General features: G+C 37.4%; 1 protein-coding gene and 1 pseudogene across 2 annotated transcripts; both read right to left on the bottom strand.

Moving 5' to 3' along the window:
• Positions 1–226,571: 226,571 nt before the first annotated feature.
• On the bottom strand, positions 226,572–227,966 carry LOC143543729 (F-box/FBD/LRR-repeat protein At1g13570-like). The gene is made up of 4 exons (XM_077035985.1): positions 227,349–227,966; positions 227,212–227,316; positions 226,973–227,125; positions 226,572–226,896 (listed from the first exon to the last, which is right to left on the bottom strand). Exons 1-4 carry the CDS (start codon positions 227,949–227,951, stop codon positions 226,612–226,614), a joined length of 1,146 nt encoding a protein of 381 aa, XP_076892100.1. The 5' UTR covers positions 227,952–227,966; the 3' UTR covers positions 226,572–226,611.
• A 5,051-nt stretch (positions 227,967–233,017) lies between these two features.
• On the bottom strand, positions 233,018–240,326 carry LOC143543728 (protein NLP7-like; annotated as a pseudogene). Its single transcript, XR_013137133.1, has 9 exons — positions 240,265–240,326; positions 240,134–240,155; positions 237,512–237,749; positions 236,584–237,152; positions 235,795–235,849; positions 234,854–235,723; positions 233,750–234,106; positions 233,138–233,669; positions 233,018–233,101 (listed from the first exon to the last, which is right to left on the bottom strand). The product of XR_013137133.1 is annotated as a protein NLP7-like (transcript).
• Positions 240,327–288,358: the final 48,032 nt, after the last annotated feature.

The raw sequence follows: 288,358 nt of genomic DNA on the forward strand, positions 1-288,358 counted from the left end.
AGAATGATGTAGTAGATTATGTCAGTAAGTTCTTAACTTGTTTTCAAGTCAAGGCTGAACACCAGAAACCTTATGGGAGAATGCAGCATTTGGAGATACCTGAATGAAAAAAATGGGAACAGATCACCATGGATTTCATAACTAATCTACCTCATACAGCTCAGCACCATGATACCATCTGGGTGATTGTGGACTGTTTGACCAAAAGTGCTATCTTTATGCCTATACGAGAGGCTATCTCGTCAGAAACGTTAGCAAGTTTGTTCATAAAAGAGGTTGTGACTAAGCACGGAGTGCCACTGTCGATTGTGTCTTATAGAGATACTCGTTTTACTTCGAGATTCTGGAAGAAGTTCCATGAAGCTATGGGAACAAGATTGAACATTAGTACGGCGAATCATCCTCAAACATATGGACAGTATGAAAGGATGATCCAAACCCTTGAGGATATGCTACGTGCTTGTGTTTTATACTTTGAAGGAACTTTGGATGCTCATCTGCATCTGGTAGAGTTCTCCTATATCAACAACTACTATTCAAGTATTGGTATGCCACCATTTGAAATGTTGTATGGAAGACGATGTAGAACCCAGTATATTGGGGAGAGATTGGTCAGAAAGATGTGGGAAGTTTAGAAGTTGTACAAGAAACCTCTTTAAAGTTTGATCAGATCGAGGCAGGAATGAAAGCTGCTGAAGACCATCAAAAGTCGTATGCTGATAAGCAGCGACGATCGATTGAGTTTAATGTTGGTGACAATGTGATGCTCAAGGTCTCGCCTTGCAAAAGGAATTATCCGTTTTAGGAAGAGGGGAAGTTGAGTCCGAGGTACATTGGACCGTTTAAGATTACAGATCGAGTGGGTGAAGTGGCTTACAAGCTAGATTTACCCTAGGAGTTAGAAGGAATTCATTCAACCTTCCATGTTTCTCATCTGAGAAAATGTCTTGCTGATGACACGTTTCACGTGCCATTAGTAGATATTGAAGTTGATGAATGATTGAACTACATTGATCAACCTGTAGAGATTGTTGATCAGAAAGAAAAGCAACTTCGTAACAAGGTTATGCCCATAGTGAAGGTGATATGGAAGCATCGCAAAGGATCGGACGCTACGTGGGAAGTTGAGGATGAGATTCACAAGTTTTACCTGATTTTGTTTTAGTAATAGTTAGCTTTCGGGGATGAAACCTCTTTAAGAAGGGAAGACTTGTAACATCCTAAAATTTATAATAATGAATAAAGGAATTATGTTCGTTTATTGTGTGTTAATATTTAGATGGAATTAAATATAAAGAAGAGTATGTAGTTAGGTGGGAAAAGATGGAATAAGGGATGGGATGGGCCTTGGGTCCATGGGCTTAAGAGAGTATAAATACTCCTTTAAACCTCTTTAAAACCCTAAAACCCTCATTTCTCTCCATCTTGTTCTCTACACACTCAAAACACACACATAAACCCTCTCTTAAGTCTGTGAGTAAGAAGAAGAGTCTAAGATCCAAACCAAGCTACATATTGTTAGATCTTGGATATATAAGCAACATACAAGATTTGTTGTTCATAACCAAGCTAACTGTGACCTAACAAACAAGTAAAGGCATGTTCTTTATCTTAAAGGTTATCTTTTTATGAACGAATGACCATGAGACTTAACCCTAGAGTAGATCAGGTATAAAGGAACCATTAAGCTAGAAACTTGATGTCTGAAACGAACTTAACGAATCCATGGTTATGTACGGCTCGTTTAAAGAAACCCTAGATCTAATTTTTAATGTTTTAAGCCTAAAGGTCCAAACTTTAAGGGTGAACGGGTCATGTCTTAGCCGGAAATGGTCTTGGGAACATTTAAGAAGGATATAATGTCGTAATAAGGGTTAAAGTGTTAAAAAAACGGAAAATGATAGTGGATTAAGGGCCAACCCGTAGCCACTGTTCATCCAGGTACGATAAAAGGGTGCAGGTCATTCGAATACTTCATTTTATTCGATTACAATGTCCAAGATCGATTACTTTGGTCTTGTTCGCTTACATATGGTACATTCGATTACACCTATAAACCCGAATACAAATGGGAACTCGCATACTTATATTCGATTACATGGCCTAAGTTCGAACACAATGACATGACTCGCTTACATGCTCACATTCGAATACAACTCTTATACTCGCATAAAATACCCTTGATCGATTACAATTATGTGACTCGATTACAATGGTTTGGTTCGCATACAACTACATGGTCACATACAAAGACTGTTCGATTTCAAGTATGGATCGATTACATGGCACCTATTCTATTACATATGGCAATTCGCTTACAATGTTTAGAGTCGATTGCATATTTAAATTCGATTACTATAGTAACTCGAATACATTAGTGTATTTCGCTTACATTAACATAATCGATTATAAGGAGCCAATCGAACACGAGGCCTAACCGAATACATTAAGGTTCGGTTGCATTCGCCATATGCATTCTTGTCCTACTCGAATAAATTTAATGAACCCGCATACATATATACATTCGATTACATCGAGGAAACTCAAATATATACAAGTAATTGTATACAATATACATATATGAGTACTTAATGTGACTCAAATACATTATACATGTATCCGAATGGATGGTGTGACCCATGTGTATATACATATATATACATGTGATAGTATGCTTTGTAAGAACATAAAGAGAGGAAATAAAAGAAAGTTAAAGAAATTGGATACCTTGTATTCAAATACATTAGGGTTTAAGGATAAATACTCTAAGTAAAATGTAATCTAAAACAAGAATATTAGAATAAACAAGACATAGCCATTTTCGCTGAACTTGAATAATGTGACTAGGACGAGTATTTATATAAGTGACTAATACACATTTAGCAGAGCTCAGTTAAAGAAAGGATTAACGATTAATGGAGAACGAAATAGGATCCATGTGAGTTTCTAGCCCCAGTCCTTGTTATGCTTTCGGGACTGTGTGCATATTCGATGTGATTAGTTAATACACTTACCTTAAGTGGTAAGTATATGCCTTATATGATTTATGTATGAATGAATACTTGACGATGCATGAACGATCTTCGGATATTGCATGTACCGTCAACGGATAGTTTAAAGATATGATTGATATATATATGATATATAAATAATGTATGTACGTATGAAAGTTATAATTATGAACGTATAGAAAGGAATGGAAGGTATGGTTAGGAAGGGTACAAACCCTAATAATATACGCGAATGTAGGGAACGGGCCCTAATAATATCCACGAATGTAGGGAACGAACCCTAATAATATCCGCGAATGTAGGGAACGGACCCTAATAATATCCGCGAATGTGGGGAACAGACCCTAATAATATCTGCGAAGGTTATAGGACGAGGTATATGTATATATGTATGTATATGTACCTTCGGGTGCTTATATAAGTAAGTGTATGGATGTATTGTATGTTACATGATTAACTAGAACTCACTCAGCGTAGCTGACTTTTTGTATGCATACAGGTGAGTAGGATGAGGCAGCTCGCTTGATGGGGTCACATGGCATGGAATTGAATATACTGGAATTTCATGGAAAAGTTAATATGTTTTAAAGACTATGATTTATGTTTAAATAACTATGAATGTTTGTTAAGAAAAAATTTAAAAGTTATGTAATATATTATGGTTGAAGTTTTATATTCCTAGAAAGTTTTAATTAACTCTGATATTTAGAACTGTGTTTATGAGAAAATCCAACATCCAACGTGAGGCACCGGTAATGGGGCCTTACACAAAACGTTTTTAGGAAATCGGTAATAGGTATTTCATGATACAAATACGTACTATTAGATAACCATCCACATTCCCATGCACATAGTCTTGGTAAATAACCGGTCATAGACCATTTGAATTGTGATGATAAATTGCCTAACAATAAATAGTGCAATAAACGACATAATAGGAATGAATGAGAGACGTAATTCAACATAGATAACCATGATTTCCATTCATACTTAAATTGAAAATTTAGATGAGTCATTACAATGGATAAAAAAAGGAGATGAGCTAGGAAAATAAAATAAAATAAATAAACATCTCTTTTGTAGAATGTATTCTTGAAATGTGAGACTTAGACTTGGGAACCGTTGATTTAACATGCACGTCCTTGAGTAGCTTGGTTACTTGAAGTTGTTTAGTTGGCTTGAAGTTGTTGATTGGCTTGAATTTGTTGAATGGGTTGGACTTGAATGAGTTGAACTTGGATTGGTTGAATATGATTCACATGGACTTGGTTGAATTGGGCCTGGATAACATGGGTTGGATAGACTTGGGCATGATAAACTTTATACCGAGTGGCTTAGGTTGGTTAAGATTCAACTTTTCACATTTGTGTGAGCCTTGGGCATGCATTGCGATAACGGATAGGATCTCCACACCTGTAACAAGATCTAATAGTTTAGGGCACTTGAGTAAACGGTTGAGCATAAGGTAAAGCTTGGGGTTGGGTAAGAGGTAAGGAAAATGTTTGATTCATGGGTTGGTTGATTTCACGACATGTGGTAAAGAGGTAACCAAAACAACGTCAGTGGGTGCATTGACGACACTTGAGGTTATGCGAATGGTGAAATTCACATGTGTAAGACTTCTTGGCGAGTTGGGCTTGTTGGGCTTGCGGTTGGGACAAGACATAGTTTTGGGAATTGGACTTTATTTTTTGGTTGCGGTAGTAGGAAGAGTTGTTATTGTTGAGCTTGGTGGATTCGGGCTTAAAGGCTTTGGGCTTTGTTTCTTTACCGGGCTCGGGTTAAGGCTTATCATTGGGCTTCTTGGAATTCTTCTTCGTCAAGGTCTCGCCCTTAACATCATTTTCTAAGAGGGTACCGGCTAAAGTGATGGCATTATGAAGGATTTTTGGGTCACGGCTTAGAACGGAATATTGGATTTGCATGGGTAAACCCGAGATGTACTTATCGATGGCACGCTCGAGAGGCGTGACCATATGCTGGATGAGTAGGCTCAGTTTGTGGAACCGATCATTGGAAGTGGAATTATCACCACCTTCTTGCTTCAAATTCCAAAAATCCTCTACCAACTTCTGGAGTTCAGATTTTGGGCATAACCTTTTGCGGTCCCGAATAATCACTCAAAATCACAATTAATGTCACAACCCACACAGTAAATGTGTCGACAAGAGGGTTAATGATTGGTGCTATTTTGGGTAAGAAAACTGTTTGTTAACGGCGGAATCAGAAACAAACAGAGTAGTTGCTTAAGGATCCTAAATGTAACAAATACAAACAGTCACTCAAAAGATTTCCATTCATATAGAGCTTCACACAAATGTAAAATCAATTGGGGCTTCTTGTTTGGAAAGTAAATCCGTACAATCCTAGGACAACCATCACACTCAATCAGGAATATTCAATTAGGTCTGAAAAGTGTAAGTGGCTAAATCCTTCTTGTGGTAGGCGTGCCCTAAATTATTCTTTTTATAGGCCTGCCACCACATGACAGCTGTCCTGACTTCTAGAAACCCCAATGATAGGTACATAATCAAATTACATATTCAAAATTATACTAAGTGTAAAAACAGGTATTTAGGGTAGAATTTGTATCTGTTGTCTTCTCCGAGTAGGCATCGTGCCTTTTGTCTTTTACGAGTAGACCTGGTAACCTTGAAGTGTGCTGGTGAACAATTCCTAAGAAAATATTCACCTAGCAGACTTCAATCTTCTTGACCATATCAAACTTTTCCCGATAAAATCCAACGAGCAAACTTATTCTTCAGAGATCCTTTCAACTCTTTTCTAGTGAATAACTTATTAGCAAAGTAAAGTGTACTGGTAACACTGTAGCTTTCTCGGAGTTGATCCTTGCCCGACGAAGTTCTTAGGATAATTCTCTATCAACTTTCATCAAGCATGCTCGGACCTACTGTTTTATTAAAGAGTACCTTGCTAGATCTACCAAATACTTGGCTTCAAAAGCTTGGTTATCCAAGATCCTACTCGGAAGTAAACCTTGCTTGTCTATGAAGAACAATCTTGCTAGACATAGTGAACACTGCTCGGATTGAAACTAAAAAAGACTTCTAGAAGATAACCCTGCCCGAAAGGAAAAATACCTTGCTAGGACAAGTAGAACTTTCTCGGGAGTCCAATTGTGCTCGGATTCCATACTTAGCCATTTCTGGGGAGTGTTGAGAAGATTCCAATATTCCTTAAGTCTTATCAAGTCAAATCTTTGACTCAACAATCTCCCCCTAGATTGGAACACCTCAGCTGCCCCAAAACACCTCTAAGGTTACATACACTTAGTCAAAATACACATCAAATTAAAATCAAAATACATAACAAAGAAGTCAAATATTACATATTCAAATTCTGTCCAAAGACATTACAAAGCAAACCCTATTCTAAGAATCATCTTCTTCTTGCGTTGTAGGCTGCTTGTCTTCGATCAACTAGAAAAGTTCCTGCCCTTTGCGGAAAGATAGATAGAATTCGACAATGAGGGTGATTCTCAAGAATCGTTATTTCCATTATAGCCCTCAAATCTTCTCTATGAAAAAAGGCCAGGTCTTCATCATTTCTGATTCTTCCCAAGATAAGTCCATCTAAGTTTAGAATAATGTAGTGGCCATCATTTTCTTTGTATTCAATTTCAGCAATATGGCCATTCTTCTGGACTTCATGGTTTGGGCGTGTCATTCTCCTCCTCAAACTTATACATGTATTCATGTTTGACAAGGGATTGTTGTTTCTGACTTTTGAATGATAATCATATTCTGCATCCCTTACCCTCCTCATACGTGTCAATATTTTGGTCCTCTAATGCTTGGTCAGTTCCCATTTCTTCTTTTGATTCAGTAGAGGAAATACCTTCTCGGCTTCACCTTTCAGGTATTTTGATAACTCATTCTGTTGTCTCCCGGCCAACTTTCTGGTATCATGATAGTCATAAAATTCAAGAATGCCTATTTTCTCCAACTGCTCTCTTTTGAATTCAGCATAGTCATCTTTGAAGATTATTTCCCTTAATTGTCTACTTTGCATGATTACATTCAGAGTTTGAGAGACTGAGTCATAGTAGATTGTCATAGGCAGATCAATATCAGTTTTGGGCCTTTCTCCCCTTTGAGTTCCTGCTCTACTTGACTCTCCCCTGGTTTTTGATGGATATTGTCTTGAAGTAGAGGGCCTAGTTGGAATTGACTTCATTGGCTTAGTAGGCCCTGATACTGCAAATGTCTTTTTGTACATTGCATCAATAAACTCAGAAGGAAATTTAACAAGATCAGCAAGATTTTCACCTGCATCTCTGTGTAATCTTGCAATCATCTCTAAAATCTTTTTATCCTTCAACTGTCCTGCTGGGACAAATCTTCCTCCAATAAAACTTCTTTGGTTTGCACCTTCTAACAAAACTTTCTCCCATTCTGCTTTCTGCATATAAAATAATTCTTTTAATTGTGCTTTAACAAATTGTCAAAAACTTTCTCATTCAACCCTTTCTGTTTTACCATCACATCATTCTAAATATTAATCATTTCCTCATTTTCCCATGGATTAGTGGGTTCATCCAGTTCTGGCTTCACTCCCACTGGGATAGGGACTTCTTGTTATTCAGCTCTTTTTGATGCATTTTCAGCCTTTTGTTTCTCTCTCAAAGTTATGATTCTTCTTTTCTTTGTAGGTGGCTCAGGATGTTCTTCCCTTGACTGTCTAACAGAGCGCTCAGGTTGATCTCTTTTTGGTTTATCTTTCTTTTGTGGTCTTTTATAGTGAGATTCAATAGCAGCTTGTGACAAGTTGTTCACCAATTCTGGTGCCATACCTCTACCAATCAAATATCCACACTTACCAGCAAATTTCTTTCTCAAAGCTTCAATATTTCCTTCCAATCTTTCTCTTTCTTCTCTTTCCATTCTTTCTCTATTTGCAAGATAAGTTTCTTCAAGATCTTTAAAGGTCATCTTTGTTAAGTCCTTTTAATTTACTCCATAACCTCTCAAGTAATCTCTATACCTCAAAGAGTTATGATTTTTTCTTTTGCAATTTTCTTTTCAATTCATCATGTTCCTTTTCTATCATCTTCTGCAGCTCCTCATCAGAGAGTGGAGCCAGATCTTGAAACTTATGACCAAATGTAGTCAGCTTCACGATCAATGGATTTTTCTTTTGAGCTTCATTTATACTTTGTTGAATGTTTGTCCTTTGCTCATCAGTCATTTCCACTTGCGGAGACAAAACATCAACCTTCTCAGCTGTATTATCCTGGTTATCAACATCATTGTCATCTTCAGTTGTATCATCCTCATCTGTTGATTCATTGACAGCATCAATCTTTTCATCCTCAGGATTTGGTATGTCCTTAGGCCTAACATTCTGAATTGGAACAGACCTTAGAGGGATTTCTTGTTCTTCAGGGGTTTCAACAAAGTATTTGTTCTTGTCATTCCATTTTCCCATCTTAGCAAACTGTTCTTTATCATTCTGTTCACTTGCCTTTCGTTTTCTCATATAAATCTTTGCAAATCTGTTGACTTTTTCTGCAAACTCCTCATCCAACTTGGAGAGTTTTTCCTTCATTTGATCAATTGTTTCACCAGTTTCTCTCTCATGTTCTTTTTGAGGTTCCTTTTCAGGTTGATTCTTTGTGTGAGTGAACATACTCACAAATATAGCCAAAGAATTATCAATTTCTTCAGCCTTTTTCATATTAATCAAGGTCTCAATTACCTCCTGATCTTCAACCTCTTCTTCATCAAAGACTTTAACAATGCTGGCTTGCTCAATAAGTGTTTCCTGCTCTGCCAGCTCTTCTCTAGTCAGGGTTCGGGCAATTTATTCCCTCTCCGTCTTCAATATTTTCCCTAATAGACTCATTCTCCTCATCAGCAATGGCTTTCCCTTTGGCTAATCTTCTTTTCTTATCACTTTCTATTTCTGAGGGAAACTAATCAATATCTTTCTCCAAATTGTCCATCTCATTATCATGCTCAGCACTCTTGGAACCTTCTTTAGCAGTTTTTAGTAACAATTGGTTCCTCAGCTGCAACATTCTCATCAATCACAATATCTGTCTGCATATCAGTTGGTACATCTGTCATAACATCAGTTGGTGCATCTGTCACGACATCAGTTGCAATATCAGTTATAGCCACTTGATCAGTATTCATATTCTCCATTTCATCCTACACATCCTTCTCTTTTCTCAACACATCATCATCATTTCTTTCAACAGTGTTTAAAACTTGATTGTTTACATCATAGTTTTGTTCGCCATCACACTCAGATCTATCACCTTCATAATCCTGATCAAGAATCATTCTTTCACCACTATCCTCATCATTACTCTCATCATATGTATTCAATATATAGGTCAAACCATCAGTATCAACTGTTTTAACCCCTGTATTCTCCTCATTCACATTCACCTCCATATCAGCTCCAGTTGCCTCATCATGTGAAATATTCTCCCCTATTTTGGGGGCAGCTGAGGTCTTCTCAACCTTCTGCTCTAGGGTTTGAATTCGTGAAAGTGCTTGGGCCAACTGAGCCTTCAAATCATCATTCTCTTGTCTTAACTCAACATTTTCATACCTCAACTTCACAGCTTCTATTATTAAATCAAAGTTTCTTCTGTAAAGATCGGAAATATAGGGAGGTGTAGTATGTGGTAAAGTAGAAAAAGGTCAGGTATAGGGTTGATGGGTTGGTCTGTGATATGGATTTGTGGTAATGGATTGAGTGGTGTTTGAGGTGGGGATTAATGGAATTGGTCATTTGGTGATGGTGGGTAAGGTGGTGTTTGTGGTGGTGTATCCAAGGGTGTAGTTAGTGGTGTTTGAATAGATGTTTCTGGTGGTGTTTGGATGGATGTTTCAAGTGGTGTTTTGGGTGGGGATTGGGTTAGTGTAGGTGGTGATGAGTGGATGGTTGTTTCTTGTGGTGTTTGGGGTGGGGATTGGGTTAGTGTAGGTGGTGGTGAGTGAGGTGGTGAGGCTATAGGTGTGGATGGTGGTGTTTGGATTGGTTGGTTCTCCCCCTGAATAAGTACATTATCAATTAAACCTCCTTCATCTCTTCCTTCATCATCATCTCCTGCATCTCCTCCATCATTATCATCATCATCCAACTCATCAACCTCCTCTTCCTCCTCTGAGGTTAACTCAAGTATAGGCATAATTTCAGCATCATGGTCCACCAACCATGGCAAAATGTCAAGCGAAGTGTTTGGATTAAATCTGCTAGTACTCCCCAGATTAGAATTTTGTTTGTAAGTGTTGGGGTTCTGAAAGACATGAGTTGTACCCATTGTGGGCAAGTCGTGTAGCTCATGGTTGAAAATAATCTGCAGAAATCTTGGATAAGCTAAGAATCTGTCTTTTTCAGCCTTTTTTAAAATGCCTACCATCCCATCAAAAATCATCTTGGAGAAAATGACCGGTAGATCATAGACAATAGCAACAGTGGCGTTTGCTAAGTCACGACTCAATAGAGTCCAATATCCTTTTCTCCGGGCAAAGCCCTGGATCAGATGATGTATCAAAAAGCTGTATAAATTAGGGAACATGCCCTTTTGAAATTGACCTTCGTGCACATTTCCTTGATACCCCATAGTATCCACAAATATTCTCAGCAGATGAGTAGTGATGAAGTTGATTGGATTGTGATCGTCATCACGCAACTCCAGGCATCTTCTGATTAGGCGTTCCGTTATGTGAATTTCTTGCTTTGCCACGATAGCCCCTATCCGCCTATCGTTTATATCATCTACCAACTGTGCTGAGCGCCAAAAATCTAGCGAATGATTTCTATAAATGACTGGGCACTCTGTCACGACAAAACGAATATTTGATCTTATCAGCCACCTTATCATCATAGCCACCTCCTCATTTTCAGGAGTGATTTGCAACAAGGCACACATGTTGTGCTTGTGCTCAAATGGATATCTTGGATTTTCTCGATTAGCCATATCTGAACACACAAACAAACATATTCAAAGCAGGAATTAGTCCTGTAGTTCATAGCTTAAGTAATTTTAAGTTATAATTTGAAAAAAATGAGAAGAAATATCATTAAGAACCTGATCTTCGACAAGTTTATAGCCTACACACATAACAGTGAGTTAGTAAATATACATAATCACAGCCCATTATGACTTAATCGTTGACGCAAAATACTTAATTGAAGCTTACCGCATCGGAATAAGTGGGCTGGTAAATTAGGGTTAGGGTATTTTAGATGATTGCAATTAGACGGTTGAGTTTCTGAAACGTGGGTGAGAAAGTGGAAGGTGAGAGAGAAGAGTGGAAAAAATTTCTCTAACTCCCTCTTATAAACCTTTTGAAAGTGGGTTTTAAATGCATTTTGTCATGTAGTGAGTTAATAGCTGTCAAATAGTACTATTAACTATTTAAAATATTCACATTAAAAACCTTGCTCGTTAAAGTACGTTTATCATACCTTGCTCGGAAAAGTTCGTCTATCAAACCTTTCTCGGATAATTTCATTTGAGTTTAAACAAGGTTTGCTAGGAACCATCCACTTTCTCAAAGCATGCTCGTTTCAAAGAATATATTATTTTAGAAATAATTATATGTTAAATGAAGGAAGCTTACTCGAAATACAGGATTGCTCGAGAACTAAATCGCAAGACCAATAATCAAGTATAAAATATCAAGTCGGAAACCTTGGTAGGAATCAATTAAGATGCCCAAATAAATATCTCAGACATACTTTTAAATACAAACCATACTCGAATAAATCAATCTATCATAAACCTTACCTGTAAATGTCAAATAGTTCACAAATATTCAGTCAAGTATGCTTTGATGTAAAGTATGGCCGACGAACTTCAAGAATACAAAGTGTGCTAGATTGGGACTCTAGACACAAAGTGTACTCGGAAAGTTAAATTTTGAATTTACCAAGTATATTAAGGGAACATTTGAAAATTTTCAAAGTGTGCCCGAAATATAAAGTATGCCCAAAAAACAAGGTTGCCCGAAAACACTTGTAATATCAAAAAATCATAATCACAAGTAACACATAGCTTGCTAGAATGAGTTCAAACAATAAAACAAACAGCTAAGTATGCTATAAGTCCTAAAAACACTAAATCTTGCTAGAATATCGCATTTAATCACAAATTTGCTAGACTGACTTAAACAACCTATAAAATAGTTAAGTTTGCTAGAAAGTTTAGTAATCAACAAAGCTTGCTCGTGAACAGTAACATATAAGACAGCTTGCTAGTAAACAATTGTACTTCTAAACAAAATAATAAGGTGTGCTAGACAATACCAACTATATAAAAGCTTTGCTAGTAAACATCATATTCAAACAAATATCAAGCTTGCTCGGAAAGTTGATTTTTAAGTAAAATAGTGAACTCTACCTGAAAAATGTTAAATACTTCAAAGCATGCTCGAAAATACAAAAAAACACCTAAGTTTGCTTTGAAAGGTTATAAAACATCAACCCTTACCTGAAAATACATATTCAACCTTATTGAAGGTAAAATGCAACACTTTATGACTTAAACCAAATATCAAACATATTTGTATTTAAGAATTATTGTTTAAGAGCAAATGGTGCATTTAGAGATCAAATTTAAGTCATGTTTCTTTCCAAAACAGTTTCTTTCTTTTTCTGAAAAGATCTCAAGTATGGGATCATATTGGTTAAGTTGCTTTTCATTACTTCATTCTCAGCATCATTATGACATATCAGACAGGTTACCAGCAGGTCTAGACTTAGCATGATTTTCATTGCTTTGGTGATATGCATTAATGTTCATTTAATTTGCATAAGACTAAAATGGACAACACTTATTATGTTATGATGCTCCATGTCTATTCTCAAGGCTTATTTATATTTCTCCAGATCACCTCGATTTGATTCCAACCCCCGGATATATGGTTAAAATATTAATGACTTACAAACATATATGAGGTTGAAAGTTGGACTTACAGGCCACGCAAGTCGGACTTACAGGCCTTTCATTCGGAATGTTTAAAGGAATTATATGATTGCCTCCACCCCTTTAGTTCTAGACTTAACCCTCCTGTTTGAATTTTTTTTATAAAAATTTGTGAACACATATCAACTTTTGGTTGAGTCAATATTTAAAATACTGTAGTTTACATTTGTTCTTTGTCATTCTTAAATAATACATTTCATTTTAGTGGACAAATACCAACGGGCTCGTGTATGACTGGATGATCACTTTTCTGCCTATCATTCGGGAAGATGTATATTGGAACATGCATATATAACAATGTATCTCCACATAAAGTTTAGCATTTTCTTTATGTTTATATCACCTCAAATTTTACACATCATGGAAAGTAACTATACATGATAATGTAAGGTCCCCGATTTCAGCTGGATCTTACTCTAATCATGTCATAACTCACACAAATAAATGTGTCGACAAGGGAGTTAATGACGGGTTGCTATATTTAGAAAGATTACTGTTTATTAAAGGCTGAATGAATAATAAACAGGGTATTTGCTACCAATAGTCATATGTAACTAACACACACAAGATTCACTCAAAAGATTTCCATTCATATGAAGATTATCATACAAAAAGGATAATCGATTTAGGGTTTCTTGTAGGAAAACGGCAGTGGCTCAATAAATATTCTCACTTAGTATCGTATTCAGCCGCATATTTTTCAGTATCCTCAGGTGTGCCCTAATTATTCCTTTTATAGACTTGACACCTTTGGACAACTGTCATTCCTTCTAGAAACCCTAAATGCTAAAACATATTCAAATTACATATTCAGAATTAATCCTAAGTGTAAAACAAGTCTTCGGGGTAGGCTTTGCATCAATTATGTCTTTCCGAGTATGCTCTGTCTTCCTTCATAACTTGGTAACATAGAAGTGTGCTCGGGATCAGTTTCCGGGTAGACTTTTCTTGAAGAGTATTTTACCAAGTAAAATACTCACCGGGTAGACTTCAATCTTCTTGACTTTGCCAGACTTTTCCCGAAAAAACCTTACGAGCAACCTTGTTCTTCGATGGTCCCTTCAACTCTTTGCTAGTGAAAAGATTATTAGCAAATTGTGCTTGGTAGCACTGTTCCTTACTTGAGTTGAACCTTGCCCGATGATTCTTATGATATTCCATCAAGACATCAAGCATACTTGGACCATACTTATTAATGAATACCTTGCCCGGTCTTCCAATCACTTGGCTTCATGTGCTTGGTTAGCCAAAAGCTTACTCAGAAGTGAACTTTACTGGGCTATGAAGAACAGACTTTCTTGATAAAGTGATCCTTGGCCGGATAAGCATAAACTAGTGAACCATGCCCGGTAATACACTAATTTGCAAACCCTGCCCGGATATCCACTAAAGAAGACTTCAAGAAGATAAGCCTGCCCGATAGACAAAATATCGTACCCGGCTAAGTAAAAGCTTGCTCGGAAGTCTAAGGTGTGCCCGGTTCCATACTTAGTTCCAATCTTCGATCTGATTAGTTTTGAGTCACATCTTGACTCAACAATCTCCCCCTATATTGGAACACCTTATCTGTCCCAAAACACATCTATAGTTACTTACACAGGATTAAAAATTACACATCAAATTCAAAATCAAAGTTACATAATCAAATTACATAAACAATTACATCTTCAAAAGTCTGTCAAAAGACATTACAAAGTAAATCCTACTCTATGAGTCTTGTCTCTTCCTCTCATTGTAGGCAGCTTGTCTTCTGTAAACTATTATTGATGCAGCTCTTAGCTTAAAAATATCAAGGATTCGGTAGTGAGTGTGACTTTCTAGAATAACCAAATCCCTTATATCCATCAGATCTTCATCATGCAGGTAAGTCAAGTCTTCATCTGTTTTGATTATCCCCAGTTTCTTTCCATCAGAGTTTCTTAGCACATACTGGTCAACATCTTCTTTATAATCAATCTCAGTAATGATGCCATTCTTTTGAACTGTGTAGTTGGGGCGTGTCATTCTTCTTTAAAGACTGATGCATGTATTCATGTTTGACAAATGATTTCTATCTCTGACAATTAACTTGTAGTTCCTTTAAGAAATGTCCATCCTTTTTAACTTTGCAGTTCTCTTAGATATGTGAAATTGGACAGTTTTCTAGTTTCTCTTATCTTTTAGGAATGGGAAACCTTTGTCAGCTTCTTCTCTTAAGTACTTGGATAGATCATTCTGTTTTCTTCCAGCCCTCCTGCTTCTGTTTCTGTAATCATACAAACTGAGATCTACCATCCTCTCTAGTTGTTCATGAGTGTATTCATGAAAATCACTCCTCACAACAATGTCTCTCAGTTGCCTACTTTTCCTAATTACTTTAAGAGACTCAGTAACAGAATCATAGTAGAGCTGTCTTGGCAGATCCACATCTGATTGTGGTCTTTCTGTTCTTTGGGATCTACTCCTACTTGATTCACCTCTTCCACCTCTTCCATCTCTTGGATATCTTCTTGAGATTGGCGGCCTGAAAGGAATAGACTTCATGGGTTTTCTAGGCCCCAAATTGAAAGTTTTTATGTAGATTGACTCTACCATTTCTGGTGGCATGTGAACAAGTTCATCAATATTGTGTCCTGCCACTTTCCAGAGAATTTTTATCATTTTCTGCATTCCTGGATTATTTGACTTTCCTGCAGGCATAAACACTCCATCAACAAAGCTTCTAGGGTTATCACTTTCCCATAGAGCCTTTTCCCAGTCAGCTTTTTGCATGTAGAAAAGTTCTTTCAAGTCTTGCTTTTCTAATGCATCAAATGAAGCTTAATCCATTCCCCTTTGATTAATCATTATGCCCCTTAGAATAATGATCATCTCTTCATTCTCCCAAGGAACAATTAGTTCTTCTTCAGGTTCAGGCTTGACTTCTTGTGGGGTAGGGTTTCAACCCGTCTGACTTGTTCATTTAACTGTTCCCTCAAGGTTTGAATTCTTCTTTTCTTTGTTTGAGGTTCACCAGTTGGTTTAGACTGCTTGACGAGCTCTCAGTTTGTACCCTCTTCAATTTTTCTTTTCTTTTAAGTTTATTGTACTGGTCCAACACTGATTCTCTTGATAAGTTCTCAACTATCTCAGGCTTTACCCCTTTCTCCAGCAGGTATCCACACATACCTCCAAACTTCTTTTTCAAAGTTTCCATCTTTTCAATCTTTTCATTTTCTTTTACACATTTTTCTATCACTTTCTCTCTTTCACTGTTGTAGAGATATTGAAGCTTGTCATGATCGAAGTGGCTCAAATCTTTTTCAGAATATCCATGCCTCCTTAGATAGTCTCTGTGTTCCTGAGCATCTCTATTCTTTTGTTGCATGGCTCTTTTGATCTTTTCATTTTCTTCTTCATGTCTCTGATTCAACTCATCATCATTCATAGCAGCCAAAGTCTCTAAACTTATTCCAATTTTTCTCAATTTCACAACTAATGGATGTTTCTTTTTAGCTTCAATCAAACTCAGCTCAATGCTTGCCCTTTGTTCCTCAATCATTGTGACTTGAGGGGACATAACACCGGCAGCTTCAACACCTTTTCCATCATTGTCAGTATTGTCAACAGATTCACCTGACTCATCCTCTTCTTCTGTTGATTCGTCAACTGCATCAATCTTGGGTTTATCTGAAGGTGGATGTTCTGGGTTTGGTTCACTCACAATAGGAACATCAGGAACACCAAGAACCTTTTCTCCTGGTTGCAAGGTTTGCAGTGGGACTGCCCTAATTGGACTATCTTCATCATTAGGAGTTTCAATATAACATTTATTCTTCTCATCTCATTTTCCTCTCTTCTTAGGTCTTTCATGTTCAGACTGTTCAAGTGCCCTCTTTCTTCTCATATAAGTCTTAGCAAACTTGTTGACTTTCTCAACAAATTGTTCATGTAGTTTTGAAAGTATTTTTTGTTTCTGTTGAAGTGTTTCATGAGATTGAGTCAAATTTTCCCTTTCTGGCCAGCTGTCAGTTGGGTTTTTCCTTATATCTTCTTTCACTTGATCAGCCCATTTCTTGGCAGCCATTGAAACAATTGTCTCACCAATCTCTTCTTCAACCATCATATTTGTACCCATAATGGTCTGTTCATCGATTTCAGTATTCAGATTGGTAGATTCACCAGTTTCATTTGTCTTCTTTTGGGGTTGGCTTTGGGGTTGAAACATGCTGACCACCATGGCTAAGGAATTGTCCACTTCCTCATCTCTTTTCAAATTAATTAGAGCTTCAATCACATCTTGATCAGCCACTTCTTCATTAATTACTTTTGCAAAATTGGCTTGGTTGATCAAGGTTTCCTGCTCTGCCAGCTCCTCTCAATATATTTTCCTGTTCTCTTCTTGCAGCAGCAGCAACTTCAGCATCATCTCTAAACGAAATATCTTTCTTAGGGTAATCTTTAACAGGCTCTTCTTCTGTCACTTTTTCTTTGCCTTTATTCATTCTTTTCTGCACTTCTTCCTCTTCATTTTCTAGAGGGAAATTATCAATATCTCTATCTAAATAATCCATTTCCTCATCATGCTCTACAGTCTTGGAGCTTTCATGTTGTTCAGTTTCTGGTTCAGTGAGTATCAACTCCTCAGTAGCAGCATCTTCTTCATTCATTACATCAGTTTGAATGTCAGTTAGATTATCAGTAGCCACATCAGTCAAGACATCAGTATCTTCATCATTTAACTTTTCTATAATATTTCCAGTCTCTTCTTCATTTCTCATTTCTTCCTCCTCCTCACTCCATACCACAGTCAAAACTTCATCAATCACATCATAATTTTGTTCTCCCACATCTGATTTATCACCTTCATAATCAACATCCTCTGATCTCCTTTCATCACTTTCCTCACCATCATCATATGCATTAATGATGCATGTCAAACCATTTACAGTCTCCACACATGTATCTATTTTAGTATCAACACTGACCATAGCATCAGTTGGCTTATTTACATTCTCCCCCTGTTTTGGGGCAGCTGAGGTCTTCTCAACCTCCTCCTCCAGGGCTTGAATTCTCATTTTTCCTGGGCCAACTGATCTATCAAAATCACATTCTCCACGGTCACCTCCTCATTCCTCTTCTTTAACTCAGCATTTTCTAATAGCAAGTCTAAATTTCTTTGGAATAGGTTTGTTTCAGTATGTGAGGTTGTAGGTGGTGATGTAGAGAAAGGTTCATATTCAGGTTGTTCTTGGTTTATGGTTTGAGTTTGGATAATGGGTTGGGGTGGTGATTGTGTATGAGGTTGTCTTGAAATAAATGGATCAGTGTGAATTGGGCTAGTGGTTGGTGGTGTTTGTGGTGTTTGGGATAAATGAGTTGATGTTTCAGTCTGGCTCAAGGTTAAGATTTGAGGTGGGGATTGAGTAGTTTGGTGTGGTGGAGTTTGTGGTGGTGATGGTATAATAGGTTGGTCAATGTGTAATGGTGATTGTGGTGGTGTTGGAATTGGTAGGTCAGTTGGTAATGGATGGTGTGATGGGGTTTGTGGTGGTTGTTCAGGTTCATCAATTTTCTCCCTCTGATACAGTGCAACATCATCCATGGCTACTCCAGCCCCTCCTTCATCTCCATCATGATCATCATCTCCATCTTCAGAGTCATCATCATCATCATCATCACCCTCAATATCATCATCGCCTTCTTCCTCCTATGAGCTTAACTCAGGCACCGGCATAATCTCCAAATCATGGTTCAACAAACATGGAAATATTTCATATGGAATGTTGGGATTGTATCTGTTTTCCCTTCCTGGAGTTGCAATTCTTCTATAAGTTTCTGGATTCTGCAGCTGATGTGTCATACCAATTGTGGGCAGATCCTGTAATTCCCTGTTAAAGATTATATGTAGTAATCTTGAGTATTGCAGGAATCTGTCATCTTCTGCCTTCTTCAAATTTCCAATCACCCCATCAAAGATCATCTTTGAAAAATTGAAAGGTAGATCATATATAATGCCAACAGTGGCATTTGCTAAATCACGACTCATCAGAGTCCATGATCCTTTTCTTGGAGCAAACCCCTGTAACACATGGTGAATCAAGAACATATACAACAAAGGGAACATCCCCTTTTGAAATTGTCCATCATGGACAGTTCCCTGATACCTCATTTTCTGATCAAAGATCCTCAACAAATGATCCGTATTGAAATTAATATGGTTATGGTAATCATCACGTAACTGCAGACATCTTCTTATCATTCCTTCTGTAACATGAATCTCATGGCTCGCAACAGTTTCTTCAATTCTTTTCCCATGTATGTCATCTACAAGTCTTGCAGAACGCCAGAAATCTAGGGAATGATTTCTGTAGATGATTGGGCATTCTGTAAAAGCAAATCGCACATTGGATCTAGCCATCCAAGAAATCATCCTCTCCACTGGCTCATTGTTGGGAGTGACCTCCAACAGTGCGAACATATTGTGCTTTGGTTCAAAGGCATACTTAGGTTGAACTTCTTCTTCTTCTTCTGCCATATCTGAATCAACACAATCAAACATATTCAAAGTGAAATTAGCATAAAAGTTCATTACTTTATGCAATTTCAAGTTATAAATTTGTAGAAGAAAGAGAGAAATTTTATTAAGAACCTGATCATCAACAAATTAATAACCTAAACACAAAAACAGAGTATTAGTAATCAAGTACATAATCGAAGCCCATTATAGTCTAATCGTTATCGGAAAACAAATTATTATTGCTTACCGAGTCGGAATTAGGGGGCTGATTAAAATTAGGGTTTGTATTAGAGACGAATATGATAAGTCAGTTTGGGTTTCTTTGAGAGTAAGCAGTTGAAGTGGAAGGAGAGAGAGAGAGAGAGGGAAAATAATGTTGAAAAATTTCCCTAACTCCCTCTTATATACCTTTTGAAAGTGGGTTTTAAATGCATTTTGTCGTGTAGTGAACTATTAGCTGTCAAACATAATAATCTTATCCAATTTAAAATCTTACCCGATAAAATTAAAAGGTTAAACTTTGCTCGGAAAATAAAGTGTGCCCGGAAGACAACGTCTGCCCGAAAACACTTGTAATTTCAAAGCAATCATAACCACAAATAATACATAGCATGCTCGGAATATAATTAAACATAAAACACCTAAGTGTGCTATTGTCTAAAAATTTCAAAGAGCTTGCCCGACAATCCTGTGTTAGCACTAAGCTTGCTAGGATTAACATATTCAAACATCAGGTATGCATGGGAACTAAACTAAACAGTGTTGTCTACCAGAGAAAATTCAAATCATCAAATCATACCCGAAAAAGACAAACTTAGATAAAAGCAACTAAGTGTGCCCGGAAAGGTTAAAAAGCATAAAACCTTACCGAAAAATACTTATTCAGACATAAGCAATCAGGCTTGCCCGGAAAGTGACTAAAATAGTAACTCTACTCGAAAAGTATCAAATACTTAAAAGCATGCCCGAAAATTGTAAACTTAGATAGAAGTATCTAAGTGTACTCGGAAAGGTTATAAAACATTAAACCTTACCCGAAAATACATATTCAACCATATTCAACTGTTTTGTGCCCGAAAAGGTTAGAGAACATCAAACCTTACCCCAATTTACATATTCAACCTATTAAAGGCAAAATGCAACACTGTTTGACTTAAACCACTTGTCAAAGACATTTCTAAGTTATGTATCATTTCAGATCATAGTTTAAGAGCAAATGGTGGATTTAGAGATCAAATTTCAGTTATGTTTCAATTCAAAACAATTTCTTTTATAAACTAAAAAGATATCAGGAATGAGATCATATTGACTAAGTAGCTTTCTCAATACTTCATTCTCAGCATTACTATGACTACATAAGATAGGTCAACAGCAGGTCTAGACTTAACATGATTTTCATTTCTTTGGTGTTATGATTAAGTTTCAATTAAGTAGCAGAAAATTTAATGGATAACACTTGTTGTAGTTTGATGCTCCTTATCTATCCTCAAGGCTTATTTGGCTTTCGCTAGATCACCCCAATTTGATTTTGACCCACTGGTTTTGGTTAAAACTTTTAATGATAGAACATATTTTTGAAAATTTATAAGATATTTCTTTTCAAATCTACAAACATATGTGAGGTTGAACGTTGGACTTACATGCCACGCAAATCGGACTTACAGGCCTTTCATTCAGGATGTTTAAAGGACTTATATTATTGCCTCCACCCTTGTAGTTCTAGAATTAACCCTCATGTTTGTATTTTCTTAATAAAAATTTGTGAACATTTATCAAATTTTGGTTGATTCAATATTTGAAATTAAAGTAGTTCACATCTGTTCTTTGTTATTATGTTAAAAGATGTTCATTTTGGGTAACCAAAGACCAACAGGCTTGTGTATGACTGGATAATCATTTTACTGCCTATCATTTGAAAAGATTTATTTAGGAACATGCATAGACATCAATGTAACTCCACATAAATCTTAGCATTTTCTTTATGTTTATATCACCTTAGATTTTACATATCATGAGAAAGCAACCATACATGTCAATGACTGTACTAAGAGTCCTTTTAGCCTAATAAATCCATATGATTGGCTAAGTAGTCAATGTACTATCATTTCCCATTATATTAAGTTTAATATTCAATCACCCCAATGTCTCTTAATTGGCAGGTAACTGGCTATTCTGTTTGACCACAAGTGGTCAACAGGACCAAACATACATTGTGAATATATGTCCTTTCAAAGTCAGAGCTATTGACATAGTTTTAAGTGATGGAATAGAAAACAAGTTATAATTGCCCCAATGCTATCAGTTTTCTGGTTAATGGCTATCCTTTAAATCTAAACAGATTATAGGACCAAACATACACAAGTGTATGTCCTTCCAACTGGACAAATGACATAATTTTCAGCAAAGATAACTACCTGAGACTGAATAGTACTATCATGTCTCTCCACCACTAACAACTTGCTCATGTTTTGATCAAAATTTTGTGATTATGAAAAAATTCATTTGATAATTCATTTGAAACCTTTAAATTTGACATAAAGACATATTTTGACACAAATAGTTATAACATATTGAAATCTTAATCATTTTCAACATAATTAAAACATGCAGACATTTTCAACATTCACAGTCTATCCTATTCTAATAACATCTAGATGATCAGATAGCACACACATTTAAGCAATCATAATCAAGTGATTACTTATGATATCAGATAAGCATTTAATTCACACAGACAGATCAAACTACTTATCATAACATCAAATCAGTTAACTAATAATCAATCATTAGCATCAATGACACATGAATAGTACACATATTCACTGATGCACTAATCAGTTAACATCAAACAAGTAGCATATTAACAACATATTCATTTAACATTCAAAGTATGTGTCTTCAATCAAGAGTAGTCAATTATCTCATAGAGACACACACTAAGCACATATCCTCAATCAGACTTCATCAGAGTTGATCATACCCAGAGCTTTCAAAAGAAAGTTGAATCTGGTTCTATCAAGTGGCTTGGTGAATAGGTCAGCCAAGTTTTCACTTGTGTCAACTCTCTGCATTTCAATCAAAACTTTTTCACTGCAGTCTCTTATGAAGTGATGTCTGATTTCAATATGCTTAGTCTTTGAATGTTGGACAGAATTCTTAACAGTAAAATATGCAGCAGTATTATCAATGAGAATAGGGGTATTAAGAAAATTCAAACCCTAATCCAGCATCTATTCTTAATCCATAGAACTTGTGCACAGCAAGCAGATGCAGCAATGTATTCAGCTTCAGCAGTTGAGATTGAGACAATGGTCCGCTTCTTGCATTGACATGACACTAGCCTTTCACCCAAAAATTGACATCCACCTGAGGTTGACTTCCTGCTCATGTTACATCCATCATAATCACTGTCTGCGTAGGCAATAAGGTCAAAATATTGGTTCTTTGGATACCAAATTCCTAAGTTTGGTCTACCCTTCAAATATCTAAAAATTCTCTTAACAACATTAATGTGGGAGACTTTTAGACTTGCTTGGAATCTTGCACAGACACATACAACAAACATGATATCTGGTCTTGAAGCAGTAAGATACATCACAGACCCAATCTTTGCTCTGTATTCATGTTTACCTACTGCCCCCCCTTTTCATCAACTGCCATCTTTTCCTTTGTATCCATAGGAGTTGAAGCAGTCTTCAAATCATTGCATTTGAATTTGTCTAGGATGTCCTGCACATACTTAGACTGGTTGTCACACCCGGCCCTGAGCGGCGGAAACAGCCGGGCGCGCGCGAGTGGGGATTGATAATTAAGCACGGGCCATTGCAAACATTTATAGTAAGATTTTCATTGCGCATGAAATGTTTAATACAAATACATTACATTGTTTAAAAATTACATAAAAACATCCAAGTATAAAACTGTTGAAGATTTCCACGCCCTATCCCCTTGCACGGCGGGAACAACTACGCGCATCGAAGGGATAGAACTAAAATCTTCCAAAAAGCTAATTTTAGATGTTCAGCGTGAGGTGCTCTAAGTGTGACTCCATGCGCTACCTAGTTATCTCCTGAAAGACACGTAAAAACATTTGAATCAGTATAAACTGAGTGAGTTCACAAGTTTTAGTAACTATATAAATCGCAGTGCATCATAGTCTTGATAAAATCATATTGAAACACATTTCTGATTTCATGTCTAAACATATACTTGATAATCCGTATGAAAACATAGATCTGACACATATTTCTGATGAAAGCCGTTCCGCGGGCTACACGCGATCATTACCGGAAGTGTGCTCGTCCATGCAAAGTGGCGCTGCCACTACGAGCTAAATAATATAATGCCGTCCCGCGGTTTACGCGTGGACTTCTGAAAAACCGTGCTCGTCTATGCAAAGAGGCGCTGCCCCTACGAGCTAATCAATAATTCCGTCCCGCGGGTTACGCGCGGACGTTGTGCCGGAAAACAAGGCGCTCGTCCATGCAAAGAGGCGCGACCCCTACGAGCGGGCTCAAACCCATAGTACTGCCCCATGACCATACTAGGCACTCGTCCATGCAAAGAGGTGCGACCCCTACGAGTGGGTGGATCAAACCAGCAGTCCCTACCCTTAGAGTTCCAATGGTAAAGTGATCACTTACTCGAGTTTTAGCGCACATACATCGAAAACCTTAGATAACCGTTCGCATTGCTCATCATGAAATATAATTTAAACACATAATCGCTTGCATAGCTTGTAAGTATACCATGATAAAACATTATTTAAGTACGTGTCCCTCGCCCCGAAAACAGTTTAAAAACAGTGAAAATAGGGGCTGTGAGACTCACCTGTGGTTCTTGTTAAGGGATTAATCGAGATTCGGGTTTTCTTGGTGTTGGCCTCGGAATTGAAGGTCTAGAATGCGATTAAATAACAAGAAGTATATATATTAAGATCAAGAATTAGGAGAATATAAGGGTTGGAAAGCAGATTTCAAGGTTATATTCTTGGCTTACCTGGTACCAGGATCGGAAACGAAAACAACGGATGCTTGGGAGATGATTAGTGCAAGTTGCAGTTCTTAAGAGAGAAGTTTGAAGTGTGTTTTGGGTGATAATTTAGGTTACATATTTATAGGCAAACTCAAGGGAACACAATCCCTTGCTTTAGGGGATTGTAATCTTTTCATATCTAGGTGTAATGATGATAAAGTATGGAAATTATTATTATTTATTTAAAAGTGGAGTAGTGGATAAAAGATTTTGATTTGATTTGGTCAGGACATGCAGGTCTGGGGTTGGTGAGAATAGGGTGGCTGACAGTTGACTTTTCATGTTACAGTGTGCTTTTTCAGGTACTTTTGTCAGTGTACAGTAAAAAAATGGAAAATCTCTGAAACACGCTACTGTTTCCTTTTGGGCGGGAGTAATCTCCTTACGTCTGGAGAATAGACTAAGTGTTCTGTGCGCATCACTTTGTGCGCATAGCTTTCTGCGTGAAGGACATTTCTTTGCTGCGGGTAGGTGCGTAACCTTTTCGCAGTTAGGGACATTGAGTTTCATTTGTAGATTCTCCAGGTGGTCTTGGTATTTCAACATAGTGATCAGTTATGTTGAAGTCAATTCCATCTTGGAGCTTCAGACAAACTAGCTCTCAATGTTCCCGCCATGCGGGGAGGTTAGTTCCCTTCCGCACGCGCATAAACGATTTAGGATGCACCCGCCTTAGCATTATGCGGGATGGTCAACCCATTAGACAACATAACGTTAAGGTGCATGAAAACATAAAGCCAAAACATTCGCGCATGGCGCATATAACATATGCCCACGCTGGTTCTTAACATGGCGCGCCCGCGCAGGGCGCACATAACAAATGCACGCGCTGACTAACATGGCGCGCTCGCGCAGGGCGCACATAACATATGCACGCGCTGATTCTAATATGGCGCGCTCGCGCAGGGCGCACATAACATAATTACCTAATATTTAGGTTGATTACTTGGTTTAAGGGATTGGGAATTTACCGGGTGTCACATTCTCTCCCTGTTAAGCGAATTTCGTCCCGAAATTTAGGAGACGTTGCTGGCAGAAGCCATGCTCTGAAAGAGGTGTGGGTAATTCATGCGCATCTGGTCTTCTCTTTCCCAAGTGAATTCAGGCCCACGCCTCGAGTTCCATTGAACCTTTACTAACTTGATTCTGCTTCTGCGTAACTTTTGTTCTTTCCAATCGGTTACTGCTATAGGTTCTTCTACGAAGTGCAGCTGTTTGTCGATGTGAACCTCTTCCAACGGTAAAATCAACGTTTCATCAGATAAACACTTTTTGAGGTTGGACACATGAAACGTATCATGAACTCCACTGAGTTCGGCGGGTAAACGGAGTTTATAAGCAACCGGACCGATCCTTTCCAGGATCTCAAATGGTCCAATGTAGCGCGGATTCAACTTTCCTCGCTTGCCGAAACGGGGGACTCCTTTCCATGGAGAGACTTTCAAAAGTACTCTATCCCCTACTTGAAACTCCAACGGTTTCCTTCGCACATCTGCGTAGCTCTTCTGTCTGTCGCGCGCTGTCTTAAGGCGATCCCGTATCTTAAAAATCTTGTCTGTTGTTTCTTGGATCAATTCTAGACCAGTCATTTGCTTGTCACCCACTTCAGCCCAGCACAGTGGGGATCTACACTTGCGTCCATACAAAGCTTCAAACGGCGCAGCCTTGATGCTTGTGTGATAACTGTTGTTGTAAGAAAATTCAACCAATGGGAGATGAGTATCCCAGCTACCTCCGAAATCGATCGCACACGCGCGTAGCATATCTTCCAATGTCTGGATTGTTCGCTCGCTTTGCCCATCCGTTTGAGGATGATAAGCTGTACTCATATCAAGGCGAGTACCTAGAGCTCCTTGTAACGATCTCCAAAACCTTGATGTGAACCGACTATCTCTATCAGAAATGATGGACACTGGGACTCCATGTTTTGAAACTACTTCTCGAATATACAATCGGGCTAACTTTTCCATCTTATCGGTTTCCTTGATCGGCAGGAAGTGCGCTGACTTAGTTAGCCGATCCACAATAACCCAGATCGTGTCATAACCCCCAGGTGTCCTTGGCAGTTTGGTGATGAAGTCCATAGAGATTTGTTCCCACTTCCACATGGGAATTTCTGGCTGCTGAAGCAACCCTGATGGTTTCTGGTATTCAGCCTTCACCTTCGAACACGTCAGGCACTTACTGACATACGTCGCGATGGCGCCTTTAAGATTGGGCCACCAATACAGCGCTTTAACATCTTGGTACATCTTGCCTGCGCCAGGATGTACGGAATACCGCGTCTTGTGAGCCTCGTTTAATACTTGCTCGCGCAATCCTCCCTTGAGAGGGACCCATATGCGGTTAGCAAAATATCGAGTGTCGTTCTCTTTGAGCTCCAAATCCTTAATCATACCCCCAAGGGATTCGTTTTTAACAAACTCTGGTTTCAAGGCTTCTTGCTGAGCGTCTCGGATGCGGGTAGAGAGATCTGTGTGAATGGTCAACCTTAGAGCCTTGACTCGTAGCGTTTTTATTCGCTCCTTCCTACTTAGCGCGTCTGCTACCACATTCGCCTTTCCAGGGTGGTACTTAATTTCACAATCATAATCATTCAACAACTCCACCCATCTTCGTTGCCTCATGTTTAAATCCTTTTGATCAAATATATGTTGAAGGCTCTTGTGATCCGTAAAGATTATACACTTTGTACCATAGAGGTAATGGCGCCAAATCTTTAGCGCGAAGACAACCGCTCCAAGTTCCAGATCATGCGTTGTGTAGTTCTTTTCATTGGTCTTGAGTTGGCGCGAGGCATACGCTATGACTTTGTCTCGCTGCATAAGGACACATCCGAGTCCCTGATGTGAAGCGTCGCAGTAAACAACGATGTCATCCGTCCCCTCGGGCAGAGACAAAATTGGCACACTACATAACTTCTGTTTCAACATTTGAAATGCTGTTTCCTGATTTTCGCCCCAAACAAACTTCTTGTCTTTCTGAGTTAGCGCGGTCAGTGGTAGAGCTATCTTGGAGAAGTTCTCAATGAAGCGTCGATAGTAGCCAGCTAGTCCTAGGAATTGCCTCACCTCAGTTGGGGTTTTTGGCGCTTCCCAGTTTTCGATGGCCTTGACTTTGGAAGGATCAACGTGTATTCCTTTCTCGTTTACAACGTGACCGAGAAAGTGAACTTCTCTAAGCCAAAACTCACATTTGGAAAACTTCGCATACAACTTTTCTTTCCGCAACAATTCCAAAATCAATCTCAGGTGTTGCTCATGCTCGGCCTTGGTCCGAGAGTAAACCAGAATATCATCTATAAACACAATCACAAACTTGTCCAAGTATGGTTTGTACACGCGGTTCATCAGATCCATGAATACAGCCGGCGCATTAGTTAGCCCGAAGGGCATCACTAAGAACTCATAATGGCCGTATCTAGTTCGGAAGGCTGTTTTCGGCACATCTTCCTCATGGACCCTAAGTTGGTGGTATCCGGACCGTAGATCTACCTTTGAATAATAACTGGATCCTTGCAACTGGTCAAATAAGTCGTCAATCCTCGGTAAGGGGTACCGATTTTTGACTGTCAGCTTATTCAGCTCCCTGTAGTCAATACACATTCTGAACGAACCATCCTTCTTCTTAACAAACAGTACTGGAGCTCCCCAAGATGAAAAGCTTGGGCGTATGAAACCCTTATCCAATAGTTCCTGTAACTGATTGGATAGCTCTTGCATCTCAGATGGAGCTAGTCGATAAGGCGCTCGAGCTACTGGCGCAGCTCCTGGGACCAAATCAATACGAAACTCGACTTGTCGCGGCGGCGGTAATCCGGGCAAATCTTCAGGAAAAACTTCTGGAAATTCGCGCACTACTGGTAAGTCTTCAATTCTTCGCTCATCTCCTTTCTTCTTTACGACATGCGCCAGGAAGGCGTAGCACCCTTTCCTTAGGCACTTACGCGCCTTTAGGCACGAAATCAGTTTCGTCACAACTCCCCTTCTTTCCCCTTGAATTACCAAGGTTTCTCCGTTCAACAGTGGGATCCGAACCTGCTTCTCATGGCAAATAACTTCCGCGTGGTTCTCGACTAACCAATCCATACCTACCACAATGTCAAAACTTCCCAAGTCTATTGGCAACAAATTAATATTGAACCCGTGACCTCCCATGACTATTACACATTGTTCAGTTCTTTCGTTCGCGCATAACTGCCTACCATTGGCTAGTTCTATAGTATAAGGCGTGTCTAGCCTACTGGTTGCTAAGCCTAGGGAGTTTTAAACTCAGCAGATATAAAACTTAGGTCAGCGCCAGTATCAAATAAGACAGACGCAAAATGGCCGTTAAGCAAAAACGTACCGGTTACCACATTCGGCTCTTCTTTAGCTTCACCCGCGCCGATCACAAAAGCTCTCCCGCGAGCTTGGTTTCCCTTTTGCGGGAAATCCCGACTAAAATGCCCTGGCTTCCCGCATGCGTAGCAGTTGTCGCTCGCTCCAGCTTCTCTGACACGGCAATTCATCGTCTTGTGCCCTGGTCTGCCACATTTGGCACATTCGATTCTTGCGCATTCACCCTCGTGGTGATACTTGCATTTGTTGCACCATGGGCGAGGCCCGCTGTATCCTTTCCTTGATGGCTCCGCGGCTTGGATCGCGTAAGCCCTTGCGCTCTCCTGCTTCTTGAACGGTGGCTGCTTGGAGTCGGACCCTCGGTGGTGAGAGTTCCATTTCCTCTTGGGATCAGAGGTTCGCTGCTCGATTCCGCGCGTAGTTAACATACCCGCACAGACCGTATCCCTTGTAAGGGTGATGGCCCGCGCTACCGCCTCATCAAAGGTTGGAGGCGCTGCGGCGTTGAGCGGAACCCTAACAACAGGAGGTAACCCAAAGATATATCTCTCGATCTTCTTTTCCTCCGTGTTTGCCATGTCTGGCACCAACTGGCAAAGCTCGTTGAACCGTTTGTTGTAGGCGTCGATATCCGTTCCTACCATGGTGTGGTTCCAGAATTCCTGTTGTAGACTCTGGATTTCTGCGCGAGAGCAGAATTTTCTCATCATCATTTCCTTCAGTTCCTCCCAGGTCTTGTGGAGAGCAACTTCTCGCCCCAATGTTTTCGTTTGAAGCTTCCACCAAGATGAAGCTGCTTCTTGGAACATGCAGGTCGCGTAAAGGACCTTCTGGTTCTCACTACATCCGCTAATGGAGAGAACTGTCTCCATCTTGTCAATCCAGTTGTAGAGCCCAATGGCCCCTTCGGTACCCTTGAATGGCCAAGGCTTACAGGCCATGAATGTCTTGTAGGAGCATCCTTTGTCCAAGGCTCCTGATTCGGGTTCTGGGGTCTCATTCTGACGACCCCGACTTGATTCGGCCTTGCTGGCCACATGTGTTGCGATTGCTTGCGCGATTATTTCCGCGAGTTCCTCGGGTGTCATGGTAATTCCTTTGGCTTTAGTTGGAGGCATTCTCGCTTTAAAAGAGTGAAAACATATCGATCTTAGCGCATGTATTCTGAGCACATAATGTTATCATTATTTACTAGACACTGTGTGACCCGTGTTCCTAAGTGTGTGTATAGTTTCTTTTGAAAATATTTCATGCGATTTCCCCCAACGGTTATAGTCTAGGTTAAAACTTCTTTTCCTAGTTCGCTATAACCAGTGCTCTGATACAAATCTGTCACACCCGGCCCTGAGCGGCGGAAACAGCCGGGCGCGCGCGAGTGGGGATTGATAATTAAGCACGGGCCATTGCAAACATTTATAGTAAGATTTTCATTGCGCATGAAATGTTTAATACAAATACATTACATTGTTTAAAAATTACATAAAAACATCCAAGTATAAAACTGTTGAAGATTTCCACGCCCTATCCCCTTGCGCGGCTGGAACAACTACGCGCATCGAAGGGATAGAACTAAAATCTTCCAAAAAGCTAATTTTAGATGTTCAGCGTGAGGTGCTCTAAGTGTGACTCCATGCGCTACCTAGTTATCTCCTGAAAGACACGTAAAAACATTTGAATCAGTATAAACTGAGTGAGTTCACAAGTTTTAGTAACTATATAAATCGCAGTGCATCATAGTCTTGATAAAATCATATTGAAACACATTTCTGATTTCATGTCTAAACATATACTTGATAATCCGTATGAAAACATAGATCTGACACATATTTCTGATGAAAGCCGTTCCGCGGGCTACACGCGATCATTACCGGAAGTGTGCTCGTCCATGCAAAGTGGGGCTGCCACTACGAGCTAAATAATATAATGCCGTCCCGCGGTTTACGCGTGGACATTTCTGAAAAACCGTGCTCGTCTATGCAAAGAGGCGCTGCCCCTACGAGCTAATCAATAATTCCGTCCCGCGGGTTACGCGCGGACGTTGTGCCGGAAAACAAGGCGCTCGTCCATGCAAAGAGGCGCGACCCCTACGAGCGGGCTCAAACCCATAGTACTGCCCCATGACCATACTAGGCACTCGTCCATGCAAAGAGGTGCGACCCCTACGAGTGGGTGGATCAAACCAGCAGTCCCTACCCTTAGAGTTCCAATGGTAAAGTGATCACTTACTCGAGTTTTAGCGCACATACATCGAAAACCTTAGATAACCGTTCGCATTGCTCATCATGAAATATAATTTAAACACATAATCGCTTGCATAGCTTGTAAGTATACCATGATAAAACATTATTTAAGTACGTGTCCCTCGCCCCGAAAACAGTTTAAAAACAGTGAAAATAGGGGCTGTGAGACTCACCTGTGGTTCTTGTTAAGGGATTAATCGAGATTCGGGTTTTCTTGGTGTTGGCCTCGGAATTGAAGGTCTAGAATGCGATTAAATAACAAGAAGTATATATATTAAGATCAAGAATTAGGAGAATATAAGGGTTGGAAAGCAGATTTCAAGGTTATATTCTTGGCTTACCTGGTACCAGGATCGGAAACGAAAACAACGGATGCTTGGGAGATGATTAGTGCAAGTTGCAGTTCTTAAGAGAGAAGTTTGAAGTGTGTTTTGGGTGATAATTTAGGTTACATATTTATAGGCAAACTCAAGGGAACACAATCCCTTGCTTTAGGGGATTGTAATCTTTTCATATCTAGGTGTAATGATGATAAAGTATGGAAATTATTATTATTTATTTAAAAGTGGAGTAGTGGATAAAAGATTTTGATTTGATTTGGTCAGGACATGCAGGTCTGGGGTTGGTGAGAATAGGGTGGCTGACAGTTGACTTTTCATGTTACAGTGTGCTTTTTCAGGTACTTTTGTCAGTGTACAGTAAAAAAATGGAAAATCTCTGAAACACGCTACTGTTTCCTTTTGGGCGGGAGTAATCTCCTTACGTCTGGAGAATAGACTAAGTGTTCTGTGCGCATCACTTTGTGCGCATAGCTTTCTGCGTGAAGGACATTTCTTTGCTGCGGGTAGGTGCGTAACCTTTTCGCAGTTAGGGACATTAAGTTTCATTTGTAGATTCTCCAGGTGGTCTTGGTATTTCAACATAGTGATCAGTTATGTTGAAGTCAATTCCATCTTGGAGCTTCAGACAAACTAGCTCTCAATGTTCCCGCCATGCGGGGAGGTTAGTTCCCTTCCGCACGCGCATAAACGATTTAGGATGCACCCGCCTTAGCATTATGCGGGATGGTCAACCCATTAGACAACATAACGTTAAGGTGCATGAAAACATAAAGCCAAAACATTCGCGCATGGCGCATATAACATATGCCCACGCTGGTTCTTAACATGGCGCGCCCGCGCAGGGCGCACATAACAAATGCACGCGCTGACTAACATGGCGCGCTCGCGCAGGGCGCACATAACATATGCACGCGCTGATTCTAATATGGCGCGCTCGCGCAGGGCGCACATAACATAATTACCTAATATTTAGGTTGATTACTTGGTTTAAGGGATTGGGAATTTACCGGGTGTCACACTGGTAGAAGAAAATCCCATCAGCTTTCTGCTGAACTTGCAATCCAAGAAAGAAGTTCATTTCCCCCATTGAAGTCATGCTGTATTTGGATTTCATTACTCCTTCAAACTTCATGCACATTTGCTCATTTGTTGAACCAAAGATGATATCATCAACATAGACTTGTAATAGCAGCAAGTCTGATCCCTTTCTTTTGTAGAAGAGGGTCTTGTCAATGGCTCCCCTTTTGAAACCATTTTCAAGAAGATGATTTGACAGCTCATCATACCATGCTCTAGGAGCCAGATGCAATCCATAAAGGGCTTTGTTTAGCTTATACACCCTGTTTGGATACATTGGATCCTCAAAACCTGGAGGTTGAGCAACATACACCTCTTCATCGATCTTCCCATTTAGAAATGCAGACTTAACATCAAGCTGGAACACCCTAATGTTCTTTGAGGCAGCATATGCAAGGAATATTCTGATTGCCTCAAGTCTTGCAACTGGTGCAAAGACTTCCTCAAAGTCTATTCCTTCCTTTTGAAGTCATTCCAATGCCACAAGTCTAGCCTTGTTCTTAATCACAATACCCCTCTCATCCCTTTTGTTTCTGAAAAACCCATTTTGTGCCAATTGCAGATTTGTTCCTTGGCCTGTCAACAAGATCCCAAACATGTAGATCTCTGAATTGTGCCAGCTCCTCCTGCATTGCCTCCACCCAACTACTGTCCTTTAGTGCTTGAACAATGTTGTTTGTTTCTATTTGGGATAGAAAGCATGAGTATAAACATATGTTTGTAGATTCAGAATGACTTCTAGTAACTCTTTCATTTATATCTCCAATGATGTTTTCATATGGATGATTCTTTTCAACATAAGGGGTTTGAATTATCATATCTGCAGACATATTTGTGTCAAGATTTGATTCATTGAGATCTGTTTCTGCAATGATCAATTATGTTTTAGCATCATGAAACTCTGGTGCTTCTTCAATGTTCTGTCTTGAGGTAGATGCACCATTGTTTCCAATATTTAAGCTTTCAAACAAATGTTGAAACCTTGCAGTATTCACATCTTCTTCAGTTGTTTGGTTGCTTGGGTTCTCCTCTGTCTGAACTTGATCATTCTCTACTTCTTGATTGTCGTGATTTAGATCTGCATGATCTTGTTCTTGGTTAGCAATGTCATGCAGACTTAAAGATGATGTCAGATGATTCAATAACAATCATATGGTCTTTTACATATACTCTGTAAGCTTTTGAGTGTGTTGAATATCCAAAAAAGAAAAAAATCCAAGGATTTAGTTTGAAACTTGTTCAAGAAATCCCTGGTGTTCAGAAGAAAACATTTGCATCCAAAGGGCTTGAAAAACTTGATAAAAGGCTTTTTATTGTTGAAAATTTCATATGGTGTCTTGTTATGCCTTTTGTTGACAAGTACCCTGTTCTGAACATAGCAGGCAGTATTGATGGCTTCAGCCCAAAATGTCACTGGTAAATTTGCATCTGCTATCATGGTTCTTGCAGCTTCAATAAGTGTTCTGTTTCTTCTTTCTGCAACACCATTTTGTTCAGGAGTTCTAGGAGCTGAGAACTGCTTAAATATTCCCTTTTCTGTGCAGAATTCTTCCATAACTCCATTTTTGAACTCTGTACCATAGTCACTTCTCATTGTTTTAACTTTATTATTTAGTTTGTTCTCAATCATTGTCACACAGCCCTTAATCAACTCTGCAGTCTCATCCTTTGTAATCAGGAAATAAACCCAAGTATATCTTGAATAATCATCAATGGTCACAAGACAATATCTTTTCTTCCCTATACTTGGCACACTCACAGGACCAAAAAGATCCATGTGAAGTAATTCAAGTACTTGATCAATTGAACTGATGAGCTTTGACTTATGAGTTGACTTGTGCTGTTTGCCCTTTTGACATGAACTGCAATGTTCTTCCAGTTTGAACTCTCTTGTAGGTAAGCCAATGACATGCTCACCCTTAACAAGTTTGTTCATATTTTTCAGATTCACATGACATAGTTTCCTGTGCCACAACTTAGACTCATTTTCGGTGGCTTTGGAACCAAAACATGTACCACCCCTTGAAACAGCTTCCTTCATGTTGAGCTCATATAGGTTGCCATTTCTAGGTGCCATCATAATAATCATTTATGGTGGGATAACAAATTCAGGTTTTAAGATGAAACAATGTGAGTCATCAAAACCAACTTTGTATCCCTTATCACACAATTGTGATATGCTTAGCAGATTGTATTGTAAGCCTTCAACATGGAACATATTATCAAATGAAACTTTTCCATTTGTTAAAATTCCTTATCCAACTATCTTTCCACCATTTTCATCACTTCCAAATGCCACAGGACCTTCAAAATTCTCTTCATAATTAACCAGTGACCTCTTGTCACAAGTCATGTACCTAGAACATCCACTATCCATGTACCATATGTCATTCAGTGGAGTGGACTGTTCCTGCACAAAAGAAAAAGTTTGAATAGTTAGGTGATGAAGTGCAAGTCATTTCAACTTGCATCTTATCAATTTCAATTTCTGTGGCTGCACTAGAAGTGAGTGTTGTTGGTTTGGGATCTTCATGAGTCAACTCAAGGTTGTCTGAGTTATCTGTTTCATATCCACACTCTCTTGGAGTTTTTACAAATGATGTGGTGTTCTTGATTTCATCATCTATTTTTGTAACTTCTTGCACAACATACTCCTTCTCTTCAGAATAATCTCTCACATCAGCAGTTATTTCAACTTTGGTTTCCATCTTGGGTTTCCAAAGAAAACCTTGTGGTTCATATCCATGCTTTAATAAGAACTTCTCATCACCTGTCAATTCATATTGTTTCTTTCTTGAAAAGACACCTTTGTTTCTGGTCTTTTCATTACTAGGTGAACCTTGAGATTCATCATACTTGACTGATTGAGTGTCTTGTTTGATTCTCAAAGGCTGATAATTCTTCTTGACAGCTTTCTCATGCTTCTTAGGAGACATACTTTTTCTTACTGATTTAGTCACTTGTTTCTTTGATTTGACTTCAGTTTTCTTCTCACTTCTTGTCTCTTCAGCTGAGTTCAAATCATCTTTCTTTGTGGTTTCTTTTTCACACATCTTTCCTTTTCCCAGGTAAGCAACATATTTTTCCTTATACTGAACAAAGTCTTGGCCATACTTTGTTTCATCTGGGACATGAAAGGGTTTGAATTTGAATCTTTCATTACATGAATCTGTGTGGTGACCATATTCATCACACTTTTTGCACCATACTTTTCCTTTGAATCCTTCATGCTCTTTTGGTTTCTTGAACCTTTCACTTGGCTTAGGTGACTTGACTCCAAGAGTCTTCTGAGTCTTCAGACTATCAAAATCAATAGAGAAGGGAACAAACTCCTCAATTTTGATGTCTTGTCTTTCAACTTTGCTTTTAACTTGAAACCATGTTCAAGCAGATGGTTTGACAACTCATCATACAAGCTCTTGGAGTTTGATGCAGTTCATACGAAGCTTTGTTTAAATTATACACCTTGTTAGGATAATCAGGGTACTAAAATCCTGGTGGACGAGTCACATATACCTCCTCTTCTATCTTTCCATTTAGGAATGCAGATTTGACATCAAGTTGAAATACCCTTATGTTATTTGAGGCAGCATAAGTTAAGAAAATTCTTTTGGCTTCAAGTTTTACAACAGGTGCAAAGACTTCCTTAAAGTCAATCCCTTCTTTTTGTAGGCATCCAGGTGCACCAAGTCTAGCTTTATTCTTAATCACAATACCTCTTTCATCCCTTTTATTCCGGAACACCCATTTGGTTCCAATTGAATATATGTTTCTTGGCATGTCTACAAGTTCCCACACTTGCAGATCTCTTAATTGAGCTAACTCCTCTTACATTGCTTCTACCCAACTGTTGTCCTTCAATGCTTGAAAAATGTTCTTGGGTTCTATTTGGGATAGAAAACATGAGTACAAACAGATGTTTGCAGATTCAGATGCACTTCTAGTTACATTTTCATAAATATTACCAATGATTTTTTCAGGAGGGTGATTCTTTTCAACATAAGAGGATTGAACTATCATATATGCAGACATAGTAGAGTCAAGATTTGATTCATTGAGATCTGGTTCATCAATGATAAAATTAGTTGTTTCATAATCAACTTCAGGTGCTTCCTCATTGCTCTACCTTGAGGTAGATGCACCATTGTTTCTCAAATCTAATCTGTCAAATAAATCTTGAAACCTTGTTGTTGTATCAGTCTCCTCTTCACTGGTTTGGTTGCTCGGATTTTCCCCATTTAGAACTTGATCATTCTGCACTGCTTGATTGTCTTGATTACTAGTTGCTTGATTATGTTCTGGAATCTGATTGTGTTCATGAGCATTGTCTTGAACTTGGTCAGCATCTGCACTTGAGGAATCCTTTATGAATGTATATTCACTTTCCTTACTTGCAACCTTGTTCCATAACTTTTTCAAGTCCAATGTTTTTTGGTTTTTCTCTTCAATTGCACTGGTCTTATATAATGAATCATCAAAGTCTTCAAGATAGATCATGAATTACTTGATCAATTTTTCAAGGTCAAACAGCATGCTGCACCATCAACTGTGTTGAACTGATTATCATTAAAGACTACATCAGATGATTCTATTACACTTAAATGAACTTTCACATATACCCTGTAGGCCTTTGAGTGTGTAGAGTAGCCAACAAAGAAGCAATCCAAGGATTTAGCTTGAAACTTGTTTATATAATCCTTGGTGTTCAAGAGTGAACATTTGCATCCAAAAGGCTTGAGAAACTTGATGTAGGGTTTTCTCTTGAACAAAGCTTCATAAGGAGTCTTGTTTTGACTTTTATTGAGAAGGACCTTGTTTTAAACATAACAGGCTGTATTGATTTCGTCTGCCCAAAAAGTGACAGGCAGATTAGCATTAACCAACATGGTTTTTGCAGCATCTATAAGTGTTCTGTTTCTTCTTTCTGCTACACCATTTTTTTCTGGAATGCTAGGACCAGAGATTTGCTGAAGTATTCCTTTTTCTGCACAAAACTCTTCTATCACTCCATTTTTAAACTCTGTGCCATTGTCACTTCTCATTTTCTTTACCCTTGCATCCAGTTGATTCTCAATCCTGGTTACACAGCTTTTAATCAACTCTGCAGTCTCATCCTTTGTACTTAGGAAATAAACCAATATATATCTTGAGCAATCATCAATGATTACAAGACAGTATCTTTTCTTCCCTATGCTTAGGACACTCACAGAACCAAAGAGATCCATGTGAAGCAACTCAAGCACTTGATCAACTGAGTTGTTGAGTTTTGTCTTTTGAGAAGACTTGTGCTGCTTGCCTTTTTGGCATGAGATACAGTTATCATCCAATCTGAACTCTCTTGTAGGTAGGCCAATTACATGGTCACCCTTCACAAGTTTGTTCATGTTCTTCTGATTCAAATGACACAATTTCTTATGCCACAATTTTAACTCATTTTCCGTGGCTTTAGAAACAAAACATGTACCTCCCCTTGAAACAACTTCTTTCATATTAAGTACATATAAGTTGCCATTCCTTGGGGCCATCATCATGATCATATCAAGTGGGATGACAAATTCTGGTCTTAAGATGAAACAGTGTGAGTCATCAAAACCAACTTTATAACCCTTATCACGCATCTGTGATATGCTCAAAAGGTTATACTGTAGTCCCTCCAGATAGAACACATTGTCAAATGAGACTTTACCATTTGTCAAGATACCCTTTGCAACAATTTTACCTCCATTCTCATCACTTCCAAATGCCACTGAACCTTCAAACTTCTCTTCATAGTTAACAAGTGACCTTTTGTCACAAGTCATGTGCCTAAAACATCCACTATCCATATACCATACTTCATTCAGTGGAGTGGATTGTTCCTGCACATTTCAAAGAGAGTTATTAGTTTGATGATGAACTACAAGTTGATTCAACATGCAAATCATCAGAATCAGTAACAGTTGATGCATTGGTTATGAGATGAATGCGTTTAGGGTCTTCATGGGTAATTTCAATGTTATCTGAGATATCTGTTTCATATCCACATTCTCTTGGAGTTTTCATAAATGAAGTTGTGCTTTGGCAATCAACCATTTCACTATTACATTTTTGAACAACACAGTCCTTTTTTCTTTAGTCTCTCACATCAACATTCTTCTCTACCTTAGCTTCAACCTTATGTTCCAAAGAAAACCTTGAGGTTCAAACCATGTTTCAACAGAAACTTTTCATCACAAGTTAGTTCAGTTGGTTTCTTTCTAGGAAAGACACCTATGTTTCTTATTTTTCACTACTTGGTGATCCTTGAGAGTCATCAGACTTAACTGATTTTTTGTCTTGTTTGGGGATAATTCTCAAGGGTTGAAAATTCTTCATGACAACAGTTTCAGATTTCTTGGGTGATCTGCTTCTTCTGAATTGTTAAGCCAAGTTTTTCTAAGGTTTCAAAACAACTTTTTTTCCTTCTTAATCTTCTCAGCAGCTTTCCGAACATTTTCACTCATAGTTTCCTTTCTACACACCTTTCCTTTCCCCAAGTATTCGTCATACTTCTGTTTATAAAGCACAAAGTCTTGGCCAAATTTTGTCTCATTGGGAACATGAAAGGTTTAAAGTTGAATCTTTCATTACAAGAATCAGTGTGGTGACCATATTCATCAAATTTTTTGCACCACACCTTTTCTTTGAATCTTTTATGATCACTTCCCTTCTTTAATCTCTCACTTGGTCTAGGTGGTTTGACAGCAAGTGATTTCTGAGTCTTCAATCCATCAAAGTCAATTGAAAAAGAACAAATTCTTCTATCTTGATATCTTGTCTTTCAATCTTGCTCTTCATAAAGGTGATTTTCTTCAAGCTCAATGGTTCATCATCCAGGTTTCCCTTATGACTTGACTGTCTCTTCTCATACTCCTCCATGGTTTCAACTTCTCCAATGTCAAACACTTCATAGCTTGAGAAAACAGGGTATACTGGAATGAAGTTGTCACCAACAACTGTTTCATCTACCTTTTTCATTTTCTATTCTTTAACCTCTTTAGTAGAGTTCTACTTGGTGGTCTGACAGCATTGTAACTTACTTTTGTCCTTTCACATATGTCAGAGGACACATGTTCTCTCTTCATCCTTTCATTTTGTTTCTTAATCTTTGGTGTCATAGGTGGCAACAATGGAAGTTTTTCTATCTATTCATCTGTGATCTGATCAATTAAGTCACTTAAATCATCTACATTTAGATCATCAGAATCAAATTCATCTTCAGAGACTTGCACTACTATTGACTTGTCCTCTCTTACATTTCCTTTACTACAAATGCTCCCTCTTCACTCACTTTAACTCTCTTGTAAAGATCAACAAATTCTTCTTTGTCTTGAAAGACATCTCTAAATTGTTGAAGATATCCATCTCTCTTTTCTTTGTCAACTTTTAACAAATAATTGTTATTGAATGGTGGTGGAACAGCTTTGTATTTATCTTCCTCTTTTACTTTGTTCAGGATACCACAAATGTTTCCTGTGGAAACCAAGTTTTTCATAAATTCATTCTCAACTTGTAACTTTGTGTTCTGCAACTTCTCTTCAGTAATCATCTTTTTTAAACCATCATTCTCAGTCACATGCCTTGATTGAGTCCTATAACTGCTCTCACAATCATCTTCAAGACCTTTTATTTTTTCTTTCATTGATTAAATTATTTGCTTCATACCCATTAATGATGCTTTGTTTTCTAAAGCATTCACTCTCCAACTTACCTACCTCACATTCAATGCATCTATTGTTTTAAGTAAGTCAGTTGAAGAAAGTGAAGGTACCTATGAAGTTGAAGATTCAGCCTCATTATCAATATTTGCCATCAAAGCAACATTATCCCTTGTGAGGTCATCTGATTGGGGTTAGTTAGAGCAGTTTGAGGGTATTGATTTCTTTGGTAGTTTTGATTCTGAGATACAACTTGTTGATTATTCATTTAGGGCTGTTGATAGTTGTTGAAGTTGTTGGGATTGTTGTTGCAGTTGTTGTTTCTTGGTTGGTTATGTTGGTATTGATGCTGGTTTCTTGGCTGTTGGTTCTGATATTGGTTCACTTGAAAGTTTTTGGGCTGGTTGCATTCTCTAGCAAAGTGACCAGGCTGTTGGCAATTATAACAAATGGCCTTTGACTTATAAAATCCAATCCTCTCATTAGGCCCTGATAGAGATCTACCAGTCCTATTGTATAGCCTTTTGCTTCTAAGAGCTAACATGGCATCCTGCCACTTCAAATCCATGTCTTCAATGCCATCTGCATCAATTTTTTCCAAGCCATCTTGGATGACACTTGCGTGAATCATGTTCTTAGCAACAAATGCATTGTATGACTCTGTAAACATGGAGAATAAAGATTGAGTTTCACTCCCTTGAATACTGCTTCCACCAGCATAAGGTGAATGTCCTTTTGCCATTGAGGCAGAGTCATTGTCTTCTAATAGTTGGACATTAAACCTTGACTTGTTTCCTTGGTGACTTGTGCTTCCGCCAACAAATGCTTTAGGTGTATCAACACCATGTTCATTTGGTTCCTCTACGTTGGGAATATGCCGTTGGTTCTTGGTGGACAAGTTTCCCATGGGTGCAATCAGTGCATTTGACACATGAAAGCTTGGCTTCTCCTCCTTGATCATTTCATTTTCGATCATCTCAATCTCCGTAGGCTGAAGGAAGCAAATTACATCATCCAACTTGAGTTGTTCAAAATTTGGTTTTTGAAGGACGAATTTGCTGGCTGTATACCACTCCTTTGGTATTAAGTTCAGCAACTTTGTGGTCAAATCAAGGTCTATCATCACATAATCAGTTGTTCTTAGGTCATTCACAATTGCTAGAAATCTCTAAAAATTTATTTCAATCTTTCTCCTTCCTTGTACTTGAATCTCTCAACCTGTTGCTTGAGTTTTTGTTTCTTGATATTTTTCAGCTCAGTGTTACCTTCAAACATATCAAGGATTGCATAATACATAGCCTAAGCTGTTGTGTGATGTGCATCCATGGTTAAGATTTCCCAAGAAAGTCCCATATTGATCATAGCTAAGGCCCTGTCGTCCACCTTACTCATCCTATCACGCACGGCAACGTTAGGGTTTGCAGCATCAACTGGTTGTGGACCGCTCTTGATTGAATTCAACATGTCAACATCATTATATCACACAACAACATCGAACAACACTTTCCATTTGGTGAAGTTTTCCTGTCCGTACAGTCTAGGAATTTTGTTAGTGGAAAATTCTTTCTCTTAAAGACTAGACATTTTGGTATTTTGAAAACAAAAACAGAGAATAAGTACAACATAGTAAAAATCGAGTTTTGAAAAATTATCAGATCTGAGAATCAAATGAATCTTCAGATCTGATGTATCTGGTTCGATTGGAGCAAGATTAAGTAATAAAGATGTAAACTTTAATTAAAATAAGTAAAAGAAGACACCGGAAATTTGCAGAACTTGAAGAGAATGAAGAACAAAGCAGCTGACATCATACTTCAATAAAACAGTGTTCTGCATATGTCATCTTTCTTCTTTAGATCTTCAAATATCAACAATTTCTTCACCCGAAAAGCAACGAACAAGCTTTAATACCACTTGTCGGTCCCGAGTAATCTGTCAAACTCACAATTAATGTCACAACCCACACAGTAAATGTATCGACATGAGGGTTAATGACGGTTACTATTTTGGGTAAGAAAACTGTTTGTTAATGGCGGAATCAGAAACAAACAGAGTTGTTTCTTAAGGATCCTAAATGTAACAAACACAAACAGTCACTTAAAAGATTTCCATTCATATAAAGATTCATACAAATGTAAAATCAATTGGGGTTTCTTGTTTGGAAAGTTTATCCATACAATCCTAGGACAGCCGTCACACTCAATCAGGAAATTTCAATTAGGTCTGAAAAGTGTAAGTGGCCAAATCCTTCTTGTGGTAGGTGTGACCTAAATTATTCTTTTTATAGGCCTGCCACCACCTAACAGCTGTCCTGACTTCTAGAAACCCCAATGATAGGTACATAATCAAATTACATATTCAGAATTATATTAAGTGTAAAAACAAGTCTTACAGGTAGACTTTGTATCAGTTGTCTTTTCTGAGTAGGCGTTGTGCCTTTTTTCTTTTACGAGAAGACCTGGTAACCTTGAACTGTGTTGGCGAACAGTTCTCCGAGTAAACTTTACTAAGAGTATTTTCCTAAGAAATTGCTCACCTAGCAGACTTCAATCTTCTTGACCATATCAAACTTTGCCCGATATAATCCAATGAGCAAACTTGTTCCTCAGAGATCCTTTCAAACTTAAATCTTCTTGACCATATCAAACTTTACCTGATATAATCCAACGAACAAACTTGTTCCTCAGAGATCCTTTCAACTCTTTGCTAGTGAATAACTTATTAGCAAAGTAAAGTGTACTGTAACACTGTAGCTTGCTCGGAGTTGAACCTTACCCGACGAAGTCCTTAGGATAATTCTTTATCAACTTTCATAAAGCATGCTCGGACCTACTTTTATATTAAAGAATACCTTGCTAGATCTTCAAAATACTTGGCTTCAAAAGCTTGGTTAGCCAAGATCCTACTCGGAAGTAAACCTTTCCTGTCTATGAAGAACAATCTTGCTAGACATAGTGAACCCTACTCGGATTGACACTAAAGAAGACTTCTAGAAGATAACCATGCCCGAAAGGCAAAATACCTTGCTAGGATAAGTAGAACTTGCTATGGAGTCCAAGTGTGCTCGGATTCCATACTTAGCCATTTCGGGGGAGTGTTGAGAAGATTCCAATCTTCCTTAAGTCTTATCAAGTCAAATCATTGACTCAACACCTTCTAGCATGATCTTCTTGGGATAGTCCCATGGCAAAGCCATGGCAACGCCAGCCCCAATAGAGTACCTTTTACCATTCCACCAAGTGAAGGAACTCAATTTGAATATGCTTGAGGCGTAGGTGGTCTTATTATCTTCTGTGTCACACCCAACCTAAGGCGGTAATGCCGGGGCGTGAGCTGATTGCTCACAGCTCTCAAGATACTATCATGAAATAATTAAATGTGACAATATGTATTTAATTAGATAAAATTATTAAAACAATTCAAGTACAAAGTACAAAATCTATAATCATACAACAATACAATTTATATCACAAATGATCTTGATTAAAAGTTTTCTAACTTAATTTATTCACCAAATCTTGCAACTAGATAAAACAGTAACCTGCATATGCGTATAAAATTGAAAGGTTTGTCAACAACACATGTTGAGTGTGTAAAACACCAGTTAATCGAGATATAATATAATATATATAATAAATAAAGAAAAATGCAAACTGTGTCAAATGTGATAAGCAATTTAACTATTGAGCAAGTATATAATGATGTTGGTAAGCACGATGTCAGATGATCACCACGCTTGGTACAATGAGGTTTGTAGATTCGTGGAAGTTTAGTGTGATACGCATTAGCTTAATAGGTTTCACACCTTTGCCAAACAATACAGGAAAGAAACCGGGCCTCACGGTTGATTGGTGTCAAGGTCTTGGAGAGCAAGTGTGTCCCCCCTTAAAGTTACTACAAATCCATCACATGAATAATCCTCAAGTAGATGGGAGTAATATTAGTGGGAATTCTTAAATAATTTCCCAATTTAAAATAACATCTAGTGTTTTGAAAATGTTTTTGAGAATGAGGCGAAGTATCGGAGTTGTGTGTGCTTTTGTTTACAAGAATAATATCAAATCATTAAATAATAATTATTTAGCTACGAAAATCAATAATAGAATTAAGGGTGCAAACACATAAAGGTATATCATGTATAGGGACCCTAAGCATGCTACTAGGTTGTTATATCTAACCACCTATCTTATTGTCTTCGGATATGATACTGATATTTTGACATTCGTCATTTTCCAATTCGATTCGTTTTTGCCTTCGTATTTTAAACCGACCCGATTCGTATCCCGAACCCTTAGATATTATTAAAATGACAGATTTTATGTTTCATATTCATCTCACGCTTGTCAGATCGCGAAAACACCTTTTACGGCTCTTAAAACACCTAAAAACGACTTAAAACAAACCCCCCCCCCCCATAGAGGCGCCGCGCCGTGCCACCCCTCTCCCCATGCAAGCCCCGCGGCGCCTAGCGGCGCCTGCAGACTAGCTCGTTTTCGCTTATTGTTTTGTGCATTGTTTGACCATCCTAGCCATCCACATGCAATTTTACCCCTTATTAATGAACCATATCTCTACCACTATAAAAGCAATGTCCTATACACCAATTTGGTTTCTGTTTTTTCTCCAAAACCTCTCTCAATCAAAGATCCAAGTGTTCATATTCAACCTCTTGTTAGTTTGACTACTTAAGGTCCAACTAATGCTATCCTTGTTCGAACTAAATGTTGTTACTTAAAGCTAGATGTTACAACATATACATATACATATATATATATACACATATATATATATAATATACACCCCTTGTTTCCTTCGGCTTTCACTTCTCTGGTCACGGTTAGTTGAAGTGTCGTGCTACAAGGCAAGGCTACATGGAGGATTATTGCAATCCTTGTTAAACACTTTATATTATGTTTTAATTTTGTTTATGCTTGTTAACATTGTTTATTTCTTAATTATTTATGTTTCCAAATCATTTTAATAGTTCAATGGTATTTGGGTATATGGTTACCATCTTCGGTTTCATCCCTAGTCAAGAACCGAACCGAAACCGAACTTTTGTTTAAATACTTTATTTTTAACATGTTGTGTGTACGACTTGAGTATTATCATCTATAATTTATTCTAATGAGTTCCATGGTATTGGGTATGTGGCAACCATCCTCGGTCTTATTCTGAGTCAAGGACTGAACCAAGACCGAACTCTCGTTAAAATGCTTTATATATTTAAAATGATTTAACAATATGTTACATGTAGGATTTGTGTATTATAATTTCTAAAGTTACTTGATGAGATCCACGGTATAGGGTATGTGGCAAGCATCCTCGGTTTCATTCCGAGTCAAGGACTGAAGCGGAAACGAACCCTCGTTTAACTCGTTATTTAATTATTTTAAAACAAGTTGTATGAAAGATTTTAGTGTTTAAGTTCTTTTATTTACACTTTTGTATTTGTTACTTTAATATGCATTTGTTGGACCCAAACTTGATCACGTATCATGTCTTGGAATAACTAAACCAAAAAAACTTGGTCACGTATCAACTCTTGCAACCTTGGTTAAGATTTCCCAAGACAGTCTCAGCTTGATCATAGCTAAGGCCCTGTCGTCCACCTTCCTCATCCTATCACGCACGGCAGCGTTAGGGTTTGCACCATCAGCTGCTTGTGGAATATTCTTGATTGAATTCCACATGTCAACATCGTTATAGCACACAACAGCTTCGAACAACACATTCCATTTGGTGATGTTTTCCTGTCCGTACATTCTATGAATTTTGTTAGTGGAAACTTCTTTCTCTTCAAGACCAGACATTTTGGTATTTTGAAAAACACAAACAGAGAATAACTACAACAGATTAAAAATCGAGTTTTGAAAAAATCAGATTTGAGAATCAAATAAATCTTCAGATCTGATGTATCTGGTTCGATTGGAGCAAGATTAAGTAATAAAGATGTAAAATTTAATTAAAATAAGTAAAAGAAGATACCGGAAATTTATAGATCTAGAAGAGAATGAAGAACAGAGCAGCTGACATCATACTTCAATGAAACAGTGGTCTGCTTATGTCATTTTTCTTCTTTAGATTTTCAAATATCAACTATTTCTTCACCTGAACAGCAACGACCAAGCTCTGATACCACTTTTTGGTCCTGAATAATCAGTCTAACTCAATCAGGAATTTTCAATTAGGTTTGAAAAGTGTAAGTGGCCAAATCCTTCTTGTGGTTGGCGTGCCCTAAATTAATCTTTTTATAGGCCTGCCACCACCTAACAGATGGCCAGACTTCTAGAAACCCCAATGATAGGTACATAATCAGATTACATATTCAGTATTATACTAAGTGTAAAAACAGGTCTTATGGGTAGACTTTGTATCAACTGTCTTTTCTGAGTAGGAATTGTGCCTTTTGTCTTTTACGAGTAGACCTAGTAACCTTGAAGTGTGATGGTGAACAGTTCTCCGAGTAAACTTTACTTAGAGTATTTTCCTAAGAAATTACTCACCTAGCAGACTTCAATCTTCTTGACCATATCAAACTTTGCCCGATATAATCTAACGAGCAAACTTGTTCCTCAGAGATCCTTTAACTCTTTGCTAGTGAATAACTTATTAGCAAAGTAAAGTGTACTGGTGACACTGTAGCTTGCTCGGAGTTGAACCTTGCCCGACGAAGTCTTTAGGATAATTCTTTATCAACTTTCATAAAGCATGCTCGGACCTACTGTTTTATTAAATAATACCTTGCTAGATCTTCCAAATACTTGGCTTCAAAAGCTTGGTAATCCAAGATCCTACTCGGAAGTAAACCTTTCTTGTCTATGAAGAACAATCTTGCTAGCCATAGTGAACCTTACTCGGATTGACACTAAAGAAGACTTCTAGAAGATAACCCTGCCCGAAAGGCAAAATACCTTGCTAGGATAAGTAGAACTTGCTCTGGAGTCCAAGTGTGCTCGGATTCCATACTTAGCCATTTCGGGGGAGTGTTGAGAAGATTCCAATCTTCCTTAAGTCTTATCAAGTCAAATCTTTGACTCAACACCTTTCTAGCATGATCTTCTTGTGATAGTCCCACGACAAAGTCATGGCAACCCCAACCCCAATAGAGTACTTTTTTCCATTCCACCAAGTGAAGGAACTCAATATGAAAATGCTTGAGGCGTAGGTGGTCTTATTATCTTCTGTGTCACACCCAACCTAAGGCGGTAATGCCGGGGCATGAGCTGATTGCTCACAGCTCTCAAGATATACTATCATGAAATAATTAAATGTGACAATACGTATTTAATTAGATAAAATTATTAAAACAATTCAAGTACAAAGTACAAAATCAATAATCATACAATACAATTTATATCACAAATGATCTTGATTAAAAGTTTTCTAACTTAATTTATTCACTAAATCTTCACCAAATCTTGCAACTAGATCAAACAGTAACGTGCATATTCGTATAAAATTGAAAGGTTTGTCAACAACACATGTTGAGTGTGTAAAACACCAGTTAATCGAGATATAATATAATATATATAATAAATAAAGAAAAATGCAAACTGTGTCTAATGTGATAAGCAATTTAACTATTGAGCAAGTAAATAATGATGTCGGTAACCACGATGTCAGATGATCACCACGCTTGGTACAATGAGGTTTGTAGATTCGTGGATGTTAAGTGTGATATGCATTAGCGTATTAGGTTTCACACCCTCGACAAACAATCCAGGAAAGAAACCGAGCCTCACGGTTGATTGGTGTCAAGGTCTTGGAGAATAAGTGTGTCCCCCCTTACAGTTACTACATATCCATCAAATGAATAATCCACAAGTAGATGGGAGTAATATTAGTGGGAATTCTTAAATAATTTCCCAATTTAAAATAACATCTAGTCTTTTGAAAATGAGGCGAAGCCTCAGTGTTGTGTGTGCTTTTGTTTACAAGAATAATATCAAATCATTAAATAATAATTATTTATCTACGAAAATCAATAATATAATTAACGGTGCAAACACGTAAAGGTATATAATGAATAAGGACCCTAAGCATGCTACTAGTTCGTTATATCTAACCACCTATCTTATTGTCTTCGGATCTGATACTGATATTGTGACATTCGTCATTTTCCAATTCGATTCGTTTTTGCCTTCGTATTTTAAACCGACCCGATTCGTATCCCGAACCCTTAGATATTATTAAAATGACAGATTTTATGTTTCATATTCATCTCACGCATGTCAGATCGCGAAAACACCTTTTACGGCTCTTAAAACACCTAAAAACGACTTAAAACAAACCCCCCCCATAGGGGCGCCGCGCCGTGCCACCCCTCTCCCCATGCAGCCCTGCGGCGCCTAGCGGCACCTGCAGACTAGCTCGTTTTCGCTTATTGTTTTGTGCATTGTTTGACCATCCTAGCCAACCACATGCAATTTTACCCCTTATTAATGAACCATAGCTCTACCACTATAAAAGCAATGTCCTATACACCAATTTGGTTCCTGTTTTTTCTCCAAAACCTCTCTCAATCAAAGATCCAAGTGTTCATATTCAACCTCTTGTTAGTTTGACTACTTAAGGTCCAACTAATGATATACTTGTTCGAACTAAATGTTGTTACTTAAAGCTAGATGTTACGACATATATATATATATATAATATACACCCCTTGTTTCCTTCGGCTTTCACTTATCTGGTCACGGTTAGTTGAAGTGTCGTGCTACAAGGCAAGGCTACATGGAGGATTATTGCAATCCTTGTTAAACACTTTATATTATGTTTTAATTTTGTTTAAGCTTGTTAACATTGTTTAGTTCTTAATTATTTAAGTTTCCAAATCATTTTAATAGTTCAATGGTATTTGGGTATATGGTTACCATCTTCGGTTTCATCCCTAGTCAAGAACCGAACCGAAACTGAACTTTTGTTTAAATACTTTATTTTTAACATGTTGTGTGTACGACTTGAGTATTATCATCTATAATTTATTTTAATGAGTTCCATGGTATTGGGTATGTGGCAACCATCCTCGGTCTTATTCTGAGTCAAGGACTGAACCAAGACCGAACTCTCGTTAAAATGCTTTATATATTTAAAATGATTTAACAATATGTTACATGTAGGATTTGTGTATTATAATTTCTAAAGTTACTTGATGAGATCCACGGTATAGGGTATGTGGCAAGCATCCTCGGTTTCATTCCGAGTCAAGGACTGAAGCGGAACCGAACTCTCGTTTAACTCGTTATTTAATTATTTTAAAACAAGTTGTATGAAAGATTTAAGTGTTTAAGTTCTTTTATTTACACTTTTGTATTTGTTACTTTAATATGGATTTGTTGGACCCAAACTTGATCACGTATCATGTCTTGGAATAACTAAACCAAAAAAACTTGGTCACGTATCAACTCTTGCAACCTTGGTTAAGATTTCCCAAGACAGTCCCAGCTTGATCATAGCTAAGGCCCTGTCGTCCACCTTCCTCATCCTATCATGCACGGCAGCGTTAGGGTTTGCACCATCAGCTGCTTGTGGACCATTCTTGATTGAATTCCACATGTCAACATCGTTATAGCACACAGCAGCTTCGAACAACACATTCCATTTGGTGAAGTTTTCCTGTCCGTACAGTCTATGAATTTTGTTAGTGGAAACTTCTTTCTCTTCAAGACCAAACATTTTGGGATTTTGAAAAACACAAACAGAGAATAACTACAACAGATTAAAAATCGAGTTTTGAAAAATAATCAGATTTGAGAATCAAATAAATCTTCAGATCTGATGTATCTAGTTCGATTGGAGCAAGATTAAGTAATAAAGATGTAAAATTTAATTAAAATAAGTAAAAGAAGATACCGGAAATTTGTAGATCTAGAAGAGAATGAAGAACAGAGCAACTGACATCATACTTCAATGAAACAGTGTTCTGCTTATGTCATCTTTCTTCTTTAGATTTTCAAATATCAACAATTTCTTTACCTGAACAGCAACGAACAAACTCTGATACCACTTTTCGGTCCCGAATAATCAGTCAAACTCACAATTAATGTCACAACGTACACAGTAAATGTGTCGACAAGAGGGTTAATGACGGTTGCTATTTTGGGTAAGAAAACTGTTTGTTAATGGCGGAATCAGAAACAAATAGAGTTGTTGCAAAAGGATCCTAAATGTAACAAACACAAACAATCACTCAAATGATTTCCATTCATATAAAGGTTCATACAAATGTAAAATCAATTGGGATTTCTTGTTTGGAAAGTTTATCCGTACAATCCTAGGACAGCCGTCACACTCAATCAGGAATTTTCAATTAGGTCTGAAAAGTGTAAGTGGCCAAATCCTTCTTGTGGTAGGCGTGCCCTAAATTATTCTTTTTATAGGCCTGCCACCACCTAACAGATGTCCAGACTTCTAGAAACCCCAATGATAGGTACATAATCAAATTACATATTCAGAATTATACTAAGTGTAAAAACAGGTCTTACGGGTAGACTTTGTATCAATTGTCTTTTTTGAGTAGGCATTGTGCCTTTTGTCTTTTATGAGTAGACCCGGTAACCTTGAAGTGTGCTGGTGAACAGTTCTCCGAGTAAACTTTACTTAGAGTATTTTCCCAAGAAATTACTCACCTAGCAGACTTCAATCTTCTTGACCATATCAAACTTTGCCCGATATAATCCAACGAGCAAACTTGTTCCTCAGAGATCCTTTCAACTCTTTGCTAGTGAATAACTTATTAGCAAAGTAAAGTGTACCGGTGACACTGTAGCTTGCTCGGAGTTGAACCTTGCCCGACGAAGTCCTTAAGATAATTATTTATCAACTTTCATCAAGCATGCTCGGACCTACTGTTTAATTAAAGAATACCTTGCTAGATCTTCCAAATACTTGGCTTCAAAAGCTTGGTTAGCCAAGATCCTACTCGGAAGTAAACCTTTCTTGTCTATGAAGAACAATCTTGCTAGACATTGTGAACCCGAAAGGCAAAATACCTTGCTAGGATAAGTAGAACTTGCTCGGGAGTCTAAGTGTGCTCGGATTCCATAGTTAGCCATTTCTGTGGAGTGTTGAGAAGATTCCAATCTTCCTTAAGTCTTATCAAGTCAAATCTTTGACTCAACACCTTTCTAGCATGTTCTTCTTGTGATAGTCCCACGGCAAACCCATGGCAACCCCAGCCCCAATAGAGTACTTTTTACCATTCCACCAAGTGACGGAACTCTATTTGAAAATGCTTGAGGCGTAGGTGGTCTTATTATCTTCTGTGTCACACCCAACCTAAGGCGGAAATGCCGGGGCGTGAGCTGGTTTCTCACAGCTCTCAAGATACTATCATGAAATAATTAAATGTGACAATATGTATTTAATTAGATAAAATTATTAAAACAATTCAAGTACAAAGTACAAAATCTATAATCATACAACAATACAATTTATATCACAAATGATCTTGATTAAAAGTTTTCTAACCTAATATTCACTAAATCTTCACCAAATCTTGCAACTAGATCAAAAAGTAACCTGCATATGCGTATAAAATTGAAAGATTTGTCAACAACACATGTTGAGTGAGTAAAACACCAGTTAATCGAGATATAATATAATATATAATAAATAAAGAAAAAGCCAAACTGTGTCAAGTGAGATAAGCAATTTAACTAATGAGCAAGTAAATAATGATGTCGGTAAGCACGAAGTTAGATGATCACCACGCTTGATACAATGAGGTTAGTAGATTCGTGGACGTTTAGTGTGATATGCTTTAGCTTATTAGGTTTCACTCCCTCGCCGAACAATCCAAGAAAGAAACCGGGTCTCACGGTTGACTGGTGTCAAGGTCTTGGGTAACAAGTGTGTCCCCCTTACAGTTACTACATATCCATCACTTGAATAATCCTTAAGGAGATGGGAGTAATATTGGTGGGAATTCTTAAATAATTCCCAATTTAAAATAACATTGTTAGTGCACGAAATTGTTGTCCGTAGCGATCGAATAAGTTATATATAGTCTAGATTGAATATTTATTTTAAATGGAGCATGTGGCCTATAAATAGGTGGTCCATGCTCATAATTAGGGATGTACATATTTTGAGAGAGATCTAGATCTAAGTTAATACTCTCCATAACTTATTATGTAATTATTCACAATATTTATCAATAAACTATGTATTTAAAGTATCTATATCCGTAACGGGATCACAAAATCACTGGATAATGTCTGGTGAAAACTAGATAATGGATAGTGAATGTTCTCGTCATATCACTGAGAATCTCGACCTATTAACCAATGTGAGGAATATTCAAGGGGGTTATGTGGCATTTGCTGGGAATTTTGGGGGTATGATCACACAAGAGGGTGAAGTTTCAAATGGTCACATCACGTTTGAGAAAGTAAATGATTGTGATAAAGTGGATCATAACTTATTAAGTGTATCACAGATTTGTGATAAAAAGTACACAACGATATTCACTAACAAAGAATGTCTTATCTTGAAACCGGGTTATGTTATTCCCGAGGACATGGTTGTCATGCGATCACCACGATCGAATGATATTTATGTCTTGAACATGAGCTCTAAGATATCCACATCGATCGAAACATGTTTTGTCTCGAAAGCAACCGAGAAAGACTCGATTCTATGGCATCGTAGAATGGGTCATATACATGTTAGAAAGATGAATTATTTGATGGCTAATGATTTAGTGGAAGGTGTCTCGTTGAAAAATTTTAAATTATCCGATCACTGCGTTGCATGTAAAAAGGGCAAGCAGAAGAAGAAAACACATCCTGTACATTATTGGATTCCATTAATACTTCTCGTGAACGACTTCATATGGATTTATTTGGTCCTGTGAATCGAGCGAGTATTTCTGGGGATTGGTATTGTCTTGTGGTGACTGATGATTATTCGAGATACTAATGGGTGTTATTTATGAGTTCTAAAGATAAAACACCGGTTTTGGTACAAAACCTTATCACCAAGATCGAATCACTATACAAACAAAAGGTGAAGAGAATCCGAAGTGATAATGGTACAGAATTCAAAAACACTGTATTGGATTTCTTTTGTACTCACAAAGGAATTCATCGAGAATACAGTGCACCTTATGTACCTCAACAAAATGGTGTTGCTGAACGAAAGAATCGAACCTTGATTGAATCTGCACGTACAATGCTCGCTGATTCTATGCTTCCCGTCCAATTCTGGAATGAGGCGGTGAATACAGCTTGCTATACTCTTAATCGGGTTCTAACAGTTAAAAGACTCAAAAAGACAAGCTATGAGTTATTGAATAATCGAAAACCTAACTTAAAGTACCTGGAACCTTTTGGGAGTCCTTGTACTGTGTTGAAAAAGGATGCGGGTAAATTTGAAGAAAAAGCTATCGAAGGGTATTTTTTGGGATATGCATCTCCAAAGAAAAGGGTATTCTATTTTACATATGGTTGTGTTGAAAAATGGTACCATGTGAACTGTCAAAAGTACACAACTCCTCCTCAAGGAAAAGGTCCCGATTGGATGTTTGACTATGATAGTTTATTTAATTCATTTACTCCATCAACTGAACACATTGATGAAGACCTGGTTCGAGCATACTTTGAAGATCATTCGGCAATTCCACGATTTTCAAGTTCTAATGATGTTGCAGCTCAACCTGATGCTCCAACTGAGGAACCTCAAGTTGCTTCTCCAGTGGCTATCAATAATGTTTCCACTTCTTCTGATGATGATCAAGCTGATGATCAAGTTATTAACCTTGACAGTGATAATGTTTCATCTCCTGGACTTGGTGAACATTACACTAACTTATATGAAAATGTTGTTGTTCCTGAGAATCCCACTCTTCGGATTCATGGATATCATCCACAGGAAAACATCATTGGAGAACTTGATGTGTGCGTTCGTACACGTCATCAAGTTTCTTCGTCAAGTGATAATAACATATTGTGTGCTTACACTGATTTACATTCATCGGGAATTGTAAATCCTGCTAAATTCACTTTCTTTCTATCCCAAGTTGAGCTAACGACAGCTCGAAAGGCTCTTGAAGATCCTTCTTGGTTCGAAGCTATGTAGGAAGAATTACAACAATTTGCACGATTGGGTGTTTGGGATTTAATAGACAAGCCTGCTAGAGTCAAGAAAGCGATTCCGACTAAGTGGGTATTTAAGTGTAAGAAAGACGATCAGGCTGTGATTGTCAGAAACAAGGCACGTCTAGTGGTGCAAGGGTTTCATCAGCAAGAGGGTATTGATTACACAGAGGTATATGCTCCAGTTGCAAGATTAGAGTCGATTCGAATCTTTCTGGCATATGCAGTTTACAAGAATATCAAGGTCTACCAAATGGATGTTAAGAGTGCTTTTCTCAATGGTGAACTACACGAAGAGGTGTTTGTCCAACAACCACCTGGTTTTGAAGATCCTGAGTATCCGTACCATGTTTACCGATTAAACAATGCCCTGTATGGTCTACATCAAGCCCCGAGAGCTTGGTATGGCACGCTTGCCGACCATCTGACTGATAATGGCTTCAAAAGAGGGACTGTCGACTGCACTCTACTTCATAAAATTGTTGGTGATGATCTTCTCCTAGTCCAGATTTATGTTGATGATATTATTTTTGGGTCTACAAACGACACATTGTGTAAGGAGTTCGAGAAGTCCATGCAAACAAAGTTTGAAATGAGTTCAATGGGAGAGATGAATTTCTTTTTAGGGCTGCAGGTTCACCAGTCTGCTAACGGAATCTTCATTCATCAGACTAAGTATGTGAACGACGTCTTGATCCGATTCAAGATTTCTGCCGGAAAAATCCCTTCTACTCCTCTCCCCGTGGGTCACAATTTATCACCGGATGAATTGGAGGATACCGTTTATCCAACCCTCTATCGTTCCATGATCGGACCTTAAATGTATCTAACGGCATCTCGCCCTGAAATTATGTTTGCTGTTTATTTTTGTGCTAGGTATCAAGCAAGTCCACGAGTGACTCACCAAGATGCAGTCAAGAGAATTCTTCAGTTTTAAGGGGAAATCCAGACATCGGGTTGTGGTACCCCAAGGATGATACTTTTGATCTTACTGCTTATTCAGACTCGGACTATGGAGGTTGAAAGATCAACTTCAAATCAACGACTGCAGGATGTCAATTTTTAGGAAACCGGCTTGTTTCTTGGCAGTGTAAGAAGCAGACAACGGTCTCCACTTCAACCGCCGAAGCTGAGTATGTTGCAACCTCGAGTTGCTGTTCCCAGGTTTTGTGGATACAACAACATCTTCACGACTACGGTTTGAAGTTTCTTACTACTCCTATTCTAATTGATAATTCTGCTGCAATTTCTATCACAAAGAATCCCGTACAACATTCGAAAACAAAACATATCGAAATTCGATATCACTTTATACTGGATTGCTTTGAGAAGAAGTTGATTGACCTTGAGAAAGCACATACTGACTTTCAGAAATCCGATTTGTTTACCAAATCTTTTGACAAAACGCGTTTTAAATTTTTGCTAGGTTTAAACGGATAGAAGACCCTCGCTGATATTCTTAAACAAGGATGACTATTTTTATTTTATGTCATTTTTCCTTTTAAAATTTATTTTGGTTTTATGGGTGAAAATCTAGAAAATACAAAAAGATTGTGTTTTTCGTTTGTATAGATAAAACCCAAAAACACACAAAAATCTTAATCCATAAACATTAGAAAATTTAGAAAAATAAAAAATATTGTGATTTCTTTTCTTTAATGTTTTCCTTTAAAATATTTCTTGAAAAACCAAAAACATTTTAAAATTTGAAAATCCAAAAAGAATGTACTTTTCAATTTGTACAGAAAAATCCGAAAATCCAAAAAGAATGTGAAGTTTATTTTGTTTATAAAAATATTGAAAAAGACAAAAATATTATGTTTTTATAGTGTGTATAGAGAAAAACCAAAAAGATTTTTGCATGCTTTGCTGAAAATTATGTCAATTATCTACATTTGACGGACTTGTAGGTGTATTTGTTTGGTCCTGACATTTACTTGTAAATGTTCAGGTTAGCCATTTACCTGATAATGGAAAATAGTTGGGGCGTTCGTTATGCGGTTTTAGAATATTTTTCGCTGAAAATTATGTCAGTTATTTAAGTTTGTGAAGCATGCTTGCATGTCTTGGTCCTATTATTCATTTGTTGAATTGATAGAACAGCCATTTATTTTTAGACTTAAGTTAACTAGGGCGATTAAATTTATCTTTATTTTGTTTTATGCTCCTCAAAATTTTGAGTTTTTTGAAGCAAAAAGAGAAAATGATGGTACATTGATTATCTTGACTCCAAATTTTAATTTTAAGCTTAAAAGACTGTGTGCTTAATTGCATTGGTGCATTGGTAGGTGTTAAAACAACCAAGTAGAGTAAAGTATGTGTTATAAACATAAAGAAACGCCAAATTGAAAGGGGTGTTAGTCTCTAGAAAAAGTCTCGGTGAGGATGGCAGAAATGTAATAACCTGTCATGTAACACCCTTGGCAAACACAACATTATCCCACTCTTAGGCTATCCCACATAGACCGTGGACAAGAGATATCACTGGTTCATAACTAATGTCCTGCCCCTTCAATCACCAACACGTTTTGGCCAACCAAAAACAAATCCGTGAGCTCTTCGTGGGCAGAGCGGACAATATTGGTGGTACGAGAGGCCGGGGTGTTACAGGTGGTATCAGAACCACAAGACTATAGGATAGGTGGTTAGGCGTAACGACCTAGTATAGTATGTACTTTACGGTCCTTATACGTGTTGACTATACGTGTTTACCCTACTTGATTGTTCAACGCACTTGTTTATTTATATACTTATTTATTTTATCAAATCATAAATATACACATACACACACTTTCATAGTACTCCAAGGTATCCTTACCTTAAAACGCAAAAATATTAGTTTTTATTGTGTTTTATGGATCACGAGCTTAACTTGGATCCCGTTGTTTCAAATCTCCTTAAAGATCGTTTCATATGAGATGACCACTTTAAGTAGTCGAATGCGAGCGTTCCGCCCGCCATCCTAATTTTTGGTGTTAAGACAATAGAACTACGATGATTTCGTTGACTAGTGTTTTGACATGACGTTGTATTCTGATTTATTATTTTTGCTACAATCGTTTTTTTAGTCGAAGACATGAAAAAGACGCGGTGGTACGTGCACACGCTTAGACTCCAACATGGTATTTTTGTAATAAAGGTTTTAGTGTCGGAATATCAAGTCATGGTGGTTCATGCACGATTACTCCGCCTTCAAATCTTAAAACATTATTATTACATTTCAATAAATTTAAACCATTTTTCCTTTATTTTGTTATAAATCCTTTTCATAAGTCTTCATTTATAAATGTTATAATTTTCTTACATTGTTAATAATTCTTTTATTGCTCGATTTTATATGGTAAATTTTTACACCAATTTTCTCATTTTGATTTCACAATGATTTTTATTACGAGTTTCGTTCATTATGATCTCTTTGATATAAGTTAAAAATATATGTATGTATATATATAGTTAGTTCGATATGTTCGTAATGATTTTAATATGCCATTTATTTATTAAGTCTATTTACATACAAAGATCTTATCATATAAATTTTATCATATTAAGAAGGTTTTATGCTAAATTCCACCTCAACTTTTCAAGTAAATTTTCCTATTGTATAATCTTTAAATTGTCTTAAAGTCCTAGTACAAAATTTTATAAAATTTTATCTTAAAGTCCTAGTACAAAATTTTAATTATTTAAATATCGCATGACATTTTAATTATACTATATTATATAATACATGTGGTAAAATTTTCACTGCCCAAATTTATTTCCATGACAACTTTCATCACGCAATCTTTGGTTCGTTATAAATTTTCGCAAATAAAAGAATTTCATCATACGATTTTTCGCGTTTTAAAAATTCTTATGATAGTTTTGCCATGATCTTTAAAGAAAGTCACAAACTTATAACTAGTAATCTTCTTGAAACTCTCATGCAAAACTTCATAGGAATTTTACTTCAAAGACCAAAAATCGTTTTCTTGCGAATTCTCGATTTACAATGCCGGTCATTTAACTTACAATGGTATTTTCGTTACACGATATTAAATAATGAACTTAGTAAAAAAAAATTGTGTGATTCACACGCTCGGATCTCAAAAATTCTGTTTATATAATATATAGTTATATATATATATATTAACATGTAATTTTAATTATCAAAATTTTTTTTGGACATTTCAAACATTAATTATAAATTATGATATTTTCAATTTAATACTTATTATTAGTCAAGAAAAATCTCCCTGAACGCAACCACAAGTTCCCAAACACCCTTATTCCCGTATCAAGCTACCATCCTAAATCAAACCACCCTTTCACTTCAAAAGTTTTCCCGAGCACTCAAATCTTTCCTCAATATGAACGAAACCTAACATACCAAAGTTATACCCTCACCAACTCCAACCCCACGTAAGTCCAAGATATACAAAAAAAATTAACCCAACAAAATGCCCTAACTACCGACACTTCTACGCCACAAAAACCTATCAAACTCACTATCCTAATACTTTAAAGACACCGACAAACACACTCACAAATGCCTTGAACATATACAAACCAAAGCTTACCCAACTATGACTTAAAACCCTTCGACCCATATTATGTCGAGTCACAAACCATATCGCCACATCATTTCCATCCAACCATAGAGTTTGATATCAAAATAGTAACCCAAACACTCTTTACTAAAAACATGTATATACCGAATCTCAACCCAAACTAGCAAAAATCAAGTTATACAACCCATCAATTTACCCGTGCTCAAATAAGCCAAACTTCACCTATTAGCCCAACCACTACTCACACAAACATCCAAGCCTAAACCACTCAAACGACCTAAACTCAACAAACCTCATAAATCAAACTCAAGAAAAACCCAACTACGCAAGCCAACCGAAACATACTCACTCTTCACCGAATTTCCAAACCATTCACCATTCGAAGCCTATAACCTCTCCATACACACGCAAGTTTCGTTTACCCTTAAATTTTTTTATATATGTATACCTACATACAACTAGTGTATTTATAACAACTTCATGTATCCAAATAATCACTTTTAATTTATAAACTCTAAAAATATGTATACATATATACATGATATTGTCATGACAACAAAATTTTATTATGAGGAATTGTTTTCAGAGATTATTAAATGATTATATGTATGATTTCAAGATTTTAAATATTGTCACCTAAGGTGATAAATCTCATAAAGACTATAAATTCGAGGTTTCATTTCGAATGTTGAATACATGATTTATTTAGTAAAAAAATTCAACTTTCACCATATTGCATAAACTCACTGACCATAGCTTTGCAAATCTTTTGGAACGCGTTTATAAATATTGTATATTGTTACACAAATTTTTGCTCAATAACGATTTACGCAAACTATTACTCCTTATTATCGCAAGCATTATTTTATAAGTATTTTTTTATCACAACCGCTAATTGTATACAAATTCCTTTAACTAATTAGACTTACAAGATTTACACTTGATAATGATCAAAACGTTTCTCTAACTACGCGATACCGCGATATATTGATATTATTATATTCGTTTTCTTGGAAACGTTAAAACGACTTTACTTGAGATTTCATTTTCGATGTTATTCTTATATTTTCAATGAGCATATAAAACACGATTTACATATTTAGTCATTAATTCGAGTCCACAATTATTGCGATTTTCTTTTCATTTGATGATATGTTTCGATGACATTATTATATCATTTTTGGTGTTTTGATTTTCGCGACCGAATGCAAACTATTCAATAGCAATTTGTGTAATACTTTCAAAACCTTAACTTCGCCAAAAATCTCGTTTATCTTTTAAACGATATTTTGATGACTAAGTTATTTATATTGGAGCATTTATGTATACACGACTCTATACATGATTCTATATCATTTCATCTAATCTATTAAACGGCCAATGTGTGGCTGTCTACAAGTTTTGGCGCTATTAGAAACCGTTATTATAATGACAATTATATAAATGGTTTCACAATAGTGGCCGTATTCACGTTTTATCACATTTTATCGATTTTTTTGGTTGTTAACTAGACGCTATTATATTTATATTGATACATGTATGCGTCACCCAAAAGAAACTCACCTCATTCTCTTGATTTCACGCAATCGAATTTTCAATTATGTTCTTTTAACCTCAAGTTGTTCACGTGTGAAACACATCGTACGATGTTATTATTAATTGTATCATTGTTTACCTCAACTTTATGTGATCATATATTAGACTTTTCATTTCTATTTATCAGGTTTCATCTTATCAGTTTTATTTAGTACCTCGATTTATAGACTTTGGTAATTACCTTGATGACTTCTGATTTCGAGTCTTATTTCATATTGTTTTTTTTCCTAATTTTTTTTTACTTGACCGTCTTTACTTAATTTAAGACGAATTGTTATTTTTGCCTTGGCTTATATTTTAAGATTTTAAACTGTTCCATTAATGTATCCCATTTTCCTACTTATAAAAAAGGTCAATCCTGAAATTCTCAACCGCTAGTACTGTTTGTCAATATTGGTAAAATTCAACAAATTTATTTACACATCTATTATTTTAAGATTTCAAAATAAATATGTCTTTTAAACCGCATAATGGGACGAACCACGTGGACCATACGACGATCGAAATAATTATGGGTGCACACTTAATTATCGAAATCCCTGTATGGAAGCCATGGTAAGTACAGTTATGTGCAATAACTCAAACCCGAGGATGATTGTAGAAAAACGATGGAAATGTGAATCGTGATAAAAGCATGGTGGATACGCCGCCGGTACATCCTATATATAAGTGCTTTTATCATGTTTCTCATTTGTAGCGTTTTTTCGAGTTATGCTAGGATTTGACGTTATTCTTTGCTTAAAAATTTGTTCATGCAACTATCTTACAAAGGACAATATTCGTTAATAATTACTTTTTCTTTAAGTTTATTTTAATTTCGGGACGAAATTTTTAAAAGTTGGGGATACTGTGACATTCGTCAAAATTCGGATATCGATTTGTATTCGTGTTGCAAACCTTTATTATACAAACACGACTCAACATCTTTTTGTTTCTTTATTTATTTATCGTATAATATTATTATATATCTCGATCACCAATAAATCTGTGTTAGTCATATTATAAAGTCGTCAAGAAAAACATAAGTGGTTCAAACTAATTTTCGTTAAGTTGTTATAAGCTTGGAAACCTTTAAACTTGTATTAAACCATTATTGAAACTTGGAGGGTCATTTCTGTAATTTTGTAATATATATTTAAACCAACAAACCCTAACCCTAACATTTATATAACCTGCCGCCACTTCCACCCCATGCCGTTTTCCGGCGAACCTCCATTTTTGGCGAGAAGCCGCCTCCGGCCACCACACCCGCACCAGCACCTCCGGCCATCCCTTTCTTTTCCTCTGGTCCGCAAACCATCACCCGCAGCCACCACCACCACTCCCTTTCCCCTCCACGATTTTCTGGCAGCCCCAACACCCTTCCCCCACAGCTTTCGTTTTTCAGGCACCGGAATTTCCGGCCGCCATGGCCTCACCTCCGTAACTCTCTCTCTTGGATCTCTCTCCGTCTCTCAGCTCTCTCTCTCTGTCTCTCGGCTTTCTTTCTCTCTCTCCCTCTTTTCTTCTTCTCCGGGTCGTTTTTCCGGGCACCTCCGGTGGCCGGAATCGGCTCCGGTGACCCACAGTTTTTCATCTCCAGCTTATGTTGCTTCGTCTCCAGCGGGTTCGGTTTGTTTATTTCCCGGTATTGATCCACGACTTGGGAACAGTTAATAAATTTGGGGTTTTGGTATTATTAGTTTTCATATTTTGTGTCACACCCCGACTAGGTAGTTGCGGAAGCGTAATACGGGAATGTAACAGATAACACTAGTATCAATCACATTGTTTATAAAGAAATTCACAAACTAATTTACATCATATTGCATGGGTTGGTACTATGTTTACAAACTAGATGAGAATCACATAACGTTTACGAGCTTTTTATTTAATATTATATATCTGCGTCTATTCACAGCTATTCAACTCTCCTTCTTACACCAAGCACGTAAGCAAATCATTCCACTTTCGCTTTACCTGAAAAGCCTGTTAAAACGGGTCAACTACGTCTAGTTGGTGAGTTTCAAGTTTCACGAGTATCAACGAAAACAGTATACGAGTTCATAAAGTTTACAGTGTGTATGTATACATGTATGTGTATGATGTATTATACTAAGCCACAAGCGAAACCGAAACGAGCTAAAACACATGGCCACCCCTGCCCATGCACTCCCGTTGGCATTTAATAGCCACTTTGCCCTAAGTATGTACTATGTCTAACACCACATAGCAGTATGTAATAAGTTTAAATGACAATGTGCAACTGGGTTAACATATTCCGGCATACCCCACCGGCTCTGTCAGTTGGGTTTGTCAAACCGATAGTATTATCCACACGTCACCGGCACGAAGTTAATCACTTGTGTTTGTGGGGACTTTCAAGTGTTAGTACTTAGATAATTCACATCATCACACGTTTTCAAGTATATAAGTATATGTAAACATGCTTTCCACCCCAAAAGTTCGTAAAACAGTTTAGAAAGTGGGGTCGTGAAACTCACCTTATCGTAGTTCGCACATAAATTATGTATCAATAGGTCATGTGTCTCGTTTATAGCCTGATTCCTATAAACGGTATCGTATCGTTAATACTAGTACAGTGTTTAAGCTAAATCGGGATGTATAACTATACTGAGTATAGCTGTTAGGCCCAGAACATGACCATAGTCTTAGATTGTGACGTTGTATACTATGAAATGTTTAAAACTGGATTTGGCTCAGTTTCACCGTTTCCCGAGCCTAGCCAAGTTGATCGTTTATGCGTTTCGGGATTAGGTAAGATCACATAAACTTAAGTAAATATATTGATTGATAAAATGATTTGATTTATGAAAGAATTTTAAGGTTTTGGTATCTGGTTTGATCGTAGGGCTCGTTTCCGTTTTCACACGGGTTTGATTATACAAAACGCGTACAATCCACCCGAATTGTCCGGAATTCTCGTAAAAAGTTCGTTTTTATCAATGTCATTCAAAAATATGATATTTGACCACTATTGACATTTTGACATACCTGTCAGTCCGTTAAACATAAAACTGCCGGTTTCGTTAAAACAATTATAATTTAAATCTTCGATTAATCATAACTAAATATGTACTTATATTTAAATTATGTAAGTTTTTGTAAAAATACATTAAAATATGGAGAATTTTATAAAAATATTTTCAGAAATTTTATGATTAATTATTTATTTATAAAAATTAATTTAATAGGTTATAATCGTGTAATAAATGTCCCGTTTATATCAAACGACCTCCGAAAAATCCGATAATTTTTACAAATGGCCTCAATGTTATTACATAGCCCCTGCAAAATCTCCAGAACCTAACTCTTTTGACAAAATGCCTTTTTGTCCGTTTTTTGGCTGTTAAAATTCGGTTAAATCATAATTGCACAAACCATACTTAGGCATTTCCAATGATCCCCAAACTTTACCAATGATCTTACCATCACATATTAATCTCCAAAACCAAATTTCATATTTTTTTCAATATGTTTAGCTATTATTCCCAAATAAACGCTCATAAACGGAAATAAATTCACAAATATTCTCCTTTATCGAAAAATTACCAAATTTGAACAGGGACTCATTTATATGATCCCTAATATCCCTGAAAATTTTCACAAGCTAAAAACAAGCACGTCACAACCTAATACTAAACAGCCCTTAAACGAGTGTTATGGGTTTACCTTGTCGGTTTTCGATGAGTTTTGCTAGCTTAAACGACTCTCCGGGTCTCGGTTTGCAAACTCAGTGTATCTACATATGATATAACATCAAACCAAGCATAAATCATCCATGTGACAGCCTTGATAATTAGGGTTTCGGTTTTGGGTTCAAACCGAACTTTCAAACCGTAAAAACGTTGTATTCATGTTCTAGTCCGCGTTTTTGACCGAAAAAGTATATGTTCCTGGTTTGCAAACATGTTTAACATCAAAACATGGTTTTACTTTATTTTATGGTTTTTGGATTGTTAAACATGTTTAAAACTAATCAAGAACTAATTTTTCATGTTTAAACATTGTTAATTAAGTATGAAATTAATGAAAATTAGATGGTTTACCTCAAAACTTTGGCTGAAACTTGAAGAACACAGCTGAGAGGTTTCTAGGTTTTATTTGGTATAAGTTATATTTTTATGTTCTAGCTTATTTAACAAGCTATACAAAGGGGGGTCCATCTCCCTTTTTGCGGCTGCAATTAACAAGGGCCCATTGGGCCTCTTTTTGGCCCAATGGTGCCTCGGTTTTCGTGCCACGCGTAAAATTCGGTCCAAAATTTAGTTCGGGTTCGGTTTTTCGCAAGAAAACTAGTTCCAGTGCGAAACCAACGCAAAAACGAGTGTTTTTCAGCTTCTTTTTGTAAAATAAGAAAAACGTACTGAGTCGTTGTAAAAATCCAAAATATTTTCACGAATTGCCTAGAACATGTCATATAAGTGTTTTATAAATCTTTTTCGGCTTCACGGATGCTACAATGCTCGTACTGATATTAACAATTGCGTTTAAACTTATAGCGTATCGATAAACGAAACCTTTTTCGTTTAAAGAGTTTTAAACGTACTGGGGCCTAAATATCAATATTTTAGCCTCTATAATATATATATAACTCGTATATGACCCCTCAGTATGTATACGGGTCATATTAGTATCGGTCGGTTACTCGTTTAAGCACTACGAATTAACCGATTTATCGTTTACTTGTTACGTAGTGAATATAGTATACCTCGTTTTGTCACGAATGTCACATTCTCCCCCCGTTAAGAAAATTCGTCCTCGAAATTTAATGTGTCATCGGTTTTCTTTTTAGGGAACAGGTGTGGGTATTTCTTTCGGAATTCGTCCTTTCGTTACCAAGTAAATTCGGGTCCTTGTTTTGAATTCCACCGAAATTTTACCAATGAAATTTTGTTGTGTCGTAACTGTTTGGTTTTCCAGTCCACAATTTCTACCGGTTCCTCTACGAAGTTGAGCTTTTCGTTGATCTGAACATCTTCCAGTGGTACTATTGTCGTTTCATCAGTCAAACACTTTTTCAGATTCGATACATGAAACACGTCATGAATAGTGCTTAGTTCTAAGGGTAGTTTTAATCGGTAAGCTACGGGACCAATTTTTGCAATAATCTCAAAAGGTCCGATGTATCTCGGGGCTAATTTACCAGTCTTTCCAAATCTTATAACACCTTTCCACGACGATACTTTTAAAAACACCTTATCACCTATTTCAAAAGATAACGGTTTTCTACGAACATCGGCATAACTCTTTTGTCGGTCGCGGGCAGTTTTCAATTTTTGCTTAATCTGATAAATCTTATCGGTGGTTTCCTGAATTAAATCTGACATTGAAATTTGAGTATCACCCACTTCTGTCCAACATAGTGGTGATCTACATTTTCGCCCGTATAGAGCTTCATAAGGTGCTGCTTGTATACTACTGTGATAACTGTTATTGTAAGAGAATTCAATGAGCGGGAGGTGTTGATCCCAATTCCCTTTGAAGTCCAGTACACAAGCATGAAGTAAATCTTCTAAGGTTTGGATGGTTCGTTCGGATTGACCATCGGTTTGGGGATGGTAAGCCGTACTTAGGTCGATTCGGGTCCCCAAGGCTTCTTGTACTGCTTGCCAGAAATGTGAAGTAAAGTGACTGTCTCGATCTGAAATAATTGAAAGAGGTACTCCGTGTCGGGATACAATTTCATCGATGTAAATTTGAGCGAGTTTTTCGGTGGTGTAGTTGTTACGGATGGGAATAAAGTGTGCGGATTTGGTTAATCGGTCAACAATTACCCAGATAGCATTGTGTCCTCGAGATGTTTTAGGAAGGTGCGTCACAAAGTCCATGGTAATTTGTTCCCATTTCCATTGTGGGATTTCGGGTTGTTGTAACATTCCCGAAGGTTTTTGATATTCCGCCTTCACCCTTGCACATGTTGCACATTTACTTACATACACGGCTATATCCTTTTTCATGCCAGGCCACCAGTAAAATTCTTTAACATCTTTATACATCTTATCAGTACCTGGATGAATAGAATATTTGGATTTGTGTGCTTCATCAAGAATAAGCTCGCGGAGTTTATGAAGTGTAGGAATCCACACCCGGTTTTTATAATAGAATATTTCATCAATTTTCTTCTCAAAATTCTTTTCGTTCCCATGTAGTTCTTCCTTCTCTAACTGATCTGCTTTTAAGGCTTCGTCTTGTGCAACACGAACTTGTTCGGTTAGGCTACTTTGAACAATCATTTCGAGTGCCCGTACCCTTAATGGTTTGACTCTGTCTTTTCGGCTTAAAGCATCAGCTACTACGTTGGCCTTACCCGGATGGTATTTAATCTCACAATCATAATCATTTAACAGTTCTACCCATCTCTTTTGTCTCATGTTTAGCTCTTTCTGATCAAATATGTGTTGTAGGCTTTTGTGATCAGTATAGATAGTACATTTTGTGTTGTACAAGTAATGTCTCCAAATCTTCAATGCAAAGATAACTGCTCCCAATTCCAAATCATGGGTCGTATAATTCTTTTCATGTACTTTTAATTGTCGGGAAGCATATGCTATTACTTTCTTTCTTTGCATCAGTACGCAACCTAAACCTTTACGAGATGCGTCACAATATACCACTAATTCATCAGTTCCATCTGGAAGGCTTAATATTGGAGCCTCACATAACTTCTGTTTTAACGTTTGGAAGGCCATTTCTTGTTCTTCTCCCCATTCATACACTCGATCTTTTTGAGTTAGGAGGGTTAGAGGTTGGGCAATACTTGAAAAGTTTTCAATGAATCTTCTATAATACCCGGCTAGTCCTAAGAATTGGCGAATTTCTCTTGGTGACTTAGGCACTTTCCAATTTTTAATGGCCTCAATTTTACTAGGGTCTACTTGAATCCCTTGATGGTTCACAATGTACCCCAAAAACTGTACTTCTTGTAGCCAAAATTCACATTTGGACAACTTTGCGTATAACTTCTCTTGCCTCAATAATTCTAAGATTTCCCGCAAATGTTGTTCGTGTTCCTCCTTACTTCACGAAAATATCAAAATGTCATCGATAAACACTATCACGAACTTTTCAAGGTAAGGTTTGCAAACTCGGTTCATGAGGTCCATAAACACTGCAGGAGCATTTGTCAACCCAAACGGCATAACCAAAAATTCTTAGTGACCATACCGAGTTCAGAAAGCTGTTTTTGGTACGTCTTCATCCTAAATTCTTACTTGGTGATAACCAGATCTAAGATCATTTTTTGAAAAATACTTCGCACCCTGGAGCTGATCAAACAAGTCATCAATTCGAGGTAAAGGGTATCTATTCTTTATAGTCACTTTATTCAATTCCCGGTAATCAATACACATTCGAAAACTCCCATCTTTCTTCTTTACAAATAACACTGGTGCTCCCCACGGTGAGTAACTAGGTCGGATAAAACCCCTGTCTAGTAATTCTTGTAACTGGTTAGACAGTTCTTGCATTTCAGAAGGTGCAAGTCGGTAAGGTGCCTTGGCAATGGGTGCTGCTCCCGTTATCAAGTTAATACGGAATTCAACTTGTCGGGTCGGTGGTAAACCAGGCAACTCATCGGGGAATACATCTGAATACTCGTGTACCACTGGGATGTCTTCCATTCGTTTTTCCTCGGGTTCCTTAACTGTTACGCTCGCCAAGTATAATGTACAACCTTGGCGTAAATACTTTAATGCCTTAAGTTGGGATACGAGAGGCAGTACCGTGCCAGATTTCACACCTTGAACAATCATCGTCTCATCATTCGGAAGAGGTATCCTAACAGTCTTATCCTTACAGACAATTTCAGCTTTATACTTAGATAACCAGTCCATACCGACTATAACATCGAAACTTCCCAATTCCACAGGAAGTAAATCAATAAGGAATGGGTGGTCGTTTAGGATGAGGGAACAGTTTCGGACTATTCGATTAACAAGTATAGATTTACCGTTAGCGAGTTCTATAGTATTTGGTTTTGTTAGTTTACTAACCGGCATATTTTCTAAAGGTAAGAAGTTAACAGATACGACACTTCTATCGGCACCCGTATCAAACAAAACTGAAGCATACTGACCCGAAACTAAGAATGTACCTGTCACCACGTTCGGGTCATGACGTGCTTCCCCCGATCCTATTACGAACGCGCGTCCCCTAGCTACGTTGGAGGTTGATGCTTGTGCTTGGTTTTGCCTTCTCGCTGCACCCTGGTTTAGATTGGGCAGTATCTCCGAAAGTGTTCCGTACTGCCACATTCATAGCAGGCACGAAGGTTCTTGGTAGGTGGGGTTTGTTGGTTGAGTTGTGGGCGGGTTGCTCGAGGTCGAGGTAGTTGAGTTGATTGCGGTGGATGGTTAACAGTGTTGGTGGGGGTTCTACAGTTGGGGGCATAGTGTCCCGTTCTTCCACACTTCTGACAAATGATCGGTTTGCAATCACCCACGTGATGAAAGTTACATCTTCTGCACTTCGGTAACGTCCCTTTATAGGTCTCTTGTTTTACATTAGAACTGGTCATGGCATAACTTCGGGTATTCGGACGGGCCCGTTTGTTTTGAGGGTTTCCTTGCATCCTTGTCCCATAATCAGTTGGTTTTAAACTTGTTGTTTCACCTGGCATCCTTATCACTCCACTTCTCATCAGATCAAAGGTAACGACACCCGTTTGAGATACAACACTTTCTAATGTTGGGTGGGCTACTGAATTCACTATACTTCTCACAGCAGGGGTCAGTCCCCAGATATAACGTTCAATTCGCTTCGCTTCCGGTGTAACTAACCACGGAACTAAGCGGGACAGTTCGTTAAAATGATTCGTGTATCCCACATGGTCCGCTCCTTTCATTTCCAGATTCCATAACTCGTGTTCTAACCTTTGAATCTCACTTTTAGGACAAAAATGCTCTAGCATGAGGGTTTTTAATTCAGTCCATGACATACGATTAATAGCATCTTGTCCCCTTATTTAGACTACCGTATTCCACCACATCAGCGCTTGGTCTAGAAACATACTGGTAGCAAATTTGACCACGCGGTTCGGTGGACACTCACTGATATTAATTACGGACTCGGTCTTTTCAATCCATTTGACCAATTCGTTCGGTCCCTCAATACCTTTGAATTAAGTTGGTTTACACGATGTGAACTATTTATAAGCGTAATCCTGACGTGGGGGTTCGGGATTAATACGATCATTACCAGTATTTGGTTGAGTGTTATTATTAACAGTTGGGTTGATAACCGGTACGGGGTTTGGATTCGTGACATTATTTTGGTTCAAAACGGTTTCAGGGTTCCCAACAACATTAACAGTCGGGCGAGTATTATTAGTGTTTATAACATTATCAGTATTCACCGGGGTAGTAACACCCGGGGCTACATTAGTGTCCGGCGGAGGTATATTAGCAGTGGTCGTGGTGGTGCTCGTAGGTTGATTAACAGTATTGTTAGCACGTATGCCTGCAGTGACTTGTGCTACAATTGTTGGTATCACTGCTTGTAGTTGACGAGCAATCATTGCGGCCACTTCCGACTCAGACAAAGGGCTTGCTTTCTTCGGGGCCATTCTATAAAATAATCAATTATATAATAATTAATATCGTTTCACTATAACCAGCACAACTTTACGATATTACAATTTCACAACACACAACTATGCCAAAGAAAACACATTTGTATTAATTATAATCATTACTGTACATAGGCATCCAAAATTAGCGCATAGGCTTAACCTGGTAAAGGCCAGCGCTTATATATGCGTATCAAAATTTGTCACTAAGTGACATATAGACTTAACCCGATAAGGGCCAGTGCTTGTAATAGTACCAAACTGTGAACAACTCCCAAGCCAGCCCAACATGTTGTTACAAAATTGCTGCATGGGAAGTCAAAAGACAATGTACAACCAACTATACTGTTCTATTCTATTTATCCATACGTACAAGATAAACCAACCAAGCAAGAACAGCTATCACAGCTACCAAGATCGCCCTATCGATCTAAAGATGAGATTCAATCTGCTCCATTCGCCATCGGTGGCCAGCATTCATTCTCCTCATATTTTGATGTAGGTACCAAACATCTTCCTGAGTTTCTTGTTTGAATTGATTAAGGTTATTTATTGAGTGTGACTGTTCTACGATCTGATCAGTCGCTAAACCTAACCATGCGGAATTAGACATAAGAGGTGGCTCCGGTATCGGTGCAGGTAGACCCCATGTAGGAATAGGTATCTCAGTGACCTGGACACGTGATGTTTCTCCCCTATGGTACGTAGATCGAGGTGGGGGAGAGGTGTGCTCAGGTGGCCGCACTGAAATACTAGCGGTCCGACGGTTTCTAATAGTGGGTGGGGGTACTGGTGTATGCTGTACGGGTGGAGTAGGGGATCTGGGTGCTCTAATCGGTGACTGATAAGCACTAGTAGCTCCCTGTCCTACAACATTCCAACGGGATTCCCTAGGGGGATAGGTGTCACAACGGTAACCCGATAAGTCGGGTTGATTTGAGGGTACCTCGAGGGGAATTACCGCATCTGAACCTTCTTCCATTTCCTCTGATTCCTCCCCAGTTTCCTCTTCTGGATCCTCCTTGTCCTCATACAATATTGGTAGGGTATTAGATAAACGATCAGTAGATCTTGACATATTCCTACACGATGGTTGGTAATAAGAATAATTTCTTTCTATATTAATCATAGTAAAATACATGCAGGTATTTATACACATAAGCACAAATATTCGTTTATATACATATATATATATATATATATATATATATATATATACATATATATATATTTATTATATCTTACACACATATGTTGCTGTTTTTACCTATTCGATTGTTTATCGACTTCTTCTCGAATTCCCTCGTACAAACAAGTCCGTTATTACGTTCCGGACCATAATAACCCACTTGTCCATTCGCGTTCATCACGAGAATCATCAGTTTATATTATTTAATATTATTTTATTCCCAGAGTTAATCGAGCCTACGGTTATCTTAGGGTATCCTAAGGGACGTCCTAATTCTTTATAACCAATGGCTCTGATACAAACTTCGGTCACACCCCGACTAGGTAGTTGCGGAAGCGTAATACGGGAATGTAACAGATAACACTGGTATCAACCACATTGTTTATAAAGAAATTCAAAAAACTAATTTACATCATATTACATGGGTTGGTACTATATTTACAAACTAGATGAGAATCACATAACCGGTTTACGAGCTTTTTATTTAATATTATATATCTGCGTCTATTCACAGCAATCGACTCTCTTTCTAACACCAAGCACGTAAGCAAATCATTCCACTTTCGCTTTACCTGAAAAGCATGTTAAAACGGGTCAACTACGTCTAGTTGGTGAGTTTCAAGTTTCACGAGTATCAACAAAATCAGTATACGAGTTCGTAAAGTTTACAGTGTGTATGTATACATGTATGTGTATGATGTATTATACTAAGCCACAAGCAAAACCGAAACGAGCTAAAACACATGGCCACCCCTGCCCATGCACTCCCGTTGGCATTTAACAGCCACTTTGCCCTAAGTATGTACTATGTCTAACACCACATAGCAGTATGTAATAAGTTTAAATGACAATGTGCAACTGGGTTAACATGTTCCGGCATACCCCACCGGCTCTGTCAGTTGGGTTTGTCAAACCGATAGTACTATCCACACGTCACCGGCACGAAGTTAATCACTTGTGTTTGTGGGGACTTTCAAGTGTTAGTACTTAGATAATTCACATCATCACACGTTTTCAAGTATATAAGTATATGTAAACATGCTTTCCACCCTAAAAGTTCGTAAAACAGTTTAGAAAGTGGGGTCGTGAAACTCACCTTATCGTAGTTCGCACATAAATTATGTATCAATAGGTCAGGTGTCTCGTTTATAGCCTAATTCCTATAAACGGTATCGTATCGTTAATACTAGTACAGTGTTTAAGCTAAATCGGGCTGTATAACCAATCTGGGTATAGCTGTTAGGCCCAGAACATGACCATAGTTTTAGATTGTGACGTTGTATACTATGAAATGTTTAAAACTGGATTTGGCTCAGTTTCACCGTTTCCCAAGCCTAGCCAAGTTGATCGTTTATGAGTTTCGGGATTAGGTAATATCACATAAACTTAAGTAAATATATTGATTGATAAAATGATATGATTTATGAAAGAATTTTAAGGTTTCGGTATCTAGTTTGATCGCAGGGTTCGTTTTCGTTTTCACACGGGTTTGATTATACAAAACGCGTACAATCCACCCGAATTGTCCGGAATTCTCGTAAAAAGTTCGTTTTTATCAATGTCATTCAAAAATATGATATTTGACCACTATTAACATTTTGACATACCAGTCAGTCCGTTAAACAAAAAACTGCCGGTTTCGTTAAAACAATTATAATTTAAATCTTCGATTAATCATAACTAAATATGTACTTATATATAAATTATTTAAATTTTTATAAAAATACATTAAAATACGGAGAATTTTATAAATGTATTTTCAGAAATTTTATGATTAATTATTTATTTATAAAAATTCATTTAATAGGTTATAATCGTGTAATAAATGGCCCGTTTATATCAAACAACCTCTGAAAAATCCGATAACTTTTAAAAATGGCCTCAATGTTATTACATAGCCCCTGCAAAATCTCTAGAACCTAACTCTTTTGACAAAATGCCTTTTTGTGCGTTTTTCTGCTGTTAAAATTCGGTTAAATCATAATTGCACAAACCATACTTAGGCATTTCCAATGATCCCCAAACTTTATCAGTGATCTTAACATCACATATTAATCTCCAAAACAAAATTTCAGATTTTTTTCAATATGTTTAGCTATTTTTCCCAAATAAAGGCTCATAAACGGAAATAAATTCACCAAATATTCTCCGTTTATCAAAAAATTACCAAATTTGAACAGGGACTCATTTAAATGATCCCTAATGTCCCTGAAAAGTTTCACAAGCTAAAAACAAACAAGTCACAACCTAATACTAAACAGCCCTTAAACGAGTGTTACGGGTTTACCTTGTCGGTTTTCGATGAGTTTTGCTAGCTTAAACGACTCTCCGGGTCTCGGGTTGCAAACTTAGTGTATCTACATATCATATAACATCAAACCAAGCATAAATCATCCATGTGACAGCCTTGATAGTTAGGGTTTCGGTTTTGGGTTCAAACCAAACTTTCAAACCGTAAAAACGTTGTATTCATGTTCTAATCCGCGTTTTTGACCAAAAAGGTATATGTTCCTGGTTTGTAAACATGTTTAACATCAAAACATGGTTTTACTTGATTTTTATGGTTTTTGGATGGTTAAACATGTTTAAAACTATCAAGAACTAATTTTTCATGTTTAAACTATGTTAATTAAGTATGAAATCAATAAAAATTAGATGGTTTACCTCAAAACTTTGGCTGAAACTTGAAGAACACAGCTGAGAGGTTTCTAGGTTGTATTTGGTATAACTTATATTTTTATGTTCTAGCTTATTTAACAAGCTATACAAAGGGGGGTTCATCCCCCTTCTTGCGGCCGCAATTAACAAGGGCCCATTGGGACTCTTTTTGGCCCGATGGTGCCTTGGTTTTCGTGCCACGCGTAAAAGTCGGTCCAAATTTTAGTTCGGGTTCGGTTTTTCGCAAAAAAACTAGTTCGAGTGCGAAAACCAACGCAAAAACGAGTGTTTTTCAGCTTCTTTTTGTAAAATAAGAAAAACGTACTGACTCGTTGTAAAAATCCAAAATATTTTCACGGATTGCCTAGAACATGTCATATAAGTGTTTTATAAATCTTTTTCGGCTTCACGGATGCTACAATGCTCGTTTTGATATTAACGATTGCGTTTAAGCTTATAGCGTATCGATAAACGAAACCTTTTTCGTTTAAAGAGTTTTAAACGTACTGGGGCCTAAATAACAATATGTTAGCCTCTATAATATATATATAACTCGTATATGACCCCTCAGTATGTATACGGGTCATAATTAGTATCGGTCGGTTACTCGTTTAAGCACTACGAATTAACCGATTTATCGTTTACTTGTTACGTAGTGAATATAGTATACCTCGTTTTGTCACGAATGTCACATTTTGATTTCTAAATTTAAATTGTTAATAAGTGTTTTTTGTGTCGGTTATAGTCTTTGAAACGAGTTGGTTTTATTTGGGTAAAAGACGAACGCCCGGGAAATGGTTATGTTATTTTTTTATGGGTTTAAATTAACAATTGTTATCTTGGTTCGGTTGGTTTGTACATAAGTTGTTAAACGTGAGGTCACGGGTTCGAGTCTCATCCTAAATCGGTTTTGGTGTTGTTTTTATACTTAACAAATTTCGGTTAATATCAGTACTAATATTATTACATAAAAATTGTTATTAGTATTATTATATTAAACTTACTAAAATATATATTCACTATTAGTATTATTATTATTATCATTATTATAAATATTAAAGTGGTTATTAATATTATTAAAAGATCATACTATTGTTATTTATTAATATTATATTTTTTATCATTTATTATTTGCAATAATATTATTATATTTATTTTGTGAACTCGTTTAGAATTCGAACCAACATCGGGTATGATATCATTATTTATTTTCAATATTAGTTACTATTATTACTATTTTTATCAACAACACCTTAAAATTTAATACCAAGATTTTATTCTATAAATATTAATATTAGTATTATTAATAATGATTATTGTTATAATTATTATACTATATTAGTATTATTAGAAATAGTTATTGTTATTATTATTATCTTATATATCTATACATATAAGTATATATATATATAACATATCTTTTAGAATTGTTATTATCATTACTATCTTATCATTAATAATATTATTATAAACTTTATTATCCATTCTTTTTTTTATAAAATCGAACTCTTAAATTAAGCTCGTCTTGTTCTTATTTAATATTGGTTTAGTTATTTAAAAGTCCCGATAAAAGAATATTATTTTGATTCTAATTATTAATTAATTACGAGTCTCTAATCATTAACAAACTAATCGGTAACTCGATTTTAACAACCGAACCTCCTCGTTCAATGTTTCAAATATAATTTCATTATGGTTTCAAGTTCATAAATATATTACATTATTTATTTTAGCTAAGGTGTTTATCGTTTCAAGTCGGATTCGTTCGTTTTGTTCACAAGCTTTCTATATGTCCATCATAAATTAGTTCTCAGTTCATCAATCGAGGTGAGTACTTTCATACCCCGTTTTCCATCTTCCGTTTTGGGGTGACATTTCATACTTATTAAACTAAATGCTTTAATTACTTGAATCTTTAAACCCACAAACGTGATTGTATACTTTACCTGAATAATTGCTTGATTTGGTGTCCTATGCTTACATGCTTATATGCTTATGTGATAACGCTTTTGGATGGTGGAACTATAAATCCTATACCATTTGGCAACCTCTCATGGAAAGGTGTCGTTAACGTAATGCAATTAACAATAACTATAAAATCCTAGAATAGCTAGGTGGTGCTAATGTGTTTAGCAATTGTCATAAAATCCTAGATAGCTAGGTGGTGCTAATGTGTTTAGCAATTGTCATAAAATCCTAGATAGCTAGGTGGTGCTAATGTGTTTAGCAATTGTCAATTTATCCAACTCTTGTGCTTTTATTCATTGTTTTGTATACAAGTGTTGTGGCTTCTTATTACTATATATTTATATTCTCAAACTTATGAATTGCTCACCAACCTTTGTGTTGACAAACTTTATTTTATGAAATGTTACAGGTTTGACTATTGTTGACTAGAGGACTTGACGAAAAACGTTACCAAGACCATTAGGGTATTAGTAAAATGAACAATATAAATGTTTCTTGTATTCAATTTGTTTGTGTGGACGAAATGTGTTATTTATTGATTTGTTGAAATAAAAAGAGTTGATTAAATATTGTCACTTTAAATAGTGTCTTGTGTATTTGTCCAATCACGTTGCACCCCGTCATGTTCCGCCGTCTTTGGTCGGGGTGTGATAGATTGGTATCAAAGCCACTCTTGTGCCGTTCGAGATGATGGGACATGCCTCATCGAGGACGATGAGTCCAAAGGGGGGTTGTTTGTAACACCCTTGGCAAACACAGCATTATCCCACTCTTAGGCTATCCCACATCGGCCGTGGACAAGAGAGATTACTAGTTCATAAGTAATGTCCTGCCCCTTCAATCACCAACGCGTTTTGGGCAACCAAAAACAAATCTGTGAGCTCTTCGTGAACAGAGCGGACAATATTGGTGGTACGAGAGGCCGGGGTGTTACATGTCATACTCAAGCCTTATACTTGTTTGATCAACTAAAAATAAAATAATGAAAATAACAAGCTTTGAGGTTCTGGACGCTGTGAGTCTTTATGCGGCTTAATCATCTGGGTATTCATATGCATGAATATTTCATTAGCTTTTAGAGCAAACCTAAAGTCATTAAACTTGATCACTGTTGTACCTCGTACAAATCCAAATTACTGACTTGCTCAAAATCCACTGTTAGTCATACATTGTTCCTCCCTTGCGCGCGTCTTAATACCATTAGGAAACGGACCCCAGGGGATAAAATGTATGTAAGCCAACAGATGGACTCGTGCATATTCACTCATAGTAACAGAAAATCATTGCATTGCTCATAAAATTTTATAAAAACAAATTTTGATCAACAATATAATGGTTTAAGTCAAGTTGGGGTGATATGGCAAAAATCAAATTAAGCTTAAACCTAGATTAGAGGCTGATAGTTTCTGATATTCTGTGCTATAATTGAACCAATTAATCATATCACAAAAACACTTGAATATATGTTATTAGATTAAAGTGGACAACAATACCAATGACCGACTTAACGCCAGTCATAATATCGATGAAATATAAAACTGAGATGGAAGGGCAATTTGGTCAATATGATTCTCTGCTCAAACTCAACAAAAACATAAAAATATGTATTGCTTTTGTTAAAATCATAGAAAAACACAAAAAGATTGTTCAATTTTTAAACTGTTCGGATATTTCTTTGTACATACATTCTTTAAAATTGTTTACAAAAATACCAAAAATATTTTACTCTTTCTTTACATATTATTTAAATAATTAAAATTATGTTCGTAAAAGTGAAACGTTTTTAAGGTATCAAAATTTTCGGGATAAACAGTTCTCGTTAATTCTTTTAAAGTTAAAATTCTTTAATTTTTTATTTAATTCATTTACTTATTTAATTTAAATTAAATAAAATGTTTAATTCGTTAACATTCTACTTCGTTAATTATGTATAACGAACTAGGTGATTCTTTAGCGAACTGGTTTCTAGTTTGCTCACCTAATTCGCTTCCGCACTCTGTAACGAATCATTCTTACTTCGTTATACATATTTAACGAATCAAAGACATTTATCATGTCTTGTTCGCTACCATAAGGTAACGAATTAGAATAGCGAATTAGCTAATTCGTTATTTAAAATTAAAACAAATTACATAATTCATACAAAGTGTACCTCGGGTAATGTACTAGCCTATATAAGACAGAAAAGACGAAAAGTCCTTAACTGTTCATCTTTTCCTTCACACTAAAGATACCCTATTCAAAATTTCTCTGAAATCTCGACTTCAAGATTTTGATATTTCAAGGATGTCTTTGTGTTTCTCAGGTATAGATGGTCACGGCGATATGATTTTCGTCAAAAATGACTGAGCTTTAATAGACCATTTCTGACTTTTTATGGTTTAAGGGTTTTCCGAGTTATAAACCCGATTTTTTTATGATTTATCATGTTAAATATGATTATTTATGATTCAATATGATCGGAATGCGATTCTGATACCCTGGGTAGACGATAATCAACGATTGATTGTTGTTTGCCGGGTCAATTGGATGCTTAAGTGTTTTAGGCTCTGTTTAATGTATTGTTTGTTATGAGTTAGTATACTGTGTTTGTTTGACGATACACATGTGTTAATTGTAGCTTGGTTTGTGTTATTGAAAATCTGTGTTCATCGCAAGTTTGACTTTGACTATGAGGAGTCAAACATTAAGTCTAATAAATTGACCATTCGTTATCCTTAACGTCTTGGAATTGTTTAGTGTCCAATTCGTTAAGGACATACACGAACTAGATCAGCGAAGAATATAGTTCACGAATCAGATGTTGATTTGTTAAAAGTATAACGAACCAGATCTTTAGTTCGTTATCTTGCAAGTAATTCGCTAAGGCTACTTCATTGGTTTATTTACCTGATAGCGAATCGCACAATTCATTGTTGAATAGTAACGAATCAGTGGGATATTTAACGAATGACATTCAATTTTAATTATGTAATTAACTTTAAAATTGATTGACATTCAATTTCAATTTTCAATCGTCTAAACGCGTAAATAACTTCAATACATATATTGATTGACAATGAATATACCACTTATAAATACGTTAACATATTGTAATATTGAATACAATTCTACGTCTTCTCATATTCATTTTTACTCATACAGTAAACATGTCTGATCAAGTAAATCAAGATCTACCAATGGCCGATCAAGGGCAGCACGAACAACCACCACCAGAACAACCTCCACAAGATCAGCTACCTCAAGAACAACCACCACATGAGCAACCTCCTCAGGAACAGCATGCTGATGTTATTTTATTACCATCTAACAAAAAGCACAACATCTGTGCTTATGTTGCCTCAGACGTTGCTGATATAGTTACATTTGGAGATATGTTGGTCTTTTTAAGACGATCAGTGATACATTACGCCATCACTGCTCGACCTACGTGTATCCAAGTATTGTCAGGCAGTTTTTGGATACTGCTGCGTATTTGGAGGAAGAGAAGCATATTCGAGCCATGATCAATGACACTCCAATTACAATTGATGTTGAAGTAATTCGTCGTGTGCTTCGATTTACTGATACTGATGATAACCCGAGTGAATTCGATAGGCAATTGGTTAGGGGTTTGTTTACCCGTGTACATTATGGTGGAGACGTTAATAAATCTATGCTGAACAAGAATGGATTATGCCCACCATACAAATATCTTCTTCATGTTCTTATTCACTGTATGAGTGGTCGTCGTGGTGGCTTTGATGAATGTCGACTTAGTTTGCAATCAGCCTTTGTGGCTTTAATCCTCAACAAGCCATTCAACTATTCTGAACTTGTATTCGATCATTTGGCAGAACAAGTTCAGCAGACGGACCAGAAGAAGAAATTTTTAATGTATCCTCGGTTTTTGCAGCTGATCATTCAAGACTTGATACCTAATTTAGCAATTGAGCAAACCTTGGTGAATGATAAGCTTTATATGCAACACATGACGGCGACAAGGTACGTAGAATGGCTATCTATCGAAAGGCAAGGCCAACAGATAAACGAATGATTGGTCATATCATTGATCCTAATTATGTATGTCCTTCCGAGGATCGTTGGACTCATGATGATTCAGATTCCGAGCGTGAGGAAGGTGAAGGTGGGAACGATGATGATAATGGAAATGATGGTGGTGATGGTAATGATGGTGAAGGGGGTAATGCAGGTGGAAATGGTAGTACTATTGATGCCGCTCTTAAAGAACAACAAGATGCAGTTGATGCTGCATTAGCTGCCACCATTGCTGCTCAATTGGAAAGAAAAAAAAAAGGGAAGGCAGTGGCAACTGGTGAGCCATCAAAGAAGAGACGTGTGTCTGCTGGGGCTGGTGTAATTATTGGTGGCCTATACCTCGTCAAACAACGACTCAAAGCCCAGTAGTGCCAATTACAACTAGCACTCCGGCAATGACCTTGACGACGACGATGGTATCACATGAGCAGTTGGGCATGATACCTTAGTCAACATTAACTGAAATACCATTGCCAACTGATACTGTGGCTACAACTTCTCCAACCATACCTATGAGGCCTCCTCCTCCTAGTGATCTCTCATTTATAAGAATTACAAGGCCTCAAGGTCCAATCCAACCAATTCATCCATCCTTGTATGCTATGCCACCACATCGTCAGACAGAAATGCTTTTAAATCTTCTCCGTTTGTATGAGAACCAGATGAATGCTGATCGGTTAAATCAAGAACGTCTCATGGAGAATCAGAAGAAACTAATCAGCTATGTTTCTTTCTGTCAAAAGGAAACAAAGGCCCTACGTGAGATTGTTGAGTCTCAGAGAGTGAAGATTAAAGAGCAAGAGGATCTGATTCTTCAATTGACTTGCAAAGATGATGCCTTGAAAAAGATCAAGAATAATGAGGAATATTCTGATGATGATGAGACTGGTGCTGGTGGTGAGACTAAACAAGCTCAAGACCCTACGTTTGGTGCGGGTACAAGTTCTGTTGACGATTCAGAGAAACAGATTATTGTGTATCGTGATTATTCTGCTACTAAACCAATAGTGATGATTGAATCCGACACGGTAATATTTATGGATGGATCGGGGGTGATTAGAAGCATGGTGAACAAGGATGAGATAGAGGAGGGTGAGTTTGTCGACAGGTCTCTGACACGAGAGCAGATTTCCATACTGCTTGGGTTGAATGACGAACAGTTGACTGTGTTAGAAACAGAACCTGATGTCGAAGTGGTGAATGAGGAAGGTATTGACGATGATCTGTCTAGTCAAATGAACACAGATTTTATTTATGAAGATGAGGATGTTGAGATGGAAAACGTCATGGCTGAGGAGTATCCTGACTTGTATCAACACACGAACGTTGATCAAGGTGCTCCGGTTTTTAATGAACAAACCTTTAAAGCAGCTAAGGATGATTTGGAGAAGATGTCGAAGGGAAAGAAAGTTTTGGATACTCGTTTTGACTCTATTGTGAACCCAACTGATGCTGATATTGCTAAATGGTTCAGTCATAAAGCTGCAGGTAAGATTATCAAGGCGTATCGATTTGTTGATCAAGAACGGAAAGACACAGCAGCTGCATGGGTCAAAGAGAATCAAGTAACTACCTTCAAGACTGTACCCAAGGTTCATGGTGACATCGTCTCATGGCTATCGTCTCAGTACTACGAGAGGATGATGGATGTTCTTACACTACCGCGTTGGGATGTTCGTACCCTCACGAGGCGTCTGTTTATCAATCGTGGTGGCATCCGGACGGCTGAGTGGTTTCATCAACACTTGCTGTTCGAAGTTAATCATGGGTTCAAGTTCTTCAAGCCCCAGGTCCCGAGATGTAAACGCATTGATGAGATTGATCCAAAGACTGGGTGGAAGAAACTTGTGCTTAAGGTTAAACCGCCGAAGACGATGAAGAGAGTGCCGGTGAAGAAGATGCCCCAACAAATGCATCTCTCTTTCAACCGATGGTACTATGACAATCGTACGGGCGAGGCCGTCATTGTTCTTGGTCAAGGACTGGAGACTGAACTGATCAAGATAATCGACCCGATGTGGTTAGTTAATTTATCTGAAACAAATAATGACGTGCTATACAGGAAGCAGATTTTGATTGAGCGGCGTGAAGATTACGACCTGGCTATGCAATTCCAACGCGTTGTGCGTGTCTGTCATGAAAATGGAATTCATACTTGCAGAGACTGGCGGTCCAAGCGCTTTAAGTAACTTAAAGACAAAGAGCTCAAGACGAGGGGGTGTCTGTTAGTGTACGGTTTTGCGTCTTGATTCTTTGTAATTATCGTTAACGTTTTTGTTTAATATTTAATGTAATAATTTGTTTAATTATTATCTAGTTCGTTATGTATATAGTCTAGTTCGCTAGGGGATGTTAGCGAACTAAGACTTAACGTTATTCTCTCCTGATTCATTAGGGGATGTTAACGAATCAGGGGGTCTTTCGTCCTATTTAATGTTTGTGACAAAGTAGGTTCTGATTCGCTAGGGGATGTTAGCGAACCAGACCTGTCTTCTATTTATAGTGAACCCTGTTCACTCATAAGTTAAGTTTTGAGAGAGTTAATTATCGAATTGCTGTCAAATCATTCTCTCGATCTTCAACCTAATATTATACCAACTACTATAACATATAGATTATATATATATATACAGATATAACACTGAATCAAAGTTAATTATGAGCTAGATCTATTGATTAAGGTATTAATCGTATTAACACATATCCGAGATCTGTTATAGTTATAGATTGATTCCCGAGTTCCAACAAACATCTAGTGTTTTGAAAATGTTTTTGAGAATGAGGCGAAGCCTCGGAGTTGTGTGTGCTTTTGTTTACAAGAATAATATAAAATTATTAAATAACAATTATTTAGCTACGACAATCAATAATATAATTAAGGGTGCAAACACGTAAAGGTATATCATGTATAGGGACCCTAAGCTTGCTACTAGGTCGTTATATCTAACCACCTATCTTATTGTCTTCGGATCTGATAGTGATATTGTTACATTCGTCATTTTCCAATTCGATTCGTTTTTGCCTTCGTATTTTAAACCGACCCGATTCGTATCCCGAACCCTTCGATATTATTAAAATGATTGATTTTATGTTTCATAATCATCTCACGCTTGTCAGATCGCGAAAACCCCTTTTACGGCTCTTAAAACGCCTAAAAACAACTTAAAACAAACACCCCCCCCCCCATAGGGGCGTCGCGCCGAGCCACCCCTCTCCCCACGTAGGCCCCGCAGCGCCTAGCCGCACCTGCGGACTAGCTCGCTTTCGTTTATTGTATTGTGCATTGTTTGACCATCCTAACCAATCACATGCAGTTTTACTCATTATGAATGAACCATATATCTACCACTATAAAAGCAATGTCCCACACACCAATTTGGTTGCTCTTTTTTCTCCAAAACCTCTATCAATCTACATGGAGGATTATTGCAATCCTTGTTAAACACTTTATATTATGATTTAATTTTGTTTAAGCTTGTTAACATTTCTTAGTTCTTAATTAATTTAGTTTCCAAATCATTTTAATAGTTCAATGGTATTTGGGTATATGGTTACCATCTTCGGTTTCATTCCGAGTCAAGAACCGAACCAAAACCGAACTTTTGTTTAAATACTTTATTTATAACATGTTTTATGTAAGACTTGAGTATTATCATTTATAATTTATTCTAATGAGTTCCATGGTATTGGGTATGTGGCAACCATCCTCGGTCTTATTCCGAGCCAAGGACCGAACCAAGACCGAACTCTCGTTTAAATGCTTTATATATTTAAAATGATTTAACAATGTGTTACATGTAAGATTTGTGTATTATAATTTCTAAAGTTACTTGATGAGTTCCATGGTATTGGGTATGTGGCAACCATCCTCGGTTTCATTCCGAGTCAAGGACTGAAGCGAAACCGAATTCTTGTTTAACTCGTTATTTAATTATTTTAAAACAAGTTGTATGAAAGATTTAAGTGTTTAAGTTCTTTTATTTACACTTTTGTATTTGTTACTTTAGTATGGATTTGTTGGACCCAAACTTGGTCACGTATCAAGTCTTGGACCAACTAAACCAAACAAATCGAACCAAACCAGGTTCTCCTGCTTGAAACACACTAGTTGTATTTCGGGCCATTGAATCTCACATTTTCTTTGAGATCTTTTACAAAATAATTATAAATGTTTTCTTAAAGTACTTGGTATGTCGGATCCAACTTGATCTTATAACAAGCTTGGACCGATAAAACCGAACACTCGCTTAACAATGATGTTTAGAGTTTCTCCTTTAATAAAACTTCTAACATTAGTTATGTCCTTGTTTTAAATAATTTATCTCATGATATTTATCACTTCGGAATGTCGGGTTCGGACTTGACTATTTATCAAGATCCGAACCGACTAACCAAAAACTCGTTAAAATCCCATTTTGGTATATCTAACAAGGGGTCGTGCGCTATTGCATTAAACCAAACCCCACATATTTACTTAACAAAGGTTAAGTAAAACTAATGAGTGGACTACCGAAACCTGATTTCGAGCAAACTTACTTTTCAAAAACTGTTACTTCAAGTTCTTAAATATTTATGTTTTAAACCTCAAACTTTGATTAATTATTTAACTTGTCATTTTAATTTACTTTAAAGTCTTTTAAGACCATCTTCTAATTCGAAACCACCCTTTTAACCTAGACCTCACTCATTGAACTTATTATCCCGGTTAATCACAAACAACCCTTCAAGTTATTTATTTCAAGTGAATACTTTTTCATCCCCCGTTTTCATCTTTACGTTTTGGGGGTGGCATTCCACACGTATACAAACAAAAGTGATTTATACATTGTGTCTCAAACCACAAAACTCTAGAGTATATGTTCACTTAAATAAATGCACCATTTGGTGTTATATGCTCTATATAATTATTTGCTAACATGTTTATCTCTTTCGGTTGGTTTGCCTCAATAAGTATGATTATACGCTGCCCTAACTATTTTAGCTTAAGTTCTAATAGAATAGGGCCTCATTTTCCGAGTATATTTGGTTGTTACCATATAGAAAGGTGCCTCATTTCTCCAAGTACAATTGGTTGTTGTTGATTCGAAAATAGCCACATCAATTTTTTTCAAGTTGTTTATCCAAGTTGTGTGCTATTATTTATTTTTGCATATTCGAGTTTGTGGATTTCATTCTATATTTATTATACTCAAATTCTATGAAAATTTCTCACCAACATTTGTGTTGACAAAGTTTATCTTATGCAATGTTACAGGTTTGATAATTGCTTGAACGAAGAATTGAGGAACGTAGCTTGTTTTGAGACCACTAAGTAATTACTTGTATTCAATATGTTTTGTATGAACAAGATGTGTTGTTTATTGATTTATGAAATTAATGAGTTGATTAAATACTGTCACTTAATTGTGTCTTAGTGTTCTTAAGCAATCTGTTGCACCCCGCCATGTTCCACCGCCTTTGGTCGGGGTGTGACAGATATGTTACACCCCGACCAAAGGCGGCGAAACATGCCGGGGCGTAACGTATTGATTTGACAATAGCTCAATAGACACTAATTAAAACGGCACTCATTTTACAATATCATTGATATTTACACAATTTCAATAAACAAAAAAAATACATCATACATTTGTATTTTTAATAAATATCTTAAGATAAAACTAATATCTTCGATCTTGAACAATATTAATTATATGTATATGTGGCATGTATAAAAATAGATTTTTTCAACACTAATGTTAGTGAGAATACATAAGTTTTAGTTATAATATATACATATATATATACACACTAGTAGAAACCCACGCGATGCAGACACTACACTAAGTGAAATATAGTACAACATTAAGCAAAACTTTGTGGCGGATTTTGATAATATAACGTTGAAACTGTTATGATGACTTACCAAACATATTCCAAAGTGCAGTTCAAAATCCTAAGTTATTCATGTGACTTCAAAGATATTGGCAGAATGGCTTTGTTCTTAAAGTTTGTGAACAGTTAAGTCACCATGCTCTACAAAGTCTAATCAAACATTCGTGAGAATTTCCAAAAGTCGGTCACCACCAAAACCAAATAAACACATAAAGCAAAGAGTTAGTGACTCAAGATCAAGGACATATTTTGATTGTATCGAATTAAATTTCCATAAGGCAACAACTAACTTCGTTCAAAAATACAATTGTTTCCTTAAATCTCGTTTCTGTAAGCCCTAATCAGATCTATAGTATATACTCTTATACAATTAAGTTTACATTAATATGAAATACAACTACTTCTGCACCAAAGATCTTGATAAAGTTATTGTAGTGAATTTCTATGATTTCATGAGAGATCCTAACTAATTGCCATAAATGAGAGATATATCATTTTGCAAAATGAGATTAGAGGTCCTACACCATTTAAATAGTAAATGAAATGAAATGAGTAAATTCAACCTAATTGGTTGTAATTCGAACATACCTAATCCAGACACTCAAAGATTCCAAATAGTGTTGCCACAAATGTAACATTCAGGCATCCTCCAGAACCTATCACCGTTCTATAAACAAGTTTCACAATTAATCACACCTTTATTTATAGATTTCATAAGACTTTAGGAAAACTGAAAATAAATGTAAACTTACATTTGGGGTACAAATCACTCACAAAGATGGATATCATCGAGGTGTTAGTGTGCCACGTTTCAAAAAATGCTCGTTGTAAGTTTCACCATTTTTCAGCTCTACAAATTGTCAAACAGATTGATAGCAGTTCAAAACTTTCTAAATATTCTAAAAAAGATAATAACTATGAGATCTTGATTTTAGCATATAATGACGTAATCCAATTTCAATGAAAGTACTCTCTAAATATAAGAAAAAAATAACACTAAAACTCAATAGAAGACTTCAAATGTTACCTAGTAAATCAATATATATCTCATCACATCTAATAAAAAATAATAACAAGATCTAATACTCATATAATTCAGGCGGTATAAATAAGGTTACTCTTGACAGCTAATTTATAAAAGCATCCATATGATATACGCAACTTATCGAATGACATAATTTGTTTGTTAAATCTTTTTTAAATTCAGAACCGTATAAGTCAAATATAGAGTTTCACATTTAACGGCAATCGCAACAGAAACTAAATCATGCACTATACTCAACTTATCAAATGGCATAACTTGTATCATCCAGCGGTATTTAAAAATCAATGTCAATGAAGCATATTGTTGCTGCTGTAGCTGACTCATGTTGCCAAATGATAATTTGTAACTTTAACTAACACCGTACCGTCGATTTTCATATTAAATGCAATGTTTCACAACTAAAATTTTTAACAAGCATTAGTACAAAATCGACTTTTAGTCACATACACCCCGTCAGGTCTATGTGACACTTTCGAATAAAAGTGTCACCGTATGTATGCTTCAAAATTCCTGGAATGTTTTGGTGACAATTTCAGTGGGCTTGTGTGACTATTGCATAGAGAATCACCTCTTTAGTCAAACTAAACATAACGTATGTCACAAATATTAGTGACATTTAATCATAATGTGACCAAATTTCACTATTTGGTCACGTTTTTCATTTGTCACAAATGTAAATTTTTCTTGTGATACCAAAGATAAACATATGGTCACATATGGCAATTGTTTGTGTCCCTATATAATGGCGCATATTCAGTGACATAACGTAACTGTGAGTAAATGTAATTTACAATGAAAGTAAAATTTGTTTTTGTGACGTTAAGTCTATGTTTATTAGTTACACTAATTAATTGTGATACCAAATGTTAACGTTTATGATGACAGTTGAAATTACAGTGTCTAACTAACGATAACTAATAGTCATAACAAATGTAAAAAACATGTGACTTGAAGTAACAAATGTTCAGCTTCCATTTTATTATGTGTGACTACAAATTTAAACTAACGAAATAGTTATTGATGTATAAGAAGTTTATGGTCAAAGTTCAAATATGGATGTGTGACAAATATATATTATGGTCATGGTTAATGGAAAAAACATGTGACTAGAATTACAATTTGGTGATTGTTCACTTTATTAGGTGTGACTAACGTTAGTGATTTCTAAGTAGTTTATAGTCACAGGTCACTTTAGTAGGTGTGACAAACAATTTTAATACTAAGGCAACGTTATTGATGTATAATTATTTATTTGTCTCATCTCCAATTCGGATGTGTGATAAAATATATAATATGGTGATGGTAAATGCATACAATATGTGTTTAGAAGTAAAATATGTTAATTGTTCACTTTGTTAGGCGTGACTACATGTTCAATAGACAATCATCGTTATTGATGTATAATTACTTTTTGGTTACAGCTCGAATATGGATGTGTGACAAATTATATATTATGGTGATGGTAAATGTAACGATTCCGACGAAACCAGGGATACCCTAACCGGTAGACGATAGTTACGTCATATTTAATGGCGGATACATGAATTACCATAGTAATTATACGAGAATACATGGTTCACTGTATCGATTGTACGTGAATATATAATTCATCGTATTGAATATGCGATCAATCGATCGATAGTTATTGAAACCCGAACGAATCGAGGGTTCAATTATAGACGATATCTATAATATTTAGTGATTCTATGAAGCATTAATGCTTCGGGATAAGTAAAGTACGGCACAGAAAAAGAATTTTCGATTTAATGGTACGTCGGTACGTTAAACGAAACCTTTAATACCAAACCGAGCAAGAGACAATCGATTAAGCCGAAAAAGATGCGCGATAATTAATGATATGATGTTTTAAGTTAATAAATGTCATGGTTTAAGTTTTTAAAGTTTTTAAATCGGTTTTATATAAATTTCATTTTTAAGCCGAAAAACGACCGTTTTAGCCTCGTTTTAAGCCGAATTAAACATTTAACCGAAAAACGAACTGAACCAGATTATCCAAAACATTATGGGATCCCCCATTGCCTTGTTATTCTTTTTTACACAAAACATTTCCTTGATCTTCCTCTCCTCTCCACAAGATCAACTAAAAACCGAGAATTGTAGCAAGAACAACGAGGTAAAGGTCGAGTTATTTACGTGTTCATCTTCGTTTCTTGAGTTTATTTGCAAGAAAATGAGGTTTAAAAGATGAAAACCGATTCTTGCATGATCAAGTGATGTATACGGGTTATACAAGGGATCTTGGTCCAAGAAAGGAGTTAAACGAATCAAAAACGAATTTTTATGGTTAAATCTTTGTTTTTGGAATCATAACCGAAACCATGAAAAAAATGGCTTGATCGTGAGTGTAACTTGCTTGGTATTGTGGTATGTTGTTTGTAGGTTCTGTATTTAGTGGTAAATAAGGCGGAAAGACGAGTTTGTAGCTTGTAGTGGCGGAAAACGAAAGGTATATTCGGTGTATGTGTTTGGGACAGATTGTTGATGGTTTAGAGTTAGGTAATGAAATTTTACAGGGATGTTCTACACATGAAAATATGAGTTCTGTGAATTTTTGGTAATTTTTGGATAAAGGATGAATATTTGGTGATTTTAATGCTCGGTTTTGGCCAAAAATGGTGAAAAATAGTTAAATATCATGAAACATTCTGGAAAATTTAAGATAAGCTTTTTATATCATGTATAAGTCACACACAAAATTTTAGATCAGTTGGAGAAGTCTAAGTAGGCTTTTCAGTTAAACGAGTTCTAGGGTTTTCTAGCTCGGTTTTAGTGAAAATGGCATGTAAAAGAAGATTTTGGTTCTGGAAAAATTACAGGGGACTATGTGGATGGCAGGAGACATCCAGGAGGAATTTGGGATTTTTCTAAGATCGTTTGGTATTTACGACATATTTAGTGTTTAAATGGTGTTTAAAAATTGATAAATAAATTTTAAATATAAGAATTAATTCTGGAAATATTTTTTATAAAATTCCCCACTGTTAAAAAGTGATTTGTGCAAAATTTCAAGATCCGAGATTAAACGGATAATTATTTGTGCTAATTATCAAACTTTTAAAGTTAAAACGCGTAAACCGGTGAAGTTCGCTTAAGCGAGCTGACTGGTGTATAAAAACCCTAAAAATGAACTATTTTTATATAATTGAGTTAAACAAGTAAAAATAAATCATCCGAACATAATTCGGATGATTTGTGTAATTTTAACCTATTTTAACAGTTTCCGGTACGTCAAAGACGGAAACGGGACCCGCGGCCAATTGGGGCGTCTAAACCGAGCTCAAATCTCACAACTTTAATTAAATTATCAGTCAACCACTACTTTCGGGTCGTGTGTGACCAAACTCATTTTTGAAACGTAAAAACGGATAACCGTGCTAGGCACACAAAACTAGAAAAACGACTAATAGTGGTTGTGACCATGGAACTCTAAACGACATCACAATCTGAGTCCGGGGAAGTGTTTCTGGGTTAACATTGCCCCCAGAACGGGTACAGTGCTGGGTTAACCGTGTCCCCAGATGTACCGGTTAACACGGTTAAAGTTATATTAATAGTGATTGTATGATAACGAATTTAGGGATCGTATTACAGATCCGGATTAATAGCTCACATACTGTGTTACTGCTTGCGATAAGATGAGTTTCACGAGCCCCTTTTTCTGAACTGTTTTCGAATATTTTCTCGGGGCGGAAGCATGTTTTTACTGAGATGTTTAAGTACATACTGAACGCATGGATTTGCGTGTATTTATAAATATTTGATTGTACGGGAATCGTACGGAATGGGTACAGTACTGGGTTAACAGTGTCCCCAGATGTCTTTGGAAGTGTTACTGGGTTAACTGTGTCCCCAGATGTCTTTGGAAGTGTTTCTGGGTTAACGTTGCCCCCAGAATGAGTACAGTACTGGGTTAACAGTGTCCCCAGATAATATTATATTTTGATAATGATTTATCATGGTTTACTCGAATTGTGAAACTCACCAATTATTCGTAGTTGACCCGTTTTCTCACATGCTTTTCAGGTACAATTAAGATGAAGTGATTGCTTACGTGCTAAGTTCTTGATGTGTGTAAGATTTGCGTGCGGGATGTTAGGATACATTATAACAGATAGAATTATGTATCGTATTGTATGATGTGTGTATCACCTAGACGGTAATGGAATACAAGATAATGTAATTTGAAGTATACTAATGCATTCAGTTTTCTTTATAAACAATGTGGTTGATATCAGAGGTGTCTGTTGCATCCCGTTTACGTTTCCGCTGCGGTTACGGGGTGTTACAGTAAATGCATACAATATGTGACTAGAAGTAACATATGATAATTGTTCACTTTTGTTAGGTGTGACTAAATTTTCATTACAATGGAAATGTTAGTGAAGTGTAAGTACTTTTTAGTCAACATGTGACCATTACATTCTTTACATTCTTTAAGGAAACGTTAGTGTTGTCTTAGTAGTTAATAGTCACGGATACATTCTTTACAAAAGAGTGTGATGAAAGGTGTGTTATGGTCATCTATGTATGTAACAATGTGACTAAAGGTTAAACAATAGTGACTCTAAAAATAATTCATGTCTTTATAGATCAGTATTATCTAGATTATAAGTTTTCATTTTATTAGTTGTGTAAAAATATTACAAATTAATTATGTGTTATGATAGTGACAGTTTTAATTTTAATGTGTGACTAATGACTATATTATGTTTTTCAATGAGCCATTTTGCTTAAAGGATGCTTTGTTTGTCATTTTTGTTCAAAACACGACTATAAGCAGTTTGATTTATGAATAACCAGTATATGCAACCACGATTTCGTCATCCTTTCTATTTGCGTTTTGCGAAATGAATGTAGTTAATAATTGAAGGGTTATTAATTATACAATCTATTATATGAATCCAATTATGATTTTTTAAAGTTTGATCAAACTATTTAATATGTATGCATGTAATTTTGGATTTGCCGAAACGTTTATATTTACTATTCGATATGGTATATGGGAATTATAACATAAAGTAGTCACAACACATTCTCTCTTAATATTCAGTATATTGATTATAAAAATCAAAGTACAAACTAAATAGCTGTCACGAGTGTTACAAAAATCAACATGAAAAGGTGTATATATAAATGAACAGTGACAACGTATAAGGTTAGGCTCCGTATAAGCTTATATGCTATTAGACTTATATGTTTCACTTTACATACTTTCATCTATTGACAGTTTAGCCCTTTACAAAATACAAATGACGCGTTAAGCTCACTAGACCTAGTATTAGACAAAAAATGCTCTAATAAACTCCCCTTTGGATAATGCAATACCTAAATTACAAACTCAATTCCTAAACTTGATTTAGCCTAACTAATGATATAGTAGACCTCGGTCGTATTAACTTGAAAATTTGGATCTATCAAATTACCCATGGATGTCTTGGCAGCACCCCAGGTATTCGAAGATCCGGTCTGTCGACCTCGGTCGAATCTATAATAATGATGGTGAATAAAATTTTTACGAAAAACACCATCACAGATTCAGATAATCTTGCCGAGATTCGGACAGATGATATTATGAGAAATAATCCACCAACTCGCGGATATTAAACTTGAACAGAAATCTTGTGATCTTCCTTTTTTTCATTTCGTTGAAAATCCATGACCAAATCAGCACTTTATTATCTTCCATGTCATCTTCCTTTAATCAGTAATCTTTATCTGTAACAACAAAATCAACATAGTTATCACACACAACAATGGATACACACTGATGCTTCAAACTATTTATTGTCCAACTTACAAAAACTCAGTTCCAGACTATCATATACATGTAATATAAAAACTAGCAGACTTACCTTGATAGTTAACACCCAGAGAGAAAATCTGAACTAACAGATATGAGCAAAATAATGTGAAGGTGCCATTTTAAGTACAAAAAGATATAAAGGCAATGTTATTAATATTGAACAACCAGTTTGTCGGTCAGCATTGGAATACGTGACAACAGTAATTCCACTAGTATAAGACTAGTTTAGGTGTGACTAAATGTTCATTACTAAGGAAATGTTAGTGAAGTGTAAGTACTTTATAGTCACATCTCCAATTCGGATGTGTGATAAAATATATATTATGGCGACGGTAAGTGCATACAATATGTGTCAGTAAAATATGTTAATTGTTCACTTTGTTAGGCCTAACCAAATGTTCAACAGACAATCATCGTTATTGATGTATAATTACTTTTTGGTCACATCTCCAGTTTGGATGTGTGACAATATATATATATATATATATATATATATATATATATACATATATATATATATATACATATATATATATATATATTATGGTGATGGTAAATGCATACAATTTGTGACTAGAAGTAAAATATGCTAATTTTTTACTTTGTTAGGTGTGACTAAATGTTTAATAGACAATCATCGTTATTGATGTATAATTACTTTTTGGTCACAACTCGAATATGGATGTGTGACAAATTAAATATTATGGTGATGGTAAATTCATACAGTATGTGACTAGAAGTAACATATGTTAATTGTTCACTTTGTTAGGTGTGACTAAATGTTCATTACTAAGGAAACGTTAGTGAAGTGTAAATAATTTTTAGTCAACATGTGACCATTACATTCTTTAAGGAAACGTTAGTGTTGTATTAGTAGTTTATAGTCACAGTTACATTCTTCACAAAAGAGTGTGACTAAAGGTGTGTTAGAGTCATGTATTTATGTAACAATGTGACTAAAGGTTAAACAATAGTGACTCTAAAAATAATTCCTGTCTTTATAGATCGGTATTATCCAGATTATAAGTTTTCATTTTATTAGGTGTGTAAAAATATTACTAATTAATTAGGTGCGATTATAGTGATATTTATAATTTTAATGTGTGACTAAACACTATATTATGTTTTTCAACGGGCCATTTTGCTTAAAAGATGATTAATTGGGCCTTTTTGTTTAAAACACGATAATTTGGGCAAATTTTTGTTCTAAACACGATGATAGATAAGAAGTTTTGTATGCAAGCGCCTTTTCGTCATCCCTGTCCCTAGTCAGTTTTCGAAGGAATTCAAACTCAAGTCGTTTTCCATTACGATGATATTCAATAACCAAGATATTTCATGCTCTACACGTTTGATTTATGAATAACCAGTGATGCAACCATGCACGATTTCGTCATCCTTTCTATTCGCGTTTTGCGTAATGAATGTAGTTAATAAATGAATTAGGGTTATTAATTATACAATCTATTATATGAATCCAATTTTGATTTTCTAAAGTTTGATCAAACTATTTGATATGTATGCATGTACTTTTGGATTTATTCTAGAAGAATACATGAATGTTCAAGGGCTGGAATTCGATTACACCTTCAAGAGGGTGCTTAAGGGTTCTCTGGTAAGTTATTTATACTTTAAATTTTGACTACACCTTTTAGTTAAGCGATCGGTTATATGTTTTACTTTAGTTTTACATATAACTATTCTCTTATTTACTATACTTTCAATAAAACATTATTATATAATTAGTTAACTTATACTTGAAATTTTGCTTCAATATTGTAGAAACTACATGTTGCATTTGTGAACCGATTCGACATCCAGTCGAGGAACTTCAAATTGAAGTTCAGACATGGTTATTCAGGGGAGGTTTTTGAAACATTTGCTCGCCGGAATGATATATATTATCAGTGCCGTCGTTACAAGGTTCGTAAGTGGGGCGATTTTCTGGACGAGAACTTTCTGGATGTAGGGGTGAAGGTCAGTTTCAACTAGAGTCAAAACCAATCAATGTTCATGATCTATTTTCTTTGGATATTTTATATTTATATAAGATTATATATATTGATCACTTAAATGTGGTAAGACATTAACTTTTTGTATCTAATACTTATTAATTATATGCATGAAATTTAGCTTTGATATGGTATTAATTTATGTTAATGGTCGGCCTGATGTTGTTAAGGTAAAATAATCACCAAACTTTGTTCTATGTTTCGTATATGTCTAATATGGTAATCTTTAGTGGTGACTAAAAATTAATACTAATGATGTCTTTATTTTAGTGTTAGTATTTTATGGTTCAAATTCCATAAAATATTGTCTTTTGTAGGAAGAAAATAAGATATTATTGTCAACTAAATATAGCCTTTTATACTTCATAGGTAATTATGATATTAATCAAATCACTTAGGTTAATGTGTACATGACAAATAATTACGGCGACCTTGCAAGCCGAAAATCTAGTCATGATGATCTAGTCCCTATAACTTCCAATCAGCATTATAAATAGCTTAATATCCATTTCTTTCCAGAGCCAAATTTAAGCATATTTACATAATAATTAATAATGAGATTAAACAAATAATGAGAAAATATTACATAATAATGAGACTCAACAAATAATGAGAAAATATTACATAATATATTACAACTATATTATACTAGTATAATATTAATTAACGATGCGAGCCAATGGTCGACGTCATCTTGATAATCTATTTATTCTTAAAATGGCGTTGCCGTGATATTCAAAAAGGGTCCACTTGTGCCTGATACAATCAAATGTAAGCGTTAGCTACACTTGTACAAATGTACATGTTGACTACTTAATGTTGCAGATTTAACAAATGCATCAGTAGATTATCAAGAAAGAAATGCATACCTTAGTACGTATAACTAAATCCCCACCGTCTTTGCGGTAATAGTCATCTCGGGATTCCTTCCCCAAATCCCTTTTGTCTACAGGGGGCAATACATTTTCATTTTCATAACTAATCACCGTACTAAACTCTTCATCTTCGTACGCATGCGTATAAGTTGCTGGAGGATTCTTGATTACTATTGACATTTTTTTATCGAGCTAGTCTGTCACATAAAAAGCTTTTTGTGCTTGTGAGCCCAATATGAAGGATCATTCTTGTGTCCTAATCTACTAAGTTCAACCAATGTGTACCCAAGGTCGTCTTTCTTTACCCCGATTTTATTGTCCACCCAGTCACCCTTGAACAACTGGATTTTTCTAAAATGGTAATCAAGTACCCATATGTCCTGTAAAAACCCATAATAGGTTGTCTCGATGTAGGTTTTAACTTCTCTAGAAATGTGCAAGTCATTTGCTACTACACTAACCCCACTGTTCTGGTGCACTTTACCTTCTAGAGATTTTGTAAGAAATGTAAATCCGTTGATGTCATAGACTTCGTAGCTCAATACGTTTCTATTTGGTCCATATGAAATCCACCTTACGGTCTATGATATACTTTCTCACGATTCCGCTAACACTCTCTCAACCTGATACTTATATACTACAAGGGTGAACATTAATCCCACTTGATCAAATATAATAAATATTTAACTAGTAAGGCCGTTATGAAATATGTAGTATACGTACGTACCACGAATCGTAACCACATACCAAACTTTAAGTTGTGCTCTTGCTCTAGCCATGTTGTTTTCTCGTCGGGATGTTGTTGTTCAAGAAATGCCATGCACCGTCTGTAAATAAATATTGAGAATTTTATACACCGTGTAGTAGAAAATAAAATAATGTAATCCATATACATAATAGTTACTGAATATAATGAACAATTTCGGATGTATTTAGCAGCACATAGAAATGTGCTTTCACGAACATATATGAAGAAATGTCGTCCAATGATTTGCCCATTACTTTCTTTATTCTTATTTTCAACCGAGTTCCTCAAATTGTTAGGAATACCAATAGTCTTCAAGTCTTTTTTGAATTCGCTCAAGAACTCCATCGTCTCCTCAGCAACATTCTGTTCAGCAATGCATCCTTCTGGCTTATTTTTGTTTCTCATGTGCCCCTTAATAACCTTCTTACACCTTTCAAATGGATATGTAAGGCCCCATTACCGGTGCCCTACATTGGACGTTGGATTTACTCATAAACATAGTTCTAAACATTAGAGTTAAATAAAACTTTCGCAGAATATTAAAACTTCTATAAAACATGACATAATAATTCATAACATGTCTTAATTGAACATTATTGTCTTTCAAAATAAATGTCAATTAACATTAAAACATCTTGAGTCTTCAGATGCCAGTATCTTATTCGCCCACCATGTGCCCGCTCAAGTTAGCTGTCCCAATCTACTCACATGCATGCATACTAAAATTCAGCTACGCTGAGTGAGTTCTAGTTAATCAGGCGACATACAATACATAAACATATCATAAATACATACATATCCGAAGACAGATATCCATACTTAACCAGTTACCTTTCCAACATACATTTATGCATACATACTATTACCTACCTCAACCTACCGAGAGTATTATCATAGTCCGCCGTCTAAACCTATACTCAAGGTCGTGAACACGTAAAAGGTCCGCAGTCCTTACCTATGTTCGCCATTTATGGTATGTGCGCAGTCCTTCCCTATACCATCCTACAATAATAACACGTACAAGGTCCGCAGTCCTTCCCTATGTTGCAACCTAGTTCATAGCACATACGAGGCCCGCAGTCCTCCTCTATGCTACCATAATGCAATTACAACACGTATAAGATCTGCAGTCTTTCCTATGTTGGATCCTATAAGAGGTATGTATAAGGCCCACAGTCCTTAACTACGTTCTCATCTATCATCTATAACACGTATAAGTCCTGCAGTCCTTAACTGCGCCGTCACATGCCAAGTCTATATCCAACGAAAGTTAGAGGGATTTGCCATCCTAACTTACTACGTCAGACGTAGAGCTCATTTACCGTTCCTTTACCTGCATACACTTACTTTGCATATACACCAATTACATCGTAGCAGAAGAACACTCTAGACGTTCTTTACATCATTCATTCAACAATCATACTCCTTGTCGTTACATGCAATATCTGAAGTTCGTTCACGTCCCGATAAGCGTTCATCTAAAATGTTTATACATCATCCATACGTTACATATAACTTTGTATCTTTATTTATAACCTGACATTACGAGCAATATCCGAAGATCATTCACATACCGCCAAGCAATCATTCATATCTATCCATTATATCATATATAGTATACACTTACCACTTAAGGTAAGTGTATTAACCAATCACATCGAGTAGGCACACAGCCCCAAAAACATAACAAGGAAATAGGGCTAGAAACTCACCTGAACTCGGTTATGTTCACCGTTAACAGTTACTCCTTTCTTTAGCTGTGCGTGACTAACTGTATAACAATTACATGTATCAATAACTATTACTATCCATATCGTATTTCTTGTTTAATTACAACCCTCAACGAACGGGGACCCGGGGAAAGCGCCCCTACCAGCGGGGTTCTAGGGGCGGCAGCACCTAGCAGGGTCCAAGGGGCAGAGCCCCTGGCTGGGGTCGAGCTGAATATAGCCCGATTCATGGTCTAATTCGTTATCAGAACTTAGCACATTTTCCATTAACTGTCATAACACATTTTCCATTAGGAATTTTTTAAATAATTATCCATCGCACCCACTTGATTGTTATAATGAATTAAGCCTAATTCATTATCTGAACATAGCCCGATTCATGGTCTAATTCGTTATCAGAACTTAGCGAATTGGTGTGTGACGAATCACCTGATTCGTTATCTGATTCGTCATCTTACCTGATCTGATTCGTTAGATTAGTTCATTATCTTAGTTCGTTAGCTAATTCGTTATCTTGACGTGACCTGATTCGTTATCTTATTATAACGAATTGGGTGAGTAACGAATCACTTGATTCGTTATTTGATCATAAAGAACAGAGGAACTGTTTCGTTATCTTGCTATGACGAATTGCTTAACTAATTCGTTACTTTATCATAACGAATTGCATAAATATTATCCAAACTATGACTCAGAGGTCAAAGTCAAAATCGATATGAACAATAAGCAGTCAACAATTATAGGATTTCCAATTAATCCTCATTTCTTGACGAAATACCAGCGCCAACAAACCATCCAATCCTTCATACATCGCGTTTACACAGTCCTTTTTGTTGATTTACAAACCTAATTGTTCATTTAACAAATAACCCATCAATTGTTAACGAATTTCAGTAGGATTTGTTGTGTTGGATTCGTTTTTAACATACTCATTTAGATCTATGATTACCTAAATGAACGATTTATAATTATAAATGTAACTTAAACGAGTTGGTTTATGAACACGATCTAGCCTTGATGTAGTTTTGGTTCGTCACGACATTCTAGCACCAACAAACTCGGGTTTTCACCATCGGATATCAACTCGGGTTATAGGGTAATGTTTGTGTGTGTCTTTCCCGGAATGTTTAACATTTTTCCAATCAGACTCTCTGCCACATTCTTTTTAAATATGCATAAAATCTATACAATGGTTAACATAACCGAACCGCCAATATCTAAGTTTTCGATGCCAAATATTATATTTTTCTTCCAGTAGGGTTTACCGTTGATGCCTTCTTCTGTTGTATCTGATTCATTTGTTCCCCTTTGTTTCTTTTTTTTTCCCACCTCCCTCGTTCGATGCTTGTTGCATGGCTGATGAATTGTTCCTGTGGGCCTTACCCTAAATGTTTATACAATATGGCATTTTTTTATATATTTCTAACCCGTTCTTAGGTATTGGCTCACTTCGAAACTCTTGTGTTCCATCGAATCCCTTCTTTTTCTTTCTGAACGGATGGTCATAAGGTATATAACGTCTGTGGCCACCATAGCTTTGCTGATTTGATCTTTTAGGTCTAACACAGTTTGTTTCTTTACCACAAACTACATAACCAAATAAGCCACTATATGGACAACCACAAAGTGTACCAAGGGCGGGATAATCTTTTATGGTCCATAAGACAACAACACGTAGCGTAAACCTTTCTCGGGCATCTTCATCCTATGTTTCTACCCCTGTATCGAATAATTGTTTAAGATCTTCAATCAACGATGCTAAAAATAACGATAGCATGATGAACTTCCTTTTAATGAAAAAACCATGGTGGAAGGTTGTAAATGACAGCTTAACTGACCAGACACTGTGGTGTCGATTTCCTCTATTAACATCCACCCCATCAGCTGCAATGCGTAGTCGGAAACTTCTTGGATTTTGTTTAATGAATTCATATCCGTCATCTATAGCAGCCTATGCGGGTGAATCCACCAGGTAACGTAAAACACCGTCCTTTATTCTAGTTTCAGCTTGCCATATTAAATATGGTGCAGTTGTCGGTGACTGAAAAAGTCAATTAAGCCGTGGAATTATGGGAAATTACCATAATATTTTTGCTGAATTTTATTGTGTGTTCTTTTTTTAATATGATCCACCTTCCTTCTAGATTTTCCACAAGTGGGACATACTTCATATTTTTTGTACAGCCCCCTGTAAAGAATGCAGTCGTTAATACAAGTGTGTATCTTGTTATAACATGACCCCATTGTTTTGAATGTTCTCTTAACCTCATATGTACTACTAGCCATTTCATTACCTTCTGGTCGCATCTTCTTAAAGACAAGATTGAATTCTATAAAGAATTTATCTGAAACTCCGTACTTGTTCCTCATGTTGAAAAGTTGTACCAGCGCAGACAAATTCGTGAAGTCAGGACAGCCTATGTAAAGTGGCTTCTCAGCGTCTTCAATTAGTTTTATGAACTTTGTATAATCCCGTGAAGTTTTCTTCTATAGCTTCATCCATATTTACTGTTTGGGTGGCATCAGTTGGAAATTCCGATGTAAAATAGGTTATTTGCATTTCTTAGTTGTCTTCCAAAATCGGATGACTAATTTGGGGCTCATCCTTTTCTTGATGCTTAGACCATATGGTATAGTTTTGATCTATGCCATGTTTGAATAAGTGATGTTTCACATCGTCCAGACTGAGTGATATATGGTTTAAACAAGTCTGACATGGACACGGAATTTTTTTTTTATTGTCTTATTGCTCGATTTCTTTATTTGCTGACTGTATAATCTATAAAACTTAGAACTTCATCCATATAAACCTTTATGTCTCTATTCGTTGCCATCCAAAACTTGTTCATCTTTGAAATCATCACTGTAAAGAAATTCACATAATTTTTTTAGGTATGAAGTTCTGTAGTTACTTACTTTTCAACTAATCGAACAACATAATTTTTCTACTCATAATTAAACCAAACAAGTAATTATTCTTTTCAACTAATCGAACAACATAATTAATCAAAAAGAAGAAAATAATACATACCTTACTTTGTATTTCTCACATAGGTTTAGATTTGGAACTTACATGTGATGTGTATAAATATTGTTAATGAGATGGGTTTGGGTATAACAAAGTCCAATTGGGGATTACGGCTGTAAATGAACCAAACGGGCCTTGTCCATTTTGGCAAGGACATATAGTCGTATTAGAGGTGGCAAATGGGTTGGGTTGGGTCGAAACGGGTCATGGGTCAGAACGGGTTAGGGCCGAGTTTTTTTGTTTTGTTTTTTTAACAAGGACAGCGGAGGAAACGTTTTAGTTTTTTTAGTTTTTTTATTTTTGATTTATATTATGAGTTATGATATTCTTATTATTATTTTTGAATATTTTTTTGAGGGTTTTTAATCTTAACAGAAAACTCCTCAGAAAAAAAATCAAATAATTTAATTAAAAATATAAGAAATCGTCCAAAAAGAAACATGAGAAACCAAAACCCAACCCATTCAGTGCGAAAACTCGTGTTCGCTCGAAACCTGATACGAGCCAAAACCTAAACCGAACTCGTTCCAATCCAAAATCAAACTTGTTCAAATCCAAACCAAACTAGTTTCAATCCAAAACCCGTTTCAACCCGAACATTCTTTTTCCTTAAGACACTAAACCACATTGACCCATCTCTTTAAATTTGTCAACCAATTTTGACCCGAAAATAAGAATGTGCTATTTCAAGTGACCCATTTTGACCCATCTTATCAAAATCTATGACCCAACCCAACCCAACCCATATGGTTTTTAAAACAACCCAAATTGACCCATTTGAAATGGTTTGGCTCAATATTGCCACCCCTAGTATTATGTAACCGAGGTTTCGAATTTTTAATAACTAAAACAAATAAAACAAAATTTTCACATTGCCGCCATGAACACATTACACTCCTATTGTTACGGAAACATGCTCATAATGATTCATTCCACATCTGTTGGCAGTATCTATTCTAGAACTCTATAGACGATTTTCAGAAATACCCAGATTTGTCATCAAGCAAATCAACTTCTTCTACTAACGTTTGTGATGACTTATATATGTTTATTGATCGGTTGTGTGTTCTTTATGAATTGATCAACAACTATCAATGCATGTGACTATTTGTATATATGTTATTTGCAATCAACAACTCTCATTTGCATGTTACTTGGTGTCGTAGGTCAAGGAATTGGAAGGAATATATGACGAGAATGATACATTGGAAGACTAGTTTAATGAAGAATTTAATGAAAATTCGAGTGACTCTGAAATGAGTCACTCGGATAACGAGAACGAACATAAAGTCAATGATGCCAAAGATAAAAAGAAAAGGGGATTGACCAGACTGCCAAAGATGCTAAGTGCCTACACAAATTCTGGTGGGAAAACTCATAAATTCAAGTTGGATGTGTTTGGCTGGTTGAGTGGAAAGTACATATATGAATTCGTGAGTTTCTTAGGAGATCTGGTCAAGGAAATTGAATGTTAGTGTTCTTACATGGAAGGAAGAATCCAAAGAACTATATGTTGGAATTACGTATGCCCGAGACACATACTTATATTAATGTGGCTAACTGTGTTTGATCCAAGTCGGGTCATACCCAATAACAAGCTAGACGACACCAAATGTATTCTTTTAATGATTTGATCATTTAAATGAATACCGAACACTACGTGTTTAGAAAATTGGTTTTCTAAACAAACACACTTGAGGATTTAAATAAATTATCTGGATAATTTGTTTATATAAATTAATTATTTAATTGGTTAAATAATTATATAAATGTATGTACATTTTATAAAAATGAGTTTTATAAAATGAATGGAGATGTTTTAAATGGTTAAAACAAAATACAAAACAAAAAAAAAAAAAAAAAAAAAAAAAAAAAGGAAAACAAAACAAAAACCGGCCACCCATGTGGGGGTGGTGGTTTTACCCAATCAAAGACCAAGATGCTCTTTGGTTCTCCTTTTATGTTCCTCCATTCAACACACATGCATTTTGGGTCTTGTTTTCTTTTGTATTTTCAAGTGTAAAACTCTCTCTCTTTCTCTCTCAATATCCACGGCCACTTTGGCCAAAGAAAGGGGGTGTTTTGTGAGCTTGATTCAAGTGTTCTAATCCTAGCAACAAGTTGGTGTTGTTGTTTAAAAGCTTGGGGTATCAAAAGCTTGAGGGTTTCTCCTTTGCAACCTTGCCATTTGAAGACATTATCTTCTTCATCCACCTACATCTTCTCATAAGGTATAAGAAGGTACAATTTACTTTTGTGAGCATCTTGTTCTTGTAATATTGATCCTTGTTCTTTGGGTTTTAGTTTTAACATAATGGTATGTTCATAACAAGTTTTAAAATCTAAGCTTCCGTTGCGTTTTCTAGTTAAATATGGTTAACTTGAACTTTGATAATCTTGTATACATTCCCAACAATGGCATCAAGAGCCGGTTACAAGGACTTATGCTTCTTTTGTATTCATAAATTTCGGATTTTTTTTTTCATGGGTGAAAAGGGAAGTCCGAAAATTTGGTGGATTTTACCCCTCATGGTTTTGTAAGATCTTGACATGCATGGAAAGATCTTAGGAAACCATTATTAACATTTGGATGTTGAATATAAAAAAAAAAAAAAAAAAATTGGCCGTAGCCTTTTGGGGGGGGGGGGGCCGATTCTTTTTTGGGGGTATTTGGGCATTGGTTGCTTAGGTTGCATGCTTAGAACATTTGGTATGTTTGATTGTGTCATAACCGAAACCTAGACCTTGGATGTGTTGATTGTTGTTTGTGTATGTTGATTATGTTTATTATTCAATATGGTTGTAATAATTCATAATCTTAGGCTTGTGTAATTTATTTATTCATAAATTGGTATGTAATAAATAGATTAGTTGCATTTTCCTTTTTTTTAGAAAAATATGTATTAGGATACATTTTGTAAAAATTGAAGATGCAAGAATTGGTGGATTTGGGCCTTGGACCGAAATTTTGGGCTTGTTGGGCCTCACCGGCCCATCATGGGATTCAAGCCCATTAGGCCCATAAATTTCACTCTTGGGCCCAAGAAGACTTTTGGAAGTTTGGAGCCCATTAACAAGCCCAACAAGAACACAACAACTTGGAGAGGATACTTGAAGCATTTGGATGCAAGGTCAAGTGGGAGTCAACATTCCATCCTTGTGTCATGTTTTGTCCCTTAGGTGTGACTTATGACCTATACTTGTTTCGGCTAACAAGTATGGTCAAATTTAGCGGTTTTCGGTTATGACTATATTTTGCATGTGTATGCTTGGTTGTTTGTTTTACTTAATGTAATGTGTGGTTGATAGATATTAGGATATCCAAACCGTCACATAGGAACGACAACAAGCATAAAACGGGTTCTAATATATATTTGGTAATATCGCGTCAATTAGTTTAATTAAATGGGTTTATTAAAACTAAGCGATCACTCACCTATAATAAAATTGGTTTTATTATAACTAGAACCTTGAAAATTGGTTTTCAAAATCGCCATATTTCTAAATGCATGTTAGGATATGGCATAATGTTTTTCAACTAGAATATTTGAAAAATTTAAAATCCCTTTTTTCATAATTACCAAAGAAACAAGTCTAACACCATCCTTTTGTATGACACTTAACGTATTAGGAAACTTTTAATGGGATAAAGGTCACCTAACCATTTTGAGCAAACTAATATACTTAGGGTAATATTAACATATTTGTGGGATAAAGGTCACCTAACCACTTGTATGTTAATCTTACATGTTTATACAAGTAGGACGACTTGAATTAGAAACCATGTGATAAAGGTCACCTAAGCATGGGATCTAATGGTGTTGATGGGATAAACATGCCAACACGAAATAAGGATTTCGAATGGTCCCATACCTCTAGAAGTTGCAAAGGGTTGCAATTGTCAAGATTGACTACCTTGTTAAATCAAATAACGGGATAAAGGTCACCTAACCGAAATTTGATTTATCATTGGATTCTAGAATTTAATTATTATTTTAAAATTTGGAATAAAAGGGTATTAATAATTAAATTGTTTATAATACTAAAATAAAACTTTGTTAAATTTTGTAGATGGCCGCTAACAATGCAAACACCTCTACCCATAACACCCGTAACCTATCCTTAAGAACCATCCTTGAAAAGGATCGTCTAAACCATAATAACTTTATGGATTGGTATCGCAACTTGAGAATAGTTCTCAAACAAGAAGAGATATCATATGTCTTAGACGATCCCATTCCCGACGAGCCTAACGTGGAAGATGAGGAGGCGTATAACAATTGGGTCAAGTACACCAAAGATTCGGTGCAAGCCTCTTGCCTCATGTTAGGGACTATGATTCCCGAAATCCAAAAGGATTTCGAGCATCATGGGGCATACGACATGATAACTCAATTGAAGGAAATGTTCCTTCAACAAGCTAGAGCGGAACGTTTCGAAACGGTTCGAGCGTTTCATGCATGTCGTATGGAGGAAACCCAAAGCGTCTCATCTTATGTCCTAAAGATGAAAAGCTACATCGAAAAGCTTCGTAGGTTGAATTGTCCCGTGTCTAATGAGTTGGCTACGGATTTGATCCTCAACTCTTTGACCAAAAGGTTTGAAACCTTTGTCATGAATTATAACATGAATGGGTGGGACAAAAGCATTGGTGAGCTTCACGCAATGCTAAGAACGGCCGAAGCGGGAATGGGTAAAAGGGTTTTACCCGTTCTAACAATCAATGAAGGAAAAAGGGGACATAACTCCAACCCCAAAGCAAGTGTTGCTAAGGGCAAGGGCCACGTCCAAGGAAAGGGAAAGAGGAAAGCCATCACGCCCATCAAACCGAAGGAAAAGAAGCAAAAGGTTGCGGCGCAAGATCCATGCTTTGAGTGTGGAGAGATAGGTCATTGGAAAAGGAATTGTCCGACCTATCTCAATGCGTTAAAAGATAAGAGGGATGCGGGGCATACCTCAGGTATTATCTTTACTATACATATTGAACTAAATGTTATTTCTTCAAATACATGGGTACTTGATACCGGATGTGGAACTCACATTTGCAATTTGTTGCAGGGGTTCAAAAGAAGTAAACAACTCAACAAAGGGGACATTAGTCTCTTTATGGGCAATGGAGCAAGAGTTGAAGTCCAAGCCCAAGGAGACTACTTGTTAAAGCTTCCAAGTGGTTTGGAAGTAATTTTGAAGAATGTTTTGTATGCTCCTAAGTTAAGGAGAAACATTATTTCCGTGTCTCTTTTAAAACAATGTGGCTTTGATCTTAAGTTTATTGATTATGATATTCATGTTTTGATGAATGGCATATTTTATTTTAAAGCTATACCCATAAATGGTATATATGAAATAGATCAAATTGGTGCGTCACATAGTAGTTCAATGTACAATGTCAACACCAAGAAACTCAAGAAGGACTTGGGTGATTCCTATCTTTGGCATTGTCGCCTTGGACATATAAGCAAGAATCGCATGCAAACTCTTCGCAAGAATGGTATTCTAGAAACAAATGAGTATGATTCATTTGATGTATGTGAATCTTGTTTACAAGGCAAAATGACAAAGCAACCCTTTAATAAAACTTTTGAAAGGTCAAAAGAATTATTGGGTATCATACATTCGGATGTATGTGGTCCTTTTAGACCAATGACTAGGAATGGTGAAAGATACTTCATTACCTTTATTGACGATTATAGTCGATATGGTTATGTGTACTTAATGAAACACAAAGATGAAGCTTTTGAAATGTTCAAAGACTTCAAAACTGAAGTAGAAAGACAACTCAAGACCACAATCAAAGTACTTCGTAGTGATAGAGGAGGTGAATACCTAAGTGGTGTTTTTCAAGATCATCTTAAGAGTTGTGGAATTATTTCACAACTTACTCCACCTGGAACACCACAACATAATGGTGTGTCTGAAAGGAGAAATCGTACCCTATTAGATATGGTTCGATCGATGATGGCTAGAAGCACTTTACCTCTATCATTTTGGGGCTATGCTTTACTTTCCGCTGTTCGCATATTGAATATGGCTCCAACCAAGAAAGTGGAGAAGACACCTTTTGAAATATGGCATGGAAAGGCTCCATCGCTATCATTCTTAAGAGTTTGGGGTTGTGTAGCTTATGTAAAGCAATACACCCCAAACAAATTAGAAGTCCGATCCACTAAGTGTATCTTTATAGGTTATCCTAAAGATGATTTAGGATATTACTTTTATGATCCTAGTGAGCAAAATGTTATTATTGCTCGAAAGGGTAAGTTCTTGGAAACTAAGTTCCTTAAGGAAGGAACTAATAGTAGAACAGTGAAACTTGATGAGGATCAAGAACCACAAGATGATACACAATTGGTTGATACTAGCACTCAACAAGAGGTTGTTGAAAGTGATCAAGTGGTTGATCAAAACACACAAAACGTTCGCAGATCTGGTAGAGTTAGCAATCCACCTGAAAGATATGGATTTTTTATAGAAGGTTGCTACGTGGTAGATTCGGATGAACCAACCACATACCGTGATGCAATGTCCAAGAATGATTGTGACAAATGGCTTGAAGCCATGAACGTTGAGATGCAATCCATGTATGACAACCAAGTTTGGGAATTGGTTGAACTACCACTCAACTCCAAAGCTGTTGGAAGTAAGTGGGTTTTCAAAAGAAAAACTGATATGCATGGAAACTTGGATACTTATAAAGCAAGACTTGTAGCTAAGGGTTTCACTCAAACTCAAGGGGTTGATTATGATGAAACTTTTTCGCCTGTGGCAATGCTAAAGTCTATTAGGATATTATTTGCCATAGCTGCACATTATGATTATGAAATTTGGCAAATGGATGTCAAGACCGCTTTCCTAAATGGATATCTTGAGGAAGATGTCTATATGGTTCAGCCTGAAGGTTTTGTCGATCCGAAACATCCTAATAAAGTATGCAAGTTAAAGAAATCAATCTATGGATTGAAACAAGCATCTAGAACTTGGAATCATCGTTTTGATGAAGAAATCAAAAATTTTGGATTCATCAAGAATGCTGATGAGGCTTGTGTGTATAAGAAAGCTAGTGGGAGTATAATTACCTTCTTAGTATTGTATGTCGATGACATTCTACTATTTGGAAATGACATTCCAACCATGGAAAGCGTTAAGGCTTGGCTTGGAAGTAGATTTTCCATCAAGGATCTTGGTGAAGCTGCCTATATTTTGGGAATAAAGATCTATAGGGATAGGTCAAGGCGCTTGATAGGTTTGAACCAAAGTACATACATTGATAAGATCTTGAAAAGGTTCAAGATGGAAAACTCCAAGAAAGGTTTTGTACCTATTCAAAGAGGGACCATATTGAGTTTAGCTCAATGTCCAAGCTCAAAGGATGAGCAAGAGATGATGAAACAAATCCCATATGCTTCTGCTATAGGATCCATTATGTATGCGATGATATGTACTAGACCGGATGTGTCATGCGCTTTGAGCATGACAAGCAGATACCAACAGAATCCAGGAAACAGTCATTGGATGGCTGTTAAGAACATATTGAAATACCTTAGGAGAACTAAGGATATGTTTCTGATATATGGATCTGGTGAGGAGGAACTCGCTATAAAAGGTTACACGGATGCGAGCTTCCAAACTGATCGAGATGATTCTCGATCACAGTCTGGGTATGTGTTCACTCTTAATGGAGGAGCTGTCTCTTGGAAGAGCTCAAAACAGGAAGTGGTAGCATTGTCCACTACAGAATCAGAATACATCGCCGCTTCATTGGCAGCTCAGGAAGCTGCATGGTTGAAGAAATTCATTACTGATCTAGGGGTGGTCTCTTCCATTCAAGACCCCCTAGAAATCTTTTGTGACAACGAGGGTGCGATTGCACAAATCAAGGAACCTCGTTCGCACCAAAAGACAAGGCACATAGAGCGGAGATTCAACTACATAAGGGATGAAGTTGAAAAAGGAAAGATATGTATTCGCAAAGTTGGAACTGATCAAAATCTTGCGGATCCATTCACGAAGCTCCTAGAAAGACCGAAACATGAGCGTCATGCGAGTGGCTTAGGACTCCGATATTCTAGTAATTGGATTTGATCTATTTTGTATTTACGTTTAAAAGACTTTTGTAATTTAACTCTTTTATATGATTATGGAATCTTGAGTTAAATTCTAATTTTGCATGTTTAATCCATGAATAAGTTATCTTATTCTAAAAGTCCGTAGTCGATCACATTTGTGGGAACAAATATGAAGCAAGACTATTATGAACTAGGATTGGTGGATATTCATAAGGAATGAATATGGAGCATAGGTTTGCTGCCAAGGTTCATAGATATTTGTGGGATACGAATATTGGACTGACCCGCTCTCAATATTACTACATGGAGTCAATGGACCTGATCATTAGTAATTTTGAGTAAAGGAGAATTTCATATTATCCTTAGACCTGAGATGTATACTGGGTCTTGATTTTCACCAAGTATTACACTTTGACTCTGCCCTTCGCTATTCGTAAAAGATGGTACATAAGGATGAGCTCAGGTGGAGTATAAAGTGATAGTGAGAGGCGTATACAGTCAAGATGGAATTTGTTCCTCTTATGTGTTGAGAGTTTAGATGTCTAAGGCCTGATAAAGTTGAATTGTAAAGAGAATGATCGCCTATGTCTCTTAGATCCAACATGACATCTAGTAACAAAGGGATATAATGATAGATTAACCTAAATCATATCAAGTAAGGGACTTGAAGGGATGATGTTAATGAATGGCACTTCGTCAAACACATTAGGGGTGGTGAACTGTTGTTAGGCGGTATTCACCACTTGCATTAATTTTCTATGTATCTCGTGCAAGTGGGAGATTGTTGGAATTACGTATGCCCGAGACACATACTTATATTAATGTGGCTAACTGTGTTTGATCCAAGTCGGGTCATACCCAATAACAAGCTAGACGACACCAAATGTATTCTTTTAATGATTTGATCATTTAAATGAATACCGAACACTACGTGTTTAGAAAATTGGTTTTCTAAACAAACACACTTGAGGATTTAAATAAATTATCTGGATAATTTGTTTATATAAATTAATTATTTAATTGGTTAAATAATTATATAAATGTATGTACATTTTATAAAAATGAGTTTTATAAAATGAATGGAGATGTTTTAAATGGTTAAAACAAAATACAAAACAAAAAAAAAAAAAAAAAAAAAAAGGAAAACAAAACAAAAACCGGCCACCCATGTGGGGGTGGTGGTTTTACCCAATCAAAGACCAAGATGCTCTTTGGTTCTCCTTTTATGTTCCTCCATTCAACACACATGCATTTTGGGTCTTGTTTTCTTTTGTATTTTCAAGTGTAAAACTCTCTCTCTTTCTCTCTCAATATCCACGGCCACTTTGGCCAAAGAAAGGGGGTGTTTTGTGAGCTTGATTCAAGTGTTCTAATCCTAGCAACAAGTTGGTGTTGTTGTTTAAAAGCTTGGGGTATCAAAAGCTTGAGGGTTTCTCCTTTGCAACCTTGCCATTTGAAGACATTATCTTCTTCATCCACCTACATCTTCTCATAAGGTATAAGAAGGTACAATTTACTTTTGTGAGCATCTTGTTCTTGTAATATTGATCCTTGTTCTTTGGGTTTTAGTTTTAACATAATGGTATGTTCATAACAAGTTTTAAAATCTAAGCTTCCGTTGCGTTTTCTAGTTAAATATGGTTAACTTGAACTTTGATAATCTTGTATAAAACCCAACAGTTTTCATTTGTAATGCACCAGTCCCTGTGCCCTACATTGGATGTTGGATTTATTCATAAACACAGTTCTATATATCAGAGTGAATTAAAAAATTTTACGGAATATAAAAAATCAACCATATATTACATAACATTCCAAATCTTGTTTTAACAACGTTCAAACTTGTCTTGAAAAATAAAAACATAATAAAATGTAACATCATAACATTCTTGTTAAGATACCATCCTCTTCAGTCCAATGTCATGTGTCTCCCTCAAGCTAGCTACCTTATCATATTAAACCCTGCGTGCATACTAAAAGTCAGACACGCTGAGTGAGTTCTAGTTAATCACGCAACATACATTATATTTACATTTGATTAATCAATATGAATTGATCAATTGTATTGAAGCTCCAGTGTATTGGATCGATATATTTCCTGGTTGGTACCTACGGTTTAAAAATTTAATCCCGTGGTTGACCTCAAAGAGCAAATGTTGGTGAAACCATCCTGCTAATTGATTTACAACACTGTTGATGAAAGGCCGATTGGCGAGAGTCTGCACATCCCACCTCAGTAGTGAGAAAACTTCAGTAATGTATTGAATTACTGAACGCCATTCTCCCACTTGATAATACACACTCGCAAATCCGAATCATACAACCAAGAAACGATGTCACCTTTGACAATTGGCACAAACTTGAATGTGGTCTTCTGATTTTCTTTGGCACGTGCACTGACATCCAACTGGTGCTCTTGGTCAACATACCTATAGGCTTCGATAATCTTTAAGGTTAGGGATTTTTTATGGTCCCCAAACCATCTCCTAGCATCAGAATCCAACAAACTCGACCCCTTTGCTGATACTTTATCTTTCTTCTTTGATGTTCTCTCTCCAGATGATCTTCGGCAGCTTTGACATGTTCTTCAGTAAATAATGGAACACACTGATCAAAATTTGAACGTGTGTAAAGATCAGGGTACTCCTATGCAGTCACATACTCGATCTCAATTTCCTCGTCCTCATAAATAAACGAGGTATTCCCATATGGAATACTCGTATCAAACTGGACTTCCTCATCGTGAATTACCTCAATGTTCTCATCAGCCAACAACACATCCATTTCTTCATCATTCAACCCCAACAACAAAGAAATTTGATCACGAGACAGTGTGTGATCAATGAACTCACCCTCCTCGATCTCATTGGCATTAGTGTACTCATCACAATACCCTTATTGTAATCCATAAATAATATGGTATTAGCTTTGATCGACTCGATAGTCATGGCATTAGTAGTATCATGATACACTACTATATGTTGATCATCGCCAGCACCACTACTTGCACCTGCATCAGATGAACCATCAGCTTGTTTCGGCTCACTACCACTTGCACCAGCAGCATCAGGAATTTTCTTGGTATCATCATTCTACAGCTTCTTCAAAGCGTCATCTTTACAGGTCAACTGAAGAATGAGATCCTAATGTTCTTTTACTCTCTCCCCTCAGATGTAACAATCTCATGGAGTTCCTTCGTCTCCTTCTGGCAATAGGATATGTAACTCATTAACCGAAGTTAATTCATTAACATCTAGTCTTGTTGTTGACGATCAGCTGCCATCTGATTCTCGTATAAAAGAATAAAACTAAGTAGCATATCCACTTGTTGTGCAGGCGGCTTTATATGAAAATTAGAAGGTACAGGCTGCATCGGGCCTTGTGTACGAGTAACTCTCATGTAAGAGCTGGAGGTTGTATTGGCATCGTTATAGTAGCAAGAGAAGTACCATAGATGTAACAGGAGGTGTGGGCAATGGAGATAGAAACGATTAGGGAATCGAAGCGAATCTCGGAACCGATGATGCCTTCTTCATGAGAGTGATAGCCGGAGTGCTAACAGTAAGCGACACCACCGGCCTTTGTTGTATAGACGACCTTGGAATTTGTGGACCTATCTCCATACCCGAACCTTGTCGAACTCGACGTTTAGGCGGTTCTTCGGTCCTCTTCGCCTTTCTCTTTCGTTTCAGTTGAGCACCAAAAGAACTAGCTGCCTCAACCTCAATACGCCTACCACCACCCCCATTTCCCCCGTCACCATCATTTCCACCATCATCCCCACCTACGTTCCTACCTGGTCCCTCTTCCCGTTCGGAATCCGAGTCGTCAAGGATCCAACAGTCATTAGAAGGAATACATAATCTGGATTCACCATATGACCAATCAAGCGTTTGGTCTTAGGACGATCCTCAGGCGATTGATTATGATAAGTCTTCATTATCTTCATCGTGTCAGCCGTCATGTTTGAATGATCACAAGATCAGGAATCAAGTCTTGTATAATTAACTGAACGAATCGAGGATACATCAGAAACTTGCTTCGACGATTCTTGACTTGACAATTCTCCTTCAAATGATAAAATATAAGCTCGGAGAAATTGAACAGTTTGTTCAATATTAACGCCACGAATGCGGATTGAAGAATAATCCGACATTCGTAAAAACCACCCTTCCGTCCCCCAAGGCATTAGATCAAAACGTGTAATAAATACTTGTATGGGGCACATAAGTAAGCCTTGTTGTATTGGAAATGGTCCAAGTCTCCCGTATAAATTAACCTCTGAAATAATCCTCGGATCAACCCTTTATCTAACTCACATGGAATTTCCATGTTATCATTAAATCTCAGCACCCAACGTATCACACCTGGAGTCTTAGTGATAGTCGTCTTGCTAATCTCTGCAACTATGTGGTTCTCCGATTCTACATACTTAGCCGTATCCCAAAATGGGCGGATCATGCTAAAATATACTGGGACATTAGCAGTTATAGGTAATAGATCCGGGATCGGCGTAGGAAAATAATAATATCTCCAAACAAGTCTTGATCAGCAAAATTCTCCTGCACAAACGCACATATATTGTGCTTCTTGTCAAAAGCCAATTCAGGGTCGGCTGGTGCTTGTCGTTGTTGCTATAATTGAGGTTGTTCTTGCTGTACAACAACTTGTGGTTTAGCGACTAGGTCAACAGGATCCTCTTGAATGATAGGATCTTGTTGTGCTGGAGCATGTGGAATTATCTTGTCAGCCATTGTTGTAATCACAAAACCGAAGATTAGTAAAGCCGAGCTTAATAAAATTAAAAATCAAATTTTCATTAAATACTTAATGAAAATTTCATTCTGATCTGTATCATTCTCTATCTCATTTGTTATGACAAATGGCTTCACTCGTTATAACGAATGGTTTGATTCATTGTCTCATAAAGACAAATGAATGAATAACGAATGAGTAAGGCCATTCATAAATTCTGTAAGCCGAATGATAGATTCATTCATTACAAAATCACACTAATATAGTTGATTCGTTATAGAGGTTCATCGAATGTGTTTATTCGTATCAATTAGACACGAATGATCACCCATTCGTTGATTATAACGAATAATCACCAATAATTATCTAAGTTTGACTATCCAGAGTCAAGGTCAAAATTGAAAGTTCTTGGACAATCAACATGCATCAAGATTTACAATTAACCCATGAATCGCGATGAATCAATGTAAAATTTGCATCAATAGACTCGTATACCCATCGTTTATTAACCCCCAATCAACTACACAACAATACAGAATGTTTTGATGGTGTCTTTGATTGATATTAAAACTCGATTAAACTTTTGATTAATTAACCTATCAAAACTGTACGAAATTCGACAAAATTTAACACGTTTAAATCGTCTTTACCTCATGATTCTTAAATAATCAACGAAAATCGATTTTGTAATAGTCGGAATTTTTAGAAAATTTTGAATAGGCCTGGTTAAGGATGGTGATAAAGTGAATGAACGAATGAGTTAATTCGTTTGGTACAGTCGAATATATATTTTAGATCTGCATATTTCCCGAGACACACGAATGAAATTCTTTAATTTCAAATTAATGAATAGATCCTCATCCGTTGTCTTCTGTCGTTAATCAGACTTATTTAGCTTTACTAGAGTCGATCGGTTCACTTTCCGGTCAGTAGCTTAGTCGAGTTTTATATAGTCTAGAGTATTACTTAGTGTCTAGATAAGCGTTATTTAGTTAATAATTATTTGACTACTTTAAGCACATCAAGTTTTTGGTGCCGTTGTTTGGCGATTGTATTATAAGCTTCAATTAGCTAGACCTATGTGCTACATATGTGCGATTTTCTTTATTTATTTTGTTTGAGTTGTAGGAGTCTAATTTAAGTTCTAGTTTATTTTTGTCTTATTTTTAAGTTTTCGAGTCAACTCACTTGGTCTCTTGCATTTCTCATGTATATGCCACATCTTCGTTTGCAAGGACCACCAATGGATAATCTTGGACTTTCTCCATTGAAGTTTGAGACTAGTTCATCATCAGAAAAACAACCATAAGGGTCTGATTCTACACCAAAATCATCACCACAAATTTCACCACCGTCAAGTCCGAGAAGTTTATCAGACATTCAAATGGCTAACATCAACAAAACTGCTTCCGAACAAACTTTCCATGGTTTCACCGGAAACCACTCGTCCATCGTTATTCCCGAGATCGATAACCCGAATTCATGGCAGATTCCATCGTACATCATGAATGCTCTCACCCAAACTAACCAATTTCATGGGCATGAAGACGAAGACGAACCAACACACATTAACCGCCTCAACCTTGTTCTTAAGACTTTCAATTTACAAGGTGCGACTGAGGATGCTATATTCTTACATTTATTTCCATTTTCACTTGCAGATGGGCAGCCACTTGGCTAGATTCGCAACCAGCAGGAACATCCACTACTTGGGAGGCACTTCGTACATCATTTATCAAGAAGTATTTCCCGCCTACTAAAGCATTTCACCTTCGTGATCAAATCCGATCCTTTCATATGAAGCCGGATGAACCTTAATATCAGGCATGGGATCGTTTTCAAAATTTGTTGTCTCGTTGTTCGCGGACTGGTCTCACACCATGAACTCTTGTTGAGAAGATTTACAATGGATTGAATAATGAAACTCAAGCTCGTTTCAATACTGATGCGGGGGTAATTTGATGGACAAGAATAATGTCATGGATTGCGATGAAATGTTTTTAAGTTTTGCCCAATCAGAATATGCTAAAAGTCCACGACAGGGGAATTCCATTCTCGTCACTAGTGCACCCTCATCTTCTCGAGGTGTGCACCAGGTTAATCTGGATACTTATGTGGCTGTTGCTTTGGAAAGTTTAACTAGGGAGGTGAAGGAGCTTAAAACCAAGGTTGAAAATTGTGAGTTATGAAAGGTAGTCTTGGTACTTTAGAGTGTCCGTTGATGAATCAAGAGGTAGTTTTGGTATTTGAGCTTCATTGAAGTCTACATTGTCATTCTGCTCATAATCTTCTGGTTTGACAACGTGAAGTGGAATGGTATGAATAGGTTCTTCGGCCGAATCTTTTTCTTTTTCTCCTCAATCACTTCTTCTTCTTGGAATTTCTACTTCTTGTTTGTCTTGCTGAATTCAGGGATATTTCGGCCGAATCTTTTTCTTTTCCTTGCATATTTCACCAATTCTACCGGTCATTCAATTGTCAACTCTGCTAAAGGGCCAAATGAGACTCTGCGAGGACCATGAAGGATTGAAGGGTATCAACTTGACCCTACTGTTCAAGCCTCCATTGCTCAAGCTGTAGCTGCGGCAGTGAAGATCCTGCAACCTGAAAAGTCTGCTGGAAGTCATGCAATAACTGCTGAGAGATTAGGAGAAAATGGTAAGAAAGATGATGAGGGAGAGAAGGGTGACTCGAGTGAAGTTCTATCTATGAAGGTTGATTACAGGAAGAGAGGGCGATGTGGGTGTAACTACAAGTCGTTCAAGGGTTGTAACCCGCCAAAGCTGACTAGTTTGGAAGACGCGACAACTACTCTTCAGTGGATAACCGCAATGGACAAAGTTATTCGAATTAGCGAGTGCCGTTCTGATCAAGCTGTGGGTTATGCTACCCAATCATTTGGTGATGAGGCTATGTTCTGGTGGGAGACAGTGGAACAGAGGAAGAGCCGAGAAGAGATTAAAGCTATGAAGTGGGATGACCTGAAGGAGTTGGTGATGAAGCGATTTTGTGCTGATGCTGAGGTTGAGAGAGCTGAGATGAAGTTTTTGAATATGAAGGCAGGAAAAATGACACACCAATACACCACTGAGTTCAACAGCATGTCTAGGTTGGTTCCCGACATGGTTAATACTGAAGCGAAAAGAATCAAGTGCTACATCAGAGGACTACCACAAAGTGTCCGAACATTGGTTAGGGCCAACAAACCTGCAACATTTGATTCAGGCGTGTAATTAGCCGAGTAGGTTTATGATGACCTTGCCATCAATGAAGAAGAGAAGGTTGACACGAAGAAAAAGAACCCAGCCACGAAACCAGTTGAAGCTAATGAGGAGAATCCCCTTAAGAAGAAGGCAAGGAAGGATGAGTTCCCGGTCAGTGGAAAATGTGGTAAGAAACACTCGGGAGAGTGCAGAATGGGATTAGGTGTGTGCTTCAGGTGTGGAAAGCCAGGACATTCCTCATGGGGGTGTAAAGATTAACATAGGTGTCACAACAGTGGAGGACGTGGACACCTAGCAAGGAACTGCCGGAAGCCGAAGGAACGACGTGAAGCAGAGAAGAATGTTTGAAGTATAACAGTTTCATCTGTATGCTTAGAAAAACCGTTCAAGATGGCTAGTTACTAGTCATAAGTTTTATTCTAATGACTTGACACGTGTTATTTTATATTAAAGTTTAGACTGGTGACTGTTTAAATTAATTACGATATGAATTGTCTTGAATGCATGTTGGTTATGATGAATATTTGGGTTGTGATAAAGCGTCGTCTTAGGCGTTAGCGTTAATATGATATAAAACAGAGTCCCTTGGGAAGACGAGACGAGACTTGGTACATCGAGGGCCTCATGGACAAGCTTACCGTAATAGCTAAAACACATGAACACCACTCGGTGACTACAAAGTCAGGAGTAAGAAGGATGACCAAGAGAGCAAAGATGATTCGATAATGTGTGCGGATATAGGAAGTGTTCCTTTTACAAGGAATAATCAAGGTTTTAGGGACAGAACCTCTTCTAAGGGGGGTAGACTTGTAACATCCCGGAATTTCCAAGAATAATATTGATATATTATTATTATTATTTATGATGGAAAAGTTTACTTGAAGTAATAAAGAATTAATAAAACAATAAAGATGGAAGGTTAAGTAGGCTAATTAAACGGAATAAGTATAGACCAAAAAGGAAAGATGGGTCTTAGGTCCATGAGCTTAAGGGAGTATAAACACCCCTTAAACCCTAATCCTTTCCATTTTTATCCATCTCTAAACCAAAGCCACCATACACACTCAAAACACACATATAAATCTCCACTTGTATGGCCGTGACCTAAAAGAAGGATTCAAGACCCAAAACAGAGCAAAATATTGGTAGATCTTGAGTACACAAGCAAGATACAAGATACTTGTTGAATATCAAAGCTAACGGTAGCCTAGAAACGCATAAAGGTATGTTCTTTACATATAAAGGTTACGTTTTTATGAACGGTTTGCCCTAAAACATAACCCTAGAGTATATCGGGTATATATGTATCATAAATTTGCAAACCAGATGTGTAAAATGGACTTAATGAACTCATTGATATATATGGTTCACTTAGAAACCCTAGATCTAGCCAAAACGGGTTTTAAACCCATAAATGTTCAAGCTTTATGGGTAAACGGGCTAGGTCTTAGCCGAAAATGGAAATAGGAATGTTTATGGGTTGATACCAAAACCATAATAGGGGTTTAGATGATAAAACATTTATGGATAACGAAAATAAAGGACCAACCAATAGCAACTCATTCCCATACAACGGTTAGATTCGAATACATTGCCTAAATTCGAATACAATATCTAAATTCGAATACAATGTATGCATTCGCATACATATGATACATTCGAGTACAACGGCACACTCAAATACAATGTGCTTATTCGAATACAATGCGTACATTCGCATACAATGTCCTTATTCGAATACAATGAGTACATTCACATATAATGACTCATTCAATTACAATGACTCATTCAATTACAACGAATCATTCTGTTACAACGACTCATTCAATTACATTGAAAGATTAGAACACAATATGATCATTAGAATACAATGTGATCATTAGAATACAATGTGATCATTTAAATGCAATGTGATCATTAGAATACAATGTGATCATTAGAATACAATGTGATCATTAGAATACAATGTCACCATTAGAATACAATATGATCATTGGAATACAATGTGATCGTTGGAATAGAATATGAACATTATAATACAATGTGATCATTAGAATACAATGTGATCATAAGAATACAATGTGATCATTAGAATATAATATGATCATTAGAATACAATATTATCATTAGAATAAAATGTGATCACTAGAATACAATGTCATTTTTAGAATACAATGTGATCATTAGAATACAATATGATCATTAGAATACAATGTGATCAATATAATACAATGTAATCATTAGAATACAACAATTATTAGAATACTATGTGATCATTTGAATACAATGTGATCATTATAATACAATGTGATCCGTAAAATAAATCATTCAATTACAACGACTCATTCAAATACAATGGACCCATTAAATTACATTGAAAGATTAGATACAATATGATCATTAGAATATAATGTGATTATTAGAATACAATGTGATCATTAGATTACAACATGATCATTAGAATGCAATGTGATCATTAGAATACAAATTTATTCTAGTCATATACCATTCGAATACAAAGGTATTCTAATACAAGTTGAATGCTAACACAAATGTATTATAATCACAAGCCATTAGAATACAAATGTATATTAACACAAATGTATTCTATTACCATTCAAATACAAGATATTCAAATACAATGCTATTAGATTAGACCAGCCAAAAACCGCATAAAGGTATGTTCTTTACAAATAAAGGTTATGTTTTTTATGAACGGTTTGCCCTAAAACATAACCCTAGAGTAGATCGGGTATAGATGTATCATAAAGTTTCAAACATGATGTTTAAAATGGACTTAATGAACTCATTGATATATATGGTTCACATAGAAACACTAGATCTTGCCAAAACGTGTTTTAATTCCATAAAGTTTCTAGACTTATAAATAAACGGGCTAGGTCTTAGCCGAAAATGGAAATAAGAACGTTAATGGGTTGATACCAAAACCATAATAGGGGTTTATAAGACATAAAGTGTATGGATAATGAAAATAAAGGACCAAAGAATAGCAGATCATTCTCATACAATGGTTAGATTTGAATGCATTGCCTAGATTCGAATACAATACCTAGATTCGAATACAATGTCTCCATTCGAATACAACGTATCCATTCGCATACATATGATACATTCGAATACAATGGGCACACTCGCATACAATGTCCTTATTCGAATACAATGAGTACCATCGCATAAAATTTCCTTATTCAAATAGAATGAGTACATTCGCATACAATGACTCATTCAATTACAATGAATCATTCAATTACAACGACTCATTCCATTACAATGGACTCATTCAATTAAATTTAAAGATTAGAATACAATATGATCATTAGAATATAATGTGATCATTAGAATATAATTGATCATTACAATAAAATATGATCATTAGAATACAATGTGATCATTAGAATACAATGTGATAATCTATGATCATTAGAATAAAATGTGATCATTAGAATACAATGGGATCATTAGAATACAATATGTTCAATAGAATACAATGTGATTATTAGAATACAATGTGATCATTAGAATACTGTGTGATTATTAGAATACGATGTGATCATTAGAATACAATGTGACCATTAGAATACAATATGATCATAAATGTGATCATTAGAATACAATATGATCATTAGAATATAATGTGATCATTAGAATACAAATGTATTCTAGTCATATACCATTCAAATACAAATGTAGTCTAATACAAGTTGAATGATAAGACAAATATATTCTAATCACATGCCATTAGAATACAAATGTATTCCAGTCACATGCCATTAGAATACACATGTATACTAGCACAAATTTATTCTAATACCATTCAAATACAAGATATTAAAAATACAATGCTATTAGAATAGACCAGCCAAAAAACGCATAAACGTATGTTCTTTACAAATAAAGTTTATGTTTTTATTTACTCATTGATATATATGGTTCACTTAGAAACACTAGATCTAGCCCAAACGGATTTTAATTCCATAAAGGTTCAAGCCTTATAAATAAACGGGCTAGGTCTTAGCCGAATATGGAAATAAGAACGTTAATGGGTTGATACCAAAACCATAATAGGAGTTTAGATGACAAAACGTGTATGGATAACGAAAATAAAGGACCAAAGAATAGCAAATAATTCTCATACAATGGTTAGATTTGAATACATTGCCTAGATTCGAATACAATACCTAGATTCGAATACAATGTCTACGTTCGAATATAATGTATCCATTCGCATACATATGATACATTCGAATACAATGGGCACACTCGCATACAATGTCCTTATTCGAATACAATGAGTACCATCGCATACAATGTCCTTATTCAAATAGAATTAGTACATTCGCATACAAAGACTCATTCAATTACAATGACTCATTCAATTACAATGAATCGTTCAATTACAACGACTCATTCCATTACAATGGACTCATTCGATTAAATTGAAAGATTAGAATACAATATGATCATTAGAATACAATGTGATCATTAGAATACAATTGATCATTAGAATAAAATATGATCACTATAATACAATGTGATCATTAGAATACAATGTGATAATCTATGATCATTAGAATACACTATGATCATTAGAATAAAATGTGATCATTAGAATACAATGGGATCATTAGAATACAATGTGATCATTAGAATACAATATGTTCAATAGAATATAATGTGATCATTAGAATACAATGTGATCATTAGAATACTATGTGATTATTAAAATACGATGTGATCATTAGAATACAATGTGACCATTGGAATATAATATGATCATTAGAAATGCAATGGAATCATTAATAAACAATGTGATCATTAGAATGCAATGTGATCATTAAAATACAATGTGATCATTATAATACAATGAGATCATTGGAATACAATGTGATCATTGGAATAGAATGTGATCTTTGGAATAAAATATGATCATTAGAATACAATGTGATCATAAGAATACAATGTGATCATTAGATACAATGTGATCATTTGTGATCATTAGAATACAATATGATCATTAGAATAAAATGTGATCACTAGAATACAATGTGATTATTTGAATACAATGTGATCATTAGAATACAATATGATCATTAGAAAACAATGTGATCAATAGAATATAATGTGATTGTTAGAATACAATGTGATCCTTAGAATACAATGTGATTGTTAGAATATTATGTGATCATTTGAATACAATGTGATCATTAGAATACAATGTGATCCTTAAAATAAATCATTCAATTACAACGACTCATTCAATTACAATGGACCCATTCAATTACATTTAAAGATTAGAATACAATATGATCATTAGAATATAATGTGATTATTAGAATACAATGTGATCATTAGATTGCAATATGATCATTAGAATACAATGTGATCATTTGAATGCAATGTGATCATTAGAATACAAATGTATTCTAGTTATATACCATTCGAATACAAAGGCATTCTAGTACACGTTGAATGCTAACACAAACGTATTGTATTCACAAGCCATTAGAATACAAATGTATTCCAATCACATGCCATTATAATACAAATGTATATTAACACAAATGTATTCTATTACCATTCAAATACAAGATATTCAAATACAATGCTATTAGATTAGACCAGCCAAAAACCGCATAAAGGTATGTTCTTTACAAATAAAGGTTATGTTTTTATGAACGGTTTGCCCTAAAACTTAGCCCTAGAGAAGATCGGGTATAGATGTATCATAAAGTTTCAAACATGATGTTTAAAATGGACTTAATGAACTCATTGATATATATGGTTCACTTAGAAACACTAGATCTAGCCCAAATGGATTTTAATTCCATAAAGGTTCAAGCCTTATAAATAAACGGGCTAGGTCTTAGCCGAAAATGGAAATAAGAACGTTAATGGGTTGATACCAAAACCATAATAGGGGTTTAGATGACAAAACGTGTATGGATAACGAAAATAAAGGACCAAAGAATAGCAAATCATTCTCATACAAAGGTTAGATTTGAATACATTGCCTAGATTCGAATACAATACCTAGATTCGAATACAATGTCTACGTTCGAATACAATGAATCCATTCGCATACATATGATACATTCGAATACAATGGGCACACTCGCGTACAATGTCCTTATTCGAATACAATAAGTACCATCGCATACAATGTCCTTATTCGAATAGAATGAGTACATTAGCATACAATGACTCATTCAATTACAATGACTCATTCAATTAAATTGAAAGATTAGAATACAATATGATCATTAAAACACCATGTGATCACTAGAATACAATGTTATCATTAGAATACAATTGATCATTAGAATACAATGTGATCATTAGAATACAATGTGATAATATGTGATCATTAGAATACACTATGATCATTAGAATAAAATGTGATCATTAGAATACAATGGGATCATTAGAATACAATGTAATCCTTAGAATACAATATGTTCATTAAAATACAATGTGATCATTAGAATACAGTGTAATTATTAGAATAAAATGTGATCATTAGAATACTATGTGATTATTAGAATACGATGTGATCATTAGAATACAATGTGATTATTAGAATACAATATGATCATCAATGTGATCATTAGAATACAATATGATCATTAGAATATAATGTGATCATTAGAATACAAATGTGTTCATATCATATACCATTCGAATACAAAGATATTCTAATACAAGTTGAATGCTTACACAAATGTATTCTAATCACATGCCATTAGAATACAAATGTATTCCAATCACATGCCATTATAATACACATGTATACTAGCATAAATGTATTCTAATACCACTCAAATACAAGATATTCAAATACAATGCTATTAGAATAGACTAGCCAAAAAACACATAAAGGTATGTTCTTTACAAATAAAGTTTATGTTTTTATGAACGGTTTGCCCTTAAACTTAACCCTAGAGTAGATCGGGTATAGATGTTTCATAAAGTTTCAAACTTGATGTTTAAAATAGACTTATGGAACTCACTGATATATATGGTTCACTTAGAAACACTAGATCTAGGCAAAACGGGTTTTAAACACATAAACGTTCAACCCTTATGGGTAAACGGGCTAGGTCTTAGCCGAAAATGAAAATAGGAACGTTAATGGGTTGATACTAAAACCATAGTAGGGGTTTAGATGACATAACGTGTATGGATAACGAAAATAAAGGACCAAAGAATAGCAGATCATTCTCATACAATGGTTAGATTTGAATACATTGCCTAGATTCGAATACAATGTCTACATTCGAATACAATGTATCCTTTCGCATACATATGATACGTTCGAATACAATGGGCACACTCGCATACAATGTCCTTATTCGAATAGAATGAGTACATTCACGTACAATAACTCATTCAATTACAATGAATCATTCAATTACAACGACTCATTAAATTACAACGAACTCATTCAATTAAATTGAAAGATTAGAATACAATATGATCATTACAATACAATGTGATCATTAGAATACAATGTGATCATTAGAATACAATTGATCGTTAGAATAAAATATGATTATTAGAATAAAATGTGATCATTAGAATACAATGTGATAATTTGTGATCATTAGAATACAATGTGATCATTAGAATACAATGTGATCATTTGAATACAATGTGAACATTAGAATACAATATGATCATTAGAATACAATGACATCATTAAAATAAAATGTGATCATTAGAATACTATATTATCATTAGAATACAATGTGATCATTAGAATAAAAATTTATTCTAGTCATATACCATTCGAATACAAAGGTATTCTAATACAAGTAGAATGCTAACACAAATGCATTCCAATCACATGCCATTAGAATACACATGCATACTAGCACAAATGTATTCTAATACCATTAAATACAAGATATTCAAATACAATGCTATTAGAATAGACCAGCCAAAAAACGAATAAAGGTATGTTCTTTACAAATAAAGGTTATGTTTTTATGAACGGATTGCCCTAAAACTTAACCATAGAGTAGATCGGGTATAGATGTTTCATAAAGTTTCAAACTTGATGTTTAAAATGGACTTAATGAACTCATTGATATACATGGTTCACTTAGAAACACTAGATCTAGACGAAACGGGTTTTAAACCCATAAAGGTTCAAGCCTTATGGGTAAACGGGCTAGGTCTTAACTGAAAATGGAAATAGGAACATTAATGGGTTGATACCAAAACCATAATAGGGGTTTGGATGACAAAACATGTATGGATAATGAAAATAAAGGACCAAAGAATAGCAGATCATTCTCATATAATGGTTATATTTGAATACATTGTTTAGATTTGAATACAATTCCTAGATTCGAATACAATGTCAACATTCTAATACAATGTATCCATTCGCATACATATGATACATTTGAATACAATGGGCGCACTCACATACAATGTCCTTATTCGAATACAATGAGTACCTTCGCATACAATGTCCTTATCGAATAGAATGAGTACATTCGCATACGATGACTCAATCAATTACAATGAATCATTCAATTACAATGAATCATTAAATTACAATGACTCATTCAATTACAACGACTCATTCAAATACAATGAACTCATTCAATTAAATTGAAAGATTACAATACAATATGATCATTACAATACAATGTTATCATTAGAATAAAATGTGATCATTAGAATACAATTGATCATTTGAATAAAATATGCCATTTGAATAAAATATGATTATTATAATACAATGTAATCATTAGAATACAATGTGATCATAAGAATTCAATATGATCATTAGAATACAATGTGAACATTAGAATACAATGTGATCATAAGAATACAATATGATCATTAGAAATGCAATGTAATCATTAATAAACAATGTGATCATTAGAATGCAATGTGATCATTAGAATACAATGTGATCATTAGAATACAATGTGTTCATTAGAATACAATATGATCATTGAAATACAATGTGATCGTTGGAATAGAATATGAACATTAGAATACAATGTGATCATTTGTGATTATTAGAATACAATGTGATCATTAGAATAAAATGTGATCACTAGAATACAATGTGATCATTAGAATACAATATGATCATTAGAAAACAATGTGATCAATAGAATACAATGTGATCGCTAGAATACAATGTGATCCTTAGAATACAATGTGATTATTAGAATACTATGTGATCATTTGAATACAATGTGATCATTAGAATACAATGTGATCCTTAAAATTAATCATTCAATTACAACGACTCATTCAATTACAATGGACCCATTCAATTACATTGAAAGATTAGAATACAATATGATCATTAGAATATAATGTGATTATTAGAATACAATGTGATCATTAGATTACAATATGATCATTAGAATACATTGTGATCATTTGAATGCAATGTGATCATTAGAATACAAATGTATTTTAGTCATATACCATTCGAATACAAAGGCATTCTAGTACACGTTGAATGCTAACACAAATGTATTGTATTAACAAGCCATTAGAATACAAATGTATTCTAATCACATGCCATTATAAAACAAATGTATATTAACACAAATGTATTCTATTACCATTCAAATACAAGATATTCAAATACAATGCTATTAGATTAGACCAGCCAAAAACCGCATAAAGGTATGTTCTTTACAAATAAAGGTTATGTTTTTATGAACGGTTTGCCCTAAAACTGAGCCCTAGAGTAGATCGGGTATAGATGTATCATAAAGTTTCAAACATGATGTTTAAAATGGACTTAATGAACTCATTGATATATATGGTTCACTTAGAAACACTAGATCTAGCCCAAACGGATTTTAATTCCATAAAGGTTCAAGCCTTATAAATAAACGGGCTAGGTCTTAGCCGAAAATGGAAATAAGAACGTTAGTGGGTTGATACCAAAACCATAATAGGGGTTTAGATGACAAAACGTGTATGGATAACGAAAATAAAGGACCAAAGAATAGCAAATCATTCTCATACAATGGTTAGATTTGAATACATTGCCTAGATTCGAATACAATACCTAGATTCGAATACAATGTCTACGTTCGAATACAATGAATCCATTCGCATACATATGATACATTCGAATACAATGGGCGCACTCGCATACAATGTCCTTATTCGAATACAATGAGTACCATCACATACAATGTCCTTATTCAAATAGAATGAGTACATTCGCATACAAAGACTCATTCAATTACAATGACTCATTCAATTAAATTGAAAGATTAGAATACAATATGATCATTATAAAACTATGTGATCACTAGAATACAATGTTATCATTAGAATACAATTGATCATTAGAATACAATGTGATCATTAGAATACAATGTGATAATATGTGATCATTAGAATACACTATGATCATTAGAATAAAATGTGATCATTAGAATACAATGGGATCATTAGAATACAATGTGATCATTAGAATACAATATGTTCATTAGAATACAATGTGATCATTAGAATACAATTGATCATTAGAATACAATGTGATAATATGTGATCATTAGAATACACTATGATCATTAGAATAATATGTGATCATTAGAATACAATGGGATCATTAGAATACAATGTGATCATTAGAATACAATATGTTCATTAGAATACAATGTGATCATTAGAATACAATGTAATCATTTGAATAAAATGTGATCATTAGAATACTATGTGATTATTAGAATACGATGTGATCATAATACAATGTGATTATTAGAATACAATATGATCATAAATGTGATCATTAGAATACAATATGATCATTAGAATATAATGTGATCATTAGAATACAAATGTGTTCATATCATATACCATTCGAATACAAAGATATTCTAATACAAGTTGAATGCTTACACAAATGTATTCTAATCACATGCCATTAGAATACAAATGTATTCTAATCTCATGCCATTAGAATACACATGTATATTAGCACAAATGTATTCTAATACCATTCAAATACAAGATATTTAAATACAATGCTATTAGATTAGACCAGCCAAAAACCGCATAAAGGTATGTTCTTTACAAATAAAATTTATGTTTTTATGAACGGATTGCCCTAAAACTTAACCATAGAGTAGATCGGGTATAGATGTTTCATAAAGTTTCAAACTTGATGTTTAAAATGGACTTAATGAACTCATTGATATATATGGTTCACTTAGAAACACTAAATCTAGGCAAAACGGGTTTTAAACCCATAAAAGTTCAAACCTTATGGGTAAACGGGCTAGGTCTTAGCCGAAAATGAAAATAGGAAACGTTAATGGGTTGATACTAAAACCATAATAGGGGTTTAGATGACATAACGTGTATGGATAACGAAAATAAAGGACCAAAGAATAGCAGATCATTCTCATACAATGGTTAGATTTGAATACATTGCCTAGATTCGAATACAATGTCTACATTCGAATACAATGTCTACATTCGAATACAATGTATCCTTTCGCATACATATGATACGTTCGAATACAATGGGCACACTCGCATACAATGTCCTTATTCGAATACAATGAGTACCATCGCATACAATGTCCTTATTCGAATAGAATGAGTACATTCACATACAATGACTCATTCAATTACAATGAATCATTCAATTACAACGACTCTTTCAATTAAATTGAAAGATTAGAATACAATATGATCATTAGAATACAATGTGATCATTAGAATACAATGTTATCATTAGAATACAATTGATCATTAGAAAAAATATGATCATTAGAATACAATGTGATCATTTGAATACAATGTGGTAATCTGTGATCATTATAATACACTATGATCATTAGAATAAAATGTGATCATTAGAATACAATGGGATCATTAGAATACAATGTGATCATTAGAATACAATATGTTCATTAGAATACAATGTGATCATTAGAATACAATATGATCATTAGAATACTATGTGATTATTAGAATACGATGTGATCATTAGAATACAATGTGATTATTAGAATACAATATGATCATAAATGTGATCATTAGAATACAATATGATCGTTAGAATATAATGTGATCATTAGAATACAAATGTGTTCTAATCATATACCATTCGAATACAAAGGTATTCTAATACAAGTTGAATGCTAACACAAATATATTCTAATCACATGCCATTAGAATACAATTGTATTCTAATCACATGCCATTAGAATACACATGTATATTAGCACAAATGTATTCTAATACCATTCAAATACAAGATATTCAAATACAATGCTATTAGAATAGACTAGCCAAAAAACGCATAAAGGTATGTTCTTTACAAATAAAGTTTATGTTTTTATGAACGGTTTGCCCTAAAACTTAACCATAAAGTAGATCGGGTATAGATATTTCATAAAGTTTCAAACTTGATGTTTAAAATGGACTTAATGAACTCATTGATATATATGGCTCACTTAGAAACACTAGATCTAGGCAAAACGGGTTTTAAACCCATAAGGGTTCATCCCATATGGGTAAACGGGCTAGGTCCAAGCCTAAAATGGAAATAGGAACGTGAATGGGTTGATACCAAAACCATAATAGGGGTTTAGAAGACATAACTTGTATGGATAAAGAAAATAAAGGACCAAAGAATAGCAGATCATTCTCATACAATGGTTAGATTTGAATACATTGCCTAGATTTGAATACAATACGTAGATTCGAATACAATGTCTACTTTCGAATACAATGTATCCTTTTTCATACATATGATACGTTCGAATACAATTGGCACACTCGCATACAATGTACTTATTCTAATAGAATGAGTACCTTCGCATACAATGTCCTTATTCGAATAGAATGAGTACATTCGCATACAATGACTCATTCAATTACAATGAATCATTCAATTACAACGACTCATTCAATTACAATGGACTCATTCAATTAAATTGAAAGATTAGAATACAATGTGATCATTAGAATAAAATGTGATCATTAGAATACAATTGTTCATTAGAATAAAATATGATTATTAGAATAAAATGTGATCATTAGAATACAATATGATAATTTGTGATCATTAGAATACAATATGATAATTAGAATACAATGTGATCATTAGAATACAATGTGATCATTAGAATACTATGTGATTATTAGAATACAATGTGATCATTAGAATACAATGTGATCATTAGAATACAATATGATCATTAGAATACAATGACATCATTAAAATAAAATGTGATCATTAGAATACAATATTTTCATTAGAATGTGATCATTAGAATAAAAATGTATTCTAGTCATATACCATTTTTATACAAAGGTATTCTAATACAAGTTGAATGCTAACACAAATGCATTCCAATCATATGCCATTAGAATACACATGTATACTAGCACAAATGTATTCTAATACCATTAAATACAAGATATTCAAATACAATGCTATTAGAATAGACCAGCCAAAAAACGCATAAAGGTATGTTCTTTACAAATAAAGGTTATGTTTTTGTGAACAGATTCCCTAAAACTTAACCCAAGAGTAAATTGGGTATAGATGTTTCATAAAGTTTCAAACTTGATATTTAAAATGGACTTAATGAACTCATTGATATATATGGTTCACTTAGAAACACTAGATCTAGCCGAAATGGGTTTTAAACCCATAAAGGTTCAAGACTTATCGGTCAACGGGCTAGGTGTTAACCGAAAATGGAAATAGGAACATTAATGGGTTGATACCATAACCATAATTGGGGTTTGGATGACAAAACGTGTATGGATAACGAAAATAAAGGACCAAAGAATAGCAGATCATTCTCATACAATGGTTAGATTTGAATACATTGCCTAGATTCGAATAAAATGCCTATATTCGAATACAATGTCTACATTCGAATACAATGTATCCATTCGCATACATATGATACATTTGAATACAATGGGCACACTCACATACAATGTCCTTATTCGAATTCAATGAATACCTTCGCATACAATGTCCTTATCGAATAGAATGAGTACATTCGCATACAATGACTCATTCAATTACAATGGCTCATTCAATTACAATGAATCATTCAATTACAACGACTCATTCAATTACAACGAACTCATTCAATTAAATTGAAAGATTACAATACAATATGATCATTACAATACAATGTGATCATTAGAATAAAATGAGATCATTAAAATACAATTGATCATTAGAATAAAATATGATTATTAGAATACAATGTAATCATTAGAATACAATTTGATAATTTGTGATCATTAGAATACAATATGGTCATTAGAATAAAATGTGATCATTTGAATACAATGGGCACACTCACATACAATGTCCTTATTCGAATACAATGAGTACCTTCGCATACAATGTCCTTATCGAATAGAATGAGTACATTTGCATACAATGACTCATTCAATTACAATGGCTCATTCAATTAAAATGAATCATTCAATTACAACGACTCATTCAATTACAACGAACTCATTCAATTAAATTGAAAGATTACAATACAATATGATCATTACAATACAATGTGATCATTAGAATAAAATGTGATCATTAGAATACAATTGATCATTAGAATAAAATATGATTATTAGAATACAATGTAATCATTAGAATACAATATGGTCATTAGAATAAAATGTGATCATTTGAATACAATGTGATCATTAGAATACTGTGTGATTATTAGAATACAATTTGATCATTAGAATACAATGTGATCATTAGAATACAATATGATCATTAGAATACAATGACATCATTAAAGTAAAATGTGATCATTCGAGTAAAATATGATCATTAGAATACAATGTGATCATTAGAATACAAATGTATTCTAGTCATATACCATTCGAATACAAAGGTATTATAATACAAGTTGAATGCTAACAAAAAATGTATTCTAATAGCATGCCATTATTATACAAATGTATTCCAATCACATGCAATTAGAATACAAATTTATACTGACACAAATGTTTTCTAATACCATTCCAATACAAGATATTCAAATACAATGCTATTCGAATAGACCAGCCTAAAAACGCATAAAGGTTATATTTTTATGAACAGTTTTCCCTAAAACTTAACCCTAGAGTAGATCGGGTATAGATGTATCATAAAGTTGCAAACTTTATGTTTAAAATGGACTTAATGAACTCATTAATATATATGGTTCACTTAGAAACCATAGATCTAGCCAAAACGGGTTTTAAACCAATAGAGGTTCAAGCTTTATGGGTAAACGGCCTAGGTCTTAACCGAAAATGGAAATAGGAACGTTTATTGGTTGATACCAAAACCATAATGTTTAGATGACAAAACGTATATGGATAGCGAAAATAAAGGACCAAACAATAGCAGCTCATTCGCATACAATGGATATATTCGAATACATTGCCTAGATTCAAATACAATGCCTAAATTTAAATACAAAGTCTAAACTTGAATACAATGTATGCATTCGCATACATATGATACATTCGAACACAACGGGCACACTCGCATACAATGTCCATATTCGAATACAATGAGTACATTAGCATACAATGTCCTTATTCGAATACAATGAGTATATTCGCATACAATGAATTATTCAATTACAATGAATCATTCAATTACAATGACTCATCCAATTACAATGAATCGTTCAATTACAACGACTCATTCAATTACATTGACTCATTCAATTACATTGAAAGATTAGAATACAATATTGTAACACCCTGGCTAAAGCGGAATATGCCCGGGTGTGACGTACAGATTACTCAAAACACATGTGACACTATTAAGTGACAATATTATCATTATTTAATATAAACATCAAGTACACAAGTTTGTAACAAGAAATACAAGGAAAATACAAGAACAATTAACAACTTGTCAATTTATTAATATAACCTAAGTTCTAGTGTCTTCTCCGTTTCATCCTCTAATAATTGTACCTGTAATATATATATAAAATAAAGTCAATTAAATGAATAGTTGGTGAGTTCACACAAGTTTCGATATACATACATAAAAATCATACAATTCCATGAACAAGTGTAAATGAGCAAGTAAGATCCTTTCCAACTGGGATTGTGCACCAGCGTACTCAGATAAGCGCAAGTATGGTCCATTCCAGTTGGGATTGTGCACCAACGTACTCGAATAATGAGGCCCTTTTCCACTCCTAACAAAAAATGTATTGAGCGCAAAGGGGGGCGTATGATCATACTATCTTGAAGTAATCCATGAAAAAGTAATTTGTAGCAAGTTGAATTGTTGATAGGATATATATGTTACCCCCAAAATAGTTACAAAGAGTAAAAAGGGGGTGTGAGAAACTCACCTTGAAGTTGAAGACAAACTTGAAATAAAACTGAAAGTGCGTAAATGAAACCGAAGCAGTTAAACGTCACGAACTAGAATTATAAGGTACAAAATATTAACTAACAACTTTAAAAAAGTAAATAAATCTACTTGCTGGAAATTAGAAGTGTTTAACGTATGTTTTATTATTTTATGAAGTTTGATATTATAATATTATAGTATTATATTTTAACGTTTTATTAATTTAATATCATTACGAGATTAATAACAAGTTCGAATATTTTAACGTTACGAAATTTTGGGTGTTAATGGTACCTTTTATCTTGAAAGGGAAAATGTTCACGAAAAAAGTCCAACGAGCGATAAATAAATATACAAATGTTTTACGAGTTTACACGAGCCTTGACGAGTTTGAAAGATGGGTTTTTTAAGGTGAAAAATGATAAAGAGGGTTTAAAAATAATTTTATTTAACTTTATATATTTTTATTTGACTTATATAATTTTTTGTTTAATATATAATAGACAATGCTTAATAAGAAAAAAAAAAGAAATGAAACAGCCGGACCCGGGTTCGAACCCGGGTCCTCTCGTTCAAACATAAGAGAAATAACCAACTGGACTAGCTTGATTTTTGAGTAGTATACGAAAATGTTTAATTAAATATTGTATCTGATGTTCATCATCTTCCTCATACAACCCTAGGATTTCAATTCGTTTATTTGGTTCCATGTTTGCTTAAACATTGTTAGGGGTTTTGTTTATCGACTAAAAACTATAACAATTGATATAACAATTACCTTGTATTGTTACAAAATTGACGGAGAACCATGGTTGGCTGGTGCCGGAAGAAAACGAACCAATTACAGGTTATAGAGGGTGTGTTAGAAGGTTTAGATGTTGGTACGAGTTTAGTTGAGGTCACGGATCCTATTTATACTATAAATTGTGGCAATTAGTGATTAATTCGTGTTATTAAGTTTTGTTTATAATCCGATCGGTCGAACGATTAATAGGTGTTTAATATATTGTTAATGATGATATAACTCATGTAATAAAGTTTATAATTAGTGAAGACGGCGTTTGAGTGCATTAACGGATCGAAACGAGGCTTAAATCACTGTTTTACGTGTCGCCGGAACCGTTTTCCGGTCGCCGGAAAAGCGGCCAGAAAAACGTAGTATAGGGGATGGCTGCTGCATTTTTTCATTATTATTATTATTATATTATATTTACACTTCTAGCCCTCCATGTTTCCAATTATTCTAAAAACTTAATATAAAATTTAGATTACTAAATGAACCTTGCACTTTATAATGTTTTAGAAATAAAAGTTTATAACTTGGATTATTTTCGTATTAAACTTTGATAGTTCGAGACTCGATTAAGTAACATGTTAAAACTTGAAATTTCGTTAATGAATTACACGAAATACAACATGAGTTAATAATGACAATAAAACATCCTAATTATTATTAAATTATCGAATGATATTTATGAATACATTGAAACGACGAAACGGGTCATTTTAATGAATTCAATATAAAAATACGTAAACGGATTTGACATTTATATATATATATATATATATATATATATATATATATATATGTATATATTTATTTATATAGAACAAAACCAAAAATTTAAAATGTGTAAAGTAACGAATGTTACAAATATGATCATTAGAATACAATGTGATCATTAGAATACAATGTGATCATTAAAATACAATATGATAATTAGATTACAATGCGATTATTAAAATACATTGTGATCATTATAATACAATCTGATCATTAGAAACAAATATGATAAACAGAATACAATGTGATCAACAGAATACAATGTGATCATTAGAATACAATGTGATCAATAGAATATAATATGATCAGTAGAATGCAATGTGATCATTAGAATACAATGTGATCATTAGAATACAATGTGATCATTTGAATACAATGTGATCATTAAAATACAATGTGATCATTAGAATACAAATGTATTCTTTCCATATACCATTCGAATACAAAGGTATTCTAGTACAAGTTGAATGCTAACACAAATGTGTTCTAATCACATGCCATTACAATACAAATGTATTCCAATCACATGTTATTAGAATAAAAATGTATGCTAACACATTTGTATTCTAATACCATTCAAATACAAGATATTAAAATACAATGCTATTAGAATAGACCAGACTTAACCATTTCTGGTGCAACCTAAAGAAAGAGTATAGGATTAGGAAATTGATAAGTGTAATTGATGTACAGTTATCCATGCTCAATTGAAGAAAGGAAGCACTATTAACTCAGAAGGAAACCGGAGACAGGTGAGTTTCTATCCCCACTTCCTTGTTATGTTTTTGGGGCTGTATGCATACTCATTGTGAACGTAAATACGCTTACCTTAAATTGTAAGTGTATGCTATGATGAATTATGTGATAGTATGCATGAATGTTATTAATGAATGATTGTCGGTGCGTGAACGATCTTCGGATATTGCACGTATCGTCAGGGAGTATGGTTGTAGATGAATGATGTGAAGAACGCCTAGAGTGTTCGTATGCTACGATGTAATTATCGTATATATGAGGTATGTGTAAGCAGGTACATGAATGGTATGTGAGATCTACGTCCTGCATAGTAAGTTAGGATGGCAAATCCCTCTAAACTACTATGGGACCTAGACTCGATATCTGATAGCGTAAATAAGGATTGTGAACCTTATTAGTGTTCCTTATACGTATATTATATAATTGAGTATGTGTTCCTTCTATGGAGTACCGTCTATGGACAATATATATGGTTTCTTCTATGGATTAGGTATAGAGTTCCTTCTATGGATAAAGTATAGTGGTCCTTTTATGGAAAGTATATAAGGTCCCTTATATGGGTAACGTTAAGGATCCTTCTATGGATAATATCTAGGGATGCTTTTATGGATAGTTTATATAGACCCTTCTATGGGTGATTCAAGTTGTTACTTCGATGAATGATAGTAATTGTTCTTCTAATAGATATTATGCAATGATCCTCTTACGGATAATTATAACGTGTCAGGAATGAAGTTCGGTTAAGTAGGAATATGCATCTTCGGATACGTATACGTGTATGTATGAGAATGTATTGTATGTTGCCTGATTAACTAGAACTCACTCGGCGTAGCTGACTTTTAGTATGCATGTAGGTAATTATGTTTAACAAGATGGCATGAGGATGACACATGGCATGGATTGAACGGCTGGCATCTGAAGATGGAAGAAATGTCTTTTTTAAATATGATGTTGCATGTTATGTGTCACACCCTCAAAATCCACTAACGGAGTTTTACCGTCAGAGGGTGTGAACTGGCAGGATCGGAATCATCAGTTATAATCAAACCATAAAAACGTTTAAATGCAAATAAGTGCGGAAGCGTAAAAACCTTAATTCAAAAGCTGCGTCACGCAGGACGACTTAAAACCAAAGATAACTGTTAAAAATAAGTTGCAGAATAAAAGTGTTTTCATTTAATGCATGCTCCTAAACCGCGCGCCCGCCTCGGCTACCTGAGAATAACATACTAAAAGTGTCAACACAAGGTTGGTGAGTTCACAAGTTATATAAGATAAATCGTTTAGCGTTTTGCGTAACCTCGTTACGGCGTTTCAGTGTTGCGTAACCACGTTACGGCGTTTAAGTGTTGCGTAACCACGTTACGGCGTTTAAGTGTTGCGTAACCACGTTACGGCGTTTAAGTGTTTTGCATTACCAGATAGTGTTACGTCAAATTATATATCGATAGGTAGCTAATCTATACAACAAGTATCGCTAAGTGGTTCGAGACCGAAGCTGACTGTTTATCAAGTGCCCATCACCAGGTCAACCCAGACCATGGTAAGTGTTAGCCAAAATTACACCCACTCAACCTCCAGTTGAGCTTAGCGTCAGGTGGGGTTTGTCAAACCCAGTAGTACTACTCAACAGTGACTCGCAATTCCAAATATTAACCGGTTCGATGTGTGGGACTTCAAATGTTACGTTTGCCGCTTAGCCTTTACAAGTGATATATAATTTATAACAAAATCTTAAATATGCGTTTATCTCAGAAAATGCGTTTATCGGAGTATGTTATCTCCCCCAAGTGAAAAACGTTTGAAAACAGTTCAAAGAGCGGGGTAAGTGAAACTCACCGTTTGCGAAGAATATCCCGATATAGATCACCAAGTGATGCGCGTCGTAGAAACTCTCTAGCGTTCTAAATAACAAAGAGATTTTCTAAGTATCGGTAAGTTTAACGAGTCTCTAGACTCGGCACATAATACCTATGCACGTAACAGATTTCGTGTTTCGTTTGTGGATCGTGTGTGACTTAAACAAGTACAATTGTGATACGATACATGAGTGAGCAATTACTTTCGTGTCACGTACTAATAACATACTTTACTAGCAATTATCCCCGTAAGGGCATTTTGGTCAACAAACAAAATTAACTAACCATTATTCCCCATAAGGGCAATTTGGTCAATTCATGGCAATCAATTAGCAACTATTCCCCGCAAGGGTATTTTGGTCAAAACATAACAAATATATAAAAACTATCATATTTCATGCATTTTTACACAACTCAGCAGTTAGTTTCATTATGACAGAATTTCTACTTGAAAGATTGTACTATTTCACTGATCATAACGTCTCAATTAATTCACCAAAAATCACCACAGAAGCATACATATCTTAGGTTTCCAGAACATATTTTATCTTATTTTTATTCCATATATTTTTCTTATAATGACCAAAACATTACAGCAAACTCATATCAGTCAGATTCATGCGCAACAGAATGTTATTTGCAATTCCCGTTAAACGAAAAATCCAATAAATGCAAGACCACTTGGATTTGGTTCCTAACTTAATGAGTCAACTTCCAGAAGTGGAACCAACCCAATTGGCCTCGTGGTTCATGAGATATAACATTTACAACTTAACCTAACAGCAGGTCTAACAGCTCAGCTTTGCACCACTTTTTTGTAAAATAATAAAAGTACACTTCTACTTGTCCAAAAATTACAAACTTATACTTCATGGAAACTAGACTCAACCTAGTTTACTGCAGTACCCACAATCTCAACCAATTTTCATGTTTACACTTCGTTACAGTCATTTAAACATCGTATACACATTCTGCCCAGATTCTGTTCACATCAAAACTTAACAATTTCACTAGCCATGGATCACAAATAAATCATATAACATGCTAGACACTAATACTACTATCCATGCATCTCAATTACACCATACATACAAGATTAGGGTTTGTGTTTTAACTCAAATCAAAGACAACAATGAATCATGCAACAACATCAATCTAGTTATCAATTCATTATCCAAATAACAACAATCATATTAACCATATACATGAACAAAATCGGCTGCCTAGGGTTTGTACTTAACCCATTAAACATCAAAATTAAACAACAAGAAGGTAAAGGATGATCAATTATACCTTCCTAGCACCTAGTTCTTGGATTAATCACTTGATTTGATGTGTATATGTGTGTGTTCTTGTGGACGGCAGCCGTGGAGAACAAAGGGAGGGCCGATCGGGGTTTGTGGTGTGGGGGAAAAGAAAAGAAAATAAGTTAGGGTTTGTAGTTAAGGTTATATTTATAATTATACAAGTTACACTCTAGTCCCTCTACTTCCAAGTGTTACATCTCTAGCCTAACTAATTGGTTCTTGTTTCTTGTTTAACATTCCACATAACATAATCAAGTAACACACATATATCTAACACATAATTATCACATAATTATTGTTTTGACGTTTTTCGTTCATTTATCAATCGTTTGCGTCAACTCGTTTGCGTTTCGGTGCAAATCCCGAAAGACTACACATGTAGTAAGTGTTAAGCGTCATTTAAACCCTAGTTTAAATGTAATGAAGTGTGCGTTATAGATTTAACGATCTTAAAGTTTGAATTGACGGAGTTGAGTTAACGGAGTTAACCTGAAATTGACGATTGTCACATCATTCCCATGTTAAAGAATTTTCGTCCCGAAAATTTGAGTCAAGTCGTGATGAGAGTCTGAAAGAGTAAAAAAAAAATTTTTAGTTTGTCATATCATCCCCTAGTAGAAAGAAATTTTGTCCCGAAATTTAATTCATACCTCCGGTGATGTTTGACGGTTCGCCGAGTTTCGCAGTTTTCTGTGTTTGTTTAGCCCTTCAAAAAGGTGAGGATACTTTTTCATCATTTGATCCTCGCGTTCCCACGTGAACTCCGGTCCACGTCTCGAGTTCCAACGAACCTTAACGATTGGAATTTTGCTGTGTTTGAGCGTTTTGGTTTCCCCATCCAAAACCTCGACTGGTTCTTCAATGAAACGTAACTGTTCATCAATTTGTAGTTCCTCCAAAGGGACTACTTGGGATTCATCAGATAGGCATTTCTTCAAATTTGATACGTGGAATACATCGTGTACGCCACTGAGTTCTGTTGGTAGGTCCAGTCGGTACGCCACCGGACCAATGCGCTCAGTTATCCGGTACGGACCAACATACCGTGGGTTGAGTTTGTTTCACTTTCCAAAGCGAACCACACCTTTCCAAGGTGAGACTTTGAGTAACACCCGATCGTTCACTTGAAATTCGAGAGGTTTTCGGCGCTTGTCGGCGTATCTCTTTTGGCGATCTCGTGCTGCTGCCATGCGATTTCGGATTTGAACAATCTTTTTCCGAGGTTTTGAGTACCAGTTCCGGACCAGTGATTTGGCTGTCACCCACCTCTGCCCAGCAGAGTGGTGATCGACACTTCCGTCCGTACAGCGCTTCAAACGGCGCTGCCTTAATACTTGCGTGGTAGCTGTTATTATACGAAAACTCTACCAAGGGTAAGTGGGGTTCCCAACTTTTTCCGAAATCTAAAACGCATGCACGCAACATATCCTCCAGGGTCTGAATAGTCCGTTCACTTTGCCCATCCGTCTGAGGATGGTATGCTGTACTCATATCGAGACGGGTGCCCAGTGCGCTTTGCAGCGACTTCCAAAAGTGCGAGGTGAAACGAGAATCTCGATCGGAAATGATCGAGACAGGCACTCCGTGTCTAGACACCACTTCTTTCATGTATACGCGAGTCAGTCTTTCCATTTTGTCCGTTTCCTTAATTGCTAGGAAGTGTGCCGATTTAGTCAACCGGTCAACGATCACCCAGATGGTATCGCATCCCGTCGGTGTCTTAGGCAAACCCATAATAAAGTCCATTGAGATGTGCTCCCATTTCCACATTGGGAGTTCCGGTTGTTGCAGTAGACCAGATGGTTTCTGGTATTCTATCTTGGCTCTGGCACAAGTTAAGCATTTGCTCACGTAGGTGGCAATGTCGGCTTTCATGTTCGGCCACCAGTAAAGTGCCTTTAAATCATGATACATTTTATCTGAGCCAGGGTGGATAGAATATCGGGACTTATGAGCTTCGTCCATCACTAGAGTTCTCAACTCTCCGTATCGTGGAACCCAAATCCGGTTCTCAAAATATCGGGCCCCGTCCGATCTGGTTTCAAGTTGCTTGTTCATGCCCCGCATGAGTTCCGACTGAAGATTATCATCTTTCAAAGCTTCCAGTTGCGCATCGCGAATCTGATCGGGTAAGCTGGCATGAATCGTGAGTTGCAATGCTCTCACCCGTCTGGGTTTATCTGTTTCCTTTCTGCTGAGGGCGTCGGCCACCACATTGGCCTTGCCAGGGTGGTACTTGATGGCACAATCGTAATCTTTAAGCAGCTCGACCCAACGACGCTGTCGCATGTTCAGCTCCTTCTGATCGTAGATATGTTGGAGACTCTTGTGGTCGGTGTAAATGGTAAACTTGGTACCGTACAAGTAATGCCTCCATATCTTAAGAGCAAACACCACAGCTCCGAGTTCCAAATCATGGGTCGTGTAGTTCTTCTCGTGAACCCGTAGTTGTCTAGAGGCGTAGGCTATAACCTTCTCGAGTTGCATCAGCACACAACCGAGACCTTGTATAGATGCGTCACAGTGTACCTCAAAATTTTCCGTTCCCTCGGGGAGGGCTAAAATAGGGGCGCTACAAAGCTTGGTTTTCAACAGTTGAAAAGCGGATTCTTGCGCGTCACCCCAGTTGTACTTAGTGCCCTTGTGGGTCATAGCGGTGAGGGGTTGAGCAATTTTTGAAAATCCCTCGATGAAACGCCGGTAGTAGCCGGCCAGTCCTAGGAATTGTCGCACCTCAGTCGGAGTCTTAGGTGCTTCCCAGTTTTTGATGGCCTCTACCTTACCGGGATCGACATGTATACCATTCTCGTTGATCACATGTCCTAAAAAGTGAACCTCGCGAAGCCAAAATTCACATTTCGAGAGTTTAGCATACAGTTGTTCCTTCTTCAATAGTTCCAGAATTACCCTTAGGTGCTCTTCGTGGTCAGTCTCGTTCTTGGAGTAGACGAGAATATCATCGATGAAAACAATCACGAACTTGTCGAGGTACGCCTTGCATACTCGATTCATGAGATCCATAAATACGGCTGGCGCGTTGGTTAGGCCAAAAGGCATAACCGAAAACTCGTAGTGACCATACCGTGTTCTGAAAGCCGTCTTTGAGATATCTTCTTCGCGCACTCTCAGCTGGTGGTAACCGGATCGTAGATCAATCTTCGAGTAGTAACTCGATCCTTGAAGCTGGTCAAACAAATCATCAATTCGGGGTAAAGGATAACGGTTCTTGACCGTCACCTTGTTCAACTCCCGGTAGTCGATGCACATTCGGAAAGTCCCGTCTTTCTTTCGGACAAACAAGACAGGGGCTCCCCATGGCGATGAGCTAGGTCGGATAAAACCCTTATCCAACAAATCTTGCAACTGAGTGGACAACTCCTGAAGTTCCGCCGGTGCGAGCCGATACGGGGCTCGTGCTATGGGTGCTGCACCGGGTGTCAACTCGATTTGGAATTCGACTTGACGAATAGGAGGGAGTCCGGGAAAATCCTCTGGGAAAACTTCCGGAAAGTCTCGCACAACCGGTATGTCTTCAATTCGTTTCTCCTCCGCGGGTTTCTCAACAATCTGCGCCAAAATTGCCGGATGACCCTTTCGTAGATACTTCTGTGCCTTCAAAAGGGTAATGACGCTGGTGGTCATGCCGCTTCTCTCGCCTCGGACCGAAATGATCTCGCCGGAAGGGGTGGTAATATGGACTATCTTATCATGGAATATAATCTCCGCTCGGTTCTCGGATAACCAGTCCATGCCGACAACGACATCGAAACTACTAAGCGTAAAAGGAATAAGGTCGATATCAAAGACATGACCTGACAGTTTCAACTTACATCCACAAGTATATGAGTTGTTACTACAGTTTTACCGTTAGCTAATTCGACAGGAAACTTAGCGTCTAACGGGGTTGGAGTAAGGTCTAAAAGTTGGCTAAAGGCTTTCGACACAAAACTCCTATCAGCTCCAGTGTCAAATAAAACAGAAGCAAAACAATCGTTTACAGGGAACTTACCAGACACCACATGCGGATCATTGCGGGCTTGACCCGATCCAATCACAAACGCTCTTCCTTTGCCATTGCCTCCACCATTACTGCCACTTCCATTACCCCCGTTATTGTCATTCTGTTTCAGCTTGGGGCAATCCTTCCGGAAATGACCTTCCTGCCCACATTCAAAGCATCCCTTAGTTGTCATCGGTGGCTTAGGAGCACCCTTTGCCGCAAGGTCTCCTCTACATTCTTCCGCTTGGTGACCTATCTTTCCGCATCTTTGACACTTGACACGGTCACACTGGCCAACATGATGAAAGTTGCACCTGTTGCACTTTGGATATTTCCCAGCATATCCGCTCGAAACCTGCCCGCTACCGTTGTGGTTGGTGTTGTTGTTGTGATTCTGAGTGTTAAAGCTCCGAGTAAATTCGGGCTTACGGTAGTGGTGTTGCGGTGGGAGGTTCGAGGATGAAGATCTGGTGTTGTCAAACTTTCTCTTCCCGCTGTTCGGGTTGCTGTTGCTGTTACTGTTGCTGACGTGGTCATTACTCGGGTTGTCACGGGCTTTAGTGGTCGAACCCCTAGGTGGTAACGCACCTTGGGTCACAGCCTGATCCGTCAGTTTGTGAGCTAAACGGATCGCTTGTTGGATCGTGACTGGTCGGGAAGACGTCACCATGCCCTGAATTTGCGGTGCTAAACCATCAATGTACATTTCTATTCTCTTGCTCGGCGGATCCACCATCCGCGGACACATCACAGCCAACTCGTGCGAACGAGTGGTGTAGGCTTCGATTTCCGAACCCACCATCTTCAACGACCAAAACTCCGACTCTAACTTCGAAATTTCTTCCCTCGGACAGTACTCCTCTTCGGGATCTTCTTCAGGTTCTACTTCAGGCTCTGCCTCGGGCTCGGCCTCAGGCTCTGCCTCAGGTTCGGCTGCGTTCTGAGCAAGTTGCATTTGTAAGACATCGCAACGCTCTAACGCTATCTCAGTTCGGGTCCTTGCTTCTTGGAGTTGCTCTTGCAAGTCTATCATCTCAGCTTGCATCTTCATCATAACCTTCGTTTGTTGCTCACTAGTCTCTGGCATATCTTTCATTGCCGCTGCCATGCGGGCAATCTCCTCCTGAGTCTCGGTTCCGTCTTTAAACAGTCTGGCAACATTTTCTCTCGTGTAGCGCATGTAACCCACATCACGCTCCAAACAAGAAACAACAGCTGCGAGAACTCGCTCCACAGGTTCGGTTATGGGTGGTAGAGTGTTGGGATAAGCAGGGTGGTTCGGGTGAGGCAACGGGGGAATTTGTTCGCGATAGACCATACGTCTGATCATGTTAGGGTACCAATCCCAGCTAACGTCGTTTTCGTAAAGGCCTCCGGATAGGCGGTACCTCTTCGGTGCGGGAGCTTCGAGTTCCGGGACTACGCGGGGTGGCGAGGCGGTAGGTAACTGAGGTTCCTTCCCGTGAGCATGCGTCATCGAATCGGATGATGATGAGGGTGGCGTCGACATTCCTACAGGTAAGCCGTGTATGCGCGCGTATGAGTGAAAGAGATAAAGAGATAAGATTACCAGACTACACAAACCTATGCAGTGCGTATCATTATAACTAATGGGTCGTCGCGGTTATAGTCTAGTATGCATGCAGCTTCTAGTTCGCTATAACCAATGGCTCTGATACCAATCTGTCACACCCTCAAAATCCACTAACGGAGTTTTACCGTCAGAGGGTGTGAACTGGCAGGATCGGAATCATCAGTTATAATCAAACCATAAAAACGTTTAAATGCAAATAAGTGCGGAAGCGTAAAAACCTTAATTCAAAAGCTGCGTCACGCAGGACGACTTAAAACCAAAGATAACTGTTAAAAATAAGTTGCAGAATAAAAGTGTTTTCATTTAATGCATGCTCCTAAACCGCGCGCCCGCCTCGGCTACCTGAGAATATCATACTAAAAGTGTCAACACAAGGTTGGTGAGTTCACAAGTTATATAAGATAAATCGTTTAGCGTTTTGCGTAACCTCGTTACGGCGTTTCAGTGTTGCGTAACCACGTTACGGCGTTTAAGTGTTGCGTAACCACGTTACGGCGTTTAAGTGTTGCGTAACCACGTTACGGCGTTTAAGTGTTTTGCATTACCAGATAGTGTTACGTCAAATTATATATCGATAGGTAGCTAATCTATACAACAAGTATCGCTAAGTGGTTCGAGACCGAAGCTGACTGTTTATCAAGTGCCCGTCACCAGGTCAACCCAGACCATGGTAAGTGTTAGCCAAAATTACACCCACTCAACCTCCAGTTAAGCTTAGCGTCAGGTGGGGTTTGTCAAACCCAGTAGTACTACTCAACAGTGACTCGCTATTCCAAATATTAACCGGTTCGATGTGTGGGACTTCAAATGTTACGTTTGCTGCTTAGCCTTTACAAGTGATATATAATTTATAACAAAATCTTAAATATGCGTTTATCTCAGAAAATGCGTTTATCGGAGTATGTTATCTCCCCAAGTGAAAAACGTTTGAAAACAGTTCAAAGAGCGGGGTAAGTGAAACTCACCGTTTGCGAAGAATATCCCGATATAGATCACCAAGTGATGCGCGTCGTAGAAACTCTCTAGCGTTCTAAATAACAAAGAGATTTTCTAAGTATCGGTACGTTTAACGAGTCTCTAGACTCGGCACATAATACCTATGCACGTAACAGATTTCGTGTTTCGTTTGTGAATCGTGTGTGACTTAAACAAGTACAATTGTGATACGATACATGAGTGAGCAATTACTTTCGTGTCACGTACTAATAACATACTTTACTAGCAATTATCCCCGTAAGGGCATTTTGGTCAACAAACAAAATTAACTAACCATTATTCCCCATAAGGGCAATTTGGTCAATTCATGGCAATCAATTAGCAACTATTCCCCGCAAGGGTATTTTGGTCAAAACATAACAAATATATAAAAACTATCATATTTCATGCATTTTTACACAACTCAGCAGTTAGTTTCATTATGACAGAATTTCTACTTGAAAGATTGTACTATTTCACCGATCATAACGTCTCAATTAATTCACCAAAAATCACCACAGAAGCATACATATCTTAGGTTTTCAGAACATATTTTATCTTATTTTTATTCCACATATTTTTCTTATAATGACCAAAACATTACAGCAAACTCATATCAGTCAGATTCATGCGCAACAGAATGTTATTTGCAATTCCTGTTAAACGAAAAATCCAATAAATGCAAAACCACTTGGGTTTGGTTCCTAACTCAATGAGTCAACTTCCAGAAGTGGAACCAACCCAATTGGCCTCGTGGTTCATGAGATATAACATTTACAACTTAACCTAACAGCAGGTCTAACAGCTCAGCTTTGCACCACGTTTTTGTAAAATAATAAAAGTACACTTCTACTTGTCCAAAAATTACAAACTTATACTTCATGGAAACTAGACTCAACCTAGTTTACTGCAGTACCCACAATCTCAACCAATTTTCACGTTTACACTTCGTTACAGTCATTTAAACATCGTATACACATTCTGCCCAGATTCTGTTCACATCAAAACTTAACAATTTCACTAGCCATGGATCACAAATAAATCATATAACATGCTAGACACTAATACTACTATCCATGCATCTCAATTACACCATACATACAAGATTAGGGTTTGTGTTTTAACTCAAATCAAAGACAACAATGAATCATGCAACAACATCAATCTAGTTATCAATTCATTATCCAAATAACAACAATCATATTAACCATATACATGAACAAAATCGGCTGCCTAGGGTTTGTACTTAACCCATTAAACATCAAAATTAAACAACAAGAAGGTAAAGGATGATCAATTATACCTTCCTAGCACCTAGTTCTTGGATTAATCACTTGATTTGATGTGTATATGTGTGTGTTCTTGTGGACGGCAGCCGTGGAGAACAAAGGGAGGGCCGATCGGGGTTTGTGGTGTGGGGGAAAAGAAAAGAAAATAAGTTAGGGTTTGTAGTTAAGGTTATATTTATAATTATACAAGTTACACTCTAGTCCCTCTACTTCCAAGTGTTACATCTCTAGCCTAACTAATTGGTTCTTGTTTCTTGTTTAACATTCCACATAACATAATCAAGTAACACACATATATCTAACACATAATTATCACATAATTATTGTTTTGACGTTTTTCGTTCATTTATCAATCGTTTGCGTCAACTCGTTTGCGTTTCGGTGCAAATCCCGAAAGACTACACATGTAGTAAGTGTTAAGCGTCATTTAAACCCTAGTTTAAATGTAATGAAGTGTGCGTTATAGATTTAACGATCTTAAAGTTTGAATTGACGGAGTTGAGTTAACGGAGTTAACCTGAAATTGACGATTGTCACATTATGTTTGAAAGAAAAGATCGAATGCTTTGTATGAAATGATTGAATTTAATGTTTCCGCGAAAGTTTTAATTAACTCTGATTTGTAAGAACAGAGTTTATGAGTAAATCCGACGTTAAAGTAGGGCTACTGGTATCGGGGCCTTACAACGCCCGAGTTTGACGTACAGATTGTTCAAAACACATGTAACACTATTACGTGGCAGTATTATCATTAATTCATTCAAAGCATTCAAGTAAACAAGTTTGGAACATAAATAAATACATAACATATAAAACATCTCAATATTAATTTTAAGACACCCTAAGTCTATTGTCTTTGTCACGGCAGCATCCTCTTATAAAGGTATATGTAGCATATATATAAAATAAAGGTCAACTATATGAATAGTTGGTGAGCTTCCACAGTTTGATATAAGTACATAAGAATCTACAATTCCATGAACAAGTGTAAATGACCAAGTAATGTCCTTTCCGGTTGGTAAAAACCAACGTACTCGAATAGTAGCGCAAGTAGTGTCTTTTCCATTGGTACCAACCAACATACTCGGATCGGGGTCCCTATTCCACTCATAACATCGAGGTCCTGAGTTCATGGGGGGCGTATGATCAAACTTATTGAGGAAACCATGAACAAGTAGTCTTTGTGCAAGTAATCAAGTAAGCACAAAAGTCTATGTAACGAAATGTAGTTTGTAAATAATGAATAAATGAAATTCTAATGTCGATATGATATATATGCTACCCCCAAAATAGTTAAAAAGGGTAAAAAAATGGGGTGTGAGAAAATCACATTTGAGATTGAAGACAACTGTAAGTAATAACCGAAAGCGAGTTAATAAACCATAAAGATCGAATCTTACGAAATTATAAATAATAAAGAAGGTACAAAATCAAGGACTAGCTACCGGGATTATAAAGTTAATTAACTTGGTTTTAGATATTTTGCAATATTTTAATATAGATTTTATGAATTTATGGCATTTGATATTATAATATTATTTAAAACTTTAACGGACATTTAACGATTTATTATTATTTAAATATTAATTTAACATGAGGTTGATGATTATAACATTCGTGAATATTGATTTTAATGGAAATTTTAGCTTGGCAACAATTATGTTAGCGTGTTATAAAGTTAACGAATTGATATTTAATAATATAATATTAACTGGGTTTTCAAGAAACTTTAATCAAAACAAAAGTCGGTTTTTAGGTGAAAAGTGGTAGATATAATTTATAACTAATATTATTTAACTTGAATTAATTTTATTAAATTTATAAAGATTTTTAATATATTTATTGATTTATAAAAACAATAAAATAAAGAGGTTTTTTTAAAAACGAATACTAAAAACGGCCTGACTCGGGTTCGAACCCGGTTGCTTCTGCCTACACTAACATGATTTAACCACCAGACTAGGTTGATATTTGATTAATTTATGAAAACAGTTTACTAAATACAAAGTATTTTAGTTCATCATCTTCCTCAAACCCTAGCTTTCTAATTTGTTACATCGTTCCATGTTTGATCAAATTAAGTTAAGGGTTTTGTTAGATGGATTAAGTCGATCATAATGCATGTAAATATTACCTGTAACCATGAGGATTTGATGGTGAACGGGGTTTGGCCGGAATCGGATTTGGATGATAAAATACATGATTTTAGATAGTAAATTAATGTAATTTGATGTTATGGACAGGGTTAGATGATAATTTAGGACCTATATATAGTCTCAATTTTAGCGTTTTTTGGGTTAAAGGATCATTGATGGGTTTTGATTATATTACAGCGGGTTCGGGACTAAATCGGCCGTTATAGATTGATATTACTAATTATTATTGATGATTATGGTCCGTCACTTTAATACATTAATTTAATTTTGACGCGAGTTTAGAAAAGTTTAAAGGGTTGCCGGAGTTGTGACGTCGCCGGAATCCGGTGTGCCAGAAAATGGGAACAAGGATGGGGCTAGGGTTGGGTTTAATATAATAATAATAACAACAACAACAACAACAACAAAAACAACAACAACAACAATAACAATAATAATAATATATTCTAAATAAATTTACATATTAGCCCCCTCAACTTTCATATTTCTTTTAAGTATAAATTAAAGTATATTTACACAATAAACCTTAAACTTTAGAATGTATTAGACATGGGAATAAAAGTTTAATAAATTTGGATTATTTTCGTATTATACTTGATAGTTCGTGACTCGTTTAATAAAACATGTCATACCTTGGAGTTTCGTTATTGAATCACACGAAATGGAAAAAGAACGAATAGTGACTATTGAACGATTATATATATATATATATACACACACACATTTATACATATATTTATAAATAAAAAACAAAAATTTAAAAACGGGTTGGATTTTAGGGTTTGAAAAGTAAAAAATGTAAGGTTCATATATATGCTCTAGAGAGATTGGTGGTGTAAGATTTGTCACGTGTTGGATCACTTCAGCAACTACATCATGATGAACCACTTCCTCATCAACATGTGCTTGTATATCAGCCACATTTTCTTCTACAACCAACTCATCACCATGTTCTACACCATGATCATCACCATCTTCATCATCTGAGTCATCATTACTTCTGTCTTCCTCATCGCTCTCTTCATCACTGCTCACCACAGGTGAAGCAAGAACTTCCATCACTTCAATATTTTTATTTATCAACCAAGGTAATATATCAAACTCTACTTCTAGATTGAATAGACTTGCGGCCCCAATCGACTGATTCTTCTATAAACATTTGGGTCTTGAGGACAAGTGTTGCACCAGTTGTTGGTAGATCAGGCAGTAACCCATTTAAGATAATCTTGGGTACATAAGGTATTTATAAGCTCTTTTCTTTTTTGAATTTATAGCCATTCTCTCAAATATCATATGTGAAAAATTGAATGGCCTATTATACAAAATAGCCACAGTAGTTGTTGCCAGCTCTCTGCTCAATAAGGTCCAGGTTCCCCTTCTCGTAGACATACTTTGAATAACATGTGGGATCAAAAATCTATAAATCAGAGGGAAAAATCCTTTTTGAAATCGCCATTCGTTAACGTTGCCCTGATAACCCATGGTTTCTTGGAAGACCCTCAACAATCTTTTCTGTGAATAAGAAAAGTTGTTCAGCAAAGTTATCATTCATATGTAAGCTTGTTCAAATTAGGTTCTCTGTAATCTCTATTTCTCGTCCAAGCATAGTTTCTTCAAGTCTTTTGTCACACCCTCAAAATCCACTAGCGGAGTTTTACCGTCAGAGGGTGTGAACTAACAGGATCGAAATCATTAGTTATAATCAAACATCATAAGTAATGTTTTCAAACCACGAAAACATTTAAGTGTAAATAAGTGCGGAAGCGTAAAATCATAAACCAAGTGTTGCATCACGCAGGACGACTTAAAACCCAATTGGTAACAGTTTAAAAAACAAGTTTGCAAAAACGATAGAGTTCAAGGTAATGCATGATCCTATACCGCGCGCCCGCCTCGGCTACCTGAGAATAACATACTAAAAGTGTCAACACGGGGTTGGTTAGTTCACAAGTTTTATTAATAAAGCGTTTGCGTTTGCGTTTTGCGTTTGCGTTTTGCGTTTTGCGTTTGCGTTTGCTTTGCATTTTGCGTTTTGCGTTTTGCGTTTGCGTTTGCGTTACCAGATAATGTTAAATCAATTATATATCTATAGGTAGCTAGCCTATAAAACAAGTATTACTAAGTGTTCGACACCGAAGCTGACTGTTTATCAATTGCCTTACCATCATGTCTATCCGGACCATGGAAAATGTGTTAGCCAAGATTACACCCGCTCGACCTCCAGTCGAGTTTAGCGTTGGGTGGGGTTTGTCAAACCCAGTAGTACTACTCAACAGTGACTCGCTATTATCCAATATTAAACGGTTCGATGTTATGAAGGACTTTAGTTGTTTCGTTTGCCACTTAGCCTTTACAAGTGATATATAATCTAATAAAAAAATCTAAAGCGTTTTGGAGTATGTATTCTCCCCCAAGTAAAAGCGTTTAAAAGAGTAAAAGGGGAAACGTGAAACTCACTGTTTGCGAAGAATTCAAAAACAAGTCAACCAAGAGATGCGCGTCACAGAAAATCCTCACTAGAATTCTAAAACAAGAATGAGATTTTCTAAGTGTTGGAACTATTATTGAGTCTCTAGACTCGGCACATAATACCTATGCGTGAGATACGTTTCGTGTTTCGTTTGTGAATTGTGTGTGACTCAACAAACACATTGGTGATACGTTACATGTGTGAACAAATACTTACGTGTCAAGTATTAATATCGTACATTACTAGCAATCATTCCCCACAAGGGCAATTTAGTAAAAAACATAGCAATTATCTTGCAATAAGCACGTTTCATGTATTTTCATATAGTTCGGTAGTTAGTTTTATCAAGACGGAATTCTACTTGAAAGATTACTCTATTCAAAAGATCATAACATATCAATTAATTCACCAAAAATAGTCACAAAAGCACACATGAGTTAGGTTTCCAGAAATATTTTTATTGTATTTTTATTCCACATAGATTTCTCACAATGGTCAAAACATTACAGTAAACTCACAGCAGTCAGAATCATGCGCAACAGAATTTTATTTGTTATTCCCGTTAAATGAAGAATCCAATTAATGCAAGACCAATTGGGTTAGGTTCCTAACTCAATATATTTTCTTCCAGAAGTGGAACCAACCCATTTGGTCTTGTAGTTTATGAGATATCTTAGTCGCAAAACAGCCTAACAGTAGGTCTCCCAAATCAGCCTTGCACAACAGTTTTGTAAAATAATAAAAACAGACTTTTATAAGTCCAAAAATTACAAACTCAGACTTTTCAGAAACTAGACCCGACATAGTATACTGTACAATCAACAATCGTATCAAAACATTAAATTAACATCGAGTTACAGTCGTCCAAACACGAATTCAATAATCTGTCCAGCATCAGTTTTCATCAAAACTCAATAAACAATTAACCTATGAACTAACAATCATGCATGTAACCCTAAATCAACAACAAACAACATATTTAACACTTAGTGTTTATGTTTACAGGTTTAATCATACAATTAAATGATAGAATAAATTAGATATGAAGCTTATTTACCTAGTTATCACCTTGGATCCTTCAACAACCTTGTAAACAACTTGTATGTGTATGTGTGTGTGTGGTAATCGGTCGATCCAAGGGGGAGGGGGGCTGCCGTCGCAGGTGGTAGAGGGAGAGGGAGAAGAGGGTTAGGGTTTATGGTTAAGGTTGTTTATATATTAATTAAATAAATGATAAGTTACAACTAGCACCCTCAACTTCTATTTTGTATAATTCTAGCATAAAAAATAAATCACCTCCATAATATAATGACATGCATACAAGTACACATTTATACATATAAACGTAACACATAATTATATCAAGTACTTGTTTATAATATTCATCGTTTTTTCACCAATGGTTTGAGTCGACTCGTGTGTGTTTCGGTGAAATTCCGAAGACTACTTGTGTAGTGATTGTCATGCGTCATCTAAACCCTAGTTTAAATGTAATGAGATATGCATTGTGGTTCGTGTGATCTTAAGTTTGAATTAATGGAGTTCGAATTAACGGAGTTAACCTGAAATTGACGAGTGTCACATCATTCCCATGTTGAAAGAATTTTCGTCCCGAAAATTTGAGTCAAGTCGCGATGGGTGTCTGAAAAAGCAAGAAAAATTTTCAGTTTGTCATATCATACCTCCTAGTAGAAAGAAATTTCGTCCCGAAATTTAATTCATACCTCCGGTGATTTCTGACGGTTTGACGGCTTTCGCGGTTTTCGGTGTTTAGTCAACCCTTCAAAAAGGTGAGGATACTTTTTCATCATTTGGTCCTCGCATTCCCACGTGAACTCCGGTCCACGTCTCGAGTTCCAACGAACTTTAACGATTGGAATTTTGCTGTGCTTGAGTGTTTTGGTTTCCCAATCCAAAACTTCGACTGGTTCTTCAATGAAGCGTAGCTGTTCACCAACTTGCAACTCGTCCAAAGGGAGTGTTTGGGTTTCATCGGAAAGGAATTTCTTCAAATTGGATACATGGAATACATTGTGTACGCCACTGAGTCCCGTTGGTAGATCCAGTCGGTATGCTACCGGACCAATGCGCTCAGTTATCCGGTAGGGGCCAACGTATCGTGGATTGAGTTTGTTTCGCTTTCCGAAGTGAACCGCACCTTTCCAAGGTGAGACTTTGAGTAATACTTGGTCGTTCACTTGAAATTCAAGAGGCTTTCGGCGCTTGTCGGCGTAACTCTTTTGGCGATCTCGTGCTGCTGCCATACGGTTTCGGATTTGGACAATCTTTTCAGAGGTTTCAAGTACTAGTTCTGGACCAGTGATTTGGCTATCACCCACCTCTGCCCAGCAGAGAGGTGATCGACACTTCCGTTCGTACAACGCTTCAAACGGAGCTGCTTTAATGCTTGCGTGGTAGCTGTTATTATACGAAAACTCTACCAAAGGTAAGTGAGGTTCCCAACTTTTTCCGAAATCCAACACGCATGCACGCAACATGTCTTCCAAGGTCTGAATGGTGCGCTCACTTTGCCAATCCGTCAGAGGATGGTATGCTGTGCTCATATCAAGGCGGGTGCCTAGTGCGCTCTGTAGTGACTTCCAGAAGTGCGAAGTGAAACGGGAATCTCGATCAGATATGATTGAGACAGGCACTCCGTGTCTAGACACTACTTCTTTCATGTAGACACGAGTCAGTCTTTCCATTTTGTCCGATTCTTTGATTGCTAAGAAGTGTGCAGACTTAGTCAACCGGTCAACGATCACCAAGATGGTATCGCATCCCGTCGGTGTTTTGGGTAATCCCGTGATGAAATCCATTGAAATGTGTTCCCATTTCCACGTTGGAAGTTCCGGTTGCTGTAGCAGACCAGATGGTTTCTGATATTCTATTTTGACTCTTGCACAAGTCAAGCATTTACTCACGTAGGTGGCAATGTCGGCTTTCATGTTTGGCCACCAGTAAAGTGCCTTTAGGTCATGGTACATTTTATCTGAGCCAGGGTGGATGGAATATCAGGACTTGTGTGCTTCGTCCATCACTAGAGTTCTCAACTCTCTATATCGAGGGACCCAAATCCGGTTTTCGAAATATCGGACCTCGTCCGATTTGGTTTCAAGTTGCTTGTTCATGCCCCGCATAAGTTCTGATGGGAGATTGTCGTCTTTCAAGGCTTCGAGTTGCGCATCACAGATCTGATCGGGTAAGTTGGCGTGAATCATGAGTTGTAATGCTCGCACTCACCTAGTTTTATCGGTTTCTTTTCTGCTGAGAGCATCGGCCACTACATTGGCCTTGCCAGGGTGGTACTTGATTGCACAATCATAATCCTTAAGCAGCTCGACCCAATGACGCTGTCGCATGTTCAGCTCCTTCTGATCGTAGATATGTTGGAGACTCTTGTGGTCGGTGTAAATGGTAAACTTGGTACCGTACAAGTAATGCCTCCATATCTTAAGAGCAAACACCACAGCTCCGAGTTCCAAGTCATGGGTTGTGTAGTTCTTCTCGTGAATCCGTAGTTGTCGAGAGGCGTAGGCTATAACTTTCTCGAGTTGCATCAGCACGCAACCGAGACCTTGTATCGATGCGTCACAATGTACCTCAAAATTTTCTGTTTCCTCGGGAAGGGCTAGGATAGGGGCACTACAGAGTTTGGTTTTCAACAGTTAGAAAGCGGATTCTTGCCCGTCACCCCAATTGTACTTAGTACCCTTGTGAGTCAAAGCGGTGAGGGGTTGAGCAATCTTTGAAAATCCCTCGATAAAACGCCGGTAGTAGCCAGCCAGTCCTAGGAATTGTCGCACCTCAGTCGGAGTCTTAGGTGCTTCCCAGTTTTTGATGGCCTCTACTTTGCCGGGATCGACATGGATACCATTCTCATTGATCACATGTCCTAAGAAGTGAACCTCGCGAAGCCAAAATTCGCATTTCGAGAGTTTAGCGTACAGTTGTTCCTTCTTCAGCAATTCCAGGATTAACCTCAAGTGTTCTTCGTGGTCGGTCTGGTTCTTGGAGTAGACGAGGATATCATCAACAAAAAAAATCACAACTTGTCGAGGTACGCCTTGCATACTCTAATCATGAGATCCATAAATACGGCTGGTGCGTTGGTTAAGCCAAAAGGCATAACCGAAAACTCGTAGTGGCCATACCGAGTTCTGAAAGCCGTCTTTGAAATATCTTATTCGCGCACTCTTAATTGATGGTAACCAGATCTCAGATTGATCTTCGAGTAGTAACTTGATCCTTGCAGCTGGTTGAACAGATCATCAATTCGGGGTAAGGGATAACGGTTCTTGATCTTCACCTTGTTCAGCTCTCGGTAGTCGATGCACATGCGGAAAGTCTCGTCCTTCTTTCGGACAAATAAGACAGGTGCTCCCCATGGTGATGAGTTAGGTCGGATAAAACCTTTATCCAACAAATCTTGCAATTGAGTAGACAACTCCTGAAGCTCTACCGGTGCGAGCCGATACGGGGCTCGTGCTATGGGTGTTGCACCAGGGGTCAATTCATTTTGGAATTCGACTTCCCGAATAGGTGGGAGTCCAGGAAAATCCTCCGGGAAGACTTCTGGAAAATCTCGCACAATCGGTATGTCTTCGATTTGCTTCTCCACTGCGGATTTCTCGACAATATGGGCTAAAATTGCCGGATGACCCTTTCGTAGATATTTCTGCGCCTTCATGAGGGTGATGACGCTGGTGGTCATGCCGCTCTTCTCGCCTTGAATCGAAATGATCTCGCCGGAAGGGGTAGTGATGTGGACTATCTTGTCATGACATATAATCTCCGCTCGGTTCTCGGATAACCAGTCCATGCCGACAACGACATCGAAACTACCAAGTGTAAAAGGTATGAGGTCGATATCAAAAGTATGACCCGACAGTTTCAACTTACATCCCGTAAGTACATGAGTTGTTTCTATAGAATTACTGTCAGCTAATTCAACAGGAAACTTAGCATCTAACGGGGTTGGAGTTAAGTCTAAGAGTTTACTAAAGGCTTTCGATACAAAACTCCTATCAGCTCTAGTGTCAAACAAAACAGAAGCAAAACAGTCGTTCACAGGAAACTTACCGGTCACCACATACGGATCGTTGCGGGCTTGGCCCGACCCAATGACGAAAGCTCTACCTTTACCACTGCTTCCGCCACTGTTGATGCCTCTATTGTTCTCATTCTGCTTTAGTTTGGGGCAATCCTTCTTGAAATGACCCTCTTGACCACACTCGAAACACCCTTTAGTCGCCGTAGGCTGTTTAAGAGCACCCTTTGCCGCTAGGTCTCCCCTACATTCCTTGGCCTGATGACCCATTTTTCCGCATCTCAGACACTTGATACGGTCGCATGGCCAAGCATGGTGATAGTTGCATTTGTTGCATTTCGGGTGTTTCCCAGCATAGCCGCTAGAACCCTGTCCGCCACCGTTGTTGTTATTGTTGGAACCCTGATTGTTGAAGTTCCGAACGAGTTCGGGCTTACGGTAGTGTTGTTGCTGTGGGGGGTTCGATGATGAGGACCTGGCGTGGTCAAATTTCCTCTTTCCATTACTCGGGTTGTTGTTGCTGTTGTCAGTGCTCGGGTTGTCATGGGTTTTAGAGGTTGAACCTCTAGGTGGTAACGCACCTTGTGTCACTGCCTGATCCGTCAGTTTGTGAGCTAACCGGATCACTTGTTGAATTGTAGCCGGTTTGGAAGACGTCATCATACCCTGAATTTGTGGTACCAACCCATCGATATACATCTCGATTCTATTACTCGGCGGGTCTACCATCCGTGGACACATTACTGCTAGCTCGTAGGAACGGGTGGTGTAGGCTTCAATCTCGGAACCCACCATTTTCAACGACCAAAACTCAGATTCCAACTTTGCGATTTTCTCTGTACGACAATACTCTTCCCGCATCATATTCTTGAACTCTTCCCAGTTCATAGCGTTCGCCAAATCCAATCCAAGAATTTGCACATTGGAGTTCCACCAAGTGAGAGCAGAATCTTCCAGTGTTCCAGCAGCAAATTTGATCCTACTGGCGGGTGGACAGTTACACATCTCGAAAGCTGATTCGGCCTTCTCAGCCCAATGCAGGAAACCTATGGCTCCCTCAGTGCCCTTAAATGAATTGGGCTTGCAATCCAGGTAGTTCTTGAAAGTACACGCTCCAATTGGACCTCCGGCTTGATTCTGAACATGTGCGGCTAGAGCTGCCGCCGCATGGTCATTCAATAGGGTTTGGAGTTCTGCTGCGGTTAGGTTGATGTTACCGCGACCATGACCAGCGTTTCTTCTAGACATCTAGGTGTTATCATCCTGAGATGTCATCGCCTGAGAACACGTCCGAGTGTGCATCCTCCTCAGTATCTTCGTCGGGTTCTTCCTCAGGTTCTTCTGCATCCGGGGCAATCTGCGCCCCTAGTGTGTCGCAGCGGGCTAGAGCTGTCGCTGCAAGGGCTCTTGCACTAAAAATTTGGTCACGCAAATCTATCATCTCTGCTTGCATTTTGTTCATTATCTCCATTTGCTGTACATGAGCATCCTGAACTTCCTTCATGGCTTCAGTCAGGTGGGAAATTCTCTTCCTAGCCTTTGCTCCATCCCATATCAATCTAGTAACATTCACTCTCGTCGAGTACATAATGTCAACTTCACGCTCTAAACAGGAGGCGAGAGCTGCGAAAGCACGCTCCATTGGTTCGGTTATGGGTGGTAGTGTGTTGAAGGACATAGGACAGCCCGGGTGAGGTAATGGGAGAACTTGCTTACGGTAAACCATACGCCTGATCAGACTCGGGTACCAATCCCAGCTAACGTCGTCGTCGTACATGCCTCCAGACAGGCGATACCTCTTCGGTGCAGGGGCTTCTAGTTCCGGGACTACTCGGGGTGGCGATGAGGTAGGTAGCTGCGGTTCCTTTCCAGGGGCGTGAGACTTCGGGTCGGATGATGATGGCGATGGCGTCGACATCCTTACAGGATAAGTCGTGTATGGGTTACGCGCGTACGAGTGAATGAGGTTAAGAGATAAAGAAAATGAGTAACTAAATACATATCATATCTATATACTTATATGCAGTGCGTAAGACCATAACTAATCGGTCGTTGCGGTTATAGTCTAGTATGCATGCAATTTCTAGTTCGCTATAACCAATGGCTCTGATACCAATCTATCACACCCTCAAAATCCACTAACGGAGTTTTACCGTCAGAGGGTGTGAACTAACAGGATCAGAATCATTAGTTATAATCAAACATCATAAGTAAAGTTTTCAAACCACGAAAACATTTAAGTATAAATAAGTGCGGAAGCGTGAAATCATAAACCAAGTGTTGCGTCACGCATGACGACTTAAAACCCAATTGGTAACAGTTTAAAAAACAAGTTTGCAAAAAAGATAGAGTTCAAGGTAATGCATGATCCTATACCGCGCGCCCGCCTCGGCTACCTGAGAATAACATACTAAAAGTGTCAACACGGGGTTGGTGAGTTCACAAGTTTATATAAATAAAGCGTTTGCGTTTGTGTTTTGCGTTTGCGTTTTGCGTTTTGCGTTTGCGTTTACGTTTGCGTTTTGCATTTGCGTTTGCATTACCAGATAATGTTAAATCAATTATATATCTATAGGTAGCTAGCCTATAAAACAAGTATTACTAAGTGTTCGACACCGAAGCTGACTGTTTATCAATTGCCTTGCCACCATGTCTATCCAGACCATGGAAAATGTGTTAGCCAAGATTACACCCGCTCGACCTCCAGTCGAGTTTAGCGTTGGGTGGGGTTTGTCAAACCCAGTAGGACTACTCAACAGTGACTCACTATTATCCAATATTAAACGGTTGGATGTTATGAAGGACTTTAGTTGTTTCGTTTGCCATTTAGCCTTTACAAGTGATATATAATCTAATAACAAAATCTAAAGCGTTTTGGAGTATGTATTCTCCCCCAAGTAAAAGCGTTTAAAAGAGTAAAAGGGGAAACGTGAAACTCACTGTTTGCGAAGAATTCAAAAACAAGTCAACCAAGAGATGCGCGTCACAGAAAATCCTCTCGAGCGTTCTAAAACAAGAATGAGATTTTCTAAGTGTTGGAACTATTATTGAGTCTCTAGACTTGGCACATAATACCTATGCGTGAGATACGTTTCGTGTTTCGTTTGTGAATTGTGTGTGACTCAACAAACACATTGGTGATACGTTACATGTGTGAACAAATACTTACGTGTCAAGTATTAATATTGTACATTACTAGCAATCATTCCCCACAAGGGCAATTTAGTCAAAAACATAGCAATTATCTAGCAATAAGCACGTTTCATGTATTTTCATATAGTTCGGCAGTTAGTTTTATCAAGACGGAATTCTACTTGAAAGATTACTCTATTCAACAGATCATAACATATCAATTAATTCACCAAAAATAGTCACAAAAGCACACATGAGTTAGGTTTCCAGAAATATTTTTATTGTATTTTTATTCCACATAGATTTCTCACAATGGTCAAAACATTACAGTAAACTCACAGCAGTCAGAATCATGCGCAACAGAATTTTATTTGTTATTCCCGTTAAATGAAGAATCCAATTAATGCAAGACCAATTGGGTTAGGTTCCTAACTCAATATATTTTCTTCTAGAAGTGGAACGAACCCATTTGGTCTTGTAGTTTATGAGATATCTTAGTCGCAAAACAGCCTAACAGCAGGTCTCCCAAATCAGCCTTGCACAACAGTTTTGTAAAATAATAAAAACAGACTTTTATACGTCCAAAAATTACAAACTCAGACTTTTCAGAAACTAGACCCGACCTAGAATACTTTAGAATCAACAATCGTATCAAAACATAACATTAACATTGAGTTACAGTCGTCCAAACACGAATTCAATAATCTGTCCAGCATCAGTTTTTATCAAAACTCAATAAACAATTAACCTATGAACTAACAATCATGCATGTAACCCTAAATCATCAACAAACAACATATTTAACACTTAGTGTTTATGTTTACAGGTTTAATCATACAATTAAATGATAGAATAAATTAGATATGAAGCTTATTTACCTAGTTATCACCTTGGATCCTTCAACAACCTTGTAAACAACTTGTATGTGTATGTGTGTGTGTGGTAATCGGTCGATCCAAGGGGGAGGGGGGCTGCTGTCGCAGGTGGTAGAGGGAGAGGGAGAAGAGGGTTAGGGTTTATGGTTAAGGTTAAGGTTGTTTATATATTAATTAAATAAATGACAAGTTACAACTAGCACCCTCAACTTCTATTTTGTATAATTCTAGCATAAAACATAAATCACCTCCATAATATAATGACATGCATACAAGTACACATTTATACATATAAACGTAACACATAATTATATCAAGTACTTGTTTATAATATTCATCGTTTGTTCACCAATGGTTTGAGTCGACTCGTGTGTGTTTCGGTGAAATTCCGAAAGACTACTTGTGTAGTGATTGTCATGCGTCATCTAAACCCTAGTTTAAATGTAATGAGATATGCGTTGTAGTTCGTGTGATCTTAAGTTTGAATTAACGGAGTTAACATGAAATTGACGAGTGTCACATCTTTGCCATTTACATCATCTACAAATTGTGCGGAGCCCCAGAAATCTATGCTGATTTTTGTAAATGATTGGGCTCTCTGTCATATCAAACCTCAGGTTGCAATTCAACCAATCAATCATTAGCTCTAATGGTTGATTTTCCTCTTTTATTTGGAGGAAAGTACACATGTTATGCTTTGGCTCTAACTTGTATGCTTATCTTATTAAAGTAAAAGTGCTTTTTAGTAATTACACGAGTCCATTCGCTAAGTTTAATTGTTCATTCGTTAGGTATGTTTATCAAATGAACCTATAAGTTATAGTTATGTCCATTCGTTAAGGATGTTTAATGAATGGACCTAATTGATATTAGTAAGTTACCATTCGTCATGGAATGTTGATGAATGATGTATAACAAATCAGTCATTCCCTATACTGTTTAAGTTAAGTTAGGAATGAAGAAGATTGAGTTCCATTCGTTATGACTTGTATAACGAAAGGACTTCGTCTTCTATATATATATATATATATGTTGTTGATGCTTTATTTAACCAATGAGTTGATAATTATTCCTAAGAGCTGTTACTCTGTCCAATTCACCTCTCACACACACACTTTGTTCATTGTATCACTCAATCACCTTAACATATCAGGAACTAGATCGTTATTGATATGAATAAATTTGTATCGGCTGACCAGGCTCTCTCAAGTGGTATCAGAGCTGGTTGTTTGATTGTTTCGTTGATTTTAATCGTTATAATGATGAATTGTTGAGAATTCATTAATTAATTTTTATAAATTTAGATCTGAAATTGTTTGAGATGATTTTGAAACAATTATCATGATGAGATGGATAATTGAGGCTTAGTTGACTGATATCTAGTTCGTAATCAGATTAGAAAAGTTCATGTTGGTTTAATTGTGTTATCGTTGGTTAGTTCAGTAGAATTGAGAAGGATTTGCTATTGGTTTGAAATAGAGGTTTCTGTTTGAAAGTTACTTGGATTTCGGATGAGTTTGGAATGCAATTGGTAATCTGGAAATATTAGGGTTTGTTCACGGGGTTTAGATGAATTAATTAAGATATTGATTGTTAGTTTTGCTTTAGTTATGGACGAGATATGCACTGATAATCATTAGTTTGGATTCAAGTCTAGATATGGGATTTAAAATCTTGAAATTTAGTTTGAAGGTTTGAAGAACTGTAGGTTCCCAGCCGGATCTACACAGGAGTATCTCGTAACAAGAGGGTGCGGAATCCCCACGTAATACGATACGAGCGTAAGATAGATAATACGTTGAACCGATAAACAAAGACACGTTACAATACTAATAAACACGATTGTATTGCAACACTTCAACACGTGATATCAATAATCACCAATACACGTTCGGAAAAACTTACTTTTAAGATAAGCCGAAGTGAGGTTTATATAACCTCGACAACTTCGCCTAACATACTAGGCGAAGTTGTCATAACTTCTCTTATCTCCAAGTTCGCCTACATCCCAGGCGAACTTGTGTAAAACAATATTCAAAAACCAAAACACACAATCTAACACGATTACAGACACATACAAAACACGAGATACTGAACTACTGACATTATGCACCAACAGACTCCCCCTTGGCAGTAGCTTCATATCTCTATCTTTATTCTCGTGTCTAGCAATCCCAAAAATCTCGTGTCACCCGTCTTCAAGCATGAACGCCCTGTCTTACACAGACAGATACCACCCTCTGGTACTTCTTGGCTTCATCTTTCCATGCAGGAATGTAGAATATCTTCTTATCGTTTAGTACCTGCAAATCAGCTTGAGACAAATTTACCAAGTGCATGGGATCATACACTCTCAGAATTTCCTGTTCGTCTTCATCTTCCATAACAGTTTTAGCTGTTTGGCTATCAACGTACCACCACTTGAGACTCTTTAAAACATCCTTGGGCATTATCTTCATCGGCACTTCTTTCAAACACCAAATCGGCTTATATTTCATCACCATCCAAGGTTTGCCATCAGCTCGCATTCCTCTTTCCTTATCTTCAACTAGCTTCCCTTTCTGAGGCTTTAACAACTCAAACTTCTTCTCTTTCACACTTTCTTTCCACACAATCTTCCCAATTATTCTAGCCCTATTGTCATCACTCCTATTAATCAATCCCAATTTAGCCAAATCCCTCAACTCACACTCAGGCAAGGTATTGAGAGATCTCAACGTCCTCTTAAAATACTGAATCCCATCAAAGCATTTAATCACAAGTAACTTTAACTGCTCATCATACAACCAACAAGTAATACCTTTCTTCGACTCAGCATACCCCTTGATATTGTAACTCTTTTTGAACTTTGTTGGAACCGCTGGCTTCTTTGTCTTAACAAACCACTGAGCATAGCCTTCTTTCCATCTCAGTTGTTCTTCCCACTCAGACTCATCTGACACATCCATATCCTGACTCACATTCACCTTGTCAACGTCTGGAATATCATGTTCTACACTATCATCCACAATTTCTCCTTCTTCTATCTCACTATCAATCACAATCTGTTCTCCTATCTTTTCAATCTCCTCAATAGTTAACACATCATCATCACCCACATCATCATCACCCAACATTTCCTCATCATCCACAACCACGACATTTCACCACCTGATCCACCTACCGTACCAGTTGACTCCCCCTGAGATGTGGAAGTCCCAAGAGTTTGTTTAGTTCTTGGCAACTCACCACCTGCACCTTTCGATGCATTGGGATCATCGTCTCTATCTTGTCTCTTCTTGGTTCTCAACTCGTCGCCCTTGCAACTCGTCTCCCCCTGAGATGCTAAGAACTGTTTTAGAGCATCAAAAAGTTTACTGTGCTCAAAAAGGAGGGACGTTTGGATCTGATTTTCTGCTACAAGTCGCTGGATAGCTTGAGTCTGGAATAGATTGATTCTTGACTGTTCAGCAACTACCCGTTCAAGAGCAGCTATCCTTTCAGAATCAGACAAGGTAGCATCAAAATCAAAACGCATGTGAGAAACGTCTTGAGCATAAGGTGGAGATATTCCCAAACTAGCTGGAGTATCAGAAGTATTCTGAAAAGTAACTGCGGGTGGTATTGAAACAGGCAACCCCGCAGTAGCAACCAACGTTGACTCAACAAATCTTGCAACAACCTCCGATGGAGTGACAGTAGGAGGTGGCAAGCAGACTATCTCCGGAGGAGTAAGCTGAAACGTGGTTGGAGGAATATCAAATGATGATGATGTTGTCACTACGGGAACACTTGAGGTGATCGATACTGTCACAGTCATCGAAGCAGGAACCATAGTCATACCAGATAACGAGGAGGGAGAGAAACGAACCACTATTGAGCTTTCACCCACTCCTGAACTTTCACCAGCTCTGACCTTCTTCGATCTTCGTATCAACTTGTCTAACTCCTCCTCATAGTCAGATTCACTGTCATCCGAGTCTCTCTTTCTCTTGCCATGTATTCTTTCTTGTCTGACCAGAATCTGTTGCGCTTCAGCGATATCATCAGTGGAGGAGTCAGAGTCGGTTCTCTCAGAATCCGCTACAGACGTAGCTACCATCAAAAAATTTACACCAGATGCCTCAGCTACTGGGGCTCGAACTTCAGCAGCTGGATCAATTTGTTCCATGTCAAAGAACCCTTGCCCACCAAAGGCTGCTTCAAGATCGACCTGTTCTTCCAGAGCTGCAACAGGGTCAGCAGGCAGTGCTTGCTGTACAGGTGGTTGAGGAACATCAGCCTGTTGCGGTGCCGGGTCACGAAATTCATCTCCTAGAGGAGAAATATAAGCAGGGTTCACCAAATAACCAAACAATGCAGTGTGCCGCAAACGAAGCTCTGGTTTGCTACGAGCACTTGACGACCTACATTGCGCAAAGATTCTCTTACTTACACTCTCAACATAACGGATAGGACATCGTTGAGGCAGCGTAGGGGCTACATGATTCAAAATCATCTGTAAAAATCTCGGTGTCGGTCCCATCGATTTCAGCTGGATCTTAATCAATCATGTCATAACTCACACGGATTAATCGTGTTGACAAGAGAGTTAATGACGGGTTGCTATATTTGGAAAGATATCCGTTTGTTAAAGGCGGATTCAATAACAAACATACGGTTGCAATGAATAATCAAATGTAGAAAGCACATTTAAGATTCACTCAAAAGATTTCCATTTTTTTATAGTGTGCTCGGGACACCAAACTTCATTTCTGCATCATCAGTCACTGATTTGCCCTTGCAGAACCTGCTCGAATATTCACTTTGCATCTGCTGCAACAAACAATGATGAAATTGCCTTCAGTACTTGTTCATTCTTGACTTGTACATTCTCCTTATCCATTTGTACCATCAGCAATATTTTTCAACAAACATCTACTGTTTGTGCAGCACGAGCACACAAAACCCTAATTTTTCAGATCCAAAAATCAAATTTCGTAATCTGAAATTAATCACTATAGCCCTATCCAAGTCATCTCGAAATCAAAGAAACCTATCTTCATATCATAATCAACCTTTTCAGATCTAGAAATAATCAGATGAACAGTGTTGCCCCAAAACGAGCCAAATAACACTGTTACATCAGATCTGGACCGTTTTAACCCAATAAACATGAAATTGATGTTGGATCTCCAAACGAGTCATCAACCCAAACATCAATCCATATACTTTTCTCCGAATCATCAAATAATTTCAAAACCCCCAAAAATAATTTCAACGAACTTCATCGTTTAACGTCCATGGTGGATTCAAGAGCGAAATGAATATGTTCAGCGGTTAGTCTGAACGATTCGGTAACCCAGGCTCTGATACCAATTGTGAGTTCCGAGCCCCGGTGCGGAAGCGTGAAAAATATTGTCAATACCAATCAACGGTGTGGAGCTCGGAACCAGGGTTAGTATCGAATCTCATTCTGATTCACTCTTGAATGATGATATCAGTTGGACGAATGAGGTGTATTGGGAGAGAGCCTGATTTGATTAACAATCAACAATAAAGTAGGATGAACAATTGTAATTAAAACACAAACAAGATAGAAAAGGTAGTATGAAATATTAGCCGAATGATTCTCATTAAGATGAAACATTCATACCTACATTCATACATACAATCAATTAAGAAATATCTCAGCCGCCACCAGGAGAGCTCATCCTAGCGGCAGAGACTCTCTCATAGGGATAAAACACTAATTTTTCACACATACACAATACAGTCACTCATACTAGGTAAATGAATAAAAACATCTATTTATACTAGTCTAGCATGACTTGGTCTTCAAGCCATCCACCCTTGGTTGAGACCAAATAATATATTTTTCACCCATAGATTAATTCGATGCGTCGGTCTAAAATATAAGTCCCAACACTCGGGTACATTAAAATACTTTCACGGGCGACCGCGCGTCTTTGACGATCAATTTCATAAAACACCATCTGACTAAAGCTGTATGGCTTGTTGTAAGTCAGGGATGTCATTGCAGATTGCATCGTTGCCCCCATACCGTCTGTACCAGCTTTACGACCAGACATGCACACTATCATCACGTGCATCAGAAAACGCCACTGATCTAATAGAAATCCCTTTCTCCTTTGAGTGTCACCCAACGGACCCGAATAGCCCATACGTAGAAACGCACCATCTTTGAATGGAGCCGGAAAATCTGTTGGATCATCTGTAGTTTCAGCCCCGAACTGCAAGGCGACTTTGATTTGATCTGCCGAAAACTGCACCACCTGATTGTTCACTGTAGCGCGCATAACCGGAGGATCAACTCTACAGTCATATTCTACCGTTCGCCAAAAGTCTTCAATATTTGGTAGAGAAATGGGGAGATTAGTAGTGATTGCGTGAAAAATACGTGAGGGAACGAGGAAGGAGATGATCTCGCGATAGTCGTCGATACCACTAGCATCCGGAACCAAAGTAATATACATGTTGTGACCCGGAAAGAACTGTCGGTTGTTGTCACCACCTTCGTCACCACCAGCACCACCAGCCCCTGCCACAGCAGCCATATCTGCACAACAAACGGTCTAAGTTAGAACATTGTCGTAGCAGATCATAACTTCGCCTGCTACCATGAGCGAAGTTATGATAACATGTAATGCGCAGGCGAAGTTAAGTATATGGCGAAGTTGAATACAACTTCGCCCTAAATTCTAACTTCGCCTGAGAACAGACCAGAACACCTGATTAAAAAAAATGATTTTGAACAGGCGAAGTTAAACCTATGGCGAAGTTGAGAACAACTTCGCCTAACCTTAACTTCGCCTGTAACTGAAACGGCGTAATACTGTGATCCGATCAAGGTTTTGTTTGACGTATTTGAGCGTCAAAACATGAAAAGATAGTTCTATTGAGATCTAGAAGACTAAATGGGTTACAAACACATTAGAAACAGATAGTTTATCGGGTGTTTAAAGGGTTGCATGAACTAAGTCACAAATCGGACCAAAAAGTCTTCTGATTAACACCATTAACATGAATTACAGGTTAAACCGATCCTACACACCTTTAACACGGACAAGAAACAGATAATAATGAGGTTCGATTCAAGGTTTAAGTTCGCCGAGTGTTAGAAGTGTGGGTATAAGTTCGCCGTGTTTTTGAAAGTTTTGAAAGTGTTTGACCAAGTTGAACCCTTATATAGGTTTGAAAATACATGGGCGAAGTTAAGGTTAACTTCGCCCCTGTGACAACTTCGCTGGTTAACTTCGCTGTGATGATAACTTCTCCTGATCCAACTTCTTAATAAACAACATCGCCTTAAATTAGATTAAAGAGAAAGGAATCAAAACTAGTAACCAAGTGTTTACTAAAACGTACCAAGGTATAAAACATAAAATACAGTAAAGATAATTAATTAAACAAGATCAAATTTCAGTCTTGACGAGGAACCTGCATGTTTTAGAATAGATCCGAATAGGAATCATACTAATTAAGTGGCTGTCACATAGATCCATGTTCAGCGATATTATGACATAAAGAAACAGGTTGTAAGCAGGTATAAAACTTAGTATGGTTTTCATCGTTTCTGTGATACGGATTACGTTCAATTAAGCTCAAACTTTAGATGGACATCACATGAGAGATTGTGATGCCTCCTATCTATTCTCAAAGCGTATTTGGCTTTCCCCAAGTCACCCCGAGTTGACTTCTACCCGTAGTGTCTGATTAAACAGTAAGCACACATCGATCTTTAGAGTCTTCTTCCCGTTCTCTTTCTTGCCTCTTTATTGAAATTTGAAATAACGTAAGCTTCAGAATGCTTAACAACATATATGTTTTTTTTTTGTTTTTTTTTAATAAAGACATTAATACAGCTTCAAATTATAGACAACTGCAAGTCCCGAATCTGGATCACTGCAGGTACTTGACACTATCTTCTCGGGAATCAGAACGCTCACGGGCTCGTGTATGACTGGGTAATCACTTTTCTGCCTATCATTCGGAAAGATGTATATGGAGACATGCACAACTCAGAATGATTCTCCACATTAAATCGAGAAGATTTAGTTTGTATCACTTCTACTTTTACGCACCAGAGAAAGCTACCATAACTTACAATGGCTATTCTAGTGTCTTTTAGGCCTAATAACTTCACCAGTTAAGCACACAAAATTAGTTTTTCTATCACTTTCCATGGTTGGATCAATTTTCTTTTAAACATTATATTGTAACTTCTTACGAAGTTATAGACTTGAAAAATTATATCATCTCCCTAAAAAAAAATTAAATTCTATCGCCCCGATCAAGTCAAAGTCTTCAGGTAAACGGCTATCCTGAAGATCCAATGGATCAGCTAAACCGACCACATACGAGCATGTATCCTTCTAACTAAGTATGAACGACTATTTTTCAGCGAAAGAATAAAAACCCATCACAAACCGCCCCGGTCACTTTCAGTCATCTGGTTAATGGCTATCCTCATAATCTACTAGTAAAAGTAAGGACCAAACATATCCGAATATGTGTCCTTCAAACTGAAGCAACCGACATAATTCTAAGCGATAGTGATGTTTTTTTTTTAAATAAAACGGAAAACAAGGTTACTCGGGATTGATCATCCCATTAAGCTCAACAAGATTTTGAAAACGGGATCGGTCAAACGCTTTAGTGAAAAGATCGGCGAAATTATCCAAAGAATCAACCTTTTCAAGCACAATTAATTTTTCTCAGCACAATCCCGTATAAAATGATGACGAATGTCAATATGTTTAGTTTTGTTGTGTTTAACGGGATTGTTAGTTACTGAGATTGCAGCAGTGTTATCAATGCAAATAGGAGTTTGAGTGAAATTCAGACAGTAATCGCGCAATTGCTGTTGTATCCATAGAACCTAGGAGCAGCAGTTTGATGCTGCCATATACTCTGCTTCGCAGGTGGAAATGGCTACTGAGGTCTGCTTTTTGCACTGCCACGACACCAATCTTCCTCCCAGAAACTGACATCCACCGGTTGTTGACTTCCTGTTCTGATTGCAACCTCCATAGTCAGAATCTGTGTAAGCTACCAAATCCAGTTCTCCCCCTTTCGTGTACCACAATCTCAACTTAGGCTTGCCTTTGAGATACCGCAATATTCTCTTCACTCCCTTCATGTGAGATTCCTTCGGGCTTGCCTGAAAAAGAGCACAAAGACAAACTGCAAACATAATATCAGGTCTAGATGCAGTTAGATACATTAAAGAACCTATGATTGCTCGATATTGGGTGGGATCAACGTCTTCATCACTGTCAGAATCAGCACCCAGTTTGTGGTTGACGCAAACTGGAGTATCAAATGGGGTGCTATCGTCCATCTTGAAACGTTTGAGCACATCATAGACATATTTTGTTTGATGAATAAACATCCCATCTTTCTTCTTATCTACCTACAATCCCAAAAAGAAAGTTAATTCGCCCATGGCGCTCATTTCAAACCTCTTTTTCATGACTGCTTCAAATTCCTGAAACATGGCGACTTTTGATGCAGCAAAAATGATGTCGTCCACATAGACTTGAACTAGTAGATAATCTCCCCCTTTTCTCTTGACAAACAGCGTGCTATCGATCTTTCCTCTTTCGAACCCATTCTCAAGCAAGTAATCAAATAAGGTTGCGTACCAAGCACGAGGGGCCTGATGTAGCCCATATAAAGCTTTAATCAGTTTGTACACATGATCAGGAAAATCTGGGTCAGGGAATCCCGGAGGTTGTTCAACATACACCACCTCTTCGACTTTACCATTAAGAAATGCACTTTTCACATCTAACTGGAACACTTTCATCTCTTTGTGTGCAGCAAATGCCAGAAATAGTCGAATTGCCTCCAATCTTGCCATAGAAGCAAACACTTCGTTGTAGTCGATTCCTTCTTGCTGATTAAACCCTTTTACTACCAGTCTTGCCTTGTTCCGTATGATTATCCCTTTCTCATCTCTCTTACATTTAAAAACCCACTTTGTACCGATAGCATTTACATTCTGTGGTTTTTCAACTAATTTCCATACTTCCGTCTTCTCAAACTGTGCTAATTCTTCTTGCATGGCTTCAACCCACGAGCTATCTTTTAGAGCCATTTGATAATTCTTCGGTTCAATCTGGCTGATGAAGCAGGTGTACAAGCATTCGTTTATGATACCCGTGTCTTTAATGCTTGCGTAAACACATGTGTGTTCATCCAAACTTCTTCTAGTTTGAACACTGTCAGACAGATTACCTATCACATTCTCCAACGGGTGATTTTTGTGAATTACAGTAGTCTGTACAGGACCGACTTCCAGATTATTTTCTAAATTTGAAGAGAGTTCATCAGTGTGTGATTGATGTTGAGTGTGAAATGGATTGAAGAATTCTTCTTCAGTAGAGGCAGCAGGAGTATCAACGGCACTTGACGAGGTAGGTTGACTTTCATCGTATTGCGGACGTTGCACAATATTTTCCTCCTCGTCATACAGAATCTGTGAAGCAAGTTTCTCATCAACTTCTGCTAAATCCAAGTAAGGCATATTAAAAGATTTGAATAGTTTATCATAGTCGAAAGCTTCAGTGGGTCCCATGCTAGGCCTTGGTGATTTGTAACTCGTAATGTCAGTGTTACATACCACCTTAACCTTGTTGTTCGATAAATTAAAGACTCTTCTGTTGGGAGTCCCAACAACATATCCGACTAAAATACCTTCGTCGGCTTTCTCACCAAATTTTGAGTTTGTCTTTAATATCGAACATGGGGACCCGAAAGGTTCGAGACCATTCATGTTTGGCTTTCTACCATGCATGAGTTCATAACAAGTTTTATTTAATCTTTTAACAGTTAAAACACGATTAAGGATATAACAGGCTGTGGCAACAGCTTCAGCCAAGAACACCACGGGAAGTTTAGCATCTGCCAGCATGGTTCTGGATCCTTCGATTAGCGTTCTATTCTTCCTCTCAGCTACCCCATTTTGTTGCGGAGTATACGGGGCGCTGTACTGATGTTCTATCCCTTTCTGTAAGCAGAACATCTCCATCTGATAGTTCTTGAACTCTGTACCATTATCACTCCTGATGTACTTAACCTTTCTCCCAATAATATTTTCAACCTTGGTAATCAAGTTAATTACCAACTGAACTGTCTCATCTTTTGCCCTCAGAAAGTATACCCAAGAGTATCGAGAGTAATCATCTGTTACAACCAAGCAGTATGATGTTCCACCTAGACTCTTTACATTCACAGGACCAAAGAGATCCATGTGTAGTAGGTCTAGGGTGCTGACAATTGAGTTAACCTTCTTGGAGTGATGAGGTTTTTTGTGTTGCTTTCCTTTCTTGCACGACAAGCATTGATCTTCAAAGTTAAAATTCTAAGGGAACTCCAAGTATCAGCCATTCTTGACAATGTAATTCATTTTGCGAAGATGTATATGTCCCATCCTTTGATGCCATAACTCTGACTCCGACTCAGTTGCCTTTGACAGAAGACATGACTCTTCTATTGTCATCTCAGTTAACCTCATATCCATCACATACGTGTTCTTTTCTCTTGGAGCTTTCATTAGCACCCAGGCCTCTGGTATCTTGAAACCAGGATAAAGAACGATTGCCTCATTTTTAGTAAAATGCACCATGTATTCTTTGTCACAAATCTGAGACACACTCAACAAGTTATGCTTCAACTCTTCCACAAAATTCACCTTCTCTAACTTCATTCTTCCATTTGTCACAGTTCTAATACCACTGATTATACCTCCACTCTCTCCAGCGAAACTAACCCTTCCTCCTTGAACAGATTTCCAGTCACGTAACAAATTCTTGTTACCAGTCATGTGCCGTGAACAGCCACTGTCAACAACCCACAGATTGTTTACAGCCCTGTTTGACTGTTCCTGCACAATTAAATAAATAGATTAAAATCTGGGGACCCAAGACCTACTGGTCTTGGGTCGATTAAATCTGTTGACCGGCATCCAGTACTTTGGTTGCCCAAAGTCAGTTTGAGAATGGTTTCTGTAAGTTCTGAAAGGAATCCTTCTAGAGGACTGGCTATGAGGCCATCCAAACCTTAGTGAATTAACTGAATTATAATTGTTGGTTTGAAGGTTAACTGGAAAAAAAATGAGACCGATTTCTTTGAAATCTTGGATTAGTCCAATGTCTGAAATTTGGTGTGTTCGCATTCCTTTTATTCTCAGTTTTCGGAGGCCTCATACCTCTAAATCTTCTCTGTTTTAGAGGAGAATCAGCAATAAGGTGTCCTACTAGATTGCATCTGAAACAACTTCTGTTTTGAACTTTCGTCTCAACAGTTGTTGCAGATGTCGAGGTTTCATTACTACCCGTTTGTCTAACATATGGTGGGACAAATGGATTTAGGGAAGAATTCTTTTCATCGGGCTTATATTTCTCCCCACGTTTTAGTAACACTACCTCTTCTTTTATCTCACCCAATTCGGATGACTTGTCCGAATTTGATGAGATAGAGCTAGGGACAGAGATCGCAACGTTAGAAACTGACTTACTCGTCTCGCTCTTATTAACTTCAGTTTCTTTTGTAGAAATTTTGATTGGAACTGTCTGACTAATCTCAACATTCGCAGATTGCTGATTACTAGGATTATAAGTATATTTATTGTTGTACGGTGGTGGAACTTCAGAAAATCCAATTCCCCCTTTGTTAACTGGGGAACGTTGAACACTTATGATGTGATCAAGCATTGCTGAAGAATTTCTAAATTGTTCAATTTTTCTGTTTAGTTCCACCACTTTTACCTGGTAATCAGCTATCTATTTATCTTTTTCAGCAATTAGTTTGGTTTTTTCTTCTAACACTTCATAACTAAGATCAATTACTTGTATTTTTTCAGCTAGACTGGCTTTAAGACTTCTGATATCCTTTTCACTAGCTTTTATTTTTACAAAGTAACTGTTTTCTCTAGTTTTAGTATAGTGATGATCTTCTTTTAACGTTTTAAATTGTGTGTCCAAACTAACAAACTGATCAGTTATTGTTTTTAATTGTTCAGACAGATTTTCACATTGTACACAATGAAGTTCAGAACTTACCTCAGAGAGCTGATCGTTCACTTCTACCATATATGCTTGATTTTCTCCCGTCTCCCTCTCACTTCCTCCAGTTTCGATGTTTACCAAATTAGCATGTTCGAACACTTCCTCAACTTGTATATTCTAGTTGTATCCACCATTCTGTCTAGATACCATAGCCCTATTCTCACTACCTCCCCCATTCTGTTGTGCAGGCCTATTCTGACTTCGTTCAACTCTCTCATTTGTACATTCCTTAGAAAAGTAACCATTTTGTTGACAGTTATAACATCGAACCTTTGATTTATCAAACCCTGGTCTTTCTCCAACGAACTTTCTACCCGTTTTCTTCATGAATCTCTTTACCCTTCTTACTATCATAGCCATCTGCCACTGCAGGTCCATCTCTTCCAAATCATCAGCATCGATCTGATCATAGTCTTCATCCAAAGTTGCAGGGTCGACTATTTTACCTTTGATGTAGTTCTCATAAGATGCAATGAAGGATGCATAGAGAGCAAACTGTTGTTCAGCTGATTTAACACTCATGGGCATCTATGAGTAGTTGTAGCTTGGAACATTTGACTAGAAATTTCCAGTTGTAGCTTGAGGTTTTGAAGGATTACTACCTCCAGCTACGAAACATACGTCGCCATCCATATTGAGAATCACATGACCATCTCGAGTTGAGTTTGATTCTCCCTTTGAGTAGTAGGCAGAGGATTCTGATTTTGAACTTGAGCTTGGAGTGACTTTCGCACCATACATTCCCGGATCCTGAACCTGATCAGTTGGTGTCTCCTTCCAAACCATGTTAAGTTCAAAATTTCGTAACTTATTGACCGCTTTTTCCAAATCAATCTTGGCGAAGTCCTTATCTTCTCTCATCAGAACAGTGTACATTTCCCATTTCGGTGGAAGAGCATCAAGAAGTTTCTCTACTACCTCTTGTTCTTTGTATTCAATGGAGTAATTACAAAGTTCGGTCATCAAGTGATAATATCTTGTGATGATATCGTCAAGTGATTCATTTTTCAAATACTTGAATACAGAGAATTGGGTTTTTAGCAGCTTTTTCTTGGAAGCACGTATCCCCACATTACCTTCATATCTATTTTCTAGTGCTTCCCATAGCTCTCTAGCAGTTTTGTACTTCTTGAAGGTATGAAGAATCTCTTGTGGAAGAGCCATTGTTATTGCTGCATGAGCTTTACTCTCTGCCTCATACATTTTCTTTTCCTCCTCTTCCATCTTACTGTACTTCTTAATTTGTTCACGACCTTCCAACAAGGATGTTGGTGGAATGTATCCGTCTTGAATGCAAACCCACATCTTAGCATCTTGATACTTCACATACTGTTCAAACCGATCTTTTCAAGCAACGAAATCGGTACCCTTAAGCATTTTTGGAGCTTTAGTTGCTGAACCGGCTTCAACCTCCATTTTTACCAGTTCTGTAATGTTTATTGAAGTCATAGTTGGAAGAAACACGACTCGAAATACAAAGAAAGTATTTTTTTTTAAACAGTGACCAGATAGCGAGTTATTATAACTTCGCTTGGGTTAACTTCGCTTGGGCTTAACTTCGCTTGGGCTTAACTTCGCTTTCACAGTAACTTCGCTTAAACATTATAAGTTCGCTTAAACCCTACGTGAGATGACGGCAACTTCGCCTGATGAACACGAGGTTTTGCAGGTTTTAATTGGATGTATTGCGAGGTATGCGAAGGTGTTTTGGGGTATATTTGATGGTGGGAGATGGGCAAGACACAAAAACTAAGTATTTCAACGTAAACTCGTTCCGCGAATAGTCGAACGGAACGATCTTAACACCCGTGTGATAATCCCGAACCACACAATCATGAGCAAATGCTCTGATACCAATTGTAGGTTCCCAGCCAGATCTACACAGGAGTATCTCGTAACACGAAGGTGCGGAATCCCCACGAAATACGATACGAGCGTAAGATAGATAATACGTTGAACCGATAAACAAAGACACGTTACAATACTAATAAACACGATTGTATTGCAACACTTCAACACGTGATATCAATAATCACCAATACACGTTCGGAAAAACTTACTTTTAAGATAAGCCGAAGTGACGTTTATATAACCTCGACAACTTCGCCTAACATACTAGGCGAAGTTGTCATAACTTCTCTTATCTCCAAGTTCGCCTACATCCCAGGCGAACTTGTGTAAAACAATATTAAAAAACCAAAACACACAATCTAACACAATTACAGACACATACAAAACACGAGATACTGAACTACTGACATTATGCACCAACAAGAACCCATTCGTTAGAATATAACGATCTGTTCGTTATACTGTAGCAGCCATTCGTTATCAGCCAATAACCGTTTAGTGACACGCGGTAGGTTGTTACAACTGACCATTCGTGTAATATAGCTCATTCATTATCAAGTTCCTACTCATGATCAACTTATTATTTACGAAAACATCATTTGTGACAGACTGATTCATTACTTGATTCGTTACCACATTCTTCTAGCAATCCCATCCGTTCTGCCATCCGTTATGCTATTCGTTTGGTCATTTGTGTGATGATTCGTTACCATTGAATCTTCATTCGTGATAGTTGTTCATTAAAACAATTTTGTTATTCATTATCTGATTCATGATACCATCTGTTACCATAACCTTATAACCTCATTCGTGATATTGTTTACCATTCATTACTACATTCATCCATTCATTACTAAAAGTTTCAATTTAAACCTTTAAGTTTTAATTTTAAACATTTTTAACCTAAACTTAAATTTGTTGATCATTTAAATCATATCTTTGACATGACTAAATTTTACGCGTTGTCATCTCAAAATATGATGATGCAACAAATGTTACACTTAAATATTGAAATCGGTTCACATTCTAAATGTCCCCGACTCATGAAATTCAGTGACTTTGCTAAGTGGGATCCAAGATTCCGAGCACATTTAGGATCTGTACATCCTGATTGTTAGAGATGTTTTCATGATGTGTATACTACTCCATTGATTAGTGATGCAACTACTGTTTTTGAACCAAAGGATTTTAATGCTTATACTCAGGATGAGAAAAAGGCGTTAAAAATCAAAACAAAAACATATTCTCCTTTGACTATGGCTTTACCAGATAATATTTTCCACCAGGTGGGAAGTATTTAGATATGTGCATCTTTGTTTCAACACATCAAGATGAGAAGCATGGTAATACACAAGAGAGTAAGAAAGTTATGTTAAAGTTTCAGTTCAGAAAGTTTTGCTTGTTAAAGGGTAAAACTGTGGAAGAGATGTTGACTAGGTTTAATCTTCGTATTGCTGAGATGACCAAGATGAAAATGGAACTATCTGAAATAGATCAAACTGACACTATCAAGAATGCTTTGCCAAGTTCTTATTCAACCTTTCTTCTTATACTGAAAGAAAACAATTTCTTCAAAATGAAGATCTAACTGCTATGGAGTTTATGCAGAAAATAAAAGAAAGAGAGTATGACATGAAGTGTCAAAAGTCATCCAAAGATAACCAAGATCCAACTTTTTATGGAGGTTTGTTACCATTAAGTAGCTCATCTACTCCAATCAATGCTTTCCTATCTCATACTTCACAAGAAATCCCATCTTCAGTAAATGAAAAAATGCCACATGTTTGTTTAATGGCATTTGGTTGAAATACAACTCTGGTGGATCAACTAATGCTAGTAATGCTTTTACTCAACCACCAAATGTGAACAAGAATGAATCTTAACAGCACTTTGCCTTTCTAAGTGCTTTCATGAGTTCGTATGAGAATCTGGTGAGCAGAAAAATTGCCACAAGTGAACTTACAGATGAAAACTATGACCCCTTCGATCTAGATGATTTGGAGTTAATGGATTTGAAAAGGAATATGACAATGATTGTTCGTAAGGTAAAGAAATTCATGCAGAGGACGGGAAAAGATCTACCTACGTTAAATAAGAGGGTTGGTTTTGACAAATTTTAGGTAAGATGCTATAATTTCCAAGACTTTGGTCACTTTGCCAAAAAGTGTGACGAGCCAAAGAAAGAATACAATGGAACCCGTAATCAAGAAAGAAGATCAAGAAAGAAGTACACTTACTCAACTGAAAAAGCTTTAGGGGTGATTCTTCTAAAGCTGCTGGTTCACAAGCACTGTTCACAGCTGACGGGGTTGATTGGAATCAAATGTTGTTGGGTAAAGGCAATCAAGCTAATCTTGCCATGTTTGAACAAGCTGAAAACTTTCAAGATGCTCAAGGAGATGGATTGACTACAGAGAACGAATCAGAGACTGAATCAAATTCTGATATTTCATGCAACATGCATCCAACTTCTTCTGCATGTATGGCCAAGATTGATAAAGTTAGTCCTATTTTATGTCTCTGCTATGTCTGAAAATGTTTCAGCTAATTCAGTTAAGTTGGTTGAAACCGTGTCTTGTGTTGTTTATGAGGAATTCAAGTCAAAATATGACTTAATTCAAGCTCAAAATGAATCACTTCTGAAAGAGCTTGCTACAGTGAAAGATAACTATAGACAATCATCGGATTTACAAAAGAAATCAAAGGACAAAATAGAAGGATTGTCTAATAGTAATCATGATCCGAAAGCTGAGCTTTTAGGAAAATTAACCATCATTGAAAAACAATTCCAAGAGATTCTCAAATCGAGAACTAAGATAACCTAGCTTGAGAATAAAATTCTTAAGTTAAAGAACAAGTTGGGTAAATTTAGAAAGCCATCTTTCCTTTTAAATGAAATTATTGAAGTTTCAGGAAAACAAAAAGGTTCAAAGAATGGGTTAGGATTTGTTGAGGTACCTCTATCGTTTTTCAATGACTACTCAAATAATCCATTTTCTGATAAGAATGAAAATGGTAAGACTGCTAAACCTGAAACAACAGTTAATGTGGAAAAACCTACACTAAATTCTCATGTTAAACCAACGGTTCCTCAAAAATCTCAAACTCAAAACACCAAAGTGTTTGTTAATATTGATGAAGAGGTTGTAATTGGGGATATATTTGAACCACAAGTTATACCCAAGGCTAAGAGTATTCCATATTCAAATCATATTTTGTGTGAGCCTCATGAATTTGAGGAAGTCGTATATCGTTTAAATGTTTCTAAGAACAACAATCAAAAGTTAAACCGAATAATTCAGAGAAACCCACAATCTCTGATGAGGATTTAATGTGGTTCATTAATCCTTTTGTTGGTAAATTAAACACAGGTCGTGTGTTTAAACTAAAGGGGGTAAACAAAGTTTTCTATGAGAAAATCATTCCCCTACACTTAATCAAACCTGACTTGATTGAGAGTGTCTTTCAAAACGAGACCTCTAGTTTACATGATCTTGAGAAAGCTTTCGCAAGATCTAAGTCATTGAACAATCCTATCCTTAAACCAAGTTTTAAACAACATCTAAATACTACTAAACCAGTAAAGTTTGTTAGTTCTACTGGAACCGACACTTTACAAAGTTTTTCAAACTGTTCAAACTTGGATTTTTACAAAAGGTTGTGACGTTTGATGATGAAGATCATGTGAAAATCTCAAGTGATTCTCGTCAACTAAATGTTGCACAATCAACAATCAAACCACAATGTGTTTTCGTTAATATGAGGACATGTTTCTTATGTGGTGAATATGGGCACGTTGTCAGAAATTGTGGAACACGAAAAATGGAGAATGCTCATTTTGTTGCCAAGGAACAACCCAAAAAGGTTCATGTGGTTAAATAAATTCTCAAGAGACCAATGTCTCATGTTGACGAGACCCATATCATGTTCACAATGTGAATCCATGCATGGTGGTTCATGTTAATGAAACTTCAGTTATATTAAATCACAAATTGTTTGTTTCCACAAAACCGATTTGCAAAACTGAGAACACAAATGTGATTATGGACGCATATCTAAGATGAAAGTCTAAGAGACTAGTGACGTATTCACAAGCGGCTAAACAACATTTGGATTCTGTTAATATTAAACCTTCTGTTGAAATGAAAGAGGCGCCCAGGACTAAGACTTGGGCTGCCTTTTTGGTCTAATCATGTTTCTTGTATGTACAAAGTTTATTGAAGACTATATAATGTGAAAAACTAGATCATGGATAGTGGATGCTCTCGTCACATCACCGGAAATATTGACCTACTAACCAATGTGAAGAATATACAAGAGGGTTATGTAGCGTTTGCGGGTAATTCTGTGGGCATGATTACGAAAGATGGGGATGTGTCAAATGGTAGTATTCGTTTGAGAAAGTAAATTATTGTGACAAAGTGGATCACAGTTTGTTGAGTGTTTCTTAAATTTGTGATAAAAAGTATACCATCGTGTTCACCAACAAGGAGTGCATAATACTCAAACCAATATATGTCATTTCAGAAGACATGGTTGTTATACGTTCTCCTCGGTCGAATGGTATTTATGTACTGAATGTGAGTACTAAGGTATCAACTTCTATATATGTTGAAAAGTGTTTTGTCTCTACAGAATCTGAGAAAGACTCAATTGTGTGGCATAGGCATATGGGTCACATACATGTCAGGAACATGAATCATCTTGTGGAAAATGACTAAGTGGAAGGGGTTTCACTAAAACATTTCAATTTGACCGATCACTGTGTTGCATGCAAGAAAGGTAAACAGAAGAAGAAGTCGCATCCGATGAAGTTATTTAATTCCATTGATACTCCGCTGGAACAACTTCATATTGATTTTTTGGTCCTGTGAATCATGAGAATATTGCTGGAGATTGGTACTGTTTAATCGTGACTGATACTTATCTGAGGTACTCGTAGGTGTTATTTTTGAGTTCTACAGATCAGACACCGGTTCTTGTCCAGAACTTAATCACAAAGATCGAATCACTTTACAAACACAAAGTGAGACACATTTGGAGTGACAATGGTACGGAGTTAAAAAAATACTATATTGGACTCTTTCTATATTCAGAAAGGGATTCATCGAGAATATAATGCTCAATACGTACCACAACATAAAGGTGTGGCTGAATGGAAGAACCGAACATCGATTAATGTAGCAAGAACAATGCTTGCAGATTCAAAGCTTCCGGTTGAGTTCTGGAATGAGGCTGTGAACACTTCTTGCTACACGCTCAATCGTGTTCTGACATTTAAGAAGCTAAAACAGACGAGTTACGAGCTTCTGAACATCCGCAAACCTAACTTAAGTTTATTGAACCTTTCGGGAGTCCTTGCACAATGTCAAGACGTGATGCGATAAAATTTGAGGAGAAGGATATTGAGGGTTACTTCTTGGGCTATGCATCACCTAAGAAATGAGTTTTCAATTTCTCTTTGGGTTGTATTGAAGAATGGTACCATGTTGACTGCCAAAGTTACACATCACCTCCTGTTGGCAAGTGTCCTGATTGGATGTTTGATTATGAGAGTTTATTTAATTCATTCGCTCCCATAGTTGAACTCCCGGATGAAGACTTGGTGCATGCTTACTTGGAAGATCAATTGTTTTCCACACCAAGGGCTTCTAATTACCTGAGGTTGGAGAATCATCTAATGATGCTGAAGAGAATCTGACTAAGTTAAGTGATCACGTTTTTGTACCTGAGAATCCGACACTTCGGATTCACACGCATCATCCTCAGGATAACATAATTGGTGATCTCGATGTTGGTGGTCAGACACGTCATCAGATTGCTAATCCAAGTGATTCTAATATATTGTGTGCGTATGCCGATATACATTCATCAGGAATCATGAGTATTGCAAAATACACTTGTTCTTTTTCTCAAATGGAACCAACATGTATTTGTATGGCGCTTGAAGATTCGTCATGGGTAAAATCAATGCATAAAGAATTGCAACAGTTTACTCGACTGGGTGTATGGGATCTCATCGACAAACCTGATCGGGTTAAGAAGCCTATCACGACCAAATGGGTCTTTAAATGCAAGAAGGATGATCATGGGGTCTTCATAAGGAACAAATCGTGTTTGGTCATGCAAGGGTTTCATCAACAAGAAGGCGTAGATTACACCGAAGTATATGCTCCTGTTGAAATATTGGAAGCTATACGTATATTTTTGGCCTGTGCAGCTTTCAAAATTTTAAAGTATATCAAATAAACGTTAAGAGTGCGTTTCTTAACAAGGAACTTCATGAAGAGGTGTTTGGGAAACAACCTCCTGGTTTTGAAGATCCTGACTATCCTGACCATGTTTATAGTTTAAACAAGGCTCTTTATGGTTTACACCAAGCCCCAAGAGCTTGGTACGGCACGCTTGCTGATCATCTTACGGATAGTGAATTCAAACTAGGGACTGTGGATTGTACCCTATTCTACAAGACTGTCGAAGAAGATTTGCTCCTTGTCCAGATTTATATCGACGACATCATATTAGGCTTAACAAACGACAAGGTGTGTAAGGACTAAGGACTTTGGGAATCGATGCAAACAAAATTCGAGATGAGCTCTATGGGGAAGATGAATTTCTTTCTAGGGTTGCAGGTTCATCAGTCTAACGCTGGAATTTTCATTCATCAAACGAAGTATGTGAACGATGTCTTGAGCTGATTCAAGATAACTGCCGGAAACATTTCTTCTACTCCTCTTCCCAGGGGTCACAACTTGTCACTGGGCGAATTGGAGGATACTGTTGATCCGACCCTATACCGAGCTATGATAGATTCTTTAATGTATCTAACTGCTTCTCGTCCAGATATTATGTTTGTTGTTTGTTTATGTTCCAGGTACCAATCGAGTCCCCAAGTGACTCATATAGTGGCGGTTAAACGCATATTTCACTATCGAAGGGGTAATACTTACATCGGGTTATGGTATTGTTGGGCCTAGTTTAGGTGGTTTGTACTTAGTTTACTTGTATTGGACTTGGGGTACGGGCTGTTATGTAAACCGAGAACACTTTAGTGTTCTCGGTGGGATTTTGTTTGTTTGGGCCAGCATGTTGGCGTCCCTATATATAGTTCATATCATGTATAGGGTTAAGGTTGTTATTTCACTTGTTATTCTGAGGATCGTGTATTTGTAAGTGCTTAAGCACCCGTTGTAGTCTTAATATACGTGTTTTTTGAAGCAATCTTGGGTTAGCTCCGTGTGCTTATTCGTGTTCATGAATCACCGAGTGTTGGTATTCCGCACCAATACTTGTTCTATTGATATCATAATTGTAGTGATCCAGATTCGGGACTTACAATTGGTATCAGAGCCTTAGACCTTTTTCAGACTCGTTATTGTGAAATCAATGATTCGAGGATAGCTGTTACGGTGGTCATAGTGTTTTTCCAGCGAGTGTGTGATCGGAGAAGAAGAAAAGGGAGATATTTTGGCCAAAGATTGACTTATCTTTGGAAACAGTTTGAATCCCACTAAAATAGGGATTAAACTGTTGCCTAAATCCACTGGTCAAACCTTTTCTTGATGTTCTCGGCTTAAAATTGGAGTTCTCGGCAAAGAAATTGAGATCTCGGTTGGTTTAGATCTCTATCATTCTTGTTTCCGGCCACTGGTTGTTCTCGGTCAAATAGTTCTCGGCTTTCAACAGTTTTCGGTCAAGATTTGATCAATATCTGGGTTCTCGATCAAGGGACTGGTCAACGTTTAGTGATCTCGGTCAACATTCAGTGTTTTCGGTCAAAGCTTGGTCAAAGACGGTGTTTTCGGTCAACTTGTTTGAACGTATTCTCAGCCCAGTCAGCTGTTTTGGGCCTGTTTTCATTGGACTTAGACTCACAAATTGGACTTAACTTTACTTGGACTTAAAATCAATCACTAATCAATTTGAAATGGCCCAATTAACTAAGGGCAACAATTCAACCAACTCGACACTTCATCAAGAACTTGATTCCATCATGGGAACTGCTACTCGTATACCCCGTTTATTGTCCAATGAGGGGTTCATTGAATGGAAATTTCGTTTTGAACACTACGCCAAGATGAAAGGTTCAAAAATTTGGAAAAGCACTGTGAGGGGACCTCAAAGGATCACCTATAAAAGGGATGGTTCTGACAAGGTTCTTGTGAAACCAGTTGCTCAGTATGATGATGATGATTTTGCTAAAGTTGAGGAAGATGAGAGAGCACTTTCCACTCTAACCATGGCACTCTCACCTAAGATTGCCCTTCAGTTTAGAGAACTTCAATCTGCTGAAGAGTTGTGGGCTGCACTGATAGAAGTTTATGAGGGAAATGAAGATATGAAAAGAAGTCACAAAGATCTGCTGCGACAAAAGTTTAATATGTTTAATCATGTTTTGGGAGAGACATTGGAATCCCAACTTCAAAGGTTCATATCTCTTGTGACTGAAATGAGAACTGCAGGAATTTATCTGCAAACCTCATAAATTAACAAGTTGGTGAACTCCCTGCAAAAAATTGGGACATGAATGTTGCGGTCATTAAAAAGACTAAGGATCTCAACAGAATGGGTATGACTTAAATGATAGCCACTATTAAAGCCTGTGATATGGATGATAAACAGCGGGCAATAAATCATGCTAGTTATTACAGTGCTGCTGGATACAACGTTGCTTCTAACAGTGCTCTTATGTCTCAAGATAGTTTCTCATTGTTCAAGCCTACTCAACAACCACCTCAGGGAATCTTCCAGATGTTCTCATCCACTCTAGGTCAATCATCATCATCCAATTCGCCCAAACCAGCTCTAGCGTTTTTCACCAAGTCTGGTCTGTCTACAAATGACTCTGGTAAAACCACTCCCAGTCAGAACTTCAGCCAGATTCCCACCATACCAAAAGAGACTCAAGAGAATATAGCTCTAATGGCGGGATTTATGAATTGTTATAATGCTTTTCTGGCCAGAGACCTGGTTTAACCTGTGGTTGTGGCTGAACTAGATAGATTCATCCCGATGATGTTGAAGAAATGGACATCTCGTGGCAAATCGCGATGGTAGTTTTCCGTTTAAAGAAGTTTACTAAAAGGACAGGTAGAAATAATTGGAACATGCCTAATAACAAAAGGTGGGTTTTAACAAAGAGACTCTCAGGTGCTACAATTTTCACGAGCCGGGTCATTTTGCTCGTGAATGTTCTAACCCAGCTAAGGATGGAAATACGGAAAGGGCATTGGTTCCAGTTGGGAATGCTAGAGGTGAGGCTGGTGGTAGTTCGGGAAATGGTGAAAGAGGTATGGTTGCTCAAACGTTTTCTTGGGAAGGTCAGATGGCTGAACTTAACATTGGAAATCAGACTACAAACTTCGCCAATGTTGAAGACACTGGTGAAGAAAATGTTGCCGAGGAGAAGGTCAAGGAGCTTCAATTTGCGTATATGGAATTTACTTCTCCAGACTCATCTGGGGTACGTTTTCAACCATGTTCTTTAAATTGTGGTGAGAAAATAGAAATGTCTAATCTTCATAACGAAAGTTTAAGTAGAGATATGGAGATAATAAAATCAGAAAATTTTAAACTTAAGAAAAATGAAAAGAGCTTTCTAGACAAAATAGAGGCCCAGAACAAGGATATTAAAAGGCTTAAGTATGATTTTAGCATAAAAAGTTTTCACCATCTTGATGCTAAACAAGAAAAGCTGAGTTAACTGCTAAACTGGAAGCCTCCAAGTTATAAATCTTAAATCTAACTAGCAAGTTTGAAAGGGCCGAACTTGATTTTAAAAAATTCGATGGCTCTAGTAAAGCTGTCAACTCAATGATTGAAAATTAATTATGGTGGAAAGAGAATGAAGGTGAGGGAATAGGATTCAGTCAAGTTCCCCCACCATACAACCACAATTATGTCCCTACCCCTGTTACCAAAGAACAGGAAGAAAAGATAAAGGATATGAAGTATGGTAAACAAGACAAAGGTGATGGAACCAGTTCTGCGAATGCTGGTCCGTCTACTTCAAATATGAACGATTCTAATGTATCAACTTCATGTGCAGAAAGAGTAATTGTGAAGGAGTTGACTGATGAGGATGACGACCCTAGTTTTGAATTTGATAATAATGTTTTTTCTAATGTTTCTTTAAAACTTCCTGTTTTGAATTCTGTTATTCCGACTGTTTGTGTGGGCTCTGTTTTAAAGAGCAAGGATTCTTGTGTGGTTGATTTGGTTGAAACTTTGAACTCTAATAATATGATTTTTAATAAAACTAAAAATTCTAAAAATTCAAAAACATCAAAAAATACGTTGCACCTAAATTTGTCAAGGAGGGATGCTTTAATAACAAACAAGGTGATAAGTTCAAAAGGGAGAACAAGAGTTCTCGCAAACTTAAGCAGACTGGTCCACACAACTAGTCCAGACAAGGAGTTGCCCAGAATGATTTTTTCATAAAACGTCAAACTTGTTTTAACTGTGGCACTCCTGGTCATATTGCTAGGAATTGTCCACATCGTCCGTATGTTCCTTACTACGGATTTTATCAAAGGAATATGCCATATGTGCCCCATAACGTGTACAGGCAAGGATTCAGGCATTATCAAGCTAGTTCCTTTGACGATGATTGGAATCGAAACAAATCTGGCAGGTTTAGTCCTCATCAGACCAAACCCAACATGTCAAATAGAAAGGTTAGAAAGGGTGTTCCAAGTTCAAATTCTCACATGAACACTAAGACTAGACCAAAACAGGAGAAGAAAGCTGATTCGTCTCCATCTACATCTAAAACACCGGAGATTATGACAACCATTCGTACCTATAATTCCAAATCATACAGACATAGATGGTTGCCTAAATCTTCGGCAAAAATGTCTACTCATTCCATTTTTGATAATCAAAAGGACATGTCATGGCAATCCGTAACAACTATAGATGAATCAGGGTCACCCAGTGTATGTATGGATTGGGTACTAAACACTAACTAATCTCGCGCTTTGTGCAGGAACAGCTATGGAGGAATATCATCAGACCTTGGTATGTTGATAGTGGTTGTTCCAGGCACATGACAGGGGACATTACCAAGTTGCACAACATTCAAACATTTAATGGTGGGTATGTGTCTTTTGCGGGAGGAGAGAAAGGAAAGATCACTTAGAGGGGTACTGTAAGTAACGGTGTTTTAAAGTTTGAAAATGTTAATTTTGTTCCAGAATTGAAGCATAGTCTTTTGAGCGTATCACAAATTTGTAACAAAGATTTTTCAACTCATTTTACTAAAAGGAGTGCTTAATTCTGAAAATTCTGAAACCTGGTATAATTATACCAGAAGACTGGATTATTGTTCGATCACAATTAAAAGATAATGCTTATGTGATCGACATGAACAAAAATGTTCCTGACGAAATAACCTGTTTGTTTTCAAAAGTGTAAGAACATAATGCAATGATTTGGCATCGTCGGCTTGGTCATGCTAATACTAAAAATCTGAATCGTCTTTCTAAAAATAATTTAGTGCATGGTTTACCAATCAAGGATTTTGTAACTGTTGAAAAATGTGTGGCTTGTGCGTTGGGTAAACATCATCAAAAATCTCACAAGCCAAAGTTGATTAATACCATATCGTCTGTTTTTCAATTACTTCATATGGACCTTTTCGGGCCCGTTCATGTCTTGAGTTTGTCTCGTAGCTCTTATTGTCTTGTTATTACTGATGATTACTCACGTTTTACATGGGTATTTTTCTTGTCAAGTAAGAGTGAAAAGATCTAATCAAGAAGTTTATTGTCCTCATGGAGAATCAACTGAATCTAAAGCTGAAGGGAATCCGTTCTGACAATGGAACAGAGTTCAAGAATGCAACTCTAAATCATTTATGTTCAGAAAAGGGGGTGCTCCGTCAGTATAGCGCCCCACGGACACCTCAACAAAATGGTTTGGCTGAAAGAAGAAACAGAACTCTTATCGAAGCTGCAAGAACAATGCGTGTGACTCTAAACTGCCACTGTTCTTTTGGGCAGAAGCTGTTAACACAGCTTGTTATGTTCAGAATCGGGTGATAATCAACAAATCCAAGATGAGTACCCCATATGAGATTGTTTACGGTCATCAACCCACTGTTGCACATTTCAGAGCCTTTGGTTGTCCGTGCACCTTACTGAATCTTGAAACTACTCCAAAATTTTGGGTTGCAGCCGATGAGTGTTACTTTGTTGGATATGCGGGAAATACAACCTACAGGGTCTACAACAAGTCCACCAAACAGATCTTAGCGTCCTATGAGGTTCGTTGGCTGGAAGAAAATGAGACTGATGCTCGTGTTGGTCCCGATTGGCTATTTGACTACAATGAATTTTTCAAAACATTCAATGTGTTTCCTGTCATCAGCACTTAACCTCTATGTGGTCCCACTGTGGAAGCTGCTAGGGATAACTCACAGATAGTGTCACACATTTCTCCAGTCATTGATGATGATGTCGCCGAGGTAACTGATTCACCTGCAACTGGTACTGAGCCCAAGGATTCCTCATAAACAAAATTCTCGACAAACACGTCTGAAGAACGACTGCTATTGAGGGGGAGATTTCCATCCGTCAGGTTTTCGGGAGCACACTGTTTCCCGATACCATCCCTGATGAATATGTTGCTGGTACTTCGTACTCTCGTAGTACGGCAACATCTGGCTGGAAAAATCCCCTTGCTGATTTTAGTGAGAACGTGTCAAATCTTCAACCTAACAATGATGTTTCCGATCACCTAATTTCATCAAGGATCCAAAAGAATCATACGATTAAAAATGTCATAGGTCCCATTGAAGCGGGAGTGTCCACCAGAAGTCAGACAGGACACATAAACAGTTGCATGTTTTCTTGTTTCATCTCTCAAATTGAACCTAAAAATGTTGAAATGGCTCTTCAGGAACCTAGTTGGGTTGATGCTATGCATGAAGAATTGAATCAGTTTGATAAGCTGAAGGTCTGGAGATTGGTTGAACTGATGGAAGGAAAGAAAGTTCTTGATACAAGATGGGTTTTCAGAAACAAGAATGATGACACCGGGGTTATTGTTCGTAATAAGGCACGACTGGTAGTTCAGGGTTTTCGTCAGGTTGAGGGGTTTGATTACACTGAAGTCTATGCTCTAGTGGCTAGACTTGAGGCCATTAGAATTTTTCTAGCATATGCATCATTCATGGGGTTTATAGTGTATCAGATGGATGTTAAGACCGCGTTTCTGTACGGGGAGGTCAAGGAGGAGATTTATGTTGATCATCCACCGGGTTTTGTTGATTCTAAGAAGCCAAATCACGTCTACAAGTTAGACAAGGTATTGTACCGATTACATCAGGCTCCTCGAGCATGGTATGCTACATTGACCGCGCATCTTCTTGATCATGGCTACAAGCGTGGAACCATCGACCAAACCTTGTTCCGGAAAACTGTTGGAAAAGATTTGATTCTCATCCAGATCTATGTTGATGACATCATCTTTTGGATCTACCTGCGCTGCGTTGTGCACAGAATTTGAGGGTGTAATGAAGAAGAGGTTTGAGATGAGTTCGTTGGGTGAAATGACAATGTTTTTAGGGCTACAGTTTCGCCAAAGCTCAGAAGGAATCTTACTACATCAAGGGAAGTACGTTGTGGATATGCTGGTAAAGTTCGAGTTTCAAGATTCAAAGAGTGCCAACACCCCCATGGCTGAAAGACCACTGCTTTCATCTGATCCTGATGGGAGTCCTGTAGATCAAACATACTACAGATCGATGATCGGGTCTCTGATGTACTTGACAGCAAGTCATCCTGACATCTTGTTTGCAGTCTGCCAGTGTGCTCGGTTCCAGGCTAATCCTAAACTCTCTCACTTAATTGTTGTTAAACATATTTTTAGATATCTGAAAGGACAACCAAAGTTAGGCCTTTGGTATCCCAAAAAATCAGTGATCTTTATGCCTTTGCTGATAGCAATTATGGTGGAGATGACATTGACAGGAAATCCACGTCAGCTGATCGGCAGTTCTTAGGAGACCGTCTCATTTCATGGCAGTGTAAGAAACAACAGACAGTGTGTACTTCGACTGCCAAAGCGGAGTATGTTTCTGCATCTGCTTGCTGCTCTCAAATTATCTGGATGTAAACCAACTGCTGGATTACGTTTTGGAATTTCTTGACACTCATATTTTTTGTGATAATGATGCGGCCATTGCCATTGTGAAAAATCCAGTTCAACACTCTAAAACCAAGCACATCGACATCAAAATTCATTTTATTCGTGACTCTTTCGTTCGAAAATTAATTCACCTTGAACAAGTCCACACTGACAACAATGTGACGAACTTATTTGCAAAACCGGTCGGAACAGCAAAATTTAATGTGCTTGTGGGTTTTCTTAAAATGCTTCGTTTCGAGGATTGAGTCTTTTTGGGTATAAATTGTACATATTTGTTATCTTTGCACAAATTTAGGGGGAGAAAAATCAAAAAGTCAAAAAAATAGTGTGTGTGCGTAGGTTTTATTATTTAAAAAAAATTTCAAGATTCATTCTCGCTTAAAATTATGTCGGTTGCTCAATTGAAGGACATATATTCGTATATGGTTTGTCCGGTGTTCTACTTGTAGTTTCACAGGATAGCCATTTACCCAACGACTGAAAGCACCCGGGGCGATTATGATATATGTTGTGTTTTGTGTTCCTTCACTTAAAATTATGTCGGTAACCCTAAGCTGGGAGGACATGTATGTTATACATGTTTGGTCCGGTTAACCACTTGTGGTCATACAGGATAGCCATTCACCTAAAAGCTTAACAGTGACCGGGGTGACTGAATTCTTAACACGCGTGTTTTATGTAACTCCATGGGAAGTGATATAATTATTCAGTTAACAGCTTTCTTGGAAGATTCAAAATATACTCAAATGAAAATTGATCCAACCTTTGGAAAGTGATAGATAAATTGTTTTTGTGTGCCTAACGGGTGAAGTTATTAAGCTTAAAAGGCTCTAGAACAGTCATTGATATTGTATGGTAGCTTTCCATTATGCGTAAAAGTTGAAGTGATATAAACTAAATTTGCTAAACATAATGTGTAGAATCATTTTGAAGACATGTGCATGTCTCCAGATACATCTTTCCGAATGATAGGCAGAAAAGCAATTACCCAGTCATACACGAGCCCGTTAGTGTCTTGATCACCAAAAATATTGTATCGTTATGCTATTATTATTATTATTAAAAAAAATTGCTTAAGAGTTATTTGAGTTTATTATAATCCATTAAAATTATTTTGAGAGGCTTAAAGGGTTAAACTAGAACTACAGAGATGGGGGCACACAAGTAAGTCCTGTCATGTCTCGAATGAAAGGCTTGTCAGTTTACTGGCACTAAGTCCAACGTTCAACCTTAAAGCCTAAAATTTGCGTTAAATATAAAATCTTTTGATCAAGCACTAGGGGGTTGGAGTCGAATTGGGGTGATCTGGGGAAAGCCAAATACGCTTTGAGAAGAGATAGGAGGTATCATAGGTCCATAAGTGATGTCCATCTAAGCTATATGCCGAACTGAACCTTAATCATATCACTGATGCAATTAAAATCATGCTAAGTATGTTATACCTGCTTTCAACCTGTCTCTTTATGCCATAATAACGTTGATCATGAATCCTTGTGACATCCTCTTAAACGATATGATTCCATGTTCGGATCTTTTCAATAATAGGGCGGCGTTATTACTAAAACTGAAATTTTATCCCGACTTTATAAACTCAAGGGAGTTATTGTGAATATTTATTCTGTCTTTTGTTCTTGGTTAACCTTATTTCGTTTTTGTCGTGTTTAATTTTTGTTTTGTTTTTGCTCGAAATTACTCTTCTCGAAACGTATGTTTAAACCGAGCTTATTTTTAAAAAATTGGGCTTTGAAAATTTTTGGGTCATTTGCTTGCTTGGACATTCTTTACTTGGGCCATTCATTTTTTGAGCCCATTTTGTGTTCTAGGCCCGTTTCTGTTATAATATAAGTGGTATTATTGTTTTTTTACCACTTTCATTATCTTCACAAAGACAAATTCAAACCTTCATCTCTCTCAAGCTTCTTAACCGAAATCTAAATCTTCTTCACTAACCATCATTCGGAGTGTTCTTAATTGATTAACAGGTATTGGACAAGGTCTTACGAGATCTATATACAGACAGAGGGTTATCTGATGATTGCCATGAACTGATTTCATGAATAACTTGATGAATTAACAGTGGATTCATGAGTATCTAAGGGTTTTGATGGATATTTTAGGCGTTAATCATGTGTTTTCGGTTGACTATTTTGACTAATTGTAGGTTTAATGGAGGTTTTGTAGAGATCTCGGTGGGTTGAAGATGATTACACGTTTTCAAAGGTGGAACCCAAGGGGTTCTCTGTCCCCAGCTGTCAAAGAGTTCTCGGTTGACTTTCGTTGACCGAGAACCCCCTATTTTGACAGAAAACTTACGTTCTCGGTCAAGTCTTGGCTGAGAACCCTCGTTCTCGGTTCAATGATAACTGTCGTTGACCGAGAACTCACCCTTTTGACCGAGATCTCTTCAATTGGGCTTAACTCTCGCTGATTGGACCCAAACCTTTGTTGTGCTGTGTGCTTGGGCCATCTAATTCATTTTTGGGCTCTCCTATGAATTCTCTTTGGGCCTGTTTCAATCTTACGGACCAATTTTATTTTATTTTTGTCCTGATTTTTTTCTATACTATCGAGTTAATCCATATAATTATCTAACTTTATATGTTTGGTGCAGAAACAGCTGAAAGGGAAGAAGATCGTTTTAAATGAAATGATGAGCAATCTGAAAGGGAAAAAGAAGGAGATGTTCCTCATGTATCCAAGATTCCTACAGATGATCTTTGACTCTCACTACACAGATCTTGTTAAGTTTGTTGATACACTGGATATGAAGTCAATGGGACCTAATGTGACAATCGTCAATTTCAGGTTAACTCCGTTAACTCAACTCCGTCAATTCAAACTAAAGATCATTGAATCTATAACGCACACTTCATTACATTTAAACTAGGGTTTAAATGACGCTTAACATTTACTACATGTGTAGTCTTTTGGGAATTGCACTGAAACACAAACGAGTTGACGCAAACGATTGATAAATAAACGAAAAATGTCAAAACAGTAATTATGTGATAATTATGTGTTAGACTTATGTGTTATGTGATAACATGATTATAAACGTTAACTCAAGATGTAAACAAGTTAGTTAGGCTAGAAAAGTAATACTTAGAAGTGGAGGGACTTGAATGTAACATGTTATGTTTATAAATACATCATTAACTAAACCCTAACTATTCTTTTCTTTCCCCACTCAAAACCGATCACCCCCATTCCCTTTGCTCCCTTGGCTGCCGTCGACATACACACACAAATACACCATCAATTTCAAGCTTTGATTGAAGAATTAGGTGCTAGGAAGGTATACTTGATTATCCTATACATTCTCATTACTTGATTTTGATGTTTGTTGGGTTAATTGTAAACCCTAGCTGCCGATTCTATATGTATATGTAGTTAATATGATTGTTGTTGATTAATTGATGATTTGATAACTAGTTTGGATGTTGTTACATGTTGATTGTTGTGTCTATGATTTGAGTTCAAACAAAAACCCTAATCATGTATGTAATGGGTAATTGATGTGCATGGATGGTGTTTGTGGAGTCTAGAGGGTTATATGAATACATGATAGTTCATAGATTGTTATTATGTTGAGTTTGGATGCAAACAGTTTCTGGACAGAATGTGTATATGATGTTTAAGTGACTGTAACAAAGTGTAAACGTGAAAATTGGTTGAGATTATTGGTACTACAGTAAACTATGTTGAGTCTAGTTTCTATAAAGTATAAATTTGTAATTTTTGGACAAGTAGAAGTTAACTTTTATGATTTTACAAAAACGTTGTGCAAAGCTGAGCTGTTAGACCTGCTGTTAGGTTGTTTTGTAAATGTTATATCTCATGAACTACGAGACCAATTGGGTTGGTTCAACTTCTGGAAGTTGACTTATTTAGTTAGAAACCTAACCCAAGTGGTCTTGCATTTATTGAATTTTTTGTTTAACGGGAATTGTAAATAACATTCTGTTGCGCATGAATTTGACTGTTATGAGTTTGCTGTAATGATTTGATGATTGTGAGAAAACTATGTGGAATAAAAATATAATTAAATATGTTCTGGAAACCTAAGACATATGTGCTTCTGTGATGATTTTTGGTAAATTAATTGAGATGCTATGATCGGTGAAATAGTACAATCTTTCTAGTAGGATTTCTGTCTCGGTGAAACTAGCTGCTGAGTTGTGTAAAAATGCATGAAACATGATACTTGCTATATAATTGTTTTGTTTTGACCAAAATACCCTTGCGGGGAATAATTGCTAATTGATTGCCATGATTTGACCAAATTGCCCTTATGGGGAATAATGGCTAGTTAATTGTTATTTGTTGACCAAAATGCCCTTACGGGGAATAATTGATAGTGATGTACTTTATGAATACATGACACGTATATGATTGCTTACACATGTAATGTGTCACAAAAACACTTGTTAAAGTCACACATGATTCACAAACGAAACACGAAACATGTTATGTGCATAGGTATTATGTGCCGGGTCTAGAGACTCGATAATATTCCGACACTTAGAAAAATCTCTTTATTGTTTTAGAACGCTAGAGAGAGTTTTTCGGTGACGCGCATCTTGGTGATTTAATTTGGGAAATTCTTCGCAAACAGTGAGTTTCACTTTCCCCTCTTTAAACTGTTTTCAAACGCTTTTCACTTGGGGGAGATAACATACTCCACAACGCATTTAAGATTTTGTTATAAATTATATATCACTTGTAAAGGCTAAGTGGCAAACGAAACATTTGAAGTCCTACACATCGAACCGGTTAATATTTTGAATAGCGAGTCACTGTTGAGTAGTACTACTGGGTTTGACAAACCCCACCCAACGCTAAACTCGACTGGAGGTCGAGCGGGTGTAATTTTGGCTAACACGTACCATGGTCTGGAGGACCTGGTGACAAGGCACTTATTAAACGAGTCAGCTTCGGTGTCGAACACTTAGTAATACTTGTTGTATAGACTAGCTACCTATCGATATATAATTGACATAACACTATCTGTAACGCAAAACGCTGTAACGCAAAACGCTGTAACGCAAAACGTTGTAACGCTGTAACGCACAACGCTGAACGCAAACGCTGAACGCTTTATTTTTATTTAAACTTGTGAACTCACCAACCTTGTGTTGACACTTATAGTATGTTATTCTCAGGTAGCCGAGGCGGGCGCGCGGTTTAGGAACATGCATTGCTTGAAAAACTTTTAACCATGCAAACTTACTTTTAACTGTTATCATTGGTTTTAAATCGTCCTGCGTGACGTAACATTGTTCTCTATGGTTTTACGCTTCCGCACTGATTTTCATTTAAACGTTTTTATGGTTTGATTATAACTGATGATTCCGATCCTGTTAGTTCACACCCTCTGACGGTAAAACTCCGTTAGTGGATTTTGAGGGTGTGACAGATTGGTATCAGAGCCATTGGTTATAGCGAACTAGAAGCTGCATGCATACTAGACTATAACCGCGACGACCCATTAGTTATAATGATACGCACTGCATAGGGTTGTGTAGTCTTGAAATCTTATCTCTTTACCTCTTTCACTCATACGCGCGCGCATACACGGCTTACCTGTAGGAATGTTGACGCCACCCTCATCATCATCCGATTCGATGACGCATGCTCACGGGAAGGAACCGCAGTTACCTACCACATCGCCACCCCCGTGTAGTCCCGGAACTCGAAGCTCCCGCACCGAAGAGGTACCGCCTATCCGGAGGCATATACGAAAACGACGTTAGCTGGGATTGGTACCCTAACATGATCAGACGTATGGTCTATCGCGAACAAGTTCCCCCGTTACCTCACCCGAACCACCCTGCTTATCCCAACACCCTACCACCCATAACCGAACCTGTAGAGCGAGTTCTCGCAGCTGTTGTTTCATGCTTGGAGCGTGACGTGGGTTACATGCGCTATACGAGAGCGAACGTTTCCGGACTGTTAAAAGACGGAACCGAGACTAAGGAGGAGATTGCCCGCATGGCAGCGGCAACGAAGGAAATGCAAGAAGCTAGTGATCAACAGATGAAGATTATGAGGAAGATGCAAGCCGAGATGATAGACTTGCAAGAGCAACTCCAAGTAGCAAGGACCCGAACCGAGATAGCTCGAGAGCGTTGTGATGTCTTACAAATGCAACTTGCTCAGAACGCAGCCGAACCTGAGGTAAAGCTTGAAGAGGAACCTGAAGAAGATCCCGAAGAGGAGCCTGAGGAGGATCCCGAGGAAGATCCCGAGGAGGAACCCGAAGGAGAACCGGAGGAAGAACCGGCTGAGCCAGAGGCACACTCAGAGGTGTCCCCAGACGATGTGCAGATGTGCAAATTCTTGGATTGGAACTGGCTAACGCGATGAACTGGGAGGAGTTCAAGAACATGATGCGAGAGGAGTACTATCCGAGAGAAGAGATTTCGAAGTTAGAGTCAGAATTTTGGTCGCTGAAGATGGTGGGCTCAGAAATTGAAGCCTACACTACTCGTTCTCACGAGTTGGCTGTGATGTGTCCGCGGATGGTGGATCCGTCGAGTAAGAGGATCGAAATGTACATTGATGGGTTAGCACCGCAGATTCAGGGCATGGTGACGTCTTCCAGACCAGCCACGATTCAACAAGCGATCCGTTTAGCTCACAAACTGACGGATCAGGCTGTGACCCAAGGTGCGTTACCACCTAGGGGTTCGACCACTAAGGCCCGTGACAACCCGAGTAACGACAACACCAGCAACAGCAACCCGAGCAGTGGAAATAGGAAGTTTGACAACGCCAGATCTTCATCCTCGAACCTCCCACCGCAACAACACTACCGTAAGCCCGAATTCACTCGGAGCTTTAACAATCAAAGTCACAACAACAATAACAACGGTAGCGGGCAGGGTTCGAGCGGATATGCTGGGAAATATCCGAAGTGCAATAGGTGCAACTATCATCATGTTGGCCCGTGTAACCGTGTCAAGTGTCAGAGATGCGGAAAGATGGGTCACCAGGCGAAAGAATGTAGAGGAGACCTTGCGGCAAAGGGTGCTCCTAAACCACCAATGACGACGAAGGGATGTTACGAATGTGGGCAGGAAGGTCATTTCAGGAAAGATTGTCCCAAGCTGAAACAGAACGACAACAATGGGGGTAATGGAAGTGGCAGTAATGGTGGAAGCAATGGCAAGGGAAGAGCTTTTGTTATTGGGTCGGGTCAAGCCCGCAATAATCCGCACGTGGTGACTGGTAAGTTCCCTGTAAACGATTGTTTTGCTTCTGTATTGTTTGACACTTGAGCTGATGGGAGTTTTGTGTCGAAAGCCTTTAGTCAACTCTTAGACTTAACTCCAACTCCGTTAGATGCTAAGTTTCCTGTTGAATTAGCTGACGGTAAGACTATAGTAACGACTCATGTACTTGTGGGATGCAAGTTAAAACTGTCAGGTCATGTCTTTGACATCGACCTTATTCCTTTTACGCTTAGTAGTTTCGATGTCGTTGTTGGCATGGACTGGTTATCCGAGAACCGAGCGGAGATTATATGTCACGACAAGATAGTTCACATTTCTACCCCTTCCGACGAGATCATTTCGGTCCAAGGTGAGAGAAGCGGCATGACCACCAGCGTCATTTCCCTTATGAAGGCGCAGAAGTACCTACGAAAGGGTCATCCGGCAGTTTTGGCGCAGATCATTGAGAAACCCGCGGAGGAGAAACGAATTGGAGATATACCTGTGGTGCGAGACTTCCCGGGAGTTTTCCCGGAGGATTTGCCTGGACTCCCTCCTATTCGTCAAGTCGAATTCCAAATCGAGTTGACACCTGGTGCAGCACCCATAGCACGAGCCCCGTATCGGCTCGCACCGGCGGAACTTCAGGAGTTGTCCACTCAGTTGCAAGATTTGTTGGATAAGGGTTTTATCCGACCTAGCTCATCGCCATGGGGAGCCCCTGTCTTGTTTGTCCGAAAGAAGGACGGGACTTTCCGCATGTGCATCGACTACCGGGAGTTGAACAAGGTGACGGTCAAGAACCGTTATCCTTTACCCCGAATAGATGATTTGTTTGACCAGCTTCAAGGATCGAGTTACTACTCGAAGATCGATCTGCGATCCGGTTACCACCAACTGAGAGTGCGCGAAGAAGATATCTCAAAGACGGCTTTCAGAACATGGTATGGTCACTACGAGTTTTCGGTTATGCCTTTTGGCCTAACAAACGCACCAGCCGTATTTATGGATCTCATGAATCGAGTATGCAAGGCGTACCTCGACAAGTTTGTGATTGTTTTCATTGATGATATTCTCGTCTACTCCAAGAACGAGGCTGACCACGAAGAGCACTTAAGGGTAATTCTGGAATTGCTGAAGAAGGAACAACTGTATGCTAAACTCTCGAAATGTAAATTTTGGCTTCGCGAGGTTCACTTTTTAGGACATGTGATCAACGAGAATGGTATCCATGTCGATCCCGGTAAGGTAGAGGCCATCAAAAACTGGGAAGCACCTAAGACTCCGACTGAGGTGCGGCAATTCCTGGGACTGGCCGGTTACTACCGGCGTTTCATCGAGGGATTTTCGAAGATTGCTCAACCCCTCACCGCTTTGACTCACAAAGGCACTAAGTACAACTGGGGTGACGCGCAAGAATCCGCTTTTCAACTGTTGAAAACCAAACTTTGTAGCGCCCCTATTCTAGCCCTCCCCGAGGGAACGGAAAATTTTGAGGTACACTGTGACGCATCTATACAAGGTCTCGGTTGTGTGCTTATGCAACTCGAGAAGGTTATAGCCTACGCCTCCCGACAACTACGGGTTCACGAGAAGAACTACACGACCCATGATTTGGAACTTGGAGCTGTGGTGTTTGCTCTTAAGATATGGAGGCGTTACTTGTACGGTACCAAGTTTACCATTTACACCGACCACAAGAGTCTCCAACATATCTACGATCAGAAGGAGCTGAACATGCGACAGCGCCGTTGGGTCGAGCTGCTCAAAGATTACGATTGTGCCATCAAGTACCACCCTGGCAAGGCCAATGTAGTGGCCGACGCCCTCAGCAGAAAAGAAACAGATAAACCCAGACGAGTGAGAGCATTGCAACTCACGATTCATGCCAGCTTACCTGATCAGATTCGCGATGCGCAACATGAAGCTTTGAAAGATGACAATCTTCCATCGGAACTCATGCGAGGCATGAACAAGCAACTTGAAACCAGATCGGACGGGGTCCGATATTTTGAGAACCGGATTTGGGTTCCACGGTACGGAGAGTTGAGAACTCTAGTGATGGACGAAGCTCACAAATCCCGATATTCTATCCACCCTGGCTCAGATAAAATGTATCATGATTTAAAGGCACTTTACTGGTGGCCGAACATGAAAGCCGACATTGCCACCTACGTGAGCAAATGCTTGACTTGTGCCAGAGTCAAGATAGAATACCAGAAACCATCTGGTCTACTACAACAACCGGAACTCCCAATGTGGAAATGGGAACACATCTCAATGGATTTTATCACGGGTTTACCAAAGACACCGACGGGATGCGATACCATCTGGGTGATCGTTGACCGGTTGACTAAGTCTGCACACTTCTTAGCGATTAAGGAATCGGACAAAATGGAAAGACTAACTCGTGCTTACATGAAAGAAGTGGTATCTAGACACGGAGTGCCTGTCTCGATCATTTCCGATCGAGATTCTCGTTTCACTTCGCACTTTTGGAAGTCGCTGCGAAGCGCACTAGGCACCCGTCTTGATATGAGCACAGCATACCATCCTCAGATGGATGGGCAAAGTGAACGAACTATTCAGACCCTGGAGGATATGTTGCGTGCCTGCGTATTGGATTTCGAAAAAAGTTGGGAACCTCACTTACCTTTGGTAGAGTTTTCGTATAATAACAGCTACCACGCAAGTATTAAAGCAGCGCCGTTTGAAGCGCTGTATGGACGGAAGTGTCGATCACCACTCAGCTGGGCAGAGGTGGGTGACAGCCAAATCACTGGTCCAGAACTGGTACTCAAAACTTCGGAAAAGATTGTACAAATCCGAAATCGCATGGCAGCAGCACGAGATCGCCAAAAGAGTTACGCCGACAAGCGCCGAAAACCTCTCGAATTTCAAGTAAACGATCGAGTGTTACTCAAAGTCTCACCTTGGAAAGGTGTGGTTCGCTTTGGGAAGCGAAACAAACTCAACCCACGATATGTTAGTCCGTACCGGATAACTGAGCGCATTGGTCCGGTGTCGTACCGACTGGACCTGCCAACGGAACTCAGTGGCGTACACAATGTATTCCACGTGTCCAATTTGAAGAAATGCCTGTCTGATGAAACCCAAGTAGTCCCTTTGGAGGAACTGCAAGTTGATGAACAGCTACGCTTCATTGAAGAACCAGTCGAAGTTTTGGATTGGGAAACCAAAACGCTCAAGCACAGCAAAATTCCAATCGTTAAGGTTCGTTGGAACTCGAGACGTGGACCGGAGTTGACGTGGGAACGCGAGGATCAAATGATGAAAAAGTATCCTCACCTTTTTGAAGGGCTAACCAAACACAGAAAACCGCGAAACCCGGCAAACCGTCAGACATCACCGGAGGTATGAATTAATTTCGGGACGAAATTTCTTTCTACTAGGGGATGATATGACAAACTGAAAACTTTTCTTACTTTTTCAGACACTCATCACGAATTGACTCAAATTTTCGGGACGAAAATTCTTTAACATGGGAATGATGTGACAATCGTCAATTTCAGGTTAACTCCGTTAACTCAACTCCGTCAATTCAAACTAAAGATCATTGAATCTATAACGCACACTTCATTACATTTAAACTAGGGTTTAAATGACGCTTAACATTTACTACATGTGTAGTCTTTCGGGAATTGCACTGAAACACAAACGAGTTGACGCAAACGATTGATGAATAAACGAAAAACGTCAAAACAGTAATTATGTGATAATTATGTGTTAGACTTATGTGTTATGTGATAACATGATTATAAACGTTAACTCAATATGTAAACAAGTTAGTTAGGCTAGAAAAGTAATACTTAGAAGTGGAGGGACTTGAATGTAACATGTTATGTTTATAAATACATCATTAACTAAACCCTAACTATTCTTTTCTTTCCCCACTCAAAACCGATCAGCCCCCATTCCCTTTGCACCCTTGGCTGCCGTCGACATACACACACAAATACACCATCAATTTCAAGCTTTGATTGAAGAATTAGGTGCTAGGAAGGTATACTTGATTATCCTATACATTCTCATTACTTGATTTTGATGTTTGTTGGGTTAATTGTAAACCCTAGCTGCCGATTCTATATGTATATGTAGTTAATATAATTGTTGTTGATTAATTGATGATTTGATAACTAGTTTGGATGTTGTTACATGTTGATTGTTGTGTCTATGATTTGAGTTCAAACAAAAACCCTAATCATGTATGTAATGGGTAATTGATGTGCATGGATGGTGTTTGTGGAGTCTAGAGGGTTATATGAATGCATGATAGTTCATAGATTGTTATTATGTTGAGTTTGGATGCAAACAGTTTCTGGACAGAATGTGTATATGATGTTTAAGTGACTGTAACGAAGTGTAAACGGGAAATTTGGTTGAGATTATTGGTACTACAGTAAACTAGGTTGAGTCTAGTTTCTATAAAGTATAAATTTGTAATTTTTGGACAAGTAGAAGTTAACTTTTATGATTTTACAAAAACGTTGTGCAAAGCTGAGCTGTTAGACCTGCTGTTAGGTTGTTTTGTAAATGTTATATCTCATGAACTACGAGACCATTTGGGTTGGTTCAACTTCTGGAAGTTGACTTATTTAGTTAGAAACCTAACCCAAGTGGTCTTGCATTTATTGAATTTTTCGTTTAACGGGAATTGTAAATAACATTCTGTTGCGCATGAATTTGACTGTTATGAGTTTGCTGTAATGATTTGATGATTGTGAGAAAACTATGAGGAATAAAAATATAATTAAATATGTTCTGGAAACCTAAGACATATGTGCTTCTGTGATGATTTTTGGTAAATTAATTGAGATGCTATGATCAGTGAAATAGTACAATCTTTCTAGTAGGATTTCTGTCTCGGTGAAACTAGCTGCTGAGTTGTGTAAAAATGCATGAAACATGATACTTGCTATATAATTGTTTTGTTTTGACCAAAATACCCTTGCGGGGAATAATTGCTAATTGATTGCCATGATTTGACCAAATTGCCCTCATGGGGAATAATGGCTAGTTAATTGTTATTTGTTGACCAAAATGCCCTTACGGGGAATAATTGATAGTGATGTACTTTATGAATACATGACACGTATATGATTGCTTACACATGTAATGTGTCACAAAAACACTTGTTAAAGTCACACATGTTTCACAAACGAAACACGAAACATGTTATGTGCATAGGTATTATGTGCCGGGTCTAGAGACTCGATAATATTCCGACACTTAGAAAAATCTCTTTATTGTTTTAGAACGCTAGAGAGAGTTTTTCGGTGACGCGCATCTTGGTGATTTAATTTGGGAAATTCTTCGCAAACAGTGAGTTTCACTTTCCCCTCTTTAAACTGTTTTCAAACGCTTTTCACTTGGGGGAGATAACATACTCCACAACGCATTTAAGATTTTGTTATAAATTATATATCACTTGTAAAGGCTAAGTGGCAAACGAAACATTTGAAGTCCTACACATCGAACCGGTTAATATTTTGAATAGCGAGTCACTGTTGAGTAGTACTACTGGGTTTGACAAACCCCACCCAACGCTAAACTCGACTGGAGGTCGAGCGGGTGTAATTTTGGCTAACACGTACCATGGTCTGGAGGACCTGGTGACAAGGCACTTATTAAACGAGTCAGCTTCGGTGTCGAACACTTAGTAATACTTGCTGTATAGACTAGCTACTTATTGATATATAATTGACATAATACTATCTGTAACGCAAAACGCTGTAACGCAAAACGCTGTAACGCTGTAACGCACAACGCTGAACGCAAACGCTGAACGCTTTATTTTTATTTAAACTTGTGAACTCACCAACCTTGTGTTGACACTTTTAGTATGTTATTCTCAGGTAGCCGAGGCGGGCGCGCGGTTTAGGAACATGCATTGCTTGAAAAACTTTTAACCATGCAAACTTACTTTTAACTGTTATCATTGGTTTTAAATCGTCCTGCGTGACGTAACATTGTTCTCTATGGTTTTACGCTTCCGCACTGATTTTCATTTAAACGTTTTTATGGTTTGATTATAACTGATGATTCCGATCCTGTTATTTCACACCCTCTGAAGGTAAAACTCCGTTAGTGGATTTTGAGGGTGTGACACCTAATACCTTTGGGTTAATGAAAAAAAATAGGAAAGGCTCCAAAATTGTTTATAAGGGCCTTCATGCTCTGGTAAAATTTGGACGATTTGCTGAGACAGAAGCTGAGCCTGTTTTTGCTCAGGTTGCTGATTAACACGCGGCAACAGTTCAACCACGTGTTGCAACTTTTGAGATTTCAGATGATGAAGAAGATGAGACTGAACACCGTCAGTCAGATACCTCCTCAAGTACTGAGACTTTAAGTGCTTTGGAAGCTGTAAAAGCTCTGTTACAGTCAACTGCTCTGAAGCCTCCTCAGACTGTTGCTGAAATCAGTGAAGAAAACATAGCTGAGGATCCAGCCGCAGACCTCGGTCCACGTAAACGAAGAAAGAAAGATCAGAGGCCTGTCGTGCTGATAAGTGAATCTGAAACAACCACTAAACCAACCATAGATGCAACAATTAGCCCTTAACCTGCTCAACCTGAGCCACCTGCCCCAGAAATACAAGTTGAACAAGACACATTTACTGCTGAGCCATCATTTCATGATCTGTTGACTAGTGACTTTGTTAGTGAATTTGATTTTGAGACAAATATTCCACACACCGACACTACAGATATTCCCTCCGGTTCATCTGGTCCAGATGCTCAAGGTCAGTCGAGTTCAGACAAGATTGCCCAAATTCTGGCCATGCAAGAATCTTATCTTCGGAATAAAGGTAAAGGAGTGGTTCTTGAAGATGCTCCTGTTGACATTCATGCATTACAACGTCGAGTCTTTGAACTCGAACAAGATTCGGTAGTCAAAGATGTTCTTATTCAAGAGTTGGAAGCAGGCAACTCTGATAAAGATACCAAGATCAAAGAACTACAGTCCAACATGGGAGAATTAACGGCTTTTTATCTTAACCTCCAACAGAAGTTGTTTCAAAAGTTTGGAGATGAGTTTAAAGGCAATGATGACGTAGCCTCCAAAATGCCCAACGAGAGTCAAGGTGGTAGTTCTACTGCTCGCCCTGTTGACAATATTAATTAGTCGGAATCACTGCAACAGTACATGGATGCCCCCCCCCCCCCCACATCTCCAAGGAGAAATCAGACAGAATTAAGAATAATTTGCTTGAAAAGGGGAAGAAGAAACTGCTAGTGATGAAGAACTCGAATCAGAATGTTGAATCATCTAATCATTCAGATAGGTTCGTTGTTACTTTTCAAAAGGGTTTCTCTGATAAATACGGTGATCAATCGGGAGTTCTATCATGGGGTTTTGATGCGGATAAGAATATGTGGTGGGTAAAGAGGAAGTCAGGAACAACTGAATATTACAAGAAGATGAAAGACTTTGGTTCCTGGACCAAAGTGGATCTTAGTGACCTGATTAATGCTCCATTCACCAATCCAACGAATGATAAACGCGTTATTGATTTCTGGAACTTTCTGAGAAGACAAGTCGACAGAGGTTTCCCTGATATGAAAACTGCTGAGTCATTTCTGAAAAAGGCAAAGGGAGTCCATGATCCAAATACAGGGAAAACAATGGTTAATGTCATGTGGCCTGCCACAGACAAGGCCACTCATATTCCTGTACCAGACGAGATTCCAGATGGCACGTTGGAAAACATGAGATTTTGTGTTAGTACAAGGTTTTGCGTCTCGAGTCTTTGTATTGATCGTTAATGTAATTGTCGTTTTATTTATGTAATAAATTATTAAAGTATCTAAATTAGTTCGTTAATATATTGTCTAGTTCGCTAAGGATGTTTAGCGAACTAAGACTTAAGATATTATCCCTCCTGATTCGTTAAGGATGTTTAACGAATCAGGGGGTGATTCGTCCCTCCTGATTCGTTAAGGATGTTTAACGAATCAGGGGGTGATTCGTTAAGTAAATGTTTATGTAACGTATGTAACGAATTGGGTGTCAGTTCATTAGGGGATGTTAACGAACTAACCCCATCGTCTATTTATATGTGAACCCTTTTCACAACTAATAGAAGTTTTAGAGATTTAATTAACGAAACCCTGTCCAATCTCTCTCGATCTTCATCTTATATTATACATACATACACATACTACTACTACTTAATATATATACACATATATATAACATACAATCAAACGTAACTATGAGCTAGATCCGAGTTAAGAATTAATCGTATACATACAGATCTGAGATCTGTTTATTATTAAGTGTTAATCAAGAGGTCCAAACAAGTGGTATCAGAGCTTTCGATGCTCTTGTTTACGCTTGAATTGACAGATTATAGATATTATTAAGTTTATTATTGTTGAGTTTGGTATAAGTTTGAATACAGTTTGAATTTGATTCAATTTAAGCTTGATTTAGTTTGATTATGGCTTAATTGGATTGGATTTGAAGTTGTTAAGATATTGGATAGGTGTGATTGACTGGAATTGGAGTTTTGATTATGTTTGGATTGTTTGGTTAGATCTGAGTTTGGCCAAGAAACAGGGGATTGTTTGAGGTCAAATTGGATGTGTGTTAAGGGTAATTGTGTTACGGGATTGATACAAGTGGATTTGCGATTGGTTTGCGAGTATTTTGGATGTTTAGTTGAGCGATTTGGTTTAGAAACAAAGTATTATTACAGATTTGAGTCTGGGTTTTGTGTTCATATGATTTCCAGTTTCTGGAAATTATATTTGAAGATTTGAAGATCTTCAAACGAATTTGAAGATTTATTGATTCGTTGACCTTTTGGTCAATTCGTTAATACTGTTCACCAATTCGTTATCAAATTCGTTAATTTGTTATACTAATTCGTTTTGAATTTTTGTTGATTCGTTAACCAATTCGCTACTTAATCCGATTCGTGTCTAACTGATTCGTGTGACACGCGTCTACCTTGGGAGTTGTGTTATAACAACCGTTGCCACGTGTCATTTTGTGTCAGGGTTTGTTACAAACGGTTGTAACAACCTGATTCTCTATAAGTTGATTCGTTAACCAACTGTAGCTGGTTTGTTATTTAATTCGCTAAAGATCTCTTAGTGATTCGTTACCGGAATTTTCTAATTTGCTAAGCTTGCACTTAGTAATTTACTTAGTCAATTCGTTAGTTGACTTGTTCGTTGACTTGTTTGGTAACCATCTAATTCGTTACTCATCTAATTCGTCAAAACTATTTCCAATTCGTTACTTGATCACACTTTACTTCGTTAAAGTGTGATTCGCTAAACACTGTTCACAGTTCGTTACACTGTTTACAGTCCGTTAGCTAATTTTAATCATTAGAGTTTGAAACTTTTACAAAAATGGCTGGTATGTATGCACTAGCTTCTCAAAACATGTTGATGCAAAAAATGCTACAACTGGACACTGAGATTGGTTCACATATAAAATGTCAACGTTTGATTAAATTTAGCGATTTTGCTAAATGGGAACCCCGTTTTCATGCTCACTTGGGTTCTGTTCATCCTGATTGTTCTTATTGCCTAGAGGAGGTACATATTGCACCAATGATTGGTGATGACACTATTGGTTTTACTCCCAAAGCTATTTCTCAATATTCCCAAGAAGAAAAGAAAGCATTAGATATCAAGATAAAGGCTTATTCTACTCTTACTATGGCTTTACCCGAAAATATCTTTCACCAAGTAGGTAGTATAAAGAGATGTGCTTCTTTATTCCAACATCTTCGTATGCGAAGTATGGGAAATACAGCTGAGAGTAAGAAGGTGATGCTTAAGTTTCAATTTCGAAACTTTAATTTATTGAAGGGTGAAACAGTTGAAGAGATGATTACCAGGTTTAAACATTTAATTGCTGAGATGGATAAGATGAAATTGGAAGTTTCTGAGATGGATAAGATTGACACTATTAAGAGTGTACTACCAAGTTCTTATTCCAAATTTTTAATGGTTCTGAAAGAAAATAACTATTTCTTGAATGAAGATTTGACTCCCATTGAATTCTTACAAAAGATTGAAGCAAGAGAATATGACCTTAAGTGTCAGAAATTCTCCAAAGAAAGTCAAGATCCAGCTTTCTATGGTGGAAGTATGCCTCTAAGTTCAACTATTTCTCCGATAACTGCTTTCCTTACTCAAGCCGCTAGTGAAAATGAATAAGTTATCTTTAATGATCCAAGAGCATGTTTTCACACTGCTGGTAATTCTGGATCATCTGGTGGTTCTGGAAGTTCAACTACTACTAATCCATTTGCTTCATCACCTAGTGTCACCATGAAGGAAGCTGAATAGAATTTTGCTTTTCTAACAGCCTTCATGTCTTCATATGAAAACTTGGTGAGTGGTAAGATAGCCACAAGTGATCTAACTGATGAGGATTATGATCAGATTGATCCAGATGATTTAGAGATTATGGATTTAAAGTGGAACATGGCTATGATCGTCCGTAAGGTTAAAAGATTCATGCAAAGGACTGGTAAAGATCTTCCTGCCTTGAATAAGAAATTGGGATTTGACAAGTTAAAAGTGAAATGTTATTATTGTCAAGAGTTCAGGCACTTTGCAAAGGAATGTGACAAACCGAAAAAGGAGTATACCAGTCCTCGTGGTCAACATCAAAATTCTTCTACACCACGAGGTAGTGATGCTGAAAAGAAACCATCTACTTCTGGGTCACAGGCAATGTTAGCTGATGGAAATGATTGGTCACAACGACTGTTGTGTAATGAAACTCAAGCTAATTTGGCTATGTTTGGGCTGACAAAAGAATTCCAAGATGCAAGTAGTAGTGAAATGTCCTCAGACAACGATTCTGGATCTGATTCTGACGATTCTTGTGACAAGCCTCCAACGGTGTTTGCTTGCATGGAAAAGATCAATGAGGTTAGTCATTCTATCTCTGCTACTTCATCTGTTAAGGTAACATATGTTGAATATGAATCTAACAAATCTTAGTTAGAATCTTTAAAGAATCATAATGATATTCTAGTGAGAGAAATTGCTTCTCTGAAGGATACTTATCGACAATCTCTTGAATCTCAAATGAGATCTCGAGAAAAGATTGAAGCATTGTCGACAAGTAACCATGATCTCAAAGCTGAGTTATCTGTGAAAATGACAATTAATGACCAAAAGTTTCAAGAAATCTTGAAACATCGTTCAAATATAACCGAGCTTGAGAATGAAGTTCTTGAATTGAAGAACAAATTGGGTAAATTTCGAAACTCTTTGTTCTTGTTGAATGAAATTATTGAAGTATCTAGAAAACAAAAGGATTCTAAGAAAGGGATAGGTTTTGTTGAAATTCCTCTACCATTTCACAATGATTATAAAATTAACCCTTTTGCTAAAAAGGAAGAAGAGGTAATTGTGAAAGAACCTGTAATTTCAGAAAATCCTAAACCTGTTAAATCTGAAACTGTTAAAACCCAATTTGCTCCTTCAAAACCTCATGTTGAAAGCAGCAAAGTCTTTGTTGAGAATGTTGACAAAGTAATTATCGAGGAGTGTTTGAACCAGAGATTATACACAAGAATAAGAACATTCCTAGTTCTAACCATATTCTTTGCGAGCCTCGTGAATTTGATGAAGCTGTGTATGGTTCACACAAGCCTCATGTGACAAAGGCAGAACAAGTGAAAGTTAAACCTATAAAGGCAAAGAAATCAGAAAAACCAAAAATTTCTGATGAGGACTTGATGCGTTTCATTAATCCTCCTAGTTCTAAGCCATTATCTGCTAGAGTTTTCAAGTTAAAAGGCATGAGTACTATGTTCACTAAAAAAGATATTCCGATTAGTATCATTAAACAAGAACTAATTGAGAGCGTCTTTTACAATGAAACTGAAAAATTGAAAGAGTTGGAACATCAATATGTTTGTGCCAAAACATCAAACTCATCAGACCCGGTAATGAAACCAAAACAATTATTAAAACAAGCTAAAAGGGTTCAGTTTGTCAAATCAACTGGAACAGATACATTGAAAAGCTTTTCAAATTGTTCTAACCTTGATTTTTATATGAAAAAGAAGTCTGTCACTTCTGATGATTTGGCCAAACGATTCACTGAAAATGTAATGTATCAACCTTCGGTTGCATATGTTTCTGGCAGACCTCAACATGGTCATGTTGACATGCGAAGTTGCTTTTTGTGTGGTCAACAAGGTCATGTGGTGAGAAACTGTGGTTAATAGAAAACTCAAAATCTCCATCCTTTTGTCAAGGATCATTCTAAACCGATTCCTGTGATAAATGAGATCATGAAATGACCAATGTCGTGTGAGTATGATACACATATTATGTTTTCTAATATGAATCCTCTAAAGGTGATTCATGTTAATGAGACTCATGGTCAAGTAAAACCCAAGTTTATTCCAACTGCACCGTTATGCAGGAATGAAAATTCAAATGTGGTTCAAGCAGCTTACTTAAGACAAAAGTCTAAGAAGCCGGTAACTTATTCACATGTGGCTGAACAACAGTTGAATTCTGCTAAGTTTAAAATTTCTCAAGAAAACCAAAAGGTGCCCAAGACTGAGGCCTGGGCTGCCTTTTTGAACTAATCACTTTCTTTTGTGTGTAGGGTACATCCAAGACCATTTCTGGTGAAAACTGGATAATGGATAGTGGATGTTCTCGTCATATTACTGGAAATCTCAACCTCTTATCAAATGTGAGAAATATTCAAGGGGGTTATGTGGCTTATGCTGGGAATTCTGGGGGTATGATTACACAAGAAGGTGAAGTTTCGAATGGTCATATTACTTTTGAGAAAGTTAGCTACTGTGACAAGGTAGATCATAATTTATTAAATGTGTCGCAAATTTGCGATAAGCAGTACACCACTGTATTTACTGATAAAGAGTGTCTTATATTGAAACCGAGATACGTGATTCCCGAGGACATGGTTGTCATGCGATCACCATGATCAAATGATATTTATGTCTTAAATATGAGTTCTAAAGTATCAACATCTATTGAAACATGTTTTGTCTCTAAAGCAACCAAGAAGGATTCTATTCTATGGCATCGTAGAATGGGTCACATTCATGTTCGAAAGATGAATTATTTAATGGCTAATGACTTAGTTGAGGGTGTCTCATTGAAGAACTTTAAGTTATCTGATCACTGCATTGCATGCAAGAAGGGCAAGCAGAAGAAAAAGTATCATCCTTCTAAGTTATTGAATTCCATTGATACTCCTCTTGAACGACTTCATATGGATTTGTTTGGTCCTGTGAATCGTGCGAGTATTTCTGGAGATTGGTATTGTCTTGTGGTAACCGATGATTATACAAGATACTCATGGGTGTTATTTATGAGTTAGAAAGATCAAACGCCGGTTTTGGTACAAAACCTTATCACTAAGATCGAATCACTATACAAACAAAAGGTGAGGAGAATTCGAAGTGATAATGGAACTGAATTCAAAAACACTATATTGGATTTCTTTTGTATTCAAAAAGGAATTCACCGAGAATATAGTGCACCTTATGTACCTCAACAAAAAGGCGTTGCTGAACGAAAAAATAGAACCTTGATTGAAGCTGCAAGAACTATGCTTGCTGATTCTAAGCTTCCCGTCCAATTATGGAATGAGGCGGTGAATACAGCTTGCTATATGCTTAATTGGGTTTTAATTGTTAAACGACTCAAGAAGACAAGTTACGAGCTTTTGAACAATCGAAAGACTAACTTAAAGTACCTGGAACCATTTGGGTGTCTGTGTACAATTTTGAAGAAGGATGCGGGTAAATTTGAAGAAAAAGCTATCGAAGGTTATTTCTTAGGATATGCATCTCCAAAGAAACGGGTATTTAACTTCACGTCTGGTTGTGTTGAGGAATGGTATCATGTGGATTGTCAAAAGTACACTACTCCTCCTCAAAGGAAAGGTCCCGACTGGATGTTTGACTATGATGGCTTATTTAATTCATTTACTCCTTCAACTGAACACATCGATGAGGATCTGGTACGAGCATACTTTGAAGATCATTTATCCATTCCAAGATTTTCAAGTTCTAATGAGGTTGAATCTCGACCTGATACTCCAACTGAAGAACAACATGTTGCTTCTCCAGTTACTGTTGATAATTTATCTTCTTCTGATGATGATGATCAAACTGATGATCAAGTTATTGAACTTGACAGTGATAATGTTTCATCTCCTGAACTTGGTGAACATTATACTAATTTATTTGATAATGTTGTTGTTCCTGAAAATCCCACTCTTCGGATTCATGGATATCATCCACAGGAAAACATCATTGAAGAACTTGATGTGGGTGTACATACACGTCATCAAGTTGCCTCGTCAAGTGAAAATAACGTATTGTGTGCCTATGCTGACTTACATTCCTCTGGAATTGTAAATGTTGCTAAAATTCACTTGCTTTCTATCTCAAGTTGAGCCAACAACGCCTCGTATGGCTCTTCAAGATCCTTCTTGGGTTGAAGCTAAGCAAGAAGAATTACAGCAATTTGCACGATTGGGTGTTTGGGACTTAATCGACAAACCTGCTAGAGTCAAGAAAGCTATTCCGACTAAGTGGGTATTTAAGTGTAAGAAAGACGATCGAGGAGCGATTGTCAGAAACAAAGCACGTTTAGTGGTGCAAGGTTTTCATCAGCAAGAGGGTGTTGATTACACAGAAGTATATGCTCCAGTTGCAAGATTAGAATCGATTCGAATCTTCCTGGAATATGCTGCTTATAAGAATATCAAGGTCTATCAAATGGATGTTAAAAGTGCTTGTCTCAATGGTGAACTACACGAGGAAGTGTTTGTTTTACAGCCTCCTGGTTTTGAAGATCCTGATTATCCGGACCGAGTTTACCGATTAAACAAGGCCCTGTATGGTCTACATCAAGCCCCGAGAGCTTGGTATGGCACGCTCACCGACCATCTGACTGATAACGGCTTCAAGCGAGGGACTGTCGACTGCACTCTATTTCATTAGACTGTTGGTGATGATCTTCTTCTAGTCCAGATTTATGTCGACGACATTATCTTTGGGTCTACAAACGACACGTTATGTAAGGAGTTCGAGAAGTCCATGCAAACAAAGTTCGAGATGAGCTCGTTGGGGGAGATGAATTTCTTTTTAGGGTTGCAAGTTCACCAGTCTACAAACGGAACCTTTATTCACCAGACCAAGTATGTGAATGATGTCTTGAGCCGATTCAAAATATCTGCTGGGACAAATCCCTTCTACTCCTCTCCCCGTGGGTCACAATTTATCGCCGGATGAATTGGAGGATACCGTTGATCCTACCCTCTATCGTGCCATGATTGGTTCTTTAATGTATCTAACGGCTTCTCTCCCCAACATTATGTTTGTTGTTTGTCTTTGTGCTAGGTTCCAATCAAGTCCATGAGTGACTCACCTAGCTGCGATTAAGCGAATACTTCAGTATCTGAGGGGAAATCCAGACATCGGGTTGTGGTACCCCAAGAACGATCACTTTGAGCTTGCTGCCTTCTCAGACTCGGACTATGGAGGTTGCAGGATCAACTTCAAATCAACGACTGCAGGATGTCAATTTTTAGGAAACCGGCTTGTTTCCTGGCAGTGTAAGAAGCAGACAACGGTCTCTACTTCAACCGCCGAAGCTGAGTATGTTGCAGCCTCGAGTTGCTGTTCCCAGGTTTTGTGGATACAACGACATCTTCGGGATTACGGATTGAAGTTTCTTACTACACCTATTTTGATTGATAATTCTGCTGCAATTTCTATCACAAAGAATCCCGTACAACATTCAAAAACAAAACATATCAAAATTCGATATCATTTTATTCGGGATTGCTTTGAGAAGAAGTTGATTGACCTTGAGAAAGTACATACTGACTTTCAGAAAGCCGATCTATTTACCAAAGCTTTTGATAAAACGCGTTTTCAATTTTTGCTTGGTTAAAATGGATTGAAGACCCTCGCTGATATCCTTAAACAAGGATGACTATCTTTATTTTCTGTCATTTCTCTTTTAAAATTTATTTTGGTTTTAGGGGGTGAAAAACTAGAAAATACAAAAATATTGTGTTTTTTCGTTTGTATAAATAAAACCCAAAAACATTAAAAATTCTTAAAATCCAAAAACATTAAAAAATTCTTAAAATCCAAAAATATTTTCTTTAATGATTTTCCTTTAAAATATTTTGAAAAACTAAAAACATTTTATAATTTAGAAAAATCCAAAAAAAAATTGTGATTTCAATTTGTACAGAAAAATCCGAAAAATTCAAAAAGATTGTGAAGTTTGTTTTTGTTTATAAGAAAATTGAAAGGGACAAAAAGACTGTGTTTTTAATATATGTATAGAGAAAAACCAAAAGGATTTTTGCATGTGTTCGCTGAAAATTATGCCAATTATCTACATTCGAAGGACATATACTTGTATATGTTTGGTCCTGATAGTTTCTTGTGAATCTTCAGGATAGCCATTTACCTGATAGTGAAAAATAGTTGGGGCGTTCGTTATGCGTTTTTAGATTATTTTCTCGCTGCAAATTATGTCAGTTATTTAAGTTTGTGAAGCATGCTTGCATGTCTTGGTCCTATTATTCACTTGTTGAATTGATAAGTTAGCCATTTATTTATTGACTTAAGTTAACTAGGGCGATTAAATTTATCTTTGTTTTTTGTTTTATGCTCCTCAAAATTTTGAGTTTTTGAAGCAAAAAGAGAAAATGATAGTACATTGACTATCTTGACCCCAATTCCAGCAAGAAATAAGCTTAAAAGACTGTGTGCTTAATCATTGGTGCATTGGTAAATCTTAAAACAAACAAGTAGAGTAAATTATATGATATAAACATAAAGAAACGCCAAATTGAAAGTGGTGTTAGTCTCTAGCAAAAGTCTCGGTAAGGATGGCAGAAATGTAATAACCTATCATACTCAAGCCTTATAATTGTGTGGTCACCAAAAATAAAATAAAGCAAATAACAAGCTTTGAGGTTCTGCACACTGTGAGTCTTTATGTGGCTTAATCATCTGTGTATTCATATGCATGAATATTTCACTCGCTTTTAGAGCAAACCTAAAGTCATTAAACTTTATCACTGATGTACTTCGTACAAATCCAAATTACTGACTTGATCAAAATCCGTTGTTAGTCATACATGGTTCCTCCCTTGCAAAAATCAAATTAAGCTTGAACCGAGATTAGAGGCTAATAGTATCTGATATTCTCTGCTCTAATTGAACCATTAATCATATCACAAAAACACTAGAAAGTTTGTTATTAGATTTAAGTGGACAACAATACCAATGACCGACCTAACGCCAGTCATTACATTGCTGAAATATAAAACTGTGATGGAAGGGCATTTTGGTCAATATGATTCTCTGCTCAAACTCAACAAAAATACAAAAATATGTACTGCTTTTGAAAAACACATATAAAGCATAAAAAGATTTTATATTTCTTGTTTCGGATTCTTTTCAAGTAAATACATTCTTTAAATATTCCAAAATACCAAAAATATTTTTTATTTTCGTTTTACATTTTTTGCTAATATGTTTCGAAAACGTGAAACGTTTTTAAATTATTTGATTATCAAGATAAAGGTTCTCGATAATTCATTTAATTTATTAATAATTTAATATATTATTAGTTTTATTTATTTGATTTATTTATTTTATATTTTTATTTAATTTAAAAGATAAAAGTAAATTATGTTTAATTCGTTAATTATGGAAAACGAATTAGATTGTTTTTAACGAACTACACTCTAGTTCGTTCAACTAATTCGCTTCCGCACTCTGTAACGAAACACGTTTAGTTCGTTATGCACATTTAACGAATCAAGTCACGAATCAAACCTAATTCGCTATACCACGTGTTCAGTTCAAGTAACGAATCAGCTAATTCAATATTTCAAATTTCAAACGAATTAGACTGAGTCATACATTGGGAAGCGTGTAAGGACATTGTATAAAGGACAGCGTCAAACGAATAGTCCTACACTTCATCTTCCTTACAACCAAAGTTACCCTGTTCAAATTTTTTCTGATTTTTCGACCTTAGAAATTCGAACTTCTGAATATACCATTGTGTTCGTAAGGTATAGATGGTTATTTCTTTGTGATTTTCGTCAAAAATAATACAGTTTTGATAGGGTAATTACGTGATTTCGATATCAGGGTTTTACAGTTTTTGAAACCTTGCTTAATCGATATAATACTCTTTTAATAGACTTTGATTTAATAGTATTTTGATCAGAATAGAGTTCCGACACCCCTGGTGATCTTTAATCGAAACTTGATTGACTGATTGTCGGGTGTATAATTATTGGTAGTTTTGGACGTTTCAGCTATGTTCATCACTTGACCTATCTGTTGGTTTAGAACCTCGTAAACGATATTATTGGCTTCGCAATGAGTTTCCGAGACTTATAGAGTCATTTGTTCGTCTACTCATCGTAAATTATGGAGTAATTGATCTTCAATTTGCTCCTTTGACCGTCTCTGTTCATGTTAATTTTGACTTTGACTATGAGAGTCAAAGATTAAGTCTAATTATTGACCATTCGTTAACCTTAGCGAATTGGAACTCTTCCGTGTCCAACTCGTTAAGGATTTTACATGAACTAGAACAGCGATTCATTCACTTAGCGAATCAGATATGGATTCGTCATTTGAAACGAACTAGGAGTTAGTTCATTATTATTAATAGTTAATTCGCTAAGTTCCTCTTCGTTAAAATATTTACTTGATAGCGAATCAGTCGATTCGTTATACTTCTGTAACGAATCAGACTGTTTTGATAACGAATGGCATTTCAAAATTAATTATTTAATTAATGTAACTTAATATTGTAAATTAATACAATATTTCAAGGGTTTAAACGCGTCGATACATCGATTACACACGAAATCTAATATTAAAAACACTGTCTATTGATAGATATATATATATAAGTGCTTAAAGTATATCAAACTTTCACATTACTTATATTCATCTATATTTATTCAGTATAATGGCCGATCAAATGGATCAATACCCGCCTGCTGCTCCACAAGAACAGCAAGAACAGCAAGAACAAGAGGAAGTGCTCTTGTTACCGTATGACAAGAAACATAACATCTGTGCTTACGTTGATCCAAACGTTGCTGACGAAGTTCTTTTTGGGCCTATGTTAGCCTTCTTACGTCGATCAGTGATCCACTATGCCATAACTGCTCGACCCACTGTTTATCTGAGCATTATTAGGCATTTCTGGAATACTGCGGAGTTTGTTGAAGAAGAAAACCACATTCGAGCCACAATCAATCAAACTTCTATCACAGTGGATGTTGAAGTGATTAGGCGTGTACTACGTTTTGGTGACACTGTCGATAACCCATGTGAGTTTGACAAGAATTTAATCAAGGGTTTGTTTCGACGTGTATGTTATGGTGGAGACATCGGAGACTCTCAGTATAACAAGAATGGACTATGCCCACCCTACAAGTATTTATTACATGTGCTGATTCATTGTTTAGGAGGTCGTAAAGGGGGTTTCGATGAATGCCGAATCATGTTGCAATCGGCTTTTGTGGCACTCATCCTAAAAAACCGTTTAACTTCTCAGAAATGTTGTTCTATCATTTCAAGGAGCAAGTTCAACAAACGGTTCAGAAGAAGAAGTTCTTAATGTATCCAAGATTTCTTCGGCTGATTATTCACGATTTGATACCCAACCTGATTATCGATCGAACTTTGGTGGATGATGTGCTTCCCTTAGAACACATGAAGGCCGATAATGTGCGTAGAATGACAATTTATCATAAAGAAAGGCCACAGGATAAACGTATGATTGGTCATATTATTAATCCTGATTATGTATGCCCTCCCGAGGATCGCTGGATCCATGATGACTCGGATTCCGAGCGTGGGGGAGGAGAAGGTGGGAACGATGGAGATGATGATGGTAATGATGGTGACGATAGTGGTAATGGTGATGCAGCTCTTAGAGAGAAAAAGGCTGCAGTTGAAGCTTCGTTGGCCGCTACAATTGCAGCTCAACGTGAACGTAAACGAAAGGGTAAAGCACCAGCTTCTGAAAGCTCAGCAAAGAGACGTGTATCAGCTGGAGCTGGAGTTTCTTTTGGTGTTCAACCGTCTCGTCCTGCAACTCCTCAACGCCCGGCAGTGCCGCTTACTACTAGCACTCCGGAGATGACTTTGACGACTTTGACGACTTTGATGGTTCCTCATGACAGGCTTGGTATGATTCCACAATCGGCCTTAGATGAAATACCAATGCCTTCTACTACACTTTCTACTGTTTCTCCAACACCGTCCGTGGGGCCCCCTCCACCTAGTGATGTCTCATTTATGAGAATTACAAGGCCTCAAGGACCAATCCAACTAGTTCATCCATCGTTGTATGCTATGCCACCGAATCGTCAGACAGACATGCTTTTGAATCTTCTTCATTTGTATGAAAATCAAATGTCTGCTGACCGTGTAAATCAAGAACGTCTGATGGAGAACCAGAAGAAGCTGGTTAGTTACGTTTCTTTTTGTCAAAAGGAAACAAAAGCCCTTCGTGAGATTGTTTCGTCTCAGGGGGTGAAACTTAAAGAACAAGAGGAGCTTATTCTGCAGCTAACATGTAAAGATGATGCACTGAAAAAGCTCAAAAAATGACGATGAGGATCCAGATGAGTCTGGTGCTGGTGGTGAGACTAAAAAAACTCAAGACCCAGCTTCTGGTGCGGGTACGAGTTCTGTTGATGATTCGGGAAAACAGATCATAGTTTATCATGATCATTCGGCTGCCAAACTGATTGAGATGATCGAGGCCGATACAGTTATTTTTGTGGATGAGAAAGGGATGATAAGGAGTATGGTGAATAGAGAGGAGATTGAAGAAGGGCAGTTTGTTGATAAGTCGCTGACACGAGAGCAGATTGCGGTCTTGCTTGATGTGAATGAAGACAAGTTGACCATGTTAGAGGCTGAGGCTGATGTTGAGGTGATTAATGATGACGAGATCTTAAATGATCCTACTGTTGAGATGAGTACGGATTTTATTTCTGAAGATGAGGAGGTCGAGGTGGAGGATGTGACTGCTGAGGAGTATTCTGACTTGTTTCAACACACAAACGTTTATCAAGGCGCTCCAGTATTTAATAAAGAAACGGTTAAAGAAGCAGAAGACCATCTTGAGAAGACGTCCAAGGGAAAGAATGTCATTGAGACAAGTGTTGATCCTAGGGATGATCCATCCTTGGCTGAGATTCATAGCTGGTTTGCTCATCAAGACAACAGGGTTGGTAAGATTATCAATACTCACAGGTACGTTGATAAAGAATCGATAGAAGCCATCGCACGCGCCAAAGCCAATCAAAAAACTACTTTCAAGGCCGTGTCGAAAGTTCAAGGTGATATCATTTCTTGGCTTTATGATTCTGAATTGAAAGTATGTATTGTTAAATGGGAGAAGGGCGTCCAGTACTGCGAATGGATGTTTGACCTTCTCTCATTACCAATATGGGACGTACGTACTCTGGCGTATCGTCCATTTATTAATCAAGTTAGGGATAAACATGCAAGTTGGTTTCATCAACATCTTCTGTTTGAGGTGGACCACGGTTTCAAATTCTTTAAACCACATATTCCCATCCAAAAGCGTCTCAATGAGATTGACCCAAGGACAGGTTGGAAGAAGTTGGTTCTTAAGGTTAAACCGCCGAAGACAATGAAGCGTGTGCCAGTGAAAATGATGAACCAACACATATGGTTATCTTTCAACCGCTACTACTACGACAACAAAACCGACGAGGCCGTCATTTTGTTGGGAAAGGGTTTGAAGACTGAGCTGATCAAGATCATCGACCCGATGTGGCTGATTAATTTAACCGATACCGATAATGACGTGCTGCATAAGAACAAGATTCTAATTGAGCGCAATGAAGACTATGACCTGGCTATGCAGTTCCAACGCGTTGTGCGTGTATGTTATGAAAACGGAATTCATAGTTGCAGAGACTGGTAGTCCAAGCGTTTCAAGTAAAGTAAAGACAAAGAGCTCAAGACGAGGGGGTGTCTGTTAGTGCACGGTTTTGCGTCTCGAGTCTTTGTATTTATCTTTAATGTATATGTCGTTTTGGTTAATGTAATAAACAATTAACTTATGTGTAGTTCGTTAATGTAAGAGTCTAGTTCGCTAAGGATGTTTAGCGAACTAGATCTAAGTTATTTCCCTCCTGATTCGTTAAGGATGTTTAACGAATCAGGGGGTGATTCGTTAAGCTATTGTCTATTTAATGTATGTAACGAATTGGATGTTAGTTCGTTAGGGGATGTTAACGAACTAACTCCATCGTCTATTTATAGTGAACCCTGTTCACACTTTAATGTAAGTTTTGAGAGTTAATTAACAATCCTCTGCCCGATTCTCTCTCTCAATCTTCATTAACGTATTCAATCTTAATATTATACATACACATATATACAACTAATACTAATAATAACATAGAACATATAATCAATAGCATCATGAACTAGATCCGTATAATCGATTAAAGTAAACTTTGATCCGAGATTGGTTTTAGGCATTCTCACCATCTTCTTCAGATCATCCCACCTCATCGCTTTAATCTCTTCTCAGGTTTTCCTTTGTTCCACAATTTCCCACCTATACATAGCCTCATAACCAAACGACTGGGTAGCATAACCCACCGCTTGGTTAGGACGACACTCGCTAATTCGGATAACCTTGTCAATAGCAGTTATCCACTAGATATTAGCGATTGCATCCCCTAAACCAATCAGCTTCGGCGGGTCACAACCTTTAAATGATTTGTAATTACACTCACCTCGGCCCCTCTTCCTTTACCCAACATTCACAGACCGGACTTCACTTGATTCTTCTTTCTTAGTCTCATCATCCTTCTTACCCCCCTCCTATGTCTTCTCAATAGTCCTTACATGGCTTTTGGCAGACTTATCCGATTGCAGGTTCTTCATTGCAACAGCTACAGCTTGAGAAATTGTGGCTTGAACAGCAGGATGAAGTTGATACCCTTCATTGTTACTCTGGTCTCACACATTTGCACTTCCTTCCTCTCTTGTGTTAGTAATTGCTTCTTCAGAAAGTTCCCGGGTAATACGTGGCCTACCACGATGTCTCGCACGGCCTCCTTGACCAATAGCTCTCTTTTCTCCAACCATTCGTATTCTATAAGAAACACAAACGTCATCACTCAAAGAACCATTTAGTACAAGGATAGTAAGGCTAACAGGTAATAACAGTGGCCAACTGTGATCATGTTACTTTTCGTGTCATATACACTTCCCTTTATGACTTCACTTGTGCTAGGTTCTACTACTTACACATACAAACAGTCTACATTAATCTACCTAGCAATTAAGCTAGCATGCATACCTTACTCTCTAGCAATTAAGCTAGCACTCATACATCCTACTTCATTTATGAAAATACATATACTTTTAATTTATTACATGAGCTTAATCATGTACTTTACCGTTCTCGAGCTTGCTTGAGCAACACATGGTTTTCTTGAACTAACATCTTCTTTATTTTCTTACTTAAGTCTCATTCTATGTTTGAGTCGAAACATATAGGATGCTTATTTATCTCAAACATATGCTCTGATACCAACTAGTAAGGCCCCAATCCTGGTGTCCTACATTGCACGTTGGATTTACTCATAAACACAATTCTAAATATCATAGTGAATTAAAACTTTTCACACAATAAAATAAAACATCAATCACTCTTTACATAAGTTTAAAATATAAACAACCATTTTTCAACCATGTGTGCTCGTCAAGCCGGCTGTCACATTCTATTTGCATGCGTATATACTAAAAGTCGACTACACTGAGTGAGTTCCAGTTAATCAGGCAATAAACATTACATTATTAAATTCACATACTTACATATATACGTATCCGAAGATACATGTTACATACTTAGCATGATTATCTTTCTTTCATACATACTTACATACATTCATTCTTTCTTTCATTCTGTCATTCTTTTAACTTGCGCATTACATACATAACTATCTATATGTTTTAAAAAGCATTACGCCATATAACCTTCGAAGATATTTTTAGAGCCTGAAACCCTGTAAACTTCGTCGATATTATTAGGGTTTGCAACCCTGTAACCTTCGCATCTATTATTAGGGTCTGCAACCTTTTTAGCTTACAACCATACAACCATACTCATCTTTCCATACAACCATACATTATATTTATACATATATATATATATATATATATATATATATATATATATATATATTCACCTACTCTTAACCCTTTCCATATCATTTATAAACATTCATATAGCATACACTTACCATTTAAGGTAAGTGTTTTAACTAAACACATAGGAGTATGCACACAACCCCGAAAAATATAACAGAGAAAAAGGGCTAGAAACTCACCTAAACTCGGTTGCTTTCAGAGTTAGTTGTGATGCCTTTCCTTAGCTGTGCATGGCTGACTGTGTAATAAGGCACATAAGTCAACTATTATTCTCATGCTCTTACGTTTCTATTCTAGCCTTGGTCCTTCTTTCTATGTATTTATCATTTTTAAACATTACCTTTTATTACTAATTAATCCTTTCTTCTTAACTTATACGCCGCATAAGCTCATATTTACCGTTTATATACTTATACGCCGCATATCCTTCTTTTATCCAAAATTTCACTTATGCCCCGTATGTGTTCCTGGCGTATAAGTTTCCAGCGTAAAAAAAATTTCCAACGTATAGGTCTACATATGCGTCGTATATGTTACAAACACATACGCCAGATGCTGCATATCTGGTTATTTTTAATGCATTTTTTTTTATTTTTCCGTGTTTTCGGTGCCGTCAACTGCCGTCGTCCGCCGCGTTTGGCCGAAATTTGATCATCTTTGTCCTAGGTAGCCTCGTTTGATCAATATTCAAGCTAAGGTGACCCATAAGCTCATTTAATCACCCGATTTGTTCTAGATCTAGATTCAAACGGCTCAAACGACGCTCTGGGCTGTGGTGTTGGGAATTGTGGTGTTGGGTCAGCTGAGATAAATGATATTCTACCTTGGGTTTATCTCGGTTCCGAAGGTTGAGCGTTGTAGAGAGCGTTTGGCTTAAGTGTGTGTTTTTAAGCGTGTAGGATAATGTGAGGAATGGATGGAGATGAAAGGGTTTTAAGGGTATTTATACCCTAAGCCCATGGACCTTAGGCCCATTATCTCACTAAGTCCATGATTTATTCTAAGTCCATTTATTTTAAGCCTACCATCCTTTATTACTTTATTATTTAACTGAGTTTCTTTATTTATTATTTTACAAACGTCGGATGTTACACTAGGGCCTTACTCTCGAAGGCCCCTTTGGTTGTGGACGTTGTGTTCTAAGGTGTATTAAATTTTTTCCTAAAGAGACTTTTTGTTGGAGAGATGGGCTTAGGGCCCAACATACTTTGAATTCCCTATGTGGGGAAGGATCCGCGATTGTCTTGGGTTGCTTAAAGCTAACAATGAAATGGTTAACTTGTGCTTGGGGGGGGAGAGAGAGAGAGAGATGCCATATTGCGTTGGCGGAGTTTGTGGCTACTGCCCCCCTAACGCCACTGCTTAAGCCCGACAATGGGGTTAGGCATGTTGTCGTTGGCGCGATTTTGAGAAGGTTTATATCCAAAGTGGCTGTAAGGAGTGTTGGGAAATAAATGGAAAAATACCTTGGTGATTTTCAATTCGGTGTGGGGATCTCGAGTGGAGCGGAGGCGGTGCTTCATAGCGTGAATAGATTTCTTAACATGTTCCACTCTGATGGGTCGTTGGGTTTGCTTACAGCAGATTTTTAAGGCCTTAAACCTGGTGGATAGGACCACCCTTCTGCGGGGGCTTCATGCCAGATGACCATCTATTTCCCTATGGGTTAATTTTCTTTACGGGCAACCGGCTAGGCTATATGTAGGGAACGATTGTATCTAGTCAACTACCGAGGTTCAACAAGGAGATCCTTTAGGACCCCTTCTCTTTACATTAGCTTTACACCCCCCTCATTCATCGGGTACGAGATGGTTGCAAGTTACTTTTCCATGCATGGTACTTAGATGATGGCACGATTATAGAAGACGCCATTGAAGTGGCTAAAGCCTTGGATATTATTAGATCGAATGGGCCAAGTTTAGGGCTTAAAATTAATATTAAAAAGATCAAAGTATTTTTGTCGTCGTGCAATGGGTAAAGGAAAAGGTAGGTTTATTTCCTATCGGTATTGGGAGAACAGAGTTAGGGGTATAACCCATTGGAGGTGCGGTTAGCCGGGACGCTAGTTTATCAGTAATTTGGCCATTACCAGAGCTTCAAGAGTAATGGAACTAATGAAATGTCTGACTCGCCTGCGTGACCCTCATTGTGAGCTTTTATTTCTTCGCTCATGTATGGGGGTGGTTAAGTTGTTGTTCGAACTCCGAACATGTCAGCCTATGTTCGTTAAGGAAGTTGTCTCTGTTTTTTACAAAGGGCTTCGAGCGGCAATTTAGAATATTGTGGAATGTGGGGGGTCCGTTTTTTGGGGATTTTCATTGGAGACTAGCCTCTCTCCCTATTCAATTTGGTGGTTTAGGATTATATTCAGCTGAGTATGTTTCCACCTATGCTTTCGTAGCCTCGAGAGCAAAATCTTGGAAGTTACACGACCACATTTTGCTTGATTGTGGTGTTGATGGGTTATATTCCGATTTTGGGTGTGCGATGGATTGTTTGCACAACTCTATTCCCGATCTTGATCTTGGCGGGTTCGATAATAAGGAAACCCCCCCCCCCCCCCCCGCCCAAAATGCTTTGGCAAGTGCCCTTTATAGTAAAACCATTCAAAGTTTCAGAGAAAAGTTTGGCATGTCCTCTTGTCAGAGGGCGGTATTAGAATGTCTTCAGGATCCTCATGCTCAAGACTTTTTGACTGTCACCCCATCGAAGGGTTAGGCCAGCTCATGTCATTAGTGGAGTACTAATCCATTCTTAAATAACGTTTAATGATCCCAGTTGAGAGAGTATTGGTTTTGAATAATGAAAAGAGCGAGAGAGAGAGAGAGAGAGAGAGAGAGAGAGAGAGAGAGAGAGACCCTTGATCTGCATGTTTCATGTTTTTTATTAGTGACATAAAGCAGAAAAATGTAAATTGTCCAGATTACCCTTTTGTACATTTTTCATGTTTTATTTAATTACAAAATGAGACTTTTTTAAATCATCAATCTCAATCATCCATTCATCAAGATCAATGGCTAGTATAGGGTTTCCAGGGTTTTCGCAACTACAGTGGGGTTTATTTTAACATTTCTCTCTCTCTCTCTCTATATATATATATATAAACAAAAACATAAAAATCCTACGTGTCGTGATGTGGTCGCTCCCCCTTTTTTTGGAGTCATCATATTTGCTTGATTTTTAAATGGAGGTTTCTTATGCATTTGACCCGAATTCACGGGTATGGGTCTTACCTAACCCAGATATTTCTTAAACGGGTTATAACATCTCAATAATTTAAAATTAATCTCACCAATATTTGATATGGAAATCATATAAAATAGGAATATACTAAAACTAATACATGGTTTTATTTAAAAAGATATTATTTATAATTAAGAAACAATTTTATATTAAAAAAATAATCGAGTATTGGGTCTCATCAAACCCAAATAGCTTTTAAACCAGGTTATAACATCTCATTTATTTGTGAAACTGTTTTATCATCAAATTCTAAGTATATTATTAATATCCTCACAATAAATAAAGTTAAAATCCAAATATTGTATAAATATTATAAACGAATAATGTAAAACCCCCGTAATACGGGGGACATAAACTAGTATATATATATATATATATATATATATATATATATATATATATATATATTGAAACCATGAGCCTTGCTTGGGTTGGTTCATTACTTTTCATTCTAGTTCCATGATAACCCTCGAGCGGGGCACTAGACTGCACACGACAATATGCAACTCCACGTAAAATTTATGGGATCATGATCTCACCAACTATAGTTGTTTACGCTGGGAAAAGGTGTCATATTATATTAAAATGAAAAATAACATAAATAAAAACGCTCTCTATTCATATAGATAATTCATACTACAAAATTGTTGACAAAAAGAATGACATGTTGCATGGTCTTCCCTGCAGAATAAACCAACTAATCTGTTAACGATGGTTGAGGCTAATAGTGCCGTATTTCACCCAAACTAAAACAAGTTTACTTTAACCCTTCAATATCTACACTAAAATTAGGTTGCAAATTTTATATCCTGGAAATTTCTAGCTAGCCTCGGTATTAGACGAGCTAGACTCAAGCTCATATAAGCTCATGTCGGTTTAAGATTTTAACGAGCCAACCTTTAGTAGCAATGAGAAGCTCTGCATGTTACACCCCAATGTATAGGTATGAATTCTTAAGCAAGCACTATTAATCGCATGATTGAAGGCTCTAGAATTTACTAATTACTGAGTATTATAATAACCTAGTTATCCAAAAACAAACCTTTATCTCGAACCAAACGAAACGTTGTTATTGATTGTACGTTAAGCTTTTGCGATACAAACGGACAATTCCGGACAGTTCGTGAACACATGGACAGTTCATGAACACTTTAGCGAACCAAATTTCTAGTCCGTGTTCGTTCGTTAAGGAATTGAGCTTGTTAGTGTACATTCATATTCGTTCGTTAACTTTGTAAACGAACGTAATCAGACACCAACGAACACAAATGTTAAACAAACGTATATTTATGTGAGAATTAGCCCTGCTTGCGGTGCGCACATATGATGTATATATGTGTGAACCCTCGGGTGGGCAAAAGTGAAATTGCACTAATTTTGACGTTATTTTACTAATCTCGTGAAAATAACGTTAAAAGTGACGGACGGTTAATCAGGCATCATGTAGTGGCGTTGATAGCCAAAAGACAAGGGTACATGCACCGATCAGCCGGTGTCCCGATGATTGAGTGCTATGTGTCTTATGTCCAAGGCTTGATGCAAAACTACTATCGAGCCGGAGGTCTCACCGGAAGCAGCCTCTCTATCCTTATGGGGTAGAGGTAAGGCTGTCTACATCTTACCCTCCTCAGACCCTACTATAGCTTTGCTATTGGTGGGATATACTGAGTACGATGATGATGATATTTATGTGAGAATAATAATCATTAAATCAACACAAAATCACCCAAAAAACTGGAAATACACAACACAACATGCTATCCAAAAAAACTTAACATATTAATAGTATTAGTAAAAAATAAATAAATTAATATAAATCGTACTAACAAAATTCTAATAAGCAAACATATATATAACAAAGATAAGTGGACAAACGTTAACAAACAACATCAAGGAACAAACCTAAACGAACACGTTAAAGAGCGTTCACGAACACAACTGAAAGAGCACGGCCTCTATTCGCGTTCGTTCATTATGCTTACCAAACAAAATTCTTTGTTCATGTTCGTTCATTAATTTAACGGGCGAGCATAGACGAACTTCCCACCGAACGGTCCGCTGACGTTCAATTCGTTTACAGCCCTATAACCAAGCATGTAAAAGCACAAAGCCCTAAATGCAACTCTTTAATTTTTAAAAATTAATTAATCAAAGAAAGAGAAACTTTCTTCTAACTAAATAATGAGTGTATCAATATACTGGAGTGTTTCAGAAAAATATACTTTTTAAATTTTTCCATTTACAGATAAGCATTACATGCTGCAATCTTTCAGTAGATTAATCCATCATAAAGGTTAACCATCAACCCCTGATTGCATTGTTGGGTCTACAAATTCAGTATCTTATCAAAATAAAACTGTCAAAAAGGAAAAAGAACAAGCCTTCAAGTGCACTTTCTGATTTAATTTCAACTAATAATGATTTTTACCACAGGTGATGCGCACCGGAAGCTTAAAAGTGTTTCTGAAATCTGCAACTTTACATCCTCATCAAACTCGTCCCATAGAAATATCGTCACCTTCTTCAGCACAGGTGACCTGGCCAAAATAAGCTTTACAACATCTAACTCGTTCTCCTTGTTGCTAAATTCTGAAATCTCTAATTCGTTAAGATGCTCCAACATGATATCTGAATAATCTTCGATTGTAACGAAGGCCGTCTCAGATTCATCAAACAATTCATCGGCAGAAAGCTGCATCAAGTGTATTGTGTGAGTGTATTTTGACAAGCATCAAAACTAGTAGAATATATAGATTCTTGTTGTTTACCTCTAGCTTAAGTTTCTTGAGGTTTGGGGAGCTTTTAAGCAAAAGAACAAGAAAAGGTACCACGTATTTGTGACTAAACCATACCAATTCCATGCACAAGCATTTCAAGTGGACCAATGTTGTTGGAAGCTCTTTTGGAAGTGGAAGAAAACACTTGCACCATAGACAAAATAAAGATTAGTAATAACTAATTAGCAGACTAAATCATAATCAAGCATATACCGTGCGGATAGAATTACCAGAAAGATGAAAAAGAAAACAGACAAATATTCAATGTTTGGTATGCACTCCATGAGATCGGCAATGGAGGAACCTCCTCCGTAAACACTATCAACGTCACTCATCTACAAAAATTTAGGATATTTAGCTAACTTACTATTGTCAATCTCGTAAGCAATGGGCAACTCGATAAAAGACGCAGAAGCGCATTGTCACGTATCTTTATTTCTTGCAAATCTAAAGTTGTAAGGCTACCAAATACATTGGATGGTGGCTGACGGTCAAGAACACAACCATTGAGATACAGATCCGTTAACTGGTGTAACGAGAAGAACGATAAGGGTAACCTGTACCAATTAGGCCCCCCATACAAATGCAGTTTTAATAATTTGACAGTGTTTTTCTTCGACAAACGAAGTATTATATGGTCAATCTCAACACAGGAGCCGTTTTTTTCCATAGAAAGAGTAAACTCTTGTATCGGATCCTCATGCATAAGCAGAACTTGGTATATAGCATAGAAAAGTTTACACCTCTTGGCCATTTCTCTCCTTTTACTTGGTGTTTGCTCCAAAACGGACAGCTCATCCCCATCAGTCGATACTTGAAAAGTACGCTCGATAAACGCAAGTTTGGGGATTGTGATCCAACGGTACCTCCATTCTCTAGAGAGGATGCTTGTCCTTGCAGCCTCTTGAATTGGTAGGAAACATAAGATGGTTTCTGTTACGCCTACTGGAAGCTTGCTGATCATATCCATCTTATGATATTCTTGTTCACTGCAAGATAAGCTAACTAAGTTTAATATACACACGGACGAAGCATAATACCTAATAGTCGGATTTTAAAATAACACGACTCCGCAAACATTGCCATGAATATTGAAATCGACATAGTAATTAAATGTGACCGCATTAATTCAGAAAACAAGAACAAAACATGTATGAAAGCTCTAAAACCTCCAAATGTATAGAAACAAACAAGTGGTAAGACCCACTCACGAGACCGAGTTTAATGGAGTTCTTAGGACCCAGGAACCGACTCTAGTGATAAGTAACCTGGTCTGATCCTGGATGGGGTCTGGTGGGTCTTACCAAGTTTATGGTCAGCCCTTATCATACCTACCTACAAAATATCTCATGTAAATCCTCATAATAATTTATTAAAAGGGTAAAACATGTTTTCAGACAAATTGCAAATACTCCCATGTAACAAAACAAACATGGATACCTGTTGGCAATTGATAGGATTTATGTTATGTGATAACCATAACAGCCACCACCAGCGTCAAGTATAAACCATAATGAATGGGGTTAGGGTTCAATTTTCAAATTAATGTATCTTTTTCTTTTAGTTATTTAGAAAGGTTTAATTAATTCGCATTATTTTTCTTTTTAACTTTGTGAACTCACATGGTTACTTGAAGTGTGTTTGGGATTGTTTATTTTCATTAACTTATAATTTATAAATTTTTGAGTTAATGGCCATTTTCGTCCATGTGGTTTGCTATTTTCGCCACTTCAGTCCAAAGTTTGAAATTTTGTCAATTTGGTCCTCATAGATTTAAATCTTAGCCAATTACGTCTCATTCGTCTAACGACATCCATCTATGCTGTTAGTTTAAGTGTATTTTTGTCTTTCTCCTTTTTATTTTGAGTTAATGGTCATTTTCGTCTCTATGGTTTGATACTTTTGCCACTTCAGTCCAAAGTTTGAAAATTTGTCAATTTAATGTTCAATTTAATTCTTTTTTTTTTTTTTTGTTTATAACCCTGAAGAGCATAATCCAAGCCCAAAACAATCTAGCATAAACTTAAACAGGTCAGCATTTACTCTGTCGAAGACAGTGATCATGCCCCCTCCCCTCGTATTTAGTTTTCAGATGGTTCATAAACTCTCCCCCATGATGGAATTCAATGGTAAAGTAGTCAAAGCAATTCCTTGAAACCGAATTGTACTGAAAAAACTAAAAATCATTTCTTTGATAAATGCATAATAGGTAGGATTTAGAGACTAACATATCGTAACGAAAATCTGGGTCGAAATCAACTATTATACATTAATCAAAGAAAAGCTTTTTAGTTTTTCTGTACAACTCGGTTTTAGGGAATTATCTTTACCATTTTACCATTGAATTCCACCATAGGGGAGAGTTTAGGAAATGTATGGATACTAAATACGAGGGGGTACGATTACCGTTGTCAACAGAGTAAATGCATACCTGTATTGGATGTTGCTCGATGGTTTTGGGCTTGGATTATGCTCTTCAGGGTTATGGACAAAAAAAATAAAAATAAAAAATATACTGAATTAAACCGAACATTAAATTGACAAATTTTCAAACTTTGGACTGAAGTGGCAAAAATATCAAACCACATGGACTAAAATGACCATTAACTCGAAATAAAAGGGAGAAAGACAAAAATGCCCTTAAACTAATGGCATAGCTGGATGTCGTTAGACGGATGGGACGTAATTGGCAAATATTTAAAACTATGAGGACTAAATTGACAAAATTGTAAATTTTGGACTGAAGTGGCGAAAGTAGCAAACCATAGAGACGAAAATGGTTATTAACTCTAAATTTTTTAGAAAAGTAACAATGTTTTTGGAATTGTTTATATTATGAGAGGAAAATTTCTATAAATTATACTTTTGTAACTTATTAACTTAATGAAAAACATTGTTTTGAAACCCGGCCCGGCTGGTCGGACCGGTCCGACCGGGACTCGGTCTCAGAACCGGGTCGGGTGAGGCATTTGACTTGTTTTCGAAAAACCCGGCCGGGTTTGGCGGGTGGCGGTCGGCCCGGACCCGGTGACCCGGCGGGTCGACCGGTAAAACCCATTTTTTATTAAATCTAAAATGAAATGTGTATGGTGAGATTCGAACTTGGGTCATTTCATAGATAGAAGATTTAATAATTACCCATGAGTCAACCAACCAAGCTTCATTGATGTCTTTATTGATCAAATATATATCATATATATTCAAAAAACAATGTATGAAACATAAATAAACATTAAAGTTTGTTGTTATTATTATTTTTTGTTATTATAATTTTTATATGTATATGAATTATATATATATATATATTTAAATTATTTATGACGTCATCCGGGTCAAACACCGGTCGGTCCGACCTTTGACCCGGTAAGACGTCCAGGTCAACGGCCGGGCCGGGTCTGAAAACATTAATGAAAAGTTATAAGAGCATCACCAATAGAGGTGATTCTTGGTGATGTTTTTAAGATAACAAATCACATATGACCGACTAAATTAGTTTTTTATAGTATATTCTCTCTCCTCTCTCCTCCCTCTCCACTCACATACATGTTTTTAGAGATTCTTGTACAAGAATTTCATCACACCTTCTCTCCTCCATCTAATCATCTCTTTCCTCTAGGGGTGTAAACGAGCCGTGCCGAGCCCGAGCTCGACTAATCTCGAGTTCGGCTCGTTTAACTTACACAGAGCTCGAGCTCGGCTCGTTTCGAGCTCTATTTTCAAAGCTCGAGCTTGGCTCGTGAATGGATTTTGAAGCTCGAGCTTGGCTCGGGCTCGGCTCGTTTACTATTTATCAATTATTTTTTTTATATAATTAGAATTATTTTATATATTTTTTTCTATTATAGTTTTATGTATAAAAGAATATATATTATTTTGTTATTTTATTATTTTTTCATAACATTATATTTTTTAATTAATAATTATTAAATATATATTTTAAAAAAATTATATAAATGGCAGGCTCGTTTAGGCTCGCGAGCCGGCTCGAGCTCGATAAGTAAAGCTCGGGCTCGTTTATTAAACGAGCTTATTATTAGGCTTGAGCTCGGGCTCGAACTCGATAAAGCTCGACTCAAACGAGCTTTTTAACGAGCCGATCTCGAGTAGCTCGCAAGCAGCTCGGCTCATTTGCACCCCTACTTTCCTCCAACTCACACACTCTCTCTCTCAAAAATCTCTAAGAATCTTCTATTGAAGATGGTCTAAGAAGACAAAATAAGAAATTCCAAACACCCCTTATACATGAAGAAGTCAAATCACCACACATCTTATCTATCATTTCCTTATATCCATCGTAAATTTTGTTTTTTTCTTCTAAAATAATAATTGTTATAGTAACCCTTTATATTTCAATAAAAAAACTTATATTTATCATCAATCATATCATGTGCTTACATAAAAATGAGAAAATAAATAAAATAATATATGTTTGTAGGTAGGATAAAGATAAAAATAAGAATGGGATGTAAAGTGTTTTTCTTATAAAATGAAATTTAAAAAGTATGTTTCCTAGTTAAATCTTGTGGTTAAAATAATGGATGTGAATGCTCAAAAGTCAAAACATGCCGTTCTTTATCTTTATAATACTGTTTTGTAATTTTGTTATTTTTTTTTCGTGTTTTCTTCTATTTACAATCTCAATTGCGGGTTGTTTTGTCTTAAGGTGTATTTGGGATTGCTTATTTAATTGTAAAAGGACTTTTTGTTAAAAGGATTTATAAACTTATGAATTTTTTAAAAGAAGTTTGTACAAAAATGTTTGGATTAACTTATGTGTTGGGGTAAACAAAAATGACTAAAAGGGACACTTTTTTTAAAAGAGTGTAATGAGTTTTGAGAATTAAAAGAATGTAATAGGTAAATCAAACCCATTAAATTAATAAGTTAGAGATTTCTAACTTTTCAAAACCCTTTTATTTTGCTTTCTCCATAAGTTAAAATTCATAAGGCCTTATGTTTTGCCAAACACCTTATACACCTTAATAACAAAAAGTTTATAAGTTATAATAAGAAACCCCAAACACCCCCTTATTTACATCCTAAAATTGATTTTTAATTGCTTTGACTAAATTACAAATTTTGTTATTGAAACATTAACGAAAGGCTGATTGGTATATTACACAATAAAGTAAATAAAGTAACTATTAGAAACAATATATAAATATATAAGTTAGAGATCATTTTCATTAATTTTTATTATTAGTTACAGATAGTATTTAATCAATTTTTTTTGTAATCATTTCATTGTACTCCCCTAACCAGTTAATCAATAGTTTACAATATTTCTTTCCCATAAACGTGATGAGTTCAAATCCTTGTAAATGAAATGTTATGTGATATTTGCATGTAAGAAAATGCTAGTGGAAAATTAGTACACAATATATCACAAGGTTTTCGTGATAATATGGTATGAGAGTCTTATGTTTGTGTCTTCTTCTTGTCTCCCCCTTCGTATCTCTTTTGTCGCTTTTGCCACCACATCTTGGTTGGTCTTTTCCCCTCTTCTCCAATCGTCCTCCTTGTACGATGACTCTCTTTATTTCTCATAATATTCTAGGAACGCATCATATATACACGTGGATCAGGTCATTGTGACCACGTAGCTCGTCACCATATCCCTGATATAACGCATCTTCCACTAGACCACTAATGTGGCTTTAGATCCGTCCTTTGCCCCCACAATGTTTTCTTAGTGTTTACTTTTCTTTCGATTTTCTTAATAATTTTTTTTTTTTGAGTTTGTATGTCTTCTACTAACACATTCGTCGTTTTGCACCCCATTCCCACTCTAACTGTAAAAAGTATTAGAGAAAATATATATTAGGGTTATTGTATTTAATCTTTTACCATAATAAAAAGATACTATTAGAGTAGGCTTTCTGTATAATTATCATATATCAATCAGTACATGTAAAGGTTAAAATCTTTCATGTTGACAACAAAAACACAGAAAAAAATGTAAAATCTAACATAACACTAATTAACATTTTCAACATTCAGTTATATGAAAAGGATAACAAAAAACAAACCAATGTACAATTAACATTTTCAACATTCAGTTATATATATCTTATACAACAAAGAATAGAGGAATGTTCCTCCCTAAAATTGGTCATCTTCCTATGACCCCATAATAATCTACAAATTCATCAAAACCCTAATCCTAATATTTAATCCGAACTCTCACACGAGCTCCCAAGATTAGTCAACAGATCATGAACTAACAGCCTGATTATGTTACACCCTGATGAAACCGACAACTCGATGCATTCTTGTAAATCCGCATCACAAACTATTAGAACCCATTCATGATCATCATCAAGATACTTTATATCAAATGTACCCACATCTAACTTCAACCTTTTTGCCACTTCTTCTTTTAGTGTTACAATACCCGAGTTTGTAGCAACACGAAACCTTATTATATCTTCTCTGTAAGTCGCCTTTATCGTTATTGTTTTCATTTCGGTCCTGGCTGTGAAAGGTTGTACCGTTGGAGTAAGTTGTTGTACCTTTTCGATAGCCTCGGTGACAGGACAAAGATTTGTCAGATCGTGTGAGCTTCCTGCATCCTCGATTAACATTATTCCTCTAAATGGTTCTTCGGTTTGTGTAGCGTGAAGTGCATCGGATACGGTAAACCCTGCTGCTACGTTTGGTGGTGTTTTGACTTCGACCGGTTGACTTTCTGTTACTCCGACATACGTCTGGTTTCAGAAACGATTCGATTAAGATTTAAGGAGGGTTGGGTTTAAAGAAAACAGTTACCTTGGTAAGAGCGGTGAGAGTTTGGGCTACCGGTGCTGGCTTCTCGGCTTCCGGATGTTTGATTGGTTGCACCGTGATTGGTCTTTGGGCATGGAGGGTCGAACAGTTTGGACCCGGGTGAACCAAGTTGGTTGGATGGTGAACCATTTGGAGCCGTGGGCCAGGGTGGCGAGTCAACACCGAGAGGGAGTTGGGTGGTTGCTAAAGACGGAATACCGAATGTTCCTTCACCACCTTGTACGGATTCAATCACTCGTTTCAGTTTTGTTAACGAGCGGTTAACCTTGTTTATCTTACGCGATGGCCACCTTGAGATTCCATGTTGTCGGCATATTCGTTTCATTGTAGTCGGGCAAACTGCAAAACCAATAATATAGATAATGATAATAAAGATAATAATATTATTCTACATTGACTTTTGAGTCAAATAATGGTTGAAATTAGTCTGTTTCTTAGGGATGTGACTTTGCAAAACAGTAACCAAGTATCCCAAATGTTACACTAACTCAATCATGCGTAATTTTTTTATAAATGTTATTTTTAAAATATTAAGTGAGGCAAATGAAACATATATAAATCTTAAATACGATTTAGTGAATTTTTTTTCTTTCCCAATTTGATTTGTCTGAATACTTATGAAACTTGGTTATTATTTAGTGAATTTTTTTTCTTCACTATTACCTAATACTTCAAATTATTAAACAAAATCACTAAATAGCAATCAAGATTCATATATGTTTCATTTGCCTCGCTTAAAAAAATTGACATTTATAAAAAAAGACTTCACAAGACTGGAACAGTTAATCAAATTTAATAAAATATATATGAACCTTGATTACTATTTAGTGATTATGTATTCTCCAATTTGACTGCAAATTAACAATTATGAAACTTGGATATTATTTAAGAAATAACTTTTATAATAGAATGACACAAGACTGGAACACCTAATAAAAGTTGGCTTTACAACAAAAAGAACTTTTTAGTGAAACAAATGGAAAACTTAGTTATTATTGTGTGAATTTTTCCTGTTTTTTAAATTCACAAACTGATATCGTTTAAGTGGAGATGTAGAAATAAAAGGCAAAGAACGTGTAATCATACCACCAAGATTCTTTGCAGCATCTTTAAGACTTCCTGCAAAATGTTGTTGAAGAACTTCCAAACTAATTGATTTCTCGGCTTTCCCTCGTTTCTTTTCAGATTTCTTCGTCGTTTCAACCGTCTCTAACTTCCCACACTTTCCATTTATCGCATTCGGCCCGTTAACTAAAGGTCCACCATTTGAAATAACCGATTCAGATAACCCAATGGACTGAATACCTGAATCAATAATATCACCATTCACTGACGCTTTAATAATCTCAACAAATCTGCCATCTTCCCCGACTTCTTCACCCGAAGCAACTTTCAAGCTCCGAAAATGCTGCTTCATTGAAGTCAACAACGAACCCAACATCGTTTGTTGGTCTTTACAGTCAACCATATTAGGCGGAAGAAAAAACTCCAAAATATAATCATCGCCCGTATGTGTACTCCTCAAACAAATCGCAAACGATCCAACTAACCCGAACAAACGCGCATAGTGAACCAATGGGTATTCGGTTTTGCCAAAATGTGTAATATTTTCACAAAAACACGAGCTTCGTGTCGCGAAGGCCCTACCCGCAACACCTTGGCCTTTTTGGAGGTGATGTTCAGCACACGCGTCGCGAAAGCCCCACATATGTGCATCGACAACGTAAAACGCAACATCAGTAGTTGACATGCATACTTGACCCATGCAACTGCCATCAAAACTGCTGCAGCTTTTCTTGAACCCGCCACCGTACGCTAAGACGCTTCGGTGCCTGCATGGGACCCACGTTTGAGCTAAAGGGAAGTTATGCGTTTCGCATACCGCAGCCAACACTTCCAAGATTTCAGCGAGGGCTTGTTGTCAGCTTTCATTGCATATCTGTGGTACAGAAAAAACTAGGTACAAATTGAGAAAAATGTAGAGGGTAAAAATGAAAACATGATAATTAAATATTATTTCATCTTACTGCTTGCCTGCGTATTCGGAGAATCCAATATGTTTGAGCTTTTCAAATTCACCGCCTGCAAATAAGCAGAAATTTCATTTACATATATTTCTTGTAAAAAGAATTATATAATGTCATTGGCATCACGGGCAAGTTTTTAGGGTTCTTGTTAATGGTTAAACACGTAAAATAAAAACACAAAGATATAATAAAACATCTCTTAGTATATAGCAAATTTCACTTGTCGTCCTTAAAATACATAAATAACAAAAAAAAACATCATTTACATTCACATTTTGTAACAGTAGCATATTTTCCACTAACAGGCGTTAATTTTTTTCTGCTAAGTCCAGCCAAGTGCCAGGCACATGAGGTAAAATGACTAAAATACCCTCTAGTGCCAGACACGTGACTGGATTTGAAGCAGAAAAAATCAGCATGAGTTAATAGAAAAGACGTAAACTGCTACGAAACGTGAGCATAAAGGATTTTTTTTGTTATTTCCTTAGTTTAAGAACAAAAGGTGTACTCAACTAAAAAAAACATGAATAACTGGAAAGGGGTCAATGGGTAAAGAGTAATCCGAAATGTAATTTTAATGCATAACACAATCTAAATCGTGTTTTTAAATGTAATATGTTTTCTGAACAATACTTTTTCTAGAACCATAACATGTTTTTAGTATAAAAAGATATAAAAATTCAACAAAAACGTGTTTCGGGCCAGTCCAAACCAACCCAGCCCGTTTCGTTTTTGCCCCGTCTATTTATAATTTATAAGCACATAAAGAAACGCAGCGACTCAACCAACCTCGAGCGCCCTGCAGACTTTATCAACCTCAGGAGCATAATTTATCTTCTGTGAAGTCAAAATCAACTCAAGCACACCAACACACGATTGACCAGACGGTTCAAACACAGGCAAAGCTAGGGTTCCACGAACATCATAACTCAAAGCATGATTAAGCCGTTTGTACTCCTTATCCGAATAATACTGGACATTCGGAGTCCACTCAGGAAGCTTGTGCCTAAAGACCCGACCCGGAAGCCCAAGAACTCCGTCGGTATCACCATCAACAGAAAACATATACATTAAAGAAGCCATCCTGTATTGATGAAGCCCCGTGCAGTTGGGGTCAAGCACAAACGGTTGACCAGATGTCGTGAGCATATTTTTACCCTTGTTTTTCACAGGCGCCCATACTTGAGCAAGCACGTGCTTTTCACCCAATTCTATGAAGTATCGAAGAGCCATTGTCATTCTTTCCTTGATCACACATGTTGCATCCTGAAATTCCGGACTCACCTCCAATACCGGCATCGGTAGCTGCCTTCTTACATCACCGTTGGACGGTTTCCTTGTAATCTGATCACCGTTATCTGTATCAGACATTCAACACCAAGTATCTTTAACTTGTTAAACATAGCAGATAATAATAATAATAATAATAATAATAATAATAATAATAATAATATAAATCCTTACTAAATCAGATTAAACAAGACTTAATATAAACAAACGCATCTTATCCAGATTAATAAGAATCAAAACTGAAGGGCCAGAATCAATTACCGATTATTAACCACAAATTAAGAAAACCCATCAGCAAAATCACATAAACATAAACATAATCACCAATCAAACCCTAATAATTTGCATGTTATCCGGATTATTAATAAGAATAAAAATCCAACGGCCGAACAAAACCCATCAGCTGAAAGCCAGTTAGAAATTGAACCTGAAAGAAGGCGATGAGCGGTTAAAGAAGAAGTCAACGTGGCAGTTCCGGGGAGTCTGTCATCAGCATCATTCAAATCATTATTATTATTATTATTATTATTATTATTATTATTATTATTATTATTATTATTATTATTATTATTATTATCTGAAAAGGCCCATAGCGGAGAGAAAGACTGTTCAGTGGCGGATAAGATAAAGGAGGGAGATTGAACGGTGGTGGTGGGTATCGTCGTCTGCTTCAGGCATTGTAGAGAAGATTGAACAAGTTTAACTTATGGTGGTGGTGGTGTTGAGATGAGGATTCGAAAGGAATCTAGTAGTAGTAGTTGTTGAAACAAGTGTGTTTGCTGCAAATTGTGAGAGATGAATGAAAATGGTTATTAATACAAATGATGGTGGGACTGGAAAGACGTGATCCACTTCTCCATATGTGTTGTGTTGGGTCTACACCAAGATCACAACTCTATTATCTATTCTTTTCTTGGAGGATGATGTGAGAGGATTTATAAATAATAATCACCATGAAAATTATTACTGTGTCAATTCCTATATATATCTACTAGCTTAGCTACCCGTGTACACATAGATTGTAATAAATAAATTAGTTAAATAATAATATAATGTGAAATATAAAAAATATGTTCAGAAAATATAAAAATATATTATATGATAGAATAAATTACATATTACACAATATAAAAAATAAAAAGTCGTAAGAAAATTCATAAATCTCAATATATTTCTTTATACATAATATTTTTTGTTTTATTTGTAATTTTATTTTTTATATCAAAACTTAGTAGTTTCATATTTTTTATTTTTAACTTTAGATAATGTAACACATAACTGATCATGAGTTAAAATAAATTGTCTCAAAAACAAACTAACCATCTATAATGATTGATCTTATCTTTTATTAATCTTCATTCAAAAAAAATAAAATAAAGTAAAAATTTCATTCTTTTAAATTAATAATTTTATCTAAAGGTATAGGATTTTTTTTAAGAATAAAAGTGTGAGTTCCAATATTACTTCTGTATATGATTTAGGCTTCTAGAACACAGTTATCATACTGTACTTTCACATGTAGTTTAGTTTCATTGCATAGACCAATTTGCTAGTTTATATTTTAAGCAATATCGGCTTTTAGGACCAACCTATAACTTGACAACCTTATATTTTGAGGTCATTTAAAACATCAGGAAATTAATATTTTCTTGTAACGTATCATTTTATGTCTGATAGATACCATCTGAAGAATGATAATATTTTTCATCTCCTAGAAACATGGATAACAAACGTTTGTTGATTTTTAAGGTCGGCCTCATTTTTTGGTGCAAGTATAACTCGCTCAATAAAAAATCTATATTTTTCAAGTTTTTAATAATATAAGGATATACAAAGTCAATTTATCTATTATTGATAGTGTGCTAATGTCTAACATTTGTATTCCAAATATAAGAAGTTGTCTTATCCACCTGAAAACCAAAACATGTAGTCCAGTGTTTATATTTTTGTGGATTTTTAAAATATTGAACTTAACATAAATGATAGGATGATTAAATAGTTAATTAAAAAAGTTGTAAATAGTTACTTTTTTAAAACAACCCGTGGACCGAAACTCATTAAAATCATAAATTGTTTTTGACCCGAACCATATTTGATACTTTAACCGGTTTAAAGAAACAAGCCTGTTTAAATTAACATAAACAATAATAATACATCAATAGAGAATTTGTCTTTCCAAGGTCGAAAGAAAAAGACTTGTGACTTAGTAAATAATCATATATATTTAATAAGTTAAATATTTATATAAAACAAAATAACATATTTATGTTGGTATTAAAATTTTTAAATCAAGAAAGAATTATTAAAAAGAGAAAATGAAAGATTAAAAAATAAAAAATATTTAATATAAATTATTATTAAGAAAGAGAAATATCAAATATATTTAATATGAGAGAGAGGAGGGAAAATTTTTGTAAGGATCATTTTGGTGATAGCATGTGTCACTTAGAAACATTTATTTATTATATAGTATAGATTTATATATAATAAAGGCATATTTGGGGTTAAGTTTAAAAAATGTTTATTGGTTTATTAGTGTTTTCAAGAAGTCAATAAGTTTAAATGTGTTTGGCAATCAAAAAAATCTTTTTTATTTTAGCTTTATGAAAGACTTAAAAAAACAGATTTTCAAAAGCTCCAAATTCTGGCTTTTTTGAAAAAGCCAATAAATATGTTTCAAATTCAATCCCAAACATACTCTAAAAGACAACATTTCTAAACATTAACTATTTACCCTTGGTTATTTTGTTGTACATTGCTTATTGGAGTTGTATTTGTGGCAATAGATCTTGTACATTTTGTAGAATTATGTTGTTTTGTGTGTGCTCTTTGCTTTGATAGTTGTAACTTTAAGGTTGTTCGTAGTGGGCGAGTATTTAAGGGCGATGAAGGAGATTACCCCCCCCCCCCTCCCTTCCCGCGGCGACAATAGGGGCGATGAGTCTTTGTCGCCTCTTTTTATTATTATTATTTAAATGATTTGACCGTTGGGAACGTTCAACAACTAAAAAAAATAATTAAATAAAACAATTTATATATATACATATACCTCTTCTCCTCCAACTTCATCTCTATTTCAAACGAACCATACACAAATTTCTTCAAAAAAAACATACAAAAATGAATCCTAAATACAATCTGAACGTAAACATGTATGTCAACTTCCTCAGGCCCCAAAACCTCATGCCGGCGTTTGGGTCTCCAATCGGAGCCGGTGACGATGCCGGAGACTCAAACGACATGGATCTTCATTTCAAGCTAAAAGAAGGCCCGCAAACACAAAAACAAAACAACTGGGGGAGCATATAGCGCCGCGTGATCCATACAAGTAATGGACGGAGGATGATGAAGTAACCCTAACAAAATTTTGGATCGCCATTTATGAGGATCCTGACGCTGATAAGTTTTCTAATATTAAGTATTTATATAACTTTATTTAGTGTGTATTAAAATTTTATATTAATTGTGAAAAATAATTTTAATTTGTAGCTAACTTTCAAGTCGTCGGAATATTTTGGAGGAAAGTATTTGAATCTTGGCTCGTGCTAATGGGTAAATCGGAAGAATATCGGGGTAAAGAAGCGGTTCAAGCCCATTGGAAGTTCGTTAATGCTGAATACCAAAAAAATTTGCTAGGATATACAACCGCTTGAGTGATCACGGTTGGCGTAGCGGGAAAAACGATGCCGACATCTAATCTCTAGCGTTAAGCGACTTTCGAACTCAAGGGCAAACCGAAGGGCGGATGGGGAAAGCGTTTAAGCATTTAAGTTGTTGGGAAAAGCTCAAGGGTTGCCCGAAATGGAAAGTGGCACCCACCGTTCTGCCGTCTCATCATCCTGGGCTTCAAAAAAGTCGAGGACATCGTCGTCGATAAATCCGAGCACACTAACAACACCCTCTGATGCTCGTAACTTCAACCTCGTTGAAGAACATGACGCAGTTCGTCCTCACGATTCAATTTAGACGACGACGAAATACAAGAGTTGGCTCGACCCCGCGGGAGAGGAAGAAAAAAGAATATGAAAAAGGGGGATGGTTCGTCCTCACGATTCAATGTGGAGGTTAGCGAAGAAGTCGAACATCAAAACGAGGTGTTCGGTCGTTTCGAAACCCTTACCGTGGAACGAACTGTTACCATGAAAGAAACCAACAAACACCACGAAAAGCTTGCCGCCGTGTGGGAATTACAGCAAATGGGTAAAGACTACAAATCCCTCAAAGCGGTCGGGTTATACGAAGAGGCCGCATTATTGCAACAACGAAGAGTTCAAAAAATGCACGAATATTATAGATATTAGTTTTATGATTTTTTTAAGTATTTTTTGTTTTTTTGTATTTCCTTTTTAATTTTAATTTATTTTTATTTAATTATTTAATTTAATGGGTTTTTAATATTTTTTTAATTTATTTATAAAAAGAAATTAATAAAAAAAAGTAACGTGATAATAAGGGGCCACAACACCATTACACCTTTAAAGTAAAAACTCACATTTTGTTTACTCGGCGCCACATGGTGCAAATTGTGTATCTCTTCCACTACACATAGCCTAAGTAGTGGTTATTAGGGTTATTAGAATATTAAAAAATTTGAAAGAAGTTTCATGTGCATGTTGCCCGCCATCGTTGGTAACTTTAAACCAATACCATCATGGCTTTTTAGTTATTTTTTTTAATATTTTTAGTTCATAAGTTATCCACGATCAATCTAAACGGACTTAATATGCGAGTTAACGGACCTATTGCTTATTACATTTTGGTCTAATTTTATAAGTTAACATATGCGATGCTTTTACATGTATTTTTATGCTAGGTTAACGACCTTTACGTTATTCTTAATTTATTCTACAACCGTGTTATATACACAAACCCATGCAATGCGCGAGTTATAAAGCCTAGTTATTATTATTTTTTAGTTTCTTTGTCAAACTTTGGGATTAATTGGTGCATGTTTATATTTGAGTTATGTGCAAAATGCATTAATCTATGGTAGTTTTTTTTCCGCATGTGGTTTGCATATTCTTATAATGGAGACCTTATCATATACCCAACGTTAAAAAACCTGTAAAAGACCCTTGTACTCTTGCACTTTGTGTACCTATAGTTATAGTGGCGAATGTACCTTAATGCGAGGGGTAGCCTTGCTACCCCTCAACTTCTCGTCGGTAGTGCAAAAAAAATATTTTAGGTCGGTTTTCGTGTTTCGTTATCCATGAAAAAAAGAACGTTACCCCTATGCGTTTAAACCAATTCAAAAATTCAACCAAACTAAAGCCCAAACAAATGTGTAAAGCCGAAACCAATAAAACTCATTAACCCTTAAAATAATATATGTTACGCTTAAAATAATAAATATACACTTGTTGGACGATATTTTAGGACTCACAAACGCTCTATTAAAACATCTTTAAAAAACCAAGACTTGTTAGAAGCGTCTAAGTTGATAAGCGGGACAAACCGAGCATTGAATAAGACAAAACAGGTTTGACAAGATCTTGGCTAGAGTGGCATCTTTTTGTGAAAAAACTAGATTAAGATGTTAGATATGATAGAAAGTTATGGTAATCAACGAAACCGAAAGAATATTATTACTAATCAACATCATTGTTTTGGATAAAAATCTGTTAAGGATCAAGTATCCAAATCTGTTAAGTGAGGTAAGGTGCTAATTTGATAATGACAAATGAGTAATCGTAATATTGGTGAACACAAAGGTTTTATCACGAGGGAAAAAGCCCTTAATCAAGATAGTCTTACTTCGGTCAAAACTTATCAAGGCAATCTTTAGTAAAATAGCTTCGGTCAAGGATTAATGAAATAATCTTTGGTCGAATTACTTTAGTCAATGATCAACAAGGTAACCTTTGGTTGATGAGTATATGATTATTGTGGTCTCCGGCACAAAAAAACCCCCGGACGGTGAAAACTATCACCGTCAACTTTATTGATGATAAAAATCGGTTTACAAATGGTTGTAGAGACTAGATCGATGTTACAATAATCGCTAACGTATATAGAGAGAATAATGATTTCTGCTCTGAGTGTGTGTAATACAATGTGTTTTCCTACTTGATCATACTCAAATATATAAGGAAAAAGTAATTAACAAACTTAACAACTTCATCATATAAATCCGCTTGTCTTCCACTCCTCACCAACGTGCTCTTTGACCACGTGCTGATAGCCACTTACTAGCGAACAAAGTGGTAGACCAGGTCTAGATACCGTTGTTATTGTTTAAACGTCAATCTTCTAGAAAGTTTGTCCATAATCAGCTATGTTGAATTAGGATCCTAGATCCATGTTCCAGCTATAGGATGTCCCATGAGGATAATTGCTGCAAGTTCGTCTTAAAGTTGATATACCTAACACATCACCATACTAAACGCAATCATTAGTAAACAAACAATACCGAGGATCGTCAATCCTTTATATCCTGATGTATATTTCAAGGATAAACGATCCATAAGACAGTCAAGGATAAAGGATCCTCAGTATAAAATCGTGACCTAACAATTGCCCCCAAAATGGCGGTTGTGATAAAATCACAGCTGTCATTTTTCCTTTGATTTCAAACTTCCTGCAAAAACATATGAGATTTGACAAGTTATATATAATTATCATATATCTGTAGAGTTTCCTTGAGAACTTCCCTCCAAGCTAGATATCTAAAATTTCTTATTCTCCCTGCAAATCATGAACAGCTAGCAACATCTGTTTAACCCGGGTGGACGGTTCATCTTCCATATGGTGAAATCCAGGTTAAGGGTTTGGATAAGTCCAAGTGACTTATGTTTAATAATATAAAACTTTTGACTATTTGCTTGTTATTTATTTTTGTGAAAGTTTGTTTGATATAGCTTTAACTTTATTGAAAGTTTTAAGAAATAATCTTAAATAAAAGTTTTAGGATAGAATATCCTTGTAAAAGTAATTTGAAGATTTCAAATCCTTAAACAAAAAGAAAATTTATAAGGATCATAGACTAATAAATGTAAAAAAGTGAAAAATAGAAACCATACCAATGGGTCTAATTAGACCTAGGTTACCATAAGTAATGATCCTTCTGTGATCCTGGTAGAAGCAATTTAAGGATTTTGAATCCATAAGTCTTGATCTTCACAATGAACTTAGAAAATTTGTTGCAAACAACTTATAATATTAACTGGGATTAAACCCATTAAGCTGGGGACAAACCCATAAAATAAACTGGGGACAAGCCCAACATATATTCTGGGGACAAGCCCAATAAACTGGGGACAAGCCCAAAAAATATTCTGGGGACAAGCCCATAAAATAAACTGGGGACAAGCCCAACAAATATTCTGGGGACAAGCCCAATAAACTGGGGACAAGCCCAACAAATATTCTGGGGACAAGCCCAATAAACTGGTGTTAACTGGCGACATGGCCCTTGAGAAGAGGTGAAAACCCCTTAAACCTTAGGATTAAACTGACGACATGGCCCTTGAGAAGAGGTGAAAACCCCTTAAACCTTAGGAAATGGTACGTCTACCATATATCGTAGGATCCTCCATATAGCCGGAGACAACGAAATTGTCAGCCACTAAGCGTGTACTGGTCCCGCTGCCCCGAACTATACGTCGGATAGCGTGAGAAAGGTGAAAACCTTTAAACCTTAGGGGATATGACCATCGGGGGTCATACCCAATCGTGGGCAAGGCCAAGGGAAATAGTAAAGTACCTTATATGTAAAGGAGAAGTGGCCACCTCTTAGACATTGAACTTCTCATTAGAATCTGCATTGTTACTTAAAAACTTGGAAGAGATAAACGTTAAAAATATATTATCCTTAGAATAACAATAATACAAAATGAATAAGTAATCAGATAGATATTACCGATTTTAGGATCCTTGATCCTTTAAGGATAATATATCCTCTCAGGATATTGGATCCTAATTAGAAAAAATATTTCTTTAGGTGGATAGCATTCCATGCTCTTGGTAGTCTATTGCCTTCCATTGTAAGCAAATGATATGCCCCTTTTCCTGCTTCCGACTCAATCTGATAAGGTCCTTCTCATTTGGGCGCTAGCTTCCCATCAGCCGGATTCGTTGTGTTTTGGAAGGCTTTCCTTAACACCAAATCTCCTTCTTGAAATCTTCTGATTCTAATATTTTTGTTGTATGCCCCAGCTACCCTTTGTTGATAAGCTGCCATTCTGATCTTTGCTAGGTCTCTGAGTTCTTCTATAGTATCCAACTCTTCAAGAATGATATCCTCATTGGCTTGAGGATCACGGATGCTCGTTCTCGCAATAGGACCATCATTTCTGTGAGAATTACTGCTTCGGATCCAAACACCAGTGAAAAGGGTGTTTGACTTGTTGCATTCTTTGGAGTTGTCCTATCTGCCCAAAGAACGTAAGGAAGTTCTTCAGCCCATTTTCCCTTCTTGGATCCTAGCTTCTTCTTTAGATTGTTGATGATGATCTTGTTGCTAGACTCAGCTTGACCATTGGCTTGAGGATGAACCGGAGTGGAAGTAATCATTTTGATGCCCCAACTGTCACAAAAGTTAGTGGTTCTGTCCCGATAAACTGGGAACCATTGTCACAAATAATTTCAGCAGGAATACCAAATCTAGTTATAATATTTCGTTTAATAAAAGATATTACTTCCCTTTCTCGGACTTATACAAATGCTTCTGCCTCAATCCATTTGGAGAAGTAGTCAGTCATGGCAAGCATAAAGACTTTTCCACCGGGTGCTTTTGGTAACTTGCCTACAATATCCATACCCCATTTCATGAAAGGCCATGAGGAGGATATAGGATATAAAGGTTCCGCTGGCTGATGAAGGATGTTTGCATGTCTATGACAAGAATCACATTTCCTTGAATACTCCACTGCATCCTTCTTCATTGTTGGCCAGAAGTATCCGGTTCTAAGTATTCTAGAAAATAATGCTCTTCCACCTGTGTGATTGCCGCAATCTCCTTCATGAAAATCCTTGAGTACTTCTTTGATCTCAGGATCCTCAATGCATCTCAAATATGGACTTGCAAGAGATTTTCTATATAGTATATCATTTAATAAAATGTACTGTGATACCTTGAGTTTGAAGGATCTGGGATTCTCTGTTGTTGGAATTTCTCCTGTTTGTATGTACTTTTTGATCGGGAGGATCCAGGATCCTTGATTGTCCGAGGATAGTGGATCCCAAAGCACAATCTGCTTATCATTTTTTATTTCCCCAACTTCTTGCTCTCCTATTGCTGGCGAGAGTATGTGGATTATTGGGATTTTCAAATCCTCAGGAATCTTCAGAGATGAGGCTAAGTTTGCCTAGGCGTCTGCCCCAGCGTTTTCTTCCCTCGGTACCTGTGTAATACTAAATATTTCGAAGGATTTCGATAACTCCTTCACAACATCTAAATATTTCATTAGTTTCTCACCTTTAACAACATACGAGCCATTAAAGTGGTTTGTTATCAATAAAGAATCTACATAAACTTGAAGATACCTGATCTCCATGCTTTTGGCTAATTGCAAACCTGCGATCAGAGCCTCATACTCTGCTTCATTGTTTGTTGCTTGGAACTCACAAGATATGGATTGGGGTATTATGTCCCCCTGTGGCGATTTCAGTAGTGTAAGGCCCCGTTACCGGTGCCTCACTTTAACGTTGGATTTACTCATAAACGCAGTTCATACTATCAGAGTTAATAAAAACATTCGCGGAATATTAAAACATTCAAACCATTATATTACATAACCATCCTTTCTTGTCTTAATGGGCATTCAAATTATTTAAACATAAAACATTGTCTTTTAAAACATCATAACATAACACTTCATTGAGATGCCAGTGTCTTCAAATCCATGCCATGTGCTTCCCCTCAAGCAAGTTGCCTCATTCTACACACCTGCGTGCATACTAAAAGTCAGCTATGCTGAGTGAGTTCTAGTTAAACAAACGACATACCATACATTCACATACTGACATATGCTCCCAAAGGTACATACTTCATATTTACTTACATACTTACATACATACGTACTTTCATTCTTTCCTTCATACTTACATACATACTTTCATTCATACACATACGTTTTAAAGAGCATTCCGCCCTAATACCTTCGCTGATATTATTAAGGTCGGTTCCCTACATTCGCCGATATTATTAGGGTCGGTTCCCTACATTCGCCGATACTATTAGGGTCGGTTCCCTTCATTCGTCGATACTATTAGGGTCGGTTCCCTTCATTCGCCGATACTATTAGGGTCGGTTCCCTACATTCGCCGATACTATTAGGGTCGGTTCCCTTCATTCGCCGATACTATTAGGGTCGGTTCCCTGCATTCGCCGATACTATTAGGGTCGGTTCCCTTCATTCGCCGATACTATTAGGGTCGGTTCCCTACATTCGTGCTACTATAACATACCTGTCATTTACATACTTTCCTTGACAATATGTGCAATCTCCGAAGAGCGTTCACGTACCATCAACATTTCATACATACATTGTTCATACATCATACATATTCGTACATACGTCATTTATACATCATACATATCAATCATACCTTTAACTAACACTTGACGACACATGCAATATCCGAAGATCGTTCACGCACCGTCAAGCAATCGTCATACATAAATCATACAAGGCATACACTTACCACATAAGGTAAGTGTATTGACTATCACATCGAGTATGCACACAGCCCCGAAAACATATCAAGGAAGTGGGGCTAGAAACTCACCTCAATGCCGTTGCGTTCACCGTATACGGTTATTCCCTTCTTAAGCTGTGCATGACTAACTGTATAATAATTATACGTATCAATAAACTATCACTACACATATCGTCTTTCTACTTTAATTATTACCCTCAACGAACGGGGGTCCGGGGGCAGCGCCCCTGGCAGCGGGGTTCTAGGGGCGGCAGCCCCTAGCGGGGTCCAAGGGGCAGAGCCCCTGGCTGCGGTTAAGCTGCCAGGTCAGCTTGGAAAAATTTTATTTTCATTAACTGTCTTAACACATTTTCCATTAGGATTTTGAATCATTAAATAATTTGTGACTTAAAGTACAAGGGCTTCTTTGTAATTAAATCATTATTTTCTAAGTCCAGGGACTATTATTATCATTCTGTTAAACTTCTAATTCGTTACTGGTTCATAACGGAATGGCTTATCTTAGCGAACTGGTTTCTATAACGAATTGAACCCTTTAACGAACTGGACTCCTTAACGAATCAGTCCATACAACGAACCGGTCCAAGTAGCGAATTGGATTTTCTAATTCGTTATTTCTTTTAACGAACTAACTATCACGAATCAAGGGTAATTCGCTACCCTTTCCTTTAACGAATCAGACACGAACTAGAGCTAGTTTGTTATGCCCCCTTACACGAATCGACTAACGAATCACCTGTTAATTCGTTAGGTTTCCCTAGAGAACTAGGGTTAGGTCAGGGAATGTCAGAACATTCCCTGACAACCTCGTATTAACTTTTCCGGCGCCGCCGGAAAAACGAGTCTTAACTCGTTTTCACCGTTTTTCGTCCCGTTTAATCCAGATCTGAGCTAGGGTGACCCCTAAGCTCATATTATGTTCGGTTTATACCCGATTCCACCCAGATCTCGTTACTTAAACGGTTTAACGGCGTCGACTCGTCGTTTTGTGACCATATCTAACGAGTTTAAGCTCATACAACATAATACTATCATACCTTGGGTCGGGATCGGTCTTCTCTTCTATTTTTCGGCTAGAGAGAGGATTAGAGAGAGAGAGAGAGAGAGAGAGCTTAAGTGTGTATTTTGGTGGTGTATGGAATATGTGTAAAATGAGGGATTTAATGATGATTATGGTTTATATATTTAGGGATCATGGGCCTAAGCCCATGGTCTTTCCTTATTTCTTTCATACCCAAGTCCATAACCCATATCCATTCACCCAACACTAGACCAACTCATATTCTATTCATCTAAACCGATAACGACCCACTATGAAATAACAAAATTTATTTTATTATTATAACCAAAAGTAGGATGTTACAAGTCTTTCCTCCTTAAAGAGGTTTCGTTCCCGAAACCTAACTATTACATAAACAAGTTCGGGTAAAACTTGCGCATCTCATCCTCAACTTCCCAAGTAGCATCTGATCCCTTGCGATGTTTCCATATCACTTTCACCAAGGGTATGACCTTGTGACGAAGTTGCTTCTCTTTGCGATCAACAATCCCTATCGGTTGCTCAATGTAGTTCAGCTGTTTATCAACCTCAATGTCCATCAATGGCACGTGAGACGTGCCATCAGCTAGACACTTCTTTAGATGAGAAACATGGAAGGTTGAATGAATTCCTTCTAACTCACCGGGTAAATCCAGCTTATAAGCTACTTCCCCCACACGTTCTAAAATCTTAAACGGTCCAATGTACCTCGGACTCAACTTTCCTCTCTTCCTAAAATGAATAATTCCTTTCCAAGGCGAGACCTTGAGCATCACATTGTCACCAACTTTAAACTCAATCGGTCGTCGCCGCTTATCGGCATACGACTTCTGTCTGTCTTGAGCAGCTTTCATTCTTTCTTTGATCAGGTCGAACCTTGAGGAGGTTTCTTGCACAACTTCTAGGCTTCCCATCTCCTTCTGACCAATCTCTCCCCAGCATACTGGAGTTCTACAGCGTCTTCCGTACAACATCTCGAACGGTGGCATCCCAATACTTGAATGGTAGCTGTTGTTGTAAGAGAACTCCGCCAGATGCAGATGATCATCCCAACTCCCTCCGAAGTCCAAAACACAAGCACGTAGCATATCCTCAAGGGTTTGGATCATCCTTTCAGACTGTCCATCTGTTTGAGGATGATACGCCGTACTGATGTTCAATCTTGTTCCCATAGCTTCATGGAACTTCTTCCAAAACCTCGAAGTAAAACGAGTATCTCTATCAGACACGATTGATAACGGCACTCCATGCTTAGATACAACCTCTTTAATGAACAAGCTTGCTAACGTCTCTGACGAGATAGCCTCTCGTATAGGCAGAAAGTGAGCACTCTTGGTCAAACGGTCCACAACCACCCAGATGGTATCATGATGCTTAGCTGTACGGGGTAGCTTAGTTATGAAATCCATGGTGATGTGTTCCCATTTCCATTCTGGTATCTCCAAAGGTTGCATCTTTCCATAAGGCTTCTGATGCTCTGCCTTGACTTGTAAACAAGTTTAGCATTTACTGACATAATCTACCACGTCATTCTTCATACCCGGCCACCAATATTCTCTCTTCAAATATTGGTACATCTTCGTAGTTCCTGGATGAATCGAATATCTTGACTTATGAGCTTCATCTAAGATTCAGCCTCTGAGATCTCCATGGCGTGGAATTCACATGCGGTCAAACTTAGTCTTAACACCATGCGTGTTTTCCATCAACTCGTCTTGCTGACCAACACCTTTCTTTCTTTACTAGCCCTTCATCTACCAGCACCTCAGCCTGCACCTTGATGATTTCTTCAAATAAGCTTGAGTTCATAATTAGCTGATATGACTTTACTGTTGCAATGACTTCCTCATTCTTATGGCTTAGCGCGTCAGCGACCACGTTAGCTTTACCAGGGTAGTACTTAATATCGCAGTCGTAATCCTTTATCAATTCTAACCATCTTGTCTGCCTCATGTTCAATTCCTTCTGCTTGAAGAAGTACTTTAAACTCTTATGATCCGTGTAAATGGTACACTTAGTACCATACAGGTAGTGTCTCCATATCTTGAGAGCATGCACTACAGCTGCTAGTTCTAAATCATGAGTCGGATAAGTACTCTCCTGGACTTTCAACTGTCTAGACGCGTATGCTATCATCTTCCCTCGTTGCATCAGTACAAACAACCAAATCCTCGTCACCATCGGGTAAAGCAAGGATTGGAGCTTGCGTGAGTCTCTTCTTTAACTCCTGGAAAGCCTCTTCCTGAAACTTACCCCAACTAAATACTATCGACTTTCGGGTCATACTGGTCAACGATGCGGCTATCTTGGAGAAACCTTCGATGAATCTCCTATAGTAGCCAGCTAACCCTAGGAAGCTTCGTATATCAGTCGGGTTCTGCGGAGTCTTCCAGTTGGTTATCGCCTCAATCTTAGCTGGGTCCACGGTAATCCCTTTAGGATTGATCACGTGACCTATAAATTGCACTTCTCGCAACCAGAATGCACATTTCAGAAACTTAGCATACAACTTCTCTTTCTTCAGAGTCTCTAATACTTCTCGCAGATGCTCAGAATGATCAGACTCGCTTTTGGAATAAATCAATATATCTTCGATGAAGACAATAACCGACTTATCCAACATTGGCCGACACACCCTATTCATCATATCCATAAATGTTGCGGGAGCATTCGTTAGACCGAATGACATTACGAGGAACTCGTAGTGTCCATACCGCGTCCGAAACGCTGTTTTAGGGATGTCTGCCTCTTTCACTTTCAACTGATGATAGCCTGATCTGAGATCTATTCGTGAGAACCAACTTGACCCTTGCAGTTGGTCAAATAGATCGTCAATCCTTGGCAAAGGATATCTATTCTTTATCGTAAGCTTGTTCAACTCGCGATAGTCTATGCACATTCTCATACTTCCATCTTTCTTCTTCACGAACAACACTGGCGCGCCCCAAGGAGAAACACTTGGTCTTATGAAACCTTTGTCGAGGAGTTCTTGCAGTTGGGACATCAATTCTTTCATCTCAGACGGCGCTAGACGGTAAGGCGCTTTCGCGACGAGCTGGGCTCCTGGTACTAAGTCTATCTGGAATTCTATCTCTCGCTCCGATGGCAACCCCGGAAGATCCTCAGGAAATACTTCTGGGTAATCACGCACTATAGGAACATCTTTCATTTCTTTTGTCTTGGCCGTAGCGTTGACTACATACGCCAGGTAGGCACCACACCCTCGTCTTAATAACCCTTCGGCTTTTATCATCGAAATGACCTTAAGCCCTGAACTTTCCTTATCACCATAAACCATCACCGCACTACCGTCCAAGGACTTTAGCTTTATTATTCTACTCTTACATACTATCTGAGCTTCGTATTCAGATAACCAATCCATTCCCAAAACTACATCGAATCCTCCTAAGGTCATAACATACAAAGTAACAGGGAACTCATGTCCCTCTAACTCTATCTTACAATCCTTAACCATTTTCATTATTTTCACCGAGGTGTCACTGGCGGTTTCTGCTATGAAGGTTTCGGACACTCGACAACATTTCATTTAGCTAGTTTACTAAATGTCGTAGCTACAAAACTTCTATTCGCAGCCGAATCAAATAATACTGAAGCAGAAATACCGTTTACTAAGAACGTACCCGTCACAACATCAGGAATTTTCCTAGCTTGTTCTTGGGTCAGCATGTAGGCTCTAGTTCTCGGCCTCGCTCGATCAGCATCTTTCTTCTCACTCCCTCCAGCTTCACCACTCGTACAAGCCCTCGCCAAGTGACCTGTCTGTCCACACTTATAACACGCGGGCTTCGCATAGCAATCTTGAGCAAAGTGACCCATCTTACCACACTTGTAGCAGGCATTTGACCCTGATCTACACTCCCCACCATGGGACTTCCCACACTTGCGGCACACCTAAGACCCAGTGCCCCACTTGCACTCTCCAGCGTGCATCTTTCCACACGTCCTACATGACCTTTTCTCCCACACTCTCGGTTGCTTGTTCTTGGGGTTCCACATCTGAGTACCGGGTCTTTTGGCAGAAACCCACTTCTTCTCCTTCTTCTCTTCCATAGCCACCTCATCTGTCAAGTCCTCATAAACCGTTTCTGCGAGCCCCACAGCAGAATCAAAAGTACCTGGTCTACCAGCCTTGACCAAGACGCGAACATTCTGGGGCAATCCCCTAAGGTAACATTTGATCCGCTTGGCCTCGGTGTCCACCATATCTGGTACCAACCCTGACAGACGGTTGAACTCAGTGAGATATTCGCGGTGTGTCATCTTACCCGCCTTCAGACTCATGAACTTCATCTCGACCTTCTCTACCTCTGCATCAGCACAGAATCGTTTCATCAGTAACTCCTTCAAATCGTCCCACCTCAAGGCCTTGATCTATTCTCGACTCTTCCTTTGCTCAACTTTCTCCCACCAGTACATCGCCTCCTCACCGAATGATTGGGTAGCATACCCCACAGCTTGGTCAGGACAGCATTCGCTAATTCGGATAATTTTGTCCATCGCAGTTATCCATTGGAGAGTAGCGATTGCGTCTTCCAAGTCAGTTAGCTTTGGTGGATCACAGCCTTTTGAAAGACTTATAGTTGCACCCACCTCGGCCCCTTTTCTTATCATCAACCTTCACTGACTTAACCACGCTTGACTCTTCCCCTTCCCCTTCATCATTTTTCTTACCATCTCCTTCCACCCTTTCAGCGGTTCTTTCACAGCCTCCAGCAGACCCTTCAGCTTTCCAGTTCTTCGCTCCAGCCATTCGTATTCTATAAGGAAACACAAACGTCATCACTTAAGGAACCATTTAGTACAAGGATAGTAAGGCTAACAGGTAATAACAGTGGCAAGCTGTGATTAGCTGATCACGTTACTTTCCGTGTCATATACACTTCCTCTTATGAGTCTATTTGTGCTAGTTCTATTTCTAAAAGTTAGACAATCAAACAGTTCATATCATCACATACCATATCCCTAGCAATTAAGCTAGCATTCATACACTCTTTATTTAGCTACTACGCAAACATTTATTCATTATTCTACTTTACATGCGAATTTAATCACAAACTTTACCTTTACTTAGCTTGCTTGAGTGACACATGTCATTCTCGTACTGGCATCTTCTTTCTTTTCTTACTTTAATCTCATTCTCTGTTCGAGTCTAAGCATGTAGGATGCTTAAATCTCTTGAACTTTGCTCTGATACCAACTTGTAAGGCCCCGTTACCGGTGCCTCACTTTAACGTTGGATTTACTTATAAACGCAGTTCATACTATCAGAGTTAATAAAAACATTCGCGGAATATTAAAACATTCAAACCATTATATTACATAACCATCCTTTCTTGTCTTAATGGGCATTCAAATTATTTAAACATAAAACGTTGTCTTTTAAAACATCATAACATAACACTTCATTGAGATGCCAGTGTCTTCAAATCCATGCCATGTACTTCCCCTCAAGCAAGTTTCCTCATTCTACTCACCTGCGTGCATACTAAAGTCAGCTACGCTGAGTAAGTTCTAGTTAATCAAATGACATACCATACATTCACATACTGACATATGCACCCAAAGGTACATACTTCATATTTACTTACATTCTTACATACATATGTACTTTCATTCTTTCCTTCATACTTACATACATACTTTCATTCATACACATACGTTTTAAAGAGCATTCCGCCCTAATACCTTCGCTGATATTATTAGGGTCGGTTCCCTACATTCGCCGATATTATTAGGGTCGGTTCCCTACATTCGCCGATACTATTAGGGTCGGTTCCCTTCATTCGTCGATACTATTAGGGTCGGTTCCCTTCATTCGCCGATACTATTAGGGTCGGTTCCCTACATTCGCCGATACTATTAGGGTTCATTCGCCTATACTATTAGGGTCGTTTCCCTACATTCGTGCTACTATAACATACCTGTCATTTACATACTTTCCTTGACAATATGTGCAATCTCCGAAGAGCGTTCACGTACCATCAACATTTCATACATACATTGTTCATACATCATACATATTCGTACATACATCATTCATACATCATAGATATCAAGCATACCTTTAACTAACACTTGACGGCACATGCAATATCCGAAGATCGTTCACGCACCGTTAAGCAATCGTCATACATAAATCATATAAGGCATACACTTACCACCTAAGGTAAGTGTATTGACTATCACATCGAGTATGCACACAGCCCAGAAAACATATCAAGGAAGCGGGGCTAGAAACTCACCTCAATGCGGTTGCGTTCACCGTTTACGGTTATTCTCTTCTTGAGCTGTGCACGACTAACTGTATAATAATTATACGTATCAATAAACTATCACTACACATATCGTCTTTCTACTTTAATTATTACCCTCAATGAACGGGGGTCCGGGGGCAGCGCCCCTGGCAGCGGGTTTCTAGGGGCGGCAACCCCTAGCGGGGTCCAAGGGGCAGAGCCCCTGGCTGCGGTTAAGCTGCCAGGCCAGCTTGGAAAAATTTTATTTTCATTAACTGTCAAACACATTTTACATTAGGATTTTGAATCATTAAATAATTTGCGACTTAAAGTACAAGGGCTTCTTTGTAATTAAATCATTCTTTTCTAAGTCCAGGGACTGTTATTGTCATTCTGTTAAACTTCTAATTCGTTATTGGTTCATAACGAATTGGCTTATCTTAGCGAACTAGTTCCTATAACGAATTGAACCCTTTAACAAACTGGACTCCTTAACGAATCAGTCCATAGAGCGAACCGGTCCAAGTAGCGAATTGTTGTTTCTAATTCGTTATTTTTTTAACGAACTAACTATCACGAATCAAGGGTAATTCGCTACCCTTTCCCTTAACGAATCAGACAAGAACTAGAGCTAGTTCGTTATGCCCCCTTACACGAATCAACTAACGATTCACCTGTTAATTCGTTAGGTTTCCCTAGCGAACTAGGGTTAGGTCAGGGAATGTCAGAACATTCCCAGACAACCTTGTTGGTGCATAATGTCAGTAGTTCAGTATCTCGTGTTTTGTATGTGTCTGTAATCGTGTTAGATTGTTTGTTTTGGTTTTGAATATTGTTTTACACAAGTTCGCCTGGGATGTAGGCGAACTTGGAGATAAGCGAAGTTATGACAACTTCGCCTAGTATGTTAGGCAAAGTTGTCGAGGTTTATTTAAACCTCACTTTGGCTTATTTTGGTTAAGTTTTTCCGAACGTGTTTTGGTGATTATTGAAATCACGTGTTGAAGTGTTGCAATACAATCGTGTTTATTAGTATTGTGACGTGTGTTTGTTTATCGGTTCAACGTATTATCTATCTTACGCTCGTATCGTATTACGTGGGGATTCCGCACCTTCGTGTTACGAGATACTCCTGTGTAGATCCGGCTGGGAACCTACAATTGGTATCAAAGCATTTGCTCGTGATTGTGTGGTTCGGGATTATCACACGGGTGTTAAGATCGTTCCGTTCGACTATTCGCGGAACGAGTTTACGTTGAAATACTTAGTTTTTGTGTCTTGCCCATCTCCCACCATCAAATATACCCCAAAACACCTTCGCATACCTCGCAATACATCCAATTAAAACCTGCAAAACCTCGTGTTCATCAGGAGAAATTGCTGTCATCTTACGTAGGGTTTAAGCGAACTTATAAGGTTTAAGCGAAGTTACTTTGAAAGCGAAGTTAAGCCCAAGCGAAGTTAAGCCCAAGCGAAGTTAACCCAAGCAAAGTTAACCCAAGCGAAGTTATAATAAATTCGCTATCTGGTCACTGTTTAAAAAAATACTTTCTTTGTATTTCGAGTCGTGTTTCTTCCAACTATGACTTCAATAAACAGTACAGAACTGGTAAAAATGGAGGTTGAAGCCGGTTCAGCAACTAAAGCTCCAAAAATGCTTAAGGGTACCGATTTCGTTGCTTGGAAAGATCGGTTTGAACAATATGTGAAGTATCAAGATGCTAAGATGTGGGTTTGCATTCAAGACGGATACATTCCTCCAACATCCTTGTTTGAGGAGGAAAAGAAAATGTATGAGGCAGAGATTAAAGCTCATGCAGCAATAACAATGGCTCTTCCACAAGAGATTCTTCATACCTTCAAGAAGTACAAAACTGCTAGAGAGCTATGGGAAGCACTAGAAGATAGATATGAAGGTAATGTGGGGATACGTACTTCCAAGACAAAGCTGCTAAAAACCCAATTCTCTGTATTCAAGTATTTGAAAAATGAATCACTTGACGATATCATCACAAGATATTATCACATGATGACCGAACTTAGTAATTACTCCGTTGAATACAAGGAAGAAGATATAGTAGAGAAACTTCTTGATGCTCTTCCACCGAAATGGGAAATGTACACTGTTCTGATGAGAGAAGATAAGGACTTCGCTAAGATTGATTTGGAAACAGCGGTCAATAAGTTACGAAATTATGAACTTAACATGGTTCGGAAGGAGACACCAACTGATCAGGTTCAGGATCCGGGAATGTATGGTGCGAAAGTCACTCCAAGCTCAAGTTCAAAATCAGAATCCTCTGCCTACTACTCAAAGGGATAATCAAACTCAAACTCAACTCGAGATGGTCATGTGATTCTCAATATGGATGGCAACGTATGTTTCGTAGCTGGAGGTAGTAATCCTTCAAAACCTCAAGCTACAACTGGAAATTTCTCGTCAAATGTTCCAAGCTACAACTACTCACAGATGCCCATGAGTGTTAAATCAGCTGAACAGCAGTTTGCTCTCTATGAATCCTTCATTGCATCTTATGAGAACTACATCAAAGGTAAAATAGTCGACCCTGCAACTTTGGATGAAGACTATGATCAGATCGATGCTGATGATTTGGAAGAGATGGACCTGCAGTGCCAGATGGCTATGATAGTAAGAAGGGTAAAGAGATTCACGAAGAAAACGGGTAGAAAGTTCGTTGGAGAAAGACCAGGGTTTGATAAATCAAAGGTTCGATGTTATAACTGTCAACAAAATGGTCACTTTGTTAAGGAATGTACAAATGAGAGAGTTGAACGAAGTCAGAACAGGCCTGCACAACAGAATGTGGGAGGTAGTGAGAATAGGGCTATGGTATCTAGACAGAATGGTGGATACAACTGGAATATACAAGTTGAGGAAGTGTTCGAACAGTCTAATTTGGTAAACATCGAAACTGGAGGAAGTGAGAGAGAGACGGGAGAAAATCAAGCATATATGGCAGAAGTGAACGACCAGCTCTCTGAGGTAAGTTCTGAACTTCATTGTGTACAATGTGAAAATCTGTTTGAACAATTAAAAACAATAACTGATCAGTTTGTTAGTTTGGACACACAATTTAAAATGTTAAAAGAAGATCATCACTATACTAAAACTAGAGAAAACAGTTACTCGGTAAAAATAAAAGCTAGTGAAAAGGATATCAGAAGTCTTAAAGCCAGTCTAGCTGAAAAAAATACAAGTAATTGATCTTAGTTATGAAGTGTTAGAAGAAAAAACCAAACTAATTGCTGAAAAAGATAAACAGATAGCTGATTACCAGGTAAAAGTGGTGGAACTAAACAGAAAAATTGAACAATTTAGAAATTCTTCAGCAATGCTTGATCACATCATAAGTGTTCAACGTTCCCCAGTTAACAAAGGGGTAATTGGATTTTCTGAAGTTCCACCACCGTACAACAATAACTATACTTATAATCCTAGTAATTAGCAATCTGCGAATGTTGAGATTAGTCAGACAGTTCCAATCAAAATTTCTACAAAAGAAACTGAAGTTAATAAGAGCGAGACGAGTAAGTTAGGTTCTAACATTGCGATCTCTGTTCCTAGCTCTGTCTCTTCAAATTCGGACAAGTCATCCGAATTGGGTGAGATAAAAGAAGAGGTAGTGTTACTAAAACGTGGGGAGGAATATAAGCCCGATGAAAAGAATTATTCCCTAAATCCGTTTGTCCCACCATATGTTAGACAAACGGGTAGTAATGCAACCTCGACATCTGCAACAACTGTTGAGACGAAAGTTCAAAACAGAAGTTGTTTCAGATGCAATCTAGTAGGATACCTTATTGCTGATTGTCCTCTAAAACAGAGAAGATTTAGAGGTATGAGGCCTTCGAAAACTGAGAATAAAAGGAATGCGAACACACCAAATTTCAGACATTGGACTAATCCAAGATTTTAAAGAAATCAGTCTCATTTTTTTCCAGTTAACCTTCAAACCAACAATTATAATTCAGTTAATTCACTAAGGTTTGGATGGCCTCATAGCCAGTCCTCTAGAAGGATTCCTTTCAGAACTTACAAAAACCATTCTCAAATTGACTTTGGGCAACCAAAGTACTGGATGCTGGTCAACAGATTTAATCGACCCAAGACAAGTAGGTCTTGGGTCCCCAGATTTAAATCTATTTCTTTAATTGTGAAGGAACAGTCAAACAGGGCTGTAAACAATCTGTGGGTTGTTGACAGTGGCTGTTCCCGGCACATGACTGGTAACAAGAATTTTTTACGTGACTAGAAATCTGTTCAAGGAGGAAGGGTTAGTTTCGCTGGAGAGAGTGAGAATCAGTGGTATTGGAACTGTGACAAATGGAAGAATGAAGTTAGAGAAGGTGAATTTTGTGGAAGAGTTGAAGCATAACTTGTTGAGTGTGTCTCAGATTTGTGACAAAGAATACACGGTGCATTTTGCTAAAAATGAGGCAATCATTCTTTATCCTGGTTTCAAGATACCAGAGGCCTGGGTGTTAATGAAAGCTCCAAGAGAAAAGAACACGTATGTGATGGATATGAGGTTAACTGAGATGACAACAGAAGAGTCATGTCTTCTGTCAAAGGCAACTGAGTCGGAGTCAGAGTTATGGCATCGAAGGATGGGACATATAAATCTTCGCAAAATGAATTACATTGTCAAGAATGGGCTGGTACTTGGAGTTCCTTAAAGAATTTTAACTTTGATGATCAATGCTTGTCGTGCAAGAAAGGAAAGCAACACAAAAAGCCTCATCACTCCATGAAGGTTAACTCAATTGTCAGCACCCTAGACCTACTACACATGGATCTCTTTGGTCCTGTGAATGTAAAGAGTCTAGGTGGAACGTCATACTGCTTGGTTGTAACAGATGATTACTCTCGATACTCTTGGGTATACTTTCTGAGGGAAAAAGATGAGACAGTTCAGTTGGTAATTAACTTGATTACCAAGGTTGAAAATATTATTGGGAGAAAGGTTAAGTACATCGGGAGTGATAATGGTACAGAGTTCAAGAACTATCAGATGGATATGTTCTGCCTACAGAAAGGGATAGAAAATCAGTACAGCACCCCGTATACTCCGCAACAAAATGGGGTAGCTGAGAGGAAGAATAGAACGCTAATCGAAGGAGCCAGAACCATGCTGGCAGATGCTAAACTTCCCGTGGTGTTCTTGGCTGAAGCTGTTGCCACAGCCTGTTGTATCCTTAATCGTGTTTTAACTATTAAAAGATTAAATAAAACTTGTTATGAACTCATGCATGGTAGAAAGCCAAACTTGAATGGTCTCGAACCTTTCTGGTCCCCATGTTCGATATTAAAGACAAACTCAAAATTTGGTGAGAAAGCCGACGAAGGTATTTTAGTCGGATATGTTGCTGGGACTCCCAACAGAAGAGTCTTTAATTTATCGAACAGCAAGGTTGAGGTGGTATGTAACACTGACATTACGAGTTACAAATCACCAAAGCCTAGCATGTGACCCGCTGAAGCTTTCGACTATGATAAACTATTAAAATATTTTAATATGCCTTACTTGGATTTAGCAGAAGTTGATGAGAAACTTGCTTCACAGATTCTGTATGACGAGGAGGAAAATATTGTGCAACGTCCGCAATACGATGAAAGTCAACCTACCTCGTCAAGTGCCGTTGATACTCCTGCTGCCTCTACTGAAGAAAAATTCTTCAATCCATTTCACACTCAACTTCAATCACACACTGATGAACTCTCTTCAAATTTATAAAACAATCTGGAAGTCGGTCCGGTACAGACTACTGGAATTCACAAAAATCACCCCTTGGAGAACGTGATAGGTAATATGTCTGACGGTGTTCAAACTAGAAGAAGTTTGGATGAACACACATGTGTTTACGCAAGCATTAAAGACACGGGTATCATAAAAGAATGCTTGTACACCTGCTTCATTAGCCAGATTGAACCGAAGAATTATCAAATGGCTCTAAAAGATAGCTCGTGGGTTGAAGCCATGCAAGAAGAATTAGCACAGTTTGAGAAGATGGAAGTATGGAAATTAGTTGAAAAACCACAGAATGTAAATGCTATCGGTACAAAGTGGGTTTTTAAATGTAAGAGAGATGAGAAAGGGATAATCATACGGAACAAGGCAAGACTGGTAGTAAAAAGGTTTAATCAGCAAGAAGGAATCGACTACAACGAAGTGTTTGCTCCTGTGGCAAGATTGGAGGCAATTCGACTATTTCTAGCATTTGCTGCACACAAAGAGATGAAAGTGTTCCAGTTAGATGTGAAAAGTGCCTTTCTTAATGGTAAAGTCGATGAGGTGGTGTATGTTGAACAACCTCCGGGATTTCCTGACCCAGATTTTCCTGATCATGTGTACAAACTGAGTAAAGCTTTATATGGGCTACATCAGGCCCCTCGTGCCTGGTACGTAACCTTGTCCGATTACTTGCTTGAGAATGGGTTTGAAAGAGGAAATATCGATAGCACGCTGTTTGTCAAGAGAAAAGGGGGAGATTATCTACTAGTTCAAGTCTATGTGGACGACATCATTTTTGCTGCATCAAAAGTCGCCATGTGTCAGGAATTTGAAGCAGTCATGAAAAAGAGGTTTGAAATGAGCGCCATGGGCGAATTAACTTTCTTTTTGGGATTGCAGGTAGATCAGAAGAAAGATGGGATGTTTATTCATCAAACAAAATATGTCCATGATGTGCTCAAACGCTTCAAGATGGACGATAGCACCCCATTTAATACTCCAGTTTGCGTCAACCACAAACTGGGTGCTGATTCTGACAGTGATGAAGACGTTGATCCCACCCAATATCGAGCAATCATAGGTTCTTTAATGTATCTAAATGCATCTAGACCTGATATTATGTTTGCAGTTTGTCTTTGTGCTCGTTTTCAGGCAAGCCCGAAGGAATCTCACATGAAGGGAGTGAAGAGAATATTGCGGTATCTCAAAGGCAAGCCTAAGTTGGGATTGTGGTACATAAAAGGGGGAGAACTGTATTTGGTAGCTTACACAGATTCTGACTATGGAGGTTGCAATTAGAACAGGAAGTCAACAACTGGTGGATGTCAGTTTCTGGGAGGAAGATTGGTGTGTCGTGGCAGTGCAAAAGCAGACCTCAGTAGCCATTTCCACCTGCGAAGCAGAGTACATGGCAGCATCAAACTGCTGCTCCCAGGTTCTATGGATACAACAGCAATTGCGCGATTACGGTCTGAATTTCACTCAAACTCTTATTTGCATTGATAACACTGCTGCAATCTCAGTAACTAACAATCCCGTCAAACACAGCAAAACTAAACATATTGACATTCGTCATCATTTTATACGGGATTGTGCTGAGAAGAAATTAATTGTGCTTGAAAAGGTTGATTCTTTGGATAATTTCGCCGATCTTTTTACTAAAGCGTTTGACCGATCCCATTTTCAAAATCTTGTTGAGCTTAATGGGATGATCAATCCCGAGTAACCTTGTTTTCCGTTCTATTTTTTTTTTTTAAAAAAAAAACATCACTATCGCTTAGAATTATGTCGGTTGCTTCAATTTGAAGGACACATCTTCGGATATGTTTGGTCCTTACTGCTACTAGTAGATTATGAGGATAGCCATTAACCAGATGACTGAAAGTGACCGGGGCGGTTTATGATGGGTTTTTATTCTTTCGCTGAAAAATAGTCGTTCATACTTAGTTAGAAGGACACATGCTCGTATGTGGTCGGTCCAGCTGATCCATTGGATCTTCAGGATAGCCGTTTACCTGAAGACTTTGACTTGATCGGGGCGATAGAATTTAAATTTTTTTTAGGGAGATGATATAATTTTTCAAGTATATAACTTCGTAAGAAGTTTCAATATAATGTTTAAAAGAAAATTGATCCAACCATGGAAAGTGATAGAAAAACTAATTCTGTGTGCTTAACTGGTGAAGTTATTAGGCCTAAAAGACTCTAGAACAACCATTGTAAGTTATGGTAGCTTTCTATGGTGCGTAAAAGTAGAAGTGATACAAACTAAATCTTCTCGATTTAATGTGGAGAATCATTCTGAGTTGTGCATGTCTCCATATACATCTTTCCGAATGATAGGCAGAAAAGTGATTACCCAGTCATACACGAGCCCGTGAGCGTTCTGATTCCCGAGAAGATAGTGTCAAGTACCTGCAGTGATCCAGATTCGGGACTTGCAGTTGTCTATAATTTGAAGCTGTATTAATGTCTTTATTAAAAAAAAACATATATGTTGTTAAGCATTCTGAAGCTTATGTTGTTTCAAATTTCAATAAAGAGGCAAGAAAGAGAACGGGAAGAAGACTCTAAAGATCGATGTGTGCTTACTGTTTAATCAGACACTACGGGTAGAAGTCAACTCGGGGTGACTTGTGGAAAGCCAAATACGCTTTGAGAATAGATAGGAGGCATCACAATCTCTCATGTGATGTCCATCTAAAGTTTGAGCTTAATTGAACCTAATCCGTATCACAGAAACGATGAAAACCATACTAAGTTTTATACATGCTTACAATCTGTTTCTTTATGTCATAATATCGCTGAACATGGATCTATGTGACAGCCACTTAATTAGTATGATTCCTGTTCGGATCTTTTCTAAAACATGCAGGTTCCTCGTCAAGACTGAAATTTAATCCCGTTTAATTAATTATCTTTACTGTATTTTATGTTATATACCTTGGTACGTTTTAGTAAACACTTGGTTACTAGTTTTGATTCCTTTCTCTTTAATCTAATTTAAGGCGATGTTGTTTATTAAGAAGTTGGATCAGGAGAAGTTATCATCACAGCGAAGTTAACCAGCGAAGTTGTCACAGGGGCGAAGTTAACCTTAACTTCGCCCATGTATTTTCAAACCTATATAAGGGTTCAACTTGGTCAAACACTTTCAAAACTATCAGAAACACGGCGAACTTATACCCACACTTCTAACCCTCGGCGAACTTAAACCTTGAATCGAACCTCATTATTATCTGTTTCTTGTCCGTGTTAAAGGTGTGTAGGATCGGTTTAACCTGTAATTCATGTTAATGGTGTTAATCAGAAGACTTTGTGGTCCGATTCGTGACTTAGTTCATGCAACCCTTTAAACACCCGATAAACTATCTGTTTCTAATGTGTTTGTAACCCATTTAGTCTTCTAGATCTCAATAGAACTATCTTTTCATGTTTTGACGCTCAAATACGTCAAACAAAACCTTGATCGGATCACAGTATTACGCCGTTTCAGTTACAGGCGAAGTTAAGGTTAGGCGAAGTTGTTCTCAACTTCGCCTTAGGTTTAACTTCGCCTGTTCAAAATCATTTTTTTTAATCAGGTGTTCTGGTCTGTTCTCAGGCGAAGTTAGAATTTAGGGCGAAGTGGTATTCAACTTCGCCATATACTTAACTTCGCCTGCGTATTACATGTTATCATAACTTCGCTCATGGTAACAGGCGAAGTTATGATCTGCTACGACAATTTTCTAACTTAGACCGTTTGTTGTGCAGATATGGCTGCTGTGGCACGGGCTGGTGGTGCTGGTGGTGACGAAGGTGGTGACAACAACCGACAGTTCTTTCCGGGTCATAACATGTGTATTACTTTGGATCCGGATGCTAGTGGTATCGACGACTATCGCGAGATCATCTCCTTCCTCGTTCGCTCACGTATTTTTCACGCCATCACTACTACTCTCCCCATTTCTCTACCAAATATTGAAGACTTTTGGCGAACGGTAGAATATGACTGTAGAGTTGATCCTCCGGGTATGCGCGCTACAGTGAACAATCAGGTGGTGCAGTTCTCGGCAGATCAAATCAGAGTCGCCTTGCAGTTCGAGGCTGAAACTACAGATGATCCAACAGATTTTCCAGCTCCATTAAGAGATGGTGCGTTTCTACGTATGGGCTATTCGGGTCCGTTGGGTGACACTCAAAGGAGAAAGGGATTTCTATTATATCAATGGCGTTTTCTGATGCACGTGATGATAGTGTGCATGTCTGGTCGTAAAGCTGGTACAGACGGTATGGGGACAACGATGCAATCTGCAATGACAGCCATGACTTACAACAAGCCATACAGCTTTAGTCAGATGGTGTTTTATGAAATTGATCGTCAGAGACGCGCGGTCGCCCGGGAAAGATTTTTAATGTACTCGAGATTTTTACAGATGATTTTGAATCATGTAGCCCCTACGCTGCCTCAACGACGTCCTATCCGTTATGTTGAGAGTGTAAGTAAGAGAATCTTTGCGCAATGTAGGTCGTCAAGTGCTCGTAGCAAACCAGAGCTTCGTCCACGGCACACTGCATTGCTTGGTTATTTGGTGAACCCTGCTTATATTGCTCCTCCAGGAGATGAATTTCGTGACCCGGCACCGCAACAGGCTGATGTTCCTCAACCACTTGTACAGCAAGCACTGCCTGCTGACCCTATTGCAGCTCCGGAAGAACAGGTCGATCTTGAAGCAGCCTTTGGTGGGCAAGGGTTCTTTGACATGGAACAAATTGATCCAGCTGCTGAGGTTCGAGCCCCAGTAGTTGAGGCATCTGGTGTAAATGTTTCGATGATAGCTACGTCTGTAGCGGATTCTGAGAGAACCAACTCTGACTCCTCCACTGATGATATCGCTGAAGCAAAACAGATTCTGGTCAAACAAGAAAGAATACATGGCAAGAGAAAGAGAGACTCGGATGACAATGAATCTGACTATGAGGAGGAGTTAGACAAGTTGATACGAAGATCGAATAAGGTCAGAGCTGGTGAAAGTTCAGGAGTGGGTGAAAGCTCAAGGGTGGTTCGTTTCTCTCCACCCTCGTTATCTAGTATGACTATGGTACCTGCTTCGATGACTGTGACAGTACCGATCACCTCAAGTGTTCCCGTGGTGACAACATCATCATCATTTGGTATTCCTCCAACCACGTTTCAGCTTACTGCTCCGGAGATAGTCTGCTTGCCACCTCCTACTGTCACTCCATCGGAGGTTGTTGCAAGATTTTTTGAGTCAACGTTGGTTGCTACTGCGGGGTTGCCTGTTTCAATACCACCCGCAATTACTTTTCAGACTACTTCTGATACTCCAGCTAGTTTGGGAATATCTCCACCTTATGCTCAAGACGTTTCTCACATGCGTTTTGATTTTGATGCTACCTTGTCTGATTCTGAAAGGATAGCTGCTCTTGAATGGGTAGTTGCTGAACAGTCAAGAATCAATCTAATCCAGACTCAAGCTTTCCAGCGACTTGTAGCAGAAAATCAGATCCAATCGTCCCTCCTTGTTGAGCACGGTAAACTTTTTGATGCTCTAAAATAGTTCTTAGCATCTCAGGGGGAGACGAGTTGCAAGGGCGACGAGTTGAGAACCAAGAAGAGACAAGATAGAGATGATGATCCCAATGCAGCGAAAGGTGCATGTGTTGAGTTGCCAAGAACTGAACAAACTCTTGGGACTTCCACATCTCAGGGGGAGTCAACTGGTACGGCAGGTGGATCAGGTGGTGAAAATGTCGTGGTTGTGGATGATGAGGAAATGTTGGGTGATGATGATGTGGGTGATGATGATGTGTCAACTATTGAGGAGATTGAAAAGATAGGAGAACAGATTGTGATTGATAGTGAGATAGAAGAAGGAGAAATTGTGGATGAAAGTGTAGAACATGATATTCCAGACGTTGACAAGGTGAATGTGAGTCAGGATATGGATATGTCAGATGAGTCTGAGTGGGAAGAACAACCGAGATGGAAAGAAGGCTATGCTCAGTGGTTTGTTAAGACAAAGAAGCCAGCGGTTCCAACAATGTTCAAAAAGAATTACAATATCAAGGGGTATGCTGAGTCGAAGAAAGGTAATATTTGTTGGCTGTATGATGAGCAGTTAAAGTTACTTGTGATTAAACGCTTTGATGGGATTCAGTATTTTAAGAGGACGTTGAGATCTCTCAATACCTTGCCTGAGTGTGAGGTGAAGGATTTGGCTAGATTGAGATTGATTCATAGGAGTGATGACAATATGGCTAGAATAATTGGGAAGATCGTGTGGAAAGAAAGTGTGAAAGAAAAGAAGTTTGAGTTGTTAAAGCCCCAGAAAAGGAAGTTAGTTGAAGATAAGGAAAGGGGAATGCGAGCTGATGGCAAACAGTGGATGGTGATGAAATATAAGCCGATTCGGTGTTTGAAAGAAGTGCCGATGAAGATAATGCCCAAGGATGTTTTAAAGAGTCTCAAGTGGTGGTACGTTGATAGTCAAACAGCTGAAGCTGTTATGGAAGATGAGGACGAACAGGAGATTCTGAGAGTGTATGATCCCATGCACTTGGTAAATTTGTCTCAATCTGATTTGCATGTACTAAATGATAAGAAGATATTCTACATTCCTGCGTGGAAAGATGAAGCCAAGAAGTACCAGAGGGTGGTCACTGTCTGTGTAAGACAGGGCGTTCATGCTTGAAGACGGGTGACACGAGATTTTTGGGATTACTAGACACGAGAATGAAGATAGAGATACGAAGCTACTGCCAAGGGGGAGTCTGTTGGTTCATAATGTCAGTAGTTCAGTATCTCGTGTTTTGTATGTGTCTGTAATCGTGTTAGATTGTTTGTTTTGGTTTTGAATATTGTTTTACACAAGTTCGCCTGGGATGTAGGCGAACTTGGAGATAAGCGAAGTTATGACAACTTCGCCTAGTATGTTAGGCAAAGTTGTCGAGGTTTATTTAAACCTCACTTTGGCTTATTTTGGTTAAGTTTTTCCGAACGTGTATTGGTGATTATTGAAATCACGTGTTGAAGTGTTGCAATACAATCGTGTTTATTAGTATTGTGACGTGTGTTTGTTTATTGGTTCAACGTATTATCTATCTTACGCTCGTATCGTATTACGTGGGGATTCCGCACCTTCGTGTTACGAGATACTCCTGTGTAGATCCGGCTGGGAACCTACAAACCTCGTATTAACTTTTCCGGCGCCGCCGCCGGAAAACCGCGGATTCGTCGAAAAAACGAGTTTTAACTCGTTTTTCACCGTTTTTCGTCCCGTTCAATCCAGATCTGAGCTAGGGTGACCCCTAAGCTCATCTTAGGTTCGGTTTATACCCGATTCCACCCGGATCTCGTGACTTAAACGGTTTAACGATGTCGGCTCGTTGTTTTGTGACCATATCTAACGATTTTAAGCTCATACAACATAATACTATCATACCTTGGGTCGGGATCGGTCTTCTCTTCTATTTTTTGGCTAGAGAGAGGATTAGAGAGAGAAAGAGAGAGAGAGAGCTTAAGTGTGTGTTTTGGTGGTGTATGGAATATGTGTAAAATGAGGGATTTAATGGTGATTATGGTTTATATATTTAGGGATCATGGGCCTAAGCCCATGGTCTTTCCTTATTTCTTTCATACCCAAGTCCATAACCCATATCCATTCACCCAAAACTAGACCAACTCATATTCTATTCATCTAAACCGATAACGACCCACTATGAAATAACAAAATTTATTTTATTATTATAACCAAAAGTAGGATGTTACAAGTAGGATCCCTAATCATGTTCCTCTTACGTTGGATGCTCCATCTGTGAAGAGTATCCAAGGATCCTTGGTCTTTTCCAGTTGTTGGACCTCCAAGTCAGCTTCTTTTTGTAGATCACTAGTGAAATCAGCCACAAAGTCTGCTAATGCTTGAGATTTGATTACTGTTCATGGCTCATATTGGATATCAAATGCACTTAATTTCACAGCCCACTTGGCCATTCTACCTGATAACTCTTGTTTTCAAAGAACATTCCTCACAGGATAATTAGTTCTCAAAATAATAGGGTGAGTTTAAAAATAATGTCTCAATTTAGTAGAGGCCTTATTAAAGCAAGAATTAATTTTTCAAGATGAGAGTACCTGGCTTCTGCATCTAACAGACTCTTACTTACATAATATACGGGGTGTTGTTCACCTTCATGATCCTTAACGAGAACATCACTTACTGCATTACTTGAAACTGCTAGGTATAAATATAAGGATTCTCCATCTACAGGCTTCATTAAGGATGGTGCTGAGGATAAGTAATCCTTCAACGACTTGAGTGCTGCCTCATGCTTTTCTGTCCATTCAAACTTCTTATTCTTTCTAAGAACATCGTAGAAGTCTTTGCATTTCTTGGAGGATCTTCAGATGAATCGGTTTAGAGCAGCTATTCTTCCTGTAAGCCTTTGGACATCCTTTGTGTTTGCAGGAGATTTCAAATTGAGGATGGCTTCAATTTGTTCGGGGCTTGCTTCAATTCCTCTCTTAGTCACCATATATCCCAGAAATTTTCTAGCCTTAACACCAAAGTGGCATTTTGATGGTTTCAATTTCATGTTATATTGGTCGAGGATATTGAATGTTCCTCGAGGTCTCTAAGGTGATCCTCAGCTTTCTTTGATTTCACCACCATATCATCTATGTAGACCTCCATAGTCTTACCCAACTGATCCTTGAACATCATGTTGACTAATCTTTGGTATGTTGCCCCTGCATTTCTTAGTCTGAACGGCATAGCAGTATAACAATATATGCCGGTAGGAGTCATGAATGCTGAATCTTCTTGATCAGATGGTTCCATCTGAATTTGTTGAAATCCAGAGGAAGCATCCATAAAGGTAAGCATTTCATGTCCTGCCGTTGCATCCACCATGGAATCTATATGTGGTAATGGGAAAGGATCCTTGGGGCATGCCTTGTTTAAATCAGTGAAATCGACACACACCGTCCACTTTCCATTCTTTTTTGAAACAATGACCACATTAGCTAGCCATCGAGGATACTGAACCTCTCTGATCATACCGGCCTTAAGAAGTTTTTCAACTTCTTCTTGTATGATCTTGTTCCTCTCAAGAGCGAATTTTCTTCGCTTCTGATGGACGGATTTAACAGATAAATCAAGGCCGAGTTTATGAGTGATTACCTCTTTTGAAATACCTGTCATGTCCGAGTGCTTGAAGGCAAAAGTAGATCTTCTTCGCCCTAAGAAGGATATTATATCCTCCTCAATCTTACTTGGGATACTGGATCCTAGGAACACTTTTATTTTAGGATCCTCGGGGTCCAATGATACTTCTTTAAGGTCTTTCTCCCGAGCTTCCATCACGTCCCTAGGATGTTGCTGTAGTTGCTATGATATGTTTGGCTTGGCTGTTGGCTTCATCGATGATGAATAATAGTTCTTGGCCTCCGCTTGGTCACCTACTATCTTTACAACTCCCCAAGGAGTAGGTAGCTTGATGCACTGGTGATAAGTTGAGGCTACAGCCTTCATTCCATGGAGCCACAGCCTACCTAAAATAACATTGCAACAGGAAAGGTTATCTATAACACAAAATTTTTGGTATGAATTTAACCCTTCGATATAAATTGGGAGGTTGATGTCCCCAAGTGTCTTCTTGGTTTCGCCACTGAAGCCAACTAGCACCGATGTTCTGGGGATGATTTCTGAATCCGGGATATTCATTTTCTTATGGACATCATGTTGGATAATGTTGACCAAGCTGCCGCCGTCTACTAGGATCATGCGTACATAATGGTTAGAGATAAATAAAGTAATAATCAAACCGTCATAATGAGGATCCTGAATGTTCAGCTTGTCTTCCTCATCGAAGAAGATTCTCTTTTCTGTTGTTAATGTGGTTGACACTATTGGACGATCTCCGTTATCCATCTTGATCTCCTTGGCGAATCTTTTTTCGGCAGAGAAGGAAGTTCCACATATGTCTGAACCTCCCGAGATGAAGTTAACTGCTCGCACATCTGGCTTGTCTTGTCGAGGATCCTTGATCCTTGAATTAAAAAAGATTCTCTGATCAGTCACTCGAGTAGTGGGATGAGTAGTCTTCTCTCATTATCCAACTCGAATTCTTCTACGGGACTCTCTGCTACGGCACAAGAATCTCTAAACAATTCGTAGTCTCTGGAGTCAAAGTTGATCACATGAGCATCCGGCGGTGGCGGTGTTGCTTTTGGTGGAGGATCTTCAGGATTCTGGATCTTGGATTTCTTCCTTCCCAAGAGTTCTTTAAAGTGACCCTTGCTCAGGAGGTATCCAATTTCTTTCCTTAAGGCGATGCATTAGTCTGTCGCGTTGCCAAAATCTTCGTGAAAAGCGCACCACTTAGACTTGTCTTTGAAGCCGACAACCATTTCATTCTTTCGTGGCCACCTCGCTTTTTCTCCCAAGTCCTTCATGGCACAGATCAAGCCATGAGTGTCCACAGAGAAACAATAATCGGAGATGCAAGGATAGTCTTCATCGTCATCTCCTTCTTCAACTGCCCGCATGTTGTGATTATTGGGCTTGGCGTACGGTTTTGAATTGTTGTTCCTGTTCCAGGATCATTTATTCTTTTCAGGAGTTTCTTGCTTCGTTTGTCCCCCGAGACGATCCTGGATCTTTTAATCTTCTTTTAAGCGGATGTATCTTAATGCCCTGCTTCAGAATTCATCTAATGTCCTGCATGGAGTCATCACTAAATCATCATAAAAGGGGAGCTCTTTTGAATTCCCATCTTGAATGCTTCAACAACAGTAGTCATATCAAGGTTTAGGATTTCCAGAGCTTCCTTTCCAAACCTGGTAACGAATCCCTAAGGGATTCATCACTAGGCTGGATAATACGATATAAATCACTGGTTAACCTCTCAAATTTCCGACTACAGGAAAATTGAGTGTTAAACAAATTAACTAAATGAGAGAAAGATGTAACCGAGAAAGGGGGGAGACTTAGCAGCCATTTTAGTATAGCTCCTGTTAGTGTGGCTCCAAATCCTTTACAAAGGCAAGCTTCTTTGAGTCTCTCAGGAACAAGGTTAATTTCCATTCTCCCTGATACTGGGCTACATGTTCCTCAGAATCGGTGCTCCCATCATACGTCTTCATGTTGGGAGTTTGAAACCGCTTCGGGATTTCAGCATCACATATGGGCGGAGCGAATATGGATAATTTGTGACTCCCCTCCGGTATTTCAGGGATTGGACGTATCACTCCCGGGACACTGGATATCATATCCTTTAGCTTCTGTAATTCTCTGGCCATGGCCTGGTTGATACCTGAATCCTGCATGGGAACATGGTTAGCATCTAAAGATATAGGATCGTACCAGTTACCTCTCTGCTGGGTGGAGTTTGGTATTCCAGACGAGTATCTAGGATAAGAGGAGTCAGCAATCGGAGTAGGTCCTCCAGAAGCTATGGTCTGCATGAGTATTATATCTCCTTCATGGACTTCAGAGGATCGTTGATGTTGGACGCCCGAGGATCCTTGATTCGGAAAGAAGGATCCTTGATTCGGGGTGAAGGATCCTTGAGGTTGGGTACTATAGGATCCTTGTGGAAGGATGACTGATCCTTGCCGATAATATAAGGATCCTTGATTCTGCAGACCCATGGATCCCTGTTGAAGGTAGATGATCCTGGCTGAAATAGCGAGGATCCTTGAGTCTGTTGACCCATGGACCCCTGTTGAAGGATAGATGATCCTTGAGAGAACTGAGCCATGGATTCTGGACTGGTGAAATCCAGCATCCTTGCCATCAGGGGGGTGAGATCCTCTGCTGGCCTCTTGTTCTTCTTGAGATCTTCTATCTCACGAAGGATCCTCTGGTTGGTCTTGTTCTGCTGCTCCATGTATGCTTTAACCTGCGAAAACATAGATGAAACATCACTGTTAGTATTAACCACCGGGGCAGCATCATTTTTTGAGCTCTGGAAGACTGGTAGTTGCGTCTTGCTTCCAGCAGCAGTAGGCCGTTGCGTTCCCGTGATTGACGGAGGCATCGGTGACAAAGTCCTTGATGAGAGAAGAACCGTAGACGGCATGGTTGATGAAGCAGAGGTTAATTGAGAGGCCATTGATAGTGATATGGGTATGAAAAAGTTGAGAATGATAGGAATGATACGGATTATAGCACCAATTGCCTCACGGTGGACGCCAAATTGTTTTGGATAAAAATCAGTTAAGGATCAAGTATCCAAATCTGTGAAGTGAGGTAAGGTGCTAATTTGATAATGACAAATGAGTAATCGTAATATTGGTGAACACAGAGGTTTGATCACGAGGGAAAAGCCCTTAATTAAGATAGTCTTACTTCGGTCAAAACTTATCAAGGAAATCTTTGGTAAAATAGCTCCGGTCAAGGATTAATGAGATAATCTTTGGTCGAATTACTTTAGCCAATGATCAACAAGGTAATCTTTGGTCGATGAGTATATAATTATCGTGGTCTCCGGCACAAAAACCCCCCGGATGGTGAAAACTATCACCGTCGACTTTATTGATGATAAATATCGGGTTACAAATGGTTGTAGAGACTAGATCGATGTTACAATAATCACTAACGTGTATAGAGAGAATTATGATTTCTGCTCTGAGTGTGTGTAATACAATGTGTTTTCCTACTCGATCATACTCAAATATATAAGGAAAAAGTAATTAACAAACTTAACAAATTCATCCTATAAATCCGCTAGTCTTCCATTCCTCACCAACGTGCTCTTTGACCACGTGCTGATAGCCACTTACTAGCGAACAAAGCGGTAGACCAGGTCTAGATACCGTTGTTATTGTTTAAACGTCAATCTTCTAGAAAGTTCGTCCATAATCAGCTATGTTGAATTAGGATCCTAGATCCATGTTCCAGCTATAGGATGTCCCATGAGGATAATTGATGCAAGTTCGTCTTAAAGTTGATATACCTGTCTAACACATCACCATACTAAACGCAATCATTAGTAAACAAACAATACCGAGGATCGTCGATCCTTTACATCCTGATGTATATTTCAAGGATAAACTATCCATAAGACAGTCAAGGATAAAGGATCCTCAGTATAAAAATCGTGACCTAACAATCATGAGGTTGAAGTTTTTAATACCGTTTTGGATATACAAATTCAAGAAGTTGGAAATATATTTAGTGAGGTCTCAACTAGTTTGATAGAAAATATTTCCAATTTAAATACTTGTGATTCATTTTCTAAGTTTGACATATCGAAGATAGTGGCATTTTCTAATATGTATCCGAATGCCTTTAGTAATGAAGAAAGAAGGTGTATTTCGGGTGATCTTACGACCTTTTATCACACATTAAATGAAGATGATAAATTTGCAAAATTGGGGGGAATGTGTTACATTGCACGCGTAATGGTGGAAACCGGATAACACGCCACTTTTCCTTTGGTTTATCGTATGCTGAAGCTAGCGTTGGTTTTACCAGTTGCAACCACAACCGATGAATATGTTTTTCTAAAATGAAGCTTATCAAGACGGATTTGCTCAATCGAATGGGTGATGAGTATTTGAACAATGCTTTAATTTGTATGGTTGAAAGAGAAACTCTTGATAAAGTAAAAGAAGAGGATCTAATGGCTCGATTTCAAGCTTTTAAAAACCAATTGGAGAATATGCAGCCCATGTGTTTAAATTTATTTATCATCGTGTTTCTATTTTTGTTTAGTTTATATTGTATGAAATGCAGTTATAAAAAAAACTTTGGACGTTACTTCTGACATTTGGTTCTAAATCCGGCACTGTATAGTTATGTAATATATAAAATTTGAACCCCTGTTATATTACACTTTCTCTCTCCAAAATTAAAATCAACCTTTTTTTTCTTTTATGTTTGGCTTTCTTGGACCCTATTAACTTTCACCAATCCAAGATTCATTGACTTCAAATGACCACATTGACTAGCCAATTATATATCTAGCCATTGGCTTTTCATTCTAATTGCATATTAACTGATGAAGTAACCTACTAAACTGTATATTAACATGATTAGGTGATTAAGTAGTTGTTGACTTCTTATTTAACTAACTGTTTGTTTAAGTGATTAAATCATCTAAATTGAACATCTATCAAATTCATATTGTTGACTATAAAGCCAAATTGTTTACCTGAATTAACCATATAATCTAGATCCAAACATTTGATTTGCTCCAGTTAACTGTTAACGGGAAATTATAATTATATAACCAAGATCAAACACTTGATTGCTTTACTTAAATCTATATTCACACTAACCAATACCTACTAATTCAAATTGTATTGCTTTATCCTAACTTAATTCTGGCTCTATCAAACTAATTCTTGCTAACCAATACATAATAATTCAAACTGTGAAAAGACACATACATATACATGCATTGACACACACACACACACACACATACATACATACATACATGGAAACATAGACACATACATGGACACAGATTCAATACACACACATACACATACATATACATAGGCATACACACAGATAACTATGAAAAGACACTCATGTCGTTGTACAACACACACAAATACATACACATACATATATAAATACATGTATACACACACATGCATGCATGCACATACATGCATACACACTAACCACATTGTCCTTCACACACACATAAACACACGCATACATACATACATACACTCTGATCGCACTATCATTTAAATTCAAAATCGTAAACCATTAACCACATTGTCGATATTGATCTTAAGCCATAAAGATTGATATTAAACCTAAACAATAAATATTGACAATGTCCTTAAACCATAAAGATTTTCATTCTACATGTGATCACCCTAAACCATAGAGATTCACATTGTCCCTAAATCACAGTCCTTCTAAATTCAAAATAGGTTGTCATCCAACTTAACCCTAAACCATACCTAACATCACAATCATTGTGCACTGCTTAACACCCATTGCACTTATAATGATCACACACACAATCCGTTATTCTATATAAAGATCACAACACCATTGCGTTTAACTATTTTATAAAGCAGTTTATCGTTAATATAATTAAGCACATTTTACACAATAGTTCATTAGTTCTTAATATAATACATAACACTTAATTACTAGTTTACATAATACTGAAAACCTACTTATTAGTTGATACCAAAATACCTGATCATTAACAGTTAATATAACACAAGATACCTAATTCAAACTACTTAAAAATTACTCTAGTTGGTCATGCCCTCCTGTAGCAAACCTAATCGTGAAGATCTTGTTCAGCCATTCTTCACCAAATCCACCTTGAGGTGGTTCCAGTAGACATCGACCCACATTGCACCTACAAAAAAGTAACATAATCGCATTAGCTACTATTAATACTGGAATTATCATTAGCAAACTCAAATTGAACAATCGATTAACTAAACGAAAATGAACAATTGAAGCATTGGATGTCACACTCCCTGGGCCGAAGGCGGAAACGTCGGGGCGTGCATAGATTGAAATCATGCACATGCTATTAAAAGTAAAAACTCTTATTAAAATAAACCAACACATTGTTTAAACCAAACATAATCCAAATAACAAGCAAGACATAACACATGATGTTTTTAAACTTCTAGGTCTGACACATCCCCTAAGTGATACTTCATGAATCTTCATAACTTAATTTCCATCACCTAAAAACATGCAAGAGTTTCAACTAAAAATAGTTGGTGAGAACATAGGTTTTAGATTTAAAATAATAGAAAAATATTTGTATGTTGAAAATATTCCATATGTGTTAAATTACTTGTATACTTTTGTGATTACAACCAAACCTCTAACATGATCAGCGAGTCGTCTAATCCACGATTAGACTATTATGTTTATTGTTTAAGGATCTCCGGGTTCTAAAAACATAGACCTCTACCCGAGGCTTGAGAGGGCGGGTCGGGCCAATAGATTTATCATCATACTTGTTTTGAATAAAAATCAACTAAGGATAATGTATCCAAATCCGTAATTGTGAGGTTTAGTGCTACGATGATGATAATGATTGTACGAACGAAATAAGGTTGAACAATGTGATTTGTTGAGAGGAAAAACCCTTTGATCTTGTTTAGATCAAAAGAAAAACACCCCGGGTGATGACAACGCGTCGATCACCAATTTATTAATAAAAAAAGGTTACAAGTGTTTGGAGATTGTGATCGATATTACAATGATTGGTAGTGAGTAGAGAGAATTTTGAGTTCTGCTCTTAGTGTGTGTGTATACAAGTGAGTCTAATCGATCATTATCTCAATGTTTATAAAGTAAATATCAACTAACAACATTTCCTAATAATCCGCCACTCGTCCATAGCTCCTCCAACGTTCATTGACCACGTGCTTGGGAGCCTCCAGTAGCGAATTTTAAGGTAGACCGAGTCATAAAGTCGTTATACCTGGCTAACACATCACCATTCAAATACTGAGGATCCTTGATCCTTCATAACTTGAAACATATCTTAAGGATAATCTATCCACAAGAAAGTAAAGAATAAAATTCCTTGATCCTTCTTTCTCTTCATTACATTTTCTTTCAATCATTTCTTCTATTTATGTATCCTCTTCCTCTTCTGAGCATACCGACCCCGACGAACTCAACTCGCAAGGTATCCTTGAAGCCCTGTCCTTCGAGATCTGTAAGTTTATGGACCCGGAGATTGATAATATCCGTTCACTTTTCCCGGCCAACACCGTTTTTCGACCCTTCGATTCCACAGGCCGTAACGATCGTATCAACGAACTGGGTTTGTTTTCCGGCCCAACCATTCCTAATAGGTTTCAAATATCCTTTTCCTGAATTCACCCAAGGTTTTTTCACCTTGACGGGAATCAGTTATATCTAGAACATGCCCATGTTATGGAGAGTTCTTCATACTGTTGAAAGGATAATCGAGGAAGAAGGTGTTGAGTTCGGCTTGTCGGAATTAGCGTACCTGTACACCCTAGTTACCCACGGTTCCAAACATTTTGTTTTCAAATCGAAGCCTCGTCAAGTGATTACCATCTCCAAGGTTACTCAGAATGACACACTTTGGAAGAATCAATTTTTCTTTGTAAAAAGGGATTCCATTCCGGGTGGACCCGACCTTCCCAAAAAGTGGATCCGAAAGGGTAGGATCTAGGATCCTTAGGTAACCAAGGTAGGATATTCGATTCTTTTACTAATACTTTTCACTGCTTGTGTAGTTGAAAACATTGCTTTGTAGTAATCTGCCTGGAATTGAAGAGAGAATCAAGAAATTCTTGACACTGGATCCTACAATCAGAATATTTCAAGCTAGGTTTGTTGAAGCTTTTCAGGAGTCATATTCAGAATCAAACATGTTAAGTAAGTATCTTTACAACTAAATTCAATAATGATTAAAATATAATTGAAAACTTATCTGTGGATCCTTGTTTATAGGTGCTCAGAAGTCAGGGAAATCCGCATCCAAGTTCTCACTCGAAGATATCGACTATATGTTTGCAAATAAGAAGACCTCCAAGTCCACTCCGATATCCGAACCTCATCCAGTCACAACCCGAGCCAAGTTAGGAGCTAAGAGGAAGAAGAGCTCCGAACTAGAGAACCCCTTTGACAATGAAAAACAGTTGCTCGAGATGCTAACCGTCGTAAGGATCCTTTATTCTCTTAACATTTGTTGATAGATTAAGGATTCTTCTGATCTAGTCTTACTTTCTTATACAGGCCATGAACTCTGCTCGAGGCCACCATGAGAGGATAGTTGGAGAATATGAGGAAACCCTTGCTAGGATGAGGTACATGGTCGCTGCTAAAGATAAGGCTCTCTCTAAAATGACCAAGGAGAAAAACACAGGCGGAGGATCATGCATCCACACTTGCGGTCCAAATGCAGGATGAGATCAATCTGGCTACCAACGAGGCAAAGATCTGGGTAGCTAAATCGGTTCTCCAAGCTAGGATCAAGCTGGTAACTGAAGCTAATGACCCATCTTTTGACAAATCGTCATAGGACATCAAGCAGTGGAAGCAAGCCTTGTCTGACTTGGGTGGAGGTGAGGATGAAGAGGAAGGTGAGATGGGTGATGCGAGCGGAGCATGTGTGAGTGGAGTGAATAATGCAGAGGAGGCTGAAGGAGAAAAGGAAGCAACCACGGAGGGTGAAGCAGCCGCGTAAACGGGCGATGAAGGATATAGAAGACAAGGCCCGAGCCCGTTTTCTTTATTTTGTTTAATGATGTTTTTTATGAACATTGGTTATGGTTTGTATTAGGCAGTAGTAACTAAGGTAAAGGATCCATGATCCTTAAGACAATATGTGGGGGTAGCAAAGGTGGATGAATCCTCTGTTTGTGGGGATGAAACCTTTGGTGCCCCTGTTCTTTATTTTCCTACACGTATGAACAATTAGTACTACTTACTTAACCTGGGTGGATGGTCCATCTTTTGCATGGTGAAATCTGGGTTAAGAATTTTGGATAAGTCCACGTGACTTATGTTAATAATAATCTAAAACTTTTGACTATCTATTTGTTATTCATTATTTTGAAAGTTTATTTGATATAATCTTAGCTTTATTGAAAGTTTTAAGAAATATTCTTGAGTAAAAATTTTAGATAGAGTATCCTTATGAAAAATAATTATAAAAGTTTTAGGGTATGATATACTTGTAGAAATGATTAGAAGAATTTAAATCCTTAAACAGAAAAGTTTATAAGGATCCTATCCAAACAAATAAAAATTTACAAGTAGAAACCATACCATAAGGTCTAAGTAGACCTAAGTTACCATAAGTATAGACCTTCGGTGATCCTTGTAGAAATAAGTTAAGGATTTTGAATCCATAAGTCTTGATCTTCGTAATTGAACTTAGAATATCTGTTGCAAGCAACTTATAAGATTAATCGGGATTAGACCCATTAAACTGGGGACAAGCCCAAATAATAAGCTGGGGACAAGCCCGCGCAATTGGGGACAAGCCCGTGAAACTAGGGACAAGCCCATGAGACTGGCGTTAAACTGGGGATAAGCCCAAATACTAGGGACAAGCCCAAACTGGGGACTGTCCCAAGGATACGGATGTCAACTGGGGACTCTCCCAAACCGGGATTAGCCCAAACATGAGTGACATGAAAACGCCAAAAACTTAGCTAACATGAAAATGTTAAAAACCTTTGTCTTGAGATAACGTGAAAACGTTGTAAACCGGTGGTATGGTACGTCTACCATAAATCGTAGGATCCTCCATATAGCCGAAAGCAACGAAATTGTCAACCATTAAACGTGTAATGGTCCCGCTGCCCCAGACTATACGTTGGATAGCGTGCGCTCCTGGCGAGAGTGTAGAAACTCTAATTTATAAGAAAGGTGAAAACCTTTAAACCTTAGAGGATATGACCATCGGGGGTCATACCCAATCGTGGGCTAGGCCAAGGAAAATAGTAAAGTACCTTAAATATAAAGGAGAGGTGGTCAACCTCTTGATCATTGAACATCTTACTAACATCCTGCATTAGGGATGGGCAAATTCGGGACTGAAACTGGTTGGTACCGGTACCGTACCGGTACCGAAATCGGTACCGATTTGGTACCGTCGGTACCTAATCGGTACCAACGTTTTGGGTTTCGGTACCGGTACCGGTACGGTACGGACCGGTATTTCCCGAATTTTCCCGAAATTTTACCTTAAATACCGGTACCGTCCCGGTCCCGTACCGGTACCGGTACCGAACCGGTACCAAACCGAATATTTCGGTACCGGTACCGGTACCAAGAATCCGCGATTTTCGGGACCGGTATCGGTCGGTACCGGTACGGTCCCGATCTCATCCCTATCCTGCATTGTTACTTAAAACTTGGAAAACACAAGTGTTAAGAATATGTTATCCTTAAATAAGCAAAAATAAAAATGAATAAATGATTAGATAGATATTACCGATTTTAGGATCCTTGATCCTTTAAAGATACTTGATCCTCAGAGGATACTTGATCCTGATCAGAAAAAGTATTTCTTGAGGTGGATAGCATTCCATGCTCTTGGTAACATGTTGCCCCCTTTCCTGCTTCTAACTCGATCAGATAAGGACCTTCCCATTTTGGTGCTAACTTCCCATCAGCCGGATTGGTTGTGTTTTGGAAGGCTTTCCTCAAAACTAAATCTTCTTCTTGAAACCTTCTGATTATGATATTCTTGTTGTATGCCCCAGCTACCCTTTGTTGAGAAGCTGCCATTCTGATCTTGGCTAGGTCTCTGAGTTCTTCAACAGTATCTAAGTCTTCAAGAAGGATTTCTTCATTGACCTCAGGATCACGGATGCTTGTTCTGGCTGTCGGAACCACCATTTATGTAGGGATAACTGCTTCTGATCCAAACACTAATGAGAAGGGTGTTTGGCCCGTTGCATTCTTGGGTGTTGTCCTGTCAGCCCAAAGAACATAAGGTAGCTCTTCAGCCCACTTTCCTTTCTTGGATCCTAACTTCTTTTTCAGGTTGTTGATGAGGATCTTGTTGCTTGACTCTGCTTGGCCATTTGCTTGAGGATGCGCTGGAGTAGATGTAATCATCTTGAAGCCCCAACTGTCACAAAAGTTAGTGGTTCTTTTCCCGATAAACTGTGAACCATTGTTACAAATAATTTCTGAAGGAATGCCAAATCTAGTAATAATATTTCTTTTAATGAAGGATATCACCTTTTTTTCACGGACTTGAATGAAAGCTTCTGTTTCTATCCACTTTGAAAAGTAGTCAGTCATTGCAAGCGTGAATATTTTTCCTCATGGTGCTTTAGGTAGCTTACCTACAATATCCATGCCCCATTTCATAAAAGGCCATGATGAGGATATAGGATACATAAGCTCTGCTGATTGATGTAGGATGTCCGCATGCCTTTGACAAGCATCACACTTCTTTGGGTATTCCATGGCATCTCTCTTCATTTTTGGCAAGAAATATCATGTTCTTAGAATCCTAGAAAACAGGGCTCTACCTCAAGTGTGATTACCACCTCTTGAATTTCAGGATCCTCGATACACCTCAAGTATGAACCTGCAAGAGATTTTCTGTACAACATATCATCTAATAAAATATATTGTGATACCTTGAGTTTGAAGAATTTCGGATTTTTCGTAGCTGGGATCTCTCCATCTTGAATGTATTTTTTGATAGGGAGGATCCAGGATCCCTGGCTAGCTGAGGATTGTTGGGTCAAGAGTTTGACCCAAATGAGGAGATTTGACCTAAACGAAGAATATGGAAGATTGGAATCTTCTCAACCTCCTCATAAACTGCTAAGTATTGAATCCGAGCACACCTTGGGTTCCGAGCAAGCTTTTACTTAGCCGAGTACGAGATTTTGCCTCCCGAGCAAGGTTTACTTCAAATAGTCTTCTTAAGTGGATATCCGGGTAAGGTATGCTATTTAGTGCATTCCCGAGTAAGGATCACTGATTTGGTATCTCCGAGCAAGGTTCACTTTGTCAAGCAGGTTTGTTCTTCAAAACCAAGTCTTTTACTCTTCCGAGTAAGGTTTGGTTAACCAAGTACAAGAAGCCAAGTAATTGGAAGACCGGGCAAGGTATTTATCAATAAGTATGGTCCGAGTATACTTGATGAGTTAAGGGAATATTTCTAAGTTATATCGAGTAAGGTTCAGCTCAAGCAAGGTACAGTGATTCCCGAGTACACTTTGCTAATAAGTTATTCAATGACAAAGAGCCGAACAGGATCATAGAAGAACAGGGTTGCTCGTAAGGAGTTGTCGGGAAAAGTCTGATAAATTCAAGAAGATTGAAGTCTACTCGGTGAGTATTTTACTTGGTAAAATATTCTTTAAGTAAAGTCTACCCGGAAACTGATCCCGAGTAACTTCTATGTTTACCAAGTCTGAAGGAAGGCCGAGTACACTGCGTACTCGAAGACTGAAGATTAATGAAAAGCCTACCCGGAAGACTTGTTTTACACTTAGTTTATTTTTGAATATGTATTATCGGATAGGGTTTCTAGAAGGAATGACAGCTGTCCTAGGTTGGCAGGCCTATAAATAGAATATTTAGGGCACGCCGCCAGGGAAGAGAGACATGAAAGAGAGAGACAAAGCACAATACGGATAAGACTAACTCATTTATTGAGAGAATATTGTGTGACGGATGTCTTAGGATTCCTAGAAAACCCTAAATTGATTATCCGTTTGTATGATTCTAATATGATATAAATGGAAATCTTTTGAGTGAATCCTGAATGTGCCTCTCTATCTTTGATTATTCATTGCAACCGTATGTTTGTTATTGATTCCGCCTTTAACAAACGGATATCTTTCTAAATATAGCAACCCGTCATTAACTCTCTTGTCAACATGGTTAATCTGTGTGATTTATGACATGATTGATTAAGATCCAGCTGAGTGTTGAGGGACCGACAAGTGGTATCAGAGCACACTATGTTTTCAAGCATACTTGAATGAATGTGTTGATTGAATATGTTAATTGATTATGATAAAATTGATTATGATTCTTATGAGGGTTTGTGCTAGATAAGTTTTAATTTGAAATTGAGAAATCTATGTGGGGATCTTAATTGATTCTTAGAAAGGATGTTTATTTGATGATTATACTTGATTATATGTCTTGTGATTAATTTCTCAAGAAATCGAGTATTTCGGGTAAACTTTCTTCGTTATTGTCTTAACTTTAAATTAATTTACTTGATCGAGTAATGTTTGAATGTGGAAGTATACCGAGTAGAATTTGGATATATTAATCTTTCGAATAAGGTCTTATGAACTTAAATGAAATTAAAAGTTTTAATATATCAAGTGGATAATGTTATTGGTTGACAGCTAAGATTTCACAAAATGACAAAAAGCATTTAAAACCCACTTTCAAAAGGTATAAAAGAGGGAGTAAGACAAATTTTTCAACATTATTTCCTCTCTCTCTTTCCACTGCAAATCTGGTATCACAAAGCAAACCATTCTTAAAATAGATAAGAAATTTATGAGATAGAAGAAAAAACACTTTTAAAATCTCTCACTTTATCTGTGACAATCGTCAATTTCAGGTTAACCCCGTTAACTCAACTCCGTCAATTCAAACTTTAAGATCGTTGAATCTATAACGCACACTTCATTACATTTAAACTAGGGTTTAAATGACGCTTAACACTTACTACATGTGTAGTCTTTCGGGATTTGCACCGAAACGCAAACGAGTTGACGCGAACGATTGATAAATAAACGACAAACGTCAAAACACCAATTATGTGATTATTATGTGTTAGATATATGTGTGTTACTTGATTGTTATGTGGAATGTTAAACAAGAAACAAGAACCAACTAGTTTAGGCTAGAGATGTAACACTTGAAAGATTAGGGACTTAAGTGTAACATAGATTATTATAAATATATCCTTAACTAAACCCTAACTTATTATTATCCTAAACCTACAAGACCCCATCGGCCTCTCTCTCCTTGTTCTCCACGGCTGCCGTCCATAAACACACCCATATACACATCAAATCAAGAGATTAATCCAAGAACTAGGTGCTAGGAAGGTATACTTGATCACCTCTTACCTCTTTGTTGTTTAATTTTGATGTTTAATGGGTTGTGTGTAAACCCTAATCGGCCGATCATGTGTATGTGTGTGATTTATATGATTGTTGTTAGTTGGATAATGGATTGATAACTAGATTGATGTTGTTGCTTGATTGATTGTTGTCTTTGATTTGAGTTAAAACACAAACCCTAATCTTGTATGTATGGTGTAATTGATATGCATGGATAGTAGTTATAGTGTCTAGAGGGTTATATGGATGCATGATAGTTCATAGATTGTTATTTTGTTGAGTTTTGATGTGAACAGATTCTGGACAGAATGTATATACGATGTTTAACTGACTGTAACGAAGTGTAAACGTGAAAATTGATTGAGATTGTGGGTACTGCAGTAAACTAGGTTGAGTCTAGTTTCTATAAAGTATAAATTCGTAATTTTTGGATAAGTGGAAGTATACTTTTATGATTTTACAAAAACGTGATGCAAAGCTGAGCTGTTAGACCTGCTGTTAGGTTATGTTGTAAATGTTATATCTCATGAACTACGAGACCAATTGGGTTGGTTCCACTTCTGGAAGTTGACTCACTGAGTTAGGAACCAAACCCAAGTGGTCTTGCATTTATTGGATTTTTCGTTTAACGGGAATTGTAAATAAAATTCTGTTGCGCATTAATCTGACTGATATGAGTTTGCTGTAATGTTTTGGTCATTATAAGAAAAATATGTGGAATAAAAATAAGATAAAATATGTTATGGAAACCTAAGATATGTATGCTTCTGTGGTGATTTTTGGTGAATTAATTGAGACGTTATGATCGGTGAACTAGTGCAATCTTTCAAGTAGAAATTCTGTCATAACGAAACTAGCTGCTGAGTTGTGTAGGAATGCATGAAATATGATAGTTTTTATATAATTGTTGTATTTTGACCAAAATACCCTTGCGGGGAATAGTTGTTAGTTGATTGCCATGAATTGACCAAATTGCCCTTATGGGGAATAATGGTTAGCTAGTCTTTGTTTGTTGACCAAAATGCCCTTACGGGAATAATTGCTAGTAAATTGTTATGTGTGACCAAATTGCCCTTACGGGGAGAAATTGCTAGTGATATACATTATTAGTACGTGACACGAAAGTAATTGCTCACTCATGTATCGTATCACAATTGTACTTGTTTAAGTCACACACAATTCACAAACGAAACACGAAATCTGTTACGTGCATAGGTATTATGTGCCGAGTCTAGAGACTCGTTAAACGTACCGATACTTAGAAAATCTCTTTGTTATTTAGAACGCTAGAGAGTTTCTACGACGCGCATCACTTGGTGATCTAGATCGGGATAATCTTCGCAAACAGTGAGTTTCACTTACCCCGCTCTTTGAACTGTTTTCAAACGTTTTTCACTTGGGGGAGATAACATACTCCGATAAACGTATTTTTCTGAGATAAACGCATATTTAAGATTTTGTTATAAATTATATATCACTTGTAAAGGCTAAGCGGCAAACGTAACATTTGAAGTCCCACACATCGGACCGGTTAATATTTGGAATAGCGAGTCACTGTTGAGTAGTACTACTGGGTTTGACAAACCCCACCCGACGCTAAGCTCAACTGGAGGTTGAGTGGGTGTAATTTTGGCTAACACTTACCATGGTCTGGATTGACCTGGTGACGGGCACTTGATAAACAGTCAGCTTCGGTCGCGAACCACTTAGCGATACTTGTTGTATAGATTAGCTACCTATCGATATATAATTTGACATAACACTATCTGGTAATGCAAAACACTTAAACGTCGTAACGAGGTTACGCAACACTTAAACGTCGTAACGAGGTTACGCAACACTTAAACGTCGTAACGAGGTTACGCAACACTTAAACGTCGTAACGGGGTTACGCAACACTGAAACGTCGTAACGAGGTTACGCAAAACGCTAAACGATTTATCTTATTTAACTTGTGAACTCACCAACCTTGTGTTGACACTTTTAGTATGTTATTCTCAGGTAGCCGAGGCGGGCGCGCGGTTTAGGAGCATGCATTAATTGAAAACATCTTTATTCTGCAAACTTAAATTTAACAATTACATTTGGTTTTAAGTCGTCCTGCGTGACGCAACTTTTGAATTAAGGTTTTACGCTTCCGCACTTACTTACATTTAAACGTTTTTCTTTGGTTTGATTATAACTAATGATTCCGATCCTGCCAGTTCACACCCTCTGACGGTAAAACTCCGTTAGTGGATTTTGAGGGTGTGACAGATTGGTATCAGAGCCATTGGTTATAGCGAACTAGAAGCTGCATGCATACTAGACTATAACCGCGACGACCCATTAGTTATAATGATACGCACTGCATAGGTATGTGTAGTCTTGAAATCTTATTTCTTTACCTCCTTCACTCATACGAGCGCATATACACGGCTTACCTGTAGGAATGTCGACGCCACCCTCATCATCATCCGATTCGATGACGCATGCTCACGGGAAGGAACCGCAGTTACCTACTGCCTCGCCACCCCGTGTAGTCCCGGAACTCGTAGCTCCTGCACCGAAGAGGTACCGCCCATCCGGAGGCCTGTATGAAAACGACGTTAGCTGGGATTGGTACCCCAACATGATCAGACGTATGGTCTACCGTGAACAAGTTCCCCCATTGCCTCACCCGAACCACCCTGCTTACCCTAACACCCTACCACCCATAACCGAACCTGTGGAGCGAGTTCTCGCAGCTGTCGTTTCTTGTTTGGAGCGTGATGTGGGTTACATGCGCTACACTAGAGAAAATGTTGCCAGACTGTTTAAAGATGGAACCGAGACTCAGGAGGAGATTGCCCGCATGGCAGCGGCAATGAAAGAAATGCAAGAGACTAGTAAGCAACAAACAAAGGTTATGATGAAGATGCAAGCCGAGATGATAGACTTGCAAGAGCAACTCCAAGAAGCAAGGACCCGAACTGAGATAGCGTTAGAACGTTGCGATATCCTACAAATGCAACTTGCTCAGAACGCAGCAGAACCTGAGGCAGAGCCTGAGGCCGAGCCCGAGGCAGAGCCTGAAGTAGAACCTGAAGAAGATCCCGAAGAGGAGCCTGAGGAGGATCCCGAGGAAGATCCCGAGGAGGAACCCGAAGAAGAACCGGAAGAAGAACCGGCTGAGGAGGAGGCACATTCAGAAGTGTCCTCAGATGACGACATCTAGTGATGATGATACTTAGATGGAGGGGTTGTCTCCATCCTAACTATTATTTTTCTATGATTTTAAGGATTGATTGGAAATACTTTGTAGCGAATACAATGGTTTTAATCATGAATTTTTATTTAGACTAATATGTGGTTGTGACGTGATTTTTTTTTCTTACCTATCTCTTATTACATGTATGGTGTGTTGTATATGAAAGAAAAATTCATGTTTAACATTTTATACTGTGATTCTAGGAAATGGCCGGAAGAAACGCTGGACGAGGACGTGGTAACATCAGCATGACTGCAGCTGAACTCCAAACTCTGCTGAATGACCATGTGGCGGCCGCTTTAGCCGCACACGTTCAGAATCAAACTGGAGGTCCAAGTGGAACGTGTACTTTCAAGAACTACCTTGACTGCAAGCCCAGTACGTTTAAGGGCACTGAGGGAGCTATAGGCTTCCTGCGTTGGGCTGAGAAGGCCGAGTCGGCCTTTGAGATGTGTAACTGTCCCCCTGCCAGTAGGGTCAAATTCGCTGCTGGGACACTTGAGGATTCCGCCCTCACTTGGTGGAATTCGAACGTCCAGATCCTTGGATTGGAACTGGCTAACGCGATGAACTGGGAGGAGTTCAAAAACATGATGCGAGAGGAGTACTGTCCGAGGGAAGAGATTGCGAAGTTAGAGTCGGAGTTTTGGTCGTTGAAGATGGTGGGTTCGGAGATTGAAGCCTACACTACTCGTTCGCACGAGTTGGATGTAATGTGTCCGCGGATGGTGGATCCGCCGAGCAAGAGAATAGAGATGTACATTGATGGGT

This window comes from Bidens hawaiensis, unplaced genomic scaffold (genome assembly GCF_021521415.1).
Source record: "Bidens hawaiensis isolate Kalapana, Puna unplaced genomic scaffold, B.hawaiensis_p1.1 tig00013262_1, whole genome shotgun sequence".
Lineage (NCBI taxonomy): Eukaryota > Viridiplantae > Streptophyta > Magnoliopsida > Asterales > Asteraceae > Bidens > Bidens hawaiensis.

Coding starts and splice junctions, on each gene's coding strand:
- LOC143543729 (XM_077035985.1), bottom strand. CDS start 227,951: ATGGATATGATCAGCAAGCTTCCAGTAGGCGTAACAGAAACCATCTTA. Junction 227,317..227,348: donor TGCTTACGAGATTGACAATA/GTAAGTTAGCTA, acceptor AAATTTTTGTAG/ATGAGTGACGTTGATAGTGT. Junction 227,126..227,211: donor TTTTCTTTTTCATCTTTCTG/GTAATTCTATCC, acceptor CTATGGTGCAAG/TGTTTTCTTCCACTTCCAAA.